Genomic DNA, 288,358 nt, shown 5'->3' with positions numbered 1-288,358 from the left:
TCCAATAGAGCAGAGCTCAACTACAAAATAAGACACAATGCTCCTCGCAGGGAGTCTCTATCCTTTATATATGACTCATACATGCAATACCACGGGCCAATACCGTGGGTTTTATTAATACCATCTATCTAATACTACGGCCCATTTGCAACTAACTGTGGTTCCGTCATTAATTGCGGATTAACCACTTACAATTATTAATATGGGCTTTATTGACTCTTGACTATGACGTGATCCCATTACATAAATAAGGGGGTTAGGGTGGGACCCTAACATACCTAGACAAATTTGTGTTGATTTTTATTAATGACTTTTTGGTTTATTCTAAAAACATGGAGGAACATCAGAAACATTTATAAATTGTGATGCAAACCTTGCGAGAGCATCAAATATATGCCAAATACAGTAAATGTGATTTTTACAAGGAACAAATACAATATCTAGGACATATTATTACAAAATAAGGCATAGCAGTGGACCCAAAGAAGATTAAAACTATAATGGAGTGGCCTTTCCCTAAAAATATTGCAGATGTCCATTCTATCCTAGGTTTAGCTAGTTATTACCGTCATTTTATAGAAATATTTTCTAGAGTATCCTACCCTTTAACTTCCCTACAAAACAAAGGGAAATTTTTTATGTGGACCACTAAATGTCAACAAAGATTTGATCAGCTAAGACACTTACTAACTACCACACGAGTTTTAAGAATAGAAGACACAGACAAAGAATTTATATTCTGTACTAATGCATGTCAAGTTGGGGTAGGTGGTGTATTGATGTAGGAAGGTTGAGTAGTGGCCTATGAATTGTGGAAATTAAAATAACATGAACAACAATACTCTTCCTATGATCGGGAAGTTACTATGGTAGTCCATGCTTTGAAATTTTGGCAACACTACTTTCTGGGAAAGAATTTTATTTTAATGACAAATCATAATAGGTTAACCAATTTCTTTAATCATCCAAACCTAAATTCCCATCAAATACGATGGGCCACATTTCTAATCCAATTCAACTTCAACATTAAACATTTAAAAGGAAAAGAGAATCACGTGGGAGATGCTTTGAGTAGGAGGTTTTGTATATATGAAATTACCTTCATTCAAGTAAAATATTATTTTACTAATAATATTTGGGAAGATGCCATAAAGGATCCTCAACATCATTTGATGCGGCAAAAAGCCAAACAAGAATATAACTCTGAGAGGAGGTTGCTTTACAACATTAATAATGAGAGTTTATTGACCTATAAAAGTCAAATTTATGTACCCAAACAGCAAGCTATTAAGAAATTTAGTCTTGATGAATATCATAGAAAGTCATATGTTGCACATCTAGGGTATCCAAAAATGATCATAGCATTAAGAAATGACTACTTCTCACTAGGTATGAAAAATGAGATAACCTAATACTTGGCACAATTCTTGGAATTCCAATAGCTGAAGTTGGAACATCAACACCCCGCTGACCTACTCCACCCTTACCCATCCCTGAAGTGAAATGGGAAATAGTGACATTATACTTTATCACAGAATTACCAAAGACGAGGAAACAAAATGATTTGATAATGGTGGCAGTGGAAAAACTAAGTAAAACTGCTCATTTTATTTCGATACAGTCAACCTATAAGGTTGTGCAAGTTGTTGATATTTTTATGAAAGATATTTTTTAGGGTTCATGAAATACCTAAAATTTTTATTTTAGATAGAGATGTAAAGTTCACCTCCTCCTTTTGGAAATATCTCTTCACTGATTTGGGAAAAAAAGTAAAATTTATTATTGCTTCCCACCCTCAAACGGATAGGAAAACTAAATGGGTAAATCAAGTGTTAGCAGAGATGCTTACAATGTATGTGATGAAGCAACCCAAGTGGGAAGACTATATTCACTTAGTCGAATTCACATTTAACAACAATTATCACGCTTCTATGAAGATGAGCCCATTTGATGGGTTATACGACCAGAGGTGTAGGACACCTATTAACTAGAACAAACCCAAATATAAGCTATTGTTAGGGCCTAACATGCACAAGGAAATGGAAGCTAAAGAGAAAAAGGTCTTGTTTAACTTAAAAGATGCTAAGGACTGCAAGAAAATTTATGCTAACCAATGAAGATCCTACGGAGAACTTCATGTAGGGAAACATGCTTATGTAAGGGTGAAACCCAAAATAAGTACCTTGAGGTGGAATGGTTCCCCTAAGTTATCCCCTCAGTTTTGTGGCTCATTCTATATCCTTGCTTGGATTGGTCTCGTATCATATCAACTAGCCCTACCCAGTCATATATGAATGCACAATGTGTTTTACATATCTCTGTTAAAAAAATACATACATGACCCTAGAAATATTATACATTGGCAAGATGTGCATGTAGCATAGTTAAATTTTGTTTACTGATTTACTTCAATTAATGTTACTAAAAAAATAATAATGAATGATATATGATTTTAGGTCGAAGAGGATAGAGAAATTTTTGTCGAACCCCTGGGTATTGTTGATCGAAGGTGTTGCAGAAACCAATTATCCTGAGGCTAAGGTGCAATGGAAGCACTTTAGCCCAAAGGAGGGCACTTGGGATGATGAACGGTTTATGCAGGAAGCATATCCCATCTTATTTCATAGGCTAGAAAACACATGGGATGGTGTTTCCCTTGAGGGGGAGGATGTAATACCTTTCAGTAACTGGGTAAATTTGAATTAATTTTTGTTTACTTTTCTCTACAAAAAAAAGGAATTTGAAGTAAAATACATTGAATGAATTATGAATGTGGTTGGAAATGTAAAATTATTGTTAAGTGTTTTCTTTTAGGCAAATATACATAGTGCTATAATAAATAAGTCAACTACAAACTACGAGAAAGACTGAAGAGTGAATTTCATATTCAAGAATGGTTGAAAACATAATTATGGGATGAGGTGGTTGTCTACCCAACCTCTATCTTGAGAGACAAAAGCAAAACCCCTGAGGAAAATATCCAATAGGGTACACAGGACATGCGGTAATCTGAAAGGAGAGGAGGTTTATATAAAATAAAAACCTCTAATAGGATGTTGTAGAGGGGGGAGAACACTACCATATTTAAAGTTCTCAAGCTCGTGAATCCACTTGAATGTTGAAAGTACCTTGACTAAAGTTTGTTAGGCATAGGTGGTCTTGGGAAAGAATGATTCAAAGGCTTATGAACCTGAAACCATCATGAATATAAAATTGGCTCAGGGGGGAATACGAGTGGTTTTACTGGCTCTCGTAGGTTGGGAGGAGCATTCCTATTCCCAGATATTTGTGATTGACATTCACACCTAATCATCAAGATTGGGTGAATAACTGTAATAGATATAAATAAATAATAGAATATATGAAGAGTCACTGAGAGATGAAATGAACAGTCTCTCCCTCATGTATATAATCAAGACCAACCTGAATGAATATCATGAATTTTTTTGAGGAGTTACCTCTTGGTCTCACATGGTATCACATCCAGTGCCATTTTTGGCTTCCAGCTCCATTTTGTAACTCCCTTATGCCATTTCTTCAGAAGTTTGACTATGTCCCTCTGCCAATTTTCCTGGTATAACCTCCTACGCTCCTCCACTTTCATGCTCTGCCTCTGAATATTGCATTGGTGTGGTCTGACATGGTGTGGTCTAATAACGCTGCTCTCTAGCACTCCCATATCACAGTAATAACTTATGAAGCATTTTCATAAGTTACATTCGTCGCGTGCTGCTTGTCGATGAAATCGAGACTCCCGCCTCAGTTGCTCTCGCCTTTTCTTTTAGACGACCTCTGATACCATCTGAGATTGTGAATTTGCATTGGGAAAATGCCCACTGCCATCATTGTAAGCATTGTGAATTTTCATTGGGAAAACACCCACTGCCATCACTGCATATCCCCGCAACAGGAAGAAGGATTGTTCATTTTATGATTAGATTGCACTAGTACATGAATGAACTCTTCCTTAACTTATTGGCAACAACATGAGCCATGGGAAATTCCTTAGGCAAGGTGATAATCTGTGTAATGACGATGTGATCCTACAAATTAAAAAAAGATAACAGCTCCATCAATCCGATGGAGGGCCACCCATCAGCATAGCCCGACACACTTACCCACGTCTTCATCCTTCAACTCTTCACATTTATCTGTCCTACTAACCCATTGCAAACCTGGGGCTTCTGTTTGGGATTTGGCGATTACGGGTTGTGAATATATTTTAGATTGAATAGAGTCCAGTTTGTGTGAACAAAATCTCACCGTGGACCTCGAGAGAAGAGAAGAATAATAAGATGAATATAAGCATGGAAATTGAGATATGGAGGACCAGAACAATATTGAGGAAGTGCGCACAAGTGAAGAGAATGTGGGAAAATGGATGGACAAGGGAACTACTACTCGCCCTGCTATCTAGAGCCTATGCGTGAGAGCCTCCTTTCCTACGTGAATGGTATGATTTTCTTTTAGTGACTGTGAGCTGTTGCATTGTATATGGCATCAAATATTACAGTCGGTGAATGTTGAACGCTATTACCTTGTGGTGTATGGTACTACATTTTGTACAATGATACCTCTATCTCCATATATCAGAATCAATTTTTTTTAGCGGCAGAAGTTTTCTTCTCCACAAAAGCACATTTTTTTTCCAATAGAAGTATTTTTATAGCACTCATATTTTACAATGCATTCAATCCTATGTATTGTGGGAGTAGTTCTCACTGGCAAGGAGAACTATCCTGAGTGGTCCCGGAAGATAAAACACACCCTCATTTTCAATGAGTTGTGGAAAGGAGTGTATGTTGGAGACAAAGACAAAGAGCCAGAACAACCTACCTCAAACAAAGAGTTCGCCATTTGGGAAAATAAGAACAAAAAAGCCTATGCATTAATTGCAGCATCTGTAAGTGAAGAGGTGAGTTGCCATATTTCACCATTTTCAAACGCTTTCGAAGCCTTACAAAAACTGAAGGAACTCTATGACTCACACTCTACACTTGAAGTTGTTCAACTCATGATTAAACTCTTCACTCTTGAATTACAAAATAATGATCCTCTTCCTCTTACATCCGAAGTAAAATCTATAATGCATGATATCAAAGCCACTAAGGTTGAATTGGATATTGCTCTGATCACCTTTCTCAAGGCACTTTATCCTACTTACTCCAATTATCTTGAGTCATTGCAAGCAAATGGAAATCTCAAAGATATTGCCTTTGTCTCTCTTATGAAAAAATTCGCTGAAAGAGAGAGAGCTTTTGGAAAGAAGACAACCCCTGAATCTTCTGAAGAGGTTGTGTGCCTTACTCATAAAGAAAAGAATCTTGCCCAAGATTCTTCCAGAAGAAGAGGTGGTCAAAGAGGAAGAGGAAGATATTTCAGAGGCAGGGGGGTAGACACTCTCAAGGAGAAAAGTCAGATTTGTACTACATACGCTGCAAAAGAAATGGATCACATGATGCCTCCACATGCAAGTTACCTTGGGACAAAATTGAGCAGAAAAGAAACCAACTAAAAGGAAACTAAAGACACAGGAAAATTTAAAGCACCTGAATCCACTCATTATGTTGTGGCACAATGTAATATTGGAGTAAATGAAGACTTATTTAATGCTTCACTTGCTTCTTGGAAAAATGATTGGTTGCTTGATTCGGGAGAAACTTGACACATGACTCATAGAAAATATTTTTTGAAGAATTTACTGACAATGTTGATGGAGCAGTATACTTTGTAGACCAATCAAAACTCAAGCCATCAGGGCTTGATACAATCAGGCTTAAATTGCCTGGTCTTCCAAACTTCTTTCTCCATCATGTTCTATATCTCTCACAGCAGAAGAGAAACTTGTTTTCCTTGGTCCACATCCGCCAGAAAGGTCACTCCATTCATATGTTTGATGGCAACCTTGAGGTGAGAAAAGCATCTGACCACTCACTTGTCATGAGGGGGATAGAAGAAGAAAGACTTCTCAAGCTACAGGGTACCTCTGCTCATGCACAACATTTCTAATACAATTCTTATTATGAAGAAGGTACACTTCCATCAAGTTTATTATGGCATGCTAGATTTGGACATTTGAACTATGACATCCTCCGCTTGTTGCAGAAAAATGGTGTTACTGGTTTGCCTACAATTCCTAGGAAACCTAAGCAATGTGATGCTTGCATTCTAGGAAAGCATAGAAAATAGTCTTTTCATGATTCACATTCAAGAGCACATAGAAAACTTGAACTCATTCATTCAGACTTATGTGGTCCAAGGCCTGTTCCTTCTGCAAATGGAAATAAATATATGATGACATTTATTGATGACTACACCAGAATGTGTTGGGTTTATTTATTGAAGAACAAATCTGATGCTTTTCAAACATTGAAGAACTTTCATAGATGGATTGAAATGATGCACAATTTCATATTATCTCTGTTCACACTAATAATGGAAAAGAATACACTTAAAATGAATTTGAAAACTATCTTCGCCAACATGGGATAAAACATCAAACAACTATGCCTTATCATCCCCAATAGAATGGTGTAGCTAAAAGAATGAATAAGACAATATTAAATATGGTGCGCTCCATGATGTTTTTCAAAAATGTAAAATTGATGTTCTGGGCTGATGCAGTTCTATGTGTTGTATATATAAAGAATAGATGTCCATCTAATGCTATCAGAAACAAGACTCCCTATGAAATGTAGTATGGGCACATTCCTTTGGTAAAGCATCTCAGGGTCTTTGGTTCCACCTGTTATGCCTTGATACCAAAGGTACATAGAAACAAACTCGGTGCAAGAAGTTGTAAGTGTATCTTCCTGGAGTATTCAAACACCTCCAAAGCATACCGTCTCTATGATGAAGTCAATAAAAAGTTTGTTGTATCTAGAGATGTAATCTTTCTTATGAATGTGAATTGAATTTGTCTACAAATTTTGAACCAACTTCCTTCAAATAAGCTACTTCTCATGATGAATGGAAATAAGTGATGGAAGAGGAGTATGATTCCCTGATAAAAAATGGCACTTGGAAGCTGGTTGATCCTCCATTAGGAACCAAACCAATTGGTTGCAAGTGTGTATACAAGAACAAGTATAAAGCTGACGGCTCACTTGACAAGCACAAAGCTAGGCTTGTCGCAAAAGGTTTTGCACAGAAGGAAGGGGTTGATTAAGAGGAGACTTTTGCCACCATAGCAAAATGGGCTACCATCTAGACACTCTTTTCCCTAGCAGCTTATAATGGTTGGAAAGTCCATCAAATTAATGTAAAAACTACTTTCTTGAATGGAGCTCTAAAAGAGAATGTGTTTATGTCCCAACCTGAAGGATTTTCTATGAAAGGACTTGAGCATAAAATATGCAAACTTTTGAAATCCTTGTATGGCCTCAAACAAGCATCACGAGCCTGGTATGAAAAACTAACTGAGCATCTCTTGAAACTCAATTTCAAACATTATGATCTTGCTGATGCAACTTTTTTTGTCAAGAAGGTTGGAAAAACAGTTGTATATCTTGTGGTATATGTAGATGATCTTTTTATGATAGGGAACAATGAGATCTACATTGCATCCATAAATAAGGAATTGAGGAAAGGTTTTGAAATGACTGATCTGGGCTATGTTCATTACTATCTTCGTATTGAAGTAGCTCAACATCCGAATTCCATATTCCTTTCTCAAAAGAAGCACATTGGAGATCTGTTGAACAAGTTTGGCATGATAGAATGCAATCCTCTTACTACTCCAATGGAACAAAACATAAAGCTCACATCCATTGAAGGAAAAGAATTTGAGGATTCAACAAAGTATAGACAGCTTGTAGGAAGTCTCAACTGCCTAACAACTACCAGACCAAACATTTTGTTTTTTGTTGGAATCCTCTCCGGGTTTATGCAAAAGCCTTGTGAGGGACATTAGTCTACTGCAAAAAACGTTCTAAGGTACTTGAAGGGAACTAAAGACTTTGGACTCAAGTATACACAGGTGGACGACTTTAGCTTGATTGGATACTCTGATTTAGACTTCGATGGAGACAAAGCAACTGGTGTATCTACTTCATGTTATGTTATAAGTCTTGGATTAGGAGCTGTCTCCTGGAGATCACGCAAACAATCAGTTCCAACAGATTCCACAATAGAGGCAGAATATGTGGCAACAACTGAGGAAACAAAAGAAATTGTGCGACTTAGGAAAATTCTTGAAGATTTGCAGGTAAAACAAGTACAATCGGCTCCACTCATGATTGACAATACCTCGGTAATAAAGTTGGCCAAGAACCCAAAGTTCCCTGATCAAACAAAGCACATCAATACTAAATATCACCTGATTCGACATCATGTTGAGGCCAAAACAATCCATATCCACCATTGTTCCACTAATGAGCAAATTGCAGACATTTTCACCAAAGCGCTTGGAAGAGAAAAGCTTGAAAGATTCAGAACGATGCTTGGACTCACCAACATCCCTTCAGATTAGGGGGGGAATGTTGACACCTAGTCATCAAGATTGGGCGAATAACTATAATAGATATAAATAAGTAATAGAAAATATGAAAAGTCAATGGAAAATGAAATGAACAGTCTCTCACTCATGTATATAATAAAAACCAACCTGAATGAATATCATGAACTGTTTTGAGGAGTTACCTCTTGGTCTCATAGTTGACAAGAGAAACCAGATAAGTATTCAAGATGATTGTGTTGCTACCTTGTTTGTCGCTGATACAATCAAGTGTTACATGATTACTGTCTTCCTTCTTAATTTATTTCTATTTTTATTTAACAAATGCCTTCTTAATTTATTTCTATTTTTATTTAACAAATGTTATGTTTGGTACCTTGGATATTTAGAATATGTTTGGCTATGGGAACTAATACTTCTTATTAGAATGTTTCTTTTATTAGAAAGTGGTCAACATTAGACTTTGGGTCAATTTAGGTTACCAACAACCTCGAATCAGTCCCACAAAACCCAACAAGGAAAATGTATACACTTAACTCAGCAAGGAAAATCCCATAGAAGACACAAAGATACAAATATAGTTGATATCTAAACATCTATGACAAGAAATTAATGAAATAAAATACAAACTAAATATCCATACTTATGAAACGAACGAAAGACATAGTTGAAAAGCAAAACTTGAGAAAATATTTATCACATAACTTCTTAAACTATGAAATTATACCAAACTACGTAGAATTTTTTACCACGTAAGAAAATAAAACCATGTTGGTGTACAACAATTAAGAAATTATTGTGTATAGGGATTTACTCGGTAGAAATTTTACAATTATAAATACCCTCACAAGGTTATAGATAAAAATAAACAAAATTATCAATCGAGCCTTGAAAAGGAACATTCGACATTTATATTATTAATAAACTTCATAATTTACTAAAAAGAGGATAAAAACTCTTTTACTTCCGGAGGCAAAGTGGTGGGAAGAAAAACAAAAACTAGGGTGTGAAGAATTAGGGTTGCTACTTGCAACTGAGAAAATAGTTAACTATAAATTAAATTGATTTAATCTAGCTAAGCCAGATTGGTTCTTCAACTTGTCCTGACGATGAAAACGCGTAGACAAAAGATTGGTTATGTGATTTTGCCGAAGACTATCTTAACATTGTTATGGATCACAGAAGTCTAAATTCCTTAATGATTTAAAAGAGTTAGCCACTAGTGGGACATAAAGAAAATATTTATTCTAATCAACCGAAACTGTTTGTTAGATAATATTGAAACCTCTTAATGAAAATATCTCTTAAACTTGTGCATAGTAGAAAGAATAACTACTTCAGGATGGTCACGGATTGTAACTGCATAGCCACAATGAGAACCCTGGAGTTAGATTCAGCATTGCTGGAAGATAATTCATGTGAATAATTGAATTGCGTATCTAAACCTTGCCTGAGCCTGTCATGAGGGTCTTCGCCACCCTGCTAAAATTTTGGAAAGTGAGTCAGGAACAAGATGATTAAAGATAAGGGGCAAGAACTGAAGGCCCTGCAAACCTATACAATAGAACGTGTGTAAGAAGCCTACCTGATAGGGTGCGTGCCATGATGTCGTTCTTCACCATGAAAGATTTTTTTCCAGGGTTGTAGTGCGAAAATATATCGACATAGAATGGAACAATACATAATACATAATGGAATGCCTGAAGGGGGTAAGCAGTTACCCGTAACTAATTATTTTTCACAACTACCATTCAATCGAACCCTAACTTTCTTGGGTCATGGATCTTTGCCCAAATTACAAGAAGAGGGGCAACCTCGAGATGGTGGGAATCCAACCACTTTCTCGAGAGTTCATCTATTAATGACCCGTCTACTGAGATGACAGCTAGAAGTGGTATAAGAACGAATATTTATGTACATACACCTAATAATATATTTCCTTCAAGGCCATTACCAAGTTCATAGGTTGCATATCATTTGCATCATGAATCAAACATTAGATTGGTGCTATGTTATCCGCTATAGGTTAACGTATGAACATCTATGAAATAATAAGTTTCAACCCAACGTATAGCATAAAGGGATTTCCACCATAGGATGTTGTGTTGGGATGTAAGCCTATGACCTAATACATGCTTGAGTTTTGTATACGGTGACTTGAGATTAACTTTCATTTATAAAGGAAATACGAGCATTTACTAGATGATTAGGGTGATGATCGTAGGTGAATTTTCTTTTTGTTGGTTAATATGTATATGTATATGTATATGTATATGTATATGTATATATCTATATATATATATATATATATATATATATTCACTTGTATTTTATTTTATTCAGTGTTTATTGTGAAGCAATTTCCATTATATTATGCTATAAAGGGTTTCTTATATTAAGAAACAAAAAAACAATAAAATAATTGTTGAAGAAAATAAAAAACTAATAAAATAGGAATTTTTTCTCTCACACACATACATGTATGAAAATTAAAAGAAAAAGTCACATGGAAAGAAAGAGGAGAGGGGTGCATTAAAAGAAGATTAAAAGAAGATGAATTTGATGATAAAAAGGGAAATGAATTAAGGATTGTGGATAAGAAATTAATATGAATAAAACTAGCATTGTTTTCATGTAAATTAAATGGCTAATAAACATGAATATACATCAATTCATAATACAAATTAATAATAGGTATAAAGGCTCTTGCCTCATGATATATTTGATATTATCAAAATAAAAAATCATAAAAATTAATTAAATTATAATTTTATTATTATTATTAATTATAAAAATAATTAATCTATGAGTTAAACATATATAAATTCTAAAAAGTAACTAATAATTAGTGAAACAATAAAAAATAACAAGAGTTCAATGTCATAATTAAAAATCAAACATTAGATTTTTTAATTAAATTAAAAAAAAATGGCAGAACTACCTCAACCCTCTATCCATGAATACTACTAAAAATATTCCATGGATATTCTCTGTAGGTTAAATTCATAACATCCACCTAACTATCATTTATAATTAAACTAAAATTATGGAAATTCTATTCCAAGCTAAATACACTACAACAAAGGTTATGTTTGTAGTCATCTTAATAGAATTATTAGGGGAACCATTTAAATTAAATTGTTGATATATACACACACACATATACATATGCACATAACATGATTCTTAACCATGGAGATTCAACTCAACTTTATCATTAATATTCTTAATGTGCATAGGGTTTCTTATAATACCATGTCTTATCAATAATATATGCCTAAAAAACCATAACTAATTTCATATGAAACTTGTTCATATAACATTTTTTTCAATTAATGAATTTAATCAAAAAGAAAAAAAGGCACAATTACTTTGAAAATAAATCTCAACCTTTATTTGTATAACACAGTTAAGAATATTCTAGAATCTTCTATGGAGGTTAAATCCCTACCACTCAAGTAATAATTATTGAAAATTAAATTAAAATTCTAGAAGTCTTATTCTAAAATAGATATGCCTAGGAAATATGGTCATGGATGGTGTCACCTATGTGTCACTTGACATAGCATTCAAATGATATTCCAATTTGGCATATGTACAATTAGCCATAGGTGTAGGGAACTTGATAGAATTTTTGGCCATGTATGAGTTAACATATATGCTTAGCTAAATTATGAATAGTTCTAAATATGTAGGTTTTCACAATTTGAGATCATGTTGTTCACAAAATTATTATGGAAATAACTATGTAGTTTATAAGAAATATTTTATGTTTTGAATAGTGTTTTCAATATTTTATAGGGTTTAACGAGAGCTTTGAAATTCTTTATGGAAAAAATTGTGGTACTTTCAATTTAGGGATGGGATATAAAATGTACAAGTGGGGATGAGGAAGGGAAGTTTTTTCTTTTAGAATGGTATGGTAATAAAATGCCTTCTTGATTTTAGAGATTGAATACCCATGATGCAAAAGGGATTTGTTAAACCAAAGATCACAATGATATGGGGGGTGGGGAGGGAGGGTTTGAATTAGCGTAATGGGAATATTTTCATTTCATCGAGAAATAATCATGTAGCAGTGTAACATAACAATTACGTATCATAACAATAAATTAAATCATGCATGAAGAAAACATCACCACATCAAGAGAACAGGACACAAGATTTTATGTGGAAACCTTATGGGAGAAAACAACAGTTTCTTATTCTTCTTCTTCTTTAATTTGTTTACATAGATTTGCAGGCTTCGACCTATTGGTGGAACCCAGGCCCAAAATGTGCAAGAACCCACTTGCAATAGGATATATCTTGATTGAGGGACAAACCTTGAAAATGTGAAAACCTTGACTTGTTGTAGGGATCAACCTGATTGAGGAAACAACCTCGAAAATGTGCAAGATTCGATTTGTTGTAGGCTTCAACCTAATTGAGGTACCAACCTCTATGGAGGCACATAGTTCCTTCTTCAACCAACATGGATCACTTTTCGCAATATTTCAATCTACATTTATGTGGTCTTCAAATAATACAGGTCTTCAAAGCTAATTATGTTGTCATTGTAACAACACTATCATCAACCTCAAATATCTTGTTCATACCCTCTTAAAACCTATTCATCAATATGGTCACATAAACCTCTTCTCGAACTCTATTATGGTTATATACACAACACTTGTTGCAACATACCCATCAACCCCCAAAACACTTAAAATAGACTCTCGACATCAAAAATATATCATCAACACTATTCATGCCTTCAGAAACATTGACTATTCAATAATCATGATGCTTCTTCCATAACGAAATTTGGCTTCATAATGGCATAGAAAACTATATTATATCAAAAAATAAATTAGAGGTTCGATAAAATAGCACAAACTAATGTGTGTTCTACAAATTGGCCAGATTCTTTGAGGAATTCTAGAGAATGGCCATTATCGGTCTATTAAATATTTTCCATTTTGTCTTTCCTTTGGAACAAATAAAAGATACAAAAATAATCATGCCACTAAGCTTGAACACTCGATCTCGCAGGGTCGATTATATCACCAAACCAACCACACTACTATATTCCTCGATTGGGTATTGTAGCACTGCAACTCAAATCATAAATAAACAATTAAATGGGTTCAAAGCCATACAAAACTATCCATGTCAAAAAATTTATCTTAAACCATCAATGTAAAAAGAGTTATTAGCAATCAGAGAGTTTCTAAGACATGTCAAACTGTCCATGTAAAAACTATGTTTGTTACAAATCTAGTCCAATTAAAGAGCTATGACCAATCACATAGATTCCAAACCACGTAAAACAATGCTACAACCAATCATTGAGGTTGGAATGTCAAACCTTCAATGTCAAAAATATTTTTGTTTCCAATATGGTCCAGTTATAGAGCTATGACTGATCATGAAGGTTCCAAGCCATGTCAAATAGAGCTACAACCAATAACTAAGGTTCCAAGCCATGTCAAACAATCCATGTTGAAAAGAGCTATATCCAATCACATAGGTTCCAGGCCAATTCAAACCATCCACGTCAATTAAAATATGACCAACCCTCCAAGAGCAATCAAAATACAACAATAGAACCAAACAAGGTCATGAGATTTTTACCCTAAAACCTTCCAAACGTCATTCCCTCAAACTAGCCCTTGAAGTCGCACCCTCCTTTTGCTCATCATGATCTAGTCGCTTCACAAAATCCATAACTTAGTCTGATCTCTCTGTCAGGTATATATACGTTTATGTGTGGACCCAATATATGTGAGAGAGAACCCAAGGGCCAACCTTTGTGTTGGTTTGCCTCGGGGTTTCGACCCATATGACTAATTAATGTGACCAATTTCCTTGATGAAAAAATGAAAGAATGGTTTTATCACTTTTTTGCCCATGTGACCATGCCATAAAATCGGGGGATAAGGGTCATTGATCATCCCCTTTCTGACATAACCATGACATCATACTTTCCATGTGCCTTATTTCAAGTGGGCCATGTGTCAACAATGTTCATGTTCATTATCCAAACAAAATTTGCTTCTTGGCATGCCAAAAGGTATCATGACTGGATGGTACATACTCATCATTTCCATGTGGACCTATCATAACTCACCACATGTCCTTGAAATGCCACTCAGATTTGCCACATGTTCAACCATAGGACGTTTTCAATGTGTCATCCTTTCATTGGTCTGATGAGGGAGGTTAAATAACATGCATCTTTGCATAACATCCACCTTACTTTATTTTTCCCATTATTGAATATGATGAAAGGTGGACACTATTTAATAGTGTTAAACAATGTGCTTGCTTACATGAAATCTATTGTAGGTTCCAACATAGAACTATAGATATACCCACAAGATGTTCATTGTCTAGAAAATTTGGTGTTATTCAATTTGATTCTTTTAGCCCTTATTACAACTACCAACATGAAACGACCATAATTTCTCATCCGAGAGGAGTTTTTCCAAGTGTGGTATATCATTGGAAAGGTATCAAAGAGGGATATCCAACCATAGCATCCATATATTCATTAGGAATTCATCACTACAAGAAAAACCCAATGAATCTAAAACATCCTTAACTTCACTTAATGATGGCATGTAAGAGATCAGGCTAACATATTGCCTCCTTCAACTCATGAATGACATTGTTGCTTCCTTACATATCCCCTTTGACATAAATGACACCTTTTATCGTAAATGAAAACATAATCTCCCTTTTTCATTAGTGACAACACTGCCAGACATTGATGTTCATTGAGGGAAATAGATCAAACTGTCCCTAACATGTTGTTCATGAATCCCCCTGGTTGCTTGAAAAGATTCCTCTTGTCGTCTCTACTTCAATACATTCTTTTCCTTTTGTTACTTCAATGTCTTCCTTGTCAATGTATACATTCTCTGTTGCTTTGACATCAATGGGAAAGGGTCAAGGTTTCCTAATAATGCTTCCATGACACTGTGTACACTTGAGCCTCCTGTAAATGGAGTCTCCCCTAGAGACGATGCTTCCTTTGTGAAAAAATATCTTCATCTTCAAGTGTCTTATATTGCTCACCAACTATTCCTGAATTTATTTTTTTACTTGATAGAGTCTCCCCCTAATAACATGCTTCCTTTGTGCATAAGATCTTCATCTATAAGTTCATGTAAATACTCTTTAATTCCTCCTGAACATGCTTGTGGACTAGATCAATGAAAATCCTCCTTGAAATATTCCTCTAAATCATAACTCTATTGCAAGAACATCCCCTTGAAAATATACTTTCATCTTTGTGCAAAGACTTCCTTATATACATGTTCCTCCTTCTATGATATTGTTTCCCTCATAACAAAAAGTGGGTTCTTGCAAATTTAATCATCCTTCTTACATAATATTTATTCTTTAAGTTTCAATTCAAAAAATCATATTAATAAAGAATCCTTCCCCAAGGGATTATATATTCAGATTCATATCTAACCTTTGATCTTCTTTTCTCATTCTCCATTCCACAATATTCATTCTTGGGTTAATCGAGAGTCCCTCTCCATTGTGTCATCTTAGGTTGAGTCTGCAATCATGTGTTGTGTGTCCTTCATTTTGAAATATGTAACATTCAATATTGGGCATGAATATTAGTGGAAATGGCCCATATGATATGTTTCTAATTTGATCCATATATTTGAGCCTAGGTATTTCATCATATCCTCTATACCTCATCACACCTTAGGTTCTAGAGTCCTATAATTTGTGGCCAAATTTTGTGCATGAACAACAATAATTGTATTACTCATCTTAGTACCTTGCATCATAAAAAGGTTGTGATGTGACATATCTTCCAAATTTGTTCCTTGGAAGAGATTCATCCATTTGCTGATTTCTAACTCTTGCTCCATTGCTACATATGGATTCTTTGGGAAGATTTTCTATCATGGTGGGTTCCATACACTTCTTTTAGTTCCTTCCTATTTTTGAATTAAATGTTCACTATTGATTAGTAGAATAATTCTTAGGATCATTAGAAATGTTGAAATGGGCATGATTGGATTGATTCATCACCTGCTTAGGTTCTTCAAATGAGAATTGCTAGACGAAATGAATGTTTGTTCAAGGTTCCTGAGATGATCTTGACCTGATGTTATTGAAAGAGATTTATCATTGGATGTCTTTCAATCTTCCTAGTAACTAGCCCTATTTTGATGAGCGAAGATCGTTGAATGTTTAGAATATGATCCATAGATTTAGACCCTTTATGAAGCTTTAAGTTGTGCCTGAGCTATTCAAATTATTCTTTAAAAATTACACTTCTCCTAATTTCTCACAAAGTTCTTCCTTCTTATTTGGTTGTTCTAACAAAAAATCATTTATCCTTTTGTCTTCTTCTAACTCAACCTTGACAATGATAATGGTATTTTCGTTTAGATCTTTGCCTTGGAGTTATTGATTTAATTGATTTTCCTTCTTTCTAAGGTTTTTTATTTCTTTCATTGAACTTGTAAGTTCTCCTTCATAATCTACTTATTATCTGATTTATTTTTTTCTATGAAGAATAATATTTCACCTCTTTCATCATCATTCGCACTTTCTTTTCTCTTGTAATTGTTTTATTCTTTTTGGCATCATGTTTCTTCTTTCGATTCTTGGACTTGAATATTAATTCTTCATTACTACCATTAATTTTTGAATGAGGAAATTTATAAGTATAATTTCCTACTTTTTCTTATTCAAATCATTTGGAGGGAAGTTCACCGTTGAATTTTGTGATTCCCCTCTTCAATTTTATGATGAACGTAGCTTCTTCTTCACTATATTCATGACTAAAGTCTACTTGATTCTCAACTTGTGCTTCTATGTCCTCATCTCATATGATGAGGGTGTTCCAAGAAGTATATGCATGTTCATTTTATCCACATCTCTCAATTCCTCAAGGGTTGATACCTTGGGATTGAATCTTAAAGGAAGATATCTCAATATTTTTTTAACAATAACATCATCCTTGACTTCTTCACCAAAATGTGCAATAGGGTTAACAATCTTGTCCACTTGAAGAAAATATAAAGCATATCTTGAGCTCTGTAAGATTATAGCTTGGCTTCATTTGCTTTCTTTTCCCCTTCATAGCAATTTTTAAGCTTGTTCCATACCTCATGAGCTAACTTACCATGCATTACTTTGAAAATTTTTGAATATCAAAAACCACTCAAAATGGCATGATTATATATTGCATTTGATCTATAGATAGCCTTAATAGTTGTATCTCTAGGACGAGTATGAGGAACTTTGTAATTAGTCTCTACAATTTCCCAAAAATCAGCTCATAGGAAATGAGATAGGTCTCCATTCTTATCTTCCAGGAAGCATAATAGGATTCATCAAATTGAGGAGGCTTTCCAAATGATCTAATAGCAGCCATATATCCTTGAAATCAACCTTCCTATAGTTAATTGTTCCTAAATGAACCTACTATGATACCACTTGTTAGAAAAAAGGTCACACTGAGTGGGGGTGGAGGCGGTGAATCAGTTTAATGGAAAACTTTTCATTTAAAAACATTTCACTAATAAATAATTTTGTAGTAGTGTACCATAGCAACTAAGCATCATAACAATAAATCAAACCATGCCTTAATAAGGCATCATCACATCAACACAATATGACACAAGCTTTTACATGGAAACACTTATGAAAACCACAGATTATTTTTCTTCTTCTTCTTTAATTAATTTACATATATTGTAAGAATTGACCTATTGAAGGCACCCACCCCCAAAATTTTCAAGAACGCACTTGTAATAGACTACAACCTAATTTAGGCTAAAAAATGTGCAACTTGACTTGTTGTAGGCTTCAACCTAATTGAGGCACCAACCTCGTAGATTGTGCAAGCACCCACATGCAACAAGATACAAAGTGATTCAAAAAATAAATTCAAGAATTTGAAAGCTTTGACATTTCATAGGCTTCAGCCTATTTGAGCCACCAACTTCGGTGGAGGCACCCACCTCCTTCAACTGGTGTGGACCACTTTTCACAATATTTCAAAGTTGATCCACATGCTCTTCAAACTATATAGGTAATCAAAATTGATCATGTTGTTTTTGTAACAATATTGTCATCAACATGTCATATCCTATCCATACCTTGTTACAACGTATTCACCAATGCGGTCACATAAATATCTTCCTGAAATATACTATGGTCACATACATAACATTTCCTGCAACCTACTCATAAGCCAGCAAAACACCTAAAAATTAGTATGGACATAAAAAATATATCATCAAGCCTTTTCATTCATTTAGAAATGTTCACAACTAAATCCTGATCATCATGCTTGTTTTAGAATCAAAGTTGGCTTCATAATGAGCCCAAAAACTATATAAGACCAAAAATGAAATTACAGGTTTGACTGAGTAGAATAAACTGACACGTGTTCTACAAATTGGGTAGATTCTATCATGGTTTCTATAGAATGGCCATTGTCAAATGATTAAATTTTCAACATTTTGCTTTCCTTTGGCACAAATAAAAAGTAAAAAATAATCTTGCCACTAAGTTTGAAACCTTAATCTCACAAAGGATAGATAATCGCCAAACCAACGGTGCTACTATATTCCTCAGTTGAGCATTGGAGCACTACAACTTAAATCACTAATGAACAATGATTTAGTTTCTAAGCCACATCAAATAGAGCTACGTTAAATCGTCCATGTCAAATAAAGTTATGACCAAACATAGAGTTTCCAAACCACATAAAACCATCCACGCCAAAAATATGTTTGCTTCCAATCCAGTATAGTTACATATCTATGATCAATCACAAAGGATCTAACCCACATCAAAACATCCTTGTTAAACAGAGCTACGATCAATTGCTGAGGTTCCAAGACATGTCAAACCATCCATGTAAAAAATATGGTTGTTGCGAATCTTGTATAGTTATAGAGCTGTGACCAATCACAAAGGTTCCAAGCCATGTTAAATAGAGCTATGACCAATCACTAAGCTTCTAAGCCATGTCAAACCATTCATTTCAACACGATTTATGACTAATCACATAGGTTCCAAGCCACATCAAAACATCCATGTCAAGTAGAGCTATTAGCAATCATAGAGGTTCCCATTCATGGCAAACCATCCACATTAAGAAAGCTACGATCAATTGTCCATGAGAAATCATAAAGCTACAACAGAACCAAATAAGGTCATAGGTTTTCAACCCTAAAACCTTTCAAACAACACTACCTCTGACTTGCCACTAAGGTCGTACCCTCCTTTGTTCACCACAATTTGCTTGCTTCAAAAAATCCATGGCTTAGTTTGAGATCTTGGTTAGGTATATATATGTTTATGTGTAGAACTAAAAAATGTGAGATCCAACCTTGGGGTCGACCTTCGTGCAAGGACACCTGAGGATTTTGACCCGTATGACTAATCAATGTGACCAACGTCCTTGATGAAACAAAATAACAATGGTTTTATCCCTTTTTACCCGTGTGATCATGATATAAAACTGAGAACTAAGGCTCATTGGTCATCCACCTACTCGCATAATCATGACATCATACTTGCCACATGGCTCATTTTAAGTTGGCCACGTTTCATTAGGATTTGTGTTCATTTCCTAACCAAAAGTGCCTTGTTTGCATGTCACATGACATCATGACCGAATGCCACGTCATCATTACTACCATGTGGACCTGTGGACCTGTGATAACTTTCCATGTGCCCTTGAACTACCACTTAGATGGGTTACATATTCAACCACCATATGTCTGCCATGTGTCATCCTTTCATTAGTCTAATGGGTGAGGTTAAATAATGTGCATCTTCACATAACACCACCTAACATGCTTTTTTGGTCATCAAAAAAAGCTAAAAGGTGCACATTGTTTAACAACATTAAATAGTGTGCATATTTATGAAAAATCTATCGCAGGTTCCACCACATAACCATAGATCCATCTTGAAGATGCTTGTTGTTTAACTAATTTGGTGTTTTCCAATAAATTTGGTGTTTTGAACCCTCATTATAGCTACCAACATCAAATGATCATAACTACTCATTCAAGACAATTTTTTCCAAGTGTCATATACCATTGGAAAGGTCTCTAAGCTTACTATCAAATCATACCATCCATAGATTCATTAGGACATCATAACTATGAGAAATAATTAATGAAATTCAAACCTATTTAACATCTCTTGATGAGGGCATGCAAGATATCAGGATAACGTACTGCTTCCATTGATTCATGAATGACACCAGTACTTCCTGAGGTATCACCTTTGACATCAATGGCACTTGTTTTCATTATTGACAAATCTATGTGCAACATGATTTTGTGAAGTGGTCTTTTTTTTTATTCAGGAAAGGTAGAGATAATAAGTGGCTTGAACAATACATTTTTTTTAAATGATAGATTTTTAGGAAAGGTGATTGTGAGAAAAGGCATGGAAGTAACAATTAGTATGAATATTTTTCTTATAAATGTGGTTAGTAAGGGTGTCATTGAATAGACAAGAAATAAGAAAATCTAAGAAGGAAAAAGAATCTTATTTCTTAATTTCCATTGTAAACTATTGGGTGAAATATTGTTAAGATAAAAAAAGATGTTAAAGATAGATTCTGAGGAGGTTGAACAATTAAGGTTCCATGAACAAGTCAAAAACAACATTTCACAATAACCTGAATTTATTTTAATGCTAAACATTCAAAGTGTTCAGGGTTGTTTAAGGTTAGTATGAAATTTGATTAAGGATATTTACGGCTAAATCTTGAAAGAGATATGTTATGAATACAGAAAATGTTTAATCATGAGGTATTCTCTATCCTTACTAGTAGCCAACGTTTTTATGGAATAATTTGATACTTTAGCCTTAAATAACTAGTCTCGTCTTAGGCCCAAAGGTTCATTTCAATTTTTTGATAGTACCTTCATTGATCGGCCTCATGGCCATCCCTATTTGACATATTTCTCCAAAAATGAAACTATCCTCCTTTTTTGAATTATCTTACATCTCATCTGCCTGATGGAACCATCACCTACCAAGTGTATAGGACAAAATTAACAATGATTGTTACCTTCATTCTTTTTCTCATAAACACTGTCCAATTTTTATTTTTGTAAACTCTTGTTACTCGAGTCAATAAATTATTGCTCCTCCTTTCTTATAGAAAAAACAAACCACATGTAAAATACCTCATGAACAATGACAATTTGGTCTCTAAAATCAATAAATATTTTCACTCACCTTGTCATTTTAAACCTAAAAAAAATCCGTACTCTTCTCCGTACCTAGACATAGTATCTCTCCCATACATCTAAGGCACCACAAATCATATTACTAATTTTCTAAGTAAAACAAACATTGAAAATCTCTTTAAACCATACTATACTAAATCATATTACTAATTTTCTAAGTAAAACAAACATTGAAAATCTCTTTAAACCATACTAAACCATTATACAACTATTTAAAAAACGTAGGGATGAATCTAACCGAATCCCTAGTCTATGAATCTATCAAATTCCCTTCTCTTATGCAAATCATACATAGGCTAAAGTGGAAGATCCTCCAAACCCCATCTCAAGGAAAACATAGTTAACACCATCCACACTATTTTTAGAAGGTCATATATTGTTGAACTCTCGCTCGCCTCTAAACATTTTATGTTTTTTTTCCTAAACGAAAATTCTTGCTTCAAGAACCTATCACACTTTTTGCATTGATAAAAAAACTATAAATTTATAAACATTCTCATAATTTTAATTATGAAAATAACTACAAGCTTAATAGCTCTACGAAACTTATTATTCCTATTTTCAATTATTAACCCATGTATTTTTCTCTCTTTTTTATTTTTATTTTATTAATATTTTATATTCTCCAACCCTCATTCCCCTTCCTTTTTATCTTCCAATTCATCTTTTTATAACCTACCCTTCTCATTTTCCATTTATCCTTATCTTTTTAATTTTTATTATTTTTTCTAAATTTAACATTAACAATAAATATCTTTATTATTCTCCAATACTTCATTCATTTATTATTATTTTTTTAAACTTCATATTTGTGAGTCATTATTCGCAATAGTTAGCCATTATTCTAACTGTATAAAATTTTAGCCTTACACTATGTTTCATCGCTTTATTTTATTTTAAGTCATACATTCTATTTTAAAATTTATTATTATTTTTTTAAACTTCATATTTGTGAGTCATTATTCGCAATAGTTAGCCATTATTCTAACTGTATAAAATTTTAGCCTTACACTGTTTTATCGCTTTATTTTATTTTAGGTCATAAATTCTATTTTATCATTTTAATTTTATTTATTCTTGATGTTGAATAGAGTGTTTTTAGACCAATAAATAAATCTATTTGATTTTAGGTCTAACTTAGTTTTCTATATCTATCTCAGCTCTGCGGCGGTGTTAGATCTCTTCAGTGTTAGATCTCTTCAGATCTGCAGTATTTCTCCTCCGAAGTCTCATTAGAGTTTCCAGTGCTCTTTTCTGCGGCGGAATTTTTCTCCGGGGTATCGTTAGGGTTGCGAGTGTTCTTTTCTGCGGCAGATTTTTTCTCCTTTTCATTTTCCTTCTCTTTTCTTTCGAGCTCTTCGAAGCGCTTCTGCATGAGCTTCTCCAATTCGTTGAAGTGGCAATCGAGCTCCCTCCATTGGACAATGAAGTTTGCCAGATCTGAAGAAACGGATTGCAGCTCCAGGAATTCCTTGTTGAGCCGCTCCTTCTTGGAGGCCTCCGCGTCCATGACTACTGAGGTCGAGCTCTCTACTAATTTCTGTGGTACCATGCACGAGTTTTAAGCTGCCCGGTTAGGAAAAATACTGCTATCAAACCTACTCTGCCACCTGTACGTGCGCGTTCCTCTGGCCTCCTCACGGCAGCTCCGAATGCTTGGGTATTTTTGATTTATCTCTTCACATCTGCGCAGCTCCTTACGATATCTCAGCTCTGCGGCGGTGTTAGATCTCTTCAGATCTGCAGTATTTTTTATTTATCTTATAAAGAGCACACCATTTAAACTTGGGTATTTATCTCCTCACAACAGCTCCGAATGCTTGGGTATTTTTGATTTATCTCTTCAGATCTACGCAGCTCCTTGCGATATCTCAGCTCTGCGGCGGTGTTAGATCTCCTCAGATCTGCGGTATTTTTTTATTTATCTTATAAAGAGCACACCATTTAAACTTGGGTATTTATTTCTTTAGAGCTGCGGTTTGAGCTGCGGATCGTATCTCTTCAGATCTGCGGTTTGGCTTTCGATCTGGTGCAGATCTGCAGTTTGGCTTTCGATCTGGTGCAGATCTGCGTAAAATATGGCCCCGAGCTTCGCAAAAATAACTGGTGGCTCATCCGCCTCTAGAGGGCAATCTCCTGCCCATATCGTGAGTGAAGCCCCAGCTCCCACTATTCAAGTCGTCCAGGACTCACTCGATGAAGCTTTGAAGTTCTCCGAAAGTGCACTAATTTGCCGGTTCAATGGTTTTTGGCCGCGGCTAATAGCACTCCACAATTGGATCTCGGAGGTATGGAAGCCTATCATTTCTGATGAAATTAATATCTACCCCCGTGCTAGAGGTTTCTTTATAGTAGATTTTGAAAATCCTGAAAGCAGACAATGTATTCTAGATTCCGGCCCTTGGTTTTGGGAAAAATCAGGCCTATTCATGAAGCCATGGAACCCATCATTCGATCCCTCTACATCAGTGATAACCTCAGCACCAGTTTGGGTGAGATTGCCAAGCCTACCCTTGCATCTTTGGAATCTCTCCTCGCTAAAAGCCATCGGAAATGCAATTGGGAAATTTTACTGCAGGTGCCCAGAAACAGAGGAATATGCCAGAACCACCTATGCACGCATCTGTGTGGAAATGGATTTCAGCGCCGGATTCCCAGCTGAAATAAACCTAACAAGTAAAGACTATGTGTGGAACCAGAAGCTTGATTATGAAAGTGTCCTCTTCAGATGTCGATCGTGCTTTGAGACGGGGCATCTAGCCAAAAATTGCCCAAAAGCCTCTGAGAAAAATTTTGCTAGAAAAAACCACCACATATCTACATGGTGGGAAGGAGCACAAAAAGAACACTACACTGTCATCAAAGAAGAATTTTCTAGAGAAAACTCTGAGTCGCAAGAAATCAAGGAAGAAGGAAACAACTCTCAAAGCAAGCAAGGAGAAAGCCCGCCCCAACAAATCAACAGTTATGAGGATTTGAATACCACAGAAAATAAACCTTCATTTAACATCAAAGCAAATCTCCTAAACCAAACTTCTCCGACTATAGATCGCGAAGCTAAGACACCAATGTCCCAAGAACCAGAAGAGATGAAGGAGATGCAAGACAAAGGAAGTTGGAAGACCGTAGAGAAAAGAAAGAAAGCTACAACACCAATCTCGCCAAGAAAGACGAGGAGCCAGACAAGTAAAAATTAAGAAAATTGTAGGTCCGATAGACCAATTTGGTCTCAGTGGACGTTAACCATCATCATCATCATCAACAAGTTTACAATTTCTCCAAGAATTTGGTGAAATTTTTAAAGAGTCCAAACATAAAAGTGTTTAAATTTTTTTATAGTAAAAATAAATAAAACACCTCAAAGAAATTTTAAAGCGCACAAAACCCGCGTAAGTTTAACAACTAAACTAGAATTTCCAAAACTTTATATTATATTTTCTCAAAACCATCCAAGATTTCCATTGACATTGACAAGCCATACATAGTTTAATTAAAAATTAAAATACAAATTTAATAGTTCGTTAACAATATGTATGTTTAAGACCATTAATGGAAGTGATTTTTTAATGTAGAATTGTGATTCATCACAATTTCTTAAATTTAGGAAAGTGTCGAAGCTCGAATACTATAACATGTTTCCTCATCAAAGGGCATGCCATGTTCCGTCATTAAAGGGAATGGATATTGTTGTGTCTAATTAATTTCACTTATTTTTTCGTTGATTACGCCTTGTAGCCTTTTTACAAATGGAAGCAATTTTCCAATCATAATCTTAAGAAAATTGTTTATGGAATGGTTTACTTGAAAAGAACATTGAAAAGAACATTTATAGTGAAAATAAAATATCTTTTTTATAAAATTAAATAATATAGAATATAAAAAATTAAATTAAATAAATCTTTTTATTTTGTAAGGTAAAGATGTTCTAATATTTTATTTAACATTTTGAGATTCTAATTCATAGTTTTTCCATTCTATTTTTGGCCCATGTTTTTTCTCTAATATAAATTGTTTAAAAATTAATAATTAAATCAACTTAAATCTATTTTAACTCTAAATCACTCTAATTTTTTTTAACCATTCGAAAAATTTAATCCCAAAATTTAATAAATTCAAAAATAAAATAAATCTAAACTATTATATATTCACTTTATTTCCATACAAAAATATATAACCAGGTAATACCCTCTCTCAATGTTTATAATGATGATGATGATGATGATGATAGTGGTTAGCATCCACTGAGACCAAATTGGTCTATCAGACCTATAATTTTCTTTTTTTAATTGTGTGGCGCCTCGTCTTTCTTGGCGAGATTGATGCTGGAGCTTTCTTTTTTTTCTCTACAGTCTTCCAACTTCCTTTATCCTGCATCTCCTTCATCTCTTCTGGTTCTTGGGACTTTGGTGTCTTGGCACAATCAGGCTTAAATTGCCTGGTCTTTCAGACTTCCTTCTGCATCATGTTCTATATCTCCCACAACTAAAGAGAAACTTGTTGTCCTTGGTCCACATCCGCAAGAAAGGTCACTCCATTCATATGTTTGATGGCAACCTTGAGGTGAGAAAAGCATCTGACCACTCACTTGTCATGAGGAGGATATAAGAAGAAAGGCTTCTCAAGGTGCAGGGTACCTCTGCTCGTGCACAACATTTCTCATACAATTCTTATTATGAAGAAGGTACACTTCCATCAATTTTATTATGGCATGCTAGATTTGGAAATTTGAACTATGACAACCTCCGCTTGTTGCAGAAAAATGGTGTTATTAGTTTGCCTACAATTCCTAGGAAACTTAAACAATGTGATGCTTGCATTCTAGGAAAGCATAGCAAATAGTCTTTTCATGATTCACATTCAAGAGCACATAGAAACTTGAACTCATTCATTCAGATTTACGTCGTCCAAGGCATGTTCCTTATGCAAATGGAAATAAATATATGATGACATTTATTGATGACTACACCAAAATGTGTTGGGTTTATTTATTGAAGAACAAATCTGATGCTTTTCAAACATTGAAGAACTTTCATACATGGATTGAAAATTATGCACAATCTCATATTAGCTCTATTCGCACTAATAATGGAAAAGAATACACTTAAAATGAATTTGAAAAATATCTTCGCCAACGTGGGATAAAACATCAAACAACTATGCCTTATCATCCCCAATAGAATGGTGTAGCTGAAAGAATGAATAAGACAATCTTAAATATGGTGCGCTCCATGACGTTTTTCAAAAATGTAAAATTGATGTTTTGAGCTAATGCAATTTTATGTGTTGTATATATAAAGAATAGATGTCCATCTAATGCTATTAGAAACAAGACTTCCTATGAAATGTGGTATGGGCACATTCCTTCGGTAAAGCATCTCAGGGTCTTTGGTTCCACCTGTTATGCCTTGATACAAAAGGTACATAGACACAAACTTGGTGCAAAAAGTCGTAAGTGTATCTTCCTATGGTATTCAAACACCTCCAAAGCATGTCGTCTCTATGATGAAGTCAATAAAAAGTTTGTTGTATCTAGAGATGTAATCTTTCTTATGATTGTGAATTGAATTTGTCTATAGATTTTGAACCAACTTCCTTCAAATAAGCTGCTTCTCATGATGAATGGAAAGAAGTGATGGAAGAGGAGTATGATGCCTTAATAAAGAATGACACTTGGAAGCTGGTTGATCCTCCATTAGGAACAAAACCAATTGGTTGCAAGTGGGTCTACAAGAACAAGTATAAAGCTGACGGCTCACTTGACAAGCACAAAGCTAGGCTTGTGGAAAAAGGTTTTGCACAGAAGGAAGGGGTTGATTAAGAGGAAACCTTTCCCCCCATAGCAAAATGGGCTGCCATCTAGACACTCTTTGCCCTAGCAGCTCAGAATGGTTGGAAAGTCCATCAAATGGATGTAAAAACTACTTTCATGAATGGAGATCTAAAAGAGAATGTTTTCATGTCCCAACCTGAAGGATTTGCTGTGAAAGGACTTGAACATAAAGTATGAAAACTTGTGAAATCCTTGTATGGCCTCAAACAAGCATCACGGGCCTAGTATGAAAAACTAACTGAGCATCTCCTGAAACTCAATTTCAAACATTATGATCTTGATGATGCAACTTTTTTTTGTCAAGAAGGTTAGAAAAATAGTTGTATATCTTGTGGTATATGTAGATGATCTTTTTATGATAGGGAACAATGAGATCTACATTGCATCCATCTCCATAAAGAAGGAATTGAGGAAAGGTTTTGAAATGACTAATCTGGGCTATGTTCATTACTATCTTGGTATTGAAGTAACTCAACATCCGAATTCCTTATTCCTTTCTCAAAAGAAGTACATTGGAGATCTGTTGAACAAGCTTGGCATGATAAAATGCAATCCTATTACTACTTCAATAGAACAAAACATAAACTCACATCCATTGAAGGAAAAGAATTTGAGGATGCAATAAAGTATAGACAATTTGTAGCAAGTGTCAACTACCTAATTACTACCAGACCAAACATTTTGTTTGTTGTTGGAATCCTCTCCAGGTTTATGCAAAAGCCTTGTGAGGGACATTGGTCTTCTGCAAAAAGAGTTCTAAGGTACTTGAAGGGAACTAAAGACTTTGGAATCAAGTATACACAGGTGGATGACTTTAGCTTGATTGGATACTGATTCAGACTTCGATGGAGACAAAAAACTGGTGTATCTACCTCAGGTTATGTTATGAGTCTTGGATTAGGAGTTGTCTCCTGGAGATCACGCAAACAATCAGTTCCAGCAGATTCCACAACAGAGGCAGAATATGTGGCAACAACTGGGGCAACAACTGAGGAAATTCTTGAAAATTTGCAGGTAAAACAAGTACAATAGCTCCACTCATGATTGACAATACCTCGGCAATAAAGTTGGCCAAGAACCCAAAGTTCCCTGATCGAACATAGCACATCAATACTAAATATCACCTGATTCGACATCATGTTAAGGCCAAAACAATCCATATCTGCCATTGTTCCACTAATGAGCAAATTGCAGACATCTTCACCAAAGCGCTTGGAAGAGAAAATATTGAAAGATTTAGAATGATGCTTGGACTCACCAACATCCCTTCAGATTAAAGGGGGGAATGTTGACACCTAGTCATCAAGATTGGGTGAATAACTATAATAGATATAAACAAGTAATAGAAAATATGAAAAGTCACCGGGAAATGAAATGAACAGTCTCTCCCTCATGTATATAATCATGTATATAATAAAAACCAACCTGAATGAATATCATGAATTTTTTTGAGGAGTTACCCCCTGGTCTGACAGTTAACAAGAGAAACTAGATAAGTATTCGAGATGTTTGTGTTGCTACCCTAAAGTTTTATTTAACAAATGTTATGTTTGGTACCTTGGATATTTAGAATATGTTCCGCTATGGGAACTAATACTTTCTTGTTACAATGTTTCTTTTATTAGAAAGTGGTCAATGTTAGACTTTGGGTCAACTTAGGAACTAATACTTTCTTGTTACAATGTTTCTTTTATTAGAAAGTGGTCAATGTTAGACTTTGGGTCAACTTAGGTTACCAAGAACCCCGAATCAGTCCCACAAAACCTTGATGTTATAAGTTAATAAGACAACAAGGAAAGTGTATATAGTTAAATCAGCAAGGAAAATCCCATAGAAGACACAAAAATAGTTGATATCTAAACATCTATGACAAGAAATTAATGAAATAAAATACAAACTAAATATCCATACTTAAAACGAAAGACAAAGTTGAAAAGCAAAACTTGCCATGAGGAAATATTTATCACATAACTTCTTAAACTATGAAATTATACAAAACTAAGTAGAATTTTTTACCACATAAGAAAATAAAACCATGTTGGTGTATAACAATTAAGAAATTATTGTGCATAGGGATTTACTGGGTAGAAATTTTACAATTATAAATACCCTCACAAGGTTATAGATAAAAATAAACAAAATTATCAATCGAGCCTTGAAAAGGAAGATTCAACATTTATATTATTAATAAACTTCATAATTTACTAAAAAGAGGATCAAAAACCGTTTTACTTCCGGAGGCAAAGTGGTAGGAAGGAAAACAAAAACTAGGGTGTGAAGAATTAGGGTTTCTACTTGCAACTGAGAAATAGTTAACTATAAATTAAATTTATTTAAAAGAGTTAGCCACTAGTGGGACATAAAGCAAATAGTTATTCTAATCAACGGAAACTGTTTGTTAGATAATATTGAAACCCCTTGAGGAAAATATCTCTTAAACTTGTGAATAGTAGAAAGAATAACTACTTGAGGATGGTCACGGATTGTACCTGCATAGCCACAATGAGAACCCTGGAGTTAGATTCAGCATTGCTGGAAGATAATTCATGTGAATAATTGAATTGCGTATCTAAACCTCACCTGAGCCTGTCATGAGGGTCTTCGCCACCCTGCTAAAATTTTGGAAAGTGAGTCAGGAACAAGATGATTAAAGATAAGGGACAAGAACTGAAGGCCCTGCAAACCTATACAATAGAACGTGTGTAAGAATCCTACCTGATAGGTTGCGTGCCATGATGTCGTTCTTCACCATGATAGATTTTTCTCCAGGGTTGTAGTGCGAAAATATATCGACATAGAATGGAACAATACATAATGGAATGCCTGAAGGGGGTAAGCAGTTACCCGTAACTAATTAGTTTTCACAACTACCATTCAATCGAACCCTAACTTTCTTGGGTCATGGATCTTTGCCCAAATTACAAGAACAGGGGCAACCTCGAGATGGTGGGAATCCAACCACTTTCCCGAGAGTTCATCTGTTAATGACCCTTCTACTGAGATGACAGCTAGAAGTGGTATAAGAACGAATATTTATGTACATACACCTAATAATATATTTCCTTCAAGGCGATTACCAAGTTCATAGGTTGCATATCATTTGCATCATGAATCAAACATTAGATTGGTGCTATGTTATCCACTATAGGTTAACGTATGAACATCTATGAAATAAGAAGTTTTAACTCAATGTATAGCATAAAGTGATTTCCACCATAGAATGTTGTGTTGGGATGTAAGCCTATGACCTAATACATGCTTGAGTTTTGTATACGGTGACTTGAGATTAACTTTTATTTATAAAGGAAATATGGGCATTTACTAGATAGTTAGGGCAATTACAGTAGGTGAACCTTCTTTTTGTCGGTTAGTATATATATATTCACTTGTATTTTATTTTATTCAGTTTTTATTGTGAAGCAATTTCTATTATATTATGCTATAAAGGGTTTCTTATCTTAAGAAACAAAAAACCAATAAAAAACCAATAAAATAATTGTTGAAGAAAATAAAAAACTAATAAAATAGGAATTCTTTCTCTCTCACACACATATATGAAAATTAAAAGAAAAAGTCACATGGAAAGAAAGGGGAAAGGGGTGCATTAAAAGAAGATTAAAAGAAGATGAATTTGATGATAAAAAAGGAAATGAATTAAGGATTAAGGATAAGAAATCAATATGAATAAAACTAGCATTGTTTTCATATAAATTAAATGGCTAATAAACATAAATGTACATCAATCCATAATACACATTAATAATAGGTATAAAGGTTCTTTCCTCATGATATATCTCATATTATCAAAATAAAAAATCAAAAAAACTAATTAAATTATAACTTTATTTTAAATTTATTATTATTATTAATTATAAAAATAATTAATCTATGAGTTAAACATATATAAATTCTAAAAAGTAACTAATACTTAGTGAAACAATAAAAAATAACAAGAGTTCAAAGTCATAATTAAAAATCAAACATTAGATTTTTTAATTAAATTAAAAAAAATGGCAGAACTACCTCAACCCTGTATCCATGAATACTACTAAAAATATTCCATGGATATTCTCTATAGGTTAAATCCATAACATCCACCTAAAAACTAAAAACGCTACAAGAAAGGTTATGTTTGTAGCCATCTTAATAGAATTATTAGGGGAACCATTTAAATTAAATTGTTGGTATATACACACACACCTATACATATACATATATAACATGATTCTTAACCATGGAGATTCAACTCCACTTTATCATGAAGATTCTTAATCTGCATAGGGTTTCTTATAATACCATGTCTTATCAATAACATATGCCTAAAAAACCATAACTGATTTCATATGAAACTTGTTCATATGACATTTTTTTTTAATCAATGAATTTAATCAAAAAGAAAAAAGGCACAATTACTTTGAAAATAAATCTCAACCTTTGATTTGTATAACACAGTTAAGAATCTTCTAGAATACTCTATTGAGGTTAAATCCCTACCACTTAAGTAATAATTATTGACAATTAAATAAAAATTCTAGAAGTCTTATTCTAAAATAGATATGCCTAGGAAGTATGGTCATGGATGGTGTCACCTATGTGTCACTTGGCATAGCATTCAAACGAAATTCCATTTTGGCATATGTACAATTAGCCATAGGTGTAGGGAACTTATAGAATTTTTAGCCATGTATGAGTTAACATATATGCTTAGCTAAATTATGAATAGTTCTAAATATGTAGGTTTTCACAATTTAAGATCATGTTGTTGACAAAATTCTTATGGAAATAACTATGTAGTTTATAAGAAAAATTTGATGTTTTCAATAGTATTTTCAATATTTTATAGGGTTTAGCGAGTGTTTTGAAATTATTTATGGAAAAAATTGTGGTGCTTTCAATTTAGGGATGGGATATAAAATGTAGAGGTGGGAATGAGGAAGGGAAGTTTTTCTTATTTAGAATGGTATTGTAATAAAAGGCCTTCTTGTTTTGAGAGATTGAATACCCATGATCCAAAAGGGATTTCTTAGACCAAAGATCACATTGATATGGGGGTGGGGGGTTGAAATAATGGGAATATTTTCATTTATCGAGAAATAATCATGTAGCAGTGTAACATAATAATTAAGAATCATTACAATAAATTAAATCATGCATCAAGAAAACATCCCCACATCAAGAGAACAAGACACAATATTTTATGTGGACATCCTTATGGGAGAAAACAACAATTTCATCTTCTTCTTCTTCTTCTTCAATTCGTTTACATAGATTTGTAAGCTTCAACCTATTGGTGGCACCCAAGCCCAAAATGTACAAGAACCCACTTGCAATAGGATATATCTTGATTGAGAGACCAATCTTGAAAATGTGAAAATCTTGACTTGTTGTAGGGATCAATTTGGTTGAGGAACCAACCTCGGAAATTTGCAAGATTCGATTTGTTGGAGGATTCAACCTAATTGAGGTACCAACCTCCATGGAGGCACATAGTTCCTTCTTCAGACAACATGGATAACTCTTCACAGTATTTCAAACTACATTTATGTGGTCTTCAAATAATACATGTTTGCAAAGCTAATCATGTTGTCATTGTAACAACACTATCATCAACCTCACATATCTTGTTCATACCCTCTTAAAACCTGTTCATCAATATGGTCACATAAACCTCTTCTCGAACACTATTATGGTCATATACACAACACTTGTTGCAACATACCCATCAACCCCCAAAACACTTAAAATAGACTCTAGAAATCAAAAATATATCATCAACACTATTCATGCCTTAAGAAACATTGACAATTCAATAATGATGATGCTTCTTCCATAACCAAATTTGGCTTCATAATGACACAAAAAAACTATATTATATCAAAAAATAAATTACATGTATGACAAAATAGCACCAACTAATGTGTGTTCTACAAATTGGCCAGACTCTTTCGGGAATTCTAGAGAATGGCCATTATTGGTTGATTAAATGTTTTCGATTTTGTCTTTCCTTTGGAACAAATAAAAAATACAAAAATAATCATGCCACTAAGCTTTAACACTCGATCTGGCAGGGTCTAGTCTATCACCAAACCAACCACACTACTATATTCCTTGATTGGGTATTGTAGCACTGCAACTCAAATCATCAATAAACAATTACATAGGTTCGAAGCCACACAAAACTATCCATGTGAAACAAATTTATGTTAAACCATCCTTTGTCAAAAGAGTTATTAGCAATCGAAGAGTTTCTGAGCCATGTCAAACTGTCCATGTAAAAACTATGCTTGTTACCAATCTAGTCCAATTAAAGAGCTGTGACCAATCACATAGATTCCAAGCCATGTCAAACAATGCTACAACCAATCACTGAGGTTGGAATGTCAAACCTTCAATGCCAAAAACATTTTTGTTTCCAATATGGTCCAATTTTAGAGCTATGACCGATCATGAAGGTTCCAAGCCATTTCAGATCATCCATGTCAAATAGAGATACAACAAATAAATAAGGTTCCAAGCCATGTCAAACAATCCATGTCGAAAATAGCTATATCCAATCACATAGGTTCCAAGTGAATTCAAACAATCCATGTCAACAAAACTATGACCAACCCTCCATGAGCAATCAAAATACAACAATAGAACCAAACAAGGTCGAGGGATTTTGACCCTAATAACTTCCAAACATCATTCCCTCAAGCTAGCCATTGAATACACACCCTCCTTTTGCTCATCATGATGTAGTCGCTTCACAAAATCCATAACTTAGTCTAATCTCTTTGTCAAGTATATATACATTTTTGTGTGGACCCAATATATGTGAGGGAGAACCCAAGGGCCAACGATTGTTTTGGTACGCCTCGGGGTTTTGACCCATATGACTAATCAATGTGGCCAACTTCCTTGATGAAAAAATGGAAGAATGGTTTTATCACTTTTCTACCCATGTGACCATGCCATACAATCGGGGGATAAGGGTCATTAATCATCCCCTTGCTAACATAATCATGACATCATACTTTCTGCGTGGCTTATTTCCAGTGGGCCGCGTGTCAACAATGTTCATGTTCATTATTCAGACAAAAATTCCTTCTTGGCATGCCACAAGGTATCAAGACTGGATGCCACATAATCATCATTTCCATGTGGACCTATCATAACTCACCACATATCCTTGAAATGCCACTCAAATTTGGCACATGTTCAACCATAGGACGTTTTCAATGTGTCATCCTTTCATTGGTCTTATGAGGGAGGTTATGTAACATGCATCTTTGCATAACATCCACCTTACATTCCTTTTCCCATCATTGAAAAGGATGAAAGGTGCACAATATTGAATAATGTTAAACAATGTGCATGCTTACATGAAATCTATTGTAGGTTCCAATGTAGAACTATAGATATGCCCACAAGATGTTCATTGTCTAGAAAATTTGGTGTTATTCAATTTGATCTTTTTAGCCCTTACTACAACTACCAACATGAAATGACCATAATTTCTCATCCGAGAGGAGTTTTTCCAAGTGTGGTATATCATTGGAAAGGTATTAAAGAGGGATATCCAACCATAACATCCATATATTCGTTAGGAATTCATCACTACAAGAAAACCTGAATGAACGTAAAACATCCTTAACTTCACTTAGTGAGGGCATGTAAGAGATTAGGCTAACATATTTCCTCCTTCAACTCATGAATGACATTGTTGCTTCCCTACATATCCCCTTTGACATGAATGACACTTGTTGTCATAAGTGAAAATAGAATCCGCCTTTTTCATTAGTGACAGAACCACCAAACATTGATGTTCATTGAGGGAAATTGATCAAACTATCCCTAACATGTTGTTCAAGACTCCCCCTAATTACTTGCAAATATTCCTCTTATTGTCTCTACTTCAATATATGCTTTTCCTTTTCTTTCTTCAATGTCTTCCTTATCAATGTATACATTCTCTCCTCCTTTGACATCAATGGGAAAGGGTCATGGTTTCCTAATAATGCTTCTATGACACTATGTAGACTTGATCCTCCTGTAAATGGAGTCTCCCCCAGAGATGATGCTTCCTTTGTGAAAAAACATCTTCATCTTCAAGTGTCTTCCAATGCTCACCAACTATTACTGAATTTATTTTTTTACCTCGTAGAGTCTCTCGCTAATACCATGCTTCCTTTGTTCATAATATCTGTTAGGATATTCCGACACATAGGAAATAGTTAAGTACAACTTGGTCTAGTATAGAGTTAGGTAAAGTGTGTTTCTTTACCGTTGTACATTTTGTAACTTACAATTCGACGGTCACGATATGTAGTGATCCAACGGTTCATTCTCTCCTCGGTATTACCGACACTTGATCCGTGGCTTGACACCCGATTGGTCCATAAATTCTATTTAAAGCGCATGGAGGGTCATTTCTAGGGTAATCCGTGCATGAGAGTAGCTTATGTAAATTTTCATTCTTTGATTAATAAATTGTCTGAAGTGGTCGCGTTGGCTCAGGCCGTGGACTGTTTCCCTCTTTGAGGGTTTTAACCACGTCAAAAATACGGGTGTATTGATCTGTGATTTGGTTGTGAGCGGTGTCCTTTTGGTGTTCTTTCTGAGGAACTTACCCTGTAAATTCCTACATGGTATCAGAGCTATTTGAGGGCCGCGTCCGTTGGTGATCCAAATTTGAAGCTGGTAGAACTGCATCCGACTGCCGTTTCCTAGATCTGTTGTTTCTGACTGCTTTCGGGCCGCGAGGACTGCTCTGTTGTGTTCGGAGCATCTGTTCCAGTGAGGAACCCCTTTCGTTTCACGCGAAAAGGTTTCCGGTAGCCCTAGCTCCGTCATTTTTAATATCTGGAGGTATACAATGTTTATTTGCAGTTTACTGTTATTTTCTCTCTGCTTATTTCGGTTTCGGTTTATTTAGTTTTTTTTTACCGGATCTATACCTTTCATTTCTGCGTACGCTCTTTGCCCTGCGACTCTGTGCGATCTGGGCAAATCAGAAACAGAAAGGAAGGATTTTTCTCATGCGTATGCTCGTTTCCCTGCACCTTAGTGTGATCTCGGAAAATCAGAAACATTGAGAAAAATATTTAGTTTTCCGGCTAAAGCTAACTTTGAGCCGCAAGGTTCATTTTTGCAAATATTTAGTTTTTTGGGTAAATCTAACCTCGAGCCGTAAGGTTCGTTTTCTTTGCATGTCCGTGCTGGGTTTTTTGTTTTGTGTTTTATAGGGAAAAAGAGCTTTCTCAAGGCAAGCACGCAACCCAAAGCCCCCCCCGGCCCCCCCCCCCCCCCCCCCCTCTCTCTCTCTCTCTCTCTCTCAAATTTTTTGTATAGATCAATTGGTTCAAAGCTATTTTAAGAGAGTAGAGGTCTTGGGTTCAAGTCTCCATTTTGTGGGGGCGGACTTTTTCATTTCCGCACATTCCCACACTTCGTCGGCAACTTCAACACCTTTTTTTCAAAAAGCCATAACGTCTTCATCCGGAAGCCTTTTTCAGAGCCGTTTTTTTTAAACCAGCCTAATTTTTCGAGATCTATCCATTGGAACACTTACTTTCAGCATCTTCAGCTTCAGTTTCTGTTGAATTGGAAAGTCAATACCAAGTTACCCTTGACAACACCAACTACTTCCAATGGTTGTCCTACACGGAGGATTTACTTAGAAGTAAAGGTCTCTACCAAATAGCCACAGGCCAAGAAAAGAAACCGAAAGATGAAGACAAGGCTGCTAAATGGGAAAATAGACAAGATCAAGCACGTGGTTTGATAGGGATGTCTATCTATCCAGATCTTAGATTCCATATTGCAGAACTTGAAACTCCTCATGAAGTAATGGAACAAATCAATAAACTTTTTGGGATTAAAAATGAAATTAGAACCCATCAACTTGAAAATGAGTTGCTTACATTGGACCCTAATAATTTTTCTTGCATTGAAGATTTCTTGTCTAAGTTCAAGACCCTTAGATATCTTTTGGAAGGTGTTAAGGTTAAGAAAGGAGATAGTAACCTTATTTATTCCATCCTTACTAAGTTGGGACCAGCCTACTCTGTATTTGTCTCCACCTTCCATTCTACAAGGGAAGCCTTCATTTCTCAAGGAAAAGACTATAAGCCTCCTTCCTTTGACTCTTTTTGTGATTCTTTAATAAGAGAACAAGAAAAACTCTTACACCTTGGTCTTCTTAATCTTGGAAACTCTTCCAAGAAAGCGTTAGCCGCCCAGCAGCAACCAAATTCAAAGAATCCTAAGAAGTCATATCCTAAAAATAATGGTCCTAAACCAAACAAGGGTCCTAAGCAAACTCAGCCTCAAAATGAAAAATCATTTTAGCAAAATGATAAGACCAATAAAAACAAATGGAAGAAGACTGACAGACATTGCAACTTTTGTAATCGAGATGGCCACTTAGAATCAAAATGCTTTAAAAAGATGGAAGCCTTGGAAGCAGCAATGAAGAAGCATAACATCCATTTGGGGCAATCTTCAACTTCAACTTCATCATCAGGAATGGCACTTTCTGCATGTGGTTGTCAAGCATCTTGGTCTGGTTATGCATTAAATGTATCTTCCTCTTCTCATTCTCATGAGTGGCTCATTGATTCTGGAGCTTCTTATCACATGGCCAAAAACAAAGCCATGTTTTCTTCTTTAAATGATTGTAACACCAAAAATATATATGTTGGTGATGATGTAGGGACTGGAACTGTTCATCTAGACAATGGTCAGTTTAATGATGTATTATGTGTTCCAACCTTATCCTGCAACCTTCTATCTGTATATCAGATAACTCATTCAGGTGAAGGTAAAATCGTTGAATTTTCACCTCATGATGTTGTAATCAAGGACTTAAAAGATCCTAAACAGATTTTGGCTACTGGCATTGCTGATGATTCTACAAGGTTGTATAAGTTTCACAACTTTGGGTCATCAAATCTTCCCTCAGTATTTGTTGCTCATAACGATGAAGTGAGCAAACTTTGGCATGAGCGATTTGGTCACTTAAACTATCGCTCCCTTCAGCATCTATGTAAAGAAAATATGGTGACGGGTCTTCCTATGGTATCTTGCAGAGATGGTGTTTGTTTCAGATGTGTACTCGGAAAACGTCGTCGGGACAGTTTTGAAAAACGTGCCTCTTGGCACACCTCAGCCCCTTTACAGCTTGTGCATAGTGATTTATGTGGTCCACTTCCTGTTGCTTCATTCTCTGGCTGCAAGTATTTCTTAACTTTCATTGATGATTTCTCCAGACGCACTTGGGTATACTTCTTAAAACTCAAGAGTGAAGTATTTAACACATTTTTGGTCTTCAAGGCCTTTGTTGAAAAACAATCTGGACATCAAATTCTTAAGTTAAGATCTGATAATGGCGGAGAATATGTTAAAAACACATTCATCAACTATTGCACTGAGAATGCAATTCAAATGCAACATACCGTTCCATATACTCCACAACAAAATGGTGTAGCTGAAAGGAAGAATCGCACCTTAAAGGAAATGGCTAATTGTATGCTACAATCTAAAGGACTTGGTCTTAGTTTTTGGGCAGAAGCAATTAACTGTGCAAATTACATAATAAATCGCACTCCTACTAAGGTTCTAAAGAATATCACTCCAGAAGAAGCATGGAGTTCAATTAAACCAGATGTAAGTCACTTTCGTGTTTTTGGAAGTGAAGCATGGGCCCATATTCCAGATGAAAGGCATAAAGCTTTAGAACCTAAGAGTGAAAAATGTACTTTTGTTGGTATTGTTGGGAAAAGTATCCAATACGGAATGACCCTATCCCACTCTAAGGGTGATAGTACCTCAGCAACAACCGAATCAACGCTATCTAAGATTTCTTCTTTATGAAAGTAAAATAGGGGAGAAAGGGATCCACCAACCGATGTATTTCGCTAATGATTGATCCAATCTTCTCTCCTTGCTGCTTGCTCCCAGCTCCTTGCTCTTTCACTGGCCCAGCTACACCAAGATCCTGCAAAATGGCAAGAAGAGGAAACTACAAGAAGCATACATTCATAATTGATTCAAGGATTAGAATAAATCAAATACACAAGCATAACAATACACCATTGAGACACATGCATATAGAAGAACCTCAAATGCTTTATTAATGGAAGAAGTAAAGTTCAGGAAGTGTTACAACCATAAGAGGCCCAATCCAGCAACACCTCCCAACAGAAAGAAATCTCCTCTTCACCACCTTCAAAGAAAATCACCCAATATCTCTAAACTCAAACCAACAGCACTTCCTTACATTCATAAGATTCCAGCCTCCATAGACCTCATGAGAGAGCTCTATATATAGGAGTTTTGGAGAAAGGATGAGTCAGCTTGAGAGCTGACTAGTGTCCCCTCTCACTTCAGTTATTCTTCAGTTCTTGAGTCCACTTGGAGGTTCTTGCTTCCACTTGGAGATCTAGACCCTCTTACTCATCACCAGTCGAATTCCTTGATCCAAGTGTCATTTTGGAAGCTTCCTGGGCATTGACACCTTGAGGAATGACTGTGCCACATGTCCCAACTCGCCCAGCGCAGGTAGCCTTCTTTGCAGTTGACATTCAGCGTAGGTAGACAGTGGAGCAGTTGACATTCAGTGCAGATGCTCAGTGGAGCAGTTGACATGATCCAAAATTGCCTTGTTTTTGAGTGTTTTCAGGTGGAGAACTGTTATTCAGTGCTGTGGTTTGTTGACCTTGTTCCTCTAGGGGTAGGAACAACATGTTTAGGGACTTTGGATCCCTTAGATTATGGACATTTCATGCTTCATGCTGTAAGGCACAAAAATGTCTATAACAGCTGCCCCCTAAAGTATGAGGTCGTTTATCGGGTGAAATGCTTTATCAGGAGGATCCGAAGTTCATTCAATCGCTGAGAGATGACCTGTAATAAAATACAATACAATACATTATTTTTCATTTTGCTTTCATGATCTAGCTGAGGCGGGCATTCCCATGCTCAGCTTTATAAATTCATTTTGGTACATAGAACAGACGATCGTCTTATGGTAGACTGATAATTCTCTGCTGAAATCATCATCCTTTGAGTAGGATGATCATCTACTGCAATGATGTACATGTCAAATGTCTTTATATTTCCTGAATATATATCGCAGCCCGGATGGATGAAACTAGATCCGGGGTCTTCAAACTCGTTCGATCTTCACTCTAAGTACAAGTCGATCCATGTGAGAATTACGCTGAAGTCGAACATGGAAAGACATCGCTTGATTACCGGTCAATGATGTAAACCATTAACAAGCGCGAGAGGAATCACCGATAATTATAATGACCCTCAAGGTACTGCAGTACAATTCACGTGGTGTGAATAAAGGACTTGGCGTCGAACACCACGTAAAATCTTTCGGTCGAAGTTCATTGATGTATACCTGTCGCCGGAAGTGAGAAACTTTCCATTGAGGCATGCAAGATTCAAAGTACTGGGGGTTTTGTTCCTAGATCAACTCCTTGGATAATGAGCTGAAGTCGACAAGAAGCGATCCGTCAAAGGAGGGCCTTAATGAATCCCACATCAGTGACATGGAACGGAGCTAATGATTTTAGTGGAGGTGAAAACAATCTGTGACATATGATTCAGGGAGGCGGTCATGGATGGATGAAGGATAATGTATGGCAGTGGATGGGACATGGTTGACTCTTTCTGAACAACATCTCTTGAACATATAACGACACTGATGCGATGGATCGGTAGCATTACCCCAAATGGATGGTTTGGCAAGACCATGGTGATGAGACCGGTGAATGAAACAACCCAACCCGATGTGGTACGGAGGAAAAGTGTCATGTTCAAGAGCAACTTGCTACCATTAAAGCTTTGAGGTTCTCCCAATTTTTCCCCAGTCATTTCTAACCAGTACCACTTTATTTTTGTCAAGCTTGAGGAGGATAACATATGCTTGTTCTATAACCCGCCCTTCGGGCAATCCCATCGCTATGTTTTAACGAGCCTAGCGATAGGGAAACTCGTTCTCGTCTAAAGACAATTTTGTTGCTATTTAATCATTTTAACAAGTCTAACGACAAGGAAAACTCGGTCCTTTTCATTTTTAGAGAGTCTGAAAAGGTACAAAAGGTTAACTCCAAAATTCCTTTTTCCTCATCTAATCCCTTAAGTCCGGAAAAGTGTAAAACAATATAGAAGGGATGAGTTTTTGATAACTTTTAACGAGCCGAATAAAACAAGCGCTCGACCTTTTTGTGCAAAAATCCCTCAGGTCCAAAAAGATTAAAATCTAGAGGAGGGATAGCTCTTCCGGTCACTTTAACGAGCTGGAAGGCCAAAACTCGGCACTTTTTTCATATTTTACGAGTCAGTCAAAAAGAGCTTAAAGAAGACTCGTCTTTTGAGGAACGAGTGATGAACAGGGTTAGCAGCTGATTCCAGGTACAGGTTGGAATTTTCCAATCACGGCAGTGTCACAAGGATGGCTAGGTGAAATCACTCTTCGCAGTTGTTCCTCAAAATGGGTAAACAATCATATGGAGGTGAACGATCGGCCAAATGAAAAGTGGAGGTGACGGTACACAAACACGACCAAGGCTTTTATGGTTGATCAGGTTACATACTCAATGGTTATTTACCGGGATGGGTTCATTTTTTAACGAGCTTGAATGCGCCAAAACACTGCTCAATCTTATGTTTATTTTTTAACGAGCATGAACTATGTGCTAAAACTGCTCGGATCTTGCGTTTATTTTTTAACGAGCATGAAATTTATGCTAAAACTACTCGATGATAAGTTTGCATGCCCCCAGCATAATAACGCAAATCGAGGTGCATGCCCCCCAAGCTTCATTGCATTCAACTCGGTGGTTGGAATGAAGGTTTACCTTTGAGATTCAGAAAGGAGATGTGTTTCATTTTTTTAATGAGGTTGACACAGTAAAAGAACTATCCTCATGACTCCTTGTTTCATTTTTTAATGAGGTTGACATGAGATAAGAACCGTCCTCGGAGCCCACTGTATTTATAGTATTTCCATTAGGGCGATGATCCATGCTGACAAAATGTTTAGGAATATTCTGAATCCATTAGATATAGAAGATTTCATATTGTAGGTTTCCATTGTGGCCACTTCTGCCAGATTTCTTGCAGGTGGTAGGGAAAAAGTACCCATTAAGGCAGGGTCTTTTAGGAGACCTACTCCAATATTTTGAAGCGAATGATCGCTTCCATGGATCATTGGATTGCTTCCCGTAACTTGTGAACTGTCGGGGAGGAAAGTTTGTTGGTCGACGACTGTAATCCCTCCTTGAAAGGGAAATGCAATCTTCCTGAAGTAGGTCGACACGACTGCGGCCATGGCATATATCCAGGGCCTTCCTAGTAGGATGTTGTAATCGAGGTTTCCATCGATTACTTCAACACCGACTTCTACTTTTTTGCCCCCCAGTTCAACTTGCAAGTTACTTAAAATCCCGTATGGAGTGTATGATCGTCCATCAAATGCTTTTGAGGTCGTTGACGATTTCGACAAGGGTGGTGAGCCTAAATTTTTCCAACAACTCATCGACATAAGACATGTAGATGCCCCCTCATCGATAATTGTTCGATGAACAGTTTTGTTGAGGGCTTTCACTTGAATAAGGAAAGCTAGTTGAGCTGGTAACTTAGGGTCATATCCTTTATGATCAAAGGCCACAAGATTGGAATCCATTGGGCCAATCCCACCTATTGCTGATAATAAAGTTTGCTCTTGGGAGGGGAAATTTTGTGGTACCTCAAGTGTCGACATAGCGGACGGCGATTGGGCCAGGTCCTCTATTATATTATAATTCTGTGCTATTTTGGCACGAGGATTAAATGTCGATTTGTGTACTACTCCCTTTGGCAACTTTATCATTGGTTCAGGAATGATGGGTGGCACAACTTTGGTCAAAGTTGTCGTCGAACTACTAGGTTGTTCATTAGCCTTGTTATTCGACAGCCGTGGATTCCCGTAATCTTTATTCCTTGTCAAAGCATTATTCTGCTGCTTTGAGATAGACAACATAAGCACTTGGGATCGGGAAGCATTTTGATTAGCAACCAGATTTTGACCTGGATTAGGAAACGGATCATTCAATACTGCTGGGGTTTTTGAACTCTTGAAGAGTTTCTTAACTTCAGCTATATGTGGACAATCTTTCGTCCAATGATCCTCATCGCATATATGACACCCTGCCGGGGGTTTCCTTTTTCTCCCTGTCTTTTTCTTCTTGCCCCCTAGTTGCTTCAGTTGTTTGCCCTTGTCGTCGGACACGACACTTACTTTCGAGGCAAGAAGTTCCTCATTTGAATTTTGACCGGAAATCATACGGGCCTTTTTAGATATAGCCTTTGTCGATTTCATGTCTGTTGCGCCAATCACGCCATCGCCGGCATGAGAGTCACTATTTGATTTAGGAGGAGGAGGAATTGAAAATTCCGGTCTAGGGGCGTCAGGTATTTTATCATAGAGCGTGCCGGACTGAGTATATACTAATTCTAGATATTGTGCACGAGCAATAACTTGCTCCTCCGTTACGACTCTCCCCTTGGCCACATCTTCCGTTATGGCAGGAAGTAACGACTTTATAAACCATTCAGCTAATAGTTGATCTGGAACATAAGTCTTCACCATTCTGCGACGACGACGCCACTCATGTATATGATCGGATATATGTGTGGCTGTTGTCTGCTTGAAATTGGTTAAGATTTTTGTTCCAGTTTCATACCTTATCGGTAATTGAAAATGGGTTAAGAAAGTCGTGGCTAGGGAACTGAAATTGTCGAAAGAGGCTCTAGGTAATTCAATATACCATTTAGCTGCTGGACCTGTCAAAGTCCTCTGAAAAAGGCGAAGCCTTATCGAATAATCGTTCAGGGTGTTCGACGAACACCACAGATGAAAAGTCATGACGTGATTCGATGGGTCTTCACCTGGATTTCCATTGAATTTAGGAATGTCCGATGGAAGTTTATGCGGAATCGCTGGCCACCAAGGGGCATAAGCAATTGGATCATTCGTCAGCCGGTTTAGATCTGGTAATTCTAGAGTTGCTACAAAGGGCAACTGTTGATTCAGGTTAGGCGGAGCATACCCAGGATAAGATGGAATCGCCTGAGCAGTGGGTCTTTGCATACCAGCATAATGTATTTGATGCTGGCAACTTTGACAAGTTTGATGGGCATAACTGTTATTATATGGTTGCCCATTACTTACAAAGACTTGTTGCTCGGGTCCTTGATATGATTGCTGGAATTGCGGTTGTTGAGTTTGAACCAGCTCTGGTTGTTGGACCATTTGTTGTTGGCCAATACTGGATGATTGACCAAGATGAGGAGTCATAGTACTTGTTTGATCCTGAGTCGCTCTAGATAAGGAGGCACTAACCGGAGGTTGTGATTGAGTTGTCGAGACAAGAGGCTGTTGTATGGCAACCTGAGAAACTTAGGGTTGACATACGACAGGTAGCGCTTGTACTTGCGACGCAATCAACATACCAGGTATAGTGGCAACATTCGACACAGGGTGGACTGGTTGCATTGAATATGCGACCCTTGGTTGGTGAGGCAATATTGGTACCCATCCACTGGATGTAATTCCAGTTTGACCTGAACTTTGTTGTAAACTCCCATATGGTTGTTCTCCGGGGGGGAACAATGAAAAAGCATACTGCCCTCCATATGGTGTCAATCCAGTGCTTAAAGGGTAGATTGGCCTTTGAAGACACATTGGATCAAGTTGTTGAGTTTCAACATAAGAAATACCAGATGATAATCCAGATGAAGAAATAGGAACTAACCATGTCGTCGAAACAGTCTCTGATTGGACTCTAGCTTGTTGTTGACAATTTGCCGGGACAGATGGTATACCAGTGAAAATCGTTGGAGTAGCAGCGGGAGGCTCTGCCACTGCTGCGTCGGATGACACAGCCCTGGATGTCGACGGTTTTTCAGACATATTTAGTCTATCCAAAAGATTTTCTAGCGATTCTACAAGAACTTTGTGATGACGGTAGACTAACTTCGAAGATCAATGCAGGAATAAAGGGTGATTGTTCCGTTTAAAATAAATTGTTAATGACGCTTTTAGACACAACTTGATTTTTCAGTTTTAAAGAGTCGAGAAAAAGCTAAAGATGACTCTAGTCTCCTTCGATGTTTTAACGAGCCCGAAGTGACAAATGCTCGGTTGGAATTTTTCTGTTATAGAGTCTGAAAAAGGCCAAAAGAAACCGCTCTGGAGATCTAGGCAGACGGTGTGCCAAACCTTTCGCGAAACCACAGAATACGTTTTACGGTACGGGTGGTCGATCTTCGTGAATGCTGTGTTCACTGCATCGCGATCAGTAGGGTGGCCGACACGGCTTCCTAAGGATAAAGGATAAATGCCTATAGGGGTCTCCCAATATATACGCGGCGGTACGTGGGAGCACAAGTCCGTATTAGTGCTATCGTCTCTCAGGAGGAATCACCCACCTTCGTAGAGATCGACAGTCACTACGTTTAACGACGTCGGAACACGTCTCTACCTAGACCTCTACTGTGAGCGTTATGTTGCAAAGCGTTGTTAGGTTCATTCAATATATTTTAAGTTGATCTTTTTAAAGTTTGTCTTTCAGGATCACCACGAGATGTATTGGTACAAATTCCTAAATGCAGTCTAAGATGATAAGCAAGCTTTATAATCTTTTAACTTTGAAAATCCTAACTACTGAGGGAAAAGAAAGACATCATCTCTTCACACAGATCATAAAGCACACGCTAATGCACTTTCTCCTAAATCAACATGCAAACTTATCAAAAATGCAAATGCAAAATGCAGGTATTTCTTTTCTCTTTCTTAATGTTGATGTATTACAAAAAGAAAGCTGTTGTATAATTTCGAATTCAATTTCAAGTGAAGGCAAACAAGCTTTGTCCAAAATCAAAAGACACCTTAAGATTTACTTGTTTCGACACTAGAAATACATAAATTCAAACCATATGACGAAAGCAGCTGAATCAGCTATGAACAGCAAACAAACTAACTCTTAAGATCAATACGACACTTATCACAGGTCTAGATCTAAGAGGCCACAGCAAGACTAGTTCACTTTCGTTATGGGAAACTGCAAATGATGTAAGAAATACACAAAGAACAAATACAGTTTCTTTATACAACCGAGGCGGAATAGTGGCAAGGAAAGTTGGTTTCATATAGGTACATTGACTGACAACAGGCTGCAAAAACAAGGATGAAAACAGGGCAATAAACAGCAGGGAACCCCAATAGCACAAGGCAAGACTGGTTCAGCGCAGGTAGTACACTGTCGGTTTGACATTCAGCGCAGGTAGCCCCTTCGGGAACTGCGCTGAAATGCAGACTGCCTTCACAGTGCCTGCAATGAAGAGAGAAACTCTCGTTTCTCTTGGTTTCCGGGTCACAGATTGCTCAAAAATTCACAGTTTTTGGCCAAATCAGAAGCTATCAATCAAGTACACATTAAAGGGTAATTAGGAGGATGAAAAGCTATCACTAAGAGCTGTTCAGAGTCCTTGTGGATCAGCTCTTCAAATCATAAACATGCCCTGAAACTGAGCTGGAGTAGCTGCCCTCTACTTTGCATTTGAAAGATCCAAATGTAGTTCGATTCGGTACTCCCTGTGTCTAGGAAATGAATAGCAAAAACACAAACAACCAACAAGATACGATCCCCAGTGGAGTCGCCAATTTGTTGTTGGGAAAAGTATCCAATACGGAATGACCCTATCCCACTCTAAGGGTGATAGTACCTCAGCAACAACCGAAGCAAAGCTATCTAAGATTTCTTCTTTATGAAATTAAAATAGGGGAGAAAGGGATCCACTAACCGATGTCTTTCGCTAATGATTGATCTAATCTTCTCTCCTTGCTGCTTGCTCCCAGCTCCTTGCTCTTTCACTGGCCCAGCTACACCAAGATCCTGCAAAATGGCAAGAAGAGGAAACTATAAGAAGCATACATTCATAATTGATTCAAGGATTAGAATAAATCAAATACACAAGAACAACAATACACCATTGAGTCACATGCATATAGAAGAACCTCAAATGCTTTATTAATGGAAGAACTAAAGTTCAGGAAGTGTTACAACCATAAGAGGCCCAATCCAGCAACACCTCCCAACAGAAAGAAATCTCCTCTTCACCTCCTTTAAAGCAAATCACCCAATAGCTCTAAACTCAAACCAACAACACTTCCTTACATTCACAAGATTCCAGCCTCCATAGACCTCATTAGAGAGCTCTATATATAGGAGTTTTGGAGAAAGGATGAGTCAGCTTGAGAGCTGACTAGTGTCCCCTCTCACTTCAATTATTCTTCAGTTCTTGAGTCCACTTGGAGGTTCTTGCTTCCAGTTGGAGATCTAGACTCTCTTACTCATCACCAGTCGAATTCCTTGATCCAAGTGTCATTTTGGAAGCTTCCTGGGCATTGACACCTTGAGGAATGATTGTGCCACATGTCCCAACTCGCCCAGCGCAGGTAGCCTTCTTTGCAGTTGACATTCAGCGCAGGTAGACAGTGGAGCAGTTGACATGATCCAGAATTGCCTTGTTTTTGAGTGTTTTCAGGTGGACAACTGTTATTCAGTGCTGTGGTTTGCTGACCTTGTTCCTCTAGGGGTAGGAACAACATGTTTAGGGACTTTGGATCCCTTAGATTATGGACATTTCATGCTTCATGCTGTAAGGCACAAAAATGTCTATAACAGTTGGATATTCTGAAGATGTAAAAGGCTATAGACTTATTCCATTTAAGTCCAAAAAAGTTATCATTAGAAGAGATGTAAAATTTGATGAAAATATATCGGCCTGCGAGCCTAGTCCGGCGGATGTGCCACCTCTCTCTATCTCTTCTACTTTTGAAAAAATTTCTTCTTCAGATGATGAAAGTGAGGATGACAATCCTCCCCCACCATCTTAGGATCCTCCTTCAGCTCCTGAGCTTCCAAAATGGGTTCGTGCTACTCGAGATGCAGCAGGTGATCTTGCTGGTGATCCTACAGATCAGCGACGCACACGTTCTCAGTTCGAGAGAGCCTCTTCTTTACTGGCTGAAGCTCTAGTAAATTATGATCCTGACACCTTTGCAGAAGCTTCAAGCCATCCAGATTGGGAAGCAGCTATGAATGAAGAATATCATTCATTATTGGCAAATGATACATGGGATCTTGTTCCTTTACCAAAGGGACGAAAACTTGTTAGATGCAAATGGGTTTACAGAACCAAGTATGGACCAGATGGGAAAGTTGATAAACATAAAGCTTGTCTTGTTGCTAAGGGCTTTTCACAGGTTGAAGGCATTGACTACACTGAAACCTTCTCCCCTGTTGCCAAAATGAACTCTATCCGCCTTGTTCTTTCCCTTGCTGCCTCTTTCAAATGGGAAGTCCATCAGATGGATGTTAAATCTGCCTTCTTGCATGGGGACTTGCATGAAGAAATCTATATGGAACAACCCATTGGCTTCATACAAACAGACTCCAGCCTTGTTTGTCGACTTAAGAAATCCCTTTATGGTCTCAAGCAAGCTCCTCGGGCTTGGTATGCCAAAATGGATAGCTTTCTTTTAGAATCTGGCTTTTCTAGGTGTCATTCTGACAATACTGTCTACACCAAGAAAGTGGGCAACTCTCTTATCATCCTTGTTCTTTATGTTGATGATCTTATCCTTACTGGTAGTGATCCCAACCTTATAAACCATGTGAAGTCTAGCCTCAAAAGGAAATTTGAAATGACAGACTTAGGACACTTACACTATTTTCTCGGTCTTCAAGTCTTGCAATCCAAGGAGGGTATTTCCCTTTCCCAGTCCAAGTATGCTTGTGATATTCTACGTCATTTTCACATGGAAGACTGTAAGCCAGCCCCTTCTCCCTTTCAGTCTGGAGTCAAACTCTCAGTCACTTGTACTTCTCCTGAAGTTGATGCTACCTTATACCGTCAACTTGTAAGAAAACTTTTGTATCTAACCCATACTCGTCCTGATCTTTCCTTTGTTATTGGCCTTGTTGCTCGGTTCATGCAAAACCCCCGTGAAAGTCATTGTAAAGCGAATAAAAGAATACTTCGTTATGTTCGAGGTACAGTTCAGTTTTGGATTCATTACAGTGCCGAAGCAGCTCCTCTATTGGTTGGTTTCACTGATTCTGATTGGGTTGGTGACCCTGATGATCGGAAGTCTATTGTCGGTTATGTGTTCACTCTTGGTTCAGGACCTATTACATGGGCTTGTAAGAAACAAGCTGCCATTTCTCTTTCATCAGCAGAAGCAGAGTATCGTGGTACCGTAGAAGCTAGTAAGGAAGCCTTGTGGCTTCGTCAAATCCTGTCAGAATTTGGCTTTCAGCAGCAGCATCCGACTACACTTTGGTGTGATAATCAAAGTGCCATTCAGCTATGCAAAGATCCAGTTCAACATCAGCGCAGCAAACACATTGAACTGCACATGCACTTCATCAGAAAGCTCATTCACGACCATGTTCTTGAAGTGCAATATTGTTCAACAGATGATCAAGTTGCAGACATCTTCACAAAGGCTCTCACAGAGGCGAAGTTCACTAAACATCGATTTATGGTTGGAGTTCAGGAAGTTGTCACTAAGGGGGGATAGGCTCTAGTGCCTCCTTCCTTCTCCTATTGTGTCATATTTGTAAATCCTTCCATCCTATCCCAAGTTGTTCTTAAGGGGGGATGTTAGGATATTCCGACACATAGGAAATAGTTAAGTACAACTTGGTCTAGTATAGAGTTAGGTATAGAGTTAGGTAAAGTGTGTTTCTTTACCGTTGTACATTTTGTAACTTACAATTCGACGGTCACGATATGTAGTGATCCGACGGTTCATTCTCTCCTCGGTATTACCGACACTTGATCCGTGGCTTGACACCCGATTGGTCCATGAATTCTATTTAAAGCGCATGGAGGGTCATTTGTAGGGTAATCCGTGCATGAGAGAAGCTTATGTAAATTTTCATTCTTTGATTAATAAATTGCCTGAAGTGGCCGCGTTGGCTCAGGCCGTGGACTGTTTCCCTCTTTGAGGGTTTTAACCACGTCAAAAATACTGGTGTATTGATCTGTGATCTGGTTGTGAGCGGTGTCCTTTTGGTGTTCTTTCTGAGGAACTTACCCTGTAAATTCCTACAATATCTTCATCTATAAGTTCTTGTAAATACTCTTTAATTCCTCCTGACCATTCTTGTGGACTAGATCAATGAAATTCCTCCTTGAAATATTCCTCTAAATCATAATTCCTATTGCAAGGACGTCCCCCTGAAAATATACTTTCATCTTTGTGCAAAGACTTCCTTATATACATGATCCTCCTTCTATGATGTTGTTGCCCTCATAACAAAAACTGCGTTCTTGCAAATTTAATCATCCTTCTTACATAATATTTATTCTTTAAGTTCCAATTTTAAAAATTATATTAATAAAGAATCCTTCCTGAAGGGATTATATATTCAGATTCATATCTAACCTTTGATTTTATTTTTTCATTCTCCATCCCATAATATTCATTCTTGGGTTAATAGAGAGTGCCTCTCCATTGTGCCATCTTAGGTTGAGTCTGCAATAATGTGTTGTGTGTCCTTCATTTTGAAATATGTAACATTCAATATTGGGCATGAATATATATGAGCCTAGGTATTTCATCATATCCTCTATACCTCATCACACCAGTCCTATACTTTGTGGGCAAATTTTGTGCATGAACAACAATAATTGAATTACTCATCTTAGTACCTAGCATCATAAAAAGGTTGTGATGTGACATATCTTCCAAATTTGTTCCTTGGAAGAGATTCATCCATTTGATGATTTCTAACTCTTCCTCCATTGCTACGTATGGATTCTTTGGGAAGATTTCCTATCACGGTGGGTTCCATACTCTTCTTTTAGTTCCTTCCTTTTAGTGATTTAAATGTTCACTATTGACTCATAGAATAATTCTTAGGATCATTAGAAATGTTGAAATGGGCATGATTGGATTGATTCATCACCTTCTTAGGTTCTTCAAATGAGAACTGCTAGATGAAGTGAATGTTTGTTCAAGGTTCCTTGGATGATATTGACCTGATGTTATTGAAAGAGATTTATCATTGGATGTCTTTCAATCTTCCTAGTAACTAGCCCTATTTTGATGAGCAGAGATCTTTGAATGTTTAGAATATGATCCATATATTCAGACCCTCTATGAAGCTTTAAGTTGTGCTTGAGCTATTCCAATTCTTCTTTAAAAATTACACTTCTCCTAATTTCTCACAAAGTTCTTCCTTCTTATTTAGTTTTTCTAATAAAAAATCATTTATCCTTTTGTCTCCTTCTAACTCAACCTTGACAATGATAATGGTATCTTCATTAAGATCTTTGCCTTGGATTTATTGCTTTAATTGATTTTCCTTCTTTCTAAAGATTTTTATTTCTTTCAATGAACTTGTAAGTTCTTCTTCATAATCCATTTATTATCTGATTTCTTTTTTTCTGTGAGGAACAATATTTCACCTCTTTCATCATCATTCACACTTTCATTTCTCTCGTAATTGTTTTCTTCTTTTTGGCATCATGATTCTTCTTTCGATTCTTGGACTTGAATATTAATTCTTCATCACTACCATTAATTTTTGCATGAGGTCATTTATAAGAATAATTTCCTACTTTTTCTTATTCAAATAATTTGGAAGGAAGTTCACCGTTGAATTTTGTGATTCCCCTCTTCAATTTTCTGATGAACTTAGCTTCTTCTTCACCAGATTCATGACTAGAGTCTACTTTATTCTCAAATTGTGCTTCTCTGTCCTTTAGCTCATATGATGAAGGTGTTCCATGAAGTATATGCATGTTCATTTTATCCACATCTCACAATTCCTCAAGGGCTGATACCTTGGGATTGAATCTTGAAGGAAGATATCTCAATATTTTTTTAACAACAACATCATCCTTGACTTCTTCACAAACACGTGCAATAGAGTTAACAATCTTGTCCACTTGAAGAAAATATAAAGCATATCTTTATCTTCTTTCTTTTTCAGAATTTCCGATTGAGCTCTGTAAGATTACAGCTTGGCTTCATTAGAATTCTTTTCCCCTTCATAGCAATTTTTAAGCTTGTTCCATACCTCGTGAGCTAACTTACCATGCATTACTTTGAAAAAATTGAATATGAAAAGCCACTCAGAATGGCATGATTATCTATTGCATTCGATCTATAGATAGCCTTACTAGTTCTAACTCTAGGACGAGTATGACAAACTTTGTAATCAGTCTCTACAATTTCCCAAAAATCAGCTCCCAGGAAATGAGATAGGTCTCCATTCTTCTCTTCTAGAAAGCATAATAGGATTCATCAAGTTGAGGAGGCTTTCCAAATGATCTAATATCATCCATATTTCCTCGAAATCAACCTTCGAAATAGTTGATTGTTCCTAAATGAACCTACTATGATACCACTTGTTAGACAAAAGGTCACACTGAGTGGGGGTGGAGGTGGTGAATCAGTTTAATGGAAAACTTGTCATTTAAAAACATTTCATTGATAAATAATTCTGTAGTAGTGTACCATAGCAATTAAGCATCATTCAAAACATGCCTTAAGAAGGCATCATCACAGCAACACAATATGCCACAAGATTTTACGGGGAAACAATTACGCCCGAGAAAACCACAAATTCTTTTTCTTCTTCTTCTTTAATTCATTTACATATATTTGTAAGAATTTCCCTATTGAAGGCAGCCACCCCCAAAATTTTCAAGAACCCACATGTAATAGACTACAACCTGATTTAGGCACAAAAATGTGCAACTTGACTTGTTGTAGGCTTCAACCTAATCGAGGCACCAACCTCGCTGATTGTGTAAGCACTCACATGCAACAGGATACAACGTGATTCAAGCAACAAATTCAAAAATTTGAAATATTTGAATTTTCATAGGCTTCAACCTATTTGAGCCACCAACCTCGGTGGATGCACCCACCTCTTTCAACTAGTGTGGACCACTTTTCACAATATTTCAAAGTTGATCCACATGCTCTTCAAACAATATAGGTATTCAAAACTAATCATGTTGTTGTTGTAACAATATTATCATCAACATGTCATATCCTGTCCATACCTTGTTACAACCTATTCAGCAATCAGGTCACATAAAGATCTTCCTAAAATCTGTTATTGTCACATACATAACATTTCTTGCAACCTACTCATAAGCCCCCAAAACACCTAAAAATGATTATGGACATCAAAAAAATATCATCAAGGCTTTTCATTCCTTTAGAAATGTTCACAACTAAAACTTGATCATCATGCTTCTTTCATAATCAAAGTTAGCTTCATAATGAGCCCAAAAACTATATAAGACCAAAAATGAAATTACAGGTTTGACTAAATAGAATAAACTGACACGTGTTCTAAAATTTGGGTAGATTCTATCATGGTTTCTATAGAATGGCCATTGTCAAATGAATAAATGTTCAACATTTTGGCTTTCCTTTGGCACAAATAAAAAGTACAAAAATAATCATGCAACTAAGTTTGAACCCTTAATCTCACAAAGGATAGATAATCGCCAAACGAATTGTGCTACTATATTCCTTAGTTGAGCATTGGAGCACTAAAAATTAAATCACTAATGACCAATCATCGATTTTCTAATCCACATCAAATAGGGCTACGTTACATCGTCCATGTCAAATAAAGCTATGACCAATCATAGAGTTTCCAAGCCACATAAAACCATCCACGCCAAAAATATGTTTGCTTCCAATCCAAGCTAGTTACATATCTATGACCAATCACAAAGGTTCTAACACACATCAAAACATCGTTGTTAAAGAGAGCTACAATCAATCGCTGAGGTTCCAAGCCATCTCAAACCATCCATGTAAAAAATATGGTTGTTTCCAATCTAGTATAGTTATAGAGCTATGACCAATCACAAAGGTTCTAAGCCATGTTAAATAGAGCTATGACCAATCATTAAGGTTCTAAGCCATGTCAAACCATTTATGTCAACAAGATTTATGACTAATCACATAGGTTACAAGCCACATTAAAACATCCATGTCAAGTAGAACTATGAGCAATCATAGAGGTTCCCAGCCATGGCAAACCATCCAAATTAACAAAGCTACAATCAACTGTCCATGAGAAATCATAAAGCTACAATAGAACCAAATAAGGTCATAGGTTTTTTACCATGAAACCTTCGAAACAACACTACCTCTAACTAGCCACTAAGGTCGTACCCTCCTTTGTTCACCACAATCTTCTTGCTTCAAAAAATCCATGCCTTAGTTTGAGATCTTGGTTGGGTATATATATGTTTATGTGTAGAACTAAAAAATGTGAGAGCCAACCTAGGGGTCGACCTTTGTGCAAGGACACCTAAGGGCTTCAAACCATATGACTAATCAATGTGACCAACGTCCTTGATGAAACAAAATAACAATGGTTTTATGCCTTTTTACCCATGTGATCATGATATAAAACTGAGAAATAAGGATCATTGGTCATCCACCTACTGGCATAATCATGAAATCATAGTTGTCACATGGCTCATTTTAAGTTGGCCACGTTTCATCAGAATTTGTGTTCATTTTCTAACCAAAAGGGCCTTGTTTGCATGTCACGTGACATCATGACCGGATGCCACGTCATCATTACTACCACGTGGACCTTTCATAACTTTCCATGTGTCCTTGAACTGCCACTTAGATATGTTAGATATTCAACCACCATATGTCTGCCACGTGTCATACTTTCATTAGTCTAATGGGTGAGGTTAAATAATGTGCATCTTCACATACCACCACCTAACATGCTTTTTTGGTCATCAAAAAAGCTAAAAGGTGTACATTGTTTAATGACATTAAATAGTGTGCATATTTATGAAAAATATATCGTAGGTTCCACACATAACTATAGATCCATCTTGAAGATGCTTGTTGTTTAACTAATTTGGTGCTTTCCAATAAATTTGGTCTTTTGAACCCTCATTACAGCTACCAACATCAAACGATCATAACTACTCATTCAAGAGGATTTTTTCTAAGTGTCGTATACCATTCGAAAGGTCTCTAAGATTACTATCAAATCATACCATCCATAGATTCATTAGGGCATCAGAACTGTGAGAAACAGTTAATGAAATTCAAACCTATTTGACGTCACTTAATGAGGGCATGAAAGATATCATGATAACATAGTGCTTCCATTGATTCATGAATGAAACTAGTACTTCCTGAGGTATCACCTTTGACATCAATGACACTTGTTTTCATTATTGACAAATCTATGTGCAATGATTTTCTGAAGTGGTGTTTTTTCTTTATTAAGGAAAGTTAAAGAGAATCAGTGGCTTGAACAATGCATTCTTTTTAAATGATAGATTTTTAGGAAAGGTGATTGTGAGAAAAGGCATGGAAGTAACAATTAGTGTGAGTATTTTTCTTATAAATGTGGTCAGTAAGGGTGTCATTGAATAGACAAGAAATAAGAAAATCTAAGAAGGAAATAGAGCCTTCTTTCTTAATTTCCATTGTAAACTATAGGGTGAAATGTTTTTAAGATAAAGAAATATGTTAAAGGTAGATTTTGAGGAGGTTGAACAATTAAGGTTCCATGAACAAGTCAAAAACAACATTTCACAATAACCTGAATTTTTTTAATGCTAAACATTCAAAGTGTTCAAGGTTGTTTAGGGTTAGTATGAAATTTGTTTAAGGATATTTAAGACTAAATCTTGAAAGAGATATGTTATGAATACAGAAAAGGTTTAATCATGAGGTATTATCTATCCTTACTAGTAGCCAACATTTTTATGGAACACTTTGATACTTTAGCCTTAAATAACTAGTCTCGTCTTAAGCCCAAAGGTTTATTTCAATTTTTGGATAGTACCTTCATTGATCGACCTCGTGGCCATCCCTCTTTGACCTATTTCTCGAGTCATTTTTATAGAAATTCACATCATATCTAGTTTACTATGAAAATACAAAAATAAAACTATCCTCCTTTTTTGAATTCTCTTACATATCGTCTACTTGATGGAACCATTAGCTACCAAGTGTATAGGAAAAAATTAATAATGATTGTTACCTTCATTCTTTTTCAAATAAACACTTTGTCCAATTTTTATTTGTGTAAACTCTTGTTACTCGAGTCATTCAATTATTGCTCCTCCTTTCTTATATAAAAATAAACCACCTTCTAAAATACCTCATGACCAATGATGATCCGGTCTCTAAAATTAATAAATATTTTCACTCACCTTGTCATTTTAAACCTAAAAAAAATCCTTACTCTTCTTCGTACCTAGACATGGTATCTCTCCCATACATCTAAGGTACGAAAAATCATACTACTAATTTTCTGACTAAAACAAACATTGAAAATCTCTTTAAACCATATGAAACCATTATACAACTATTTAAAAAACGTAGGGATGAATCTAACCCAATTCCTAGTCTAGGAATCTATCAAGTTCCCTTCTCTTATGCAAATCATACATAGGCTAAACTGGAACATCCTCCAAACCGCATCTCAAGGAAAACATAGTTAACACCATCCACACTATTTTTAGAAGGTCATATATTGTTGAACTCTCCCTCACCTCTAAACATTTAATGTTTTTTTCCTAAACCAAAATTCTTGCTTCAACAACCTATCACACCTTTTGCATTTGCATTGATAAAAAACTATAAATTTATAAATATTCTAATAATTTTAATTATGAAAATAACTACAAACTTAATGGCTCTAAGAAACTTATTATTCCTATTTTCAATTATTAACCCATGTATTTTTTTCTCTTTTATATTTATTATTTTATTAATTATTTTTTATTCTCCAACCCTAATTCCCATTCTTTTTATCTTCCATTTCATCTTTTTGTAACATACCCTTCCCATTTTCCTTTTATCCTTACCTTTTTAATTTTTATTATTTTTTCTAAATAGACAATTTGGAAAAGTATAATAATATAAAAAATTGATGAGATGGAATTTTTGGTGAGTAGGTGGATATGGAAGGAGACTCATAAGTTTTTTTGAATTTTTTTAGATGTTTAATTGTGTAAATTCAAAAACTTAAACAAAACGCAATCTCATTAATAAATTATATATATATATATATATATATATATATATATATATATATAACTTTGAAGAAAACATCCAATCTTGCATTCTTGAAAATGTTTGCTATGGGGTAGAAACCCAAAAAAAAGTCATATATCAAAATAGAGACCCCAAAGAAAATAACCATCTAATGCAATTTTCTATATTTTTTTTAAAGTGATGATTGAAAAAAATCAACTCATATATAACGCCTGATATTTTGATCTCCATATCAAAAGAGACAAGTATAAATGGATAGAAACAATAAACAATGAGTGTATATGTTTTTGGTGGGCATGCTATCTTATCTATATCTAGTGCATGGATGCATTCTCATTGTTGGAAGCTTACATATAAGATGTTTACAAAATAGAAAATTACAATCTCCAAGATTTGGTTGCCACTAAAACAATGGGAACTAAATCATTTTCAAAAACTTTATAGTTTTAGCAGTTCATTAAACATCACATCATGCAAACATGTATGGTTAACTTGAATATTTTTGCTAATCACTATTCTGAAGTTGAAGTAGCTGACGCCACTCTTTAATACAAAACATGTAGAACATTTTTCCACAAGCAAGGGAGTTGTATTGATAGCAAAGTCCTTACCCTATGATTATTTTTTCTACAACTAATGTGATATTGAGATTTTGTGATTAACTTTATCTTAATTAAGCTATAATAGGTAGCGAGAGAAAAAAAATAAAGGCATTTCTCTATGTCTTTCTTTTATAATTATTTTTTCTACAACTAATGTGATACTGAAATTTTGTGATTAACTCTGTGTTAACTAAACCATAATAGGTAATGAGAAAAGAAAAATTGAGGCATTTATCTCTGCCTTCCTTTTAATGTTAAAAGGAGTTGTAGCATTATGATTCTTGAATTACATGAATGTATTTTCAATTGAAAAAATAAAACCACAAGATTATTTAGGTCGTTGTATTGGAGATTATGGTGTTTGTGAGTTGTAATGGTCGTTGAATTAAACATGAAAAAGAAGTGGATAATATTTTTTTTATTTCCTAATAGATATGCATCAAATTTTACCTTGAAAGCTTTTACCTCCTATATCTCTCTCTATCTTTTTAGAGACCATTTGTGGCTTTTACACATAAGTAGCCTATAACATAATTAGCCTATATTAGAGTTTCAGTAATTTTCTTTCCCAAAAGCATTAGAAATTCGGATTTCATCCATTATCAAGATTTTATGTTGTATACATTAATTTATTGATAGAAAGTAGTGTTAAATTCTTTGGAATGCCACAAAAAAACGTGGGTGAAATTGCTAATGGTTTTGACAAAAGAAAAAGTAAAATGGCTTTTTTCAGTTACATTAGTTCACATACCATATATAGTGATCCCTTTTCCCAAAACATAAGAAATTTAGATTTCATCCATTATCAATATTTTATGTTGTATATATTAACTTATTGATAGAAAGTAGTGTCAAAGTCATTGGAATGCTAGAGAAAATATTGCTGAAGTTTGTTTATCGTTTTGACACCAAAAAAAAGTAAAATGTGTTTTTCAGTGACATTATTGCACATACTATATACATTGATCCCCCACTATAGAATAAAGTGGAGGTGAATCTCTATGATTAGGAATTTTATGACATATTTTTTAAAATGCATATATGTTTAATTCATTATATAAATTATTATTATAATTCTTATTAATAATAATATAATAATAATCACAATGTTTTGAGTTCCATATCTGTTTAATTTATTTGACTACATGAATAATTATTTCAGCTTACTCTTATTGCATTCTAATTCTCTATCTTATATGCATATGTGAATCTCATTTCAATAATCATTTTCTATTGCACATTTCATACATTGTAAAATAAGGGAACCCTTAAAATATGTTTTTATGAATTCACCATTTCACTTTTATAAATTCATCATTTCAATTAATCTAGCAAGTACAATTGAGGTTTCTTTCTACTTATTTGGTTATTTAATAATTTTAAAATAAGTGTGCTATATTTGGTTATTTAATAATTTTAAAATAAGTGTGCTATATTGTTTAGAGTTATAGATGGTGTAATATAAGAGTTTATCTTTATTTCAAAGTTAGTTTTTCCCTTTTTATTAGTTTAATTATTATTATTTTATTTTTTTTGCAAAAATAGATATAGGAACATGAGTTATGGTTTTTAGGGGCATGTGATATTAGTAGACCATGTTATTGGTAGATGATATTGTAACAAAGCCTTTTTACATATTCAAAATTTGTATAGTATAATGAGAAAAATATCCATAATTAAAAATTTTATTTACAAATTTAAAATGGCATAAAATAATTAGGAAATTGAAATAAAAATATCACAATATATATTGTAAAAATTTTATTAATAAAACCTTAGTCCTCGCTGAACATTAAATTGATCATTATCACCATAGAAAACTTAGAGAAGCCATAGAAATAGGTAATAACCCTAACAACCTCAATCGAGACGAAGGATGGAAAATAAGCGACAATTGGATTCCTACTCTAATGTCCTCGAACATCCCCTTCTAACCTAGCTTAACCATCTCTCCAAAATCTTAAAATTATAATCATTAATTTACGTCTTAAAACTATAATCTATTTGTTAGATTAACAATATTAACATTAATATTAATTAACATTAAAGTTATAGAAGCAAACATTAGAATTAAACTAGTACTAAACATTAAATTATATTAAATTCAAAACAAATTAATTTACTCTGAACAATAAGAAACATTAAGTATGAAGTAGGGTAGTAACAAACATAATACAATTAATCACAAATAAATAACCAATATATAAAAATTAAATTAAATAAAAAAAAAATAAAAAACTCTATTTTTTGAACCTAAAATTAAACAATTAAACAATTCTATTACATAATAAAGCATTTCTAAATAAATAAGTAAATGAATAAAATTAATTAATTAATTAAATTATATAAACATAAAATTAAAAATTAAACAATTCAATTATGATACTAATCTTGATAAATAATTAAATAAATAAATATTAATTAACTAATTGAAACACTTGAACATATAACTAAAAATTAAACAATTCTATTACATAATAAAAATTAATTAATTAATTAATAAAATAAATAAATAATAATAATAAACTTAACTAATTAATTAATCAATTATGATTAATTAATCTAACTATATAAACATAAAATTAAAACTTAAACAATTCAATGGCATAATTAAATATTTCCAACTCAATTCTTATTTAAAAAAAACATAAAAATTAATTAATTCAACAATTAATTAATTAATTAAGATATTTGAAATTATTTATGGATTTATTTTTGTTATTATTATTATTATTATTAATTTTACTTTATTAATATATTAATACATTTGAAATTAATGACCGAATACATATATATATATATATATATATATATATATATATATATATATACCCTTTATCATGGTCAAACTAGCCGTTATAACTAACTAATGATTTTATTTAACAGTTTAAAATTAATTTTATTTTTATTTCTATTAATTAATATATTTGAAATTATTTATTTATTTATTTATAATTATTATTTAATGATTTACTAATTTTACCTATTCTAATATACAAATTAATTTAGGTTTTTAAGTATGGGGGATTTTCGCAGTGCATTATATTAGATATCATTTTTGGGATTCAACTGCGTTAAGTAAGTCATTCAAAGTATGACCATTTCCATGAGAGGTAGTCGTAAAGTGACTAATTTCTCATGATTTTTGAATAGTTCACTTAGCACTCATTGCATCGGGTGATGCTCACAGGGGTGAAGAAGTGGGATTGAAGCTAGTGAAATGTGGAGAACGAATCACATAGCATCAATCATCACTTCCGGGGCTTGCACCCGGTAACCAGGACTTCCCAGGAGGTCACCCATCCGAGAACTCCTCTGTCTCAAGCACACTTAACTGTGGAATTTTTCCCCACAATCAAGCCCACTTAGCTTGCTACCCCATTTGCAAAACCTTAGCAAGTATTGTGCCTCATGAACCATTCAGGTAGAGATCCCTTGACTCTTTTTGAATTTAAGTATGGGGGATTTTCGCAGTGCATTATATTAATTTAGGTTTATTAATATATTTAAAATTAATTGATTTGTAATTAATTTATTATATTAATTTATTCTATATTAATAACTGAAATTTCTTTTATATAAATAAAATAAATAAGTAATATAATTTAATATAATACCCCTTACCATGGTCAAAGTAGCCGTTATGAGGTCAAATCTAGCTGTTGACTTTTTAGCTGAAATCTGAGTCAGTGGATATTCTGCCCTATCTATTTAAAGTGCATAGCCAGATCTGCTCATTCAACTTGTCCTGACGATGAACCACACTAGTTGGTTCATCGACAAAAATTTCTCCATGTGATTTTCACGGAAGAATTCTTTAAAAATTAAATAAATATTAATTAATTAATTAAACTATTAATTAAATTGATAGCTTAATTAATTAATTAAAATATTTGAAGATATAATTAAACAAAAAAAAAAATCTATGGCATAATTGAACACTTCCACAAATAAATAAAGTTAATTAATTAATTAATCAAACTATATAAACATAAGTTAAAAATTAAAAATTTCAAAAAAAGGGTCGGCTTCCATTACATGTGCATCTCTCATCCCTATTTATTAATGCTCAAGGAGGTCTGTCCTATACAATTATTGATCTATCCTGATGATGAGCCACGGTGGAGGGCTCGAAACGTGAGGGCTCGAAACATCGATACAAACAAATCATGAATGCGAAAACTCCGAAAGATAACAACACACAAAACAGTGATCGCAAAAGCCTCAAAACAATAAATTGAGTTTAATAAAATTCTAAAAGATCCAAGTTTAACTACCATAACAAAGCCATAATGTCAATAAAAACATATAAAGCCATAATGTCAATAAAGCAAATAGGAAAATAAAATATAAAATATAAAACCTATAAAAATATAAAAACAAAAATGTAAAATAATAAAAATAATAAACAAAATGATATCTTAAATATAATTTAAAAATGAAATTCCCAAAAGGATATTAAATCTCGAACACAAGTAAAGTAAAAATAAAATATAACATAGGAAATTGCCAAGAAAATTACAATGACATGGAGGGCATCATATCCTCATCTACATATTCTCGAGTGTCAAATTCAAGTGAATCCTGTTTATTTATGTTTATTCCCATAAAAATGAATTATTTTTTTTTCCCAAGGAAAAAACCGGTAACTTTTTATTAAAAAGATAATGAAAAGTTACACAAAGCAGATGCATTTAAGCATTCTGTATACTGCCACAAGGGCCCGAGTGCTTTCGCACCCACGCATCGTTAGAGGACTAACGTGCAAAAAGAATAAGAAAAGAGAAGAGAAAATAGAATATGTAAGGAGAAAAAATCGGAATCTGGCAGTGAGTAGAACTCACGCGTCAAGTTTTTCTCCCCTTCTTCTTTTCGACCTTGCGCCACACTCCTTGTGTGGGCTCGATCGAAGCGATGACTAACTGTGTCTCTGTATTCTGCGGGCTAGGTTCCTTGTCTGAATCTGAAGTATCTGAGTGGTGGTGCCATTTGGTGCCTCCCGTACTAAGATCCATGCTTGTCTCCACTGCCTTGTTGTCTGCTGGGGTTCCTTTCTGTTTCTCCATTTCTTGGGTTACCTCAGTTTTCTCTTCTGGAGGTTCTTCCTCTGCTGCTTCTGATTCTTCATCCTCTGAATCTGGGGGAGAAAAGTTCCAACCTTTCCTCTGCTTCCCTTTCTGCTTCTTTTTATTCTTGGCTTCTGGACACGTGCTTTGTAAGTGACCTGTCTGCCTACAGATCCTACATCTGAAAGCGGTGTTTTCATAATCTAGTACCTGCAACCAGTTCTGTTGTTTGTAGATCAACCTTATATTTTCCGGCAGTCCTTTACTTGAGTCTACTTCCACACAGATACGTGCGTAAGTGTAGATCCTTTCATCGATCCTGTCCATGTCTGTTTTAATATACTTCCCTATGTTGTTTCCAATGCCTTCCAGCACCCGTTCATCCCAAAATGCAAAGGAAGATTGTGTAGTCTAACCCAAATTGGCATTCTGGTTACCGTCATTTTATTTGGATCAAAATCTGGGAACCATGGGGTCACAAATAGCCCTGCTGTTCCCCAAAACCATGGTCCGGTACTGATAACTGTATCTCTGACTTCCTTGGATGTGAATCTCACCATAAAAAAACCCTTTGCACATAAATGGATATCACACTCCATGGTCCAGCTGGTGAATATCCAGTGGAAAAGATCCATAGGTTTAGGCCAAAAACTGTTGAAACGGCATATTAAAGCTCGCGTTTCATAGGACTTGACGAAATCATCTAGCCCTGAGGATTCTATGTTTAAGGCTGGGATTTGCTCTGACTGATCTACTATGTACGGCCTGGGCAGGTGTCCTCCTTGAGCTGGAGGTGGCCCAGAGCTTCTGCTGCCCTGTAAAATGTTCTTATAGGATTTTGGTTGGTGCTGGGCTGCAACTTTTTTCCCCTTGTCTCCCCCTGAGGAGCTTGGCTGTCCCTGAGGCAGAGCCCCGCCTCTCAATCTGAGATTTAGAATAATGATTGATCCTGGCCCAATCTCATAACTTTCCAGAGATCTACAGTCCTGGAGGGACCTTCTTCCACTGACCAGGTGCTGGGTCTGAACAGGGTACCCCATTTCTGCCCAAATTTGTTGTTTTAGCTACATGGAGGTATCTCCTGCATGAACCCATACTAATCGAGATTTCCCCTGAGGGGGTTTAATCAGGATCTGAAAATAATAATTAGTTACCTGCTTTGACTGATGGCGAAAGTCCAGATCTGGCTCCGTTTTGGTTCCTTTTTCCTTTTGCTTGCCTGAGTCTGCATAATCTCTGCCCGATCTAGGATTGATGTCTTTGATCCAACAGGTTAGATCTGACCAAGATCTATATTGATTGGGCCTCAGATCTGGTAGATCCGACCCAGATCTGCTGAGGTTAGGTCTTACGATTTTGGGGTGGTTCGGATCTGCAACCCGCAGAACCCAATCCTTTCATGCAGACTTCTTGAAGAGATGGGCAATATTCCCTCTGACTGATCGGTGCTTATACCCACCGATCTGTTGCCCGAACTCCTGGAGATCTTGGATCTCTTCCTTTTTTGTGAGATCCGGCCTAGATCCGCTAGTTTTAGGCCATGCTATAGGGTATATGGGCGGATCTATCCCATGCAAACCTTCATCGTTGCCTGCTTGGAGAAACTGTAAAGGGGAAAGCCAGATAAACTCTTTTCTGCCCGATCTTGTACATATCAGAAAGATTTCTGCCAAACTTCCGCAGTCCAAGGGAGACCCGATCCCAAAGACGAAAAGGGTCTGCAAATCTCTGGTCTCGATCAGGGTTGCTGGCATTTCCTTCAGATCATCACTGGTTCCTTTTGGCCCAGCGTGCGAATGGTGATTTGGACAGAGAAAAAATGTTGTACCCACAGCTTCCAGGGGTTCTTCAGATACTTTGGACGGACCAAACCATGCCATAGCCGCGGCCATGCTGTCAGATCTGTAGGGAACAGGGACGGCGCCCTTCCCTTCCACTCCATCTTCGCCGAACGCCATGCCGCGGGATCGATTCCTGCACAAACCCTATAAAAACGAATTATTTACTTCGAACTTTATGTCTTTTAATGTTAATATGATGTTTTATATTTCTGAAAAAATATATATATTGTATTTTTATTGATTATACTTAATAAAAAGGGGGGTTTTATAAATTATAATCACAAAAATAATTATAAATTATAATATTCAAATAATAAATTTTATAAAAATAATTATAATGGTTAAATATAATTTAAAATTTATTTATTTAATTCAATTTTGAAATATTTTTATCAATTTTCAAATTTATTAATTAAAAAGATAATAAAATATATGTGTGGGGGACAATAGAAACATCAATTTGTAAATGAGGGATGGTTTTTGGAACAAAAGATTTATATAGAGTGTGTTTTAATTTATGATAGATTAATTTAGTTAACATGTTTTATTTTTGCATGGGTCAAATAATGGTTGGAAGAGGAGGGGAGACTTTCCAGTTAGCTATGAATTTAGATATTTGGTCAATCACTTGTGCTCTCATTTAGCAATATCAGAACTTTTGCCTTTGTGACGCAAGGCTACCTGGAACAGAGTTACCTGCGTGTATTAGTATTCAAACCTTTACAGTTAAGGCCCCTTTAAATAAACCCTGATGGAATGAATTCATTACAGTAGCCCAGTTTTATAAACCCTCATAAACCTTCCACTAACCCTTATGTCACATATATAGTCAGTTCCCACACATGATAAGGTTGGACTTACACATTAAAAAAAAAATGTATCAGCACTTTGTTTCATTAGAAACCCTTTAAAATGGAAATACACATAAAACATATCTTTTATGCCTTCTTTCGCATATTTCATGGCTCTTGCACAATTCTCGAGGCTCCTTTATCGCTAATCGCAGTCGTTGTTTCTCATGGGTTATTTTAACACATCCCTCTGTTGCATCTGATATGTGATAACGTAATAATAGATTTCAAATCCCATTAAGTTGTGTCTATATATTATCGGGTCCACCTTATCGCTTGCATCAATACTCCTCCACCGATAAACACCATTAAATGTTGTGATACAATCACTCCGATGATTGCGTTGGAATTCACTGATTAAATCCCCACCATTGATCCTCCCCATAGATCCAATGGTCCTCTCTCTGTCGCTTGATCGCAATCGGCGATCACCCGAGGTTGGGGCTATTCATGCCCTTTTGTGTTCCTCCGATGCGATAGTTAAAACTCCACCCATTTTCTGCGATCAGATCTCAACTGTTGATCGGTTAGATCCAATGGTCCCTGAGCACTGATTCTTCAATCTTTCGCCCCTCTATTATTTGGGTCTTATAACACTTCCCCAATGTTTCTCTATGTTTTCAGGTTCCTCAATGGTTCTAGCCCTCCGCTATTCCGCCATGAAACTCTTCTCTCCTGAGCTTAAACTCAGTGATTCTTTAATCACGAACGCTTCAAGCATTTCTTTGGTCCTTCCTTCAAATGGATTCAATGCTCCATCATGATCCTCTGCCTCATTCTCACTTTTTCCTCTTTTTGTAATTGCTCTCTTCTTTGTGTTTGCTGAATTCACCTGCACATATATATTATATTGTACAGAAACCCTGACTCACATTAAATTCAACATTCAATCACTCGAAATAAACATTTATACTGGTTTGAGTTAATCTCTGCATATAACAAATAAACAAAGGATTACACATTGATACTTTTTCTCTCTCTCTGGTCTGCTCTTCTAATATTAGTGGCCTATCTTTCATTCTGCCCGTAGGCTTACAATCATACTCTAATTCAGCTAAATCGCTATTCTTCTCTCTTGTTTCCTTTTCAATACATCATTAGCAGTTTCTATTATAGTTCGAGGAACTATTCCTCAATTATGAAACAGTTGCTCAAGAGTTTCTTCAAACAGTCCTTAACTAATCCTAACTTAATTTGTTTTCCTAATTTAAGAACTAACAATGGCTGAGTTAGCCTTAATTTTAAATGAAACAAATTAAAACATAACAAAAATATTTCCCAGTTGTCGCCTCTTCATTCGAATGCTCCTGCATCAGGCTCCTAAGGTTTGAAATTCATGGCTCCTGTCCATGAGCTCTTCAATAGAATACCCGGTGCTCTAGATCTGGCCAGCGTCTAACCAAGAACTATCTTCAATAGGATGACCCTTCCACTTGACTAGGTACTGCAAATATTCCTTCCGTCGAGTTTGTTTAGCCACCTCGGTATCTATGATTTATTCGATCTCTAGATGTTTTTTTGGGGGCATTCATTTAATCCATGAATCTTTCTCTTTCTGGGTGTCCCATGTTGGTATTTCTAAACTGTCTTTGTCCTCTACCGCAATGTAGGGGTACACGTCTCCTACATTGAAAATGGGTGAAATTCCAATACCTGGGGATAACTGCAATTCATAAGCATTCGCAGAAAATTTCTAAAGAATCCTGCAAGGCCCAATCTTTTTCCATTTAAACTTATTGTACTCACCCTTAGGAAACCTCTCTTTGCATATGTGTGTTAATACCATGTCTCCTACGTTGAATTGTAACTCCCACCTTTTCAAATTTTCCCTCTACTTGTATCTTTGGTTGTTGTTCTATAATTTTAATTTAACTTGTTCATGAAGATCGATGATTGGCTTTGTGAAGTCTTCACCATCAGCACTCCTACACTCCACGCGAGTGAATTCCATATAGCATCTGGAACGGACTACTTCCTGTGCTTCTATTAGACGAATCATTATAAGCAAATTCCGCTTGTGCAAGCACGTGATCCCACTATCGAGAATTTTTTCCAACCAAACTTCTCAATAAATTTCCCAGACTTCAGTTCACCACTTTGGTTTAACCATCGGTCTGCGGATGATAAGCTAAGCTAAAGTTTAGTTTGTTGTCTAATTTTTTCTATAAGGTTCACCAAAAATGTCTTGTAAACTTAACGTTTTGGTCTGAAACAATAGACTTCAGCAAACCATGAAATCTGACTATCTCGATAAAGAACAAATGTGCTACATATGTGGCGTCACTGATTTTCCTGCATGGAATGAAATGTGCCATTTTGGTGAAATGATCCACCACCACCATGATGGAGTCAAATCCCCGTTGTGTCCTTGGTAGACCCAAGACAAAGTCTAAACTGACTGATTCCCGTGGTCTGTTTGGAATGGGTAAGGGAATATACAACCCTATGTTTTGGCTATGTCCCTTTGCAAGCTGACACACTTTGCATCTAGCCACAAACCTTTGTACATCTCTGCGCATCTTTGGCTAGTAGTAAAAGTGGCTCAACTGATCCAAGGTCTTATCTATGCCAAATTGCCCAGCTAAACCTCCATTATGCTTTTCCTTGACTAAGTTCTTTCTCATATAACATTTCGGAATACACAACTGCCCTCCTTTGAACAACAATCCTTCTTGCATATTATATTCCAGCCATGGACTGTTATCCGTCAACAATGGATTTTGGAAAGCTTCATAAGCTTCCTCAAAATTTGCATCTATCTCATACAAGTCCTTAAGATGTTAAAATCCTAATACTTATATTATACTTTCTTCTAGGATCAAATTCCTCTTACTTAACACATCTGCCACTTTCTTGGCTTGACCGCTGATGTGTTTCAACACAAATGTAAAACTTTGCAAGTACTCCACCCATTTGGCATGTTTGTGGTTCAACTTATGCTGTTGCATAATATACAACAACACAGAATTGTTTGACATAAGGCGTGTATTTCTACCTACTTTCATTTAGTTTCTCACTAAAATAGGCTACTGGCTTGTCCTCTTGACTGAGTACTGCACCAATGGCTGTCCCACTAACATCACAATGAACTTGGAAACGTTTGTTAAAATCTGGTAATCTCAAAATCGATTTTTTGATAATCTTCCTTTTGAGTAGATGAAAGCTCTTCTTTTCCATTTGTGTCCAATGGAAAGGTTGATTTGTTTTCTTAATGGTTTCTAGCATGGGTACACAAATCCCACTAAATTTTTTAATAAATTTCTAATAAAACTCGCCAATCCATGAAAAATCCATACCTCAAACAAACTTTTGGGAGATGGATAGCTAACTATAGTTGCAACCTTGTCCGGATCCATTTTTAGTTCATTCTCAGAAATCACAAATCCCAAATAAGTTAACTCTTTCTTGGAAAAAGAACATTTCTTCAAATTTATAAGTAATTTATTTTGCTACAATTTTTCCAATACATACCTCTCGTGTCGAAAATGTTCTTCCTTCCTCTTGCTAAATATAAGTATATCATTGAAATATACAATCAAAAATTTACTAATAAATTCCTTCAGCAACTCGTTCATCAATCACATGAACGTGCTAGGGGCGTTACTCAATCAAAATGGCATAACCAACCATTCGTACAAGCCTTCATTAGTCTTGAAAGTTGTCTTCCACTTGTCACCTTCTTGAATTCTGATTTGGTGGTAGCCGCTTTTCAGGTCTATCTTTGAAAAGTACATTGCTCCACTCAAACAATCCATCATATCATCCATCCGAGGTAAAGGGAATTGTACTTGATGGTGATCTTCTTAATGGCCTGGGAATCCGTGCACATTCTCCACTCACCTCCTTTCTTGGGAGCTAAAACAGTTGAAACTGCACAAGGGCTTAAACTCTCTCGAATCAGTCCTTTATCCAACAACTCCTGCACCTGCTTTTGGATTTCTTCATTATCCTTCAGGCTCATCCGATAAGCAGCCTTGTTTGGCAAACTAGCTCCTAGAATAAAATCAATATGGTGACTAATGCTCCACTTCGGTGGTAATTTTTCTGGTAGATCATCTACCACAATATCACTAAATTCTTGCAGCATGTTCTATATCTCCACATGTAAATTAGTAAGGTTGGTTTGTACTAACATTGCCCTTAGTCTTCTCACAACTGCATAGCCCAATTCACTCTCCTCAATCTGTCGCAAAAACTCCTTTCCTCCTAGCAGTAATGCTTTCATTCCACCTGTTTTTGTTGCCTCCTCTTCTTTCATGGGTACCAAGATATGCTTTATCCCATCTTTGACAAATTTGTAACAATTTTCCACTATTTCATGGACTACCTTTCTATCGTACTACCATGGTTTGCCCAGAAGAATATGGCACATGTCCGTCGATATTATGTTGCAAGTCACCTTATCCCTTGTACTTGCCTATCTGAAAATCCACCTCGCATTGTTCATCAACTAACAATTGGTGTCCCTTCTGCAACCATGACACCCTGTATGGAGTTGGGTGTTTTGCTCTCTTCAAACCTAGTTTCTCCACCATCTTTGTAGCTACCAAATTATCAGTGCTCCCGCTATCAATAATCAATTTATAGCATTTTCCGTGTCACTTACATCCAGTCCGAAACAATGCTTTCCTCTGTGTCTGATCAACTATTTCCTTAGCTAGTTTTAGGAATACCTTGTTCAACACCAAGGCTTCCCCGGTTTCTAGCATATTTTCCACCTCCTGTGGTGGTGCATCTGCTTCATCCGTGTGAGTAACATATGCTCCCCTCTGCCCAATTTTTTCATTTTTAGGACATTCAAAGGACCTGTGTCCCCACTTGTGACACTTGTAACGTTGATAGGCATTTCCTCTGCCTCCGCCATTACCTCTTCCTCTCTGGTATGGCCTTCCTCCTTTGGTGTTACCTTCCCTTTCACTCTGTCCCAAATTCTTCGAACTACTACCTTCTTCATTGCTATTGGTAGTCCTACCTCTGCTAAACGTCTGCCCTCGACCTCTACCAGAACCACGTCCTCTTCTAGCATTTTGTTTCCTAGCAATCTTTTCCTCCGTCTTCAAAGCACTCTAATAAGCTTCCTCCATGGTCTTAGGGGAAAGAATGCTAATTTCATCTAGGATTTCCATCCGTAGACCATTCACAAACCTCGTTGTTTTCTCAAGGATATATTCTACATAACCAGCTCTCAGGTTAATTTTATAAAATTCTTCAATATATTCCTTCGCAATCATCATTCTCTGCTTCAGGTTCTGTACTTGTCTATAAAGTGCAATTTGATAATCTTTAGGCAGAAACTTGCTCTTCATTCTAGCAACCATTCTGTCCCATTTTTTAATCAATGGTTTTTCTAATCTCCTCCTTTCTGCCTGTACACTATCCCACCACAATGATGCATGTCCCTTCAATTTGGTGACAGCAAACCTGACCCTCTTGTCTTCGTTGATTTCTTCATGCTTAAAATATTTATCTAATTCACTTATCTAGTTTAACAAGGCCTTTGTGGACAAACTGCCATCATAATTAGAGAGCTCTGGTCTTGGCTTGCTGCTAGCCAATAAAATTGACCTCGATAGCTTAATTTCCAGTCCTTCGTCATCTGACCCATCTGTCGTGGCTATGTTTTCCTCCTCACTATCATCCCCACTTTCTAGCTCTCTACACCTCCTTGCTTCCACCGCTGCCAAACGTGCAGTTAAATTTCTAATCTCTTCTGATAACCCTTCATATGCTGCCCTTCGCACAGCTCTTCCACGACCCCTTCTTACTACCTCCATCTTTATTGAGGGAAAGGAAAACCCTGCTCTGATACTAAAATGGCACAAGGCTACCTGGAATAGGGTTACCTGCGTGTATTAGTCTTCAAACCTTAATGGTTGAGGCCCATTTAAATAAACCCTGGCGAAATGAATTCATTATAGTAGCCCAATTTTATAAACCCTCATAAACCTTCCACTAACCCTTATGCCACATATATAATTAGTTCCCACATTATCTCATGATAAGGTTGGAATTACACATAAAAAGAATAGGGATCGATGCTTTGTTTTATTACAAACCCTTTAAAAGGGAAATACAGATAAAACCCATCTTTTATGCCTTCTTCTGCCTATTTCATGGCTCTTGCACAATTCTCGAGGCTCCTTTATCGCTAATCGCAGTCGCCGTTTCTCGTGAGTTATTTTAACACATGCCTCTATCGCATCCGATATGTGATAATGCAATAACGGATTTCAAATCCAATTAAGTTGCGTCTATATATTATTTGGTCCACCTTATCGCTTACATCAATACTCCTCCATTAATTATCACCATTAAATGTTGTGATACGATCACTCTGAATCATGATCACGTCGACATTCGCTGATTAAATCCCTGCTGTTGATCCTCCCCACAAATCCAATGGTCCTTGCTCTATTGCTTGATCACAATCGGTGATCACCTGAGGTTATGGTTATTCACACCCTTTTGTGTTCCTCCAATGCGATAATTAAAAATCCACCCATTCTCTATGATCAGATCTCAACCGTTGATCGGTCAGATCCAACGGTCCTTGAGCACTGATTCTTCAATATTTTGCTCTATTATTTGGGTCTTATAACACTTCCCCAATGTTTCTCTGTGGTTTCAGGTTCCTTAATGGTTTTTTCCCTCCGCCATTCCACCATGCAACTCTTCTCTCCTGAGCTTAAACTCGGTTATTCTTTAGTCACAAACACTTCAAGCATTTCTTTGGTCCTTCCTTTGAATAGATTTAATGTTCCATCATGATCCTCTACCTCATTCTCACTCTTTCCTCTCTGTGTAATCGCTCTCCTCTTTGTGTTCATTGGATTCGCCTGCACATATATATTATATTGTAAAGAAACCCTGACTCACATTAAATTCAACATTCAATCACTCGAAACACACATTTATACTGGTTTGAGTTAATCTCTGCATATAAAAATAAACAAAGGATTACACATTGATACTCTGCCTCTCTCTATGGCCTACTCTTCTAATACCAGTGGCCTTTTTTTCATTTCACCCGTAGGCTTATAATCATACTCTAATTCGGCTAACTCTCTACTCTTCTATCTTGTTTGCTTTTCAATACATCATTAGCAGTTTCTTTTATAGTTCGAGGAACTCTTCCTCAGTTATGAAACAGTTTCTCAACAGTTTCTTCAAATAGTCCTTAACTAATCCTAACTTAATATGTTTGCCTAATTTCAGAACTAACGATGGCTGAGTCAGCCTTAATTTTAAATGAAACAATTTAAAATAGAACAAAAATATTTCCCAACTATTTCCGCTTCATTCGGATGCTCCTGCATCACTTTGTTATTGATTTATTGGTATGGTTCCACTATCCATGGTTGAACATGTGGATTAATTATCAAAATAAACTGATCAGGTTTAGATTGATCTTTTATTTCCAATTGTTTCTATTTGGATGTTGTGATAGGAACATGCCATTATAGAAGGATTAAACGAATATTAATATTTACATTTTTTTTGGATGTTGTGACAGGCACATGCCACGATGGAAGGAATAAACAAATATTGATATTTACATTTTTTCTTGGAAATAATTCAGCAAAACCAAAAAATAACTAGTAATTATAGCATAAATGTAAAATAATGTCCTCTCCATGGTTTGAGAGTGATGAGCCTCATAAATGGGTAATTATATGGGCTCATTTTACCTCCTAACCTAGTCAAATAAACCATTCCCTTAACTTGTATGATTTTATGATTATATCTATGCTGATAGGGTGAGTTGAGTTAGTTATTATGCCATGTGGTCTAACATGTATTTAATGCATATTATTGATGGATTTTGAGGTCAAAGTCAAGGATCTAGTGATCAAACTGCAGCAATAACTCGAAGTAGACAGAGGAGAGGACTTATAGGATGGAATTCTCCTGATCTATTTCTCCTCACTTAGAATTCCCCTTGATTCAGCTCAGAGCACAAGTAGCCGAATCATGCACTAGAAGGCAACCGAGCAAGTGGAATATGATTGATTTTTATCTCGAGTTTTGGGAGCCAAGCCTCCTTGATTTTAAGGAAGCTGTTGTAGCTTCAGATATATAAGTAGAGAGGCCTAGGGCCTCACTAGGATTGACTTTTTTTTGCTTGTGTAAACTCTGCCCAAATTTTGAGCTTACTATTTTATGACAGTTTTATGTAATCTTGCTATTTTTTGATAATGAAGATGCAATCCTTTTTGAGCTAGCACTGAGTTACCTCAGAGGGCTAAAGCTCTTGAGTTAGGGCCCAATCCAAGCAGCCAAGCTTCTCTTTACTTGTATTTGTATTCTTTACTTCAGTTTGTAGATTAGTTTGTTGTTAGATGTATTTCGCTTATGGTTAAGAATAGGTTGCTTTTGATGATTTAGTAGCTTGCTTCCATTTTTGCTTTCTGTAGTAGGTTAAGCAGTGATTAGAGAAGATTCAAAAGGCTAGAAATAGTGCATTGGCCTCTCTTCCTCCCTCTGGGAACATGATTTGAGGCAAAGACTCTCTTGCTACCCTAAAAAAACAGATTTTCATCATTCCTAGAACTTCTAGTGTTTGCAGCTCTCTAGTAGGTTCCTAGTCCAGTTTTTCTTTGCTTTAGATATTATTTACTCTGTTCAATTTCTGATTTTCAATAGTTGTTTTGCATGCTTTCCTTTCTTACAACATTTCCCAGCATTTCCTTCTATACATCATAGTTTAGGTCATTTTAATGCAAAACTCTGTTTTTTCCTAGGATGCACTCATTTCATTGGTTGCTTGATTTTCTTGGTTGTTTGTCAGTTTCTATGTAGCAAATCTCTTCTAGTAGGCCATCTTACCAGCAATCACACCCTCCATCAGATCAATGTGTTATAGGTCTCCCAAACCTCACCTCAATTCCACCCTAGCTTCCTTCATTTTTCATAGAACTTCTTCCTCTCTCCTTGAGCAAACCTAATCATATTTCTCTCTCTTGGTGATTCTTGGTAGACCTTAGGCAGCATAACACCTCATTCCAACCTTCATCCACCTTTTCCACTAATTCTCACACTCTCAAAACAACGAAAATTTCTCTCAACCTCCTCCCATAGGCCTCATGTAGTTTCACTATTTTCCTCCTGTAGTTTTGCTGTGTCCTCCTATAGTTTTTCCTATAGGATTTCTTTTGAAGGCTGACTGTGAGAAAATACTCCAGAAGGCCACCTAAGACCTCCTACGACCCATCCACACCATCCTACATCCTTCCAAGCTCCAAAACCTCCCTCTAACGCCACTTGTTCGCAGCCACACTCACACACAATAAATTAGATGTATGTTAAATTCACATGAGAACACATAAAAATCCAAAAATATGATTTTGCTTATTTACTTTCAAAAATAGCATGGTTAGATTTTTTTTACTTCCTTGAGTAGGTAATGGCATTTCTTTCATGGTTTTCATAGTGTTTTTGGCAAAAGTAGAATTAGGTTGTTAATAAGGGTTTACTAGGTTTTGCTTTACATTCCAGTCTTTCTCCTTTCTTCAGTTAGAATAGCATCTGTAGAGTAATATTTCTTTTCTTTCATTACACATAGAGCTTCTTCTGAAATCTGTAGAATTTGGCCTAAGCTCCTTGTGATCTCGTGCTGATTGACCAAGTGATAACCTGTAGTGAGAACTAGTACTTGTGCATATAGCACCGACACTTCCAAGTTTGTTACGAACTACCGGGTTGATAAAAGTAAAGTTGGTAGCCTAGGAGATGTAGCATTATTGCTGCAATACTAGCGCTCACCACTTTTTGGCACCATTTCTGGGGAAGCGTCAGAGTATTTTGGGATTACTACTTTCTTCTATTTCCTATTGCAACATTCTAGTAATAGTTTATTTCGACAAAAGTAGACTAGTCATTTCTTTTCTTTCAGTTCTACATTTCCTTTCTTTCCTTTTCAATTCCGCAAATTTCCATTCGGCAAGCTCACTTCATCTAGTTGCAATTTGTTTTGTTCAATAAAATTTTTAGTTTTTGCAGGTACTTTCAGTGTGGGGAAAAAGAAACAAAAAACCAACCAAAAATATTTCCTTTCATGCCTCATAGGAGTAGAGATAACTTAAGAAAATTTTTGCCCAACACCTCCACTGCTTCGCATAGCCAACCTTCTCTCTTCTTCGGTGGCTGCAATCAAGAAGAACCCTTAGGTGAACATCCATACATATTTGAAGAACCTATAGGGGAAGAAGAAGAAGAAAACATTCCACTGGAGCCATTTGAGAAGTGAGGCACGGACTTTGTGGGGCCTATCAACCCCCCTTCAAAGCAGAAGCAGTACATCATTATGTGCACTGACTACCTAACAAAGTAGGTGGAGACAAAAGAAATCAAGGTAGCGACAGAGGAAAAAGTAGCTGATTTTTTGAGGAAAAACATATTCTACAAGTTTGGGTATCCGAGAGAGTTGGTCACAGACCAAGGAAGTCAGTTGACTTCCAACTTGATTGAAGACCTAATCACACATCATAAGATCAAGCACATGAATTCCACCCCTTACCATCTATAAGCCAATGGGAAAGTGGAGTTCACTAACAGAGCATTGGAAGGGATCCTAACCAAAGTAGTGAGCAGCAACAGAAAAGATTGGGCAAACAAATTAGTTGAGGCCACTTGGGCCTACAACACAACATGGAATACCACCATCGAGTTCACACGCTATGAACTAGTCTATGGGAAGAAGGTTGTGCTGTCAATAGAGTTTGAATTCAATACCCTAAGGATGGCAGCTCAGCTGGAACTAGACCTTAGCCATGCACGAAAGGAGAGATTACCTCAGCTTAATAGATTGGATGATTACAGATTGCAAGCCCTTCTCCATACAGAGGTACTTCAGCTTCAAAGAAAGATATGGCATGATAGAAATATCAGGGAGAAGCAATTCCAAGAGGGAGATTGAACACTACTCTATGACTCAAGATATAAGAATTTCAAAGGCAAGCTACGGACAAGATGGCTGGAACCCTACACTATGGAGAAATGCAATGACAATGGTTCAGTTCTGATCAGAACCATTGATGATGAAGCTTTCCTCATGCTTGTTAATGGACATCGGTTGAAAGTCTACAAGAAACCCCTCTCCAATTGAGAGTTTATTGAAGATTTGAATAAAAGAGTGATGGTAGTGGAGCATGTATTAGCTTCCACTTCACCCACTCACTGAAGATAAAAGAGAAAAAATAAGGACTCAATTGAAAACCTCCATGAGGCACTTGAGTCCCATCATTGGGTTCAAAACCTATTCTGAGGCAGCCTAGTGATGTCAAAAAAAAAGGGAAAAGAATAAGATCCCTAGGTGAAAACCTCCCTTGGAGGGACCTAGGGCAGGAAATTAAGGTGAAAACCTCTTTGAGGCACCCTAGTTGTTTTCAAAAAAAAAAAAGAGAGAAAGAAAAAAATGAATTTTTATGCATTATAGGTTTGCAGGAGGACTACAGGGAACAGAGGAAGGTGCCAAGGGGACCCTTACATTCAAACCAGCATCCATCTCATCTTCCCCACACCTTCCTCCATCATTTTTGGCATCTCTTTCAACCCACTATACCTCTTCTTCCAAAACCATGTTTTCTACAGGAGGCTCTTGTAGGAATTACAGAGAACCAAAAGTGTCTACAAGAGGTAGTTTGAGGGACAAGAAAATATTCATGACGAACCTATAATCCCTCTTACCATCTTCATACCTCCTTGCCATCATTTCCAAGCCTGCATCACACTCCAAGCATCATTATTATTTTATTTTTTTTCCTTTCTCATGTAGGAGAATTCAGCCCAAAGGAAATCATTGTAAATAGTAGACAAAGGGGGTCATGCATTTTAGGAATTAATTTCCTAAGTAGTATTTAAGTGTGATTTAAATTAGATCCTCTCAAATAAATAAATAAGAGCATGAGTATTCCCATGATTATAGGAGTAAGGGAGAGCCTTTAGGCATAAATAAAAGGGTAAAAGCATGTTAATGTGTCTCATTATATGGCAAAAGCAAAAAAGTACTCAAATGAAAAAAGATTAAAAAAAAATAATAATATAAAAATATCAATTAAATGAGTTGAGTTTCATACTTGTTAATTATAAAAAATAAATGCTAAATTTGTAACAAAGCTAACTCACAATAAATTTTGGTAAAATCCATAGTGAACCTATTTAATGGGTTTAGAAAAGATAAATAATGTTATAAAAAGTAAATACTAAATTTGCAAATAAGTCAACTGATAGTAAATATTGGTAAAAACTATGGTTAATCACTCACAAAATATAAATAACTTTATGTAAATTTAAATGAAATGCTAAAACTCTTTAAAAATATATATAAAAATAGAAGTAGAATTTCTAAACAAATAATTTTATATATCATGCTTTGAATAATATAAAATACGTTATTATAATCATAATTAAAAATTTTATTATAAAAAATATAAAATATATTTTTAAAATTTTCAAAAAATAATTTTAACATTTTGTTATATGTTATTTTCAAAATTCTATTAAAAAAATTGATTTGATAAACTTGAAAGGGTAGTTTCTTGGGTCGCGGTTATATATATATGAAAATATGATCATTTTTACTAGTATTTTAATAATAATTAAAAAATATGCTTACTTTTTATTTTTAAATTTGTTTAGCAATCTTTAGAATGTTTACAACACATCTCTTAAAGAAATTGGAATTAAAAAACATAAATCAATAGAGAAATGGGGGGTCGCGGTTTTGTCACTACTTAAAAATTTATGTAAAATATTAATGATATCTTTTAAAGAAAATGAATAAATTAGATAAAAATTATATATTAAATTTTAGAAAAAATATGAAATGAAATTGAATTTAAATTGACATGTTTTGTCTTCTTTTGCCACCACCTAATTTTCTATGATTTTGTAAATTTAAGAGTAAACATTCCAAATCCATTTATTTTTATAAAACTTATTTGCCACAAAAAGGGAAAAAGTGATACAGATTAACATGCTTTTACCCAAAATAGATGTCGATAAGGAGGCTTTTCTGTTTTAAAACAGAGAAAAGATAGAATAAAGCCTCAAGAGGTTTTTTACCATATATGCATGCATGTAGAAGCTTTAGGCTTTTAATATCAATGTTTATCATATATATGAATGTAAGCCTACGGGCAAGGGGGGAGGCATTAGCAATGATAATCGGCCTGTGAGGAGAAACCACTAGAGTGGGAGTTTGGTTTGTGAAGAGTCGACCTATGAGAGAGAAGGCAATAAGTGAGGAAAATCTGGCCTCTGTGTGTGTGGTTGTGAGCTCAAGTCTCTCGAATGTAATTCTGCTTTTATATTAATATATGCAGCGTTTCTGACTATGTCAAAACAGAGGAAGTGTGTGTTCGGTGATTAGAGCGAGAGGAGGACTAATCGAAGCATTGTTCTTAAAATCTTTCCATCTGTGTATCGAAATTAATGATATTCTATTAATATCTATATGTGTGTACAGACAACTTATTTTAATGTGTATTGAAAGTATGGAATTGCCTTATTTCCCCGCATAATGTTTGATTGGAGCCTTCATGGTGTTTCCCTTTTACTGCTGCTTCCGTAGGCTCTCTAAGTCCTTTTTATAGAGCTCTATGTATATTCCTGTTTATACAGAAGAATAGTGATATTCCCTTAAGTGGGACAGTGTGACAGACGTGAAATTGTATTAAAATTGGTCCAGACCCATATCAGGTCCGAAGCCAACATCGCATCGGAGGGGAGGCTTGAGACTGCTGAAGTGTAAGCTCCGACAGCCGGAGCCGAAAATATTATAAAGCCAAGCTAAAGGGTTCGTCGGGACCGCGGGTTAGACCCATTACTTAATAGATCGCCAACAGAACTCGCCGAAATAATTCCGGATCCGAAATCCATATAGGGAGGAGTGGTGAAAGGTATCGGGTCTGAGAAAGCATTGCGAAGTGGAGAGCTCCGATATCTAGAGCCAAAATTATATTAGAGAACAGCCTAATGGGAGATTGGGTCCGCTAAACCTATGTGTTACAAATCCGTCGAAGCGAACCTGCCGATATCCCGGACCTGAACTCATTATAGGACAGGATATAAATGATATCGGGCCCATGAGGGCATCGGAGGTCGGAGTTAATGGACTTGTTATGATCGCCGAAATCCGGACCCACCGATATCATAAAGGCGGGGATATAAAGTTTGAAGTCTGTGGATGTTAATTGGAGCAATTTTATAGTGTTTCCCGTGTATTATATTATATATATGGCCGCTGTTAGGACTCCAATATGTACCATTTTTGTTATATATTTTGACATCACTTTACTCTTAGAACCATGAACCTTAATGTCTTTTTCATTCATTTATCCCAAGGTATATGGAAACCTCTTCTTTATTATATGGTTAATCTGTCTTACATTTAATTCCATAATACTCTTATATTTTATCAATTATTGAAGTGCATTGTTGCTAACATAAGTTAAAGATCGCAGATAAAGTTATATGCCTTATTGGGAACGAGCGGCCGTTGCTGAAACAGCTGACTGAGTTGCTGAAACAGCCGACTACGTTGTTGAAACAGCTGGTCCCGTTGCTGAAACAGCTGGTCCCGATGCTGAAACAGTTAACTCAGCTACTGAAACAACCGTCAAGCACGCAAATTCCGTTATGCGTAATTTGCGATTCTGAAGAACTTTTTGTGGATAATAGCAGCAGGCCGAAGATACGGTTACCTGAATTATTTTAAAGATAGCATGACTGTTGTCTCGGTTGTAACAGTATCTCTTTTTAAGGAAGAACAGAATAGTCTTGTTTTGAACAGAATCGAGATATCCGCTCTTGTGTAAATTGTAAATGATGTCTCCTCTTTAAAAAGAGGAGACATCATCATTAGAGGGGATCGAATGGTAATTTACAGAACACTATTGTGAGAGACAGGAGCTAGTCTTCTTTTTGTAATGTATCAGTTTCTTGGCAGATGAATAAAGACTTGTTTTGAGCGTTCCAGTTTAATTCTTTCTCCCGGGGAATCTTGTGAGAAGGAAAGGGCCCGCCTTCCTCACAAGATCCACCCCCTTTGTTCTTGTAGTTGTTTATTTCTTTATGTATTTGCATTGTCTTTAATTATGTTGCTGAAACACTAGTTACATGGTTTGCGATACTCTGTTTCTTAGCGCTACATGTATTGAATGCACGAGTGGATGATGTTGAGAGCATGTGCTGAAGATCCCTGCATAAAGGGATAGGGTCTTGCTCCCATTGATTGCTTTCTTTTACCTGCAGTGTGGTTAGAAACAAGAGGACAAGTGCTGAAGATTCCTGTTCTTGGGAATAGGGTCTTGACCTCTTGAGGTTACTTCTTTTACAGTGTGATTAGTGCCAGGCAGCAGGTGCTGAAGCTCCCACTAGGGAATAGGGTCCTGTTCCTGCTATGGCTGAATGATTTCTTCCTTTGTAGAGTGATTTTCCTTTGCTGTAACAGAGAAATCGTTTTTGCTGTAATTTAATTGGCTTCAGCTTTAATTAAGTAGAGTATGTATCAATAGCTTAATGAATTTAACAGATGTGTGTGTCTTTCTTTTACTACAACATTGAGCTGCTTTTGAAATTGAGCATATCCAGTGCGCTATTACCTTTGGAATAAAAAGACCTTCTCGGGTTGACAATTTATGTGGAGCTCGAATTGTGAAAGCAATTAGAGCGACCAACATTTTGGCGCCGTTGCCGGGGAAGGTAATTATAAATTTCAAGAAGCATTCATTTATTTCTTTTAATGTGCAGATTGTATGAGAGGACGAGGAAACCAGAAGAAAAATAACCGCGCAGGTGGCAAAGGCTGGGGAGGACGAAAAACGTTTATAGACGAGATTGTATCAAAGGCTGAATCATCACAAAGATTAAGTTCTCGGAAATCCAAACTTCAGCGTTCCCCTCAGTCAGATTAAAGAACAGAAGAAGTTGTGGGTCCTGAAAATACAGAAGAACCAGCAGTCAGCGCTGAAGAGTCAGAGGAAAGTAGCAGACCAGTAGAACTCATCGAAGAGATAGTAGAGAGCGCTGGACGACCGGTAGAAAACATTGAAGAACCAATAGAGGATTCTGACGATCGAGAAAGTGCAGTAGGAGGACCAACAATGGAAGATAACAATGATGCATTTCTCTTTGGAGGAGGACGTGCAGGTCCTGAAGAAGAAAGAAGGGATGAAAATTCCCTTTCTACCTTGGGATTTCCCATCAGTGATCTTCCTGCAGGAACAATGAAAAATATCCCATTGTCTGCCCTTCCTAACTTTCATGGTTTATCTACTGAGGATCCTGATGAGTTTCTTTTTGAATTTGATATTTTATGCAGAAGCTATGATTATGTTACTAATGCTCAAAAGTTGAAACTGTTTCCAGCCACCCTAAAAGGGAATGCCTTGAGATGGTTCATGAGCCTTGGAAGTCAGGTAATCACAACATGGGAGCAAATGAAACAAAAATTTCTGCTTAAATATCAAGACTATTGCCGGACGAAAGAGAAGAAGGATGAACTATTCAATATGGCACAAAAATCGGATGAAAGTCTGGAGGACTACATTGAAAGATTGCAATACAACATACAGAGATCTGATCATCCAGATATAAGTAAGGAAATTCGTAAAACAATATTACTTAGAGGTTTAAGGGATGATTGTTTAAATATGTTAAATATGCTTGCTAAGGGAGATATATCTAAAGAATCATATGATGAGATTTGTGAACTTGCTAAAAGGTGTTCTAGGGGAGCTGCAAAGAACAGAATAAGAGATTCCACCTATTCAAGGGTACAGAAATCAGCCAATGGAGGAGCAACAAGAGCAGAGATAGGTAATTTACTTGAAGAATTTAAAACCGAAATGCTAAGTTCTTTTGCTTCGCAGATTGACACTTTGCAGGTTAAGAAGAAGCAGGATGAAGTAGAAGCAACTCTGGCTGTCTATTGCCCGAAATGTAGAGACAAACACCCACTAAGGGAGTGTCGCAAAGATAAAGTACCAGTTTGCACCCTTTGTGAGAAAGATCATGAGACAGAACAGTGTCCATCTCTACCAGGAATAAAAGCAGCGATGCAGCCAACAGAGGAAGAAGCTGAAGCAGTCTACCTGCTAACTCAAAGAAGACAATGGCAACCTAAAGGGCAAGATACGAACTCTGGTATGCCATTTAATCGTTGGAACAATTATTCTGCTTTTGGCCAAACAAGCTACCCTCCCTTCAACCAAATGCAATATCCACTTTTCAATCAAATGAATTTCCCACCCATGCAAATGCAAAACCCTCCCTTTGTTGACCCTTCAATGTGGAATCCTTGGCCTCCACAGCAACCACCTCCTTTCAATCCTTGGAACCCAGGTTGGAATAGTCAATCACTCCCATACCCAAATCAAATGCCTCAATTCCAATAATCACTCTCTCTACCATCAAACGCCCCACCAAACAACCAAATGAGACCCCAACTACCTGCGCAACCAAATCCTAACCCCAACAATAAAGCTGTGCAAGTCATTGAAATTCAGAATCAGTCTATATTTCCTACTATGCAATGTAATGATATTCATTTGAGATCTGGAAAGATAGTAGAGCCTATTATTGATGATATAACTGATTCAGATAAAAATAAAACCGAAAAGCAAAAAGAAGCTCAACCACCTCCTAACAAAAATGTTGAGTTAACAGAACCACCATTCCCCGAGCGTTTGGTTTTAACCAAAACAGCTGAAACACCTGCTTTTAATTTTATGGGGGAATTGCAAAATTTGTATATTAAAATTCCACTTTTACAAGCATTAAAAGATGTACCAATTTATGCCAAAACATTAAGGGATATTTGTGTTAAGAAACCTGGTAGGAAAACCAAGGATCCCCTTACAGTACATGTGATGGGAGACTTGTTTGCATTAATGTCCGGAAAAACCCCTCCTGTAAAATATGGTGATCCTGGCCATCCTACTGTCACAGTTCAGATTGGTAAAGCAATAATTCCCCGAGTTTTGGTAGACTTAGGTGCAGCAATTAATATAATGACTCTGGAAACTTCACAACTGTTACAGCTAAATAACACAATCAGAGATACTCCCACCATTTTAGAGTTAGCTGACCGTTCCACAATTAAGCCAGAAGGAGTTGTTGAAGACCTGCTCATTTCAGTTGAATCCTGGAAATATCCAGCTGATTTTGTTGTATTGCAAACTAAAACAAAGCTGGGGGGACATCCCTTAATTCTAGGAAGGCCATGGTTGGCCACAGCGGATGCATTTATTAGTTGCAGATCTGGTTCAATGACAATTTCTAATGGTTATGAAACAAAACAATTAACTCTTTATCCTCACGCTATGCCAGTAGTTAATAATGAAGATACTATATGGATGGATTATGATGATAATGCTGTTCAGCCGATTTTAACCATAGGACAAGCTTTAACTCTTAAAGACAATACAGAGGACGAAATAATCAATAATTTTATTTGTGAACCTTCTTCTGTTATTGCTGAAACACACAATCAATTAACTGCAATTTTTGAAACTGATGTACAAGAAAAGATTGAACCTGAAGCTTCATCTCAAACTTTAACCACGATTCCATCTAAGAGCATAGCAGTTGAAATAGAACCCGGTAAGACATTAAACATAAATCCTGATTTAACGGATGCTGAAACACAGCAACTAATGAAGTTATTACACGAATATAAGGAGGCATTTGCCTGGGATTACATGGACATGAAAGGTATTTCTTCTGAATTATGTACTCACAGAATTTACATTAAAGAAGGATGCCGACCTGTTTGTCAACCCCAAAGACGGATGAATCCTAATTTACGAGAAATTGTTAAAGAAGAGCTTCAAAAATTGCTTAACGCAGGATTTATATACCCCATATCTGACAGTGAATGGGTTTCCCCGTTAGTTATTGTTCCTAAGAAAAACGGGAAATGGAGTGTATGTGTTGATTATAGAGCTTTAAACAAAGCTACCCAAAAGGATCACTTTCCCTTACCTTTCATCGATCAGGTGTTGGACAGTCTTGCAGGGAAGAAATTCTTCTCTTTTCTAGATGGATTCAGTGGGTATAATCAGATAAAAATTGCACCCCAGGATCAAGACAAGACCACTTTCACCAGCCCTTGGGGGACTTTCGCCTATAGAGTTCTCCCATTTGGATTATGCAATGCACCAGCAACCTTTTAAAGAGCTGTTATAGGAATTTTCTCCGATATGCTGAATGACTGTATGGAAATATTTATGGATGATTTTACCCCCTACGGTGTGTCTTTTGAAGAGGCATTACAAAACCTTGAGAAAGTACTTAAAAGATGTATTCAAGCCCACCTCTCCTTAAGTACCGAAAAATGCCATATGATGATGAGTGAGGGGATAGTGCTTGGACATTTTATTTCATCTCTAGGTATTCAGGTAGATCCATCTAAAATATTAGTCATTCAGAATCCTTCTGTTCCTAAGACTCAAACTGATGTGAGAAGTTTTCTAGGACATGCTGGTTATTATAGGAGATTTATTCAAAATTTCTCTAAAATAGCTTCTCCATTGTTTGTATTGCTTATGAAAAATGCTGAATTCAAGTGGACTAATTCTTGTCAAAAAGCTTTTGAAGAACTGAAGCATCAACTGTCTACTGCTCCTATTTTGAGGGGGCCTGACTGGAATCTTCCATTTCACATATCCTCTGATGCTTCAGACAATGCTATTGGAGCGGTCTTGGGACAAGAGGAAAATCATCTTCCTTATGCTATATACTTTATCAGTAAGAATATGACCTCTGCTGAGCTTAACTATACGGTTACCGAGAAAGAGTTCCTTGCAGTAATCTATGCCATTAATAAATTCAGACACTATATTACTGGTTATCCTACGTTTGTGCACACTGATCATTCAGCTATTAAATACTTAATGAACAAATCTGTCACAAATGCTAGAGTTACCAGATGGCTATTACTATTGCAGGAATTTGATATTACAATTATAGATCGGCCTGGTAAAGAAAATGTGGTGGCTGATTTTCTTTCACGGTTAAAAACTGACAATGATATTCCAGTAGATGATAGTTTTCCTGACGAATATTTGTTTGCAGTTTCTGCTCATTCTCCATGGTATGCAGATATTGCTAATTACTTGGTTGCAGGAAAACTACCAGCACACCTGTCATATAGAGAAAAGAGAAGGATTGTTCAACAAAGTGCCAGGTACAGCTGGATAAGCGGATGTCTCTTCTATACCGGGCTTGATCAGGAGATCCGAAGATGCATTAGAGAAGATGAAGTGTATGACATATTGAAAGCTTGCCATGATGGCCCTTGTGGAGGCCATTTTGCTGATAAAAGGACAGCACATAAAATTCTGAGGATGGGTTACTATTGGCCCTCATTATTTAAGGATGCAAAGAAGTATGTAAGGGCTTGTGATAGCTGCCAGAGAATGGGTCAACCCAATCATAGAGACCAAATGCCATTAAACCCCCAGGTAGTTTCTGAACCATTTGAAAGATGGGCCTTGGACTTCATAGGACCCATTAATCCTCCATCCAATCAAAGAACCTATATATTAGTCTGCACAGACTATATGACTAAGTGGGTGGAAGCCAAAGCACTTATCAGAGCCAATGAAGAGGCTGTCTTGGCCTTCTTATTTGAAGATATTTTCACTAGATTTGGAATCCCCAGAGAGCTAGTCACTGATGGAGGACCTCCATTCAGTTCTCATGGTTTTAAATCTACCCTTCACAAATATCATATTCAACATAGAATGACTACACCATACCACCCCCAGGCCAATGGGCAGGTGGAAAGCACAAAGAAAGTTTTAGAGGCCATTCTAACTAAAACAGTGAAGGACAACCGAAAGGATTGGTCCCAAAGGCTCCCTGAGGCATTATGGGCTTACAGGACTACTTGGAGAAACACTATAGGTTTTTCTCCCTATGAATTGGTTTATGGTAAAAATGCTATTTTTCCTGTGGAATTTGAAATTAAAACTTTAAAGACTGCCTTAGCTGTTAATCTTGATTTGAATGATGTGCAGACAGCTAGATTGCAGCAACTTTTGGAGTTGGATGAAAAGAGATTGGATGCCATTCACCAAACAAACATGATTCAGCAACAAAGGATGAAATGGCATGACAAAATTATCAAACACAAGCAGTTCCAAAAAGGTAATTGGGCCTTGCTGTATGATTCTCGGTTTGAAAATTTTCAGGGAAAGCTACGTACACGTTGGCTTGGACCATATGAAGTAGATGATGTCTTTCCAAATGGAAAGGTAAGACTTGTAACAATTGATGATGATAAAACACCTCTACTAGTCAATGGCCATAGGCTCCGTCTATATGAGCGCCCTGTTTCTAAAGAAGATTTCAAGACTGCTTGCATGACTGATATTCATTATCTTTTTCCAGGGGAGTCTTCTGCTCCTCACAGCACTTAATTTTCTGCACTATATTTTTAGTAGTAGATTAGATTTAGCACTAATAATCCCTGTCAAGGATTGGCATGTTACAATTGAATTTTGCAGATTCTAGAAAGGCAATAAGGAGGACAGATTCATCATGAGAAGATCTGAAGCTTTAAATCAAGAAGCTTCCTCCCATCATTTTACCCTCTTCCCTAAAGCAATATCCCTCCATTATTTCTATCATTCCCACCACTCCCGAAATATCTTCCTTCAGTCTGTGTTACCCATCCCTTACTGCTGAAATAATCCCTTATCATTCACAGACCTAAGTCAGTTATCACAATTTTCTGATTTTTCCCGTTGCTGAAACACCTGTTTCAGCAACGTAACACCAATTTTTCCCGTTGCTGAAACACCTGTTTCAGCAACGTAACACCAACTTTTTCCGTTGCTGAAACACCTGTTTCAGCAACATATCATTGATTCTACCCATTGCTGAAACACCTGTTTCAGCAATACATTATCAATTTCCCCCGATTGCTGAAACACCTGCTTCAGCAATGTATCGTTCATTTTTCAGTTGCTCAAACATCAGTCTCAGAAACTTGTTATTTTCAAAGCAGCATCTCTCTTTGTCGACATATAAGCTTTCTGGTCCTTCACGATCATACTTCAGATCCTTTTGATGAAAATTATTTGGCATATACCAGAATCAATTACACAGACCCTTCTATGATCATTTAAAGCTATTGCAACCGACACTTCGAATTATTAATTAAAGGTAAAGTATAAGGTATATGGTTTTAATGTAATTCGGTTAAATCATATTAAAAGAGAGGATTTCATTTCATAATGATTGCATATCTTTCCACGTCCAATCATTATTACACCATACGTAGGGGGGGGAATTCCAAAAATGGAATGATTATTTCGCATGAACCAACCTGCCGCCTGTTATCATATCCATTTCTGCCGTCATTTAGACTACGCAGCCGTTGTTGCAACAACTAGTCTGATCAGGGTCTGAGAATACTGTATTGTGCCTCTGCGGAAAACTCAAAGCTTCAGCCATGGGAAAGGCGGCCATTAGAAATGAGCCCGGCTCCATAAGTCTTCTACAGTTCTTTCCTGAAGTGTATCAGATCTTCCAACAAGCGGGGTGGACAGCATATTTTGAAAGGTTGGGAGATTTTAACGCAGAAGAAGTATTAGAGTTTGCACAAAACCTTGAAGACAATTTCTCAGTGGTCCGAGGGGTTCGCATTTCAGTGACAGAGGATGACATAGTTCAGGTATCAGGGTTGCCAGCTGAGGGCATTCGCTGGTTTAGCAGGAAGCAGGTCGTTCTTAACGCGCAGCAAGACTTTTTGCGCCCGGACGAGCAAGTGGAACCTAGAGGCCGCGGGGTCAGTCTGCATTCACTTCCTCAACCATGGCCATCAGTGGCAGAATTCGTCAAACACTACCTAACATGCGAAGGGCGTTATCAGGTAGTGTACAATCATGACTTTGTTCTGCTGAATCATTTGAGGAATGGAAGATTGATTAATATCCCTTATTATCTGCTTGGTTGTATTAAAAACATGTCGTATTATTGTAAGCGAGCCAAATCTCCAATGTCATCCCTTACCCATCACCGCTTATGCCAGCTGCTAATACAGAGGGGTTTTGCTCAGCAAAATCCCCCTTTGCAGGCCCTACCTGAAATTCCTCTGCAGGCCCCACCTGAAGTCCCTCTGCAAGCCCCACCAGAAATTCCCCAACTACCCGATGTCCCTTTGCAAGCCCCACCCGAAATTCCTCAGCAAGAGAAAACGTCCCAACCGTCTGAAAATCCTCATGAAGAACAACAGGAGGAAACCCTGCATTTTCCCGTCAACCCAACCCCGAGCTCGCCTCAGTTAGCAGAGCTAACACCCTCTACTATTCCTGTCCCTAGTGACGATTCTCCAACACCCCCTTCTTCACCCGTTAAGAAAAAGAGGAAAATCTTAGCAGTCACAAGCTCTAGACCACGGACAAGGTCCACATCCCAAATTCCTACCCCTCCGGAAAACCCTGTCCCGAAGAAAAAGCCCTCCCGTTCAAGGAAAAGGAAAGGCAGCGATTTCGCTGCCTTCCTACCAAAAAGAAAGAGGACAAAGAATGTTGAGGCAGAATCCACTTCCATTTTCCCTAACCCTGCCACTATTGTATTGAAACCCTTATCCCCATCCCGAACATCCCAGCCGGTCTCGTCCGAAGACACTGACACACAAAAATCAGTGCCTCGGGATAATATGACATTGGTTATGGATCAAGGAGTGACTGCTCCACAAGAACCAGTCACTTTCCCAGTGACTGAAACACAAGAACCAGTCACTAAGGCAGAAGAATACACCAAGCAGGTCGATAGTGGGAAATGCCCAGTGACTGTTCCACAAGAACCAGTCACTGAGGCTCAAGAATTTACAGAGCAGGTTGATAGTGAAGAATGCCCAGTGACTGTTCCACAAGAACCAGTCACTGAGACACAGGAATTTACAGAGTAGGTCAATACTGAAGAATGCCCAGTGACTGTTCCACAAGAACCAGTCACTGAGGCACAAGAATTTACAGAGCAGGTTGATAGTGAAGAATGCCCAGTGACTGTTCCACAAGAACCAGTCACCGAGACACAGGAATTTACAGAGCAGGTCAATAGTGAAGAATGCCCAGTGACTGTTCCACAAGAACCAGTCACTGAGGCACAAGAATTTACAGAGCAGGATGATAGTGGGAAATTCCCAGAGACTGAAATACCAGAACTGGAGATTGAAATACCAGAACTGGAGACTGAAATACCAGAATTGGAGATTGAAGTACAGGAATCCATTCCTAACCCGGTGGATGAAACACAAGAACCACCCACTGTGGTACCAGAACTGGAGACTGAAACACAGGAATCCATTCCTAACCCGGTGGATGAAACACGAGAACCACCCACTGTGGTACCAGAACTAGTCACTGAGGCACAAGAATTCATGTCTAGCCCGGTGGAGGACACACAAGAACCACTCACTGTGGTATCAGAATTAGTCACTGAGAAGCAAGAATTCATGACTGGCCCGATAGAGGAAATACAAGCACCACTCACCGTGGTATCAGAACTAGTTGCTGAGGAACAAGGATTTATTCCTGATAGAGCACAAGGACTACTTACTGTGGTATCAGAACTAGTTACTGAGGAACAAGAACTTATTCCTAATGGAACACAAGGACCACTTACTATGGTATCTAATCTAGTTACTGGAGAACAAGAATCCATTCCTGGCACGATGGATGAAACACAAGAGGCACCCATTGTGGTGCAACAACCAGCTACCACTGTGCATCAGCAAAATATTCCAACAGAAACAAGCAGCATACAAGGCCCACATACGATGACATCTCTACTGCAGGAAAATGAGTTCCTGAAGTCTGAAATAGAAGCTTACAAAGCTGAGTTAGCCATGGCTCGAGAGGCTTTTGAAAAAGAACTCAATCTCCATACATTAGCACAAGTAGCCTCAATGCAAAACAGGGAGCCATGTATGGAATATATGTGCAAGGAGTGTGGCACCATTTATCAGAATGCAGGCTATAAAGTAGTTGAAATTCCACTCCCTGAGACAATTATGACAGAGGGAACACAAGAGGAATGCCCTACTGCTCCACAAGAACCAGTAGGACCCCCTATGATGCAAGAAGAAGAAGAAATCAAACCAGAGATATCTCATCCTTTGTGGACTGATGCAGCTATTCCGGCAGAAGAAACATTGCCAGAGCACACCACTATTGATTCAGATATTCCGGCAGAAGAAACATTGCCAGAGCACATGATTACTGATGCAGATATTCCGGCAGAGGAAACATCACCAGAGCACACTACTACTGATCCAGCTATTTCGGCATAAGAGACACTGCCTCAGCACACTACTGGTGCAAGTATCCCGACAGAAGAAATAATTCCCCAATGCATTACCTCTGAGGCAACCATACAGACAGAGGAAATAGTGTCCCAACCCACTACTTCTGTTAAAAAGACACAAACTCGGCTATGGGACCCATTGGAACAATTCAACAGATGGAAGAAGGAACATGCTGAAAAACAGGATATAGTATTACAACAGCATAAGTTGCAGTGGCAAAGCTATGTATACACTAACTGGGAGAGCTGGGAGAAAATACTGCAAGAGCACAGGGAATATAAGAAGGAAGCCAGACAGTCTAAGGAACGGATAGCCTTGATGTTTTCATTGGTGCGGAAGTTGATGGTTACACGTAAACCTTCTGTAAACTACGCTCTTTTTCTTACTGAACGACTAGTTTATTTTCAAATTAAATCAATAGCACATGGTAGACCACATGAAGTACTGACTTCAGAAATTTTTTTTGAGACCTTTAAGGAGGCCCCTGAAAACGACCAGCATCTGCTGTGCGAACTCTACCTTCATAATGAAGCCATTCCTGAAGAAAGAAGAGTTAATCTTATTCCAATTGCAGGTGATATACAAATTAGGGCATTTGCTTCATTTTTGTCTAATCAGCTCACTTGGCAGACTGCGTTCAATGCAAGCAGTCATAATGAGGAGAATAAACTCCTGTGGATTAGACCAGAGCCGGTAAGCCCAGCCATGTTTATAGCACAGTACTATGAATTCTTGCAGAAGCCAGGTATGAACGAGCACATAGAGCAATTACAGGCTTCAATCCTTTTTAAGTGTCAAGAGCATATTAGAATGAAGGGTCCTGCTGCACTGAAGGCCAATGATCTCTTTTGGCAGCAATCAGATAAGGAAAGACAGGATTATCATCCTTTTAACCCTCTCAATTTTCACGCTGCATTGTATAGAGTCCCTAAGTATATTGATTGCATTCAGCATTGTGGAGTCAACTGGATTGGGTATCATTTCCGTTTTCCAATCTTATGGCTGCCTTCAGAAAAATATCAAAGTCATTATCAGTTGACTGACAAAGAGGAAGCCTCGGCATGGCAACAGTTGCAGACCAACAGCGGGTTCCGAGCTCCTACAGACACCACCTTCTCCAGCTACTGCTTGAGTAATTTGCATTGCCAGTCCCAGTACTCAGACTCTGATTCAGACGAAGGGGTTGCCTGAGGACATGCAACATTTTTAGCTGGGGGGGATGTTAGGACTCCAATATGTACCATTTTTGTTATATATTTTGACATCACTTTACTCTTAGAACCATGAACCTTAATGTCTTTTTCATTCATTTATCCCAAGGTATATGGAAACCTCTTCTTTATTATATGGTTAATCTGTCTTACATTTAATTCCATAATACTCTTATATTTTATCAATTATTGAAGTGCATTGTTGCTAACATAAGTTAAAGATCGCAGATAAAGTTATATGCCTTATTGGGAACGAGCGGTCGTTGCTGAAACAGCTGACTGAGTTGCTGAAACAGCCGACTACGTTGCTGAAACAGCTGGTCCCGTTGCTGAAACAGCTGGTCCCGATGCTGAAACAGTTAACTCAGCTGCTGAAACAGCCGTCAAGCACGCAAATTCCGTTATGCGTAATTTGCGATTCTGAAGAACTTTTTGTGGATAATAGCAGCAGGCCGAAGATACGGTTACCTGAATTATTTTAAAGATAGCACGACTGTTGTCTCGGTTGTAACAGTATCTCTTTTTAAAGAAGAACAGAATAGTCTTGTTTTGAACAGAATCGAGATATCCGCTCTTGTGTAAATTGTAAATGATGTCTCCTCTTTAAAAAGAGGAGACATCATCATTAGAGGGGATCGAATGGTAATTTACAGAACATTATTGTGAGAGACAGGAGCTAGTCTCCTTTTTGTAATGTATCAGTTTCTTGACAGATGAATAAAGACTTGTTTTGAGCGTTCCAGTTTAATTCTTTCTCCCGGGGAATCTTGTGAGAAGGAAAGGGCCCGCCTTCCTCACAAGATCCACCCCCTTTGTTCCTGTAGTTGTTTATTTCTTTATGTATTTGCATTATCTTTAATTCTGTTGCTGAAACACTAGTTACATGGTTTGCGATACTCTGTTTCTTAGCGCTACATGTATTGAATGCACGAGTGGATGATGTTGAGAGCATGTGCTGAAGATCCCTGCATAAAAGGATAGGGTCTTGCTCCCATTGATTGCTTTCTTTTACCTGCAGTGTGGTTAGAAACAAGAGGACAAGTGCTGAAGATTCCTGTTCTTGGGAATAGGGTCTTGACCTCTTGAGGTTACTTCTTTTACAGTGTGATTAGTGCCAGGCAGCAGGTGCTGAAGTTCCCACTAGGGAATAGGGTCCTGTTCCTGCTATGGCTGAATGATTTCTTCCTTTGTAGAGTGATTTTCCTTTGCTGTAACAGAGAAATCGTTTTTGCTATAATTTAATTGGCTTCAGCTTTAATTAAGTAGAGTATGAATCAATAGCTTAATGAATTTAACAGATGTGTGTGTCTTTCTTTTACTACAACATTGAGCTGCTTTTGAAATTGAGCATATCCAGTGCGCTATCTTTGGAATAAAAAGACCTTCTCGGGTTGACAATTTATGTGGAGCTCGAATTGTGAAAGCAATTAGAGCGACCAACAGCCGCGGGGTTAAGGAATATATATGTAAGGCTTGGGGGCTTTAAAGCGTTCGGGTGGTGGCTTCCGATGGGTCATTAAAGAGCGCTGATAAGGGGATAGCTCTGTTTTAATTGTAAGTCCATCACTTGGAATTGTCTTGAGGGAAGAAGAACTGTTGTAGAAAGAAGATGAGACAGTCATGTCTCATATGCAGAGGTTTGTTTCCATGGGTGACAATAAAGAGTTGGCTTGCCTAAATAGCCAAGAGAGAATTGTGGGGTAGAATTTTGGAGCTGCTACAATGTTAGAAGATGAGGCTACAATGTTTGAAGGACTTGATTTGATTGAGAAAATCAATCAAGATGATGGTGGAAAATTACTGAAGATTTTCGAAGGGGAAGACGAAGGTGATGAGCCAAAGAATGTTGCAGAGGGGTAGGAAGTTTGGGAGGAAACAACGTCTATGATGACAGCTGAAGCAACATTAATGATAGCAACATCTATGAAGGCAGCTGAAGCAACATCCATAGTGACAGCTAGAGTAGCATATGGGATGACATTTATGGTGACAGTTGAGATAACATTAACAGCAGCAGAAGAGGCACTAAAGCCTTATAGTTTTTATTCTAAAAAGTATTTTGTGAATGCAGGTATTATCGCAGATGTTGAAAGACATTTGACTCAGTTGAATAGTTAAATGGAGGAGAAAGACAATAATTCTGTGAAAATTTATAATCCATGGGATGAGGACGTTATGTTGCTGGAAAGGATGCAGTGTGATCAGAATTCAGTACAGAAAGAATATCAATTTCAAAATTGGGAGTTGCAGATGCATAGAGATGAAGATCACAGAAAGGAGTACACAATGTACCAGTCCAGTAAGTTGCTGATAGGAGAAGGCAAGGAAGAAGTTTTCCGTTGTAGAAAACAAGAGGGCATGGATGATTGGGTGGCAGTAAGAAATCAGCAGCTTGAAGATTTATTGGACAAGGAAATTGAATTAATCAGAAGAATCATGTTGAAAGTGTCTCAGAAAAAGACATCAGCAAGGAAGAGAAGTAGCAAAAGCAGCAGCAAAATAGAGACAGAGACAGATTGGAAAAGTGTAGCAAGTGGAGCAAGACAGCATAAAGTGTGGATACCTGGAGAAGAACAACAGACAGAAGCATTGACAAAGGGAAAATTGCAGCACAAGATATGGGATCCAGGAAGACCAAGACAACAAGACACATGATCAGGAGATCATGAATTTTTTCTACCTTGGGAGTCTGATGCAGGAGCATTCAACCCAAAGGAAATCATTGTAAATAGTAGACATAGGGGGTCATGCATTTTAGGAATTAATTTCCTAAGTAGTATTTAAGTGTGATTTAAATTAGATCCTCTCAAATAAATAAATAAGAGCATGAGTATTCGCATGATTCTAGGAGTAAGGGAGAGCTTTTAGGCATAAATAAAATAGATGTGGATAAGGAGGCTTTTCTGTTCTAAAACAGAGAAAAGATAGAATAAAGCCTCAAGAGGTTTTTTACCATATATGAATGCATGTAGAAGCTTTAGGGTTTTGATATCAATGTTTATCATATATATGAATGTAAGCCTACGGGCAAGGGGTGAGGCATTAGCAATGATAATCGGCCTATGAGGAGAAACCACTAGTGTGGGAGTTTGGTTTGTGAAGAGTCGGCTTGTGAGGGAGAAGGCCATAAGTGAGGAAAATCTGGCCTCTGTGTGTGTGGTTGTATGAGAGCTCAAGTCTCTCGAATGTAATTCTGCTTTTATATTAATATATGCAGCGTTTCTGACTATGTCAAAACAGAGGAAGTGTGTGTTCTGTGATTAGAGCGAGAGGAGGACTCATCGAAGCATTGTTCTTAAAATCTTTCCATCTGTGTATCGGAATTAATGATATTCTATTAATATCTATATGTATGTACAGACAGCTTATTTTAATGTGTATTGAAAGTATGGAATTTCCTTATTTCCCCGCATAATGTTTGATTGGAGCCTTCATGGTGTTTCCCTTTTACTGCTGCTTCCGTAGGCTCTCTAAGTCCTTTTTATAGAGCTCTGTGTATATTTCTTTTTATACAGAAGAATAGTGATATTCCCTTAAGCGGGATAGTGTGACGGACGTGAAATTGTATTAAAATTGGTCCAGACCCATATCGGGTCCGAAGCCAACATCTCATCGGAGGGGAGGCTTGAGACTGCCGAAGTGTAAGCTCCGATAGCCGGAGCCGAAAATATTATAAGGCCAAGCTAAAGGGTTCGTCGGGTCTGCGGGTTAGACCCATTACTTAATAGATCGCCGATAGAACTCGCCGAAATCATTCTGGATCTGAAATCCATATAGGTAGGAGTGGTGAAAGGTATCGAGTCCGAGAAAGCATTGCGAAGTGGAGAGCTCCGATATCCGGAGCCAAAGTTATATTAGAGAACAGCCTAAAGGGAGATCGGGTTCGCTAAACCTGCGTATTACAAATCTGTCGAAGCGAACCTGTCGATATCCCAGACTCGAACTCATTATAGGACGGGATATAAATGATATCGGGTCCGTGAGGGCATCAGAGGTCGGAGTTAACGGACTTGTTATGATTGCCGAAATGCAGACCCGCTGATATCATAAAGGTGGGGATATAAAGTTTGAAGTCCGTGGATGTTAATTGGAGCGGTTTTATAGTGTTTCCCGTGTATTATATTATATATATGGCCGCGGGGTTAAGGCATATATACGTAAGGCTTGCGGGCTTTAAAGCATTCAAGTGGTGGCTTCCGATGGGTGATTAAAGAGCACTGATAAAGGGATAGCTCTGTTTTAATTGTAAGTCCATCACCTGGAATTGTCTTGAGGGAAGAAGAACTGTTGCAGAAAGAAAAAGAGATTGTCATGTCTCATATGCAGAGGTTTGTTTCCATGGGTGACAATGAAGAGTTGGCTTGCCTAAATAGCCAAGGGAGAACTGTGGGGCAGAATTTTGGAGCTGCTACAATGTTATAAGATGAGGCTACAATGTTTGAAGGACTTGATTTGATTGAGAAAATCAATTAAGATGATGGTGGACAATTACTGAAGATTTTCGAAGGGGAAGACGAAGGTGATGAGCCAAAGAATGTTGCAGAGGGGCGGGAAGTTTGGGAGGAAACAACATCTGTGATGACAGCTGAAGCAACATTAATGATAGCAACATCTATGAAGGCAGCTGAAGCAACATCCATAGTGACAGCTAGAGCAGCATATGGGATGACATTTATGGTGACAGTTGAGATAACATTGATAGCAGCAGAAGAGGCACTAAAGCCTTATAGTTTTTATTCTAAAAATTGTTTTGTGAATGCAGGTATTATCGCAGATGTTGAAAGACGTTTGACTCAGTTGAACAGTCAAATGGAGGAGAAAGACAATAATTCTATGAAAATTTCTAATCCATGGGATGAGGACGTTATGTTGCTGGAAAGGATGCTGAATGATCAGAATTCAGTACAGAAAGAATCTCAATTTCAGAATTGGGAGTTGCAGATGCATAGAGATGAAGATCGCATAAAGGAGTACATAATGTATCAATCCAGTAAGTTGCTGATAGGAGAAGGCAAGGAAGAAGTTTTCTGTTGCAGAAAACAAGTGGGCATGGATGATTGGGTGGCAGTAAGAAATCAGCAGCTTGGAGATTTATTGGACAAGGAAATTGATTTAATCAGAAGAATCATGTTGAAAGTGTCTCAGAAAAAGACATCAGCAAAGAAGAGAAGTAGCAGAAACAGCAACAAAATAGAGACAGAGACAGATTGGAAAAGTGCAACAACTGGAGCAAGACAGCATAAAGTGTGGATACCTGGAGAAGAACAACAGATAGAAGCAGCAACAAAGGGAAAATTGTAGCACAAGATATGGGATCCAGGAAGACCAAGACCACAAGACACATGATCAGGAGATCATGAATTTTTTCTACCTTGGGAGTCTGATGTAGGAGCATTCAGCCCAAAGGAAATCATTGTAAATAGTAGACATAGGGGGTCATGCATTTTAGGAATTAATTTCCTAAGTAGTATTTAAGTGTGATTTAAATTAGATCCTCTCAAATAAATAAATAAGAGCATGAGTATTCCCATGATTCTAGGAGTAAGTGAGAGCTTTCAGGCATAAATAAAATAGATGTGGATAAGGAGGCTTTTCTGTTTTAAAACAGAGAAAAGATAGAATAAAGCCTCAAGAGGTTTTTTACCATATATGCATGCATGTAGAAGCTTTAGGCTTTTGATATCAATGTTTATCGTATATATGAATGTAAGCCTACAGGCAAAAGGGGAGGCATTAGCAATGATAATCGGCCTGTGAGGAGAAACCACTAGAGTGGGAGTTTGGTTTGTGAAGAGTCGACTTGTGAGAGAGAAGGCCATAAGTGAGGAAAATCTAGCCTGTGTGTGTGTGGTTGTACGAGAGCTCAAGTCTCTCGAATGTAATTATGCCTTTATATTAATATATGCAGCGTTTCTGACTATTTCAAAACAGAGGAAGTGTGTGTTCTGTGATTAGAGCGAGAGGAGGACTCATCGAAGCATTGTTCTTAAAAGCTTTCCATCTGTGTATCAGAATTAATGATATTCTGTTAATATCTATATGTATGTATAGACAGCTTATTTTAATGTGTATTGAAAGTATGGAATTGCCTTATTTCCCCGCATAATGTTTGATTGGAGCCTTCATGGTGTTTCCATTTTACTGCTGCTGCCATAGGCTCTCTAAGTCCTTTTTATAGAGCTCTATGTATATTTCTGTTTATACAGAAGAATAGTGATATTCCCTTAAGTGGGACAGTGTGACGGACGTGAAATTGTATTAAAATTGGTCCAGACCCATATCGGGTCCGAAGCCAACATCGCATTGGAGGGGAGGCTTGAGACTGCCGAAGTGTAAGCTCCGACAGCCGTAGCTGAAAATATTATAAAGCCAAGCTGAAGGGTTCCTCAGGTCCGTAGGTTAGACCCATTACTTAATAGATCTGTGACAGAACTCGCCGAAATCTTTCCGGATCCGAAATCCATATAGGGAGGAGTGGTGAAAGGTATCGGGTCCGAGAAATCATTGCAAAGTGGAGAGCTCCGATATCCGGAGCCGATGTTATATTAGAGAACAGCCTAAAGGGAGATCGGGTCTGCTAAACCTGCATGTTACAAATCTGCCAAAGCGAACCTGCCGATATCCCGGACCCGAACTCATTATAGGACGGGATATAAATGATATTGGGTCCGTGAGGGCATCGGAGGTCGGAGTTAATAGACTTGTTATGATCGCCGAAATTCGGACCCGCCGATATCATAAAGGCGGGGATATAAAGTTTGAAGTTCGTGGATGTTAATTGGAGCGGTTTTATAGTGTTTCCTGTGTATTATATTATATATATGGCCGCGGGGTTAAGGCATATATATGTAAGGCTTACGGGCTTTAAAGCATTCGGTTGGTGGCTTCCGATGGGTGATTAAAGAGCATTGATAAGGGGATAGCTCTGTTTTAATTGTAAGTCCATGGTTTTATAAAGGCTGAAAGCCTAAGGAAAGCTTCCGAAAAGGCTTTGTGGATCATAACCACAGGTCCAAGGGCCGAGATTCATTTAAGAAAAGGGATTTTTGGGCTTGTACCAGATCTCTTTTCATCACTTTCCAAGAAAAAACACAGAAAAACAGTTTTTCAGTTTTGAAAAAAAAACAAAACTAAAAGGAGGAAAAGGCACCATTAACTTTACTTGAACCTTACCTACTATCCCTCCATCTTCATCTCCACCTCTGGCATCATTCTTGAGCTCCAAGCATAGGGAGATAGCTAAAGTTTCAAGGGGAGAAGCAGCTACAGGAGCTCCTGTATAAATTCCTATAGCAGTTGATCCCATAGAAGTCTAGCACCAACAGTAAGGGACAACACATCTGAAGGTTGAAAAGGCACACGCAGCTCAGCTCCAGCAAAAGAAGAACCTGCAAAAACACATGACACAACAACAAGTAGAGACAACATGCATGAGGGAAAATGAATGCATGTAGCAGAGAAAGCTACAACACCTCACAGTTAATGGCAACAAATACACTTGGATTACAGGTAAGTAGCTAAGTCACTCCTCTATCTACATTTGTGTAATTAGGAATCATATGAAGGCAACGAGATGGTTGAAATCAAAAGAGGGAAAGGTGGCCAGTTAACTTGGCCACCTTCATTTAGTTGACTCCACTTAACCGAGATATCACCCACACGTGCGCACAATCAACTCAAGAAAAAGATGTGAAGGACAGGTAGTGGGAGGAAGAGTTAACTCTGATGCAGTAATGAGGGGATGATTATAAGGGGGGTCATGATGACCAAGCAAATGGGGACCAACGGTCCTAATCTGGGCAACATACACCTTGTCAGCTCAACACTCATAACCTAAAACAACCATAAAAGGTAATAAGCACTCCTCCCCGCACATTCTCACCACCTTTTCTTCAGTTTATTCTCATAACTCAGCCACATAGTAGTCTTCTTATGCCCCCATAGCCTCATATCCACCATCCTCCATCGATTTCCTTCATATTTTTTCTCTCAAAATCTTCTACAGGAGCCCTAGAGGTTTTCTATAGGAGTGCCTACAGGAAATCTATAGGAGGGACAACGGGCTTCTACAGGAGGGGAAGTGTGTCATTTTAAAGGGAGGAAACATGATTTTTGGCATGAATTTCAGTCTGAAGAGGTAGGGTTCATGAATTCCCTCTATTGAATATCAAAATGTGAAAGATTTGGTCTCAAATTAAAGATAAAATGAGTCTTTAAGAGGGTAGAAATACATAAAAAAAAAGAATTAATAAAAAAAAAACACACAGTTCCCTCTGTTTTTCTGTTTCACTCAAAATTCTTTGTCTCCACCTCCATATATGGTTTTTCAAAAGAAGTATAAGTAGTATGACAGAGGGTTTTATGAGAAAAGGGCCCACTAACTCCACTAGACTCCATGCACATCCTCAAGTGGTGGAAATATTTACAAGGGCAAATTGGATGAATTTCTTTGAGAAGTTTAGAGGGTTTGATGATGAAATTGCCCATGAATTTTCTCTCTCTCTGGTCCCTCACACAAGAACTCATGCTACTATAACCATTAGAGGCCTCTCCATTAATATAACCCCTAAATTCATCAATAGGATCACTACCTTTCCTCTTGGGCTGCCTTGGAGTAAAGATGAGAAAATAATTGGCCAGGCTACCAAGAGGAAATTTTTCCAAGATAATGAAACCCCTATTGAAGGAAAAAATGGAATTAGGAGGGCTAGTGTACCATATCCCTGGGATGAGGTTAGCTACCAAGTGATCAAATACATTTCTTATGAGGGGAGGCACAACATTGTTTATGGTATCATTTCAAAATCCTCCAAGAATTGAGATATGGCATGGATATCCCAACACATTAAAAGCTCAGTATCCCTTACTTTCTTCTTCAGTCCCTCATTGACTCTAGCACCAAGGTACAAGAAGGAAATTCACAGTAGCTAGCTCACCATGGCCTAATCAAGATCATAGTAGAAGAAGCCCTCCATACCCTTACAATCTCTATAGCATGGGAAGTTTTCAGCAATTTGATAGCTAAGGATGACATCAAGGCATTAACCTATGATGTCAGTCCTACTGTTAGTGAGGAGGGAGAATAGTAAGGAGGAGAAGATGAAGCCAGTGGTGACATAGTAGAGCAAGAGCGGAAGGAGGAAAGAAAACAAATAGAAGAGGGGAGAGTTGAAGAGATAGAGCAAGAGGAGGAAAAAGAGACAGAAGAGGGAGAAAAGGAGGAAGAGAGGGTAGAGCAAAGAGAAGAGTCCCCTAAAACTTTGGAAAGAGAAGTAGTAGTTGCCCTCATTTCCCTCACTACACCAGTCAAGCAGAAGAAGAAGAGGAAAAGAAAAACCTCCATGTATTTCAGGGTAAGGAAGAGTACCAGAATTAAAACAGGAAAACCTCAACCCTCATCAAAGACTCCCATTAACAATGAAGATTGACCATCTTCCAAGGTGAAATAATATCCTTCCAAGACACCCATAACCTATGAAAGAAGGACTACAAGATCTTCTACATGGAAGGAAAAGGCACTTCTATAGGACCCCAAACCAGACCTAGAGGAGGCTAAAACAATCCTACAAGAGACATTGTCGAAACTACAGGAGACACAAAAACTTGAGGAAAAGATAAGAGGACAGCCAAAGGTGAAAGAGGAAGCACAAGAGCTACAAGTACCTGACCCCCAACCTAGTATTAAATCCTATTACAGACTACTTTAGGGAGGAAATATAATCCCACAGAAATGTGCAATTCCACTGTTTTTCGAATTGGAAAAAGAGAGAGTGAGAACGCATAGGTGGATGCAAATAGCTAAGTCCAAAGGAGTTGATGACATTGGCCACATGGAAGACAAACTCAGTGAAATGGGCATGGAATTGAGTGCTCTCGGAGATAGAGAAGCCATTACAAGAATCCACCTTGAGAATGAGAGTGAATTACTACGGAGGCAGTTGCAGGAGAAAGAGACTCATTTGGCATACATGGCCAGCTTATCCATAGAAGAATTAGAATGCAAAATACTAGCCAAATCTTATGGCCTCTATTTGAAGGATCAATGGATTTAATTCCAAATAAAAACTTTGGCACAAAGAGGCATAATGCCTTTCCAAGACTGCAAGCAGTTCATGGATTTGTGTGACCAAAGCATCTCCGAGGAAAAAGCAAAGATGGTAGAGTTCTATCTACACAACATAGCCCTCATATACTTGAATGTGTGGGACCCCAATGCCAAGCTAAGGGATCTACAATTAATTGCCATGGCATCATGGATGAAACATGAAGAATTGAGGGCAGCAGAAATGAAAACATTGTTACTAAAAGACTAGAATGAACCATTGATGATAAGATCTGAGTCATCAGATCCTATGGCACTCATTAGCAGACACAACCTACTTGCTAATGATCCTCAGATTGCCCCTAAATATCTAGCCAATTAGGAATAAGCCATTGCACACTTTGAAGATATGCTTAGGCTACTTGGGGATGATTGTGTGCATGCATGCATGAGAAGATGGAACACCCTACCACACAGCTTGTAGATCACAGAATACCATTCGCCCATGAGGTTGAAGGAGGCATTGAAAAGAGTGCCAATGCACAAGCGCTCCATGCAAAGGCTGAAGGTCAACTAGATTGGCCTCAAACTGAGTCCTCCACTCATATTAGGCATGCTGGAAGGCAAAAGAGGAGAAGAAGAGAAGGAGCAGTGGAAGGACATAGACAGAAAGGTAGGATTTTATGGAGAACATGAGCAGACCACATTAGAAGCCTCGAATGCTAGGGAAGCCACTAGGGCCATGAAAGACCAAGAGATTGACTAGGTTGCTCAGAGGATGAGCAACACCTTCAGTAGGGGGTGATGATGAGCCTCATAAATGGGTAATTATATGGGCTCACTTTACCTACTAACTTAGTCAAATCAAACATTCTCTTAGCTATTGTATGATTTTATGATTATATTTATGCTTATAGAGTTTATTTAGTTATTATGCCATGTGGTCTAACATGTATTTAATGCAGATTATTGATGGATTTCGAGGTCAAATTCAAGGATCTAGTGGTCAAACTGAAACAATAACTCGAAGTAGATAGAGGAGAGGACTTATAGAAGGGAATCCTCCTCATTTATTTCTCCTTACCTCTAATTCCCCTTCATTCAGCTCGGAGTACAAGCAGTCGAATCATGCACTAGAAGGCAGCCGAGCAAGTGGAAGATGATTGATAGTTATCTCGAGTTTTGGGAGCCAAGCCTCCCTGATTTTAAGGAAGTTGTTGGTAGATTCAGATGTATAAGTAGAAAGGCCTAGGGCCTCACTAGGGTCAACTTTTTTTTTCTTGTGTAAACTCTGCTCAAATTTCAAGCTTACTATTTTATGACATTTTTATGTAATCTTGCTATTTTTTTATAATGAAAATCGAATCCTTTTTGAGCTATCAATGAATTACCTAAGAGGGAAAAATCTCTTGGGTTAGGGCCCAATCCAACAATCCAAGCTTCTCTTTACTTGTGCTTTTATTCTTTACTTCAGTTTGTAGATTAGTTTGTTGTTAGATGTATTTCACTTATGGTTAAGAATAGATTGCTTTTGATGATTTAGTAGCTTGCTTCCATTTGTGCTTTCTGTAGCAGGTTAAGCAGTGATCAGAGAATATTCAAAAGGCTAGAAATAATGCCTTAGCCTCTCTTCCTCCCTCTAGGACCATGATTTGAGGCAAAGACTCTCTTGTTGCCCCAAAAACACAGATTTTTCTCATTCCTAGGACTTCTAGTGTTTGCAGCTCTCTAGTAGGTCCATACTCCATTTTTTATTTTCTTTAGATCTTCTTTATCATTTTCACTTCTTAATTTGCAATAGTCATTTTGCATGCTTTCCTTTCTTACAACATTTCCCCGCATTTCCTTCCATGTATCATAACTTAGGCCATTTTAATGCAAAACTCTGTTTTCCTAGGATGCACTCATTTCATTGGTTGCTTGATTTTCTTGGTTGATTATCAGTTTCTATGTAGTAGATCTCTTTCGGCAGTAAGCCAACTTACCAACAATCACACCCTCCATCTAATCCATGCCCTATAGGTCTCCCAAAGCTCACCTCAATTCTGCCCTAGTTTCCTTCATTTTTCATAGAACTTCTTCCTCTCTCCTTGAGCAAACCCAATCATCTTTCTCTCTCCTGGTGATTGATGGTAGAACTTAGGCACCCTAACACCTCATTCCAACCTTCATCCACATTTTCCACCCATTTTCACACCCTCAAAACAACGAAAATTTCTCTCAGCCTCCTCCTGTAGGCCTTCTGTTGTTTCCCTGTTTTCCTCCTGTAGTTTTCCTGTGTCCTCCTGTGTCCTCGTATAGTTTTTATTGTAGGATTTCTTTTGAAGGCTAAGTGTGGGAAAAGCCTCCAAAAGGCCACCTAAGACCTCCTAAGACCCAACCACACCATCCTACATCCTCCCAAGCTCAAAACTGCCATCTAATGCCACCTGTTCGCTGCCACACTCACACACAATAAATTAGATGCATGTTAAATTCACATAAGAACACATAAAAGTCCAAAAATATGCTTTTTTATTATTTACTTACATAAATAGCATGGTTAGATGTTGTTTAATTCCTTGAGTAGGTAATGGAATTTCTTTCATCGTTTTCATAGTGTTTTTGGCAAAAGCATAATTAGCTTGTTAATTAGGGTTTACTAGGTTTCGCTTTACATTCCAGTCTTTCTCCTTTCTGCAGTTAGAATAGCATTTGTAGAGTAATCTTTCTTTCCTTTCATCAAACATAGAGACTCTTCTGAATTCTATAGAGGTTGGCTTGAGCTCCTAGTGATCTCACACCGGCTGACCAAGTGACAACCTGTAGTGAGAACTAGTACTTGTGCATATAGCACCGATGCTTCCAAGTTTGTTACGAACTACTAGGTTGATAAAATTAAAGTTGGTAGCCCAAGAGTTGCAGCATTCTTGCTACAATACTGGCGCTCACTAGAGAGGTCCATAATCACACAATATCAATTGCAAGATAAATACACTTTTGTAACATGAGAAGTCACTACACTCTGTTTTTCTTTAGATAGGATGTGTGATATTATTCTATGGACTGAAGGATCTGAGTTGATTAGTTGTCATAACAAAAAATGTTTCAACTCTCAAGGCCAATGAGCCTTGATTCATAAATACTATTAAAAAGGCATATCATTAGTGGGGGACGAATCCAAGTAAAAACTTGGATTTTCATTACACAGGGCAGGGATGAATCTAACTTGGGGTAAAAGATGTTAAAATTAGATTGTAGTATGTTTGACATGACTTATTTACCAACCTTCCCCTAATTCAGTTCATATACTTCATATTGTCAACACCCTGACTAATCAATTCCCTTGTATAATTACTATTGTTATAGCTTTGTGTTTGATCATTGAAAGCCAAGAATACTCTTGATGAGATTCCATGATACATTTCAAAAATGCCGAAGTTAGGAGCAAGTAGAACTGACTGTGAAAATGAATTGCTAGTTCTTGTGATGGGAACACCTTGCAATGATTCAATTTATTTAAGATAAGGCAAGAGATAGGTCTTCAGTTGCCAATGAGAAGCTTGCACATGAAGCATTGTAAGATGAACCTAGAATCTCAATAAAAAAAATTCCGCTGCAGCAAATCATTATTGTGATAGAAAGTGAGAGATTATACGCAGTTGGTACTTAAGGATTTCCAAGTATAGGTGGGCATGCTTCTACTATCATTCTTATTAGATGGAACACATACTCAAATCAAAGAGACAAAAAAGAAGAGGGCTTGCCATATTAAATTTCAATAAATAAAAGGGTTTGCCATATTAAATTTCAATAAAAGCATTATAAGATAGACCTAGAATCTCACCAGGACTTTGTTAACAAAAAATATTCCACACAAAAATGCGTTTGTAATTGATTTTAAACATATTCCTATTTACTCATCAAGCTTGAGAGAAATCTACGATGTATTCCACAACAAATTTTATTTTTGAAGGCTCACCTAAATCACAAACTACTATCTTCTCACCTAAATCACAAACTGCTATCTTCTCACCTAAATCACAAACTACTATCTTCAACCTCAAATGTAGAGATGAAACTGTAAGACGGAGAGGCATGTTTTCTTGGTCTTGTATTTCATCTGGTTTCGAGATACATTTTTCTATATAAGTTTTGGAGAGATACACTGTGGCCATTTATGTCAAAAGAAATTATAATTTATTAACAATAGTGCCATTAAGGTACTAGAGGTTGTCCAAAATAAATGTGAAATTTACAACAAACCACAACAACTAAAAGTACTGTCATTTTATTTACATCTATCAAGAAGAAACAATTACAACATATTAGGAAGATTTGATTCAAACTTGAAAATGCTCAAATTTATTGGAAAGTTGAAGAGGAAGACTTGCTAATATATATTTAGCTTGTCTTGTGAGAACTACAAATTAGGTAGAGTTTTAAATAAACTATTCAAAGCAGCAAGAATGAGAGTTATTTTGCATGCACATTCATAGATCAAGAAAGATAGCACAATTTTTGAAAGCCATTTAAGAAATCCTGAAATTACAATTTAGTTTACAAGCCTTTATAGAGTGCCTGTACCAAGATAGTTAACATAGAGGAATGTAAATTTTAACTTCGCTCTAAAATATTTCAGTGTGAAACTCAAAAATTAATAGATAACAATCTATTTTAAAACCAAAATTTGACTTTTATTTTACATGGGAAGTATAGACATGGGAAGTTTGGAAATTGAAACAAATTAAAGCATCTTAAAAGGCCTCATATATAGTTCTTTGAATCTGTGACAATGCAGTTACTATTAAAGAAAAATTTGACTTCTTCTAGTGTAATTAGTAAAAGTATGTGGATATTGTGACAGACACATGCCACTACGGAGAGATTAAACAAATATTGACATTTACATTTTTCCATGAAAATAACCCAGTACAAGGCTATTAGGAAAGGAAAAAGGGGAGATCCTAATAAATCCATACCACTAATTCACCTTCTATGGAGCTGGAATTCTAGAGGCTTTGTGTTAGAATTAGATTTTCCTCCTTATCTGTGTTAAATATGGCTAAAGGCCCTTGACTTTTATATCACAAAGGATGGGAAGACCAAAGTCATGTTTGGAGCTTGAACTAGTGCCCATACTTGCCATAACCACACCATGGCCTTGCACTATCATCCAACTATGAATGCTTGTAACATTTGTTCTGTGGGGGAGATTTCAGCGATGTAGTGGGCTTTTGTATAGGAGCACCTTTGCCTAGGTTTCATGTTTAGCAAAGTTTTTCCAGAATATTAGGTATAACATGATCCACATATACTTCACATATTCCTTTTTCATTTTGGGTAGCAGTGGCATAAATGTAAGATAATTTCCTTGCTATTACTCTCATAGGAAAAAGAAAGGAATTTAATCTTTTCTTTTAAAGTGGCTCAAATGTAATTCCATGCCATATTCTCACCATGGCTTGAGAGGTCCAGGGCCATGCAGCATAACTTGTGGGTTGAATACTTATTTATAACATAAGTCACTCCACTCCTTTTTCTTTAGAGAAATTTGGACTTTTATTTTAGGGAGAAGAAACCTAAATATAAGGTGTTGTCTTCTCTATTTATTTCACAGGCAAAAGTAAGCACTTGAATCTCTATTTTGATAAGGCTCAAAAGAAATGCCCTGTCATATTCTCAATATGGTTTTAGAGGTCTATGGCAACACAATATCAGTTGTAGGTTAAATACATTTTTGTAACATGAGATGCCACTGCACTCTCTTTTTCTTTAATTAGAGAGGATTTGTGATATTGTTTCATGGACTGAAGGATCATTGTTGAGTATTTGTTCAATTAGGAAGGCCAATGACCCTTGATTTATAAGCACTCTTAAAATTCCATATCACCAGTGGAGGATGAATCCAACTAAGAACTTCGCTTTCCATTAAACATGGCAGTAATGACTATTCAAATTAGTTATATGTTCTCACTGTTATCATTGTATATGGTGGTTGCATTAAAAGGAATATGACAACATATCAGAGTTGTTAGATACACTAGTGATTGGTGGGAAATGATGATAGGGTGGGGGCATAAGATGAATCTAGCGGTCTCCAATGAATATTTCAAGATTCTTGCGAGGAAATATGGACTTGTTAACAACAATAGAATGCATGGAAATTCTAATCCAAGTTCTCCTGTGAATAAGAATTCTATGAACAAATATTTCATTGCATGTGTCGTCTTGGAATCAATAAAATTCATTCTTATTGGATATGGTATGCACTCTTTATATTTCTACCATAACTCCTAGTCTATAGAATTTCTTCATTTTTGTCAAATCTCATTGGTTAGACTGTTGCAAGACAAGTGTGTGAAGTCCAGATAAAACAAATTCCCCATGAATGAGTCCCTTTAATTCATTTCACTTTCTTGAATAGAAGGTATGTGTAGTTAACCATGTAAATAATTATCTCAGAGGTTGAGAAGCTCAATGATGCATATCTTGAGTTCACACAAGTCCCCCTTACGGATCGGAAACTGGAGTGGCATATCACACCCAAGTTTAGATGGGTTTGGCCAAATTTTCATATATAATGGAAACAATGTATTGTCTAGATTCAAGGCACGCACTAAGAGTTAATAGGCCACACAAGTCCACTCAGGCTATAGAATGTGCCTACAAAGGTAAAGCGTGGATTTAGATTGGAAAAAGAATTAGTAAGTAGAAAATTGTCTCCCAAGTCTGATGACCTATATGCTATCTGTTGTTTACAATTTATTTTTAATTTGGGAATTATTAACATATGATTTGGTAAATTTAAGCATTTCCCCTTGAAAATAACTCAATAACACCAAAAAATGAACAGTAACTATGACACTATTACAAGGTAAAATGGGAGGGATCAACACCAAAAAATATAGGAAGTACGAGGACAATCATGGTAAATATTGGTTCGTAATATCATAACTACAAAAATCGGTGGCCATATATTCAGTCTTGAATATTCAACAATCTAGTGTTTCCTCCTGTTTAAATGATTCCAATAAGATGGGACATTAAGCCAAGCCAACCAATCTATGTTTCACTTCTTGGAGTATTGCAGAAAGAAAATCAACCCAATTGGAAAGGTGCATAATTTTTGTATCAAACAAGAATATATAGTGTGGATGAAATCAACTGATGTGTATCCTGTACAAAACTTCAAAACCATTTAACATAACAAATTAGTGAATTTAGATAAAATTGAAATATAAACAAAGATTCAATCTAGAAATGGATTACATGATGACAATACATATATATATATAACATGCCCTCCATGTATTGTTTTGGGGTTTTGATGTCATGTGTTGGATACTTATATTTCAATGTCTTCAGTGTCGCATGTCATTGCATCAAAGTTATTTATCTATCAAGTTCGTTCATTTATCATCTTTAGCAAGTAGATCAACCCAATTGGAAAGGTGCAATATTTTGGTTTCAGAAAATAATATATATAGTGTGGATGAAATCAACCCATAAAATCAACCCATGTTATGGCCCATGTATCATGTAAACAAATTCGAAACCATTTTCAATTCAGGATAGAAGAATTGAATGCTACTACCCAACTTTGTAAGGAAAATTGTATATTTATAATAAATTCGAAACCATTTTATAGAAGAATTGAATGCTACTACCCAACTTTGTAAGAAAAATTGTATATTTATAATAATCATGTGCTATTATTTGTTCATATCTATATGTAAGCTTTTGAAGGACTAAATATTTTAGTTGCTTTACTTTTGATTAGACGAGCTAGACACATACTTGAAAACATATTTGTTTTCCTTATTTTTGGAGTTGATCCTACTTTAGGATCGGATCTTTTTTATGATTGTATTTGTTTTCTAATTGCAAGGGGGTTTCTTGAAATGGGGAAGAATATCTACAAAATCTAACTATATTTTATATCATAAAATTATATTTTTTTCAAAGGAAAAGAAATTAAACATAAGTACGTAACTACTTTTAATTACTAAAGTAAAACAAGTTTCGTATTACCGTTGATGTGAGTGAAACTCTATGCTCCAAAATACTTAGTAGATTAAAAGAAATCACTGCACTTCAATTACCAATTATGTTATTTCATCATAAATTCAAGTCTACAATTTAGCCTATTAGGAAACAACATTAACAAGTTATTCATAACATTGAGATAAACATTCTGATTGAGGTCAAGTATATGAAACAACGACGCTAGTTGTTTTTCCACAAACATAGAAATATTTGATGAAAAATCTTTACGGATGATGGGTTAATTTTAATCATTTTTGCGGAGCTTATCAACACCATATTACCAAAAATGGTTAAGTGCGAAATTCATATCCCTTTTTTTTAATCTCGAAAGCTATAGATTGAGTTTACAAGGTTGGAAACAGTGTTTATTCAAAACTGTGACTGTGACCACTTGTAGTTTGGACTAAAGATAGATTTCCAATTAGAATCAAATAACATTACAAGATAAAGCAACTTCGAGAGAGAAAAAAAGAAACATATAGCTGAAAATGATATTCAGAATGATTAAACCGTTTAACATGGAAATGTAAAAGGAAAAGGTGTGTTGCGTGCATACCACATCTTGAGCGGACCTTCATGTCAGGCCTTGGTTCAAATGTCATGAAATAGTTTGCCCATATAATGTTAGTAGTGTGATCATCTAAAGAACAATTGGGAAGCCAACTCAATGTATTTTTACTTGCACTGTAAACAACAACTTTGATCGTATGCATTCCTCCATTGATTATAAAGCATGTGAAATCCCCTACTCCTACGCAACAAATAAATGGACAACCCCTATCATTCAAATACTTTTTAACACTCATACTTTTTAACACACTCATATAGGGATGGAGACATTTTGGAAATCTCCTTCAACTGTGATGTTAAGGAATCGATCTTCACCTTTTCAAACTCCTATATAATGATATCTTGCAAAAGGTTCTTCCTATATACTAACCTAGATCCATCTCAACTTTGGCTTTATCAACCGCCGAGAGGGATCAAATCTGTTGAGGTGCAAACCTTTCCTCTAGTTTCACACTCAAAAAAGAGGTTTTCACCTCAAGAGATTTGATCCTTCTCGGCCCTTGATAGAGCCGGATTTAAGATGGATCTAGGCTGGTTTCAATGGTGTGCGACCAAAGAAAATCTAACGAACATATGATTAATTTTATCAATAATATATAAATTCATCTAATATTAATATAATCATCTTAAATATGCTACATATGTATCAGATTAATCTAGTCATTTCAACTTTAAATTTTCTTAATTACCTAAGTTTATTGTTAATAACTTTAATGATATAAAATGTGAATAATAAGAATACAGTAGGTTACAAATAGTCTTCATTGTGTTTAGTCTCAAACTATTTTCTTCTACTATTATTATTTTCACCCTTGTTACTTTTGTCATATTTTCATATTGATTGTTATTTTTCATATTGACTATATGAAAATGCCAGGTTAAATCATAAAGAATTTAAATCTTTAGCTCAATCTATTGTAGTAAACATCATACCTTGTCTCTATTTCTCTCTAATATTAGTAGGTTGAATTCCTATAACAAAAAAATCAATGTACGTTGTCAACAATTTTCTTTGCTTGCACTTATCAATGCGCAATGTTAATCCAATCACTTTAAAATTAATGTACCATCACACATCCAATTACATCAAATTAGAAATCGACATCTACACTAAAATAAATGCATCTAATGTAAGCAATCAAATACGTTTAGAAAACAACATTTACACTGAAATCAGTGCATATAATGCAAGCAATCAAATAGGATTAGAAATCAACATTTACACTCAAATCAATACATCTAGTGCAAGTAAGAAAATAAGATTATAAACCAACATCTACATTGGAATCAATTCATCTAGTGCAAGTAAGAAAATAGGATTATAAATTAACATCTACCCTGAAATCAATGCATCTAGTGCAAGTAATCAAATAGGATTAGAAATCACCATCTACAATGAAATCAATTCATTTAGTCCAAGCAATCAAATAGGATTAGAAATCATCTATATTGAAATCAATGCATCTAGTGCAATCAATCAACTATTATTAGAAATCAACATCTACATAGAAATCAATGCATCTAGTGAAAGCAATCAAATAGGATTAGAAATCACCATCTACATTGAAATCAATGCATCTAATGCAAGCAATCAAATAGAATTAGAAATCATCTATATTAAAATCAATGCATCTAGTGAAAGCAACCAAATATCATTAGAAATCAACATCTACAGTAAAATCAATGCATCTAGTGCAAGCAATCAAAGAGGATTAGAAATCACTATCTACACTAAAATCAATGCATCTAGTGCAAGAAATCTTCTTCCCTCTACCTCCTCCATCTATATCTAGATCTCCCTCGATCCCTCCTTATTTGTCTCTCTATTTCAATCCCCCAAACACACGCGCTCTCTCACTCCATATCTATCAATCTCTTTGTCCCTCCATCCCTCTCTCCATATCTCTCTTCTTCCCTCTCTTCACTTTCCATCTATATCTCTATCTCCCTTGGCCTCTCTATATCACCCCCAAAACATACACTCTCTTTCTCCAATCTATCTATCTATCCCTCCCTCCTCTCCCTCTTTCTCTCTCTCTTCCCCTTCTCTCTCTCTCCCCCACTTCTATCTCTCTTCCCTCTTGAAATCCTCTCTCCCTCTCTCTCTCTCTCGCCACCTTTCTCTCTTCATTTCTTTCTTCTTACGTCCCTCTCTCTCCCCATCCAAATCCATCTCTCTTTCCCTCCGTCTTTCCACTATTTGACATCCTCTCTCTCTCTCTCTTCACCCTCCAACTATGTTACTATGTCCCTCCCTCTCTCCTTCTCTCCCCCATTCTCTCCATCTTTCCTTATTTTTGCCTTTATCTCACCCCCAAAGATGCACACACTCTCTCTATATCTCCTTTGTCACTCCCTCTCTCTCTCTCTCCACTTCTCACTTACTATGTATTTCTTCATCTATCCCTCTCTCCCCTACCAACTCCATCTCCCTATACATCTTTGTCTCCTCCTCTCTCTCAAGTCTTATCTCTTGTACTTCCTATGCCTCCCTTTCTCTCCTACTTACCTTTCTCTTCCCCATATCTCTCTCTCTCTCTTCGCTCTCCAATCCTCTCTCTTCTCCCATCACTCTCCTCCTCTCTCTCAAGTCTTGTCTCTTGTTCTTCCTCTCTCTCCCTTTCTCTCCTACTTCACTCTCTCTTCCCCATCACTCTCTCTCTCTTTCTCTTTCTCCAACCATGTTGCTATATCCTTCTCTGTCTCCTTCTATTCCCCCTTCTCTCTAACTCTCCTTCTTTGTCTCTTCATCCTACCCCTAAACATACACTCTCTCTCTCCATCCCTCCAATGTCACTCCCTCTCTCTCTCCACTTCTCACTCTCTATGTGCTTCTTCTTCCCTCCCTCTCTCCCCCTCAAAATCCATCTCTCTATCCCTCCCTCTCTCCTCCTCTCTTGCAAGTCCTCTCTCTCATCCTTCCTCTCTCTCTCTTTCTCTCTCTTCCCCATCTCTCTCTCTCTCTCTCTCTCTGCCCTCTGATCCTCTCACTATGTCCCCGCCCCCCCCCCCCCCATATTTGTGTCTCCCTCTCCCTCTCTTACCCTTCCCTAACTCTCTCAATCCTCTCCCTCTCTCTCTTTTCATTCCTCCTCTCTCGTCTCCTTACGTTTATCTCCATCTCTCTCTTGTCAGTCCCCCTATCTCTCCACCTCTATCACTCTATGCCTTTGTTCTTCCCTCCCTTATATGTCTAGAGTTAATATATATCATGATATATTAATATATATTATAATATAACAAATTTAATATTGTATTAATCCAAAATTATCAAATTTAATAATATTAATATTATAAGATATTAATATGAATATTAGATTTATTATTAATAATAATAATAATAGGGTTAATAATGTTTTCTTTGCATGGTATTAATAATAATTTGGACCATAGTATTTGGCCGATAAGATTTACCCAAATAAAACCACTTTTTTGAGTGTTAGTAAGTATAAAGAGGTTTATGGAGTAAATATAAAAATATGTTTTATTTATTTATCATACTTCTAGTTTATTTATATGTTTATTTATTTATCATATATCTTTTATTTACCATGGTATTTGGCCCATAGGCTTGGTGTATAATTAGATGTTGATTTCCAATCCTATTTGATATATTTTTATTTATTTACCATACCTCTTTATACCTCTTTTATAAATATGGTATTTGACCCATGGTATTAATAATTATTTGTCCCATGGTATTTGGCCCATAGACTTCACTTAAATAAAACCTCTTTTTTGAGTTTTCATGAATGTAAAGAGGTTTATGGAATAGATATAAAAAGAGGTTTTATTTATTTATCATCCCTCCAGTTTATTTATATTTTTATTTATTTACCATACATTTATTTTGAGGGTTAGAAAACCCCTTTATATTTTAAATTTATATTGTGCTTATACATAATAATAATAATAATAATATTGATTTTTAAATAGGGCCTAAATTAGATTAAAAATGTTAAATGTTAAACATTAGCAAAAAAATGCATCAAATTAATATTTTGAAAAATTAGACCTTTGATATGCAAACATTTATGTCTTGAAAGATTTTAACGTATCCATAATATATGGTTTTTCCTTTTAAAAATCATTTTACAATATTTAATTATAAAATACTAAAATATTTTGGAGCATGATTTTAGATTCTTTGTGTTGAATTAACTTTTTCCTTTGATATAAGGGATAATATTGGATTTAGTAAAGAGTAAAGATGTTTAAAATTTTACCTAATTTGGAATTTTATTGTTGTAATTTTTTTTGTTAAAAGTAAATTTAAGATCCATTCAAATTTACACATATTATAAAGGAACTATTAAAATCATGAAATAATTTATTTTCTGTTAAAATTATATGTAATAATACATAGTTATATTTCAATAATTAATCTTAGTCCATTAATATGTTTAAAAAGTTATATATAATCTAAAGATTCAAGTTATATATAATTTAAGATTCAATCTAATGTTTTGGGGACATGACATACTTACACATAAATATCATAATGAGTTGTAGAATAATCCTCCAAATGTAATAGTAATTTTAGCTAGAACATTTAGCTCATAAGAAAACAGGGAAAAGAAAATGGTCTTTTGATTAGCCACGCTGCCCAAGGGAGTAAAAATGGAAATCCCTTCTCTGATGGTAAAACCCATAACGTCCCATTGCCAATTAATGACCGTCAAATAGTACAAGGAAGCTAGACATAAACTATGTGCCTCTGCTTCCCATCCCGGTTCCCAATGCGTGCATATCTTCTGGTCGGTGTCACGTAATTCTCCATGATTTCTCGGTGGAGTTGTGGATTTTGACTACATGTGCATCCCCAAACATTGACTTTTTTATCACCATGAATTTTTATTTATCTCTTTTGTCACCATCCCGGCCAACTATGCCTATGGAAAAGATGTGTCGAATGGATGACAATGGGGAAATTGTAGGCAGTCTCTTGTGAGAGGATTGGAAGCAACAAATGCAAAGGCATTCCACACTAAGAAGAGACCTGCACTTGATCGATAGCAATGAATTGGAAATTTTCCCTTTAATTCTCGCTATAAGAAAAAAGAAGGGTCGACTTAAGGGTCGACTTTGTATGTATCTTTTTGTTCGAGATATTATTCTCAACTACAACGTTAAACACCTTGATAGCATTCATATTTGTCAAAAGAATTTTTGCAGGTTAATTTTCTGTTTGAAAATGGAAGAACTAAAGGAAGTAGCGAATCCAACAAATAATTTAAGGCATTTAATGTATTTTGGTAAATAGATATGGGCAAGCATTCATTCATAGACTATTGCCCACACTCCATAAACACGTGAGTGATTCTGATTATTTTTCTCTGTCATGAATTAAATGTAAAATCGTATGTTGAATTAAATATGAATGTAAAGTCATTTTGTAAAGAGAGAATGTAAAAGAGTAAAAATAAATAAAATCGAGAGCTTTTGAAGAGAAAATGGTGGAGAAAATTTTGGTGGGCGTGTGAAAACAAGAGTTAATGTGTTTTACTGTATGTTATTCCATGTGAATTGTTTTGTTCTTACTTGGTGAATGAGCTGCTCATGTGAATATATTTGCAAGATTTAAAAATCAATCCTAAGTTTTATTTGTGATGCTCCGAGCTTTTACCTTTCTTATTGCCATAAGTGAATTTTGTGTATTTATTAAGTCTCTGGAAACAAATCAGCTTTGCTAATGTCATAGAATTTTGTGTATTTATTAAGTCTCTGGAACCAAATCAGCGTTGCTAATGTCATAACCCTATGCCTCTTTGCGTAAATTGTATTTATTAAGTCCCTGTAACCAAATCAGCTTTGCTAATGTCATAGAATTTTGTTTATTTATTAAGTCTCTGGAACCAAATCAGCGTTGCTAATGTCATAACCCTATGCCTCTTTGCGTAAATTCTCTGGGCGTAAATTCTGTCAATTTTTTTGCGTAAATTCTGTGGGCGTAAATTCTGTCAATTTTTCTGACATGGTATCAGATCGAGTTAAATATTGTTAGAATAAAAACAAGTGTTTTTACTAAGAATAAGAATTGTTGTGAAAGAAAATTGTTTTTAGCATATTTACGAGCAGGTAGAAAGTTTTTTTTACGCTCAGAAATGGAAACATCAAGCACATGCTTTGACTAATCCTAAAACACCTCAACAAAATGGTGTAGCGGAAAGGAAGAATAGGATCATTATGAAGATGACAAGGAGTATGTTAAAGGCAAAGAATTTGCTAAATGACTATTAGGATGAAGTTGTCGCTTGTGCAACGTATATCTTGAATAGATATCCAACCAAAAGCATCCAAAAAATAGTCCCTGAAGAGGCATGGAGTGGAAGAAACCATAGTGTCACCCAAATGAGAGTTTTTGGATGTATAGCTTATGCACATTTTCCGGATGAGTTGAGGAAGAAGTTGGATAGCAAGGGGGAGAAATGTATATTTGTTGGATACAGTGATGAATCTAAGGCATACAAGCGCTACAATCCATCAACCAAAAGTTCATAATCAACAGAGATGTGTAGTTCATAGAATAGGAAGCATGGGATGGAAGTTTAGAGAAGATAGTCAATGTCAAAGCATGTATACCACATGAGGACAGAGAGGAATTAATAGCAGCAAGTAATTCCTCAATAATGACTCCCTCTACTCCTCTTCAAGCACAAAAGTAAGAAGCAAGCAACACCATCAATAAATAATAGGACAATTTCGCACAACCAAGCAAGTGCTTCTCCAAGCACACTGCAAAGCACAACATCATGTGACATGACAAGCCCATCTTCAGCAAGCACAAGAAGACCAAAATTCAGAAATTTAAATGAAATTTATGAGCAAGATGAGGTTGATAGTAGCACTGGTTTGAATTCCTTATTTTACTTGTTTTGTCATGTAGATGACCCAATCCATTTTGAAGATGCAGTCAAAGAAGAAAAATGTGTTGCAGCAACGAAGGAAGAAATAGAAGCAATACAAAGGAATGACACATGGGAGTTAATGAACCTTCTGAAAGGAAAACATGTCATTGGAGTGAAGTGGGTCTATAAGACCAAAAGAAACATTGAAGGAAAGATTGAAAGCTGTAAAACAAGGCTAGTTTTCAAAGGATACAAGTAGCAACATGGAAGAGATTACGTAGAGATGTTTGCACCAGTGACGTGGATGGTGACAATGCGCGCAGTTGTGGTGATTGTCGTGCAACACAAATGGGAAATGTATCAAATGGACATAAAATCAATGTTCTTGAATGGAGTGTTGAAAGACGAAGTGTATTTTATGCAACTACCTGGTTATGAGGTTGAAGGCCAAGAAGACAAAGTGTATCGGTTGAGGAAAGCTCTTTATGGGTTGAAGCAAGCACTGCATGCATGGTATAGTAGAATAGATGCCTACTTGTTGGACAATGGTTTCAACAAATGTGATGATGAATCCACTCTCTACATCAAAGAGAGTGAAGGTAAGATTTTCATTGTCATCTTATATGTAGATAATTTGATTTTCACAGGCAGTGATGATTTCCTCATCGATGATTTCAAACAAGTCATGAAGAGTGAATTTGAAATGGCTGACATGGGATTGTTAAGATACTTTTTGGGCATAGAAGTGAAGCAAACAAAAAATGGCATTTTTATCTCTCAAGCAAAGTATGTGGCAGACAGTTTGGAGAGGTTTAAAATGCAGAACAATAAGTCCGCACCAACTCCAACTTTCATAAGGTTGAATTCGAGCAAAGAAGATTGCAATAGCAATGTCAATCCGACATTATACAAAAGCATGATAGGAAACTTGATGTATTTGATTGCCACTAGGCCAGATATAATGTATGCAATAAGTTTGGTGTCGAGGTTTATGGAAACACCCAAGACACATTGGCAAGTAGCGAAAAGTATTTTAAGGTATGTCAATGGGACAAAACAGTATGAAATTTTGTACACAACAACAAGTGATTTCTGGCTGGTTGATTACATTGACAGTGATTGGGCTAGAAGTCTCGATGACAGAAGGAGCACGTCGAGATATGTTTTTCATTTGAGTTCCAAAGCCATTTCATGGGCCTCCAAGAAGCAGCCAATAGTGTCACTATCAACAGCAGAAACTGAATATGTCGTAGCAACAACAGCAACGTGTCAGGCAGTTTGGATGAGAAGAATGTTGAGGGATCTTCGTCATGACCAAGAGGGAGCGACAACTATTTTCTGCGACAACACGTGAGCAATTGTATTGTCAAAGAATTTTGTCTTTCACAAAAGGACCAAGCATATTGATGTTAAATATCATTTTATTAAAGAGATGATTAACGATGATGAAATTGTGTTGCATCACTGCAAGTCACAGGGACAATTTGTTGATATTTTCACAAAGCCATTGGCATATGAAAGTTTTGTTTATCTCAGAAATTGTTTGGGAATTTTCAATAGCAGCAATTGTGATTAAGGGGGAGTGTTGGAGATATTAATCCCAACCACCGCGTTAAACACCTTGATATTAGCCATACTTGTCAGAAGTATTTTTGCAGGTTGCGTCTCTGTTTGAAGATGCAAGGACTCAAGCCAGAACAGAAGTACCGTAAAAACCATTCCAAAATGCAACAAAGAATATAAGGCATTTAATGTATTTTGGTAAATAGATATGGGCAAGCATTCATTCAGAGACTATTTCCCACACTCCACAAACACCTGCGCGATTCTGATCACACTCAAAAACAAGATCATATTAATTTTTTAGTTGTGTCATGATGATCAACAACAAGATCATATTAATTATTTTGTTGTGTCATGAATTAAATGTAAAATCGTATGTTGAGTTAAATATGAATGTAAAAGTCATTTTTTAAAGAGAGAGGGTAAGAGAGTAAAAAAAAAGAAAAGAGAGTCTTTGAATAGAAAATGGTGGAGCAAATTTTGGTGGGAATGAGTTGTTGTCTCATGTGAATGTATTTGCAAGATCTAGAAATCAATACTAAGTTTTATTTTTGATGCTCTAAGCTTTTACCTTTGTTTTTTCCATAAGTGTATTATGTGTATATATTAAGTCTCTGCAATAGCTCCATGAAATCCAGGCCCTGGAAATTAGCTTCGCGAATTTCACAGAGCTGCATGAAATTACCTCCATGGTGCGTGAAAGTGAGCTACGCAAAAGTCATAGCCCTATGCCCCACCGTGTAAATTCTATCAATTTTTCTAAGACTCTTTTGTCACCATCCCTGCCAACTATGCCTATGGAAACGATGTGTAAAATCGATGATAATGGGGAAATTGCAAGGACTCTCTTGTGAGATGATTAGAAACAACAAATGCAAAGGCATTCCCCACTAAGAAGAGACCTGCACTTGATCCATAGCAATGAATTGGAGATTTTCCCTTTAATTCTTGCTATAAGAGAAATGAAAGGGAGATAGAGGAGTTTTTCTTCAAGGTCTGTGTGAAGAAGCAGTGAGCCAAAGAACTAGGAATTTTAGATTCACTTGCAAAACCTCCCAATCTCAGTCCTCTTCTTTCTCGCAAAACCTTCCACTGCACAATCAACCATGGCTTTCTATTGGGATATTTATTTGCCCATTTGTTTGTTATGAATTTGGTTGAGGAAATTACGGCATCCCATTTCCAGAAAATGCTATGAAATATGCACCAGGGTTGGACTGGCAACCTTGACAATATCGCTATGAGATGCTCTGGAAATTCAAAACATGCCAAGTGGTTTTTATGTTCTATATCCCTATAATCCCCCATTTTTCTTTAACCCTAACCTAAAGAGTCACCTAAAAATATTGTATGTTCATTGTTACTGACTTTTACATACAACTAGAAAAACTCATATAGATGTTATATTGGTGTCATGTATTCTCCATCTGCACCACTCCTGGCACACACACATCCTCTGGCGAAGCTCGTTGTGGTCCTTCCTGATACGAAACCTTGGTGTTCCTAGAATCAACCTTCGATGACCTCATGACTCGTTTTTCCATAGGGAAAATCCAACGAAACTATCTACAACCTGCAGAAAGGGAGATAAGTAGGGTTATAAATGCTATAGAACACAAACTTCAGCTTAAAATTGAAACCTGGATTACCACCTCGAAGGTAGAAATAAAAAAGGAAAAGGAAAATGAGTTAAAACAAAGAAACTGGGATTGTACCTCCATTGTCAGATGTGCTCAGGGTTTCCATATAGAGCAGTGGCCCTGCATTATTCCTCAATGCATTTCCATCTATTATTTCCAGTGTTAACGAGATTGATTTTGAAGGTAGCTCTTGATGGGCATCTTTGTTATTGTATCATATGACTAGGTGAGGAAAATTGGATATAAGCAACATGTTTTTTCTACATGGAACATGATTTTCCACTTCTTTTTTTGCTCATAGTCCCTTTTGAACATGGAGGATGTTCGAGGTACCGTCCTGCCGACAATCAGCAACACACATCATGTCCTTGGAGTCCCACATATGTTGTGTGAGCTCTGGAATAGAAAGTGATTTATACTGCTAGAACCCCAAGAGCTCGAGTTAGTGAATCCCACCATGAAGAAATGAAGACGAGCAAGGTAATGGAATCAAGGGTTCTATCAGATTAAAAATATGTGGAGACCCCAATGGAGAAAGGCTTACACCTTGACACCAAGGATAATGCAACATGCAATTCAATTCACACAACGGAGGAAGGCTACTGTTAAACACACACGGTCAGCAAGAGAAATATGAAAGATAAAACACGAGAGTACAATTTTTATTAACAAGAGATACACATTTATAATACATTATGTGACCGTTGGGTTCCATATCTGAAGGTCTCTTGGACTTCTTTTTCTATTCAGCTTCCACACTAACCCATTGAGGATTATGTGTCCAACATTCCCCCCCTAATCTGAAGGGTTATGTATGAGTCCAAGAAGAGAGTTGTAATAAAAAATATGCAAATATGAATGGCAGCACTAGGATGAATGTGCTCTCTGAAATGTTGGTATAAAGGGTGGTGGTTTAAGGATGACCGCCAACACTGGAATGCTTAGTGCAGTTCCCGGAACTCTTCCAAATCTGGCAAGAAGCTGAAGTCTTCTGCTAGAGGAAGTGCGCCTATTGTTTTGAAGAGGGAAACCTTCAACCATGAAAGGGAGGTCTCACCTCACATAAAAGGGAGAACTTCAACCTGAAAAGGGAAGTCTCAACCAGTGATGGTTTAAGGATGACCAACAACTCTGGAATGCTTAATGCAATTCCTCGAACTCTTCCAAAACTGGCAAGAAGCTGGAACCTTCTGTTAGAGGAAGTGTTCTCAATTTTGTTTCTAGAATTCTTCCGAAATTGGAAGGAAGTTGAAGTCTTCTGCTAGAGGAAGTGTTCCAGATTACCAACTGAAGGCATATTCACGGGCATCTTTGTCTTTGGCTACAACTCTGAAACTGGTGTGGCAGGTTGTGGCTCAGGCTTGCTTGATGTGACTTTGAAGCTTGTAGATGACCATCATTTCCCCCCTGTCAGATACAAGGTGAGATGATGGAGAAAAATCAACTGCAAGACTGTTCAATACTCTGGAACAAGTTCTGACATGTGTTTGGAATATCTTCTTTGTTGTGGATGCCCATTGCCAAGAAGCGATCCATCTAAGATGAATCTTTGTTCATGGAGGACGTTTGTTTCTGAAGCTTCTGTGTGAAGAATGGGTGGTTTTATGACAATGCTTACATGGATGAAGATCAAAACAATGATCTTTCAAATGGCCAACTCGGTCACAGTGTTGGCATTTCACAATTTGTTGTTGTTGTTGTGGAAGAGGTGCAGAGTCTAGAACAACTGGAGGTGAATTGTCATGAGGAGTAGGTGAACTGTCATGAATGAATCTAGCACTCTGAAACTGAATGAGCTTTGAGTAGTCTAGAATATGAAAGGACAAGTCCTTCTCATATCCAAGACCGGTTTTGTGCTTGTTGTGGACAAGCTGTTCCCAAGGTCTGATGATGGGCTTGGGAAGTGCAAACTAAACTTTTGCATCTGCATGTAACCTTGTTGCTTTATGGGGGTCTGTTTCAATCTTCTAAACAGAATAGGTTCAGAATGATGACTCCTCTGTTTTAGTTCTTCTTGCTGTAGCTGAGATTCGAGCTACAAAAAATCAATTTTATCTTGTGCATTTTCTAGACAGACCTGAATGTCTGTGAGACAAACTTTGCTGAATTTTAATGTATCATGAGCATTAGACAATATGAGAGTTTTGAGGAACTCTAATACTTCATTGATTCTGGCCAATTTTTTTTTACTATCAGAATTACACCTTAAAAACTAAACACAACTACTACTCAATGCAGAAAAGTGATATCACTCACAGTAGTCAGCAATATCCTTTATAAATGTGCAGCAAATGAATCAAGGAATCAAGGCAAAGAAGTGTTGTATTGATAAAGGAACCTCGAACAATCGCGAGTTTTCACAGTAATAAGGATAAGTTTGTTCCTGGAAATTCATCCTCAACACACAACATGCAACTATGAATGATCTACAAATGTCTCTGATACCAACCTTTCCTATTTGGATAAGCTACAACCAACTTAACCTCTTGAAATAGGCTCCTCTTTGTCTAGAGTTGGCACCACTAACAAGTGCTACTCGACCCCTTTGAAATGATAAGTCTACTATTAATTCTGGAACATATGATTAGTGGCTTCTTGGCCTACTATGAAATTCCTCTTGGAAAAGTTCCAAAATAGCTCTGAGTTTCTCTGAGTTTGATGGGATTTTTTAGTGAGGAGTTTAGTTAATCACTTTGATGACAGACAACTATAAGTATATTTATTGAGTTTTACTCCAAATTTAGATGCACAGTGAGAATATAATGCCTCCAGAAACCTCTCAATCAACAATATAATATATTCAATGATTTCACCATTAAATTAAATCACCACTGAGCACATTACATCAATCACTGGGAGTAATTTACTCACTAGAAACAACACAAAAGATACTAGCCATGCATCTCTACTGATTTCTGAACTTACAAATAAGAGTTTACAGTACAAAATAAGAACCTGGAACCTACTGCATCCTTCTAATCGTATCATCACTGTCCCCAAAGAAATGTAGTGGATATCTAGGATGTAAGCAGCAAGATATTCTTCAGTAATTTTAGCAAGTTCCCCACGTGACTTTCAGCCATACAAGTTCCCAACTATAATATTTATTAACCAGTTACAACCTCTAAAGGAGCACTAAATACAAGCATAACAACTAGGAAAACTTATGAGATTCAGGGTAATATGCAGGGATTTGTCACAGTTATCTTATGCGCTGACTTGTTCCACTGAAGCAGAAACATTCCCTTTGTACCCACACTCAACAGGATAAGGAATGTGGTCCATATATCACTGATACCGACTTCCTTGTAGACAAATATTATGTCCAACAAGCAAAAAATGACCCACAGCCTCTATACAGTCATGGTGGTTGAGTCTTGCAAGCCCATAACTCAACCATTGCAAGTGTACATGCCCGACATCAAATTTGGAAATGACTGTGGTAGTTAAAATGTCTTTAGCAGCAGAACACCCACGAACAGAATCATGGCAAGAATTGCACCGGATCAGGATTACTTTGTCTTCTAAAAATGTAAAGGATATTGAAAAAGTTTGTGCTGATCTTGTGCGTGGTGCAAAAGATAAACATCTGAAGGTTAAGGGACCTGTCAGAATGCCAACAAAGGTCCTTAATCATACAACTTGAAAGTCTCCTTGTGTAGAACGTATCAACACCTGGGATCATTTTCAATTACGTGTCCACAAAAGAACCACTGATCGTTTTGAATTACGTGTTCACTGCTGCTTCAGGTATCAAATTATCATGGTAATTACAATAATTGTCACAAGATCTGTGAGAACTAGCTATAAGAGAAGGAATGGTTTCTATGTCAAGTAGTTTTGAGGTAGGGAACTGCATAGTGAGACCAACGGATGGAGTTCAACTCAATCTATTGCTTCGGGGCATATATTGGATGAAGATTCAACTACCCATATGTCATAGTCCCTTGCACAGGCATGACCGCAAGGAGCAATATATTCAATGCTCCAGTCTGATTAATGATATTCATCTGCTTCTCTTCTTGAAATTTTCCAAAATCTCGCACTCAGACATTGATTCATTGTGCGTGACTCTGTATTGAATTTTGTGAAATTAGATGTTTCTCTGCTAGTCTCTGAGAAAGATTCGGCCGTTTTTTCTACCGATTTCTAGAGGGTGAATTAGAGAAATCACAACTAGAAAATAGTTGACATGATTAGCTTTGAGTTAAATGTAACGCATGGGCTCGTGAGAAGGCATATGGGTCAAGTTTCAAACATGACAACAAAGAGCATTTTAGCATGTGAAGAGAGGCAGGGAGACCATCAATGTATCAATAGAGCCTTGGCATTTGAATTGTGCATATGACAGACCTGGTGATGTAGGATGATAGAAAATGCTTGAATTTACGGACCCGGGACACCAATTTTTACTATTTATGGATTATGGGCAAAGGTGCAAGACTGACATGCACATAAATGGCAGGTTTGCACATAGTAAAACGCTTTAAAATGCTTTATAAGGTGGCAATTCTGCTCAATTTTGATTAGGAGAAAGGCAGAACTGACATATATATAGAGACCAAAAAACAAGTGGCTCAAATTGGAGCAGGACCAGCAATCACGTGCTCTGATACCATGTTAAACACACATGGTTAGCAAGAGAAATATGAAAGATAAAACATGAGAGTACAATTTTTATTAACAAGAGATATACATTTATAGTACATTATGTGACCGTTGATTTCCACATCCCAAGGTCTCTTAGAGTTCTTTGTCTATTCGGCTTCCACACTAACCCATTGAGGATTAGGTGTCCAACAACTACTGAGACCACGGATCGTGCAACATGTAATTCAATTCGCACAATGGAGGAAGGATACAACCGAGGTTGACGGGGATAGATGACATAGTAAGAGCACGCGATAGATGTCAATCTATAGCATGGGAAAAATCTTAATCCAGAGTTAAAAGGGTATACTAATGTTTGGCTTGACCATTTTCAAAAGGAGACGCTTACGGCGTAAACATAAATATCTCGATATTTAATTATTTGAGAAATGAAATTTTAAAGGTTGTCAACTTATTGGTGGAGAAAATTCTCCAATAACCATGTATGAAGAAAAAACACTGAACATTCAGGAGTTTGTCACTATGGGTGCCAAGCCTGTAGTTCAAGCATTCCAAAATGTTGAGTTGTGCATTGTTTCCTAAGGTTTTGATCAATAAATATTAATTTGGGTGTTTTCCCTCTACATACACCAACAAAACTGGAGTCTCCACCCAATGCCTTACTTCTGACTCTAAGTTGATTATTGATTGTATCTCTTAAAGATTAAAGCGAATTGACATGGCCTTCAGGGCTAAGGCAGTCTATCAAGTTCCCGCTCCTATACCATATTTAGATTCAAAATATGTAACAACCATTTGCATTGTTCCACAATATTGCTTGTATATCCTGTCGACGTGAAAGGAAAAATAGAATTAGAATAAATTTTTTTATGGAGAAACCACAACACGCTATGAAAAACATCAAAAGGTCTCTCCCTTTTATGCTCACAGGAAAGTACGGAATTAATAAGTCAAGGGATTGAACATATTTCTCACACATAAGTTCATTGGGTAGAAATACTGCAAGAAACTACGAAATTATTAAGTCAAGGGATTGAACATCTTTCTTTCGAAGAATCAGGAATCATCAAAAGTTAATATGAATTACATATTGCAACCAAATTGGAGAAATCACTAAATCAAGAGATTGAACATCTTTTTTCCAAAGATTCAGGAATCGTCAAAGTTAATATGATTGGTATATTGCAACCAAATTGTAGAAAAGTTGAAATACGTGAGAAGTTAAAGAGGACCTCATACAATCTGTCTTGACTTTAGTCTAGAGAACAATGAAGTTCCAACTAAAAGAGCACCAATAAGCATTGAAATACTCCTATGTAGAGTAGGATTGCAAGTTCCACCAAAAGTATACTACGTAATTGGCAACCAACCAAAAACATGCCTAACATTCATTAACAAACTTCTACCCACGAATAATTTGATGATTGATTCTAGCCACTCAAAACAAGCAAATAATAGACCCTACATGTATAAAGTCTTTTCACTCACGAGACCGAAGAGAAATGAAGGTGAAGAAATCTGGGAAACAGATTTCGAATTCTATAAAATAAAATTAAAATAACATTGTCTAATGATTAGAAGGGATGTAGCGCAGCTTGGTAGCGTGTCTGTTTTGGGTACAAAATGTCGCAGGTTCAAATCCTGTCATCCCTACCTTTCCCTTCTTTTCTATGGAAAGAAAGGAATGAAAGATAATTTGATATCGATTCATTGGGAACATCAAATACTTGAATCGTATCAGATGCAAAAACATGAACCCACATTTGTAGTCAAATTATTAACCCAACTTACAATTTTCAAATTATCTTCAGCATAAGCCTACATTACTAGCCTTTATCATAATTAGAAAAAAAAAAATTCTTGAGAAGCCAAAACCTTCTTCGTACATGATCATAGGATTTTTGAAAATTCTCCATACTTCCCATAGATAATTGTACTTTGTTTTTTATGCCTTAGGAAATTTAGCTTTTCTTATAATGTTCCTTGTGATTTAATATCCCACCAATTTATTTCATTGTTTTCTTTGTTCTATTCAGTACGAAATTCCAAATCAAACACAAGGAAATGAAGCTTGGTTATCCTCAAACCATTCGACCATGTTCTTTCCTAAATATTCCAATAATGATTGGTTATCCTGTGGATGCAATAGATCCTAGAAATTGATATACTATTGCTAATTCTAATTCCATCACTAGATCACACATCTTTGCAAGATTTCATATCATTCATTATTGATATCAATATTATGCACACTGTTCTTGAACATCTGGAACAACATTACCAAGTTAGTCCTATTCCAAAACCAACCACTAAGAAAGGGGGGAAAGGTGGTGATTTCCCATGTACAGATGTGTATTGGCTTGCCTATGTTTAAAGGAATTCCTAATTTGTAATTGATATCAACATTTACTGAACAATGCAAACCAAAAACCACATCACTGATTTATACCAATTTCGAAACCAACAAGGGGATTTCATGATTTACATATCTATGTAAAATGTGGCTACAAAATAGTATGATTGAAAGTTGACATATAATTATTGTGGAATGGCAACCACCACTCCTTAAATTTCAAGTTCATTGTAAATAATGGTGCCAATATTGTGTTCCAATCAATACAATGAGACCCTTCATGTCCTAGATGTTAATGGCTTAGTATTTAATGATTTATTTTAGTTCTCATCCCTTTCACCCTTAAGGCACAACAAACTTCCTCCCCCTCTTTAAAATGCTCTCACTGGTGATGTGGCACCCTTTCAAAATTCCTTGGTTTTAGTTGGAGGAGTTGTGGTCAATCTTGTGGGTTTGGAATTTTTCCATGAAGTGCATCATCATGCCCATGGTGGGGTTTGTTCCCATTTTCATTCTCATGAAATTCAGGGACATAACCATTCCCATTCTCATTCTCATGAAAGTCATAGACACAGCCACACCTTCACAATTAATGTTGCTCCTTGCAATCGCAAGGAGCACAATAACTTGAAAGGATGTGATAGTTTGGATGAGGTAAATAATTTTCATGACAATCATGACTATAGTAGTGGTGTTCATAGTTATTATCATATTAGATGCAATTATCATAAGCCATAATCACAATGCCAAATGTGGGCAATTGAACCATGAGCAACATCAATTGATTGTGTCATCACATGAACATGGTAAGCATAACCACTCTTGTGCACATCTCACCATGTTGGAAACACCACTAAACATCATCAACATTTTGTATTTTCAAAGGATTTATATTCAATAGAAAAAAAAATGTAAACTCAAAAGTAGGAATTTTTAAATAATCAAACATAATATTTAACATTTAGAATATATTGTAGCCCCCTTTCAAAATTAGGAATTTTTATATAGTTATATGTAATATTTAGTATTTAAGACTGTATTATAGACATCTCCACTATTTAGGGACTTGATTGGTCTTTCCCTTGACATAGTAGGTTTAAATCTTAATATTGCCAAAAAAAATCCTTCATATCTACTCTTTGAGAAACTTTAGGCTTCAAGAAACATGATATCAATGTCAAGTTCTAAGAAACATAAAAGACCTGCAGCATATCCACTTCTCCAAGTCGAGAGATGCCAACTTTCTTGACATTGTTGGAAATGTTGCCATGCTTTTGCTCAATGACTTAACTAGCCTAAATGAATTTACAATATGGCTACTTCAATTTGAAATGTTTACTTGAATTTGTTGGAGAATCAAAATAATGGACAACATTGATAATGCATTATACAAGAATAGAGCATATGCCAGTCCTTGTCAAAAGCTCAAAAAAATTTAAATTGATATTGTTTACTAGATGAAGTATCATTTCCCAATGTCGACAAGATTAAAGCCTAAAAACTAGTCTATGTTAACAAATTTGAGAGGTGTGCAGTTTGAAGTTCTCTTCTTTGCTTGGAATCCAAACACTTGAGTTAAAGAGGACACTAATAAATAAAATATGGTTTCCTCATTGTGTTTAGTCCAAACTTAAACATTTCAACATTAATGATTGTGATGGACCGATGGAGGTTGAATCATTGTCAATAACATTAATGTCACTAAATTTTTAATAGTTTTGAAGATAGCAATAGATATTTGTGGTCTCTCAAAACAGATCCATTTTGTCTTCACAATTTGCCCTACTTTGCATGACAACATAAAAATTGACAATTTCTTCAACACTCAAAATATTAAATAAGGAATTGCAGAAATTTTGTCATCATTTAGCTATTTACCTGCTTAAATTTACATCAATCATCTTACTCTAGGCATAACCAAATGTTGCAATGGAAAATTCCCATCAACAAGTAAGAAACCACTGAAGTAGAAGGTTGCTCTTCGTAATCCAACATATTTTGTATTTTTCTTGTAGCATGAACATTAGCCCCATTCTTGAAGTAATGTCAACTAGACTAATGGAATATTGCAAGGGAAACCATTGTGCGGCCGAGCGAATGAATCGTTGGGCAAAGATCAATCTTTATAAAATATTTACTTTATTAGAAATAAGAATTTTTATATTTAGTAATTTATTTTTTCTGGATGATCTTCCCGAATCTTCATTTCTTTCCATGTACCTTTGCACCTTTAAAAATGATTATATCACTAAATATTTTATAATTGACACTCCAAAAATTGTAAGGTCCCTAGAAAATACTTAATATAATTTAGCAATACAATCACAAAGAAAACAAAGCCAACTAGACTTCTAGTTGTCCAAATCTGATAAAACATAAGTTTATACCATCATATATTTATGTGCTTTCGTGTTATTTTGGTGTCTGAATGATTCTCAATTCTCCATCTTTTAGTGTGATTTTTGGGTTATTTTTAGTGTAACCATTAGACTGTTGATCGAGAAGATAATAAGCATCTTTCTACTAATTGTAAACTTCATGATGTGAATATTTATATGGAAATATTTCCTTCAGATTGTATTTAGCCATTGTGCTTTTAAATGCATCATAATTATTTCATTCAGAAGAAGTATACGATTAAATTTAGTGATTGGATTAGTCTTTCATATTGTTTTTCAAATAGCGCACAAAATAGAAGAAAATATAGAGCAACGACTTCAAAACTAGCCTCTTTGAGGGTGAAGCCTCCTTTACATTACAAAGATGAACAATTATTGGATGATACAATTCATGACTCCTAACCAGTATGACTAGATAACTTCCTGTGACTACAATTGAGACATTGAAATATGCAAGTCCACACCAAGCTTCCTCTACACCACTTTGTTGGTAGGACTTGGCATAATAGTTGTTAGCACACTCATTTTGAGAGATTAGTTCAGGTACACATGTAATGGATCTGAGAGACGAGGTTGCAATGTTGGAAGGCCTAAATGATCAGAGACAAAGCTTAGGGTGGTAGAGGTGATTTTGAGCATGTCTAAGTGGTAGAGCTTACAAAAGTGGAGGTCATCCAATAGGGCTTGAAACACAAATAAAAAATGGAGCTGAGATGGGGATAGATGGTAGAGACATATTTTTGGTAATTTAGTCTGACATGCTTAGGACTATAAGCATAGAGAAAAAATCTTGTAGATGAATGGTAAATGACAACAACAAAAATTATTTTGACACTTCTTTTAAAAATGTGTATACTAGCTATAAAGGATAAAAATTGAACGTTGAATGTCGAGAATGCTAAGCTAGACCCCCAGTCAAATATCAAATGTTCTCAACTCTACTGATGCTCATTATTGTGGCCTTTGCAAGGCCTGTCACTTTAACTGGGGGACTTGACTACCATTGGCTCCTACTTATGCTCATTATTGTTGCCTTTGCAAGGCCATTGTAACTATAGTAAGTAGGAGCCAATGGTAGTCAAGTCCCTCATCAACATCCGTAGTGAGCAAATGCATTTTTCATCATATTCAAGGATTTATGCGATACCAATGAACCTCGTTCAATTGGAAATAATGACCATGGCCATAATTCTCATGAGGAAGAAACCTGGTATCTCTCTTCAACAAATTTTATCCATATCTCACTCTTCATAGCCCTAACCAATCAGGGCATAAAATTTTAAATCTTTGCCCAAAATGACGACATTCTATTCGAATGCGACGAAAAGAACATATACCATAGGCACTTCCATAGATGCTCAAGAGTGGTCATTATATCTTGAAATATCGAGGTAGCTTGTGGGGCTATAAACGATCCTTTAGAAAAGTTGTAGTTGAAACATTAAAATATATGAAAGATGATTATGCTTCTATAAATGCATTGATGGGACTACTTTCTCACTTACAAAAGGGTGAAATATTTCACTATTTCAATGCCATATGGGAGACATTACTATGGAAGATGGGTTATGCATAGAATTGGAGGAAGTGTTGTAGCTCTTAGAGATATCCCTTTGGTTGAGGAGAGGCCAGTGCCTAGGACATCTTAATGAGTGTTTGCAAGATTTGTTGAAATTGTTCGCTTACACTCAACATTAAAAAAAATTTAAAAACATAATTGGTTGGGAGCCTCAAATGCAATTGATTGAAAAGAAGACTCATAGAAGAATTAATATACAACTTTGGTGGCTAAACTTACAAAAGAACATAGTTCATTTTCCTTTATGGTAAGTAAGTTAGAAGACTACGAAGAAATGAAATTGAATACACACTGCTAAATTTAGAACACATCAAATCAGACTTCAGAAAGAAACAAATGAGGGAAACAATGAATAGTGTCTCAGATTACATGAAGCACATATTAAATATGTTAAATCTTGTTAGGAAAAATAGGCATCTTAAATCAACACTTAGACTTAGATGAATCCATGATCACATAAAGATACATCCAATAGCTACAATTACATGTCATCTGAGAAGAAAACAAGATAGATGGAGTAAACACAAAAGAAAAATACATACTACAACTTCATGTGAGCCAAAATCACCAAAATTTGATTAATCTTTGGACAAAACATACATTTTCAATTCTCTTCATTGACAGTGCTAGAACGCCTTTGAAAAAAAAATTAGAACCCTTGATAATGTGTCATAATTTTTTTTTATAGGGCCTTAAGATGAGAACCCCTTACAAAATATTTTGTCTTGATCTTCTAGTGATTCATGATAAACAAACAAAAAATATGCAAGTGTGCTAGTAGCACAACTATACTAACTAAACCCTAACTAATTGGGGATTATTTCTTGAAAGAAAATATTTATAGAAAACATGAAACAACAAAGTGTCATGATTGACATGATAAGAAAAATCTTCAATCTTGGTATGTTAGTTCAGGAGGAAGAGTTGTTGGATCGATGATTTGCAATAATGGAGGGTTGATGAATTGGTCACATCATTGCAATAGTGTTGGAATCCGTTGAGGAGAGTGAAATAAAATCAAATAAGCGACCTTAAGACCTCTGATCCCTGTATAGTTCGGCTTCAAGTCAAACAAGGTCTTCACCAGCCCTAGTATTTGGAATTCTTTCCTTATATAGTTCACCATTGCCTTGCCTTTTAGGGTGGTGGTATTTTCATGGAAGGATTTGACTCTACTCTTCACGTCTACCAGCATTTGACTATATTGTTCACATGGGATTAATCCTCCTACGAGGTCCTAAATACTAGGAAATCCTGCTCGAACCCTCTACTCAAACTCTGAATTGAAAACAACTACATCCTTCGACACTCTCTCCAGACATTCTACAACTTTTCCTCTGGCATCGTTTTTTTGGACCACTTTGGAGATCTCCATGATTACAGACACTTGATCTACCACATCTATGGCCCTCAACTCAGTGAGTGGTTTTTCATTCACATATTGGATGAACCTCTTAGTTTTCTGAGCATTCTTTTCACCCTCCTCCTTGGAAACCAAGATGAAGAACTCATAGTCCTTCTGTTGTAACTTAGTTTTACCCTATCAATATTTTCTGGTTTTTCCCTTTATGTTCAACATAAAAGATAAAAATAGAGAAAAAAAAACAATTGAAAAAAATAGATTGAAAAGAAAAGAAAAGAGAATTAAAAGAAAAATTTAGAGAAAAAAGTAAAAGGGATAGAAAAATAAATAAAAAATTAAAAAACCCAATTAATTGTGTTCACGTTTAAATGTTGCCCTTCAAAGTTTAAATGTATTTTGTATATTTTATATAATAAAATTGTTTTATTTCACTATCACTTGTCATGATTTAACAAATGTACAAGAATGAACGATGGAGATCAAACCTACTCGGATCAACGACCTTCGTCTAATAGCGATACCCCCCAGCGTCCTCAAATGTTAATGAAGGGAGGGGGGTCTGTAAAGAAGATTTGATGAATCACACTTTTTCTACGTGGAAGCTTTACAATAGTTGTGTTCCCCCTTTGCCAAATGCCATTTTCCATGGAACACCCACCACCCCCGCAAACCACTCTTCCACCATCCACACATTTCCTCTATTTTCATCACCCACCAATATCCTTCCATATTTAACCGTCGCTATCCCTCCCGCTAAATTCAAATAGGATTGTTGTGCATTTAAAACCCCCACCAACATTCATTTGAATTAAGTATCCCATGACAATAATGGTTACACTGATAAAAAAATTGTTATTCACTCCCAATAAACACAGTTATCTTGCTCAAATTGGTGATTTGCCAAATTATGCCTGTCATTGCAATTCAAAAAACACTACTGGAAGTAGAATCCCAATGAATAACGACCTTCAACCACCATATTTTCAGTAACTCTATCTCGATTTTCTCAATAATTTTTTTTCCTACTGGCTTCCCATAAAGGAAAAGAAAAACTCCTAGCAGATAATCATTTGTTTCCCACTGTTATTAACTTAGATGAACCTCCACTCGTCGACACTCAATTTATAGAGACCAATTGTGAGTTCAATCTCTACGAAATTCACAATTGGGAATTCCAAAAGTTTGAAGACACTAGTGATGAGTTTTGTTTTTGGGAATCCCTACTACCTGAGTTATGCTTCCCTCAAACTCATCATTTCCTAGAATTTGTAGCCTGGTGTGGAGCACAATATCTTCCTATTCAAAGACTTGTAATTACTCAGAAAAATGAAACCCTTTTCCATATTACAGTTGAATCAATTTTCCAAGCCCTTCAGCTAAATCTTTAGGACTACTTACATCCTTTTTCTTTTGATGCTCTAGTGGAAATTTATTAGAAACTCCCTTTACCACAGAGAGTTCACATATTTGAGTCATTTTTACTAGAAAACTTAGAATTACTAAGAACTAACCACCCTTATCTGTCTGCAATGTTTCGTGAGATGTCTAGGAAGGTTATTTCCTTAGTGTCTTGTCTGTTAGGATATCCTAGTGACAAATGGGTTGATGAAGTCATTTTGGGATTTCTATTAGTGTTTCCTTCTAGTAAAAAACCTTCAATTATGTTCAACTACAGTTAATTTCTTTATGATATTATTCATGATCATTTTTTAAAGTTCAACTTTGAAGGATCATTTAAACACCAATCAGTTTTGGTTTACTGGTTCTTATATTATCAATTTGAAAGATTCAACTTTCCTTTACAAAAGTTGGATGCTGAAGGTGAACCTCTGAAGAGTTTTCTTTCAGTGATTTTGTTAATCAATTCTTGTATATAGATACTTGTTTGTTAAACAATGATGCAATCCCTAGGATTTCAACAAATATCAAGAGAATGTTTCATCTGAGTGACTAGACAAAGGTTGGAGATTGGTATTTATACCAGAATTTCACTGAACTTAGGGTTGATGGTTGCAAGCTTCAAACATACAAATTTCCACTGTTTCTCCCCATGAGAATTTTTGAATTGGAGTAAATTAGACAAACGCTGAACTTGGATGAAGTTCATTTTGTTTCCAGAAAACAAAAATCCCAGTTTAAATTGAAAGCGTAGGTTGGTCCATTCATAGTCAACACCAGAGTTATGGAGAAAGAGGTCAATGACTTATTGAGTCATATCAAGTTTAAATTAAGATTTACTTGGTCATATGATCCATTAGGATTAATCTCATCAACAAGAATTTCTCATAAATCTACACCATATATGCATATGACAAAACCTGAAATTGAGCAGTATGCCATCAGGGAAGGTTGGACAGAGAATACATTGCAAGAGATATAAGAGCTAGTTTCTAGTCAAACAACACTGGAAAATCCAAGGTTGATAGAGAAAGAGCTAAAGAGACCAAGATAAAGTGTATTTCCAACAATTTCAAAGTTACATAGATCAGCATTCAAAGTATTCAAAAGGAGGAAAAATATAAATGTTGAAGAATAATATTCAGAAACTAAAACTTTTGAAGAGCTTACTACAGTTGTAATATTAGCACAATCTCCTTTTTCATTACAGCAGATTCTTGGAGACACATTGGATTATCCTTCTTCTCCTTCTTCTTTAAAACAAAAAAGTAAATTTTCCAAGTTCTTAGAAATGAAGAAGAAAAATGAGGCCCTAAAGACTTCAACATATGTATAGTTCTGGAAGAAGTCTTCCTCAACTCATACTAGATTTCTTTCTACCCTTGAAAATGAAAAAGGCCAACTCCAATTAGAGTTCTTGGAACCAAAGGTCCTTATGCCTAAAAGTGTTGAAGATTATAAAAAAAAAATTGTTTTCATTTGATGCAAATCAAATTCATTATATTGACCAGATTGACCTTCATAAGAAATTAGGGGAAAAGGTATATTCCTCTTTACCAACTTTTTCCATGGAAGCTTCCAAGTTAGGGCTTCTCTCAATAAAAGTAATTCCTAATTCAAATTGGAAAATATGCATTCTTTAGCAAAGAACACCAAAATCAAAGGGCTTGAAGATTTGGCTATAAAATTAGGATTAGATCCTAAAGATATAAAGGTAGTTGAGGAGATAATCAAGACAATAAATGATGATGTTCAAGCATTGAGGAAAAAAATGAATTTTCCAATAACTAAACATCCACAGGCTCAAGATGTCAGTCAGTTAGAGAAGGAGAAGGAGAACATGCTTCAGATCATCATTGAGCAAAACATACAAATACAGAAGATGGAAGCAGAAATGGAAAAGTTAATTTAGGAAAAATATCCACATCTCAGTATTGAAGTGGAAACTTCCAGAGTAGTGACTTCAACACCAACAATTTCTACAACAACAATATCTACAACAGAAATAGAGCCCATGGGCCCAAATTCAGCAAAGAAGTTTTCAAAAGATATGGGAGACTTTTCATTGAAATATATTGAAATTGAAAAAATCAGAACTCTACTAGAGAAAACTCAAAATGACAAGATAAGGGCTGACAACACATATTTGGCCAAAGTTTAGAAAAAAATCAAATTAACGAGATAGATTGAGAAATATGAAAATAAGTCATTTATTGCAAAAACATTGGCAAAGGCAAAAGAGAAGATTTGGATTGATATCAATTCTACCATGACAACACTTTAGACATCTATTCATATTATTTTTGAAGAAGAGGAGTTAGTGGAAAGATCAAAATCAAACATCACAACAATCAAAGAAGATTTGGAGCATATGCTTGGACAAGCAAATAAAATAATTAAGGTACTCAATTCTAAATCTAAAGAAGAATTAGAAGAATTTGGAATTGATGACATAACTGATACTTTCCTAGAGGTAAAAATATTTTTGACAAAGAAAAAAATTAGTGTTACAGTTAGACAACAAGCGTCAAAACTTGGAAGCCTAGATTAGGAAGTTTCGCAGGAAATTTAATACTCTGCAGCAAAAAGGACTTCCATCTCTATGGAATTCTACTGGCCAATTTATTCCAATAGAAGACTAGCAGTACCAATTGCACTAGATAGAAACAAACATAACCAAATTTTCTAAAGTTAAAGGGACAATCAATAGGAAATCATTCTTAGAAGGCCTAGAGTATGATATTTTCATTCAGCATGAAGTTAGCCATATGTTCATCACAAGGCCAACTTTTGAAAAATACATAGAACTCCATGAGGCATATAGGAAAGTAACAAAATTTTCTATCCGGGATGAAGAAAAATGGGATATGTTACATGAACTCATCAAGAAAAAATAATGTAGGGAATTTATTGACCAAGCACATGAATAGGAGGAGAAGTAAGCTAAGAAAAAGAAGCAGAAAGTAGGAAATTTTATTTAAGGAAACAATCATAAAAAACAACCCTTAATTATGCGATGATTATTCAAATCAATTTATAATAGCTATTTTTTAGCTCTATTTTTGTAAATCATAAACAACTTCAGATATTCTCTCATTTTATAATAAATTTTAGCTTAGATTTAAGATATATTTAGAATTTTTACCTATAAGTATTTGGTAGTTTGAATAAATCAAATTTGAAACCTTGTAATGAACCAGTGACACGCTTGTAATGTTCAAATCTATTTATGATGATAATTAAAGGATTATGGATTCATTTTGAATAGCTTGTGTATCTATCTGAGCTTGTCTTGTTATCAATTATGTTTTTCATATTTATTTATGACATGCTCAAGTAAACATAGAAGATTGGTTAAGGCTAGATTCAATATAAATCTTCTTGAAATCCCCTGCTTAAAAGAGATTAATTAATCGAACAATTTGTCTTAGTTAATTCCTCTAAATCTTTTAATTGTTTCCTTCTGTCATCTCTTGAATGTGTTCTATTTGGTTGTAGAAATATTCTACAAGCATCTAATGTATTTGATAAATTAAATCTTCAATATGAATATTTAGCAAGTTATATACTTCATTTATTTCTTCTTTTCAAATCAATTCAAAGATCAATTATGTTAGGAATGAAAAAAAACACTTCAACTTTCTCAAAAATACTTAGTGAGTACATTTGTTTAAAGTTTTAATTCACTCGTCATCCATTTAAAATCAAAACCTTACTTTAGATGCTTTGGAATAGTTCCTCGGCCTAGAACTGTCTACAAAGACACAACATCAGTTTGGCGCCATTGTCGAGGAACAAATATTGAAGTTTGTTTCCCTGGGACAATGATCAGACTTGCCTCTTAACGATAAGTAATAGGTGAGTAGGCTAAAATCCTTCACCTGGCAACTCCACATATTAAATCTAGTTTCATGGAGGCATACAAGATTTCATTCAGATCCAAATATTTTCTCTCCTTTATCATATTCAAAGAGATTAGTAAGAATTAAATCTATTAAATGTAGGTTAGAAGTCTCTCTTGTTTCTTTTGCCTCTACTTTATCTGAAGTGCCCTCACAATCTAACCCCTCACAGTCAACTCCAATACATGTTGGCATTATTTTCATTGATGGAAAAGGAGAATTGAAGGAGTGAAAGGAGCAAAAAGGAGCAACAATGCAAGGAGAATCATTAATGGAAGGAGAAGTGAGCATCAGTAATGAAAGGAGCAACAAGGAGAAATAATTCGGGAGCAAAGAAAAGGATCAACAAGTAGAAGAGCAACATAAGAGTAGCAAGCAAAGGAGAAGCACAAGAGCAACAAGAAAAGGAGTAGCACAAGGAACAACACAAGACCAACAAAGACATAGGAGCAGTGTAACACCAACAAGGCAAGGAGAAATAACAAGGTATGCAGGAGAAAGGGACATGGGAGAAACAAGGCAAAGGAGTAGCAGCAAGGTATGAAGGAGCAAGGGACAAAGGAGCAGCAAGGTAAGAGAAATAACAAGGTCAGTAAAGGGAAAAACAGAAAATCAAGATCAACAAAGAACATTACGCTGACAATGGGGTTATCAACATTTCAAGTTTAGTTGACATACTGACTATAAGTGCCAAACTAAATGGCATGCTTAATGGCAACAAGACAAAGGAGAAGCAAATACCTTGATGGTTTGGTAGAACATTGATGTTAAAATGTTGATGGCTTGATGATGCTTGTGTTGATGACATGTTGATGTCTTGATGCTTGGATAATTTTGCAAAGTTTTTTTAATGAATAACTTATGGTGACACTAATTTGTTTTTAAACTAAATTTTTGTGATGTAGAGGACAAAATCCATGATAGAAAAGGAAAGTCTCAATGATAGCAAAGGCAAGACTCCATGACAACAAAAGAAAGATTCCATGTCAACAAAATAAGGCAAGAATCAAGGAGGTTGAGGCAATGGCATGAAGAAAATAGGAATTTGAGCATATAGATGGCTTTGGAGAGTGAATGTTTCATACGTATGCATGCATTATTTTCATATGTTGTGTGCATATTGTTTACATTGGATAATGCTTGCATGTGTTGTGGTGGTATAATGTTTATTTTGGAACTATGTTGATATTGATGCACCTAATCATTATAGATGGTTGAAATAATATGTGGTGAGGCACGCACTTACTCTATAATTTTCAAAATTTGAATGTTTGGAAATGAATGAGAGGAAGGAAAAGAGTCAAGTTTGTTCACTTCATACTCTTATGTGGACTACAAATAGACAACAAATTATCTTTATAAAAGATGTTGTTTATAGAGGCAAAAAGAGACGTTAGAGAGTGGGAGAATGTGTGAGAGATGATTGAGGCATTATGCATTAGTTACATGACACATATGAAGCTTATGTGAAGAAGATTTGAAGGGAAGAAGAGGTTGAAACGATAATAGAGATATGCATAATTTATGACTAGGTAAACCAGCACATTGTTGTTTCTTGTTTTGCATCATGGGATTATAGTCTCCTTTCAATTAGTGGATTCTTAAACATAAGGTTGGAGCTAGTTTAGGTAGGAGCCTCATGTGGGTTGTAGCCTAAAGAAAAGATATGGGAGTTGGATCTTTCTTGCATGTTGCAACTTGCAGAAAATTGAGGTAGCAACCTCATGTAGGTTGGAGCGTACAAAAAATTAGATGTAATAAGTAGTAGGAGCTTGCCTTTGCATCACAACAATAATAAAATAATGGTTTTCTCCCTTTATGGATTTCCACATATATCTAGTGTCAATATGTGTGGTTATTATGTGTTGATGTGACGTTTTGTTTTTTTTTTATTACTTGATGTTCACATATTCAATATGTCAGTGTTATAGACATTTTTGTGCCTTACAGCATAGAGCATGAAATGTCAATAATCTGAGGAATCCAAAGTCCCTAAACATGTTGTTCTTACCCTTAGAGGAACAAGGTCAGCAAACCACAGCACTGCAAATCAGTTCTCCACTGAAAAACACTCAAAAACAGGTCAATTTTGGATCAAAGCAGCTGCTCCAAAGGCTACCTGCGTTGCATAGCAAGTGCAACAAAGGCTACCTGCGCTGCATAGCAGGTACAACAAAGGCTACCTGCGTTGGGCGTACTTGGACATGTGGAGGAATCTTTTTCTCAATGTGCCAGTGCCCAGGAAGCTTCCAAAAAGACACTTGATCATAAGATTCGCCTAATGATGAGTTAAGAGCTTCTAAAACTCCAAGTGGAAGACAGAAACTCCAAGTGAAGAACTGAAGAACAACTGGAGTTGAAGAGGACAACAAGTCACACATCAAGCTGACTTATCTTCACTCCAAAACTCTATATAAGGATCTCATCCCATGGGATCTAGGAGGGCGGAATTCAGTGCAAAGAATCGCTGTTGGTTTACAGTTGTGAAGTATTGGGTGATTGCTTGAGGGAGGTGAAGAAGAGATTTCTCTCCGTCGGGAAGGTGATGCTGGATTGGACCTCTCATGGTTGTATCACCGCCTGAACCTTACTTCCATATATTAATAAAGCATTTGAGGTTCTTCTATTCGCATGTGTTTCAATGGTGAATTGTCTTACTTGCGTTTTTTATTTATGCTAATCCTTGAATCATTTATGCATGCATGCTTCTTGTAGTTTCCTTTTCTTGTCTTATTTGCAGGATCTCGTGTAGCTGGGCCCGTGAAAAGACTTGGAGCTGGGAGCAAGCGGCAAACAAAGGAGATTGGATCGACCATTTGCACAAGACATCGGTAAGTGGATCTCTCCCTTTTATCTCTTGCATGTCATAAAGAAGAAACTTTAGATAACTTTTCTTTCAGCTGTTACTAAGGAACTGTCACCCTTAGAGTGGGTTAGGGTCATTCCGATTTGGATACTTTCCCCCACAACAGACTGGCGACTCCGCTGGGGAATCGTGTCTTGTTGGTAGCTTGTGTTTCTTGCTATTCATTTCTTAAACAAAAGAGTACCGAATCGAACTGCATTCGAGTCCTTCGAATGCAAAGTAGAGGGGCAGCTACTCTAGCCCAGTGCTGGGCATGTTTATGATTTGAAGAGCTGATCCACAAGGACTCTTTTTAGCTCTTTGTGATAGTGTTCATCTTCCTTTAATCATCCTCTAGTGTATACTTGACTGATAGCCTCTGATTTGGCCAAAAACCATTGATTTTTGAGCAAACCGTGACCCGGAATCTGAGAGAGACGAGAGTTGTCTCATCAGTGCAGCTGCAACAAAGGCTACCTGCACTGCAACGCAGGTCCCGAAGGGGCTACCTGCGCTGCATCTCAGATTGACAGTGCAGCACCTGCGCTGATCCAGTTTTGCCTTGTGCAGCTGGGATTCCCCACTGTCTGTTGCCCAGTTTTCAGTATTTTTTTTTTGCAGCCTGTTGTCAACCTGTATACCCAGCTGAAACCACTTCTCTTTGCCTTCATTCCGACTCAGTTGTATGAAGAAACCGTGATTGTTCTTATTGTATTTCTTGCTGTCATTCACAGTTTCCCATAGCGAAAGTGAACTAGTCTTGCTATGACCTCTTGGATCTAGACCTATGTGAAAGTGTCGTTGTGATTCTAAGAGCTAGTTTATTGTTGTTCATAGCTGCTTGAGCATTTACTTTCGTTACATGGTTCGAATTTCAGTATTTATTGTGTTGAAACGAGTGCATCTTAAGGTGTTCTTTTGATTATTGGACAAAACTTGTTTGCTTACGCTTGAAATCGAATTCGAAATTATACAACAGCTTTCTTTTTGTCATACACCAACATTAAGAAAGAAGAAAAGAAATACTTGCATTGTGCATGTGCATTTTGACAGCTTGCATGTCGATTTAGGGAAAGTGCATTAGTGTGTGCTCTATGATCTGTTTGAAAAGATGACGTCTTTCTTTTCCTTCAGTAGTTAAGGTTTTCATAAGTTGAAAGAATTGAAAAAGCTTGCTTATCATTCTTAGACTGCATTTAGGAGTTGTATCATACATCACGTGGTGATCCATAAAGGCAAATTGCTAAGCAAGATCAACCTTAAAAAGAACTGAATTTATCTAACAACGCTTTGAAACATAACGAAACACAGTAGAGGTCTAGGTAGAGACGTGAACCGGCGTCGTTAAACATAGTGACTGTCGATCTCTACGAAGGTGGGTGATTCCTCCTGAGGGACGATAGCACTAATACGGACTTGTGCCCCCGCGTACCGTCGAGTATATTGGGGGACCCCTATAGGAACAAAGCCTTTATCCATAGGAAGCCGTGTCGGCCGCCCTACTGATCGTGATGCAGTGAACACAGCATTCACGAAGATCGACCACTCGTACCGTAAAACGTATTCTGTGGTTTCGCGAAAGGTTTTGCACACCCTTGCCTAGAACTCCAGAGTAGTTTCTTTTGGCCTTTTTCAAACTCTATAACTGAAAAAGTCCATCTGAGCATTTGTCACTTCGGGCTCGTTAATACATCGAAGGAGACTAGAGTCATCTTTAGCTTTTTCTCGACTCTTAAAAAGTGAAAAAGAAAGTTGTGTCTAAAGCGTCGTCATATAAAATTCATCTTAAACGGAACATAATTACCCCTTATTCCTACGTTGATCTTGAGGTTGAGAACATGGAACACACCAACAAAGGGATTCCACATGATGGGACCCCTAGCCCTTTCTCCTCTTGGGGAGAAGTTGGTGCGCCCCACATGGCCACATTGTCGCTTCCAGGGCTGACAATCGGCCTGCCAGTTTGGCTATTCTCAACCACTGTAGTTCAGACCACCACGGTTCCTGAACAGTCGAGTCAACAGTTAGACCAGTCTAGAGCTACCCTCCAGCCTTCCACTTCTTATACGCCTTCCTCCGATCCTTCTTCTTCGAAAGGTCAAGCCGCCAAAAGCGGAGCTCCCATAGAGAAGAAGAAGGAAAAGAAGAAGAAAGAAAAGAAGCAGAAGGAGCCAAAGGCGCCTGGGGGCAAGAAAATGGTATCTAACGAAAACCCACACACAGCACGGACCGGGCCCAAATCGCCATGTGTCATATGTAGAGGGAACCACCTCCACCGTGATTGTCCCAGTATTCCCTGGATACTAAGGGACTGGTCCCCTCGTTTGCACAGTTCGGAACCGTCAAACTATGACAACCAGGTTGAATGCTTACCGTCGACCAGCGAAAGTGAAGGTTCTAGACGATGAAGGGGAATGAGATTCCCCTGCGAACTGTGTGAAGGCAATCACACCCTTCGCCGTTGTCCCTTTTTAGATGAAGCAAAGAGAGTTTTGGAAGATCAACCGGTTGCACCGTTGCTACTTCCTCCTGGATACCAAAAACTCATGCCAAGTCCTTCGTTGGTCGAAAATACAGCTGCCCCGCTCATAGGGCCAGCTGAAGTGTCAGTCACTGAAAGTGAACCTACTGAATCCGGACCGGATGAAAGTCCAAAGGTCGAAACGACAGTTGACCCGGTTCTCCCTTCAGAAGTTTCATCTTCAACTACCACAGTCACTGAGGATTCATCTTCAGTTGACACCCCCACCGAAGAGAGTAAGGATGACACCGTCCAGGTTCTCTTCATCAACACCGATTCTGATGAACATCAGGGCAATGTGCCCACTCCTTTATCGCAGGAAGGAGCGTCGTCAGGATCATATCCGGCCGTATATTCGGTCCCACCACCAAGCAACCTAGTTGTGTCCTTTGATTGGAACCAACTAGGCAGACCCTGGTTACCAGCCAGTATACCATTTAGAATTATAGTCCAAATATACAAAATGGTGATGGCTGGAACCATCATTGATGAAGGGGCATCTGTGAGTATCCTGTCCTCTATTGCTTGGAAAGCACTGGGTTGCCCGGCGCTTTTGCCCGAGACAAGGCGTCTCTCGGGTTTTGACAAGTGAACCAGTCGACCATTAGGGATTCTACCTAATGTGCCTATTACACTGAAAGGGAAGGCTGTCAAGATGAATTTGATGGTCGTCCAAGGACCCTTGGATTATAACCTACTCCTTGGACGAGACTACGTATATTGCATGGAAGCAATAGTCTCCTCACTCTTTCGAATAATGTGTTTTCCATACGAAGGAAGAATGGTCAAGCTCGTAGACCAACTTTCATTTCCGGGATCACACATCGCAAATAGTCACATACCTATCCTGAATAATCTGTTTGATCAAGAAAGGTCTCTACCTCCGGTTCTTCTTCCTGATGAGTGCGAGTAATTCGGGAAAGGAAGGCCGGAACCCAGGGGGCATGCATCCTGGTCTGCTCTGGAGGCAGAAACAACCTTGGGTGTAGAGTAGAATTTCCGCGGGATAATATGACTAGTCCGTACCTCGTCCCCTCCTTCTTCTTCGTAAAACAGAAGAGCCGGGAAGAGCTCTCATGCGGAAGAAGGGGCTGTTAGGAATGAGGTTGTTCTGGAAAAAGATTCTTTTGTTAAAGTTAAGTGTGTGGCGGAGCGTCGTCATTCACCTTTGTCTAAATAAGTAGGCTCTACCAAAGAAGGGGATCTGTTTGCGGCAGCAAGTAGTAACCATCTTTGGATTAAAGGCAAGCCTCACCCATTAAAACAAATGTTTTAGAGGATAAGTAGGGGCAGCCTCCAAAGAAAGGGATTCAATTGCTACAACAAATTGTAACCATCTTTGTGTAACCTAATGATAGACATCGCCGAAGAAAGTTTCTGTTTGAAAGAATTAGCATAACGATCTTTGGGTAACCTGAAAGAGGTAAGCCTCACCTGTTGAAAACAAAGGTTTTTGACGAAAAAGTAGGGGCAGCCTTGAAATTAGACTTACACCTGGGGGCATGCAAACCTCTTGGAATGCAAGCACGGGAGGCTTTTTAGTTTTAGGTAGGACTAACCCCTCTAACCCGTAGGATAGGCCGATACCCAGCTTGCATAAAGAGAGGATATGGAGCAAAGCGTAGGGAGATGAAGCTCCTTAAAAAATAGGAATCTTCCATGAGACCTTACTACTTTATGACTGGTAAAAACGAGCAGTTTTGGCAAAGTTCATGCTCATTAAAAAATAAACGCAAGATCCGAGCAGTTTTAATGCGGAAATTCATGCTCGTTAAAAAATAAACATAAGCTTGTGAGCAGGCTTCCCCCAGAGTTCAAGCTCATTCAGAAAAAATGAACCGGTAAATAACCACTTGAGACCGTAAATTCATCAGCCATAAAAGCCTTGGCCGTGTTTGTGCACCGTCACCTCCACTTTTCATTTGGCCGATCATTCACATCCACTTGATTGTTTACCTATTTTGAGGAACAGCTGCGAAGAGTGATCCACCTAGCCATCCTTGTAATACTGCCATGATTGGAAAATTCCAACCTGTACCTGGAATCTGCTGCTATCCCTTTTTATCACTCGTTCCTCAAAATACGAGTCTTCTTTGAGCTCTTTTCACTGACTCGTAAAAAATGAAAAGTTTGCCGAGTTTTGGCCTTCCAGCTCGTTAAAAGGACCGGAAGAGTTATCCCTCCTCTAGATTTTAATCTTTTTGGACCTGAGGGATTGTTGCACAAAAAGATCGAGCGCTTGTCTAGTTCGGCTCGATAAAGATATCGAACATTCATCCCTTCTGTATTGTTTTATACTTTTTCGGACTTAAGGGATTAGATGACGAAAAAGGACCCCTGGAGTCCACTTTATGTACACTTTTTAGACTCTCTAAAAATGAAAAGGACCGAGTTGTCTTTGTCACTGGGCTCGTTAAAAATATTAGATAGCGACAAACTTGTCTTTAGACGAGAACGAGTTTCCCTATCGCTAGGCTCGTTAAAACATAGCGATGGGCTTGCCTGAAGGGCAGGTTATAGAACAAGCATATGTTATCCTCCTCAAGCTTGACAAAAATAAAGAGGTACTGGTCAGAAATGACTGGGGAAAAATTGGGAGAACCTCAAAGCTTAATGGTAGCAAGTCGCTCTTGAACATGACACTTTTGCCTCCGTAAATATCGGGTTGGGTTATTATCATTCACTGGTCCCTTCACCATGGTCTCGCCATACCATCCATACATGGGGTAATGCTACCGATCCATCACTTCAGTGTCATTATATGTTCAAGAGATGTCATTCAGAAAGTGTCTACCGGGTCCCATCCACTACCATACATCATCTTTCATCCTTCCATGACCGCCACCCTGAATCATATTTCACAGATCGTTTTCACCAATCATCACTAGCTTCGTTCCGTGTCACTGATGTGGGATTCATTAAGGCCCTCCTTTGACGGATCACGTCTTGTCGACATCAGCTCATTATCCAAGAAGTTGATCTAGGAACACCCCCTCAGTGCTTTGAAGCTTGCATGCCTCAATGGCAAGTTTCTCACTCCCGACGATAGGTATACATTAATGACCTTCGACCAGGAGACTTTGCGTGGTGTTCGACGTCAGATCCTATATTCACACCACGTGAATTGTGCTGCAGTACCTTGAGGGTCATCATCATTATCGGTGATTCCTCTCGCGCTTGTTAACAGTTTACATTATTGACTGGTAATCAAGCGATGTCTTTCCATGTTCGACTTCAGGAAATTCTCACATGGATCGACTTGTACTAAAGTGAAGATCGGACAAGTTTGAAGACCCCGGATCTAGTTTCATCCATCCGGGCTGCGATATATATTCAGGAGATAAAAACATAGATATGTGCAGCAGATGATCGTCCTACTAAAAGGATGATAATTAAAAGTAGAGAATTATCAGTCTATTATCAGACGATCGTCTGTTTATGTACAGCAAATGTATTTATAAAGCTGAGCATGGGAAATGCCCGCCTCAGCTAGATCATGAAAAGAAAGTATGAAAACATAATGCATTGTATTGTATTTTGTTACAGGTCACCCCCCGGCGATTGAATGAACTTCGGATCCTCCTAATAAAGCATTTCACCCGATAAACGACCTCATACTTTAGGGGGCAACTGTTATAGACATTTTTGTGCCTTACAGCATAGAGCATGAAATGTCAATAATCTGAGGGATCCAAAGTCCCTAAACATGTTGTTCTTACCCTTAGAGGAACAAGGTCAGCAAACCACAGCACTGCAAATCAGTTCTCCACTGAAAAACACTCAAAAACAGGTCAATTTTGGATCAAAGCAGCTGCTCCAAAGGCTACCTGCGTTGCATAGCAAGTGCAACAAAGGCTACCTGCGCTGCATAGCAGGTACAACAAAGGCTACCTGCGTTGGGCGTACTTGGACATGTGGAGGAATCTTTTTCTCAATGTGCCAGTGCCCAGGAAGCTTCCAAAAAGACACTTGATCATAAGATTCGCCTAATGATGAGTTAAGAGCTTCTAAAACTCCAAGTGGAAGACAGAAACTCCAAGTGAAGAACTGAAGAACAACTGGAGTTGAAGAGGACAACAAGTCACACATCAAGCTGACTTATCTTCACTCCAAAACTCTATATAAGGATCTAATCCCATGGGATCTAGGAGGGCGGAATTCAGTGCAAAGAATCGTTGTTGGTTTACAGTTGTGAAGTATTGGGTGATTGCTTGAGGGAGGTGAAGAAGAGATTTCTCTCCGTCGGGAAGGTGATGCTGGATTGGACCTCTCATGGTTGTATCACCGCCTGAACCTTACTTCCATATATTAATAAAGCATTTGAGGTTCCTCTATTCGCATGTGTTTCAATGGTGAATTGTCTTACTTGCGTTTTTTATTTATGCTAATCCTTGAATCATTTATGCATGCATGCTTCTTGTAGTTTCCTTTTCTTGTCTTATTTGCAGGATCTTGTGTAGCTGGGCCCGTGAAAAGACTTGGAGCTGGGAGCAAGCGACAAACAAAGGAGATTGGATCGACCATTTGCGCAAGACATCGGTAAGTGGATCTCTCCCTTTTATCTCTTGCATTTCATAAAGAAGAAACTTTAGATAGCTTTTCTTTCAGTTGTTGCTAAGGAACTGTCACCCTTAGAGTGGGTTAGGGTCATTCCGAGTTGGATACTTTCCCCCACAACAGTCAGTCATTATTTATTAAGTTTCTCATGTAATGTTTCAGTTAATGAGTTTAATGAAAATAATTTTAATGTCCATGAAGATACTAAGTGGATTCACCCACCTCTCAGTTTAGTCAAGTTTTCATTAATTGGTATCAGAGCTAGGTTCCTTTTATGTAAGCCTAACACCTTGAAGGTAGGTCTGGTTGAGTCATGGACTATGAAAGTGTACCTATATTGAGTGCAAAAAAAAATTCATGAATGGAGAGATAAGGTTAAAACATAACTAAAAGCTTATGGAATTAGTGGACGGAAGCTTCTATGTGATGGTTACTACAAAAACTCTCCATGTTTGTAAGAAAAACAATGGAATTCTAAGGAAAACTGTGTTATTTATAAAAATCTTCATAATAAGGATCTTGACACAGTAATAGATTGAACTTCTGCAAAAGAAATCTGGGATAGATTGTAGCTCATGCATGAAGAAGCTAGCAACAACAATGTAGAGAAAGGGAAGAGAAAGGGGAAGGAGACAAAAACTTGTTAAAAGGAAAGTGTTCAGTCAAATGAAACCTCTACCTATGTGAATGTACTCGACTATCATGAAGAAAATACAAATTAAAATCAAGCTAGGCTTGACTTATCATAGGCTGAAATAGAAATACTAAGGAATGATAGCAAAGACCTAAAGAAAATTTTGCAAATATGTGATGATAAAGAGGATGAGTACAAGGAAGTAATTGTTCACCTAAAGGGACAGCTTGAAGAAGCAAGGAGACTAGGAGAGGTTATGAACAACCAGCTGAAGGAGAAAGAGGTACAAGGTAAAAGGTTAGAAGCTGAAGTTGTCTTAGCAAACAATGAATTAGAAGAAAATAATAGGTTGTGTAAGCAAGTAGAAGAGGAGGTTTCCTCCATGAAGAACTCAACAAAGGCAACCATTCAAGATGATAATGAAGCAGCTCTAAAAGGACCCATAGAAGAAGAGTCTAACAACAACATGTTTTGTAAAGAAACAAATAAAACAAGAAACAACATCAAGAACCAAAGAATAAGTTGAATAAATGGTCATATTCAAGAAGGTCATTTTCTCCTAGAGATGAATTGAGAAACTTGGAAAATTTCAAAGGAGAGAATATATCTCATGCTTCCATTGCCATGAACCTCGACACAAAGCAACATACTGTAAGAACAAGAAGATCGACACTATTCAGCAAAACATGCATCAAACAAGAAGGTACTATCTAGCAAGCTAACAAAGGAAAACATCAACAACTAGGTACATAAACTCTTTATATGGTTATTGTTATAGACATTTTTGTGCCTCGCGTCAAGGAGCAAGGAATGTCGATAATTACAGGGATCCTCAGTCCCTAAACATGTTGTTCTTACCCCTAAAAGAACAAGGTCATCAATCAACAGCACTTCCAATCAGTTCCCCACCTGAAAACACTTCAGAACAGGCTTATTTTGGATCATGTCAGCTGCTAAACTGAGCATCTGCGCTGTATTGCAACTGTCCCACTCTGTACCTGCGCTGGAAGTCAAAAACTATGAAGGCTACCTGCGCTGGGCGAGATTGGCCAAGTGGCACAGTCCTCCTGCAAGGTGTCAATTGCCCAGGAAGCTTCCAAACTGACACTTGGGTCATGAGATTCGCCCTGTGATGAGTAAGAGGTACTTGATCACCATGTGTAACCAAGGATCTCCAAGTGGACACAGGAACTGAAGATTAACTGAAGATGGAGAGGACACAAGTCAGCTATATGTCAGCCTCTAACTGACTCATCCTTTCCTCTTCTTCCCTATATATAGAGCTCTTCTATGAGGTCTAGGGAGGCTGAAATTTTGTATAAGCAAGGAGGTGCTGTTGGTATACCGCCAGGATTATTTGGGTGATTGTTTTACTAGAGGTCAAGAAGAGAGTTCTTGCTGCCGAGGAGGTGCTGCTGGATTGGGGCCAACATCATTGGTTGTAACTTCCTCTGGAACCCTGTTACTTTCTATCAATAAAGTTTGCATGTTCTCCTATTCACTTGTTTTACATAGATGCTTTGTGTTTACATGTGTATTTCATTGCAATCTAATCCATGCTTTGATTATGAGTGCTTGTATCTGTTAGTTTGCTCTCTCTTGTTGTGCAGGTCTTGTGTGTAGCTGGATCGGCTTGGAGAGCAAAGAGCTGGGAGCTGGATACAAAAGAAGAAGGATAAGGATCAATCAAGCGCAAGACACCAGGTTGGTTGACCTTCTTTCCATTCTATCTATATACTCATAAAGAAGAACATGAAAACTTTATCATTCAGTTGTTGCTAGATTCTGTCACATCTAGAAAGGGTTAGGGTCATCCGCATCGGATACTTTTCCCCACAACAAACTGGCGACTCCGCTGGGGAGATCCTAGTATCTTGTTGTTGTTGTTATTTGTAGTATTTTGCTATTTCTATCTTGAAGAACCGAGTACCGAATCGAAAAGCTTTTGACTATATCAAAAGCGAAGTAGAGGGTTTTGCTACTCTTGCTCCTTTGCTGAGCAACTTCAAGATTTAAAGAGCTAATCTACAGGTAGATCTTTACTCTTTGTGATAGATCTTAGTCCTCTTGATCATCCCTCTACCTGTACTTAACCCATAGCATTTTGTTTCAGTCAAAACAGTACATTTTTGAGCTTTTTATGACCCGGAATTGTTAGCAGACGTAACTCTCGTAAGTCAGTGCAGGCTGTCCACAGGAAGTCTGCATTACAGCGCAGGTAGCCCCTTCGGGAACTGCGCTGAGAGTGAAACTGACAGTGCAGTACCTGCGCTGGTCCAGTTGGCCCTAGGCTAGCTTAACTCTTCCTCTATGTCTTGGCCCTGTTTGCACTTGTTTTTGGCTGATTGCTTGCTGGTTAATGTATTTGCTGTATACCTCATCTCCTTGACTTCATTTCGCCTCAGTTGTGTGATGAAATTGTAAACTTTCTTTCAGTATTTCTTGTTTCAGTTACAATTTCCCATAGTGAAAAGCAAGCCTACAGCCTTGACCTCTTAGATTTCGGTCTTATGAGTTAGTGTTATTGCTGTTCATAGCTGTTTTGGATTGATTTGCTTTCACTTTATGGTTTGAATCTGTATTTTTCTTGTATTTTAAACAAGTCTTTCATAAGGTGTTCTTCTGATTGTGGACAAGCTTGTTTATTCATATTTGAAAAGTTGATTCAAAAATCATACAACATTTTCCTTTTGTTAAGCATCAACATTAAGGAAACGAAAAGAAATACATGCATTGTGCATTTTGCATTTGACTGTATATATGATGATTTAGGGAAATTTGCATTATAGTGTGTGTTCTTTGATCTGTGGAAAAGTTGTGTCTTACTCTTTCCTCAAGTAGATTAAGGTTTTCATTGTTGAAAGACTGAAAAGATTTTGCTTCTCATTCTTAGATTGCATATAGGAAGTTGTATATATACATCTCGTGGCGAACCTGAAAGGCAAACTACTAAGAAAGATCAACATTAAAATAAATTCAATTTACATAACAACGCTTTGGAATTTAACGCAAACATCTAGAGGTCTAGGTAGAGACGTGTTCCGGCGTCGTTAAACATAGTGACTGTCGATCTCTACGAAGGTGGGTGATTCCTCCTGAGAGTCGGTGGCACTAACACGGATTTGAGCTCCCGCGTACCGTCGAGTATATTGGGAGACCCCTATAGGCTTTTATCCTTTTATCCTTAGGAAGCCGTGTCGACCGCCCTACTGATCGCGATGCAGTGAACACAGCATTCACGAAGATCGACCACCCGTACCGTAAAACGTATTCTGTGGTTTCGCGAAAAGTTTGGCACTCCCTCTACCTAGATCTCCAGAGCAGTTTCTTTTGGCCTTTTTCAAACTCTATAACTGAAAAAGTCCAACCGAGCATTTGTCACTTCGGGCTCGTTAATACATCGAAGGCGACTAGAGTCATCTTTAGCTTTTTCTCGACTCTTAAAACATGAAAAAGCAAGTTTGTGTCTAAAAGCGTCGTAAATAAAATTTATCTTAAAGCGGAACATAATCACCTGTTATTCCCACGTTGATCTTTTAGTTGAAAAGTATGGAGCCTACCAACCAAGGAAGTAACCTTGGCGGAAGTCCAAATCCCTTCTCCTCTTGGGGAGATGTTGGTGCGCCCCATATGGCTACATTGTCGCTTCCAGGATTGACAATTGGCCTTCCTGTTTGGCTCTTTTCAACTAATGTAGTCCAAATCGCCACTAATCCTGAGCAATCGAATCAACAGTCAGAACCATCTGAAACTACCCACCAGCCTTCCACTTCTTATAATACTTCCTCTGATCCTTCATCTTCACAGGGTAGAGCCGGCAAAAGTCAGCCTCCCAAGGAGAAGAAAGAAAAGAAGAAGAAAGGAAAGAAGCAGAAGGAGCCTCTGGCGAAGGCAACTGGGGGCAAGCAGAAGAAAACTGACAAAAACCCACACACTGCACCGACCGGGCCTAAATCGCCATGTGTCATTTGCAAAGGGATCCATTTCCATCGTGATTGTCCTTGTATTCCCCGGATACTGAAGGACTGGTCCCCAAGGTTGCACAATCCGGTAGCATCAACCTCTGGTTGTCAAGTTGATTGCATTCCGTCAACTAGCGAGAGTGAAGGACGAAGAAGGGGACCAAGATCGCCCTGTCTATTGTGTGAAGGTAGTCATGCCATCCACAAATTTCCATTCTTAGATGAGGCCAAGAGAGTTTTGGAAGATCGCCCGGTGTCACCGTTGCGACTTCCGCCTGGATATAAAAAACTCGCGCCTAATCCCTCGACAGTTGTAAATCCAGTTGGCCCTCTTAAGTGGTCAGCTGAAGTGTCGGTCATCGACAATGAACCTACAGAATCTAGACCAGACGAAAGTCTAAAGGTCGAAACGGCAGTTGACCCGGTTCTTCCTTCAGAGGTTCTATCGTCCAATGACCCCGTCGTTGAAGACCCGTCTTCAAATGACACCGTCACCGAAGAGTCATCTTCATGTGGCACTCTCACTGATGAGAACAAGGATGACACCATCCAGGTTCTCTTTATCAGCACCGACTCCGATGAGCATCTGGGCAATGCGCCCATTCCTTTATCGCAGGAAGGAACATCATCAGAGTCGTATCCGGCCGTATATTCGGTCCCACCACCAAGCAACCTGGTTGTATCCTTTGATTGGAATCAACTAGGTAGACCCCGGTTACCAGCCAGTATACCATTCAGAATCATTGTCCAGATCTATAGAATGATCATGGCTGGTACTATCATTGATGAAGGGGCATCTATGAGTATCCTTTCCTCTATTGCTTGGAAAGCACTGGGTTCCCCGGCGCTTTTACCTGAGTTAAGAAATCTCTCAGGTTTTGATAAAGGAACCAGACGACCATTAGGAATCCTCCCCGATGTACCTGTTACATTGAAGGGGAAGACCGTCAGGATGAACGTGTTGGTAGTTCAAGGACCCTTGGATTATAACCTACTCCTTGGACGCGACTATATTTATTGCATGGGAGCGATAGTCTCCTCACTCTTTAGAGTAATGTGTTTTCCACACGAAGGAAGAGTGGTCAAGCTCGTAGACCAACTTTCATTTCCGGGATCTCACATCGCAAATAGTCAAATACCAATCCTAAATGGTCTGTTCGCTCAAGATTCGCCTCCGCCCCCAGTCCTCCTTCCCGATGAATGCGAGTGATTCGGAAAGAAAGACTAGGACCCAGGGGGCATGCACCCTGGTCTGCTTCGGGCAGAAGAAACTCCGGGTATAAGGAAGAGTTTCCGCAGAAGAATATGACTGGTCCGTACCCCGTCCGTAGGAAGTGGGGTTGTTCCGGAATAATAATCTTTTGTTAAAGTTATGTGTTTGACCGAAGAGTCATTCACCTTTGTCTAAAGAAGTGGGCAATGCCCAAGTAGGAATTCCCTTATTATAACAAGTAGTCACCATCTTTAAATTCCAGCCTCGCCCATCGAAACATGAGTTTTGAAGGATAAGCAGGGGCAGTAAACTAAGAAGGAGACCGTATTGTTATAACAGAGGGTAACCATCTTAGGACAACCCAATGATAGACACCGCCGAAGAAAGAGATTGATTTGCGGCAGCGAATAGAACCACTCTTCGGATAATAAGAAAGAGACAAGCCTCCCTCGATAATACCTATGTTTTATCTTTGAGTAGTGTTCTTCTATTGTCACAAATAGCTGTTGTTAAAAGTGGGCCGACAGGAAGTCTGAGTACTGCGTAAGACCCCTTAAAATAACGAGAAGACTAGTATCGTTAGCATTAGATTGGCAAGATGACAAGTAACTGTGAACACCCAAAGAAAAACAAAAGTAGAAGAGAGGAGGGGTGGGGTCTCGAAATTCTATCCTATACCTGGGGGCATGCAACCTTTTGGAATGCAAGCAAGGGACGACTATTGATTTTTTTAAATTTTTAGGTCCTCCCTTTAAACCTGTAGGTCTAACCCTTTAAACTCGTAGGATTAGCCGTTTCCGAACTTGCACAAAGAAAGCCTGTGGGGCAAAAGTAAAATTTGCCAAAATAAGAGCATAGCTGTAGTAAGGCATAAGCTCTATAAAAAATTGATCCTTATAGGAGGCGTTCTTATGACTGGTATTTCGAGCAGTTTTAATATATAGTTCATGCTCGTTAAAAAATAAACGCAAATCCGAGCAGTTTTAGGCCTGAATCCATGCTCGTTAAAAAATAGAAGAGGGTGAGCAAAAGTTTCCCCCAGAGTTCAAGCTCATGGAAAAAATGAACCGGTAAAATAACCTTTTGAGATTGTAAATTCATTAGCCATAAGAACCTTGATCGTGTTTTCATCCACCACCTCCATCGTTCATTTGGCCAAGCATTCACTTCCATTTGTGTGTTTACCTCTTTTGAGAAACAGCTGCGAAGAGTGATTTCACCTAGCCATCCTTGTGACACTGCCGTGATTGGAAATTCCAACCTGTACCTGGAATCTGTAGCTATACCTGTCTATCACTCGTTTCTCAAAAGACGAGTCTTCTTTCAGCTCTTTTCACTGACTCGTAAAATATGAAAAGTTTGCCGAGTTTTGGCCTTCCAGCTCGTAAAAGGACCGGAACGCTATCCCTCCTCTAAATTTTAATCTTTTTGGACCTGAGGGATTATTACACAAAAGGATCGAGCGCTTGTCTTGTTCAGCTCGTAAAAGTATCGAACAGCCATCCCTTCTGTATTGTTTTATACTTTTTCGGACTTAAGGGATATGCTGACGAAAAAGGAACTATGGAGTTAACTTTCTGTACCTTTTCAGACTCTCTAAAAATGAAAAGGACCGAGTTTTCTTTGTCGTTAGACTCGTTAAAATGATTAAATAGCGACAAACTTGTCTTTAGACGAGAACGAGTTTCCCTATCGCTAGGCTCGTTAAATCTTAGCGATGGGCTTGCCCGAAGGGCAGGTTATAGAACAAGCATATGTTATCCTCCTCAAGCTTGACAAAAATAAAGAGGTACTGGTCAGAAATGACTGGGGAAAAATTGGGAGAACATCAAAGTTTAGAGGTAGCAAGTCACTCTTGAACATGACACTTTTCCTCCGTATCACATCGGGTTGGGTTGTCTCATTCACCGGTCTCGTCACCATGGTCCTCGCCACACCGTCCATTTGGGGTAATGCTACCGATCCATCGCATCAGTGTCGTTATATGTTCAAGAGGGGTCATTCAGAAAGTGTCAACCGTGTCCCATCCACTACCATACATCGTCCTTCATCCATTTTCATGATCGCCACCCTGATTCATATATCACAGTTTGTTTCCACCTCCACTAAATCATTAGCTCCGTTCCGTGTCATTGATGTGGGATTCATTAAGGCCCTCCTTTGACGGATCGCTTCTTGTCGACATTAGCTCATTATCCAAGAAGTTGATCTAGGAACACCCCCATCAGTACTTTGAAGCTTGCATGCCTCAATGGCAAGTTTCTCACTTCCGGCGACAGGTATACCTCAATGACCTTCGACCAGAAGATTTTGCGTGGCGTTCGACGCCAAGTCCTTTATTCACGCCACGTGAATTGTACTGCAGTACCTTGAGGGTCATTGTCATTATTGGTGATTCCTCTCGCGCTTGTTAACGGTTTTCATTATTGACCGGTAATCAAGCGATGTCTTTCCATGTTCGACTTCGACGCAATTCTCACATGGATCGACTTGTACTTAGAGTGAAGATCGAACGAGTTTGAAGACCCCGGATCTAGTTTCATCCATCCGGGCTGCGATATATATTCAGGAAATATAAAAACATTTGCCATGTACATCATTGCAGCAGATGATCATCCTATCAAAGGATGATAATTTCAGCAGAAGATTATCAGTCTGGCTACAGACGATCGTCTGTCATATGTATCAAAATGTATTTATAAAAGCTGAGCATGGGAATGCCCGCCTCAGCCAGACCATGAAATTGAATGAAAGATAATGTATTGTATTGTATTGTATTACAGGGCACTCTCCTCCGGTACTGGAACGAACTTCGGACCCTCTAGCTAAAGCATTTCACCCGAGTAACGGCCTCATACTTTAGGGGGCAACTGTTATAGACATTTTTGTGCCTCGCGTCAAGGAGCAAGGAATGTCGATAATTACAGGGATCCTCAGTCCCTAAACATGTTGTTCTTACCCCTAAAAGAACAAGGTCATCAATCAACAGCACTTCCAATCAGTTCCCCACCTGAAAACACTTCAGAACAGGCTTATTTTGGATCATGTCAGCTGCTAAACTGAGCATCTGCGCTGTATTGCAACTGTCCCACTCTGTACCTGCGCTGGAAGTCAAAAACTATGAAGGCTACCTGCGCTGGGCGAGATTGGCCAAGTGGCACAGTCCTCCTGCAAGGTGTCAATTGCCCAGGAAGCTTCCAAACTGACACTTGGGTCATGAGATTCGCCCTGTGATGAGTAAGAGGTACTTGATCACCATGTGTAACCAAGGATCTCCAAGTGGACACAGGAACTGAAGATTAACTGAAGATGGAGAGGACACAAGTCAGCTATATGTCAGCCTCTAACTGACTCATCCTTTCCTCTTCTTCCCTATATATAGAGCTCTTCTATGAGGTCTAGGGAGGCTGAAATTTTGTATAAGCAAGGAGGTGCTGTTGGTATACCGCCAAGATTATTTGGGTGATTGTTTTACTAGAGGTCAAGAAGAGAGTTCTTGCTGCCGAGGAGGTGCTGCTGGATTGGGGCCAACATCATTGGTTGTAACTTCCTCTGGAACCCTGTTACTTTCTATCAATAAAGTTTGCATGTTCTCCTATTCACTTGTTTTACATAGATGCTTTGTGTTTACATGTGTATTTCATTGCAATCTAATTCGTGCTTTGATTATGAGTGCTTGTATCTGTTAGTTTGCTCTCTCTTGTTGTGCAGGTCTTGTGTGTAGCTGGATCGGCTTGGAGAGCAAAGAGCTGGGAGCTGGATACAAAAGAAGAAGGATAAGGATCAATCAAGCGCAAGACACCAGGTTGGTTGACCTTCTTTCCATTCTATCTATATGCTCATAAAGAAGAACATGAAAACTTTATCATTCAGTTGTTGCTAGATTCTGTCACATCTAGAAAGGGTTAGGGTCATCCGCATCGGATACTTTTCCCCACAACAGTTATTGTTATATGTGCCAGAATTTGGACATAAAGTTCTTGAATGAAAAGTGTATATGAAGAAAAACATGAAAAAAAAGGAAACACATCATTTTCTCTATTTTTTGGCCACACAAGATGTTTTATGTGTGATAAACTTTGCCACAAAGCCAAGGATTATAAGATACCATATATTCTAAAGAGAACTAGATAGAAGATGGAAGAAACTTCAAGAAGATAAAACTATGAAAGAAATGCAAACAAGAGAAAGCAATCTATGAAAGTCTGGAAGAGGAAGAGAAAGGAACAACTTGTTACTTCAATGACACAGTGAAGGCATCATGATTTCAAGGCGAGCTACTCTAAGCAGCAACACATTCATCCAGTCAGTATTAGAAGAGTAGCAACATCCTAGGGGGAGAGAAACCCATAAAATGTGAGAAGTTAATGGACATCGTGAGATCAAAGTTGGCATGGAAAAAGTGATGCAAACAAATATATACATGCAAAAGCAACAATTAAGTAAATAATAAAGAGGGAAATATAGGAGTGAAAATATCATGAGGAAAAAATCAATTGGAAAAAATGAAAATAAGAAGGAAACCGATGTTATTGGGCAAGACCAGGTTAAGAACTATCGGGGCATCACATGTGGAGAAACCTTCAACAAATAAAAATGAAAAGACTCCTACAACTACTAGGAAGGAATTTAAGAAAAGAATCATTCCTCTCCTTCTTTTAGTGAAGAAAAATTTTTTTATAATTGGAGGGAAGAGAAAAATCCATTCCACCCTTGATTGTCACTGCATGTCCTTCTAAAGCATGTGCTACAAAAATCATTAATTCACTTACAACAAGGGATATTAGGGTTGAAACTAAAGTTCTTGTAAATGCTGAAGAAGGTGCCTTGAAGGATTCTAATGATAAGAAACAGGATATTGCTAATGCATAGTTTGAAAACAAGGTTCTTGCAGATGGCACAAGAATTTCCTTGGAGGGTTCCATTGATAGGCAACAGGAGATTTCCAAGAAAACAATTAAAAGTGAGGTTCTTGCAAATGTCGCAGTATGCCTCTTGAAGTATCCCAATAATAAATGGCATGAAATTTCCAATGCAGAAATTGGATTAGACGTCCTTGTGAATTCCATAGAAGGTGTCTTGAAGGATTCCAAAAATTAGTAGTGAGAAATTGCCAATGAGAAGGCCAAGCATCAGGGTATTTTCAATGAGGATTCAATTGGAACTAACATGGCTACAAATGTCATTTCTCTTCTTGATAATGATTTGGTGGATGGTGTCTTAGACCAGGAAGTTATTAAAAATGAGAAGGAAGTAGATGATTTGGAGAAATCTGTGGTAGATGACATACAAGAAGAAAGAATACTAGAACATGATCCTACACAGGAGGAGCTAAATGACTACAAATATTGAAGATAAGATGTCCAGGTATCATCAAATAATTTTGGGAGCCTTCAACATTTCATAAAGTAACAGAATTGAGTGCAGAGATCTGGAATGGTTAAATGCATACCTGATATCAATTATACTTCTCTCTATGTTACCGACAAAATAATAGAGATCCTCTAGCATTTGGACCATTATGATAATAAGAGCATTATCCATATTAGGCGTAATTGTGACATGAGCATACATTACATTGTATATCATTGATATTACAAGAATCCAAGGAAAGTTACAAATTCAATTAAGGCCATTTTAACTGGTGTATTAACCAATTAATTGGAAACATTATTACAATCGGTGCATGGCATTACAAATAATTTGGTGACATTGATTATTTGAAGCATCACTAATCAGCCATAATACCTAGCTAATTTTTGTAGTAGTAGCAGTATTGTAATAGGAGAGATGTTAAGATTGAGATGAGAAATCCTCCAGTAACGAGCTCCTTGAACTCCAGAATTATTGCTCTTACAAATATCATCCATGAATGGAGATTGGTGTTAGAAAACAACATTAATTTTATGAAGTGTTCATGTATGGAATCGAGATACAAACACGATAATTTGTAGTGATATATGGTTGTCGATGAAGCTTGTTTTGCAGTGTTTGACCACTGAGTTAGGGAATCCCAACATTCTACACATTGATCACATGAAAGCTCAGAAATTTGGCATTATTATTGTGATTATATATTGACATTGTACCTTGGGTTGTCCATCAAATTTTCTCTTGAATATATGCAGTAGGATAAATATTTTAATTAGACTTGTCATCAAGTGTACATGTCTGTAATTCATATACAAGAATATCATGGAAATTGGTGAAATTTATTATGTTAAGTATTATGTCGATTGCTAACATGATTGCAACCTTCCTCAATGTGATATGTGCCTTTGGAGGAGCATTATTATCAAGCATATTACAAAACAACATTGCTTATTCCAAACATTATATTGATACAATATTAACACAACAGTGTTATATGTTCCAAACATTCATGCAATCATGGTATATTAACGCAACAACATTTCTTATTGACAACAATAATGATTCCATATGTCAAGAAATTCCTTTTTGGTTTATTATATGAATAATAATATACCCTAGGAATGGAACCTCTCATGGTCTGTCGGATTAATTGATTTTCGGGGTCTGATCTCCAGGGAAATCTGCGTGCTTCAAATGGAGGGGGTGTCTCTACTCTTTTCTGGTGTCTCTGCAACCATGCTCCAAAGGTCTCATGTCCTCCTACAATGGCCCATTGTGATGCAGGCTGACGAACTATTTACTCTTCTTAACGATCTGGAAGACAAGCATGGCTACACGAAGGAAGCTCGTAATTTGCACAACAATTCGGAGGAGAGAGTGGCATTGGAAGGGAAACGGTACCACTGCCAAAAATACTAGTAGATCTTTTCATTCCTAGATTTGCATTATGGCTCAAAAAAAGGCTAGAAACCATCTGAATGGATCATCCAACACACCGATCTATCCTCGTAACGGTCAGATTTGGAATCATATGCTAGATCTGGGTTGCCTCTCTGTAGATCCATGGATCTTGAGGGCAAATATAAATCTAGGTTATCTGGAAAGTTGGATGGAGGGATGAAGTCAATGTAGAGAAAATATGCAATGAAGGTCCGGGTCCAGAAGATAGATCCCCAGGGTCGAGAAGAGCTTGAGGAGGTGAAGGAAATGGTTACTTCAGATCCCAACCTACACAGTTGGAGATGCACGGACATGGATCCATGTATCATTAAGATTGATATCTGTTTCATGAAGGTTGAGTGGACCTCCAAAGGACCACAGCTGCCTCTATGCATAGGGATAACTTACAAAACCCCAGATCCAGAGCTAAAAACCATAGATGCTTCCTTTGGTGGGACTATTTTTCCCAAATTAGAGATCCTCATTACAGATCTGCACTTAAGGAGGTCATTACCAACAAATGGCCCATGCTTTTGAGGGTTTTCTAGATCTAAAGGATGGAGTTTCCCACAACAGGAAAAATGGGGTGCCATGAAGAAGATTCACGGAGCAATGGTAGTCACGATCCATTGGAGGAGGGCAGAGCAGCATATAAGGCCTGGTGCTAAGGATCACCTTGGACCAGTATATGCGATCACCGGTAGGTAACACGAGTCCACAAACTAAACAACGCAGATCAACAAAGAACTACAACGATTGTGCATGAACACCACGAAGAGGCAAACACCCCAACATTGGATCTTGAAGCCTTTGAACCTAAAATGTTTAAAGGTAAACAAGCTACCCTCTTTATCATATCTATGGAAGGGAACATAGTATACATTAAGATAGGGAGTTGGGAGGAGATAAAAACACTCAAATAGAGGATACAAGAAAGGATAGGTATCCCACCTTGCAAACAACTTCTGATCTACGCAGGAAAAGTATTGCAAGAGGAACACAAGCTAAAAGAATACGACATAGGCAATGACTTAACTATCTACCTCAACACAAGACTCTATGGAGGCTGCTCCGGCACAAGCTCAAAAGGGCTTGTTTCCTTCCAAGATGCAGTAAAAGGGAAGATGGGACATCAAGCGCAAATAGAACAACAAGCTATGACCCCTAGTGCCTACATCATCGAGCAGACAACCTAGAACCCTGCATTAACAATTGCTATACCTGAGGTAAATGAAATACATGATGATTATTTATCTAAAGCAGTGATATGCAAGTTTAATGGATTTTGGCCCAAACCGGAAGCCCTTAGTCAATGGATTTACTCCATATGGACAGAAAACTGTGATATCCACCTCTGCTGAAAAGAATTTTTTATTGTCAAATTCTACTCAGTCAATGACAAGGAATATGCATTGAACGAGGGACCATGGTTCTGGGGTAATGTTGCGCTTTTTTATAACATCTTGGTTTCTAGAATTTTACCCAAATACAATGGTGGTTTCCAAAATTCCTGTGTGGGTAAAACTATACAACCTACCTCTATACTTTTGGCACATCAAAGTATTAGCATGCATTGGAAACGCTTTGGGGAAATTCTTAAAAGTAGACAGTGAGTGCCTTTGCAAGGATATCTACATTTTTTCCAGGATCTGTGTGGAGGTTGATCTCAGTCAAGGTTTCCCAGGGACATCCTCTTACTCCCCAACAAAAAGTAATGGGCCCAGCCACTTGATTATGAAAACACTACCTTCAGATGCTACATTTTTCGTCAAACCGGTCACCTACAAAGCAAGTGCCCACAAAACAAAAAAGACAGGAAAAGAAGACAACCACCAAAGCTAAAAGGATGGCAGTTTTCAGCCACACTGGCATATGACATAGAAGAGGAAGAAAACATAGAAACTACCACAAACAACATATTCCAAGAAGTAGAATATCTAGGAAATAGTCCAAAACCCAATGAACAAAGTACCCTACACAGCCCACAAAATGATGAAAATCAGAATTGCTCTGCATTAGTTCCAAAGTCAACCATCCCACAATAAGAAAGTGAGCAACTCATACCAGGGCAAGAAATTGGTGGCATCAAGCGAGCACATTCTACAGAAATTTTAGATTCTGATAAAGAAATCGCAACTGCTACAAATGAAGCAAAAATGTCTATTGTAACATCCACTCCCAACAATGGAGGTTGGTGGAAAGTGGATAAAGAGAAAGGTAGGAAAACATAGAGAGCCATTAAATTATTTTTTAGATCTTGTTGTATCAGGACAAGTTTTGATAAAGCATATGCTGTTTCAGTGTCTACAACATGTAATTTTGCTCAATATGAATAAAATTACGATTTTTCCATTCGAAAAAAAAAATAAAAAAATTCCTTTTTGATTTGTTTACCATGATAATAAAACCAAAGACACTGCTAAACATAACTCAACTCAACAACTTACAAGACCAACACTCTAGTATAAGTTCATGGCCAGAATGCATAGTACATCTTCATTTGGCATCGAAAGAGGGACAATTTTCCACCTGTTTTTTCTTGGCATTAGATTATGACTGGATGATAGTGTTTCATATGTTTGGTAGTATATATACATTGAATTCAAAAATTTGGCATTAGATATGTGTTCAACTTGCAATGGAGGCAAAGTCTACCAGAAAAGCTAAATATAAACATAAAACTATGTGAGATCATGAAACACAAGTTTTGTGTACCTTTTTACCTATGATGAGAGAATATCTACCATCTCGTGCATTAGTAGTTAAAGATTAGTTATGTTCTTCTTGCACTAATGAACCAGAAGACTATATCTACGATGTCTAAACCTTGGGAAAAGAAGAAAATGTTGCATAAGTGTTGTAGTTAACTTAACTATCGACTGGTGCAAGTTAAGGAAGAAGATGAATTTTACTATGGTGATATGTTAGAATTTGAAGTCGATACTGATGGTTTTTCTACGCATTATGTTGCAGGTGTTGTGCATGTCCGATGCAGGTGCTGCACATTTGTTAGAAGTTGATACTAATAATTTTAATGACTATAAGAGTGAAGTCAATACTAATGATTTTAATTATAAGAATAACCTAATGAATGATTATCCTAGTGCAGAGGAATTTGAACTTGATGATAAATTCCGAAGTAGATTCTCCAACGAGTCTGAGGAATAAGATCCATTTAATGAAAACGATTAATATTTTGATGTTGTTGAGAGTAATGAAGAAGCTAGAAAATGGAAACACTATAAATGATGATAAAGTTCCTTCAAAAGTTCTTTACATGCCTTAAAACTATAGAATTGTCTAGTTTATACTTCTTTAGTTATAATAGTTGCACCATCACCACGGCATCAAGAAGAGACAAAAAGCACAATTATGTTTGGTCACAGAACCATGAAAGTGGAAAATATGGACGAAGATGAGGGAGGATTTGATTACAACATTATTTACCGCAAGCTTGAAATTCAAGTGGATGTATTAACTATGGAAAATGAGCGATAGTCTAAAGTGTCTCTTGATATTTATTATCGATGGTGCAGAAGCTCATATCGACATGGAAAGTCACTGTTACAACTTGGATATTTTATTATTGTTCAGAATTCAATAACTAGTTGGATTTGGTGAGTAATAATACATATGGTGTTGAATTAATCAGTATCGCTGCAATAATAATTCCAACTCGCATATTCACTACAACATTGGTATATTGGTGTATATGTTAAATATGAGTTTTATTAATGTGACAGTGGTATCATAGTGGATGCCAATGATTTTATTACTTCATATGATGGTGAGGTTGTGATAGGGAACATATCGAAAATCAAGTTGTCCAAATCTATAGAAGCCTAGTTATGTTTTATTACTTTTTATTCTTTATTTTTCCTCAGATTGCTTGCACCCTAGACTTACATTCAAGTGGATGGATTCAAGCATGGAGTGCAAAGATCAAATGAATATGTAGTCTTTAGAATGTGCAAGCAGGGAAAACTGAAGGAAACAATGGACTTACTTTATACCATGAAGTAGCATGGCATTGAGGCTAATATGGATGTATGGCTATACTCTGCAATTATGCATAAATAAGAAGAATTTTATGGAAGGAAGAAGGATTCAAATCCATATACCAATGCGATTAATATATGATGATTGTGTTGCAAATATTAATCCCAGTGCAATTTTTTTCTGGGTTTATCGTGTGAAGGTTACAATTTTGGGTACATTGCAACATATGCCAACCAATACAGTTTTTTCATTAACAAACAAACTCAAGGCAACACAATTTGGAGCATTAGGTCTAATTACCAAGGGAGTTGAAACAGCACGGATGAAGATAAGAGCATGGCTCTTTGGTTGTGGAGCTTGAGTATTCAGTATGGCACATTTCACACCAATACTTCCTTTCTGATTGTGCTGAGTAATTGGCATTCATCACTCATTTCTCATTGTCCAACAATTGCAACCACAGAACGAAATTTAATTGTAAATATGTTGAGTCTGCCTGTTAAGAGGTTTCAAAGCACTTTCCATGTTACTTTTTTTTAAAATAAATCTCATCTACTTAACATAGTGAAGATGATATTCACATTTTTATTGGCACTATTGGAAAATTGAGCGAGGGATCTGTCGGGAATTTCTGGTTATTCCAAACAAAATACAATGGAAAAATCCTCTGTTTCCACTGTTGAAAATTTTCTGATAAATTCCGAAACAACAAAAATATGAACAGAGAGTAATACTTTGTTTTCTGATAATTCAAAAACACAAGAGCAGAGCATAAAATAATACTCTACTTTGCCTCAGGATCAAAAACTGATCAAAATAATACTTTGCCTTTGACACAGAAAAATACTCTGTTTTTAACTCAGAAAAACAGAAAAATTCATTCTCTGGAAACGGTGTTGCAGCAACACAGTTTTTTTTTCAGTTGTTGTAACTTGTGTTGCAGCAACGCTGTTCGTGGTGTTGCAGCAACGTAAATTTTTTTCAGTTGCTGTTCGTGGTGTTGCAGCAACGTAAATTTTTGGTGTTGCAGCAACGTAACTTTTGACGTCAAGTATTTTTCGACTTACGGTGTAACAGCAACAGGAAATTTTTGACAAAATAACTTTTGGTGTAACAACAACGCACAGAAAGAAATTTCTATTTATGAAAATAAACCAACAGATAAAACTAAGTCTTCCTCACGTAGAGGGATCTTCACAAAATATTATGCTAAAGAGCATCTTCCTCTTGACAGAGGGATTACAACAGGAACGCTTCAGTTCCACAAAACAACTATCTCAGAAAATTTCAGCACTGCTGTGCAATACAAAAAAAAACTCTCTTGTTCTACACTGTTGTGTGTTACAAAAGGACTTTCAATCTATTTCATCTATATTTTTCTACACTGCTGTGTCTGCATTTTATAGTGCGGGAAAGGGTCTTCACCGCCTTAACTTGCTGATAAAGTTTCTGCTGCTCATGATTAACAGATTTGATCTTTTGTTGTATTTCTTGAGTCGGTGGTGATGAAATCTATGGTTGATAAATGCTACGTCGGCTCGAGGCTGGTTCTTTTCTCTTTCAGCCGTTCTGATCATTAATATAGTTGTTGAGAAGTAACGGTGTGGCGCTGGATCTGATCTTCTTCTTTCTGGAAACACAAAATAATTAAAGAGTGAAAAGATGGTAATGGCAGTGACATAAAAGATCGGGAGAAAATGTGGGGCGCCGGATCACGAAAAATGAATAAAGTAGCTGCTGCTGTTCTGTTCACTGCAGTTGAAATTATAATTTCAACAGGATCTAACAAAAATAAATCGATGAACGAGTAGTCAATATCAAAGTGCTCTGGTATAGCCAAAGCAACCACTACTACATACCCATCATATTGGCTCTAGTTGCACCAACCAAGTTTTCCTTCATATGGCTCGCTTTAAAATTGTTGAAATGTCAAGAGGAATTTCATTTCCACTTAGTGCGCTACTTTGAAGACTGTTCAATGTGCATTAGAACCTTATTTCTACAACCCTGATGATAACCATCATATTTTTGTATTACTTATCGATAACTATGGTCCAATAGTACTATTGAAATTTATGCGAAAGGCTCTCTCATTTGTATCCAAGTTTTGAGTGACTATAAATTTGATAGCCCCTTGCTGAAAAGGTACTGTGACAGTCTGAGAATTATCTTCGCAGCTTGAGAGATTTGAAGAGAAACATATTTCTACAACCTTCATTTGTTTGGATGCATTGAAAATGAATAGTGAGCATGGAGTGCTGGTGCGCAATGTTCATATTAATATTTCAATGTTCTTATGGTGATATTGATATTTATTATGGTGTGTTGATGTATTATTTCAATGTGTTCTACAATGTGTCTATTTAATGAGTTCTTGAAATAGTTTACCAAGTGTTTTCTCAACAATATTCTTTCTTTCATAGTGTTCTCACAACAATATCTTGTAATGCTAAAAATTTCTGAAGCATATTTGGAGTAATGTTTCTGGAGAAACATTCATTTTGGAGCATCGTTCATTCAATCTAGAGAAATCCTAATAATCCATTTGTAGTGGCATGAATTCAATCACAGTATTGACATTGTTTATGCATAATAAGTCATTGTCAGTTCTAGAGCATTAATGTGATGATGACAGCTGTTAGCGCTCATAAGTTTTCCCTAGAAGTTATCAAAAGAAGAAATAATCTAAGGAAACCACAAACCAATCTTCAGACTCAGGTTCTAGCCAACCTAAGTCCAGAGAGGGCTCTCTCTTTATAATTTAGCTTTGTATTAATGAGATTTTAGGCTAGTTCTTAATGTTTATGGGGTTTTGATTTTACATTGAAGGTTGGGTGGTGGAATTCTTGGAATAGATGGATAGGGCTAGGTCTTCAAGCCATTGTGCTATGGAGTCAATCAATGGATAGCATAACTAGACCAGATCATTCAAGGGAATGTTCATAGGGCAGACTAGTAAAGCAATAAGCAAATCTTCAAGTCTAATGGATGAGATGATTCTGACCATGGTGAAAGGGCAGCTAAGAAACCTTGGACCGAGATCATAATGAAGAAAAGAAGGTGATCATGAACAAAGGGTAATGAAGGATCCTTTGCTATAGACTAGGGGGAGAAACTACGAAAGCTAAGGAGCAATCCAGAATTCCATAACTAAGACAGTTTAGTAGAAAAAATTTAAAATGTAAACAATCAAGACAGAGTGCATTAAAGCAATTTCTAAAATATCATTCCATGTCATAGATTTAGAATTTAGAAAAACAAACAAGATTATGGAAGAACATAAGAAAAATAATAGTAAACATGAGAAAATACTTATTTGTATATCGCTTTACACAATAATCTTGTAAAATATCTCATCTTTATTCCTTGATCTAGCAAGCCAATCCAGTCATTGATACAATAGAACTTTGAGTTGAGAGAAAAAATATATAGAAATGTCGTTCAATCCACACTAAATACTTCGAAATATGAAGTATTTATACAAAAATAATTACAAAATATCTCATAATAGTTTTAAATTTAATCTAGGGAATCAAAATATCTTCAAGCATGAAGATAGAGACAAATGGAAAACTACATCATGCTATCCCTTTTATTGTGGTAGTGCTGGATTTTGTAGTTGAGTTGTAGCCCTTTAAGTTGGCTGATATTTGTATGCTGGAATCTTCTTCAGTTTGATCTTTCACTGATACTCTTTGACCCTGTTGATCTATCTTTACCTGTTTCATCTGGCTGCCTTCAGACTTACTATGGTAACTTTCTGATGTAAAACTTATAGTAAATCTGTCATTTTTTCCCACCATTCATCCTCAGGTAACTTTACTTTCAACATTATTCTATAAATTTCGTCTGCCTTTGTGTACTTAGCAAAATTAGGCTTAGTGACAAACAAATGTTTCACTTCATGCTCTAAAAAGAACAAGTTTTCAAAAGTGTCATATAGTACTTTCCCTGTTGGCAAGGCTTTGATACCTGAAGTACTGGCTTGTTCCTTAGCCAATTTCCTAAGTCTGTTAGTGTAGTCCAATTGGGTCATGAGTTTATCATGGATGGTCATAGGACTAGAAAGGTCTTTGTCCCTCAAAATCTGAAATTTGGCCATAAACCTATCAATGACCACCTGCATGTTGTGGCACTTTTCTTCCAAGTTGAGCGTAAGGTTTCTTTTGGAAAGAACCTTTTTGACCTCTAGGATGGCTTCAGTCCTATCCTCTATACCAAGCTCATTGAGCTCATGTTTGTTCTTACTATTCAGGAAGTGGATGAGTCGATTGGCATCCTCAGGTTTCTCGTCGAACTCTTCCCTTGCTTTCTGGATAGCTTTAGTGGTTACCTTCACCAATTCAGTTAGCTCAAATATAACCTGAATTGATGGCCAAATATCATTGACAAAGTCAATGATATTGGCCCAGAGCATTTCTTTGGTCTGTCCTAGTGGCTTCTGTAATGTTAAATCTTTTTCTAGGATTATGATTTTCTCACCCATTCTTAGGGCTTTCTGTGTTTCTTCTCTTTGCTAAATTTGGGCAAGCTTACAGTCAGTTTCTAAGCTTGCCACTTTCTCCTTTAGCCTTTTGACCTCTGTTGCTTGGATGGACATCTCCTCCATGGCTTTTACTAGCTATGCTATTTTCTCTGTGCTGTAGATTCAGTTGTGATTGGCAGTGTTGTGGTAGGTGGAGCTGTTGGTGCTAATGATGCTGCGAATGTAGAAGGAATTGTTGTTGTCACTGTGGTAATGGCAGTTGTGTAAGTTATTGCCAGGTCACTTTGCTTAGACTAAATCAAAATGTCCAACTCCTTCTCTGTCTCTTTTACTTGGTCATTTAGCTTTAGGACCAAGTCCATGAGCTCTTCATGTCCTTTTTGTGCCTCGAGGACTTCTACTATTTGTGGGTGATGCAACTGGGGAATCTTGAGTTGTTATTTTAGAGTAGTTATATGATCATTCTTCATCTTTATTAATTTTTCTGTGGCATTTATATCTTTGGGATCGTGTCCCAACTCAATGACTAAGTCCTTTAAGGACTTGATTCTAGTATCTTTGGCCTGTGAAGAGGCCTTCTCCAACTGGAACTGTGCTGATATGTTATTCAGGGAGTTTTTCAATTGGTGGGCAGCAATGGCCTTCCGTGTCAAGGTGGAGTAAATCATCTCCCCTATCTGCTTGTGTAACTCAATCTGGTCAATAGGATGAATGTCATTTGCCAGTACTTCGAAGTCTATCTTTTTAAAGTTTGCTATTGTTCTCAGTTGCTGAGTAGTGGGCTTCATGAATGTCATCTGCGTTTTCCCCTATTTTACATTGTAGGCTGACATAAGCCTTGTCTGATTGGTAGGGTTCATCTTCAAATACTGTGCATAGGTCTGAGATTTCAGCCTCTCATTTTTGGCCTTTATCTCTTTATATCTTTCTTTGATGTCCCGGTCCTTGTCTGCTGGCATCCTGAAAGAGGATACCTCCACACTTTGTTGTCTTTCCAATATCTGGGTATGTGATGTGGAAGGTTCTAGGATGCCTCCAGAGGAAGTGGCATGTCTGCTTCCTTCTCTTTGAGTGCTTGTAACATCATCTGTCTCCTCTATATAAAACAAGATTTAGTCTTTATCTCTTTGCCTGGCTTGTCTCTGCATAGGCCTATGATGTTGCTCTTCTTGAAGGAGTAGCCCGTTCCCTGTTTCTTTTGAGGGTTTTCTCCTCATTTAGAGGAGTCTGTAAGACTGGGGGGTTACTTATGGTGGCCTCTCGTCTGTCTGTTTCCTCTGATTGTTCTGGTTCGGTTCTTCTGTTGTTTTTGACTCTTGTGGTACTTCTGATTCTTGGGGCAGCCCACAGCTGCACCACCACCGGGCGGCGGGTGGGCCGTTGGGCAATTTCGAGAATCACTCAATGGCCCACCCTCCGCACTGTGGTGGCGTGGCTGTGGGCATTACGAATTTTTTTATTTATTTAAAATAAAAAATTAAAATTAAAATTTTCTAATAATTTTTTTTTTTAATAAAGAAAACAAAATTTTGTTTAAAAAAAGTTTTAAATTTTTTTATTTGTTTGTTTTTAAATGAATTATGAAAATTTGTATATATATATATATATATATATATATATATATATATATATATATTTTAAATGAAAAACACTTTTTTTTTATAACTTTGAAATGTTCTTTAATTTTTTTATTTTATTTTTTTTATTTGAAAAGACATATATTTTTAAAATTTTCATATTTTTTTAATTTTTATTTTTTATAATTTGAGTTTTTTTTTTTTTTTTAACATTCATTTTACTAGTTTTTAATTTTGTTTTTTTATGTTAATTATCTATTTTTGTTTAATCTAGTTTGTTTTTAATTTTTTTTTCCCTAGTTTTTGTTAATGTTTTTCTTAAATCTTTCTATTTTTAGTTATAGATATATTTTCATTTTTTCTTTTTTTCCAAATTCTTTTATGGTTTATGAAATAATTTATTTTTTTTGTCTTTTTTATATATATTTTTATAGATATATTTTAAGTAATCAAGATTTTAATCTTAATTTCATTAGATTTCAAAAAAAAATTTGGCTAATTTTCCATCTTTTTTTTAAATTTAGTTTGTTTTTAATTTTCAATTTTTTTTTTTTGTTTTTTGTTAAAGTTTTTTTTATTTTCTCTATTTTTACCTACTTAATTTTATAGCTTTTTTTAATGTTTTTTTTTTCTTTTCCCAATTTTTTATTTTTTATTTTTTATGGTTTACATATTTGTTGTTTTTCCCATTTTTTCTTAAATATGTTTTTTTTACTATTTATTCGTTTATAATTTGTGAAAAAAATTTCAGTTTTTTAAGTTTTATCTTTTATAGGTTAATTTTGTTTTTTTACATTTTATTGTTTGATTTTTTTAGTTTTTTATTTTTATTTTATGTTTTGTTTTTAGTATATATTTTAATTTATGTTTTGTTATTTATTTTTTTTTAACTTTTTTTTTGTTTTGTGTTTTTTCATTGTTTTAATTTTTTATTATTTTCATTTTTATTTTATGTTTTCATTATTTTTTTGAAATTTTAATGTTTTTCGGGGTCATGATAAAATATTTTACACGATTATTTCAAAATGTTGAAATTTTACCCTTATTTTTTTTGTTATCCCATCGTCAACACTTTTTCGTTTTGACGGTGTTTTTTGCACAAAATTTACCATCGGAAAAAAATGTTATTTGAACATCAACACATCGTTTTGAGGGTGTTTTTTGGACAATTTTTGCACAAAAAATTAGTTTTCATTGCCCTTATTAAAACATGTTGAAAATTTACCCTAGAAAAAAAAGTTGTTATTCCAACATCAACACTTTTCATTTTTAGCACTGTTTTTGATGTTTTTACGGGGTTTTTTTGCCAGAGTTCCTGCTTTGAGATTATAGCTCCCGTTTCAAAGTTTACATTATTTTGGGTAAATTGGACTCCAAAAGACTAATTTTATTAGCCTGGCTTAGGTAAACGTCTTTGTATTGGCAGTATAGTTTGAAAGGGGATTCAAGGACAGAGGTGTCCTTGATTTGGAAATATTTATCAGCCAAGGGGAGGTGGTCTAGGTCCAGGTGAAGAGTGGAAATAGGTCTGACATCCATGGAAATTGGGGTAGCCATTCTCAGTTTTTGTGGATTTGAGAATTGGGGAGGTGATTTTCAGCTTTTTAGGGAAAAGGTGTTTGAGTACAGTGTAAGGTCAAGTTACTTGAATTGCTTTAATTAATTTTTACTTTAACTAACAAACACAATAATTGGTTTTGAAATTTGAGAGGTTTTCCAGTGAGTTATGGTTTAAATACCTAGAATTAGGGAGAACTAGCTTTGAACAGGTCGGCTAGCAATTGCGAATGGTTGAAAAGGTTCTGAGTGGGCTAGAAGGCAATTTGGGAGCTTTGTCGCGTCTTTAGGGTGTAATTGTACATGGCCTGACAGCTTCGATGTCTGCAGGTACGTGCATGGAGGTTTAAAATTGAAAAAACAATAAAAGTGAATGATTTGGGGCTTTTTGGCTTTATGCGGGAAAGTCAAAATTGGCGGGTACGGATGAACAATGGTCATTTGTCATGTAGCGGGGTGAACAGTAGTTATTTTGGCACGTAGCGAGTGGGTGATAAGTGGTTTGCTTCGCACAACTTTTGGTGCTTGGTGGTTTTGGTGGGAGCTTGCCCGATTTCATTCAACGAGCGACACATAGAGTCAGGGGCCGCGCCGAAAACAACCCTTTTCGGGCGGATAACATTTAAATGTCAGGCCCTTCCAAAATAGATGAGGACCATTAGATGTGGAGGGTAGTGATCGTGTGGCAATCGGGTAGTGGAGTTGCATGGAGGTAGTGGGGGGGCCCAGCAGGTAATTAAGCGTGGTGGTTTTTGGTTTAATGAGGGTTTAAGGCGGGGTTTAGGTATCAAGGTGATTAGCGATAGGATTTAATTGGGTTTTTAGACTAACTTAATTGCAGGTTGATTAGTTAGGGGATTTTTGGGGTTTTGGGTAACATTATAGTTTATATAATTAAACTAAGGTGGGGTTAATTAATATTTCGGGAGCTAAATATATACAGGGAAAATGGGTTTTTATTCGGGATTTAATAAATAAATTAGTAATTAGTAAAGTGAGCAGAAAGGGGCACAATACCCTAAGTATATGATATTTCATGTTTTTAATGTTTTTCCATAAAACTTAGGATATAGTATTTTTGTGGGTTTTTTTATAGGAAAATGAATTATGTAGGGAAAAAACACATTTTTTTATGTAAAAATAATTTAATCTTGGGAAAGAGTATTATTTAGGGAAAACGAATGAACTAAAGGGGCGAATGAATATTTTTAAGGGGGGTTTGGTACTTATTGCCTACGTCATTGAGCCGAGGGTCCAGTCCCTCCAAAAGTCAGAGAAATGCTCTGAGTCTCTTTGACTTAGGGTTTTTAAGTAATTTGAACTTTATTGTGGGAATTTAGTTAAGTAAAAGGTGAAATGAATGAGGGAAATTAATCAATTGACTTTGATATCAAACTGCATACTTGAGAGCCCTTTCACATTTGGAATTTTTATGATGAAAAAGATGATACACATGCTTTTGTTTAATCAATCATCAAAATTCTGCAACCTTTCTGCTACTTACCCATCTACTCATCCTACCATTTTTACTTTTCTTTATTAGGGTGCATTTAAGCTAGCAAACCCTTATTAAACATTTTTATTTCTCTTTACAATAGTAAGCTGACTAATTCTAACCTTATTACATCCAAGGGCCCAGATTAAACCGCTGAGCTCTTTTTATTTACTCTACCTATCTACTTACCTACCAAGATTAAATAGTTTGGGTAGATTTTGATTCTCTATCTATAGATATGAAATTGAGACATGAAATAGAAAATTTTAAACATTTTGACTATCATGGATTGTGGCAAAGATTACAAACTACACACAATCATTTATTTTGCACAAAAAACAAATAGTAGTGGCATTTTGACATGCTCCCTTTCATGGTATTTTTCTTTTCTTGGGGTCATTTTTTTCATATTTTTTAACATTTTTATTCTTTTTGTCCTTTGATTATTCTTTTAGGACATACCCTCTTTACATTTTTTAATATTTTGAATATGGAAAACATTTGCAGAAAGTAAAGGTATGTACATATTAGAGGTTTGATCTTAGCCATTCAAAAATTATGACTCCTATTGGTATAGGAACCTAACAACAACTACATTGAGGACTCTTTTACAATGAGTTGAAGATCATATTTTTTAGTACCTTAATAATAGAAAATGGATAAATGTGGATTGGAGGGATACAAGACATCTATAACCCCTTGCCATTGAAGTCAAAGGGGGAGGTAACTAGCGGTTATGGGAAGCAATGAGAAATATCTTTCAAGACAAAAGGGGGAGGACAAATATTTTTCCATCAATACAAAAGGGGGAGATTGTTGGCATTATTGTCATTGATGGAAAAGGTGAATTCAAGGAATTCAAGGAAAAGCAAGGAGAAGCAAGGCAAGGAGCAATGATCAGCATAAATACAAGGAGAAACAATGCAGGAGCAAAGCAAAGGAGTAACATAAAAGCAACAAGAAAAGGAGTAGCAATCAATGGAGCAACACAAAGCCAACAAAAGCATAGGAGAAATGCAAGACTAGCAAGGCAAGGAGTAACAACAAGGTATGAAAGAGAAATGGAGATAGGAGCAACAAGGAAAAGGAGTAGCATCAAGGTATGCTAAAGCAAGGGACAAATGAGTAGCAAGGAAAGTGCAGTAACAAAGTCAATAAAGGGAAGAAGAGTAGATCAAGATCAACAAAGAATAATCCACTGAAAATGGGGTAATTTTTTTTAGGTTTAGTTGATAGTTCAGCTATCAGTGCCAAAATAATTAGCATGCATGATGACAATATGGAAAAGGAGCATAAAATACCTTTATGGTTTGGTAGAACATTGATGTTGACATGTCGATGGCTTGATGCTTGTGTTGATGGAATGTTGATGGCTTGATGCTTGGATAATGTTTTAGAGCTTGTTTGATGAATAATTTGTGGTGACACTAATTTTTCATTAATCTGAATTGTTGTGATGCATAGGCAAGACTCCATGATAGAAAAGGCAAGACTCCATGACAACAAAAGAAAGACTCCATGACAACAAAGGAAAGATTCCATGACAACAAAAGAAGACAATACTCAAGGAGTTTGAGGCAATGGCATGAAGAAAAGATGAACTTGAGCATATATATGGCTTTGGAGAGTGAATGTTGCATACATATGTTTGCATTATCTTCATATGTTGTGTGCATATTGTTTACCTTGGAGAACGCTTACATGTGTTGTGGTGGTATAATGTTGATTTTGGCACTATGTTGGTATTGATGCACCTAATCATTATAGATGGATAACATAATATGTGGTGAAGCACTTATTTATTTTATAATATTTAAAATTTGAAGAGTTTGGAAATCAATGAGAGGAAGGCAAAGAGTCAAGCCTGTTCACTTGGTATTCTTACGTGGAATAAAAACAACCAACAAATTATCTTTATAAAATATGTTGTTTTTGGAAGACAAAAGAGACGTTAGAGAGTGGGAGAATGTGTGAGAGTTGATTGAGGTATTACGAATTAGTTACATGGCACATATGAAGCTTATGTGAAGAAAATTTGAAGGGAAGAAGAGGTTGAAATGAAGATGGAGATATGTAGATTTCATGACCAGGTAAACCAACACATTTTTGTTTCTTGTTTGCATTAGGGGATTGTAGTCTCCTTTCATGTAGTGGTTTGATAAACATAAGTTTGGAGGTAGTTGAGGTAGGAGCCTCCTACGGGTTGTAGCCTACATAAAACATATGGGAGTTGGAGCTTCCTTTCATGTTGCAACTTGCAAAAAATAGAGGTAGCAACCTCCTTTAGGTTGGAATCTACAAAAAAACAGATGTAATAAGGAGTAGGAGTTTACATTTTCATCACAACAATAACATTATCATGGCTTTCTCCCTTTATGAGTTTCCACATATATCTGGTGTCAATATGCATTATTATTATGTGTTGATGTGATCTTTTGGTTTGTTTATTATTTAATATTCACATATTCAATCCGCTAGTCATTATTTATTAAGATGCTCAAATAATGTTTCAATTGATGAGTTTAATGAAAATAATTTTAATTTCCATGAATATACTAAAGTGATTCACCTACCCTCCCAGTTTAGTCAAGTTTCCATCAATACCTGTTGAATTACAGATCTTCCTTCAAAAGTTTTAGAATTGCTTTCTAGAGTAGTAGATCTTCAAACTACACTATTAGCTCATCATCTTGAGGCTTTTGAGCTCCCTTATTCCCATTTGGAACCTTTTCATAGTGAAGAACATACTAAACTTTCTCTTTCTCAATTTAAACCAGTTAATTTTAAATCTTCTTTTGTACATACTTATCCATCCATTCCTACTAAACTTGAAGAGGAACTTAGTATTTATACTAATCCTCTAGCTTTTGAGGATCCTGAAAAGGTTTTACCTAAAGTTTAGAAATTAGTTATTAATCTTCAATTCTTCGTGAAACCCAAACCTTCATCACAACCATCTTCTAGTAAAGTTTTTTCTTCAAAAAAGACAACTCCATCACAACATCAAATGGGTGTTCTTCAACCCATTGTGATAGCATGTTATGCAACATTAGTTCTTCCACCAGCAACCCAAGTTCATTCTTTTCATGTTGCGTATTTAAAACATTTACCTAGATTTAATGGAGAGATTGCATCATCAGCTAAAGACCACTTGGCTATATTTCTAGATTTTGCTGACAACATGAATATTGAGTATGAAGATGTTTACACAAGAATTTTTGTTCAATCACTAGAAGGAAATGTTAGAATATGGTTCAAACAACTACAAGCTAATTCTATTAATTCATGGGCTAAAATAATCAACATTTTCAAGAATCAGTGGGGAATAAAAAAGGATCATGTTTACTATTTAACAAAATTTGAAGACTTGAAAAGGAATCTTGGTAAACTTGTTGTTGATTTCATTAAGAGATTCAATAAAATTTATAACAAGATTCCCCCATATTGTAAACCTCGAGTTCTTACTTCTAATATTAGGTTTTCCAAAGCATTTGAAGATGACTTTTATGTAATTCTTAGGGAGAGAAAATCTAAAACTTTAGCAGACATGCAACCTAATGCAATCAAAGTTGAAGCTAATAGGTCAGCATCTAGTAAACTAAAATCAAAGGTAGAAATGGCTGAAAAGAAAATCAAAGCTAGAGAAGAAAGCACATCATCATAAAAAACTAAAGATGAAGAACATAAAATTGATGAAATAACCTCTCTACTTAGATATTTTTCTAAAAAATTCTCAAGAATGGAAACTCAACCTAGAGTAACCCAACAAGTTGAAAATAGACCACGCGTTCAATATAGAAGACCTTTTCAACCTCAAATTTTGCAAATGCCAAATATTGATCAACAAATTCAACCTCCCCAAATGAGTTATGATCAAGACCTTGAAGAAATTGTTCCTATTAATACAATGTTATCAATAATTTTCAAGATCCTTCATCTCAAAATGTTATTGTTCCAATTAGTCGATATTAGTTTCTGATTCAAAATTAAGAAAACTACCAAATTTCCAAGTATCAAGCTTCTTCTGAATTCCTCATTGCTGAATTAAATAGAAGGTATGACTTAAGATCAATACCAGGACCTGGTAAACTGGTCAAAAAGGTTACCTATGATGAACCTCAATTAAAAGCAATCGAAACGAAAACATCATCAATTCAACCATAGAATTGATTACAACAATTAAGTACTTGAATTTAGGCTTATGTGATCCATATCATGAAAAGCAAGAAAATTTTTGGTAAAAATCACATCATTAGAGCTTTGTCAACGTGTTTTGAACATCTAGTATGGTTCATCATGAAGACAAGATGAAGAACCGGATCTTGGCATCAAGTTAAAAAAAGCCCTTCCTCTATTTAACTTGATGCCAAATATCTGGTTCTTCATCTTGTCTTGACAATGAACCACACTATATGGTTCGAAACGCATCAACAAAGCTCATATGATTTGATTTTTACCAAAAGATAATACTTTTGAAAATATGTTCCAACTATTTTTAATGTTGAAAAAGAGTTAGAAAGAGTTAAAATCCCAATTCCATTATCTAAACTCTCCAAAAATCCAAGTTAGAAATATCAAGTCTCTAAATGGATTCAATCTTCAAGTGCTGATGCAGGGGGGGGTCATTAGTTTACAATATGAAAAACCTTCAGTTGTTTTTTGTCCTAGTTCATATATGATTGATGAAAGCGTACCTCCTTTTTATGTCACTTTGAAAGTTCATGATTACCTTTTATACAATTATATGTTAGATTCTAGTGCTTCCCATAATCTAATGCCTAAAGTAATCATGGATCAACTTCAATTACAAATCACTAGACCATGTCATGATTTGTATACCTTTGATTCCAAGAAAGTACCTTGCCTGGGATTAATTAAGGATTTAGTTGTAACACTTGCTTAGATTTGTGTGAAGGGTGTATCCTTGGACATAGTTGTTATAGATATTCCCCCAAAATTTGGAATGTTATTGTCAAGATCTTGTTGTGCTAAGTTATGGGGAAGTCTACAAATGGACATTTTCTATGCTAAAATCCCAGTCTATGGAGGTGAACATTTAAGACTATACAGAGAAATAAGATTCATCAATACAATTTGTAAAGAAATAAAGTAATCATCCCATTTATGCAATTGATCAACACTTTAGATTCTTTACTTTGGTTGCTAATGATCTTCCAAATCCTCAAATTAGCATTGAAGAAACTGTCAATACCCCTCAACTTTTAAACATTGATATTTGGAAAATGTATTTTGATGGGGAATTTTCCAAAGATGGGGTTGGGGTTGGAATTGTACTCATATCTCCTGATAAGAAAAATATAACCCAATATATTAACTTACAATTTTAATTCACAAACAACGTGGCAGAATATGAAGCCCTAATTTTAGGATTGGAGTTAGCTAAGAGTTTGAAAGTTCAAAACTTGGCAGTATATGGTGATTCAGAGTTGATTGTAAAACAAATCAGAAATCTTTGTCAAACTAAGCATCCTAGGCTTAGAGCTTATAGAAATGAAGTTTGGGATTGTGTAGATAATTATTTTCAAGCCTTCAATATCACATCAATCCCAAGAGAAGAAAATATTCATGCTGATGCTTTGGAAATTTATGCTAGTTCTTTCAAAATACCCGATCCTCTGTAATTACATTATCAAATTGAAGTAAAATACAGACCTTCCATTCCTGACAACTTGAATGAATGTAACAACCCTGGTGAAAATTCCATGTAATAAAAGTTAAAAAAAATAACCATGGATGATGGGACACTTATTCCAAGTTGAATGTTGGGCAAGACATCCTAGTGAGGATTCATTTCCTTGTTTATGGCTAAGGAAATTGGCAAAGGCAATGGCTAAGGCTTTCGAAATGAAAAATGGCTTTTTGGCACAATTATTTATTAAAATAATGGAAATTAGGAGAAAAATAAGGTGAAAGGTCACAAGTTGCATGTCAGGAGGAAAATGAAGAAAATAGAGGCCTCATCAATAAAAGGCTTATGAGGATCAGTTGGTAACCTTTTTTCAAATTAACCTTTTGTCAGTTCAGTGTTGGAGCTCTCTCTCATACTCTTGGATACTTAGAGTGTTCTTGGAGCACTCTTGGAGGGTGTGGAATACTTGGATTCTTGGAGCAATAAGGCAAAGAAAGAGAAAAAAAGTGCAAGAAGGAAATGGGAACAACAACTACATTAAACTTTTTTGCAGGTACCAAGTGACATGTATGATTTCTACACTAGTTTTGGCATGCATGGCATATGCATGTGGATTGTTGGTTGTGATATATCATTGGCATGGAGGATTGCCTAGATTGATAGTGGATTGCCTAGCCATGCCATTTCCTAGATAGCCATGGTGATTGTGGGTTACTTCCATTATTATTTTTTTGGTTGGTTCTCATGTTTCCTTAGCTTGGGTTGAGTTAATAGTCCTTGAAGCCTTGGTTGGACAAACGCTCTGGAAGCCCTATAACAACTTGGGTTTTGTTACTATTCCTGTAAGCCTTGGTTGTAAAAATGCTCTGAAATCCCTCAGTGGGTTGAGTTACTAGTCCTGGAAGCCCTGGTTTGAAAGACACTATGGAAGCCCTGTATAAGTTGTGGGTTGAGTTACTAGTCCTAGAAGCCTCGGCTGGACAAGCACTATTGAAGCCCTAGAAGGCTTGGATGGAGACCAATCTGATGATGGATTTGTGACATTGAACCATATGTGGAATTATTGTTTTGTGGTTTGAGGTGGATGGCCTCTGGATGCCCTCGATGAGTTTTGGTTGATGTGTTCTATGATATCGCACATTCATGGTTGGAATAAGGAACGAGGGTGAATGGCTTAAGAGTAATTTGGCTTGGCCATTTTATGGTCATATGGAACGTGGAAGTCCCATCCCGGGTTTGGATTTTGCATAATTAATGAAAGGTTATTTCTCCTTTTATTTCTATGCACATTTTGATGGTCTATATGGTTGGTCTATATGGTTGGACATAGTGCTAAAGTATTTTTTGCTTCTATTATGCTAGTTATGTATGTGTTTTATCACAACATCCATGTTTGCCTCTTATCATGTTTTTACATGTAATGGAATGATCAATGTACCTATGACCTAATGGATGGAATGGTAGTTGATGTGTTGAGGCATAAATGGTTCTTAGCGATTCTAAACTAAGTATGAGACCCCTATTCTTAGAACTGTGAATTACACCTGTAGATTAGACATTTGCAATATGTTTGACGAAACACCTATCATGGCTAGTAGGGATCCATCCAAGGTCTTGAACAAGTGTTTTATTTAGTACTATCATTTCCATGATATTTTACTGATTTGGAGAGATGGTTCAATTCTAGGCAGTGACATAAGCTCTAGGCCTAAAAAGGTGACTCAAATCCCAGAGTCACTGGCATAGCACTGACAATTTGGGTCTATGGTCACTAGCAGGGAAGTGTGTGGGAGCGACTTTGGGTTTGTAGTTGGGTTTGTAGTCACCCTCATGCCCACAAAATGGGAGCGACTGAACCTTCAATTGTCCAAAATCTGAGTGGGACCCCAAGGCAAGTTGTTTAAAGTATTGGATTTGTTCCTGAGGGTCCTTTAGCTGATGTTTAATGTTTGTATGGTGTGTTTCCACCAATTCAACTTCCTTAATGTGACTTAGGAGGTTGAATCAGATCATAGTGGCCTCTCGTCACATGTTTACCCCGACTAGCCGGTTTCCTGGGCAAATGTGGGAGGATGGTGTTATAGTGTGGTATCAGAGCTTGGTTCACCCCTTGAATTGGATGGGCTATGTGTTGGTCATGCATGCATGTCAGTTTCAAGTGTGCCTCTCATGCTTTCATTCCATGTGATTGTTGCATTTGCATGATTTTGTTCATGGTTGAAGTGATCTCATCATATGAACGTTAATGTGTTTATTGTGGGATGTATCACTGTGAGTGTATGACTATTTATATGTTGTTATATGTCGGTTACGTGTATCATTTGGCCTGCTTGGTTACATATTGTATGATTGGTTACATTCTTGTAGGATTGGTGGCATGTATCATCTTGTATGTTGGGTTAAAGGCTACTACATGTTGTTACAAGTGTTGTTCATTTATGCTTGACTATATGTGTTATTTGTAGGTGTGACCCATACTTGTGCTTGAGTGTTATCTACATGTGGGTTGGTGTATTGTCTACATTGTGGTTGTGCATTGTCCACATACAACGGTACGGTTTATGTCATAAAGCATAAGCTCATGTTATGTATGGTTATGTAATGCTTATGCATATTCATGTTGGTATGTGGTCTAGTGTACCGGGATGTAATGGATGTTGTCATGCATGAGGTTGTAGTGTGAATTGTTGTTAAAGTCATGCATTGATGAATGGACCCTAGCTAGAGTGACGGGTGCATGGTTGTATGTTTATGTACTATCTTTAATTATTGGTATGATTACGTTATACATGTATCATGCTATTTTTTTATCTTGCATACAAGGTATAGTCCCCGAGCTATACTAAGGTACGTTGGTTTATTATGATTTGGTTTAGCTGACATGATATACCTTGCAGGAAGAACTATCAAATGGATAGAAAGATGGTTGACTACAAATACTTTCACTATGAATCCGAAGAGTAGTATGTTGTTGGGAACCCTTTCGATTTGGTAGCTACAATGAGAAGCTTAAAAGAAGAGATAAACAGTTGTAAGGAAGATAATGACATAATAATATAGGAATAGGAGAAACAGGCAGAGGTAAATGCAGTAATACTTAAGAGTTTGTTAGATTTGTAGTGGTAGGGACCACATCATATTTTCTATGAACAGGAGGATAGAAATAATGGGGCATATGGTAGTCGGTTGCATGGTGGTCACAGATCAGATAGAAATGACATGGTCACACATGGTAGATTGTTGGACACTCTAGATAGGAGAAGGGATAGACACATGTATCATTCTACTTATGATTCATACAAGTACTATGATCATCATCGGTATCATCCTCATAGGAGGAGTGATAGGAGATATCTTCGTGATGAGTTTAAGAAAGAAAATCCACCTACATTTGATGGAGAGATGAAGAAACAACAGGATGCAGAGGCATGGTTTCTTGGCATGTAGAAATTCTTCAAGTTTCATGACTATTCAAATAACTTGAAGGCTAAAGTGGCTACATTTAGTCTCAAAGGTAAAGTAGACATTTGGTGGGAAGATGTGAATAATTTCAGATGCATTCATAAGGAATATTTGACTTGGAGTGAGTTTGAGCGTCTATTCAAGAAGAAGTATTTGTCAGAAAGATACTTTGATGATAGGGCGAAGGAATGTTACGAGCTAAAGATGGGATCTATTATAGATGATGAGTACACTAGTAGCTTCTTGGAGTTACTCAGGTATGTGCCTTACCTCATAGAGGAGAAGGCTAAGATTCAGAGATTCGTTAGTGGATTACTGGTTGCACATAAAGATAGGTTTGAGTTCAATGAGCCTATCTCATTGGAGGAGGCCATTCGAAAGTTGAAGAATTTCTATGAACAATCAAAGTGCAGAACTGAGACAAAGTCAGACTAGAGAGGAAATGTAAAGAAGAAAGGAAAATGAGACAGAAAGCGAGTAAGACCATAGGATTTGGGTAACAAGGAGAATGTTTCACCACCTAAGAGGTTCAATGCATCAAATAGAGGACATGAACACAGATTCGAGGAGTAGAATAAGGAGCCCATTTGATGTTGGAATTGTGGAGGGGATCATCGCAGGAGGGATTGTCCATAGTACCAGAGTGGTAGGCCTAATATATACATTGTGCAAGAGGCACAGACTATTGGTGATGTTGGTCATAGTATTCCTCGTATTTATGTAGTGTTGGATAACAAATAGGCATAGAATCAAGATTCTATGATTGAAATGGATGGTAGGTCTTATGATCAAGTTATTTCTATTTTGATTGACCCTAGATCTAATTATAGCTATATTAGTCCTAACTTGGTGGATACGTGTGGTTTGAGTAAGGAATTGCATCCAGATTCTTGGTTAGTGCAGTTGGCTATAGGTATAAAGAAGCGAGTCCATCATTGTGTAAGAGCTTGTGAATTTGATTTGAATGATATGCCTACCACAACACATTTGAATGTTTTACAATTGGGTTCATACAATATGTTGTTGGGCATTGACTGGTTGTACATTCATAGAACAAAGGTAGATTTCTATGAAAAAGCTATTGAGTGTGTCAACAAGAATGGAGAACCAAGAATCTTACAAGGTAAGAAGAAAGTAACATCAGTTAATATGGTGATAGCTATGCAAGAAAAGCATAATCACAAAAAAGGTATAATCTATTTGCAGTGCACATTTCTTGTGATAAGGGTAAGGATGTTGAGGATGTAGATGTGTTGAGAAGGTACCCAGTTTTATAGCAATTCAAGGATGTATTCCCTGAGGATATTTCGAAGTTTCCACCTCACAGAGAGATATACTTTTCTATTGAGTTGGTGCCAGGGGAAGCTCCACCATCAAAAGCACCTTACAGGATGAGCACACTTGAGTTGGTTGATTTAAAGCTACAGTTGAAGGAAATGTTGGACAAAGGATACAATAGGCCAAGTATATCATCTTGGGGCACATCGGTAATGTTCGTGAAGAAGAAATATGGTACTCTCAGATTGTGCATTGATTATAGGAAATTAAACAAAGTGACTATTAAGAACATGTACCCTTTTTTGAGGATTGGTGACTTGTTCGATCAGCTAAAGGGAGCAACAATGTTCTCGAAGATTGACCTAAGATCCGGATACCATCAGGTATGCATTGAAGAAGAGGACATTTACAAGACTACGCTCAGGGCTGGGTATGGGAATTATGAGTTTGTTGTAGTTCCATTTGGCTTAACTAATGCTCCCACTACATTGATGTGTTTGATGAATAATGTGTTGCGTCCATATTTGGATAAGTTTGTTATTGTGTTCATTTATGATATACTGGTATATTCTAAAAATGAGGAAGAGCATGCTGAGCATATAGCAACATTGTTGAGGTTGTTGAGAGAGAATCTGTTGTATGCTAAGCTCAGCAAGTGTAGTTTCATTCAGATGAAGGTACACTACTTGGGACATGTGGTCTCCAAGGAGGGCATTACAGTAGACCCAGAAAAGATAAGAGCCATCATGGAATGGGTAGCTCCTAAGAATGTGTATAAGGTGAGATCTTTATGGGTTTGGCCGGTTACTACAGGAGGTTCATTAGGAACTTCTCGCAGATTTCTTATCCTATCACGTATTTGTAAAGAAAATGTAAGAAGTTTGAATGGATAGAGGAATGTGAGGCTAGTTTTGAGTAGCTAAAGAAGTTGTTGACACAAGCACTAGTGTTAGAGATTGCAGATTCGGACAGAGAGTTTCTTTTGTGCACAAGTGCTTGCAAGAGAGGACTTTGTGGAGTCCTTATGAAGGATAGATAAGTATTATTCGATGAGTGATAGAAGCTAAATGAGCATGAGAAGAACTATCCTACACATGACCTTGAGTTGGCAATGATTATACATCCATTGAATATGTGGAGACACTATCTTTTGGGTAGGAGGTTTACATTAATGAGTGATCACAATGGTTTGTGGTATTTATTTGACAAACCGAATCTGAATGGTAGGCAGGCTCGGTGGTTGGCCATGATCAGTGAGTTCGACTTTGAGATCAGACACATCAAAGGTAAAGATAATAAAGTGGCAGATGCTCTTAGCAAGTAGGCACATGTAAATCACTTAGCAGCTATGAGCTCTTATGGTACAAACTTATAGGACATGATCTTGTAGGTAGGACAACATGATGTTAGATATATGGATATTGTGAATAGGCTTCAAGAGAGTACAAGTATAGGTACATTTGATAGTCTATGTAAATGTACAAGTGTAGGTACAAGTACAGGTACAAGTGTAGATACAAATGTAGGTATATTTGAAGATACAGGCATAGGTATAGGTGCAGGTGCATAAGATATGGATTATTGTGTTACGACAGATGGATTGGTTAGGTTTTGAGATAGGATATATGTGTCAGAGGACAGTGATCTCAAGACTTCTATCTTGAGGGTGTTTCATGCAAAACCTTATTCAAGTCACTCAGGTTACTAGAAGACACTTATAGCATTGAAGAGATATTACTATTAGCTGAATCTAAAGAGGGATGTAGTAGAGTTCATTGATAGATTCTTTGATTGCCAGCGAGTGAAAGTAGAGTGTAAACATCCTGGTGGACTACTATAGCCGATTACGATTGTAGAATGGAAATGGGATGTCGTTTCCATGGAATTTATCATAGGGATTTTGAGGACAGTGAGACAACATGATTGGATCATGGTATTATGGACAGGCTAAACAAGGTTTTACACTTCATTCCAGTGCAGTCTACATTCTCAGCTAGTGATGTAGCACAGGTATTCATCCAATATGTGGTTAGACTACATGGTGTTCCAAAGAAGACCATGTCAAATAGAGATGAAAAGTTCACTTCCAAGTTCTTGAAGGAGTTGTTTGCAGGTTTGGGCACATAGTTGGCCACAACTTATCATCCGCAAATATATGGAAAAATAGAGGGGGTTAAAAGGATATTGGAGGCGATGTTGAGGATGTATGTGATGCATCAACAGAGTAAGTGGGAAGAGTATCTCCCCTTGGTCGAGTTCGCATACGACGATGATTATCAAGAATCATTGAGGATGAGTCATTTTGAGGCATTGTATGGGTGAAGTTGCAACACTCCCATCAGCTGGAGTAATCTAGGGAACAAGGTATTCATAGGACCAAATATGTTCGTAGACATGGAATAGTAAATACAAGTGATTAAGAAAAATCTTAAGGTAGCATAAGATAGGCAAAATATCTATGTAGATTGCAACAAGTTGTTCAAGGAGTTCTAGGTTGGGGAACAGGTGAACTTGCATATCAAACCAAAGAAGAGCTCCTTGCTGATTGGATCATGCGCCAAGATGGCACCATGCTTTTGTGGACCCTTAAATATCATTGGTAGGATTGGGCCAGTAGCCTATCAACTTGCACTGGCTTTGATAGTGAAAGTCCATGATTTTTCCATATCTCATTGCTTAACAAGTATGTTAAATATGTTGATCATGTGATTGACTGATCTGTATTGCAGGTGGAACAAGACGACGAATTCCAGCTGGAGCCTCAGTGTATATTTCAAAAAAATGTGCTCATTCTCCAGAACCAAGAAATTGAGCAAGTTAAAGTGCAATGGAAGCACTTTGGGCCTGATGAAGCGACATGGGAGATGTTGGATCAGATGCGGACTATGTATCCTTCCTTGTTTCTCAGTTGAGGCAAAACAACTATGGTATGGTGGTTTGGTATTTTATTTATGGTAGTTCGATATATGCGTTACGGTGGTTTGGTATTTTCTTTATGGTGGTTTGGTATTATCTTTATGGTGGTTCGGTATATCCTTTATGATGGTTTAGTACTATACTATATGATGTTTTGATATATGCTTTGGTATGGCGTTTAGTATATATTTTGATATATGCTTTAGTATATGATTTGGCATATGTTTTGGTGTATATTTATATATATTGATGGTGTTTCTACATGTAGACACATGTATGGATGTAAGTATCATAACGAGCTATGTTATAAATCTCCACTATGTGTTATGGGTGTTATGTTATTATGTTATCATGTGGCTATTTTATCATGATGTTCTGATGTCATATGGGTTGGCACTTAGCAGGATGATCATCATAAATATTTTAATGAGTTGTGTTATAAAGCTCCACTATGTAGTATGTTGTTAGGTTGTCATGATGTTTTACATTTGAGTAGATCTTTCATTGTAACTATTGCATAGAGTTGTGCTATAAATCTCCATAACAAGTATGTCTTCTTTTAGCAGGTTGCTGAGGTATAGGTGTGATTACACACCAAGGATGGTATCCCCCAAGGGGGAGGGTTCTATAACATCCCCGATGAAAATTCCATGTAATAAATGTTAAAAACAATAACCACGAATGATGGGACACTTAGTAATATGCTATATGATGTTTTGCTATATGCTTTGGTATGGTGTTTAGTATATTTTTTGATATACGCTTTGGTATATGGTTTGGCATATGTTTTGGTGTGTGTATATATATATATTGAAGGTGTTGCTACATGTACATACATGTATGGATGTAAATGTCGTAACGAACTATGTTATAAAGATCGACTATGTGGTATGGGTGTTATGTTATTATGCTATCATGTGGCTATTATATCATGATGTTATGATGTCATATGCATTGGCACTCAGCAGGATGATCATCATAAATATCGTAATGAGTTGTGTTATAAAGCTCCACTATGCAATATGTTGTCAAGTTGTCATGATGTTTTACTTTTGAGTAGATATTTCATTGTAAATATTGCATCAAATTGTGCTATAAATCTCCGTAAGAAGTATGTCTTCTTTTAGTAGGTTGCTGAGGTATAGCTGTGATTTCACACCAAGGATGGTGTCCCACAAGGGGGAGGGTTCTATAACATCCCCAGTGAAAATTCCATGTAATAAATTTTAAAAACAATAACCACAAATGATGGGACACTTATTCTAGGCTAAATGTTGGGTAGGACATCCTAGTGGGTGTTCGTTTGGTTGTTTATGGCTAAGGAAATTGGCAAAGGCAATGGATAAGGCTTTGGAAAGGCAAAATGGAATTTTGGCACAATTATTTATGAAATTGGAAAAGGTAATGGAAAAGGCTTTGGAAAGGAAAAGTGGCATATTTGGCACATTTATTTATGAAAATAATGGAAATTAGGAGAAAAGGGAGGTGAAAGGTCACAGGTTGCATGTGAGAAGGAAAATGTGAGGACTCATCCATAAAAGGCTTATGACGATTAGTTGGTAAACTTTTGTTAGATTAACCTTTTATTAGTTCAGTGTTGGAGCTCTCTCTCATTATTCTCTCTCTCTCATACACTTGGATAATTAGAGTTTTCTTGGATCACTCCTGGATGGTGTGGCATACCTGGATTCTTGGAGTGAGAAGGTGAAGGAAGAATAGGTAAGCACAATAAGGCATCAGGATCAACAACTACATCATATTTTCTTGAAGGTACTGAGTTGCATGTATGGTTTCTTCACTAGTTTTGGCATGCCTCATGTTAACGCTCGAATTTTCCCCAGGCAGAGGAAGGCAAAACTCAAGGCAACATTAAACCACGCTCAGCCTCGTAGCTAGCCCTATGAGGACAAGAGAAGGCTCTCTCCGGGTCAATCTCGGAAAATACAATCAATGAGGCTCGAGATGACTGAAATTGTAACTAATCTTAGGCTAGGTACTAAGTGCAGAGGTTTAAAGTTGATTTTTGGGGTTTTTGTTGAATCAAAGGGAAAGGAAATTTTGGGTGCGGGGATGAGACACAGTTTCTATAGAGGTCTGATTGGAGCAAGGTAGGTGATTGTTTTAATGCCTTAAAGAAAATGAGATGAGCAGATCAGACAGGTGAGGAGCTAACGAGAGCAAGGAAATCTCAATAATTCTCCTTAAACAGATGAAAATATAGAAGATCAAACAAACTTAAAGGTAGAGCATACAAGTTATGAATTCTACCTTAACACTTCATTTGTTCAATTGCAGAAGATGAGAGAAGGCAAACGATACATATAACAACTTACAAGTACTGAAAGAAACACGCCATCAAGACATAAAGCCACATGAATTCCAAAAAGTGCTGCAAAACCCTGGTCTTTCCTTTGCCAAAATGCTGAAGTAAAATATACAATAGAGTCTCAACTTTTCCCCAAGAGTCCAACCATGAAAATGACTAAGAAAATACATAATATAGGCAAGCCAACCAATTCCCTTGCCTCTAGGGGTCGAGCTCATAATCCTAGGAGCTGTTTCAACCAATTCTAAACATGGAACAAGAATCTAGTTGACCAAAACAACCTACCTCTAAAAAGAAGGAAACTGATTCATTACATTAATTTCTTGGTAATTTTGTGAATGAACCATCTAGAAGGAGATAAATAAATGCCATGTTACCTTACATACATCAAATTACATCATTCTTGGTCAAAAATCACATCAAGGAGTGAAACTGGTGAAAACTGGCCGAAGTTCTGAGCTGGAAAGTGAAAATTGTGCCAAAAAACCCTGTGTGCCGCGCGCCTGAGCCCTATGCGTTGTGCGCATTTCCAGCTGCTTTTGGGGTACTTACTGGCATCCAAATTGACGTCACGATAGATCGTTGGAAGGGAATGGATGTCTACTTTCCAAGTCAAGTGGAATTTTCCAATTTGGTGTCCATTTGCCCCTCCAAAAGTGCATTCTCCCAGGACTGCTTCCTGTGTGTCCAAAAAGGGGCAGTGAGGTCATTTTTTGCATGTTTTTTGACCTTGTGGGGACCCAAAACTTGATAAAATGCCTTGGCCATAACTGAGCATCTATATTTCATCATGAAAAATCCAAAAATGCAAACAATTTGTGATTTGGACCTCCCAATCGTATGGGTCGCGCGCGGCGCTCTACGCGTTGAGCCAAAAAACTTGTTTTTTAACCAAAAATTTAAAAAATGGCCAAAAATGCCCCAAATATTTTGAAATTTGGGCTGGAGTTTTCTTATTGAGTGTTATGATGAACCAAAGAGGCCTCGGCCAAAATCCGAAGATGATCAAGCTCCTTTTGTCTTTTTTTCTTTTTGACCGCTTCCTTCAATTTTGCCTTAAGACTGCTAATTCGCGCCTTGCAAAATAGGTTCTGGGCCTTGTAATGCATAGCCATGTGTTTTAATAATGCATTGTATCTATTGGCCTTTTTCAGCCGCTCTTCCAAGTAGATGTTGACCCTCTCGAGAGTAGCCTCTCGATCCTCATTTACCTGTTGCTCTAGGGAAGTGAACTCAATTTCCCTATGTTGGGCAGCTTGGCAATTCTCACGGATGTTCTGTAGCTCTATGATTGCATGCTGGTCTTCAAGCTGCTTATTCCGCTGCTCTAGATACCTGATGTTTGACTTTGCCATCTCCAGCTGGATTTGCAAGGCTTGAATGTCCGTTTCTTGCTCTTTGATAATCCTGATATACTGGGCCTCCTCTGAATCTGAAGTTGTCTCATCATCATGGATAATAACAAAACCTAATGGCTCACCTGAAGGCCTCTCCTCATGCTTGGGCTTCTTGCCCTCATCCTGTGCCTGCGGTGCTGCTATCAGAAGCGAGGCCCCTTCAACACGAGGTGGAGATAACACTCGCTGTGCTGATGAAGTCAACGAGACCCCTTCCACCCCGGGTGGAGATAGTACTCTTCGTGTAGATGAAAATAAGGCCCTGTGGCCTCGCTGGTATGTCACATATGGAGGAGCACTTATATGCTCAGTCTCGGGAATGCCTGGCTGGTGTGAAGGTGCTCCCCCATCATGAACTATCTTGGGAGGCGACTGTAATGCTGTGAACTAATCACGGGAGATGAAATCTTCCCAAGTAATGCCCTGCTGTGCCAACTGATGCATCACTATAATTTTGATCAACGCATAATGATATATTCTCTTATTTTGATGTGTTGGGCTCTTCCTTTGTACTAAAGGCACCATCCTCTCTATGTTGCGACAGATGAAAAACAGAATGTTCATCATACGTACCCTCGTGAAATGCATAAACAAATGGACATGGTACACATAGAGACGCGAGAATCTGCCCTCGCAATTGAAATAGCGAATGATGAGTTTCATCAATGGTGCATACTCATCCCTTAGGAATCTGAAAGGAAAACCTGCACTCAAGTTTCTCATAAACCCGGGTTTGATATATGGCTCATAGTAAAATCTGTCTAACAGCTGGCGTTTACTCCATTCCTCACCTACATTTGGTATCCCGGTGGCCTGAGCAATAGTCTCAGGTGACAAGGTGAAATTCACTCTGGCAAGGTTCACATGACCATCCTGTAAATGTAGAACAAATAAATGGACTAGTTCCCGATGATGCTGGATTTGTGAGATCAGCTCACAATATTCAAAGCATGATTGATATCGAAAACAATCCATTTCAAGTGGACAAGCTTGCAATTGAGCCAAAGAAGTAGGCTCCTCCCTGAAATGATGACCACTTTTTCCACCTTTGTGATACCTCCGTGGCACATTTGGCACATTTACCTCCAGTGTAGAATCACTATCATAATCCTGCTCATAGTCTGACTCGGTCTCTGACATGTTTTTGAAGACAGGATAGCTGGAATATATATATGCTGATGTGTAAACTGTGTGCTCAATTGGTTGTAGACTGTTCTTTTGCTTTTTAAAAAATGCTATGACCAAGGGGAAAAACAAATACACAAGAGAGTATTAGGAAAGTGGTAAACATTAGGGAATTAGGGAGTTTGGAAATAAAAGTTAATTAGGGAGAGGAGGGGAAATCTATATATGAGAATAGGGTTTTAGGGTTTTGGGATATTTGAATTGGTTTAAGAATTTTTGTTTTTTTATATAGGGATAAGGGATTAAGGGTTTATTGATTGTAATGTAGGATTAATGAGTGGATTTTTAGGGAATGAGGAATAAAGGAGAATTTGGAAAAGAACCAATCTTGGTCACAAAATTGTTTTCAAAACCTACAACAATTTTTTCATATTGGCAAAGGGAGGCTTTCAAAATCTTGTCTCAATGGCCACTATCCATGAACCCACGACATTCATCATCAAATACAAAGTAAGTGCAGTGGATGAGGGCCTACCTGACAAATTGATGCAAAGAGGAGGTGAATTCAAGCAAATTTTGGGCTTAAACCCCAGTGTGGCACGCGCTTCACCCAACGCACCGCGCGCCTCTGATGCGCCATGCCCTTGCAATTTAACACTGGGTTTTGCTGTCTGATGTGCCGCGTGCTCTGGAACTGCTCCAATTTTCTCACAAATTCGCAAATTCACTTTGGAGGGATGCCCTTTACTCTTGGCATGAAAAAATGAATTTAAAATGTCATGGAATGTCTTTATAAAGACTCACTTTAATTTTTGCTTGGTCCATGACCCATTTTGTAATGTTTTGTCATTGACACTTTTTCAGGATTAATAGACTTCTGAGATTTTTGGTTTCCTCCTTAAATTTGGTTGAAATAATGATTTTCTTTGTGATTCTTTGTAGGGATAGCTGTGATGTGATCTGGAAAAGGAGACCAAGGTTGCGCTTGGACGATTCAAGAACTAAAATTTTTGAAGATTTTTTACAAAAATGAGACTTATCTTCAAAACAGAGTTTTGAAGAGAAGTCCTGATTTATCTGTATAATGATGAAAATTATTGAAGTAACCACCTATCGAGAACATCCCTCTGGCCTGCTGGTCTTCTTAGACTTTGAAAAAAAAGACTAACTCAACCCTAGACCTAATGACCAAGAACCATTGTTATGACCTGAAATTTGAAACAGGACTGTACATGACCTTTGAAGACTTGTTTTTATGAATAGACCTGAACCAACAGTACCAAGCACGAGGGGAATAAGTAACACAAACCATCCCGTCAGAGTTATGGCATGCCTAACGAAATGCAACTAATTGAAACTGATGGGACACCTAAACATGAAATGCAAAAAGAGCTTTGATCTCTGATGGAGGGATAACTAGACCGACTCTAACACCTCACATATGCATGTGGAATGTTGTTTGTGATCTATCATTCGCATGGAGGATTTCCTAGATTGATAGTGGATTGCCTATCCTTGCCCATTCCTAAATAACCATGGTGATTGTGGGTTAACTCCATCGTTTTGTTTTTGGTTGGTTCTCTTGTTTCCTTAGTTTGGGTTGAGTTACTAGTCCTCAGAACCCTGGTTGGACAAACGCTCTAGAAGCCCTGTAACAACTTGGGTTGAGTTACTAGTCCAGGATGGCTTGGTTGGACAAACGCTCTAGAAGCCCTTGGTGGGTTGAGCTTCTAGTCCTGGAAGCCCTAGTTGAAAAAACTCTGGAATCCCTGTATAAGTTATGGGTTGAGTTACTAGTCCTGGAAGCCTTGGTTGAATAAACGCTCTGGAAGTCCAAGAAGGCTTGTATAGAAACAAATTTGATGATGGTTTTGTGATGTCCAACCATGACGTGCAATCATTTTTCGATGGGTTGAGGTGGATGGCCTTTGGAAGCCTTGGATGACTTTTGATTTATGTGTACTATGATATCCCACATCCATGCTTGGAAGATGGCATGGGGGTGAATGACTAAAGAAAGATTTGGTTCGGCCATTCTACCTTCAGGTGGAACATGGAAGTCCCATCCCGGGTTTGGATTTTACATCATTAATGAAAGGTTATTTCTCCTTGTATTTCTATGAGAATTTTGATGGATTATATGCGGTCTATATGGTTGTACCTTCATGAGTATTTTCTACTGCTATTAGGTTAGTTATGTATGTGTTTTATGACAACAACCACATGTGGATCTCATCTTGTTTTTACTTGTAATGGAATGATCAATGTATCTATGACCTAATGTATGGAATGATAGTTGATGTGTTGAGGCATCAATAGTTCTTAGTGATTCTTAGCTAAGTATGAGACCCTTATGATGAGAATTGTGAATTACACATGTAGATTACACATTTCCAACATCTTCGACAAAACACTTGTCATGGCTAGTAGGGGTCTAGTCAAGGTCTTGAGCAAGTTCTTTCTTTACTACTATCATTTCCATGATATTTTAATGGTTTGAAAATATGGTTCAATTCTCGGAAATGACCTAGGATCTCAGCCTTAAAAAGTGGCTTAAACACTAGATTCGTTGGCATAACACTGACAATTTGGTTCAGTGGTCACTAGCAAGCTAGCCTGTGGGAGTGGCTTTGGATTTTTGGGCATCCTCATGCCCATAGCATGTGAGCGACTGAGCCTTAAATTGTCCAAAATCTTAGTGGGACCCCAAGGCAAGTTGTCTAAAGTATTATATTGTTCATGAGGGTCCTATATCCAATGTTTAATGTCTGTATGGTGTGTTTCCATCAGTTCCACTTCCTTAACGTGACTGAGGAGGCCGAATCATATCATATTGGCCTCTCATTGCATGTTTACCCTGGCTGGTCGTTTTCTTAGGTAGATGTAGGAGGAGGATGTTACATTGAAGATGATGAATAGTTATTTATTTTTTTACAAGAAATATATGAATTTATTATTTTAAATGTTGAATAAGAAAATAATGATGAAATCAAATCAAATGAGGATGATCTAGATTCACATTTAAAACAAGAAATTGTTAATCATGATATTATCCAATTATCAAATAATTACACTCCAAAAGCATTAGTTCCCCTTGAAAAACTTTTTGATCATAATGATGTCTCAAAGATCTCATTTCTAAATTCACAACAAGATGTTCAACACTGTAATATTGGTACTTCTGAAGAAATCATAAATGTTAAAATTTTAGCATCATTGCCTCAAGAAATCAAAGACAAATATATCAATATTTTCAAACATTATATAGATGTATTTGCATGGTCATATGAAGAATTGAAAACCTATGACACAACCATTATTGAGCGTAAAAGTCATCTCAAACTAGAAGCTAAACCATTCCAATAGAAACTAAGAAGAATAAATCTACTCTTGCTTCCAATCATTGTGAAGAAAGTAAAGAAGCTATTGGATGTAAAAGTAATTGTTCCCTTAAGATATTTTGAATGCATAGCTAACCTAGTTCCTATTGGGAAGAAAAATGGAGAAATAAGATTGTGTGTTGACTTTAGGAATTTGAACAAATTGTCTTTAAAGGATAATTATCCATTACCAAAAATGGAGCAATTACTTCAGAAAGTATTAGGTTCAAACATGATTTCAAAGTTAGATGGTTTTTCTGGGTATAACTAGATTATGTTTAGTCAATAAGATAGAGAAAAGACAAGACAACATTTACAAATCCATAGGGTACATTTATGTATGCCAAGATGTCATTTGGTTTAATAAATGTTGGATAAATAAAAAAAATTTCATTTATCTTAGTGATTTAACTGTATTTTCTAATTCTGATGATAAACACTTGAAACACTTAAGGAAAGTTTTTGAAACATGGAGGAAATGTGGGATTTCTCTTAATCCCAAAAATTCACTTTTTTCAATGACATAAGGAAAACTATTGGGACATATAATTTCAAAGGAGGGAGTTGTTATCAATCCAAAAATAGTTTCAGTAGTTCAGGTTATCAATTTTCCTAGAAACAAAAAGGAAATTCAATCATTTTTAGGAAAAGTAAATTTCTTGAGAAGATTTATACCTAAATATGTTGATATTGTGAAAGATATTACTCATATTCTTATAAAGGATCATGAATTAAAATGGATAGTATAGGCTATATATTATTTTTCATAGGTCAAGAAGGCAATTTCAGAAGCCCCAGTACTAGCCAGTCCAGATTACACTACAAATTTTAGTATCTTCTCCTTTGCCTCAGATACTACTGGAGTAGTTGTTTTACTACAAATAAATGATGATTAATATGAGCAACCAATTCCCTTTTTCGAGTAAGGTGATGAGAGACCTTGAACTAAGATTTCACATCACAAAGAAATAAGCTTATGCCTTGATGCAAGCTTTGAAATCATTTATGATGTATGTCATACATTCTTCTATAATTTCTTATGTCCCCAACAATGCAGTGAAAAAAGTTCTAACTCAACCTGATACATACGGAAAGAGTGAAATATGTATTGCTAAGATACTTGAGTTTGATCTAGACACCATACCTACCAAATTGGTGAAAGGATAGAGTTTGTCTAGACTTCTAGCTTAGTCAAATTGTAAGATACTTGGTATTAATACTATCATGCATATTTTAGGTGAGAATAATCCACAAGAGCCTTCTCAGATTTTAGGTGAGAAGAATCCACAAGAACCTTCTTCTAGTGTAGATTTTGTTCCTCTTCCTTTACATATTGATGATAAATTTTTACTCTAAGATTGGTAAAAAGACATAGTGCATTTTGTTCATGATTTTGATTATCCCATTGAATTCACAAAGAATCAATGCAGATATCTTAGACTCAAGGCCATGAAGTATTGTATAATAAATGAAAAATTCTATTGGAAGGATCCTTTAAATATCCTCTTATTATGTTTGACTAAGAGTGAAATCGAAGGAGTAATTGAGAAGTTTCATGAACTAATTTGTGGAGGACATTATGATGGAAGGAAACTTCATATAAAATTTTGAGAGTAGGTTTCTATTGGCCCAAATTATTTGCACAAGTTCGAGAAAAGGTGAGGAGTTGTATCCCATGTCAAATATTTGTTGGAAAACAGAGGTTAGCGGCACTTCCCCTTGTTCTAGTTTCAATTGAAGCTCAATTCTTTCAATGGGGATTAGATTTTATTGGTAAAATATTTCCATCTACCAGAAATCAACATAGATGGATATTAACAACCACTGATTATTTCACAAAGTGGGTAAAATCAAATCCCGTTAAAAATGCAATTGATACATCGGTGATAAAATTCATTGAATAAAATGTTTTTTCCAGATTTGGTTGCCCAAGCCAAATTGTTACAGATAATGCTCAAACTTTCAGTAGTATCAAAATGATAGAATTCTGTCAGAAATATTAGATTAAATTACATCATTCTATACTTTATTATCCACAGGGTAATGGGTTTGTTGAATCATCAAATAAAATCCTAATTAAATTTATCAAGAAAATATTAGCATATCACAAAAGGAGTTGGGATAGTAATCTCAAATAATATGTAGTATGGGAGAAAAAAGTTTCACCTAAAAGATATATTGGTAAATCTCCTCTCCAACTTTGTATGGGATTAAAGCAATTTTCCCTACATGGTTAGCATTTCCAGTTATGAAGTTTTTACAGGAGTCATATGAAGAAGTTGATGATTGTTCAAGAAGGATTAATGAGATCATTGAGTTGAATCAAGATAGAGATGAAGTTCAGCATAAAATTTAACAGTATCAAGATAAAATGAAGATTTTGTTTGATAGGAAGGCAAGAGAAAGAGATTTCAGACAAGGAGACCTAGTGTTAAGATGGGATGCTAGAAGAGAGGAAAAGGGAAAGCATGGAAAGTTTGATAATTTATGGTTGGGACCTTTCAGCATTGCAGAAGTGAAGGGTAACAATACATTAATTTTACGGAACTTGGAAGGACATTGTTCCTCATTTCCAATCAATGGGAAATACCTCAAGAATTATATTCAATATTAAATGTTTGTAATTATCATCATTGTACATTTCCAGTTTTCTTTAAATTTCAGTAGCAAGTGTGATTTTCACAAAAATTGCTCCATAGCCCGAGGAGAAGGCACATGGATTTACAATTTCTCTGATCCCATAAGGGGAAGCGGTCCCCAGATGGAGCTGATGTTGTAACTTATTTTTACCCTATTAATATTTTATGTTTTTCCCTTTATGTTCAAAATAAAAAATAAAAATAGAGAAAAACTAGAAATGAAAAAAATAGAATGAAAATAAAAGAAAAGAAAATAAAAGAGAATAAAAAAAAATCATAAAAATAAATAAAAGGGAAAGAAAAGTAAATAAAAAATAAAAATCCTAATTAATCGTGCACATGTTTAAATGTCACCCTTCAAATTTTAAATGTATTTTGAATTTTTTATATAATAAAATTGTTTGATTTGATCGTCACCCATCACCATTTAACAAAGGCGCATGAATGAATGGTCGAGATCAAGCTTGCTCGCATCAATGGCCCCTACCTAATAGTGGGACCCCCTGCATCCTCGAACATTAACGGGGGGGAGAGGGGTCTGCAAAGCAGATTTGATGAATCCCACTTTTCCTACATGGCAACTCTGCAACAATTGCGGCCCCCCTTCGCAAAATGCCATTTTTGTGGCACAACCCTGCCCCCCCACAAACCACTCTTCCACCATACACACTTCCTGCCATCCACACACTTCCACTATTTTCGTCACCCACCAATATCCTGCCAAATTTAACCATCGCTATCCCTCTTGCTAAATTCAAATATCACCGTTCCACATTTAAAAATCTCGCCAACGTTCATTTGCATTAAATACCCTATGCAAATAATGGTTAAACTGACAAATAAATCATTATTCGGTCCTTATAAACATGGTTATCCTTGTCAAATTGGTCATTTTCCAAATTATGCGTGTCATTGCAATTCACAGAATGCTGCTGCAAGAAGAATCGCAGTGAACAATGATCTCCAGCCACCATATTTCCAGTAACACTATCTCAATTTTCTCAGTAATTTTGTTTTCGTAATGGATTCACATAAAGGAAAAGCAAAAATCCCGGTAGATAATCATTTTTTCCCTTGTTATCAATTTACATGAACTTCCACTGGCTGAAACTTAGTTTGATATTGTAGAGACCGATTGCGAGTTCGATCTCTACAAACTTCATAATTAGGCATTTCAAAATTTTTGAGATGCCAGTTATGATTTCTATTTTTTGGAATCCCTACTGCCCTAGTTCAACTTCCCTCAAACTCATCATTTCCCAGAATTTGTAGCCTAGTGTGGAGCCCGATATCTTCCTAGTCAAAGAGTTGTAATTGCTCAAAATAATGAAACCCTTTTTCATATTACAACTGAGTCAATTTTCCAAGCCCTTCATCTAAATCCTCAGGACTTCTTACACCCTTTTTCTTGTAATTCTCTAATGGAAATCTACCAGAAACTCACTTTCCCACATATAACTCACATATTTGAGTCATTTTTACTAGAAAAATTAGAATTACCCATAATGAACCCTCCTTATACATCTGCAATGTTTCTTGAGATGTCTAGGTAGGTTATTTCCTTAGTGTCTTATCTGTTAGGATATCTTAGTGACCAGTGGCTTGATGAAGTCATTTTGGCATATCTATCCGTGTTTTCTTCTAGTAAAAAACCTTCAATTATGTTCAACTATAGTCAGTTCCTTTCTAATATTATTCATGATCATTTTTTAAATTTCAGCACTGAAGGATCATTTAAAAACTAGTCAGTTTTGGTTTACTTGTTCTTATATTATCAATCTAAAATATTAAACTTTCCTTCAAAATGTTGGATGTTGAAGGTAAACCTCTGTTAGTTATTCATTGAACATCATTGGTGAGGAAAACATCTGAAGATATTTCTTTCAGTGATTTTGTTAATCAATTCTTCTATATAACTACTTGTTTGTTAAACAGTGATACGGTCCCCAATATTTCAAAACAGATTAAGAGAATTCTGCATATAAGTGAGTAGACAAAGGTTGGAGACTGGTATTCATACCAAAATTTCACTGAACTCTAGGTTTATGGCTACGAGCTTCAGCTATATAAATTGCGAGTGTTTCTCCCCATGAGAATTTTTCAATTCAGTACATCACACAAATGTTGAACATGGATGAAGTTCATTTTGTTTCCAAAACAAAGAACCTTAGTTTAAATTGAAATTACTGGTTGGTCCATTCATAGTCAACACCAGAGTAGTAGAGAAAGAGGTCAATGACTTGTTGAGCCAGTTGAAGTTTAAATTTAGTTTTAATTGGCCATATGATCCATTAGGAGTAACCTCATCACTCAGAATTACTCATAAATCTACACCATATATATGCATATGGAAAAAACAGAAGTTGAGTAGTATGCCAACAGGGAAGATTGGACCAGGAATACATTGCATGAGATTGAAGAGCCAACTTCTAGTCAAACAACACTAGAAACTCCAAGGATGATAGAGAAATAGATAAAGGGACCAAGAGAAAGTGTATCTCCATCAGGGTTAGAGTTACAAAGATCAACATTCAAATTATTCAAAAGGAGGAGAACTGTAAATGTTGAAGAATTATCTTCAAAAGCTAAGACTTCTGAAGAGCTTACTACAATTACAATATCAGCACAATCTCCTTTTTCATTATAGCAGATTCCTGTAGACACGTTGGATTCTCCTTCTTCTCCTTCTTCTTCAAACCAAAAAAGTATTTTTGCCAAGTTCTTAGAAATGAAGAAGAAAAATGAGGCCTTAAAGACTTCAACATATGCAAATTTCTGGAAGCAGTCTTCCTCAACTCAAACTAGATTACTTTCTTCCCTTGAAAATGAAAAAGGCTAGTTCCAATTAGCATTCTTGGAACCAAAGGTCCCTGTCCCTAAAAGTGCCAAAGATTATAAAACTTTTGTGATTTCATTTGATACCAGGAAAATTCATCTTAGTGACTAGACTGACCTTCATAAGCAAGCAGGGGAAATGATATATTCATCTTTAACAAGTTTTGCCATGGCAACTTCTAAGTTATAGGCATCTCTTAATAATATTCATTCCCAATTAAAATTGGAAAATATGTCTTCTTTAGCAAAGGACACCAAAATCAAAGGATTGAAGATTTGGTTATAAAATTAGGACTAGATCCTAAAGATATGAAGGCAGCCGAGGAAATAATCAAGAGCATAAATGCTAATAGTCAAGCATTGAGGAAACAATTGAAGCTGCCAACAACTGAACATCCACAGGCTCAAGAAGTTAGTTAGTTAGAGAAGGCGAAGGATACCATGCTTTGGTTGATCATTGAACAAGACATACAAATACATAAGATGGAAACAAAAATTAACAAGTTAATTGAGGAAAAATAGCTACAACTCAGTACTGGAGTGGTAACTTCCACAATAGTGACTTCAACACTTGCAATTTCTATAGTAGAAGTATCTAAAATATAAACATATCCCATGAGCCAAAATTTTGTAGAGCAGTTGTCAAAAGCTATGGGAGACTTTCCATTGAAATATATTGAAATTGAAAAACTTAGAACTCTATTGGAAAAAATTCAAAATGATAAGATAAGGGTTGACAACACATATTTGGCCAAAGTTAAAAAAAAAATCTCAAATTAACGAGACAAATAGAAAATTATGAAAATGAGTCATTGATTTCATAAACATTGGTAGAGGCAAAAGAGAAGATCTTGATTGATATCAATTCTACCATGATTGAACTTTGGACATCTATGCATATTATTTTTGAATAGGAGGATTTAGTGTAAACATCAAAAGAAGTCATCACGAGAATCAAAGAAGATTTGGAGCATATACTTGGAGAAACAAATAAAATAATTAAATTACTAAATTCTAAAACCAAAGAAGAATTAGAAGAATTTGGACTTGAGGACATAAAAGATATTTTCCCAGAGGTAAGAAGCGTTTTGACAAAGAAAAAACTATTATTAGAGTTCGAAAACAAGTGTCAAAACTTGGAAGCCCAGATTAGAAATTTTCATGTTAAATTTAATACTCTACAACAAAAAGGACTTCCAGCTCTACGACATTCTACTGGCTAATTGATTCCCTTAGAAAACAATCAATACAAATTGCACGAGGTAGTAATAGACAAAACAAAATTTGCTAAATTTAAATGGAAAACTAGTGGGAGAGCATTCCTAGAAGGCCTAGAGTATGATCTTTTCATTCAGCATGAAGTTAGCCATTTCTTCATCACAAGGCCAACTTTTGAAAAATACACAGAAGTCGATGAGGCATATAGGAAAGTAACAAAATTTTCTATCCCAGATGAAAAAGGATGGGATAAGTTACTTGAACTTATCGAATAAAAAGAATGCAGGGAATTAAATGACCAGTCACAGGAAAAGGAGGAGCAGTAAGCTAAGAAAGAGAAGAAGAAAGAAGAAAATTTGATTTAAGGCAGCAGTCATCAAACAACACCCTTAAATTTTGTGCTGATTATTCGAATCATTTTAGAATGGCTATTTTTCGGTTCTACTTTTGTAAATCAAAAATAGTTTTTGATATTATCTCATTTTGTAATAAATTTTGGCTTAGATTTAAGATATTTTTAGAATTTCAACCTATCAGTATTTTTTAGTTAGAAGAGATTAAGGTTGAACCCTTGTAATGAACCAGTGACATTCTTGTAATGTTCAAAGTTATTTCTAAAGATAATTGAAGGATTCTAGATCCATTCTGAAAAAATTGTGTATCTATGTGAGTTCGTCTTGTTATCAATTATGTTTTTTCATATTTATTTTGGCACATGTTCAAGGTAACGTAGAAATTTGGGCAAGGCTATATTAATTAGTCAATACCCCTAAAATCCCTTGAAAAATTATAAGGATTAAAAGAGTTTAATTAAATGAACAATTTTCCCTAGTTAATTCCTTTAAATATTTTAATTGTTGCCTTTTGTCATCTCTTGAATGTGTTCTGTTTGGCTGTAGAAAACTTCTACATGCATCTACTGCATATGATAAATTAAATGTTCAATATGGATGTTTAGAAAGTTATATACTTTCTTTATTTCTTCTTTTCAAATAAATTCAAAGATTAATTCTATTAGGATTGAAAATCAACCCTTCAACTTTCTCAAAAATAATTAGAAACTAAATATGTTTAAAGGTTTAATGCACTAGTCATCCATTTTAAAATAAAAAACGTTACTTTAGATGCTTTGGCACAGTTCCCCAACCTAGAATTGTCTGTAAAGACACATTACCTCGACTACAATCTTTTTTTCTGCCATCAAATTGATATACTCTTTGTTATTCTTCATTTTTGTTATCACTTCATCCCATATTAATTGTTTATCCTGAAGGAGATACACATCTCCCTTGAATATGCCTTTTAGATTAATGATTTCTTGATTTGCTGCCTCTAGATTATTGCTGATCATTTCTGCACTGGTCTTGGTAGTCTCCAATTTCTTTTCCTTTTGTGCAAGAGAATATTTAGTATTATCTAAATCCACTTGTACCTTCTTGAGTTCTCCTTTTGAGATTTGCATATCAATAAGAGTTTTAGTGATTTTTTCTATAGGATTTTGAGGATTCTCTGGTACAAACACTGCACAAATATGAGAGTCAATCCTTTGCTAAAGCTTAGATACTTGTTTCTTGAGGGCCACCCCTTCTTCATTCCTTTCTATTAGCTCCTTAGCTAGGATATCTTTTTCTTCCTCCACCTGTACTAGTTCTTTGGACTGCACATGTTCACTAGAAGGCATCTTCAGCTTATGCCTCAATTCTTAGATTTAAACTTTTGAAACCTCGCATAAGAGCTTCTAAGACAACTTTGTCTTCTGGATTGACTTCCATCTTCAAAATAAATTCCTTTAAGTTCTCTTTATTCATATGCAGAGCTCTAGAGTTAGATCTATCATGTTTCAACCTTTTTGTATCCTTCTCCAGTAGCTTCTCAACTTGACTAATATTCATAGCATTTCTACCTAGTTTGTTGTATACAATTTCTCCCACCTACCTATGAAATTTGATTTTGTTAGGTAGGGGAAAACTTGATAGCTCCAAAGACACATCTAAAGCCTTAAACTGTGAATGTTAGGGTAGGGATTGTGACAATTGGTGGAGCAATGAAAAATTCATCTGATTCCTCTCTAGGTAAATGATAGTGAAGAGTCTAGTGTTGTAGGTGAATAAATGTGATGCCAACTACTGTTGCATATCCTCCTGCACTTTCTTGTTACTTTCCACTACCACCTGCCATGTGGGCCAACTGGGTTCTATCATTATTGAAATTTCATTAGAACTCATATGGGATACCTATGTAGATGAAGAAGTAGATGCTTGGCGTGGGTCTTTTAAGGTCACCTGGAATCCTCATTAGTATGGCTTTATCTCCATTAGGCTAGTTTCAATCTTTTCTTCTTTTGCTTATTGGGTTCTAGCCCTTTTGCTGGTATGAACATCCTCCATCTCCAGGTCTCCAGTCTCATTCACACTCCTTTTTTTGTCTTGTCCTTTGTTGTGGGAGTCTTAAACTCCATTTCTGTGTTAATAGGCCATGAATAAGGGTTAGATTTGCACTCAATTTTTGGCTTGTATTAATGATCATAAGTTGAATCATTAATTAATTTTCCTTTCTTTGCAATGACACCATAGGGGTCATAATTCCAAATATCTCCCATTTCAAAATTTATTTCTTTCAATAATTCTATAATTGGTTGAAAGGCCTCCCTGTTATTGAAAATGAAAGGGCCTATAGGCTTGCCCAATTTGAACATATAACCCTTCTTAGTGGGGACAAAGTGGATTTGATCCACATTTAGGCTTTGTCTGATAAACACAAGGGAAAATATTCTCATTGGCATGAACACAAATAGACGATAAGGAGGGAGCTCACACCCATAGACCCTGATTTCAGTGTAATTCTCAAACAAATACCAGTCACCCACCCTGGTGTCCTTACTGAGCTAGAGGATCTGTTTTTGCTAAGGCAGGATTCTTGGTGGGGAGACACCATGGATGATTTTATATGCAATAGCCATATAAGAGGATATGAATTGAGAGTAGCCCTCATTGTTGGGTTTCTGCCTCACAACAACATCCCAATCAAAGAAAAATTTTATCTACTTGTTTGAATCCATTATACTAAGACCTAGGCACTCAAATTCATCAACGTGAGTGTATAGGAACACATAAAACATTAGGGAATAGTATCTAAAGAACGAGGTGGAAGAAAAGTGGTGCAGATGGAATTTATTAGGCACAACCAAGAAAGAAGGTATACGAAATAGATGGACTAGCTGCATCATCTCTCTAAGAAGCCCTAAAGTGGCTTTGGTAGCAATATTGACATCATCTTCTCCAAAAATTACACCAAGTACAACGAGGATGGGTTTCACTACCTCTATACATGTAGATATTTTGAAAGTATTAGTAACATGCAAGGATTGCTAGCCAAGGGCTAGAATCATTTGCAAGAAAGCCTATTGTTCCCTAGCTGAGAGGGTGGAATAGCTATAAAATAAGGTGGTTTCATTGAATTTCATTGACTTAGTATAGACTAGGTATACTAAGGCCTTTTGAATCAACTCTAGGGTCACCTTCAACATTTTGGCCCTAGTAGAGGATGTGAAGCAATTCATCTTTTCAATGAAAGACATATTCAGCAATGAAATAAACTCAAGGAAATGATAAATGTAAGGTGCAATTTGGCAATATAGCCTTGATTCAGCTACTTTGAAAGGGTCTTCCCCACTAATGTGGTGGTCATACAGGTCAAACCATAGTTCTGACAAGTGGTGAGGATAGAATGGGTCAAAATTTTGTGCTTCCATGTCCATCAATGGCTCAACATAGTATGATGGTTTGTCTACCGAAGCTTGGGGGGTCATTGGAGCCAACATCTTCATTTTTAGAATGGAGACAAAAATTATAGGTGGGGAAGATGGAAGGTTACTTGGTTGCCTAGGTGAGAGGTGGTGAATGATGTTGGTGAGAGGTCTGGGCAAGTCCAATGAATGAACAATGTCGCAGACCAGTTGAGCGATGGGAGAACTCAGCTTCAGGGAGAACAAATTTAAATTCAAACGACTAAATGGGAGGGGTTTTTATACGCAGGGAGAAAGAATCATATGGCATCATATGAGGTCAGTAGTGGGGGACATGTGGTGGAATATAATTGGAAGGGTGATAGGTGGATGAGTGGGAGGAGGAACTTTATTGTTACCTTAAGTGCTTGTTTGTTGGTATCAATGGTAGGCCAATGTCTGGTGGATGGTCCCCACTTCTCTCTAGCGGGTGGATGAGAGGGAGGCAGGATCTAGACGAGACCCTCGAGAGTTAATTTAGGGCATTGATTAGCTAATTCCGCCTTATTGACTTTTCAACTCTGGGGGGTGGAACTGACTTATCGATCATGACAGTTCTGTCCCCAAAAAAGTGCTTCTGGGGATTGTTTAGGTGAAGATAAATGGAAATCCACCACAAGACCTGCTTAAACTTTAACGAAACAACATTCCTTATGTGTTTTCTCTTTCTTCACCATTGTGTCTACCCAGTGGAAGATTTTCAATGAGGTCTCTTACACCCCAGCCCTTTAGTGTGCTACTATGATCAAATATTATCCACTTTAGTTAATTTATCTAACTCTACACCAAATATGTCAATTGAACCCCTTCGAAACCCATACAAAAAGTAAAATATTGTAGGTAACAATAAGAAAAATCGCAAACCTAACATGAAAACCATGACATATAAACAAAGGGCGCAATACTAATCCCAGGGAAACCGTCATGGATATGATGATATGACAAGTACCAAATAAAAGAAAACACACAAAGGTATGCAAAATATCAGAATGGGAAAATCCCCAAGGATATGAACAATATCAAAGCTAGGAAACTACCCAAGGTTATACACAATATAGGAACCGCAAAGCCAAATTTAGATTAAGAGAGGGTGCAACAAATAATTAGAATGGAGCACCGAGATTGATGAAGATCACAAAAATGGTGGCTCACAAAATTTAACCAGGTTAAGTGTACACTTGCTCTCATACCATGTTAAATACATACCAAAGTAATAAAGTAGTGTGACTGCATTCTATTTACAAGATGTCCATATTAATAAAAAGTTTCTTGACCTTCCTTTTAGTTTTTTTGTTAGAATTCCTCGACACCATCCCTAGGAATTAGATATCTGAAAAAAATCATGCACATTTTGATCCAGGCAGATATTGGTGGCCATCAGCCAATTCCACTTGGACGCCCACCATTATTTCTTTTAGTTTCACTAATTGTAGCACAGTTTACTATTTTTAGCAGTTTTTCGAGTCCTAAACTTTCGACGTCATTTTGAGGCCCTAAACGATGTTTTTTTGGCAATCTTGCACCAACTATTTTCTACCTAAAATCGTCTTTTTTGTCCTAGTCCTCAGAGAGATCTTTCCAATAGGGTATCATGCATGTCGAACGAAGATAATCTGACCAAGTTGCAACCCTAGGAAGTTGGTTGTTCAACTAACCCCAACAAGGCCCATAAAATCTTGGTGTTTCATCTCCTCGGGTCAGGATTTTTTTTGCTTAGGGTTTTCTCTTAATGTTCAATAATAAAACAGCCCTTGAGCCTCATTGTAATGCAATTCAAAGGCATGTAGTCACCACATATCTTCTTAGAGATAAGCTATCATCGCCCGAGCTAGTCTTATTTCCATTCTATTTGTAATCATATTTCAGTATTTGATAATAATGAAATGAAGTGTTATTTCTACTACATCTTTGTATTTATGGTTATATCTGTAACTTGTTACATTCCTATTTAAATCTAGAGTAATGGTATCAGAGCGGTCTGCTCTTTCTCTATTTTTCTTTGCATGTCCCCAATGAGGTCTAGATATAAGGAGTTAGGGCTTGAAGTGGTCGAACCTTTGCAAGACCTACCTCGCAAATCCCGAGAGCCTCTCATGGTGGATGAAAAGAAAGACGAGGGAGCAAGATATCGTATGAAATCTTGCTCGAAGAAGCCCTCGGGTGACAAACGAACGTGATGACAGAAAACTTTGCCTAGATCCTTCAATGGCTACCCAAGGGTGATGCATCTACTTCCGGTAGCTACTCTGGAAGCAACACACACTTTAAGGTACAAGTTAACTTTGACATTCCCATATTTGAGGGTCAGATAGATGTAGACGACATGGATAAATGGTTAAATATGCAAGAAGGATATTTTTCCATTCATGACTTTAACAACTGGGAAAAGATTCACTTTTTCACTTCTCAAAGCAACCCCCCATGTCAAGGACTGGTGGGAAACCTACTGTGAGCAGAAGGATGAATGTATGAACTCACTGTTTTTAGCCACACCCATTCGAAACTCATTCTAGGATGTCATGAAGGAGCAATAGTACCTTGTCGAGAGCTATGAGGATAAATACATAAAGTGGACAACGCTGCGATAGGGAAGGGACCAAGATGCGCTGGAGTTTACCAATGTTTTTCGTACCCTTCACAAGAAGTTGGGTATCAAGGATTCTGAGAACCATTTGGTTCTCAAGTAGTGCGACTGCCTACATAGGTACATCCAAGATGAGATGGAATTCCTAGACATCTGCTCTCTTGGCACGAAATACTGATATGCAGTCAAGATCAAGAAAAATTTTAAACAGAAGAAGCGAGACTTTGGATATGTGAATCTGAAGCAAGGGAAAGGGGCTCCCAAACCGCAAAGAAAAAGGAAAAAGCCAAGGTATGGCAGCCTAGGACAACCTGCCAAATCTGCAAGCAAAGAATAATGCTGCAAAGTCGAAGAGGGACATGGGAAAGTGATGTGAGTTCCATAAGAGCTCCACCCACAACACAAGTGAGTGTTTGGCCAAGCAGTCACTGGTGGCCGAGCTAAAGGCTTCGGAATCAAATGCATGTTTTGAGTTTGAGTCAGAACCCAAGAAGGGGAACGACAAAGGAAAGCAGATTATTGATGTAGAGCCCAATGCCATCGTTGCCACCAGAAATATATAGAAGGAGGAACCCGTAGATCCACAGGAGGAGGAGCACCTCTTCCACTCCCAGATGTGAGTAAAGGGTTCCCTTCTACAGTTCATTACTGACAACGGGAGCCAAAAGAACCTCATTTCGGAAGAGGTCATGAAGAGGTTGGGCTTACTGACCATAGCACATCTAGAACCATACACAATTAGGTGGCTTCACTAAGGACGAGATCTTCACATGAGCCAGCAATGTCGCCTTCCATATAACATCAAGACCTTCATGAATGAGGTATTATGTGATGTTGCTCCCCTTAATGTTTGTGATGTATTATTAGGCCAACCATACTTATGGAAGCATCATGTTGTGTATGATTCAAGGAATCTTGTTGTTATTGTTACTTTGGGAAATAAGTTGTACAAGATAACGAAGGTAGAACTGCCTACTGCCATCTCTTTGGTTACTGCAACGCAATGTAGTAAGCTCATTTCCAAAACTAGGAAATTTGTTTTGCTGATGATATGCCCTCAAGGAAAGAAGAAGACATGGCCACGACCTCTAGAGAGGGCCCCTTCGCATGATAACAACATATGGACAAGGTCCTGGAGGAGTACGAGGACATCTTCACCTCCCCCGCAGGGGTGCCTCTACACTATCAAGTCAAGCACTCCATCAATCTGACCCCAAGTGCACCACTTCCAACTGGACCAATCTATCAGCACTCCATTCTGGAGAACGACGAAATCAAGAGGTAGATTTAGGAGCTGATGTAGAAAGGCCACATCCATCTGAGTTCATCGCCCTGTGGGAGTCCGATCCGATCATGTTAGTACAGAAGAAGGATGGGACTTGGAGACTCTGTAAATACTATCACGCACTGAACAAGATCACCATCCAGAATAGGTTCCCAATCCCATGGATTAATGACCTTCAGGACCAACTGAAGGGGGGAAATATTTTAGCAAGATCGACTTGAAATCAAGATATCGCCATGTACTAATCGAACCCTCTGATGTGTGGAAAATTGCCTTCAAAGCCAAGGAAGGCCCCTTTGAATGGTTGGTTATGCCTTTTGGATTGATGAATGCTCCTGCAGCCTTCATGAGGCTGATGGATGACATCTTGTGGCCATTCACCAACTCATTTGTAGTGGTATACTTGGATGACATCATGATATTCAACTAGAGTTAGGAAGAGCATCTCCACCACACCCAACAAGTTCTCCAAACACTGCGACAACACAAGCTATGTGCCAATTTGGAGAAATGTACTTTTGGCATGACCCAGGTTCAGTATCTGGGATACAATATTGATGAAAATGGGGTGCATGTGGATCCATCGAAGATCCAAGTCATTCGATATTGGCCAGCTCCAACCACTCTGACAGAGATCCGCATCTTTCTAGGTCTTGCCAATTTCTACCGTAGGCTCATGTTGTGATTCTCTCATATCACTTGGCCCTTGAGTCAAGTCACCAAGGGAGGAGTGAAAGAAAAATTATTTTGGTATGATTCGCAACAGAAGGCATTCACAGGGTTGAAGCATCACCTCTATTTTGCACTAGTGCTCACATTACCAGACTTGCAACAACCATTTGAGATCAAGACAGATGCATCTGACTATGCTATTGTTGTAGTCCTTACTCAATAGGGGCATCCAATGGTATATCATAGTGAGACACTTTCAGACATAGTCTCAAAGTATCCCACTTATGACAAAGAGATGTATTCCATTGTGCAGGCCTGCCGATAATGGGAGCATTACATTTTAGGGAAGGAAACGGTCATACACGAAGACACAAGGGAAGTTGTAGAAATATTGCCATCAGGAGTGGTCCACATACCCACAATAGTTCCATTTCAATATCAAGTATAAGAAGGGAAGAACTAATAATTCTGTAGATATCCTCATCCGACCACCGATCATGGCGTTAACCACTATGTTGAACTCCTCTGGGCACTAGACTTCTGATTGGCCACTTCTCTACAAAAACAACCTAGAATTTGACCACACATACCAGACACTCTTAGAGGGTCAACAAGTTCTAGATTTTCACCTCTAGGATGCCCTATTATGCCATCTGGGACACCTTTGTGTTCCTTGAAGCGATCGTGCCAAGATGATTTGGGAAGCACACTACAGTTGGGCCGCTAGGCATTTCGAGGTCAAGGAAATGGTGGCAGTACTGCAGAAGTATTTCTATTGGCCTAATCTTCAACAAGATGTGAGTGAGTACATCAGATCCTACACTGCCTATGTGATTACCAAACTGACCATGAAGAAGTAAGGCCTCTATACTCTGCTACCTACCACTAGTCGACCTTGGGAATCCATTTCCATGGATTACATGGTGGGCCTTCCTTCTACTAAGCATGGCAATGACTATGTTTTTGTGGTCATCGATAGATTCTCGAAGAGGGATATTATGGTTGCCTGCAAGAAGAATATCACTACAGAAGCCACTGCTAAACTCTTCTTTGAATGAATGTGGGCACACTTTGGGATCCCATAGTCTATCATCTCAGATCGAGACAGTAGGTTCCTTAGTATATTTTGGTCTAGTCTCTGGTCAATGTTGGACACTAAGCTCACTAAGTCCACAACTTTCCATCCCCAAACAGATGGCCAAAGAGAGGTTGTAAACAGGATGATCATACACATTCTATGCATGTACAACTCAAAGCATCGACGCACATGGGAAGAGAGCCTCCCATATGTCTAGCATAGCTATAACTAGCCTCTGCATAGCTCGATTGGCAACAGTCCTTTTCAGGTGGGCGTGAGATTCCAGCCACTATGTCCAATTGATGTGTCCATGCCATTTGTAGCTACTCATGAAGATTTAGCTCATGTCCAATCTGAAACAGATTCATTGAGTACATCCAACATATCCTCCAGTAGGTCCACGACATTTTGGAGAAATCAAATGACAAGTACAATCAGCGACATGATCAACATCGGGTGCCACACAAGTTTCAGGTGGGCAACAAAGTCTGGTTGCATTTGCAAAAGGAATGCCTTACTAGAGCTTATTGGAAACTATGATGATCTAAAATTGATTGTTAGTTGATTCTGTGCTAGTATCATTTCCAGTTATAAAATTTTCTTTGCTTTGGTTGGCTTATCCATCAAGAGTTTATCCATGAGCATGTGATTGTCAATTCATCAAACTTGGTGAAATTTAATGTTTTGCATGAATTTTAAAGCATGAATTCAAATGGCTGAACAAAAGCATATAAAAACACAGCAAGCACAAAGAACAGAGCTCAATACACAATTTTTTGTTGTTGGAGTTCACCCCTCCTGGGCTATATCTCCTTGGTCCAGCTTCATAGTGTGGGCCTTTGTATTAGCTTCAATAGTGCTCAAAATGATATTACATGCATCCAATGCTCTTGGAACCTATTCTAATGAGTTTAAAACATTCAAATATATCAGAAATGAATATTTTTTTACTCAATTTGGTTACCAATTGCTCTAGGAATGGCCTCCAACACCTAGTGGCCCTAGGCTTCAAAAATCTTCAAGTGACCAAAAACACCTTTAGATGAATTCTTTTGCCTCTGAAACTTGCTCCACTGAGTTCCTATCATGCCAATTAGCCAAAAAGAACTATTTAATTTTGAAATTTAGCTAAGACTAAGTAATTTATGGCTCAAGCATTTTTTCCTAGAAAATCTCTGCTAAATCTGGAGAGACTCCTGTTAAGTCCGCCAAGTTTAGTGGCAGTTCCGAATTTAGTGGCTATGCCATAAATTCTCCAAACTTAATTATGGAGTAATTAAATGCTAAACTGATTAGTGGCACACCAATACCACTTAACAGTTTTCCCCTAGCTCCTGGTTCGGGCACTTGGTCACATGGGGGTGGGGGCTGGCCTTGTGGGGCTTTTTTTAACCAAACTTTTAGAAGCTCTAACTTTTGCAGACGATGTCGATTTTTTGAACTGTTCATGGCTTTGGAATCTTGAAGATGAAATCTATTCATTAAAATTAGGTCTGAAGCAATTTTAAGTACTTTCAGTTTTTAGCTAAAATATTGATCCTTGATCATTCCTCCCCATCAGAGCCCTTTTGTACCCCAAAATCTCTCTTGATCACCAATTATGTTGATGAGGGGATTGTTCCCTCATCCTTCCAGCCTTTATCCATTGAAAATTTCCTAATTTCATCATTTGGAGTTTTTCATAAAAGGTCAATTTTTCCCTTGATTCTGACGACCATCTATTGTTGTCTTTATCACTATCATGCTACAATATTTTTTAATTTGCAATACAAAAATCTAGTTTTGTAGAAAAAATATTGTTCCTACCTTGGTCAACAATCAAAGGAAACTTGGAATCTTTCTCACCTTGCACTTTGTCTCTATGGTGATTTTTAGCTGCTTTTTCCTTGTACTTGAGTCAACTCTTGCCCAATTTTCTTCGCCATTGTATTGTGCCTTTTGGAAACCAACAATGAACATTTTTGAAACCCATGCCTTCTTTTCCAAGCTAATTTGTCCTCTTCTCGACCTTTGCAACTTCTTGTACCAGCACCTTGTTTTCAACACCGCCCAATACCAATGTTGGCTATTGCAAATGTTTTTCACCTTCTTTCATAGGCAACCTGTTATCATTCTGAAACAACTCATTACAAGTATAAGCATATTTATGAAAGGTATGATTCTAAACATCTCTTTGTTCGATCATCAACAATGTCAATTTTTGACTTGCATTAACTATCCTCTTCATTTTCCTTGCATTAACTAAAGAAATGTTTAGTTTCTTGCGATACGCTCTCACAATATACTTCACCCAATCTTTCAGCAAATTATATTTGTGCTCATAGCAATGAAACACTGCTTTCCTATCATACAAATATGAACTTCCCAAGATAATTCCAGAAATGTCAAGTGGAACCACGTCTAACTCGATGTCATCAACAAAGTTTCAAGTAATAGGAAATCTAAAAATGCATTTCCTTGAAACCTGTAAATTGGCATCCTTAACTATCCAACCCAAAGGGTATGGTTTATGATGTGGTACGGTTTCAAGTCTAATCTCTTTAACTAAGTCTTATGAAATCGGTTTTACTTGTGATCCACTATCAAAGAGTGCATCAATCTTAGTATGATTTGAGATTACTCTGACAATGAACAACTATTCCCTTTTGTATTCATTTGGAATGTTGTTGTGACTATTTAAGGAACTAGTACTTTCAACATGTTGACCTTTCAAACCCATAACTATAATTTTTGTCTCATCTCCTAAATCTAACCATAAATCTTTTTCAGCTATAGTAATAGTTTTTCCCTTCTCTTTGGCTTTCAATCTATCTGGTTTTAATTCTGGATGAAGTTGCCAACAAGTGGTCTTAATCATGGCCAGTCTTTGAATAGTTTTTGCATGTGAGTTTTTCCTTCTCTTTTTTGATACTTGCATTCTTCTTTCCCTTCCATTTTCCTCCCTTCTCTTTTCCCTTACCCTCACTTTCAAATTTCTCCTCTATGTTTTATTTTCCCCTTGCCTCAAGATGCGTGGCTTGCACACATACTTCATCTAAGTTGCTTGGGTTAAACATAAGGATAGTATGGTGCAAATAGGAATGTAAACATCCAATATATTTCAAGAGTTTGTCTTGTGAATTCAAGTTTACCCCTAATAACAAAACCTTTTTCCTAAACTCTTGTGTATAATCTTGGATTGTTTGGCCTTTAAGATGCCTAAAGATTTTCCAACTCATAATGGATTTTTGCATATAGGCTAAAGGATAAAACTATCTTTTAATTGCATAAACAAATTCAACCCAAGAAATGGATATCTTACCATGGATTCGCATTTCCTCTTGAGTCCTTGCTTCCCACCAAGCTAGTGCAGCTCCTTCTAGCCTCAGTAAAGCCAACTGGATCTTTATGTCATCTTCTTGAAGGTTTTTAATTATACAGTATGCCTCCAACTGTCGAATCCAATTGTCCAACTTTTCTGCATTCGCTTATCCATTGTACATGGGAAGTTCAAATTTTATGTCCAATTTCAGTAATGGAGTTTTTCCTTTTGGGGTTTTGGTATGAGTATGGGTTGTGGTGGTAGTGGAAGATGAGGTTGTGTGAGGTGATGAAGATGATGAGGATGAGGATGGTGGAGATGGAGGTGGCTTTCCTCCATTCCATTTGGAATCCTTCTTTTCATCTTTTTTGTCCTCTGAGCTTCCTTCTCCATGTGGAGGTTCAAAACTCTCTCCAACCATTCTGGTGTTCCTCTGTTCATAGAGGACTTTAACCATCTCAGTCAAAGTATAGAAAGATTTCTTGAATTATTCCTCTTCTGAAGAGGGAACTTCATGCTCTCTTTCTCTTGATATAATGGCTATGGATTCAAGCTCAAAAATTTATACTGATTGTACCTGTTCAATCACTTCAGCCTCTTCTGCAATCTGTGCCTCTTCTATCTCAACTAATGGAGATGGAACTTGAGGTGATTTAGGTGCTGCCTTGAGTGGTCCTTTTGGTGAGGATGATTCTTTTGCAACTTTCTTCCTTCTTGTCCTAATCTCAGGACTAGCTATCAGTAGCTTCCCTTCTCCTCTCTCCAACTTCAACCTTGTAATCACAACTACAATTGGAAATGTTAAACCCTTCAAGCAAATCAAGCAAGCAACCTTGTGCTCTGATACCAACTTGATCTGAAATTGATTTCTAGTTAATGTTGTGCTAGTATCATTTCTAGATATAAAATTTTCTTTGCTTTCGTTTACTTATCCATCAAGGGTTTGTCCATGAGCATGTGATTTTCAATTCATCAAACTTGGTGAAATTTAGTGTTTTGCATGAACTTAAAAGCATGAATTTAAATGGATGAACAAAAAAATATAAAACATAGCAAGCACAAACAACAGAGCTCAATACACAATTTTTTGTTGAAGGAGTTCCCCCCTCCTGGGCTACATCTCCTTGGTCCAGCTTCATAGTGTGAGCCTTTGTATTATCTTAAGTAGTGCTCAAATTGATGTTACATGAATCCAATGCTCTTGGAACTTGTTCCAATGAGTTTAAAACATTCAAATCTATCATAAATGACTATTTTTTAACTCCATTTGGTTACCAACTCCTCTAGGAATGGCCTAAAACACCTAGGGGCCCTCGACTTCAAAAATATTCAAGTGACCAACAACACCTGTAGATTACCTCTTCTACCTTTGAAACTTGGTCCAATGAGTTCCTAGCATGCCAATTAACCAAAAATAACTATTCATGTTTGAAATTTGGTTGAGAATTGAGTAAGTTATGGCTCAAATAGTTTTTCCTAAAAAACCTACACTAAATCTAGAGAGACTCCAGTTAAGTCCGCCAAGTTTGGTGGTAGTTCGAGATTTAGTGGCTCTGGCATAACTTCCGCCAACTTAATTATGGAATAGTTAAATGCTAAACTAATTAGTGGCGCACTAATCCCGCTTAACAGTTGGCCCCTAGCTCGTGGTTGGGGAGCTTGCTCACATGGGGTGGGGGTTGGCCCCATGGGACTTTCTTTTTACCAAATTTTCAGAAGCTCTAACTTTTGCATATGATGTCAATTTTTTGAACCATTCGTGGAATTGGAATCCCGGAGACGAAATCTATCCATTAATTTAGGTCTAAAGAAATTCTGAGCACTTTCATTTTTTAGCTAAAATATTGATCCGTGATCATTAGACCACTCCGATATGGTCCTTACACCATTACCAAGGTTGTGGGAGACAATGCATTTGAGCTCAGCATTCCCCCATTCTATGGCCTGCACCCAGTGTTCAATGTCGACTGCCTTCGACCATACTTTTCACCATTGCTAGACACATCAGACATTATAGAACAACTCACACCTACAAGATTAAATCTAGATTCCATGGAACAAGCCACAACTAATCAGATCATGGACATGCAGATCAAGCACACTCGCTAGTAGACAATCCAACTGTATTGAGTTGTCAAAGTAGGCCAATTCCTTCACCAAGGCAAGTTATTCACCAGGGACCAAGTTCAGTAAAAGTTTCCCCATCTCATGGAGGAACTCAACGCAATGGGGACCATTGCTTCCTAAGGGGCAAGGAATCATCTAGGTGGATATTGGTGGCCACCCACCAATTCCACTTAGACCCCCACCACTGTTTCTTTCATTTTTTCAGTTTCCTTAATTGTAGCACAATTTACTATTTTTAGGAGTTTTTCGGGTCCTAAACTGCTGGAGCCATTTTTGAGGCCCTAAACGACATTTTTTTCGCAATATTGTATGAATGTTTTCTATCCAAAATCATTTTTTCCATTATATTCCTTGGAGATATCTTTCCAACGGGGTATAAAGCACGTCAAATATAGATAGTCTTACCAAGTTGTTACCCTGGGAAGTTGGCTATCCAACTAACCCCAACAGGGCCCATGAACTCTTGGTGTTACATCTCCTCAGGTTAGGGTTTTGGTTGTTTAGGGTTTTCTCTTATTCTTTAATAATAAAAAAGGCCCTTGAGCCTCATTATAACACAGTTCAGAGGCATGTAGCTGCCACATCTCTTCTCAGAGATAAGCTACCATTGCGAGAGCTAGTCTTATTTCCATTTTGTTTCTAAGCATATTTAAGTATTCGATATTAATGAAATGAAGTGTTATTTCTACTGCGTCTTTGTATTTATGGTTATATCTGTAACTTGTTGCGTTCCTATTTAAATCCGGATCACATTTATATATTAAAAAATTCATAAAATAAAAAATGTGCAATCACTTACAGATATTTTATTCATGTAAAATCACTTGCACATTCTTTTGATTTGGTCAATTTGTTACAGTGTTTTTGCGTTGAGAGGTTCTCCAACCCAGTATGGAAGAGATGTGTAGGTGTTAGGTGTAATGTAAGAAATATTGTATGACAACATATTTTAACTATTTTATAAATACTCTATTTTAATTTAATTTTGCAATATTTTTTTAACTTAAATCTAAAGATAAAATAAAAAAGTATAGAGAGATGTACTGGTGTAAAATAATAATTCTATAACCATATTAAAATTTACTTAATAAGAACATAAAAACTTAATGCTTATAATAAACTTCCAATATAATAAGATTTTTAACTATTGATATTCATTTGTATTTTACTTGATCTTAATTTATAAAAGAAAATTTAACAAACAGAAATTAATAAATTGGAAAAATATAAAGTACAAAACCATTGGGTATAATCAAACCATGGCCTATAACACTTTAACCCAATTAAAACCAATGAATAAAAATGAATGGTTTAGTATGTTATAGACTCAAATGATATTTAATTTAATAGAAATTAAAATATTCATAATTTAATAATATTTTTACAATCAGTTAAGATTAATAAAGAAATAATTAATATTAATGTAGGGTAGTTAAATTTGACCATCAAGGTTTACATAGTGATAAATTTATTATACAAAATATGTGTCCAGTCTAATAAACTCAATAATGTAATATATATGCATGTGTGTGTGTCTTTAACAATAATTATAGTAAATAATATATATGAAAGTACCTCAAGTATTTTTTAAGGTGTATAATCCATTTATGTATTCAAAAGTGTATGTTAAACTACAAGAAACCACACTTTCGCTAGAAATTGTATAGCTAGATTCTGGCAGAAAGCCATTTCCTGTATTAGTTAGACTAAAATGAATTAAATTTAAGATAATACTTAATTTATATTAATTTACAAGTTTAAATTCCAACAATTAAAAACTAATCATATATATATATATATTCAAAAGTTTGAGCAAAAATTACTATTAATATATTATAATCTATATTAATTTATAAAAATAAGATTTAGTAAACAAAACACTAATACTTAAGTATATTTGAGACATGAAATAAAAATTAAAATTCTAGTATTTTTAAAACTAACCTAGATCCATCTTAACTCCGTATCTACTAAGTCCCGTGGATCAAACTTTTTGAGATACATAATTATTCTAAAATAAGAAAAGATATAATGATTTTGAGCACTTGGTAGATCCGTAGTTAAAATAGATATAAATTAATTACATTCAACCCATCACAAACCGATTTTCTATAAACATATTAACATCATGGATATTTATAACATAATAGAATCATTTAGACCTTAAATTATATCTAAGGTATACCAAATTTATGCACTCATCTTAAAACATTATATAGAAAATTATCATTGTTAAATTTTTATTAAAACAAATATTCACAATCTATATCATTAGCATTCATTTCTAAATGGGAATAGTAATTGAATTAATAAAGCATTTTATTTATAGGCAATATTTTTCCTCGATGGAAATAATATTCCCATTAAACAAATGACTTATATAGGATGAAACAATTAATCCCAAAAAAATACTCTTGCTTGCTCTACTTGTAATTTTTTCTCCCAAAGTCAACAAAGAAAATATTGTTAAGTTAACATTCAAAAACCCACATAGCAAAGGCATCATATTCTAGTTAGCTAGGTAGTTTTTAATGAGGCCTTATCCTTTAACATGGATAATAATTTTATGAAACATATATTGTCTAGTTTTTTCATTAAGTCTACATTATTTGGCAATATAAGTCGAACCATTTATTATGATAACCTTCTCATTTACCTCAAATTTTGTAAATTTAAAATGTGACTATAACGTTAGTATTTTAAAAATTTACAATATGATAGTTATGGTTGTCAACTAAAGAGGAGAACAACCTTTTGGAACTCGAATTTTTACTAGAGGTAGCTTTTTTAGAAAGCCACAAACCCTTTAATGATCTTAAATGCTAAAGTTGATGAATTATTGTTTGCAAACTTGATTGATCCAATTTACTGACTGTTAATTTATGAGATGCAGTTGGAGGTGGTGGTGCAGACTAGGTCAATCCAATTCATAATAGTGAATTTATAAGATGTGATTATAGGCGATGGAGGAAAAGATTATGCTCTTTCCCATAACACACTGAATAGGTAGGCATGAAACCTCTTAAACATGTAAAAGGACACCGGAAATAAATATATGTGGGAACAACAAAATAATTTATTGTTGGGTTTTTTTGGTTGGATCTTGTTGGTGGTTTTCTTGGTCTTCGAACTCCCTCTCACTAATTAGATGCACTTAACTTTTCTCTTGAGACTTAGCAATACCCAAATGAACCATGGGTGAAATTATTGAAAATTTTGGGTGAATTCTCTATGGGTTGTGTGTGAGGCAAGTGGAATATGTGTCTAAGCCTATGTTCATTAATGGGAAGCTTAGTAGAATATTGAATCATTGTAATGCTTGTTATATAGCTCATAAACTACCCAGACATGGAATTATGGGTCACTATGGTGCTTGTTTTGTAGATGTTAAACCACCTAGTAAATGAAAAATATAATCTTTTGATGCTCGCTATGATAAGATAGTTCATAAACCACTTGGATAGTAGATTCCAACTCGTAAGACTAAGAAATACCCCATCTAAACTTGGCTTGGACCATTATGAATGAACTCAGATGAAAGAGTGAGTCACTATGGTGCTTATTACTAGGAAAAAATTGATAAACCAATCTAGTGCTTTCTATAGGTACAATTGATAAACCACCTTAGTGTTCTCTATTATAGGGTAGTTGATAAACAACCTGGATAATGGGATCAATATTCTGAGTGTTTAACCAATACTTTGGTGCGGATTCGTTGAGCAAGCATTTCCTAAAGCATTTGATCCAACTCAAAGTTGTGCGACTACAAGAAAGTTATTTTGTAACTGGTTTATGGTTAGGTAGAGAGTGAAAATCCTTGCTTCAGTTTAACACTAGTTTAAGATATGTAGATAATTATATTACAATTGCATATTTAAATCATGAACTATCATAGTCAATGTTATGCTTATGACTATGTTGACAGTGTTGGATAATCATCCAACACTTTGGGGTCTCCTGAGTATGAATTCCTAATATTATACCTCACACCAATTGGGATAGAATCCCCATCTAGATATCGAACCGACCAATATTATGTGTGTGTTTTGATCTTGGATGTCAAATGCAAAGAAAAGTGTGAGACCCAGTGTAATATGTCAGAAGATTGAAGACAAGATCAACTCTCCATTGATAACTTGTGGAACATGATATAAGAATAGAACAACATGAGAAAACACATTCCTTAAGGAATCATTACATAGTTGAAACTGACTAAGACATACATAAAGGGAAAGTGCTAGCAACCAACTACAAATTAGTTCGCAATTGACCGCTAACATTAATATTGAATTAAGAGTAAAGATTCAAAGCCAACACACAATCTACATGAAAACAAATTAGTTCATAAAGATATAATCAATGTGTAAACCACATGAATACATAATTGGAATGCTAGATAGGCAATATAACAATAGAGGAATGCATGAAAATTAATCCATGAACTGAAAATCTTCTCATTAATATCATTTCCAATTCAAATACATGTACAACAAGCTTGTCAAAACCCAATAGTGGGACGAGAGTAGTTCATATGTTCATAAAATAGCACTACCCTCACCTATAGACTACCAAGAGCAAGCTCCTTCAACTCTTTAAGCACAAAGTAGTAATCCTATTACTAGCTTAGTTTAACTAGCAAAAGTCCTATTGCTTGAGGCATGAGGTTACATTTATATAAATGAGGAGGGTGACCTTTCACTTTCTCTGATGACTTTTGGAGTCCCTCGTGACCTTACAACTTCAAAATAAACTATTCATCTCCTGAAGGACCTTTAGACTCCAACCACGACTTTAAATATTCTAGGTGATTTTTTTATATTCTTTCTTGGTATTTTGCAGAATTTCAATATTTGTCATTAATGACAAAATAATGGATTTACAATTTGATAATCCAAATTTTAATGTGATTTCGCATAGCATCTCATAGGGAGACATCAAACTTTATGTAACTTGATGTTGTATTCATTTTACCCAAGGGTTTCATTAGCGCTAGTTAGATTGTTCAGTAGTTGTCAATAATCTGAAGCACGTCTTCATGAAGTGTCTAGATATAAACATTGAACAACCACATCTCAAGTCCAATCCTGTAAACACATACAACCATTAATTACGAACTAAAATTAATAATGTTCGCTCTAATAAATTCAAAAGCCATTATCATAAATACAATAAATGGTAAGAGATGAGTGGTTATTTACATCCTTGAAAAGTCAATCTTATCTTGATGCTAGAGATAATTCACCAATTATATCGTTATGGCTTTAGTGTTACCTTCTTGTTCAATGTGGAATTATGCCATTACTCTGTCAACTTATACTGGCTCAATCTTCCTTTTTTTATTTATAACATCCATTATACCTACCATGTTACCTTTTGTAATGCATACCTTCAATGCACTACCCCAATAGTAATCATCATACTATATGATTTTCCTTTTGCAACACATTCTATGTGAAGCATATGATCACATCCTTTTATTTAGAGTCTAGTTATGTTCCCTTGCTTAGCATTGGTTATCTTTCCAACATGTTTCTTAGATAATATTTTACCATGTTCAACCTAGAAAACATTATCTAGCCCTTTCATATTTGCTTGTAAACTACTGTTCCATGCAATCAATACTTCCTTATCCCAATGTTTTGCACAAAAGTGAAAGATATACAGTTGTTGTTCTAGTCACATTTCAATTGTGCAAAATTGTATCGTCATTACATCCTATGATGACCTTCAGTCGACAGAGGAGTTTTCTGTGATATGAGGGCTATAATAAGCTACTTTGTTTTGCATTGGTGGGCTAAAGCCTCTCGTCCAACCATTGCATATTAGAAGCATAAACCCTTTCCTTTGTCTCTAAGGCATGCACCAACAATGTAGTGCTTTCTTGTGATTGCTTATCATCTAATAATCTCCTATTGCAGCATTTTTTAAATGTGAATTACCTTGTATTTCCTTCTAAGATAGTGTTATCCTTTGAACATGCCATTTAAATCTTTCAGGTTAGTTTTTCCAAAATGACCTCCTTGATATATCAATCTTTCCCATGTATAACTTCCTCACATTAACTTTCAATATTTCCGTCAGCACAACAACATTTTTATTTTGGGTGCATCATTGTATATTTCTGCATGCATATGAAAATATATCTTTGGGTAGCGTTGGTGCTTATTATTAATGATATTTTTCTTCTAGTGTTTAATCGCACCCTTGCTCTACTTACAACACCTTACTTCTATATAGTTTTTAATGCATTCTCTGTAACACTATCCAATGCATGGTTTATATATATATATATATATATATATATATATATATATATATATATATATATATATATATATATATATATATATATATATATATATATATATATATATATATCTATATATATATATATATATATATATATATATATATATATATATATATATATATATATATATATATATATATATATATATATATATATATATATCTTAACAGATCGCTTGATTTTTCAATTGACATATTTGATATGCCTTTCCTTAAACACATCATACATTGGTGCAATGATTAAAGACAAGGATTCAAGACTCTAGAATCTGGAAACACAAAGTTCACTTTACATATGATGAGTTAAAGCATCCATTAATTGGGTGCCATTTGTGATGGGATTACACATACCTACTATTCATGTATGGGAAGCATGTGGATGAGAATATGGGTCCTCCATGGTAGTTGATAAACTAATCATGGGGTTGCAAAAAAAAATCTAGTTAATGCATTGGATGCATGCATACAGGAAGATGGATCCTACACTATTAGAGACTGCAACACAGAACAAATGGTTAGTGAAATCTATGTAGGAAAATAAATTCTAAAAATGGAGGAGAAGCATAGCAGTTGCAGAATATTTTTTGTTGAAGATAGCAACAAGAAATGCTAAATATAGAAATGCTAAAAATAGCATTTCTATAAATAGAATTTCGGGATACATTCCAATTTTAGTTAGTCCTTGAACTAAAATTGAGAATTCAAATTCGAATTTGATCTTAGCAATTGTTTGAAAAATAATTAATTAATTCATCTTGAGTTAATTAGTTGGAGAAAATCAAACATGAAGTCTATGCGAAGACATGCAATAGGTATCCATTTGATTTAGAAATTTATCCCTTAATTAAGGAGATAATGATGAGTTGTACTTTGAGTTGTAATTAGTTAGCTCAGTTAACTATGTTAGGTCTAGTTAGATTAGTTCCAATAGTTTGTGGAATTGATTGTGAGCTCAGTTAGTTAATGCATGCATACATGTAACTAGTGTACTTCAGATAACTAAATATTCTCTCATAAATAACTCATGCATGTCAGTTTAGTCAGAGACCCAGTTGAGACCAAAGGAAGGGACAGTGTACTTCAGTTGCAGGAATATTCCCATGAGGATATTTGTTATGCAGAAGGAATTCATTCCTGGAGGATTGCGCAGTTATTTCTGAGTTTGTTGAGTTGTGTGAGAGGTGAATTCAGACAGGTGGCAACCAGAGGACCCAGGAGAAGCTACGCAAGGAAATAGGAGGCTTGGAGGACTGAAGGAAGGCATATGTGTTGTCTATTCTGTCTATGAGCAGCATTGAGGGATTGTACTGAGAGCTGGATAGCTTGCGAGCTAAAGCTTTGTGTAATCTGGAGATATTTCCACTTGTATGGTAATATAGATAGCGAGGTTTTTAGCTAAGGCTTTCCCCAAAGTATTCTTCTGTGTTCATGTATGATTGTTTCTTCTTCATATGTTATATGTGTTCTATTTGATCTTGCTCAAAATCGATTAATTTTCCACAAGTTTGTTTGTAGAAGTAGATCAAGTATTTTTCTTTAGTATATCGCATCATCAGGTGCTCTACAGTGAGAATTTCTACATGGTGTCAGAGAAAAGGTGATCAAAGAGGAGAACAATATAAAGAGAAGTTCGAAGTTTGAAGTTTGAAGTTCTTGATTATAGAAATCGAATTCTTATCACATCTCAAATTTCACCAATGGCATTCAATGGTTTGAGACTCGAGTATGCCCTGAATGGCAGCTCGAATTATATAGCCTGGAAGGATCACATGGAAGCAATATTAGAGGACAATGATTTGAAGGACTTCATTAATCAAGAAGTCCCCAAGCCAGCAGATACTAATGCCCAAGAATTGACGGAATGGAAGAAACGTGTGGCTAGAGTGAGGAGGATTCTTCTAGAGGGAGTTCAAGACCACATTGTCTCAAGTCTCCATGGGAAGGAGACACCATTTTCAATGTGGAAAACATTGAAGGATCTATATCAGAACAGCAACGATCAGAGGAAGCTGGTGCTGAAAGACAAGCCTCTGAAAATCAAGTGTGAAAAGGGCGACACAATCTCTACATATCTAAACAAGCTCACCACTTGCAGGGATGAGCTTGGAAATGTAGGAATCATGATAGCTGATGATGACATGGTGAGTCTTTCTCTCCTCAATCTTCCTAAGAGTTGGAATACCTACCAAGACTTAGTAAATGGAAGAGAAAAACTACTAGATTGGGAACGACTGTGGTTGGATATGATGCAGGAGGAGATAAGGAGAAGCATCGGAGATGGTTCTTCATCAAAGCATGATGATGAAGAAAATATAGCCTTAGTGAGTAAGTCGAGGAAAGGGAAAGGGAAGGCTTCCCATTCCAAATCGAATTCTTCCCATTGTGGGAAGAAGATTGACAAATTGAAATTACGATGCTTGCATTGTCATGAGGTAGGCCATAATGCAACAAATTGCCCACAGAAGAAATCCAAGAAGGGATCCTCGAAAGGATCAAATGGTGAGGCACTGGCCTCACAGTTCGAATTGGATTTCACCCTCATCGCATGCATGGTTTCATCAATGGTGGGTTGTGTTTGGTACCAGGATAGTGGAGCCTCATTCCACATGACCGACGATAAGAGTTTATTTAGTACATTGGAGGAGAAGGACCTCCAGATATGCATAGAGACGGGTGATGATGGAAATTACCATGTTTCAGGTAAAGGAATCATTGTGTTTCAGAGGCAGCATGGAGCTCCTATCACCCTGACTGGTGTAAAGTATGTTCCTGGACTGAAGAAGAACCTAGTATCCATCACAATGTTGGAAGACAAAGGCTATGATGTAGTCTTTTAAAAAGTAAGGCATTCTTGAGGAACATCGGCATGGGACAATGTTAGAGGATTGGTATTCGAGTAAAGAATCTCTACAAGCTGGAGGTAGACACCTGTGCTACATTGAGTTCCAAAGTAGAGTTGGTACAAAGCCAAGATATTCATGAGTTATTGCATAGAAGATTATGCCACTTGCACCATGGGGCCTTGAAGATCATGCAGCAGATTTCTAACGAACTTCCCAAGGGTAAACTGGAGCAAGTCGATACATGCAAAGGTTGTACCTTGGGTAAGTATGCAAAATGTTCCTTTTAGGATTGAGACTGTCGAGCTGGAGCAATCCTGGAGTGAGTTCATACAGATGTGTGTGGACCATTCTCAACATCCTCCATTGCTAGAAAAAGGTAGTATGTTATTTTCATTGATGATTTTTCTCATAGATGTTGGATCTACTTCATGCAGAAGAAGGATCAAACCTTCTCAAGATTTTTTGAGTTCAAAGCCTTAGTTGAGAAAGAATCTGGAAAGAAAATAAGGGCCTTGCAAAGTGGCAATGGTGGAGAGTATGTCTCTCAACAGTTTAAGGACTTTTGTGCAACAGAAGGAATTAAATGGGAGTTGACGACACCCCATAATGCATAGCAGAATGGGGTGGCCGAAAGGAAGAAAAGAACGATTGTGGGAGAAGCTCGGGTGATGTTGCATGACCAAGGCCTACCACTTCATTTGTGGGCTGAGGCATGCAATACAGCAGTATACTTGCAGAATACAAGCCCGCATCATATACTAGGGATGAAGACACCAGAGGTGGCTTTCTTCAAGAATAGACTAGATTTGACCAAAGATGCCCAGAAGAAGCTAGAGCCAACAGTTGAGTTGGGGATACTTGTGGGGTACACTGATACAACCCATAACTATTGGGTGGTCTTCCCTACCAGTCAAAGGGCAGCGGTATGTAGAGATCTAAGGTTCGACGAGTAGAAGGCCATGTGAGTATCACTTTAGAGGGAGCTCAAGTTGCATGCAGAGGAGGAACTTTTGGTTCCTAGGGAGGAGGAGCCTCAGACTGATGCGGAGCAGCTACATGGAGAGGATCTAGGAGTGGAGACATCCACTCATGCAGAGTCTTCTAGAGATGGGCGGGAACACTTAAAGGAAGCTAACAGATTGTTGATGGATGCGAGAGAGAATATGGGATAGCCATCTTCTCAGCACAAATAGAGGAGGTCACCTGAGTGGTACACTAGTTACATGGCCTTGGTTGGGGACTGTGTAGAGACCAAACCATCTCCCTTTGAGGAAGCAGTGGAGTAGCCAGTCTAGGTTGATGCTATGGTGGAGGAGTATGACTCCATAGCTCGAAATAGTGTTTTGGATGTTGTTCCAAGACTGGAGGACAAGTCAGTGGTGAGTTCCCGATGGATTTACAAGGTAAAGAAAGTAGCTAATGGTAGTTTTGAGAAACATAAGACAAGGTTTGTTGCCTGTGGTTTCTCACAGGTTGAGGGGCTTGACTATGATGAGATTTTTGCTCCTGTAGCAAGGTACTCATCTATGAGATCGATGTTGGCACTATCAGCATAGATGGGTTGGAAAATCCATCAGATGGATGTGAAGATTGCGTTCCTCAATGGCAAGATTGAGGAAGAGGTGTATATAGAGCAATCAAAATGTTCTGAGACCTTCTATCATGATTCACATGTGTGCCAACTCGAGAGAGCTTTGTATGGGCTGAAGCAAGCACCTCGTGCTTGGTACACCAGGATCGACAACTATTTCACCAAGTTGGGATTCACAAAGAGTGAAGCGGATGCGAACCTTTACCACATCATGGTAGAAGGTAAGCCATTGATCATTGTTCTTTATGTTGATGATCTGATATTGACAGGTGATGATCATTTGATCAAAGTCTTGCAAGGAGGACCTTGCAAGAGAGTTTGAGATGAAAGACATGGGTCTCATGCACTACTTTCTAGGCATGGAAGTGTGGCAGAAGGATGGGGAAGTGTTTGTGCCTCAAGACGAGTATGCAAATGAGGTACTCAGGAGATTCCACATGGAGAAGTGCAAGCCCATGTAGACTCCTCTAGCAGCTAACTCGAGGAAGGAGGATGCTACTTTAAGTGAGGTAGTAGCTGCTACTGTTTATCGGAAGCTTGTGGGTCCGTTGATGTATTTAGTGAGCACACAACTAGATTTGTGCTTTGCAGTGAACCATATGAGTCAAGCTATGGTTTAGCCTACCAATCTATTTTGGAAGGTAGTGAAGCATGTGCTGAGATACCTCAGAGGGACGTCTCAGTAGGATTATGGTACAGATAGACAGAGGGAGTGAAGCTTCAAGGCTTCACAGATGAAAATTGCCCAAGGAGTCCATCATATCAAAAGAGCACTTTAGGACGAATTTTCAACCTTGGTTTAGTTGCAGTTTCTTGGTACAGCAGGAAAAACAGGTTAGTTACACTTAGCTCAACAGAGGCTGAATACATGGCTGCCAGTCAAGCTGCATGTCAGGCCATTTGGATGTAGAAAATTCTAGTTTGATTGTTTGATCAGAGGATGGATCCAACTGTGATCTATTGTGATAATCAGAGGTGTATCAACTCTTTGAGAATCCATTATTTCATGACAGGTCCAAGCACACCGATATCTGGTATCATCATCTTTGAGACTGTGTGGTTAAGAGGATCATGTTGTTGCAATATGTTTCGACCGAGAAGCAGGACACAGATATTTTGACTAAGGAATTATCAAAATGCAAATTTGAGTTCCACAGAGACAAGATCGGGGTGACAGATAATCCCTTTCTTGTTGAGAGGGAGCGTTGAAAATAGCAACAAGAAATGCTAAATATAGAAATGATAAAAATAGCATCATTATAAATAGAATTTTGGGATACATTCCAATTTTATTTAGTCCCTGAACTAAAATTGAGAAATAAAATTCGAATTTGATCTTAGTAGTTGTTTGAAAAATAATTAATTAATTCTTCTTGAATTAATTAGTTGGAGAAAATCAAACATGAAGTCTATGTGAAGTCATGCAATAGTTATCCCTTTGATTGAGGAAGTTATCACTTAATTAATGAGATCAAGATGAGTTGTACTTTGAGTTGTAATTAGTTAGCTCAGTTGATTGAGTTAAGTCCAGTTAGATTAGTTCCAACAGTTTGTGGAACTGATTGTGAGTTCAATTAGTTAATGCATGCATGCATGTAACTAGTGTACTTCAGATAATTGAATTGTTGGCCGGATAAATCGATCTTGTGGACAAGACCGATCTCCCTAGTATCAAAAGATAGTCTAGCAACAAACAAAAAAACAAGCCTATCTTTCTCTAGACATATGCGATTTATAAGTAAATACTACGAAGGTGTTAAGATCCTACGTTAGATCCAGTGCTTGTTCGTAGTAGTCATCCTTCGGTCATTTGAAAGAGTTACCTTTGAATACCTGCTATCACAAACAAGCAAACATTAAATAGCACCTGCATAGTAAACATTATAAATCATGCCTATTATGGTGATCAAGGAATCCATAAAATAAACAATGAATTAACAACTTATTGAGAAAAACAAATATATTTGTATTAACTTTGAATAGGAGAAAAACTTTACAACCTTTTCAACCTTGATGTTGAACAAGTTCTTCCTGGGGTCCAAAATAGGAATTTCCTTTACTTTGACAAGTCTTGCACTCTTCCAAATGAGATACATAGAGGTATGTAATCTATCGTCATAAAAACTCAACTAAAGAAGACTATGTTCTAGTAGCATTTTACCTCAAAAAATACTAAGCTTCTAACTTCCTGTTAACCAGCTCAATGCTTCTTTTTATAGTGTAGAGGAGGAGGTTACAACTCCACCTATGAAGGGATAGAATCCTCATTCAAAGGAATAAGCTCCTCACATCAACGGGTTGGCTCCTTAAGGTATGGGTTACATGAACCTTAAAAGAGCGAACTTGCCACCTCAAGATTCCTTCCAGAAGCTTCTAGAAATAACTGAAAGTGAGTTTTTTGAAAGTATACTTGCGCCTTTTTAACTTTTATAGGAGTCTGCACCTTTAACACAGAGACCATGCGGTCAAGTACACTGGAGACATGACCATTAGGTGCGGGACCGCAGGTAAGACAAAGAGAAAGTGCAATACCAGAGATTTAAAAACTTTTGAGAGCTTTTCTCTTATTTTCAACACTTGATATCAGGAATTGATGTTTTAGACTTGTAGAGGAGGAAAGTATGAGTGATAATGAACTCACACAGATAGCAGAATGTCAAGGTGAAAATTTTTAGTGCAACAGATTTCCCCCTAAAGTGTGAAGTCTGTAATAGTTGAAGATAGAGTCTATCATGTATGAGGAGTGAAGTAATTTATCATTTCAAGGATAATCTTGTGGACACCCAAGTTAGAACCTATAAAAACATTCAATGCAATATATATATATATATATATATATATATATATATATATATATATATATCTATAGATATTGCATTGAATGTTTTTATAGGTTCTAACTTGGGTGTCCACAAGAGTATCCTTGAAATGATAAATTACTTCACTCCTCATACCTATGTGTTTGTGTAGACATATCATCACTAAGGTAGGCATTCCCATACTCAAATCAAACTGACCAGAAAATTGAATAAACTGTTCTGATACAGGAATGATTTTGTAATACATCAAGAGTATAGACATGTGTAGACACAATATGGACACAACCATCTGTTTATGAATAGTCCACTGTATAATGAATAACAAAATTCCTCGTAACCTGGATGGTAGAAACTATATCTAGGGTCTTGATTTCCGCTTCCCGAACTAGTACGATTCTAGCCATGTGAATGAATGTGTCGAAGTCGAACATGGTAGAAACCACTTGATTACCAGTCAATGATATGGACTATTAACAAGTGTGAGAGAAACCACTAGTAATGTCAATGGCTCTCAAAGTACGCAATACAATCCATGAAATGTGAATAAATGAGCTAAAGTCGAAGATGTCATAGAATCATTCAATCGAAGGTCAATGATGCAACCTATCATCAAAGGCAAGAAACCTGCCATTAGGGCATGCATATTTCAAGGTACTGACGATTTCTAGACCAACTTCGTAGATAATGAGCTAAATTCGATATAAAGAGATCCGTCATAGGCAAGCCAACAACACGAAATCATAGATCAAGTTTTGAAGAAATATATTGGCAAGGACTGACTTAGGGATGGTCAAAATGGATGACAGATACCTTGCAGATGAATGGCTTGTTTGAACTATTCTCTTGAACACATAACAACATTGCATATGGCTTGGTGAAAATTGACCCAAAGCTAACAGAAACCGGCTGAAGACTTTCAATGTTGTTTGATTAACTGTTAGGCAAAGGATTTTCCCAACCCAAGTGAACAAAAAATGTCATGTTCAAGAGTGGTTAACAACCTTTTAAAAAACAAAGTGTAACAAACAGGTTCATTTTTCTCTCTTTTCCCCCACCATTTCTGGCAAGTACCTCTTTATTTTTGACAAGCTTGAGGAGGATAACATTTGCTTGTTTATAAGCTCATCCTTCAGATGAGTCCAACTTAGTTTAAAATTCAAACCCTAAGAAGGAGTGGTTCGTTCCTGTTTAAAATTGAACAAATCCTTTATTGTTAAATTTTAATGAGTCTAGTATAGGAAAAACTTGGTGTTTTCCAATTTTAGGGAGTCAGAAGAAAAACTTAAGAAAACTCCATGGGGGTGCTTTTTCATAAATTTGTGTCCCTCAAGCTTGAAAAAGTATAAAATAATACTTAAGAGAACTACTTGACCATTACAATCAAGGAGTACTTTTCATAATTAGTGACCTTGATCCGAAAAAGTAGAAAAGTCATTGAAGACATGTCGTTTCGTAACTGGTATCAAACCTGAAATGACAAAAGTCTAGTGATCTCTTCATGTTATATGGTTAGAAAAGAGCTGAAAGTGGACTGCCTTTTTAATTCCGTTTAACGAGTTAAAAAGGGAAAAGCTCAGCAATCTTTTCATATTTTACGAGTCAGAAAAGAGCTTAAAGAAGACTCGTCCTAGAGGAACCAGTGGTATAAAGGGTAGCAACTGCTTCCTTCAATGGTGGAACTTCTCAAAACATGTAATGGTTAAGAGGTTGGCTAATAAAACTACTCATCACTACGGTCCCTGAGGAAAGGAAAAAACAACCAAGTGAAAGCATATAATCAGCCAAAGAGATGGTGGCGATTGAATGAAACAACCAAGGCTCATCTAGTAGAATTTAGCAGATAAAAACGACAATCATGAGTTGTAAATCGGGTATGGGTTCATTTTTACACAAGCTTGAACCATGGAGAACATTTCTTGGATTCGGTTACATGTTTACACAAGCTTGAAACGAAAAAATATTCTTGTTATAAGTTTGCATGCCCCCAGCATAATGACTCAAATCGAGGTACATGTCCCCCAAGCTTCATTGCATTCAACAGAGTGGATGGAATGAAGGTTCACTTTCGAAATCTTGGAAAGACTCGACTTGGATTCTACGAGATCTAAATCAAAGACTCGATTTGGGAAAGGGAGTTGTTTCATTTTTTAATGAGGTTGACACAGTAAAAGAACTATCCTCATAACCCTTGTTTCATTTTTTAATGAGGTTGACACAAGATCAAGAACTTTCCTCATAACCCTTGATTCATTTTTTAACGAGCTTGACACAAGACAAGGAACTATGCTCCATGATCCTTGTTTCATTTTTTAACGCGGTTGACACAAGATCAAACTATCCTTAGACTCCTCGATTAATTTTTTAACGAGCTTAACACAAGGTTGGGAATTGTACTCACGACTCCTTGTTTCATTTTTTAACAAGATTGACACAATACAAAGAACTATGCTCCATGATCACATTCATTGGATTAGTTTTGGTTGAAAAAGAATCAGAAAATGACTGTACACCCTGATATGAAATTTCAAAGGGACTTGAAGGCACCGTGCCATCAAATGAATCCACCTCAAAATCAGAAGGTACGATCCAAGGATCATCAAAACTAATAATATTCGAATAAATCATATGAATATTTGCAATAGAAGGCGATACGTTAGGAGGAGGGAAGGAAAAAGTTCTCAGTAAACCAAAATCTTTAATCAAACTTATGCCAACATCCTTGTAAGGGATAGTCGTTTTACCGATGTGTTGAATACTATGTGTAGAGGCTGGGTCGGATGATAAATAAATTAGCTGGTCAATTGTAATGATATTTCCATTATAAGGAAACTTGATAAGCCAAAAATCAGTGAAATAATAGCAGTCATAGCATAAGACCAACTGCAGCCCAGGAGAAGGTTGTAATCTAGAGGGGCATCAACCACTTCCACATCTAGATTTACGGTTTTTCCTTCGACCCCTATAGGTAAATCCTACAAAATACCAAAAGGATGGAACCCTCAACCATCAAAAGCCTTTAGAATTGTTGGAGACTGATTGAGTGTGGGAGAACCAAGCGATTTCCAACACTGGATTGACATAATACACATAGAAGCCCCTTCATCAATCACAGTCTAAAATCAAGGTCTGTTTTTGACTAAAACTAGAATCTAGAAAGCCATTTGATGAGGTAGGCGAGGTGTAATATTCTCTAAATCGAAGATTATTAGGTTCGAATACTAAATATTGACAACTCCTATAGCAGACAATAGTAATTTACACTGTGCAAGGCACAATTGTATCACTTCCAAAGCTAACATTGTTGAAGGGGAAATAGCTAAGTCTTCAACAATGTTGTAATTTTGAGAAGCTCTCGCATGTGGATTGAAAGCTAATTTACAAAGTACACCTTTAGCAAGTGGTTTTATTACTAAGTCAGGGTTGGGTTTCTCGATCTATAGTGGATCAGAACCAAGAAGAGGTGTATTTGATGTGTTTGAATTAGAAGATTCTACTTCTTTACCACCAATAGGATTTTTACTACCATAATCTTGTGATTGCGTCACAATCGTGACATGAGACATCATCATAATGGGTTCTTCTGAGGTAGTCAAGGAAGAACCAATCATCTTACTATTTTGAGTAGGAAAAGGATCCTTCAAGAAAGCAGGCATTTCAGAACCTTTAACGAATTTCGAAACCTCTACTCGATGTGGGCATTCTTTGGTAAAATGATCCTTGACGCAAATGAAACAAGGATAGCGAGGTTTCCATTTTTCGTCAATAGATTCATTTTTATTCATTTTATCTTTTGAATTTTGTTTGTTTTTCTTATTCCCCTTCTCTTTACTACTAGATTTTGATTTAGTCGTAGATGATTCTATGACATGGATGTCGGTAGAAACTTCAACGGAAGAATCTCCCTTCGGGGAATCAGGTAAAGTTATTATAGGAGAATAATTCTTTGAAGATTTCTTCTTACTTTTAGTACTAACTGAACCAACCATACCATCAACGGCATGAGACCCTGAAGGAGCTACAGTTATTTGACCGTGTTTTGGAAGATCAGGGATTTTTCATGTAAAGTACCTGACTACATGTAGATGAGGTCAAGGTACTAAGCCTGAGAAATGACTTGCTCTTCAGTGACAACTCCTCCCTTAGCTACATCTTCAGTGATTTTGGGTAACAATGATTTAATGAACCATTCTGCTAAAATTTGATCCAGAATGAAAACTTTCACTAAATGCCTTCTATGTCTCCATTCATGAATATGATCAGAAATATATGTGGATGTGGATTGTTTCAGTGAAGTTAATAGTTCCATGCCATTGTTGTATCTGACAGACAATTGAAAATGAGTTAAGAAAGCAGTGGCTAACTGATTGAAATTATTAAAAGGGACTCGTGGTAACTCAATGTACCTTTTGGGAGCAAGACCAGTAAGAGTTCGTTGAAAAAGACGCAATCGAATTGAATCATCAATGATTGAATTAGATGCACACCAAATGTGATAAGTCATAATGTGATTTGACAAATCCTCTCCTGTCTTACCCTCGAATTTCAAGATATCATTGGGCAACTCACTAGGAATTGGCGGCCAATACGAAAGATAGTAAATCGGATCGTTCGTAAGGCACGACAAATCAGGTAAATCCAAAGTTGCAATAAATGGTAACTGACAGTTAGGGTCATGAAAACCTTGAGTAATGAGACCAGTTCCAGGAGGAGGATATCTAGGATAACTTGGAATCGAATTTGCATTAGGAATGTTATAACCTCTTGGAAAACCAGGATTAACTGGACCAAACTGGGGTTGTTGAGGCTATTGATAAGTATAGCCAAGATACAATTGATACTAATAAACTGGGTTTTGTACAGTAGGACCAAATTGATACTGTCCCTGGTACGGTTGATAGATGAATTGCGGTTGACTTGTGGCAATTGTACTTGTACCAACTTGTCCTGCAAGCATCTAGACCGAAGTCTGAATTGTAGGTCCTGGCTATGGCATAGATACTTGAGGAATTTGCACTGATGCAGGGATAGTAGAAACTGAAGCTATAGATACTCCAGAAATAGGTGTGGTAGGTTGAATAGAAGTTGCAGTAGTTGCAATAGTTTGAGGTGGAGTCTGAGGTGTGTTAGGCCCAGGCTGCTGAACTAAACCGGGTGCAGGGATTTAAACAGTAGGTTGGATAGGCTGTTGGGTTGGACCAGAAACCAAAGTTTGTCCAAGTTTATTAGGTAACTGCACATTAGGTTGCATTGTTTGTTGAGTTTCAGACAGATTCCACACCATGTTCATTCCGGGGTATGGACCCATAAAAGGTTGTGCATATGGAGGACCATAACTTGGTTGAACGTTGGGATGATAATTAAGTGGTACATTTCCAGCTCCTTGTAAAAATGATTGACCAGAAGGTGGTTGGAAACCTTGAGTTGGGTACTGACCTTGAGGTTGATAACCCTAAGGCACGTACTGAATCTGGGGTTGATAAGCATCCCGAGGAATATTGAGTCTACAGTTGACCTTGGGGTATGTACCGTCCTGAAGGTTGAAAACATTAAGGTAGCCCTCTAGGTGGTAACTTACTACCTTGAGGTTGCCCCCCAAGCGGTAACTAACTACCTTGGTGTCGCCCCCCAAGCAATAACTAGCTACCTTAGGGTTGCTCCCCAGGCGGTAACTGACTACCTTAGGGTTGACGATTTGGAATACTACCAGACATCATATAGATTTACTCTGCATTCAACGTTTGAGTTCCATTACTACTCGATGATAACTCTTGTTTAGTCAGTCGAGGAGTTGCTCTTGAAAAAGTACCAGAGAGTGACTAGTACCCCGAAGGAACAGAAGGACCACCATATAAAAATGTTTCTAGTGAATGGGAAAACATAGATGACTCTCTTGACATGATCAGTGAAGGATAATAACCTCTTGGTGTAGGATGAAAAGGAATTCGAGGTGGTGAAAAACTAAGACCCGGGTTTTCTAAAAAAATTGTCAATGATAAATACCAAGCATCACTCCTAAAAGGACTGTAGAATATTGATTCACGCTCCCTAAGATTTAAAGTCTATTGGTTTTCAAGAAGAGTTACGTCTTCGTCTGGACTGACAAGTTCTTCAATAGAAATGAGGCCAGAAGGAAGATTTTGAGTAATGATATTTCTTACCCTAGGTGAACCAGGATCACTAGAAGTTGGAGTAACAAATATTGAAGATGGTTCCAAAATAGCAGGTTCAGTGTTAGACTCAGAAATTTTAGGTTCTTCAACTAATTCACTGGAAGGAGAAATACTACCAGTAACTTCAGAAAATGAAATTGGCTCTTGAATATGCTCTGTTGTTTGTATTTGATAATCAAGATGAACAATTAGAGATGACTCTCCAACTTCTAGTGATCCAACTCTATTGTCACTAGGTAATATGAGAGCTTGCAACCCTCCAAGTTGGCTTGGTGTATACTCAGGAGGTTTCCCCTGAAGTCTACAAGATTGTCTCGGTAATTCGGCCACGATTAAATATTAATTAATCACACACAAACAAAGAAAATTTCAATAAAAAAACCTAAAGTATCTAATGAAACAAACAGCTAAATCACAGGCCTAAAAAATATAAGAGTTCAAACCACGCAAAAACAGTAACTTCCCATACTAAAAACACTAGTTGGTGATTAAATCCAACTTAGTAGAAGTTTAATACAGAAAGGGCGGTTAGAACAGTTACCCTGACAACCTACTTAATGAAACAGACTGGCACAAGTTTCTTCACAAAACCATCTCAAATGAAGAGAAACCCCCAGAGAGTCAAAGTGAGTCTAGTCGATGTCTACTCCAGGTACAATGAGATCTTTCCTTCACCATCGCCTTAGGAAATAATCTTAAGTTTATGGACACTAAGGTTACCAACAGTAAAAAATACAACTGGGGGGATAATCTACAATACAATTCTGCGTGCAAGGGGAGAGTAACAAAGGTCAATCCCCTTGAAGGCTCCTCGACATGGTCAATCCAAGTTTTACCAACAAGTGACCCCAGGCTCCTTGAAAATGGTTAATCAGAGGTTTACCATTTATAATACGTGCAAATCTTCTTTCTTTCCCAATGAAACAGAATTGATTGTCTCAAAGGTTCGGACATGATCTCGTGATTGACTCCTTTAAGAGAAGCTTCCCAAAATGTATCAATTACAATTGGATTTATTTCCTGTCACAATAAATATCTACTTTTTTGTTTTAACTATCTTGGAAAGTTAATTACTCCCTACTCCAAGATACTAGCCTAAGCTATATTGGTGATAAGAGCCCTAGAAATAGAAAAGATTACTAGATCAATTTTAATTAAGCGTTTCTTTTATGGGTTTTTATTTAAGTCAATAGGTATGGAAATGAAACTTTGATGATGTGAAGACTCGACTCCAAACACACTAAAAAAATTTCACCTAAAATGATAAGCAATTCGTTTTTCTTTCAATGAAATCCTAGCTAAAAGAAAGAGTTCGAGAATGCAATTCTTTAAGAAACAATTCTTTCTTTCAAAATGGAAATGGAAAGAAAATATTTTTGTTTTTTAATAAGAACTCAAAACGAGTCAAATAATTAATGTTCACAATAAATCCCTTTCACTTTTCAAAACTCGAACTACAAAAAAAACAATTTGCTTCAAAAGAGATCTACAAGTTCTAGAAAAACACTTAAAACTACAAAAACTAATTTTGAGATCTAAAAACTTCAAAAATCTAATTGAATAAAAGCTTCAATTCTTTTTTGAGGACATTTTACTTAGTTTTTCAATAAACTAAGGATTCATTTGCGCAGAATAACAAACCAATAGAAAAACATCCAGATATGTTTTCTTTTGTAAAAATGAAAATCATAACTTATAACAAAGTTTGTTCAAAGATTTGCAACAAGAAAACAAAATATGTTTCTCACAAAGGATAGATTTCACAACCAATTTAGACTCATCAAGAAGACAAAAAGACACTAGGGTGATTTAAGGTTTCTCAAGCTTCTAGTCTTTGAGTCACTATAGAGACAAAGTGAAAACCACTTCAAGCATGCAAAACTTCTAGAAAATCATTCAAAACAAAAATACTATGAGAACTCACTCAGAAGAGATTTTCAACAGGAAAAATACAGATCTAGGTAAACACTAAGAATCCTAAATCAAACCTAAACTTAACTGGAAGAAGATATCTTAAGTTTTTCAAAACATTTTAACAAGGTCCACAGGCTCCAAAAGCAACAAGTGTGGTCCCGCACTATTTACTCAAGGAAAATTTGGAGAGGTCTGCACTGGTCTGTGAAGACAAAGTGCAATCCCTAGAAAACTTAAAAAAAAAAAAAAATACTTAAATATTTTTGAAAGCTACCCAAGCCAGTATACATCAATAAAAAACCAGAAAGAACAGTTTTCTCAAGTCAAAACAAAGGAAAACCAAATCAAATACATTCCCCAGCAGAGTCTCCAATTTGTTGGGCAGATAAATTGATCTTCCGAACAAGACCGATCTCCCTAGTATCAGAAGATATTCTAGCAACAAACAGACAAACAAACCTATATTTCTCTAGACATATGCGATTTATAAGTAAACACTACAAAGGTGTTAAGACCCTACCTTAGATCTAGTGCTTGTTCGTAGTAATCATCCTCCAGTCGTTCGAAAGAGTTACCTTTGAATACCTGCAATAAAAAACAAGAAAACATTAAATAGCACCTGCATAGAAAATATTATAAATAATGCCTATTATGGTGATCAAGGAATCCATAAAATAAAGAATGAATTAACAACTTATTGAGAAAAACAAATATATTTGTATTAACTTTGAATAGTATAACTTTACAACCTTTTCATCCTTGATGTTGAACAAGTTCTTCCTGGGGTTCAAAACAGGAATTTCCTTTACTTTGACAAGTCTTGCACTCTTCCTAATGAGATACATAGAGGTATGTAATCTCTCCTCATAAAAACTCAACTAAAGAAGACTAAGTTCCAACAACTTTTTACCTCAAAAAATACTAAGCTTCTAAGTTCTTATTAACCAACTCAATGCTTCTTTTTATAGTGCAGAGGAGGAGGTTACAACTCCACCTATAAAGGGATAGAATCATCCTTCAAAGGAATAAGCTCCTCACATCAAAGGGTTAGCTACTTAAGGTATGGGTTACATGAACCTTAAAAGCGCGAACTTGCCACCTCAAGATTCCTTCCAGAAGCTTCTAGAAATAACTGAAAGTGAGTTTTTTGAAAGTATACTTGCACAGTTTCAATTTTTACAAGAGTCCACACCTTTAACATAGAGACCATGCAGTTAAGTGAGCCGGAGACATGACCATTAGGTGCGAGACTGCAAGTAAGACAAAGAGAAAATGTGGAACCGGAGTTTTAAAAACTTTTGAGAGCTTTTCTCTTATTTTCAAGACTTGATATGAGGAACTAATTGTTATAGACATTTTGGGCACTGCAACCCCAATCATAAATGTCCATAAACCAAGGGATCCTAAGTCCCTAAAGGTGTTGTTCCAACCCCTAAAAGAAAAAGTTCAGTTGATTACATCATCACCCAGAATTTCTCCATGAAAAACTACTCAGAACTGGTCAAAACTGGATCATTTCACTTGCTCCATGGCCAGGCTGCGATGCATCCCACCTAAATGCACTCGAGAAATGCGATGCATGTTGAAAATCACTTCTATGGGGTGCGATGGATGAGAGTAGACAAATGGGGGAAGAAGTTTGCTAAGTGGATGATCTTGGAATCTTCTAGAAACTTCCCCAGGACACTTGTCTCTCTGAATTCGCCCAGGGATGAGTAAGAGATCATCAATCTCCAAGTGGAATGAAGAACTATCAGAGAAAAGACACTAATAAAAAACCTAGAGCTGACTCACACCTCCGCAAATATCTATATATAGATCTCTCATCCCAGAGATCCAGAGGTTGGAGGCTGGAATTGTGTATCTTGTAAGGAAGTGTTGTTGGTTTCTTGGTGCAATCTCATAGTGTTTGGTGATCTAAGATTTTCATGAGGTGAAGAAGGGATTCTAGTTGAGAGGATGATGCTGGATCAGAACAATTGGTTGTAATCCTCTTTGCTCTTTCTTGATTATTAATAAAGCTATTCAAGTTTTCCTCCACATGCTTGTGTGATTGATGTTGTATGCATTTGTGTGGTTAATATACATCTGAACCTATATTGTTTATGATAATAGATCCATGTTCTCGTATAATGTTATGCTGCCTTGATTCTGTAGGTGCTCTTTGAAGCTGGGTATACAAGGAAGAGTGTAGCAAAGGACTATCAGAAGGGAGAAGAACCGAGTAAGGAACCAAGCGCAAGATAGAGGTTGGTCTCCTTTATTCTTCTCTCATCTATCTCTCATAAAGGAAAATGAAAGTAGACTTAGTGTGTTTGTTTCTAAGGTAGCTATCACCCTTAGTGGGACTAGTAGTTCTGCATAGACACTAGTTTTCCCGATAACAAAATGGTGACTCCGCTGGGGAGCGAATAGGTTGTTTGTTTATCTACATCTGTTTACTTTATAAACTTACAGACGGAACCTGAAGCCAACCCAGCTAGCCTTCGAACAACATTTGTTTTATGAATGCAGAGTAGATCAATGCTACTTCAGTCAATCTCCAGGTTCGTTTATGAATTGAACAATTGATCTACAAGCTCTCTAATTTCCCTTGTGGTAGCTCTAGTAACCTCTTTGGATCTAGCCCTATGATTGATTTACTGATTACCACTTGCTCGGCCTAAATCCTTGAACTAAACTGCAAACTGTGACCCGGAACCCATTCAAAGTATCGTCTCTGGTCCATCACACTCTCTATTTTGTCAACCTCAAATGCATCACACTTCCCGAGTGTAGTAGGTGCGCTGCACTTCTGTTTCATTGTGTTACAGGTGCGTTGATCAGACTAGGCCTTGTTCCTAAATTTTGGTTTATGTGTTCACTCTTTTTAGATCTATTCAAGAGTTTTGCTACCTGTAATCAGTACACCTCTGTTGAAACCCCCTTCCTTGTTGTTATTCTGCCTCCATTGTGCAAAGAACTGTAAATGTTTTTATGTATTTTCATTCATTTTCAATTCTCCTTTACAAAGAAGTAGTGTGTTGTTTCTTGATTTGAAAGTGTCGCAAGTGTTGTTTTCAGTCATAGAAGAGAATCTGATTGTCCTTGATAGTCGATTACACTGTTACTCTTGTATTTGATTCGAATTAGTAGTTTTTCAAGTGTCGAAAGAAAGTTTTCAATTTCGAATAGCAAAGTGTTGTCGTTGTCCTCATTTTTTCTTGAAAAGAAACTTGTTAGTAACTGTCGCTTTGAAAACTAATTCGAATTTGCACATTAGCTTTCTTTTTATCATTCACACATTAAGAAGGCTGAAAAACAATACATGCATGTGCATTTGCATTTAGACTGTTTGTTGGTTTGATTTAGCACAGTGCATATAGTGTGTGCTCTTTGCTCTTTGTTGAAAGAATGCCATCTCTCTTTCCTTAGTAGCTAGGATTTTCATTGTTGAAAGAAGATTAAACAACTGTTTATCATCTTAGACTGCATTTTAGGAATTGTACATATACATCACGCAGTGAACCTGAAAGGAAAATTTCTTAAGCAAGATCAACTATAAAATAAATTTAATGAATCTAAAAACGCTTTCGAACCTAACACACAACATTTAGAAGTCTAGGCTAGAGACATGTTACGACATCGTAAAACCTGGTAACTATTGCTTTCATTGTTGGTTGGGTGATTCCTCCATTTTGAGATGACAAGTGCCAATACGGACTTGTGCTCCCATGTACCGTCGAGTATATATTGGGAGACCACAATAGGCTTTATCCTTTATCCATAGGAAGTCGTGTCTGCCGCCCTATCGATCGCAATGCACTGAACACAACATTCGGGAAGATTGACTGTCGTACCGTAAAAAGTATTCTGCAGTTTTGCGATTGGTTTGGTAATCCCTATATCTAGATTTCCAAAGTAGTCCCTTTTGTTCCTTTTCAGACTCCTTAACAGAAAAGGTCCATCTGAGCACTTGTCACTTCAGGCTCATTAAAAATTGACAAAGGCTACATCTAAGAAAGCCCGTAAGATTTCTGATAAAAATGAAAATGAACAACTTCTCGCCTCGTAGGTAAGTGCCGTTTCTATCGACAAGGGCAATCATCTAAAGCAACCAGGAGGCAAGAAGAAAAATAAAGGGAGAAAAAAGAAGCAGGATGAGTCATCTCCTGAAACACCTTCTGCAAACCCTTTTGGGCAAAGGAAACCCCCTCCGGGGTGTCAGATATGCGATGAGGATCATCAGACAAGAGATTGTCCACATAAAGCTGAAGTTAAGAAATTCTTTAAGAGTTCAAAAACCTCAGCAATATTGACTGATCCGTTTCCAAACCCGGGAACCAAACTGGTTGCTAATCAAAATGCTTCCCGATCCCAAGTGCTTATGTTGTCTATCTCAAAGCAGCAAAATGATGCTTTGACAAGGAGTAAAGGTTACGAGAATCCACAGCTGTCGAATAACAAGGCTAATGAACAACCTAGTAGTTCGACAATGACTTTGACCAAAGTTGTGCCACCCATCATTCCTGAACCAATGATAGAGCCACCAAAGGGGGTAGTACACGAATCGACGTTTAATCCTCATGCCAAAGTAGCACAGAATTATAATATAGTAGAGGACCTCGCCCAATCGTCGTCCGCTATGTCGACACTTGAGGTACCGCAAAATTGCCTCTCCCAAAAGCATGATCTATTATCAGTAATAGGTGGGATTGACCCAACGGATTCCAATCTTGTATCCTTTAATCACAAAAGGATATGACCCTCAGTTACCAGCTCAACTAGCTTTCCTTATTCAAGTGAAAGCCCTCAACAAAACTGTTCGTCGAATAATTATTGATGAGGGGGCATCTACATGTATTATGTCGATGAGTTGCTAGAAAAATTGAGGCTCACCACCCTTGTCGCAATCGTCAACAATGTTAAAAGAATTTGATGGATGATCATACACTCCATACGGGATTTTAAGTAACTTGCAAGTTGAACTAGGGGGAAAAACAGTAGAAATTGATGTTGAAGTAATCGATGGAAATCTCGATTACAACATCCTACTGCGAAGGCCCTGGATATATTCCATGGCCGCAGTTGTGTCAACCTATTTCAGGAAGATTGGATTTCCCTTCCAAGGAGGAATTACAATCGTCGACCAACAAAAATTTCTCCCCAACAGTTCACAAGTTACGGGAAGCATTCCAATGATCCATGGAAGCTCTCAATCACTTCAAAATGTCGGAGTAGGCCTACTAAAAGACCCTGCATTGATGGGGACTTTTTCCCTGCTGCCTCCAAATAATCTGGTAGAAGTGGCCACAGTGGAATCCTGCAATATGAAATCTTCTATATCTAATGGATTCGGAAGATTCCTAAACACTTTGTCAACGTGGATCATCGCCATTTTAGAAATATTGTAGCAATCAATTTTCTTCGCCTAGGGGGCAAAATGAAATCAATAATCATCGAGTGTTTGGATAGATAGGTCTAAGAAATATGGTACCTCTTCAGATCCTTGGTCACATGTACATTCTACAGACAAAGGAATCATTCAGTCAATGATATTAGGAGAGGCACCATGGGAAAATTACCACCATCGTTCCCATCTTCCGGATTACCACGAAGATTATTCCAGTGACCTTAATCATCCTTCGATTTTTGATTTTCTATCAAATACTGTAAATACGGTGGATTCTGAGGACAATTCTTATCTCGTGTCGACCTCGTTAAAAAAGGAAACAAGGAGTCATGAGGGTAGTTTTTCTACTGTGCCAACCTCATTCAAAAAAAGAAACAACTCCATTTCCAAATCGAGTCTTTGATTATGGTCTCGTAAAATCCAAGTCGAGACATTCAAAGATCTTGGAGGTAAAACTTCATTCCAACCACCGAGTTGAATGAAATGAAGCTTGGGGGGCATGCACCTCCATTTGCGTTATTATGTTGGGGGCATGCAAACTTATCATGAGCAATGTTACCCTAGGGTTCAAGCTCGTTAAAAAATAAACCCACATCGAGCATTTTTAGCGCATAGTTCAAGCTCGTTAAAAAATAAACATAAGTCATGAGCAAATGTTCCTCCAGAGTTTAAGCTCATTTTTAATAAATTAACCAATTTCTAGTAAATAACCGTCGTGAATGTAGTACTTCAGCCTTTAAAGCCTTTGTCGTGTTCTCATCATCACCTCCACTCTGTATTGGCCGATCATTCACTTCCACTTGATTGTTTACCCCTTTTGAGGAACAACAGCAAAGAGTGATCCTGTTAGCCATCCTTGTGACACTGCCATGATTGGAAAATTCGAAACCTTACCTGGAATCAGTTGCTACCCGAATTTATCACTCGTTCCTAAAAAATGAGTCTCCTTTAAGCTCTTTTCAACTGACTCGTAAAATATCAAAGATTTCCGAGCCATTGGCCTCTCCAGCTCGCTAAAGTGACCGGAAGTGCTATCTCTCCTTTCTATTTTAATCTTTTTGGACCTGAGGAATTACTACACAAAAAGATCGAGCGCTTGTTTCGTTCGGCTCGTTAAAATTACCAAAAATTCATCCCTTTCATATTGTTTTATACTTTTTCGAACTTAAGGGATTAGAGGACGAAAAAGGATTGGTGGAGTTTCCTTTATGTCCCTTTTTCAGACTCTCTAAAATTGAAAAGGACTGAGTTATCTTTGTTGTTAAACTCGTTAAAACCTAATAGCGACAAACTTGTCCACAACAGACAAGAACGAGTTTCACTATCGCTAGGCTCGTTAAAACATAGCGATGGGTTTGCCCAAAGGGCGAATTATAGAACAAGCATATGTTATCCTCCTCAAGCTTGAAAAAAATAAAGAGGTACTGGTCAGCAATGACTGGGGAAAAATTGGGAAGAAAACTTGAAAAACCTTTGTTGGTAGCAAGTCGCTCTTGAACATGACACTTTCACTCCGCATCCAAGTCAGGTTGGGTTGTTCCATTCATTAGTCACATCACCATGGTTCCGTCACACCATCCACATATGGGGTTAATGCTACCAATCCATCATGTCAGTGTTGCCGATATGTTCAAGAGAAGTCGCTTAGAGAATTCACCTGTGTCTCACCCACTTCAATACATTTACGCTCCATTCTTTCATGACCGCCACCCTGAACCTTATATCACCAGATCGTTTTCACCTCCATTAAAATATTTTTCTCCGTTCTGTGTCATTGATGTGGTATTCACTAAGGCCCTCCTATGACAGATCACTTCTTGTTGACATCAGCTCATTATCTAGGAAGTCGATCTAGGAACAACCCTTTCAGTACTTTGAATCTTGCATGCCTCAATGACAAGTTTCTCATTTCCGGTGACAAGTTTACATCAATTGTCTTCGACCGAAGATTTTGCATGGTGTTCGACGCCAAGTCCCTTATTCACACCACGTGAATTGTACTGTAGTACCTTGGGGGTCATCATCATTATCGGTGATTCCTCTCGTGCCTGTTAACAACTTACATCATTGGTTGGTAATCATGCGATGTCTTTCCATGTTCGACTCCAGAACATTTTTCACATGGATCGACTTGTACTTTGAGTGAAGATCGAACGAGATTGAAGACCTTGGATCTAGTTTCATCCATCCAGGCTGCGATATACATTCAGGAAAATAAAGACATCAGATGTACATCATTTCTGCAGAGATAATCATCTAATCTAAGGGATGATGGCTCTTCCAGAATCATCAGTCTACACTCAGACGATTGTCTGTCTTATGTACATGAAAATGAATTTATAAAAATGAGCATGGGAAATGCCCACCTCAGCTAGATCATGAAGATATTACGAAGATAATGTATTGTATTGTATCTTATTACAAGTCGCCTTCCAGCTTGAAAAAACTTTGGATCCTCATGATAAAGCATTTCACCCGACATAAAAAATTAACGACCTGATGCTTTAGGGGACAACTGTTACAAACATTTTTGGGCACTGAAACCCCAATCATAAATTTCCATAAAAAAAGGGCTCCTAAGTCCCTAAAGGTGTTGTTCCAACCCCTAAAAGAACAAGGTCAGCTGATTACATCATCTCCCAGAAGTTCTCCATGAAAAATTACTCAGAACTGGTCAAAACTGGATCATTTCAGTTGCTCCATGCCAGGCTGCGATGCATCCCACCTAAATACACTTGGGAAGTGTGATCCATGTTGAAAATCCCTTCTATGGGGTGTGATGGACGAGAGTAGACAAATGGGGGATGCAGTTTGCTAAGTGGATGATCTTGGAATCTTCTAGAAACTTCCCCAGGACACTTGTCTCTTTGAATTCGCCCAGGGATGAGTAAGAGATCATCAATCTCCAAGTGGAATCAAGAACTATCAGAGATAAGACACTAATCAAAAACCCAGAGCTGACTCACACCTTTGAAAATATCTATATATAGATCTATCATCCCAGAGATCTAGAGGTTGGAGGCTAGAATTGTGTATCTTGTAAGGAAGTGCTGCTGGTTTCTTGGTGCAATCACATAGTGTTGGGTGATCTATGCTTTTCATGAGGTGAAGAAGGGCTTCTAGCTGAGAGGATGATGCTGGTTCAGAGCATTTGGTTGTAATCCTCTTTGCTCTTTCTTGATTATTAATAAAGCTATTCAAGTTTTCCTCCACATGCTTGTGTGATTGATGTTGTATGCATTTGTGTGGTTAATATACATCTGATCCTATATTGTTTATCATAATAGATCCATGTTCTTGTATAGTGTTATGCTGCTTTGATTCTGTAGGTGCTCTTTGAAGCTGGGTATACAAGGAATCAAGTAGCAAAGGACTATCAGAAGGGAGAAGAACCGAGTAAGGAACCAAGCGCAAGATAGAGGTTGGTCTCCTTTATTCTTCTCTCATCTATCTCTCATAAAGTAAAATGAAAGTAGACTTAGTTTGTTTGTTTCTAAGGTAGCTATCACCCTTAGTGGGACTAGCAGTTCTGCATAGACACTAGTTTTCCCGATAACACTAATGTTTTAGACTTGCAGAGGAGGAAAGTATGAGGGATAATGAACTCACACAAATAAAATAATGTCAAGGTGACAATTTTTAGTGCAACATGAGTATTCTCTCATAAATAACTCATGCATGTTAGTTTAGTTAGAGACCCAGTTGAGATTAGAGGAATAGACAGTGTACTATCAGTTGCAGGATATTCCCATGAGGATATCATTTGCATGTAGAAGGAATCCGTTCTTGGAGGATTGCGCAGTTATTTCTGAGTTTGGTGAGTTGTGCGAGAGGTGAATTCACACAGATGGCAACAAGAGGACCTGTGCTTAGAGGACTGAAGTAAGACATATGTGTTGTCTATTATGTCTATTCAAGGGATTATACTGAGAGCTGGATATTTTGTGAGCTAAAGCTTTGTGTAATCTGGAGATATTTCCACTTGTATGATAATATAGATAGCAGGGTTTTTAGTTGAGGCTTTCCCCAGAGGATTTTTCTATGTTCATTGTGTGATTGTTTCTTCTTCATTTGTTATATGTGTTATATTTGATATTGGTCAAAATCGATTAAGCTTTCACAAGTTTGTTTGTAGAAGTAGATCAAGTATTTTTCTTTAGTATATTGCATCATCAGGTGATCTACAGTGAGAATTTCTGCAATTTTTCCAAAATAGAGAATTATTAACAATATCTAATAGTAAATGAATGGAATTGTTTTACCATTTTGATCATTTATAAGTTGAATTGTTAGGTCCCTATAATACTAGTCTAGCCCCCTTATTATTATTATTGTTCCCATGCATCCCCCATATTATTATTATTGTGCCCCATAGAAGCCCACTGTTTTTATTGTTTTTCCTTTGCATTATTATTGTTATGTAGGCTCTGATTATATTGTGACCCCTTAGACTCCTATATATACCAAGGAGGTATTGTCATTTGTATCATCCAAGAAGTGTTCATTTATGTGATGTAAAATAGGTTTCACCCTCAAAGAAGTTAATTTCAAAGTCGTTGATCTATTCTTATGTTTTGTGATCTAGTTGCTTAACATTTGGTATTAGAGCTTTGGATTCTAGGTTTCGCTGCTTCAAACAAGTCACCATGTAATTTTAGTTATAACATTAGTTTTACAAGGATTTAAATGCTGAAATTTTGACCATTTGGAGCCTAAATATTGGTGAAATTCATGTAAAAATGTTATATCTTGGTTCATTATATTTTCTAAGATATGGTCTGAATAAATTAGGGCTTCTGCATACTTCAGAATTCATTTGACAAACATGTGACCTAGGGAAAATTGTCATAACTTTTTCTTTGAGCATTGGATTTGAATTTCGTAAAATCTGATAGAAAGTGCATGGAATTTAGTTTCTCGTGCATCAATTTCAGGGCCGAAGGATGAAACAATGACATCTTTAATCTCATACAAGTTCGCTCTACTAAACTAGTCAATATTTGAGTCATTGTGGGAGATTTGGCATAGATTTATGTTGAGGAACCCAATTGATCCGAGAGGATCGACCCTCTTGGGAAGATTTTAAAGGTGTCCATTGTTTTGCACATGGCGAGTTCCAAAATGATTATGCACAGCAAAGAGAATCTCACAGAAACTTTGGAAAAATGTGGAAATGATTAAATTATAAGTGATTAATACTTTAAGTGGGTTTAAGTACTCATTTATTTTTAATTTATAAAAATAAAATTGATTGAAGTGTGAGAATCCACCTCAAAATAATTTCTTTAATCTCAAGTTGGAGTTGAGATTTTCATAGGATGGTATCCCTTAAAAATGTGGATGAGATCCATGTTTGGTGGATTTGAGAGATTCTATCCTTAAGAATCTCATACAACCTCTTTCAATGGATTTGGAGAGTTATTCTCTCCTTGGATTGTGGAATTAGGAGACTTGTAAATTCCTCTTATGTGTTCTTGGGAAGTATGAGAGTTTTTTTTTTTGTTTTTTTTTTTTTTTTGGGGGGGGGGGGGGGGGGGGGGAGCAAACTTTGTTTTTGAGAGCTTTGGGAGCTCAAATGAGCAAGTCTTTCTAAGGTATTGAACAAATGTGTGTAATGTGTAAGCCTTGAAATCTCTAGGTTTTCATCCCTTTTATAGAGAATTGTACACATGCGTATTTGAATAAAGACAATAAATTGATTCAATCTTTAGAGGAAAATCTAGATATTTAGCCCAACTTGAGGGGGTGAACTATGTTATCATCTCTGTCTTGATTTTTCATGCTTTTCTTTCTTCATGGTTTGACTAAGTTATTATTGTGCATCTTAAATTACATTCCTATGTGATAATTCACATGCTAATGTGACAATATTGTAACTTAATTTCACAAGTAATTGAAATCATTAAAAGGTTTTTGTTGCAAGTTTTATGCACTCAAGTTTTCAGATCATTTGGTATTAGATAGGGAAAATTTTAAAGATGGAAAATTATCTTGAAGTTTAAAAACATTGGCGAATTTCACTAGTCCCTAATATGCAAACTATAAAATGTTTATTGATGTATTTGTAAAATTATCCAAATTTATAATGACTTTATATATACTCCCTATATAATGCTGGCGATTTTTAAGATAAAAAGAATTTATATTGTAAAATTGGGGTGAATCATTTTTATAAAAAATGGAAATTGGCGAATCTTTTTTTTTGGAAAATCATGAAAAATTAGCCCACCTATGAATATTAGCCCATAAAATTTTCCATGGTGCTAGAGCGGTTGATTGTTTGGCTTAGTGGGTACATTTTCCAAGTTTAACTTAAGCAAGGAGAAGGAAACTTCTTGAGAAGGTAATTTCCTTAGATTTGAAATGTCTATTTTGACAAATAAGTATTTTTTTGCTTCGTTTTCTGGTAAAACGTTATTAACCATGAATAAAATGGTAGAGGAGTTGTATAATGAGGATGGAAAAAGTGATGAGTTGCAAAAAGATATTGGAAGACGAAAAGCAAGAGATCCGAAATAAACTCACAGAAATGGAGTTGCAACTACAAGCTACAAGAGAAAATATTGCAAAGTGTCAAAATTCTAAGGTAAACGAGGTAAGTCACATTGGTTCATATTGAGTTTCCTCACAAGAAGAAGATGATTGTTTTGGTTCCTTCGAGAAAAACACTTGAGGAATTGTATCAAAATTGTTTTCAAAGATGGATTACCAAGGGAAAGGTCTTCCAGTCAATGGCCAAGGAATAATGAAATCCATTAAGGTTTTAGGTAGGCATTGATATGTCAGAATAGGATATGGAAAAGATGAGTTTGGACAATGCTCCAAGACTGCTAAAAAAAATGGTGCTATAATGAAAGGTATAGCCCTGATTATACTAAAGTTTCTTTTGATTATAAGAAACATGGCAGTAGGAATCGTTGCTTTTGGCATAAGGAATCACTGTTTTGGCATAAAATTTTGTGTTCATTTTGTGGGCTAAACAGTCCTAAAGTTTCCAAATGTTGGAAGAGAATAACAATGTCCAAAGAATTCATAAGGAAAAATGACAAAAGGAATAATATCCAGATCATGGTAAATATAATGGTGATATGAAAATGCAAATGCAAAATTATTACACCATTTTCAGTGAAGTGGTCATTTGGTCAATAAATGTTGGAATCTTCAATATGAGTTTTGCAGATTCCCAACAAGAAACTCATGCAAAAATACATGCCAAAGGAGGCTAGAAAAATTGAACATGTGATTTGTATTCCCAAACAAATATATCAAGAAACTGAGCATGATGAAATCAAGTTAAAGAAAGATACATTAAAATGGTTTGGTAAGAAATGGTTGGAATTGCTGCATAATTGAAATCTTTTGGTTTACAGAGTGGTTATTCTCAATTAGAACTGCACAGTTTTCCTTCTCATCAAGAGAGTGCTACAATGATAGATGCTCTATCCCCATCAGGACCCAGTCCACAAATTGAGGTTTTAAGCAGTCCAAATTTACATGATCTTTAAGTCTATGGATTTCTTGTTACCATTTTTCTATTCCTTGCTATGTTTGGAATGAAAACCTGCATATTAGTCCTCTCTGTTATAGACATTTTTGTGCCTAACAGCATGGAGCATGACATGTCAATAATCTGAGGGATCCAAAGTCCCTAAAAATGTTGTTCTTACCCTTAGAGGAACAAGGTCTGCAAACCACAGCACTGAGAATCAGTTCTCCACCTAAAAACACTCAAAAACAGGCTATTTCTAGATCATGTCAGCTGCTCCACTGAGCATCTGCGCTGAATGTCAACTTCTCCTCCTTGTACCTGTGTTGAAGGTCAAAACTAATGAAGGCTACCTACGCTGGGCGAGATTGGCCAAGTGGCACAGTCATTCTGCAAGGTGTCAACTGCCCAGGAAGCTTCCAAGCTGACACTTGGGTCAAGGAATTCGCCTAGTGATGAGTAAGAGGGTCTTGATCTCCAAGTGGAAGCAAGATTCTCCAAGTGGACTCAAGAACTGAAGATTAACTAAAGTGGGAGAGGACACTAGTCAGCTTTATGCCAGTCTCAAGATGACTCATCCTTTCTCCAAAACCCTATATGTAGATCTCTCTCATGAGGTCTAGGGAGGCTGGAATTTTGTGCAAGTAAGGAAGTGTTGTTGGTTTGTGTATAGAGCTATTGGGTGTTTTGCTTGAAGGAGGTGAAGAGGATATTTATTTCAGCTGGGAGGTGTTACTGGATTGGGCCCATTGTGGTTGTAACTCTCTCAGAACTTTACTTCTATTATCAATAAAGTATTTGAGGTTCTTCTATATGCATGTGTCTTTATGATGAATAGATGCTTGTATATTTGATTTATGCTAATCCTATAATCGATTATGGATGTATGCTTCTTGTAGTTTCCTTTTCTTGTGCTTTTACAGGATCTGTGTGTAGCTAGGCCGGTGAAAGGACAAGGAGCTAGGAGCAAGCGACAAGGAGTGAAGACTGGATTGACTATTAGCGCAAGACAACGGTTAGTAGATCATCCTTTTCTTCCCTCTCTCATCTCATAAAGAAGAAACTTTGAATAGATTTGCATTCAGTTGTTGCTGGAGTACTATCACCTTAAGAGTGGGATAGAGGCATTCTGCATTAGTTACTTTTCCCCCCAACAAATTGGCGACTCCGCTGGGGAGCGTATCTTGTTGGTTTGTTGTGTTTCTTGCTATTCATTTCATAAACAAGGAGAGTACCGAATCGAACTGTGTTTGAATCCATCAAACACAAAGTAGAGGGCAGCTACTCTAGCTCAGTTTCTGGGCAAGTTTATGATTTGAAGAGCTGATCCACAAGGACTCTAATAAGCTCTTACTGATAGATTTTCATCCTCCTTTACATCCCTTAGTGTGTCCTTGACTGATAGCTTCTGATTTGAGCAAAAGCTTTGAATTTTTGAGCAATCTATGACCCGGAAACCAAGACGGACGAAAGTCTCGTTCTTCATTGCAGGCTGTACAAAGGCAGTCTGCATTTCAGTGCAGTTCCCGAAGGGGCTACCTGCGCTGAAGGTCAAACAGGCAGTGTTACACCTGCGCTGGACAAGTCTTGGCTTGAGTTACTGAGGTTTCCTGCTGTGTCTTGCCTTGTTTTCACTATTGTTTTTGCTGTTTGTTGCAAGTCAGTAGGGCTATCTGAAACCATCTTCCTCTATCATTATTCCGCCTCAGTTGTATAAAGAAACTGTATTTGTTCTTTTGTATTTCTTGTGTCATTTATAGTTTCCCATAACGAAAGTGAACCAGTCTTGCATTGACCTCTTAGATCTAGACCCGTGATTAAGTGTCGTTCTGATCTTAAGAGTTAGTTTATTTGTTGTTCATAGCTGATTGAGTTTGTCGCTTTCGTTATATGGTTTGAATTTATATATTTCTAAGTGTCGAAACAAGTGAATCGTAAGGTGTCTTTCGATTTTGGACAAACTTGTTTGCTTTCGCTTGAAATTGAATTCAAAGTTATACAACAGCTTTCTTTTTGCATTTCATCAACATTAAGAAAGAGAAAAGAAATACTTGCATTGTGCATGTACATTATGACAGTTTGCATGTTGATTTAGGAAAGTGCATTAGTGAGTGCTCTTTGATCTGTGTGAAAAGATTTTGTCTCTCTTTTCCCTCAGTAGTTAAGATTTTCATAAGTCGAAAAGATTGGAAAAGCTTGCTTCTCATCTTAGACTGCATTTAGGAATTTGTATCAAAACATATTGTGGTGAACCTTGAAAGGCAAACTTTAAAAAGATCAACTTAAAATATATTGAATGAACCTAACAACGCTTTGAAACATAACGCAAACACATAGAGGTCTAAGCTAGAGACGTGTTCCGGCGTCGTTAAACGTAGTGACTGTCGATCTCGACGAAGGTGGGTGATTCCTCCTGAGAGTCGGTGGCACTAATACGGACTTGTGCTCCCACGTACCGTCGCGTATATATTGGGAGACCCCTATAGGAACAAAGCTTTTATCCATAGGAAGCCGTGTCGGCCGCCCTACTGATCGCAATGCAGTGAACACAGCATTCACGAAGATTGACCACTCATACCGTAAAACGTATTCTGTGGTTTTGCGAAAGGTTTGGCACACCCTATGCCTAGATCTCCAAAGCAGTTTCTTTTGGCCTTTTTCAAACTCTATAACTGAAAAAGTCCATCCGAGCATTTTTCACTTCGGGCTCGTTAAAACATCGAAGGAGACTAGAGTCATCTTTAGCTTTTTCTCGACTCTTTAAAACTGAAAAAGCAAGTTGTGTCTAAAGCGTCGTTATAAAATTTATTTTAAGCGGAATAATCATCACCTTTCCCTCGTTGATTTTCGAAGTTAGTCCACCACAAGTGGAAGTTCCTGTAGAATCGCTAAGAAATCTTTTGGATAGACTAGATATGTCTGAACAACCGTCGACATCTAGGACTGTGTCGTCCAACACAGCAGCAACAGAGCCTCCTGCTGCTACTCCAACGATGTTCGCTGGTATACCATCTGTCCCGGCAAATTGTCAACAACATGCCGGAGTCCAATCAGGGACAACGACATGGTTAGTTCCTATTTCTTCATCCGGATTATCATCTGGTATTTCTTATGTTGAAACTCAACAAATTGATCCAATGTGTCTTCAAAGGCCAATTTACCCTTTAAGTACTGGATTTCCACCATATGGAGGGCAGTATGCTCTTTCATTGTTCCCTCCCAGAGAACAACCATATGGGAGTTTACAACAAAGTTCAGGTCAAACTGGAATTACATCCAGCGGTTGGGTACCAATACTGCCTCAACAACCGGAGGTTGTATATTCAATGCAACCAATACACCCTGTGTCGAATATTCTCACCATACCTGCTATAGTGAATGTGTCGCAAGTACAAGCTCCACCTGTTGTATGTCAACCCCAAGTTTCTCAGGCTGCAATACAACAACCTCTTGTCTCAACGACTCAATCACAATCTCAGGGTAGTGCCTCCTTATCTAGAACGACTCAGGCTCAAACAAGTACTGTGACTCCTCATCCCGGTCAATCATCCAGTATTGGTCAACAACAAATGGTCCAACAACCAGAGCTGGTTCAATCTCAACAACCGCCATTCTAGCAATCATATTAAGGACCTGAGCAACAAGTTTTTGTAAGTAACGGGCAACCATGCTATAATGGTTATGCCCATCAACCTTGTCAAAGTTTCCAGCATTATGCTGGTCTACAAAGACCCATTGCTCAGGTGATACCATCTTATCCTGGATATGCTTCGCCTAACCTGAACCAACAGTTGCCCTTTGTAGCAACTCTAGAATTACCAGATCTAAACCGGCTGACGAATGATCCAATTGCTTATGCCCCTTGGTGGCCAGCGATTCCGCATAAACTTCCGTCAGATATTCCTAAATTTAATGGAAATCCGGGTGAAGATCCATCGAATCATGTGATGACATTCCATCTATGGTGTTCATCGAACACCCTGAATGATGATTCGATAAGACTTCGCCTCTTTCAGAGGACGTTAACGGGTCCAGCGGCAAAATGGTACATTGAATTGCCTAGAGCTTCGTTCGACAACTTCAGTACCTTAGCCACAACCTTTTTAACCCATTTTCAATTACCGATAAGGTATGAAACCCGAACAGAACTCCTTACCAACTTTAAACAGACGACTTCCACCCACATATCTGATCATATACATCAGTGGCGTCGTAGTCGTAGGATGGTGAAAACGTACGTTCCTGATCAGCTATTAGCTGAATGGTTTATCAAGTCATTACTTCCTGCCATCAAGGAAGATGTGGCAAAGGGGGGGTCGTAACGGAAGAGCAGGTTATCGCTCGTGCGCAATATCTGGACTTGGTCTATACTCAGTCCGGCACGCTCTACGACAAAATACCTGACGCCCCTAGACCGGAATTCTCAATTCCTCCTCCTCCTAAATCAAACAATGACTCTCACGCCGTCGATGGCGTGATTGGCAAGCACAAAATTTACAGTCAAAATGCAAATGAAGAACTTCTTGCCTCAGAAGTAAATGACATGTCGACCGACAAGGGCAAACAACTGAAGCAACCAGGGGCATGAAGAAAAAGAAAGGGAAAAAAAGGAAACCCCCAACAGGGTGTCATATATGCGATGAGGATCATTGGACGAAAGATTGTCCACATATAGCTGAAGTTAAGAAACTCTTTAAGAGTTCAAAAACCCCAACAGTATTGACTGATCCGTTTCATAATCCAGGTCAAAATCTGGTTGCTAATCAAAATGCTTCCCGATCCCAAGTGCTTATGTTGTCTACCTCAAAGCAGCAAAATAATGCTTTGATGAGGAATAAGGATTACAGGAATCCAAAGTTGTCGAACAACAAGGCTAATGAACAACCTAGTAGTTCGACAACAACTTTGACCGAAGTTGTGCCACCCATCGTCCCTGAGCCAACAATAAAGTCGCAAAAGGGAGCAGTACACAAATCGACATTTAATCCTTGTGTGAGAATACCACGGATAGAGGACCTGACCCAATCGCCGTCCGTTATGTCGACACTTGAGGTACCAAAAAATTGCCCCTCCCAAGAGAAAGCTTTATTATCAACAATAGGTGGGATTGGCCCAATGGATTCCAATCTTGTGGCCTTTGATCATTAAGGATATGACCCTCAGTTACCAGCTCAACTAGATTTCCTTATTCAAGTGAAAGCCCTCAACAAAACTGTTCATCGAACAATTATTGATGAGGGGGCATCTACATGTCTTATGTCGATGAGTTGCTGGAAAGATTTAGGCTCACCACCCTTGTCGAAATCGTCAATGACGTTAAAAGCATTTGATGGATGATCATACACTCCATACAGGATTTTAAGTAACTTGCAAGTTGAACTGGGGGGCAAAACAGTAGGAATTGATGTTGAAGTAATTGATGGAAACCTCGATTACAACATCCTACTGGGAAGGCCCTGGATCTATGCCATGGCCACGGTTGTGTCAACCTACTTCAGGAAGATTGCATTTCCCTTCCAAGGAGGAATTACAATCGTCGACCAACAAACTTTTCTCCCCAACAGTTCACAAGTTACAGGAAGCATTCCAAAGATCCATGGAAGCAATTATTCGCTCCAAAATATCGGAGTAGGTCTCCTAAAATACCCTGCCTTAATGGGTACTTTTGCCCTACCGCCTCCGAGTAATCTGGCGGAAATGGCCACAGTGGAATACGAAACCTTCTATATCTAATGGATTTGGACTCCGAGGACAGTTCTTATCTCGTGTCAACCTCGTTAAAAAATGAAACAAGGAGTCATGAGGATAGTTCTTATCTCGTGTCAACCTCATTAAAAAATGAAACAAATCCCCTTTCTCAAAGGTAAACCTTCATTCCAACCACCGAGTTGAATGCAATGAAGCTTGGGGGGCATGCACCTCGATTTGCGTTATTATGCTGGGGGCATGCGAACTTATCACCAAGCAGTTTTAGCACATAGTTCATGCTCGTTAAAAAATAAACATAAGATTGAGCAGTGTTTTGGCGCATTCAAGCTCGTTAAAAAATGAACCCATCTTGGTAAATAACCATTAAGTATGTAACCTGATCAACCATAAAAGCCTTTGTCGTGTTTTGCACCTGCCACCTCCACTTTCATTTGGCCGATCATTCACCTCCATATGATTGTTTACCCATTTTGAGGAACAGCTGTGAAGAGTGATTTCACCTAGCCATCCTTGTGACACTGCTGTGATTGGAAAATTCCAACCTGTACCTGGAATCTGCTGCTATCCCTGTTTATCACTCGTTCCTCAAAAGACGAGTCTTCTTTGAGCTCTTTTCATCTGACTCGTAAAATATGAAAAGATTGCCGAGTTTTCACCTTCCAGCTCGTTAAACGACCGGAAGAGCTATCCCTCCTCTAGATTTTAATCTTTTTGGACCTGAGGGATTATTGCACAAAAAGATCGAGCGCTTGTTTTGTTCGGCTCGTTAAAACTATCGAAAACTCATCCCTTCTGTATTGTTTTATACTTTTTCGGACTTAAGGGATTAGATGACGAAAAAGGAATTTTGGAGTTAACTTTCTGTACCTTTTCAGACTCTCTAAAAATGAAAAGGACCGAGTTTTCCTTGTCGTTAGACTCGTTAAAATGATTAAATAGCGACAAACTTGTCTTTAGACGAGAACAAGTTTCCCTATCGCTAAGCTCGTTAAAACATAGCGATGGGCTTGCCCGAAGGGCAGGTTATAGAACGAGCATATGTTATCCTCCTCAAGCTTGACAAAAATAAAGAGGTACTGGTCAGAAATGACTGGGGAAAAATTTGGAGAACCTCAAAGCTTTAATGGTAGCAAGTCGCTCTTGAACATGACACTTTGTCCTCCGTATCACATCGGGTTGGGTTGTTTCATTCACCGGTCTCATCACCATGGTCCTCGCCAAACCATCCGTATTTGGGGTAATGCTACCGATCCATCACATCAGTGTCGTTATATGTTCAAGAGATGTGTTAAGAAAGAATCAACCGTGTCCCATCCACTGCCGTACATTATCTTTCATCCACCCATGATCGCCACCCTGAATCATATCTCACAGATTGTTTTCACCTCCACTAAAATCATTAGCTCCGTTCCGCGTCACTGATGTGGGATTCATTAAGGCCCTCCTTTGACGGATCGCTTCTTGTCGACTTCAGCTCATTATCCAAGAAGTTGATCTAGGAACACCCCCCCAGTACTTTGAAGCTTGCATGCCTCAATGGAAAGTTTCTCACTTTTGGCGACAGGTATACATCAATGACCTTCGACCAGAAGATTTTGCGTGGTGTTCGACGCCAAGTCCTTTATTCACACCATGTGAATTGTACTGCAGTACCTTGAGGGTCGTTATCATTATTGGTGACTCCTCTCGCGCTTGTTAACGGTTTACATTATTGACTGGTAATCAAGCGATGTCTTTCCATGTTCGACTTCAGTGCAATTCTCACATGGATCGACTTGTACTTAGAGTGAAGATCGAACGAGATTGAAGAGCCTGGATCTAGTTTCATCCATCCGGGCTGCGATATATATTCAGGAAATATAAAGACATTTGATATGTACATTATTGCAGCAGATGATCATCCTACTCAAAGGATGATAATTTCAGCAGAAGATTATCAGTCTATCATCAGACGGTCGTCTGTTATGTGTACCAAAATGAATTTATAAAGCTGAGCATGGGAATGCCCGCCTCAGCTAGATCATGAAAGCAGAATGAAAAATAATGTATTGTATTGTATTTTATTGCAGGGCACCTCTCAGCGATTGAATGAACTTCGGATCCTCCTAATAAAGCATTTCACCCGATAAACGACCTCATACTTTAGGGGGCAACTGTTATAGACATTTTTGTTCCTAACAGCATGGAGCATGAAATGTCAATAATCTGAGGGATCCAAGGTCCCTAAACATGTTGTTCTTACCCTTAGAGGAACAAGGTCTGCAAACCACAGCACTGAGAATCAACTCTCCACCTAAAAGCACTCAAAAACAGGCTATTTCTAGATCATGTCAGCTGCTCCACTGAGCATCTGCGCTGAATGTCAACTGCTCCTCCTTGTACCTATGCTGAAGTTCAAAACTAATGAAGGCTACCTGCGCTGGGCGAGATTGGCCAAGTGGCACAGTCATTCTGCAAGGTGTCAACTGCCCAGGAAGCTTCCAAACTGACACTTGGGTCAAGGAATTCGCCTAGTGATGAGTAAGAGGGTCTTGATCTCCAAGTGGAAGCAAGATTCTCCAAGTGGACTCAAGAACTGAAGATTAACTAAAGTGGGAGAGGACTCTAGTCAGCTTTATGCCTGTCTCAAGATGACTCATCCTTTCTCCAAAACCCTATATATAGATCTCTCTCATGAGGTCTAGGGAGGCTGGAATTTTGTGCAAGTAAGGAAGTGTTGTTGGTTTGTGTATAGAGCTATTGGGTGTTTTGCTTGAAGGAGGTGAAGAGGAGATTTTTTTCAGCTGGGAGGTGTTGCTCGATTGGGCCCATTGTGGTTGTAACTCTCTCAGAACTTTACTTCTATTATCAATAAAGTATTTGAGGTTCTTCTATATGCATGTGTCTTTATGATGAATAGATGCTTGTATATTTGATTTATGCTAATCCTATAATCGATTATGGATGTATGCTTCTTGTAGTTTCCTTTTCTTGTGCTTTTACAGGATCTGTGTGTAGCTGGGCCGGTGAAAGGACAAGGAGCTAGGAGCAAGCGGCAAGGAGTGAAGACTGGATCGACTATTAGCGCAAGATAACGGTTAGTAGATCATCCTTTTATTCCCTCTATCATCTCATAAAGAAGAAACTTTGAATAGCTTTGCATTCAGTTGTTTCTGGAGTACTATCACCTTCAGAGTGGGATAGAGGCATTCTGCATTAGATACTTTCCCCCCCAACACTCTCCTTTCCAAAACACGTTGCATTTGGTGCTTTCGGGTAGTAATATCATACTAGGTGCCATTGGAAAATATACAGTCTTCAAATTCCACAATGAGAGAGATAAAAATCAGAGTTTGAATCAAATGAAGGAGTTGCAACTCACAGGTGTGTACAACACCTGGACACTGCACTCAAACAAAGAAGAGACTCTCTCTCCATTCACTCTACATTACATCAAATGAATATTACAATATTAAATACATCACTAGAAATCAGGTAGTTGTAAACAACCTCCTAAACTCTAGGAAGAAATCCTAAACTAAGGAGATGCATTACAACTATGTAACCATTTCACCATTAATACAAAATAATATTGATTATTTTTAACTCCCCCCCCCCCCCCTTAATGGAGAAAGGGTTATTTTGCACTCCTAACATCCCTCTAAATAATTCAAACTTTACTCGCCCTAGAGGCTTAGTAAAAATATTAGCTAAATTATCACAAGTGTTACAATAATCCACACATATTTCTTTTGACTGTATCTTTTCTCGAACAAAATGAAATTGAGTGTCAATATGCTTAGTATTTTTATGGAAAGTTGGATTGTATGCAAGCTTGATTGTGCTCTGGTTGTTAGTTTTGATGCTAGTTGATTCTTTCTGCCCTTCTCCTGCATCGCTGAGCAATCTCCCCAACCAGATAGCTTCGCATGTGGCTGCACACAATGCTTGGTACTCAACTTCACATGATGATAGTGCTACAGTACTTTGCTTTTTACTCCTCCACAATATAACCCCGGATCCAATACTAAATGCATAACCTGTGATAGATCTTTGATCATCCAAGTTACTTGCCCAATCAAAATATGAATAACTTGCTAAAGTAACATCAGAAATGTGAGTGTATAAAATACCATAATTACAAGTACCACTAAGATACCTCAACACACATTTTGCTGCAATCCAGTGACTTTCAAGTGGTTTGGACATGAACTAGCCCAACACACTAACAGAATATGCCAAATCAGGTCTAGTTGTCGTGAGATATATCAAACTTCCCACTAGTTGTCTGTAAAGTGGCATCCACCTGTTTTGTGCCATTGTCATTGCTTAACTTTAGATTCTGCTGCAATGGTGTTGTTGTTGTTTTGCATTGCTCCATTCTGAATCTTTCCAACAGGGTTCTGGCATACTTCCCTTGAGTAAGAAAAGTTTGACCAGATTCTTTCCATACCTCCAATCCTAGGCATTAATGAAGATCTCCAAGGTATTTCATTTCAAATACTTGTGACATTTGCTGCTTGTTTTCTTTGATCAAATTATTTGTATTTCCTGTTATGATCATGTCATCCACATACAAAGAAATCAAAATAATTTGCCTCTGTTTATTTAACTTGGTATATAATTTTGGATCATTGAGGCTCCTATGAAAGACATGCTATATAAAAAATGAATCAATTTTCTCATACCATGACCTGGGTGCTTGTTTCAAACCATAGAGTTCCTTATTCAATTTACACATTAAATGCTCCTGCCCCTTTTTCACAAAACCAGGAGGCTGTACTAAATAGATTTCTTCCTTTAATTCACCATTCAGAAATGCAGACTTAACATCTAGCTGGTGTAGCTGCCATTTATGTTTTGTTGCTAAAGAAATTAGCATTATAATTGTATTTAATTTAGCTATAGGGGCAAAGGTGTCATCATGATCTATTCCTTCTTGCTGTGAGTAACCCTTTGCTACCAGTCTAGCTTTAAATTTTTCTATACTCCCATCTGCATATATTTTTGGTTTATACAGCCACTTACATCCTATGGGGGTTTTTCCTTCAGGAAACTCAACTAAATCCCAAGTATGGTTTCTATATATTGATTCAATTTCCTCATGCATTGTAGCCCTCCATGCATCTGATTTACTTGCTTCTTCATAGTTTGTAGGTTCTACAATGTTTAAAATTTTAGACATTAAAGTATAGTCTCTCAATCTAGTAGGTAGTCTAGTCTTCCTACCTAATCTCCTAGGTAAAAGACTTACCTCAACTCTATCTGTTTCAGTACTTTTTGAGCTTGCATCATCACTTATTACACTAACTGCTGCTTCTTCTTCCTGTTTCTGCTCCTGCTCTTCATCTTCTTCACTGTTCACTTCTATTAGAAATGGAATGTGGCTATCATTGTTAGAATCTTCCTTTCCATCTTCAACCTATTCACGAAAAATAACATCTCTGCTTGCAAAAACTTTATGAGTCACAGGATTATATAACTTGTATGCCTTATACTCAGTGCTATATCTAACAAATATACATTTCAGGGCTTTGGGGTCTAACTTCTTCCTATCTGCTTTCGGTATATGGGCATAAGCTTTTAATCCAAATATTCTCAAATGACTAACTGCTGGCTTTAGTCCAAACAATGCTTCAAAAGGGGTTTTGAAGCCTAGACATTTAGTAGGACTCCTATTCTTTAAATAAATAGCAGTGTTAATAGCTTCTGCCCAAAGACCATTTGATAGACCCTTACCTTGAAGCATACTTCTTGTGCACTCCATAAGAGTTCTGTTCTTCCGTTCTGCTACTCCATTCTGTTGTGGAGTGTGTGGCACTGTGAATTGCTGCATAATCCCATGCTGCTTGCAGAAGTTCATGAACTCTCCCAACCTGTATTCTCCCCCTTCGTTAGAGCGGAGAATCTTTATCCTTTTTCCTATTTGGTTCTCTATCATAGATTTAAACTCTTTAAAGTACCGAAAGGCTTGACTCTTTTTACTTAGAAAGTACACCCATGAAAATGTAGTGCAATCATCTGTAAACAACATAAAGTAATATGCTCCTCCTAAAGACCTAGTTTACATAGGTCCACAAATATCTGTATGCACCAGTTCTAGAATATCTCTTTCCTTTCCGTTAACATGCAAAGGGAACTCTTCTCTATGAATTTTCCCTAATGCACATCCACCACATTCCAGCTTAACATTATGAAAAACAGGCAGTCCATTAACCATACCTTTCTTTTGAAGTAAGATGAGGTCTTGCAAATTGAGATGGCCAAATCTCTGATCCCAGAGATTTTTGACTGTTGATCCAGCTACAACCATTTCCTGCCGTGACATACTCTTTGCATCCAATCTGTAAAAGCTCCCCACGCGCACTCTTGTTGCAAATTTTTCCATCTGGCTATCGTTAATGACACAATTATTCTTAAAGAATTGCACTTGCATGTCCTGGTCTGTAATCATTGAGACAAAGATCAAATTTTTCTTAATTCCTGGAACATATAATACATTTTTAAGATGTTTAATGTCGCCACTAGGTAGCTTCACAGGAATATCACCATATCCTTTGATCTCATACTCGTTGTCATCTCCTAGATAAATTTTTGATCTACATGCAGTTTCTTCAAGAAATTCAAAATAGTCCTTCTTACCGGTCATATGTGAGGATGCGCCAGAGTCGACATACCACATGTCATCGTCATCTCCCTTTGATGTTGAAAGAGCACAATCGACTGTAAATAGTTGAAGATTGTGGCTGTGGTCATCCTCTTCCCTAGCAAAACAACCCTGATGTTTCCTCTGTTTGCTTCTTCATTCATCTGCCTGCCTGTTATAGCATTCTTTAATCTGATGACCAGGTTTTCCACAATAAAAATATTTCTTAACATAATTATCAGTCATACCTTTAAATGATCTCTTTTGAAATGTGTTGGCTCCTTTCTGCTGCAGTTGCTGGTCCTGGTGCTGCTTCCCTCTGTACTGTCACCCTTTTGCCATCAGAGTAAGGTCATTGCTCTGAGCTTTTAGATTCTGTCGTCGCTCCTCCTCCTAGAGCAGAATCGCTATCAGCTCATCAAATGAAGGGGCTTTATCCCTTGCTGACAGTCCTGTGATTAACGTCTGGTATTCATCAGTCATTCTATTCAATGTGAGTGTGACCAGATCTGAGTCGGACACCTTCTCTCGATAGCTCCAAATTTGTCACTCAAGTCCTTAACTCTGGCCATGATCCAGCAACAGACTCATTCTCCTCCATCTTCAATGCAAATAATTTGCCTTTGAGTGCCAGAACACGATTTCTATTCTGTGTCTCATACAGGTTCTTGATCGTTGTCCATATATCAGCGGCCGACTTGCAATCTCTGATACGTGGGATAATATTGTCCTTAACGGACATCTTCAGTATGACTTTCGCTTTCATCTCTCTTTTATCCCAGTCTTGTTCTTGTGTCGCTGTTCTAGATCTCTGCTCATTTCCCAAGATGATCGACCATGCATTTGCACTCTCCAACAAAGTTTGCATTTTAAATTTCCAATTGGAGAAATTCATTCCATCGAGTTTTCCAAACTCGTGGAGATATGATTCTGTACTGTTGTTCATTTCTACCCTACTGAACACTCCAATCGGCCACCACCGGGCAAGTCCGATCTGCTACCACCGAACAGATCAGGGACTTCACTATGCCACCACCGGGAAAATCCGATTTGCTACCACCGAACAGATCAAAAACAACTCCAACGCGCAACCACCGGGAAAATCTGATCTGCTGCCACCAAACAGGTCGAGGAGCTGCACTGCGCCACCACCGGGCAAATCCGATCTGCTGCCACCGAACAGATCACAGAGCTCTAATTTTCCACCACCGGGCAGGTCTGATTTGCTACCTCCAAGCAGATCAAGGAACCTCAATTCCCCACCACCAGGCAGGTTCGATCTGCTACCATCGAGCAGATCATGGAACCTCAATTCGCCACCACCAGGCAAATCAAATCTGCTGCCACCGAGTAGAACTCTCCACGTGCCACCACCAGGCAAGATTGCTCTGCAAAAAAAAAAATTGCAGATTTCTCAAAGAGAAAGAGGTTGGCGCTTCTTTCCAGTCAAAGGCGCTTCTCCGCAGCTAAAAATCCATGCGAGGAAAAAATCCACGTGAGTCAAGTTTTCTGGCGCGATTATCAGCTAAAAATATACGCCAATGTATCTTTCTGGTGCACTGGCGCACTTATCCCCATCGAATCCACGCCAATGGTGTAAATATTCCTCAAAATACCACACCAGCTGCTTGTTTAGCTCTTTATTGGTGCAACTGTCTGCAAAAAATTCGCGCCAACCGCTGCTCCTGCTAAAGAATTGCGCACCAACCCTTTCTTCGGCTCAGAGATGATCATTCATCTGAGACCCTTCGCTCCAGGTGTTACTGCAATCCACCTGATCATACAGATTCTCCTAGCATGCTCTACTACCACTACAACTATTTGATTAACGATGCATCCCTAAAAAAATAAGGCTATCTCTACCCTATGCTTTGATACCAAGATAAAAATCAGACTTTGAATTAAATGAAGAAGTTGCAACTCACATGTGTGTACAACACCTGGAGACTGCACTCAAACAAAGAAGAGACTCTCTCTTCGTTCACTCTACATTACATTAAATGAATATTACAATATTAAATACATCACTAGAAATCAAGTAGTTGTAAACAACCTCCTAAACTCTAGGAACAAATTCTAAACTAAGGAGATGTGTTACAACTATGTAACCATTTCTCCATTAATACAAAATAATATTGATTATTTTTAACTGAGAGTCTGAGACCAACATTCCAAATATTTACAGCTTGCATTCCTAGCTGGATTTGAGTGCCACTTGTTTATTCATTGTTAATGAAATACGACATTGTTAACATTCTTGTTTTCGATGGGTGCTTACATAGTTGAGTCGGTGGCTAAGTGCCAACAACAATGGTGGAACATGACATCGGCAGTGGTTCCACATTTCATGCGCATGAAATTAATGTGCCAACTCCATATATTATGCCGACGGGATTGATCCATGTCAACAGATTCACAAATCAATGACAGCTGCATTGTTATAAGTAGGTAGTTACGTTGTAGTGATGGGTCACAAGCCAGCCAATGGGTATGATATGGACCCATTCCATATATCAACCAACGATTTCTATTGTACTGGATCCATGTGAACGGCACAGGGCATACCACATATTATGTGTCTGTGAAATGGTTGCAAGTTCAATGTTTATAGGAGAGTGATGGATAACGTGGCAGGCAACGTATCTTATACCAATAGTGATGGATAACAAGGCAAGCAATAGTGGATCCATTACGACGGTGCACGATATATGTTTGGTGATGGTTGTTAAGATGGCCATGACAACCATCATTTTGGCATGCCACATATTATACGGTAGCCATTGAATGCGGCCCTCCATTTTTGACGGCCCCACATCAATGGATAAGGATATTAACATGGGTGGCAATGAGGTGTGATACCTATTCGACAATGCAGAGGAACCACATGACTTTGTGGGATTTTCCCCATGATTTATGTCTATATTTTGGCGTCGCGAACAACTCCAGCAATTAATTTCAGATTTCATGGGATTATTGTCAATGTGGCGATGTCAATTGTCAATGTGGCCAAGTTTGATAGGGGGAATGCTGGATTCAGAAGATGTGACCTCTGGAGGCATTTGATGGTGGATCAATGTGGTTGTTTCTACTATGTTGGTATTGTTTGCGACGATTACGTTGGCTCTCATCCTCGGCTTGATGTCCCTCCAAGGAGTACCCATTTTCATTCATGTTGTCCACCACCAGATACCTTATAGCAATTTCAGTAGACTGCATGATCATGTGGGTTAATCACAATCGGTAAACCAACGAGGATGTGGAGAAAGTCAAAAATCCAAAAGAGGATGGAACACTACCTACATCTGGGTACCGTCTGGTGGAGAGCCTCTCATTGATGCCGGCACTTTACTTCTAGGTTGACGCATGGAGAGCCTCGTGGACAGTTTGTAATATGATTTCAATCTGCATGTTTATGTTTCTGTATATAATCATCCATTCATGTTAGACCATTGATTACAATGACCGACATGCCATCACTCATACTCAAAGCTTCATGAGACCAATGGTGGGGCATCATGACATAACATAAGGCTCCACAGCACATGATCTATTCAAGTGTTCAATTTTGGGTGACTCTAACACTCTAGAGTTAGCTTCCATAGCTTGATTTCCAGGGTAGGCGAAAAAAATGAACACAGTGGTGATAACGACTCCCGAGGATGTAGATGTTTGAAAATACAAGACCCTCAAGATAATGACGATGAAGTTCTCATAAAAATATTGGCAAAGACATTAAATAGGGTAGATACCCTCACAGGAGAGGTACGTACCCTCCGCCCAAACGTGAGTTGGAATGGAAAGGTAGAGAAGCTAAAACACACAATTCACCCAAAACACACCAGCTGCGACTTTTTTATTGATCATACAAAACATGATACTTACAATGAACTCGGTGAAGGGTATTTAACCTTTTCGACTAGCTACTCGCTTAAAATATCTTGCCATGGAACCACATGCAATTACACACTAAAAGTCATCTATCACTTAACTCGACTTAACTCAACACTTCAATACTTAATGACTCAACACTTAGTTAACTAACTCTCTAAGTTTAGCCAACTCCTCATGCAGGAGTAATTAGCTTATTTTAGCAATGTGCACTGCCTTATATTGGCCTTGAATGCTAAGGAATTATTGAAGTTGCCAGAAAAACTTTATAGCCCTGGAAATTTGGTGATGAGGTTTGTGCACTTCTAGGAGGACGAGGGTATGCATAAAAGATGGCAGTTCTATCTAGGCATGTCTTGCTTCTTACAAAAGGCATTTAATTACAAGAATTTGCGGCCCTTCTTGAGGTGGCATGCATTTTTCCATCCATAGTTTTTATGATAAGACATTTGTCCACAAGCAAGAGCTTCTCAGTGCATAGAGGCTTTGGTGGGATTGGAACGTTTTCTATCTAAATAGCCAGGTATTATGGATAAAGAGTGCTTGTTACAACTGGAAGGAGGCTTATTATTGCAACCGACGGTGTTCGATAATCCCATAAAGTATCCATGGCCAAACTTTCCAACAGAACTTGCTGCAAAATTAATTATTAAGAGGGAATTAAGGATAAGAGGACTTGGGAATGACTAAACATACATTTTAGTTGATTTTATTCCATCTCAGAAATCTACACCACCAAATCTAATTAAGAAGGAAGGCAAATTGAAGAATTTTTTTGAAATGAAATCCACCGATTCATCATCAAAATCAATTGAAAAGTAGTAAAAATGTAAACTTTTGTCTAGTCCACCTATTGATAGGTAGAATGATGGCAGAATACCATAATTCCAAGAAGAAGAGTGGTGAATTCAAGACATTTTTCTTCACATTTTCAAAGTGAGATGTTTTATTGCAGAATGCTACAAACATAGAGCAAAGTTGCTAGAAAAAACTTCATTTTGCCAAAGTTGTTTAGTAATAATCTAGAATTTTGGTGGAACAAAAGTCCTATTTTGTGTGGAGGATTGATTTGGGAGGATCTCCCCACTTGGACAAATTTTAAAGGTGTCCATTGTTGGCACGCAACTAGTTCCAAAATAGTTATGCACAACAAAGAGAAGATCACAAAAGCTTTAGAAAAATGTGGAAATGATTAAATTGTAAAAGATTAATACTTTAAGTGGGTTTAAGTGCTCATGTGTTTTTCATTTGTAGAAGGTAAATTTATTTAAGTGGGAGAATCCACCTCACAAATAGTTTCCTAATATCAAGCTACAATTGATATTTTCATGGGATGGTATCCCTTAAAAATGTGGATGAGATGCATGTTTGGTGGATTTGAGAGATTTTCTTCTTAATAATCTCATATATCCTCTTTTAATGGACCTCAAGAGTTATTCTCATGTTGATCTAGGAGACTTTTAGATTCCTCCTATGTGCTCTTTGGAAGGAGGGGAGGTTTTTTTTTTGAGAAATTTGTTTTTAGAGCTTTGAGAGCTCAAGTTAGGAAGTCTTTATGAGGTATTGAATAAATGTATGTAACGTGTCACCCTTGACATATCCTGGGTTGTAGAAGGAAGCTCTAGGTTTTTAGTCCCTTTTATAGAGCATTGTCCACATGCCTCTTTGAAGAAAGACAATAGAGAAATTCGACCTTTGGAGGTGAATCCAAAGACGCAACCCAATTAGAGGGGGTGAACTTTGTTATCATCTTCATCTTGATGCTTCATGCTTTTCCTTCTTCATGAATTGACTAAGTTATTATTGTGCATCTTAAGTTACATTTTTATCTGATAATTTACATGCTTATGTGACAATTTTGGAACTTAATTTCATAAGCAATTACAATCATTAAAAGGCTTTTGTTGCATGTTTTCTGCACTCATGTTTTGAGATTACCAATATTAGTCTTACTTGTGGCATTAGAAATAAGACCTAGAGGGCTACCGCAGGATGGTATTTCAAACCTTAGAAGGAAAAAATTAAAAAGATACAATAGTTACAATATTGAGCTCCTAAAAGCAAGATAAAGGTGTTATTTTTTTAAATTTTCATAACTTTTGTTTGAAAAATTAGTTTCAAGTGATTCAAAGGGCATAGTGAAGCATAGATATCACTGTCTGATTCAAAAATTCCTCAAATTAAAAAATGGATACACCTATTCAGAAACAAGAAATCTCTACTATGACACATGAAGAAGAGGAAGAAATGCAACATGATATATCAAAAATACGTGACCAAGTGCAACAAATTTCATTCTTGCAAAGAGTAACCAAAAATGAATTGGAAACTTAGATGAATGGTTTAGAAGAAAAAATAAAAGGCAACATGGAAGGTTTGAAGGATGGTTTAAAATCATACATGGGAGTTTTAAAAGTAGATATGAACACAATGAATGTCAAGTTGGAAGGGTTGACAAATTTGCTTCAAGAAAGGCTTCCCAATGGTGACAAGGTAATCAAAGAAAATCATGATGAGGACAAAAATACTATGAATTATGATTTTAGATACTCCAATGTTGGGTTTAAGACCCACCACATTGCAAATATAGATATGAGAAAGTTTGATGGAAAGGATTCAGTAACATGGATACTACAGATTGAGCAATTCTTTGATCTACATGATGTATTGCAAACACAAAAGATACGCATTGCATTTTTATATTTATAACAAAATTAGTTTGTTTGGTATCGATGACTTTGTTCTCATAAATCAATTGTTATTTGGACAATTTTTGTGGGAAAATTGGCAGCACATTATGAGGATACAAAGAAAAATACCTTCTTTAGCCAATTGATAAATTTCAAACAAAAGGGTTCAATGGAAGAGCACATTGAGAAATTCAAAAGATTGAATATCAAGGTAAATGATATTCTAGAGGAGCATATGATTGATGTCTTCAGAGGGACATAATTCATTGGAGAAGGCATTCAACGTAGCAAGAAAATTTGAAAGAAAAATTATGGAAACGAGGAAGTCTACCACTCATAACTATAAATATGGAACTAGTGTTGCTCTTAGCCTCCCACAACCTACAAGGTTGACACCACAACAACTAGAAGAAAAGATATCAAAAGGGCTTTGTTAGAGTTGTGATAGAAAATACACTAAGGGTCATAAGTGTGATGAGAAAAAATTATTTTACATAGAGTGTGAAGAGGAGAAACAAAAGGAACAAGAAACACCAAAATAAGAGGATATACATCAAAAACCAACCTCAGAGAAAGAAGAAATGAATTTCACTATATCTTGTGATGCATTAGCAGTAATTACCACTCCTCAAACTCTTGAGATAGAAGGATATATATATATATATATATATATATATATATATATATATATATATATATATATATATATATATATATATATATATATATATATAGATATGTATATATATATATATATCTATATAAAGGTAATAATGTTGATCGATTCTAGTAGTACCCATAATTTTATTCATAATAAGATAGCCATGGAATTGAATTGTTTTCTATATCCAGCACTAGAACGTCAAGTGATGGTTGCAAATGGAGGAACTATAAATTACTGAGGGAAGTGTCATAATATCAATATAACCATGGAGGAATATGTATTGAATATTCCAACTCTTTCAATTCCAATGGGTAGTGTTGATGTTGTATTAGGAGTTTAATGGTTATAATCTTTGGGGACAATAGCTTCTAATTTTCAATAACCTTTCTTGAAATTTTCCTCGGAAAGAAATCAAATTTAATTAAGGGGCATCGCAGGGAAAGGAAGGAAGATAATCAACAATAATGGCATAACAAATCTTTTGAAGAAATAACAATGAGGAATAATTGCACAATTATGCTCACTAGATGTTCAAACATCAAAATCATTTATTTCTCTAGATCTCCAAAGAATCTTGGACAATCATTTGAAGGTATTGGAGGCTCCCAAAGGGCTTCCACCTATTCATCATCATTATCATGCTATTCACTTGATTTGGGGAAGTTTTCCTCCAAACAATAGACATTACTGATATCACTATGCTGAAAAGAGTGAAATTGAACGCACGATTGTGGAAATGTTAGAGGTAGGTATAATTCGACCTAGCCAATGTTATTTCTCTGCTCCATTAGTATTGCTAAAAAATAATGATGGATCATGGTATATGTGTCCAAATTATAGGCTTCTCAACGAGCTCACTATTAAAGATAAATTTCCCATTCTAGTTATTGATGAATTATTGAATGAATTACATGGAGCAATTTACTTCACCAAGCTAGATATTCATTCAAGATATCATCAAATTAGAATGAATACTGAAAACATTATGAAAACAACATTTAGAACTCATGAAAGTAATTATGAATTCTTGGTCATTCCTTTTAACCTTACTAATGCACCTTCCACATTTCAAGGTTTGATGAATTCCATTTTCAAACCTTTCCTTATAAAATTTGTGTTAGTATTTTTTGATGATATACTAATCTACAACAAGTCTTGGAAGGATCATGTTTAACATGTGTGATAGGGCGCTTAAACTATTGGAGGAGAAACAATTGTATGCAAAAGCCTCCAAATGTTTCTTTGGGGTACAGTAGGTGGAATATTTGGGTCATATTGTAACTCATGAGGATGTTAAGGTAGATCGTAACAAAATTAAATCAATCAAGGAATGGAAAGTCCCCATAACCCTAAAGCATATTTGAGTATTTCTCGTGTTTATAGGGTGTTATTGAATTTTTTTTAATAAATATGGGAAAATAGGATCACCTATAACAACATTACTAAAGAAAGATGACTTTTTTTTACTCCAGAGAAAACTAAGTCCTTTAAACATCTTAAAGAGGTAATTTTCCAAGATTTAGTTTTAGCTACTCCAGACTTCACAAAATCTTTTATGGTGGACTGTGATGCCTCAAGAAATGGAATTGGTGTTGCTTTGATGAAATAAGGAAGACTCATTAATTTCGAAATCCATCCAATCAAGGGAAAGTATTTACACAAACCTATTTATAAGAAGAAAATGCCGGCAATACTAAATTCTGTGAAGCAATGGTGTCCTTACCTAATGGGAAGATACTTCAAGGTAAAAATAGATCATGATAGTCTCAAATGATTTTTGGAACAATGATTATCTTTAGAAGAGCAACAAAAATGGATTAGTAAGGTGTTGGGTTATGAATTTGAAATCATCTACAAGAAAGGGAAGAAAAATATTGTTTCAGATGCACTGTCAAGAAGGGATGAGGATGTGGAAGCATTTATCTATGTCATTTATATTGTCCAACCTAACTGGATAAAGGCAGCAAGGGAGGAATGGAAGAATGATGAAGAGGTTTGGAAACTCATTCAAATGTTGAAATAATATCCTAGTACATTTAATACATTTATCTGGAAAAATGACTCATTATGGTAGAAAGATCACTTATATCTATGTAAGAATTCGCAACTCAAACAAAAGATCCTTTTGGAATTGTACACCTCTCCTTTTGGAGGTCACTCGCGATTTTTAAAAACATGCACAGGGTCAAGAAGGAATTTTTTTGGGATGGCCTTAAAATATTATATTCAAAAGTTTGTGGCAAAATGTTTGGTTTTCGAACAAAATAAAGTTGAGACAATTAAGACCCCAGGTTTAGTACAACCCTTAGCCATTCAAAGTTAGCATTTGGAGGATGTCTCAATGGATTTTATCATAGGTTTACACAAGTCCAAAGGAAAGAGTCTCATAATGGTGGTAGTTGATATACTTACCATGCATTTATTCTTTTGTGCATTATCTCATCCTTTTAAATCTAGTACAATTGTTACTGCATTTATGGAAACAATTCAAAAGCTACATGGAAACAAAAATATTCTGGTAAGTGACAAAGATCCAATTTTCACTGGAAATTTTTGGATGGAATTAATTTCTTGCCTTGTTACTCAATTAGCTCATAGCTCATCTTATCATCCTCAATCTCACAGGAAAACTAAGATAGTGAATGAATGTTTGGAAGCATATCTTCATTGTTTTATATCTGATAAAAAGACACAATGGCTAAAGTGGTTACCTCTATATGAATGGTGGTATAAAAATTCCTTCCATACTACAACAAAAATGATCCATTTATGGAAGTGTATGGATATCATTCATTGTCCATCAAATCATCTTTAAGAAAAAATTCTAAGGTTCAAGTACTCAAAGATCGCATCGAGCATCAACAAAAATGTCTCCAACTCTTAAAAGATAACCTCACTCTAGTGAAAAATTGAACACAACAATAGGAAGGTAAACATCATAGCGAAAGAAGTTTTGTTGTAAGCAAATGGGCATTTTTACGGCTACAACCATACAAATAAATGTTCCTCAAGGAAGCAAAGAAGCATAATAAATTATCACCCAAGTATTATGGTCCTTACAAGGTGTTGAAAAAGTTTGGTACTATGGCATACAAATGGGAACTACATGCATCTTCCCAAGTACACTCAGTTTTCCATGTTTCATGCTTAAACAATGTTATCGATGACAAGATCCCATTTTAAACAATATTGTGAGAACTTGATGAGGATGTAAAATTCATATTGGATCCTAAAGCAATCACGAAAACAAGAACCTAATAGCTATGAAATCGATTAATTTCAAAGTATCTCATTAAGTGGAAGAACTTACTCACTGAATATTCCACATGTGAGGATGATAATTTTATATATAAGCATCCAAAACTACTCAAGCGTTAAGGAAAATACTTTTTTTGAAGGAGAGTGGTAAGTCAGGTCCCTGTAATACTAGTGTATCCCCCTTATTTTTTTAGTTAGTTTATCCCCTTTATTGTTGTTTTTCTTCTAATGTAGCCCCCATATTGTTATTATTGTGCCCCATAAAAGCCCACTATTGTTATTGTTCTGCCCTTATATTATTGTTGTTATGTAGGCTCTGATTATGTTGTGACACCTTAGAATGCTATGTACACCAAGGAGGTCTTTTCATTTGTATAATCTAAGAATTTTTCATTTATGTGATGTAAAGGAGGTTGCCCCCTTGAAAAGGCTAATTTTGAAGTTGTTGATCTATCTTTTCCCTTTTTTTGTGATCTAGTTGCATAACATAAATACATGTATAAAATTGAGATGTGTTGGATGCATGAAGTGCCTAATAAATTAGGAAGTATATTGAATAGATGCATACAATGAAGTCTAGATAGGATCGACAAAGAATTGTTGTGCAATGGGACTTGTTGGTATAAAAAGATGATTGTTATTTCATGATATCCACTTGGCCATGATCAACCTCTAAGAATCTTTCTTTGCTGAATCTAGTAATTGTTTGATTTCCTTTGGACACATTATTATGATTTTTTAGGCTAGTGAATTATACCTTAATGATTTATCCATGTGTTTGGTGTGTGTTAGTTTTGTTGGCTAAATGAGGAAAATCCAAGTTGATATTTAGTTGTTGCAACATGTTTTAAAATTTTCACTTTATGATCTGCACACAAATCGAAGTATGACATTTGAGAAGTAAGGAGAGTCTACCTAAAATTCACTATTGTAATGGCTTTACAAAGAAATCATAGGTCAGGATTTTAGGGTGAAGGGCTCAATGGATGGACGTCAGGGATGTGAAAGTGAGATAGGTGAGATAAATGGGTTATTTGGGTGCTATTAAGACTCGCAAAGATAGGTATGAGTGCTCATGGATTAGGTTGTGCTAGACCATTGGGCATCACATATATTTAAATAAAGGGAACATACTCACATCACATGATTTCAATGTAACCTTATGCAACTTTGATAATAGGTATTATTCAAGTGGCCAACATAGTGTTGACATGCGACCATCACATGAGCTTTTACTTGCATGCCCTTTCGATATAACACCATCACTAACGTATTTTTCATTGCTACATTTTATTATGTTCTCATGTAACTTTGAATGCAACAACTTTCTTCCTCTTCAATGTATCACCATTTTAATGTCTTCAACACATTGTATCTTCATCACATAACTTCCTTTCTTTAAACATTATTACCATGGTTGTGTGCACTTGACTACAACCTTCAATATGACATAATTGCATTATTGACATAGCTTTATATGCCCCTCATATTCATCACATACATAATTTCCATGTACCTTGCACCTTTCCAAACATCCTCTACCCATAAGAAGAGATCCACCATCAATTGTAAAGATAATCGATATTGTAACATGCAAAATTTATTATAAAATATTTAATAGATATTCCAACAACATATTTATTTACAAATGAAATTCTATGGGTGAGGTGAAGCTGAGTTGTTTACAACTTGACTATTAAGACCTAAGGTTCACACTAAATAAAATATCATGAGAATTAGCTTCAAGACAAAGCCAAGAGAGACCTACAAATGAATTGCAAACATAAGTGGTAAAGATGCATTCTGTTGGGTCCCTATAATATTAGTGATTACCCAATTACTATTGTAGTTATACCCCTTATTTATATTTTTCTGCACCTATTACCCCCATGTTGTTATTTTTGTGCCCCATAGAATCCCTCTTTTGTTATTTTTGTGGCTTTATATTATTATTGTTAGGTCGACTGGATTATATTGTGACTCCTTAGACTCCTATATATAGAAAGGAGGTTTTGTCATTTGTATCATCCAAGAATTGTTCATTTATGTAATGTAAAGGAGGTTTCCCCCTCGAAGAGGCTGAATTCTAAGGCGTTGATCTATCTTTTCTATCTTTTCTTGAGCTGGTTTCATAACATTTGGTATCAGAGCTTTGGATTCTAGGGTTTCGTTGCTCCAAACAGGTCATCGTGGAATTTTCGCTATAACATTTTTCTGTGACGTTTCAGAAGTCGCAAAAAAAATCCATTTGAGAAGAAATCGCGCTGAACCTTGGGTCCGAATTTCAGAGCTTTTTGCGCGATATTTGCGGAGATATGATCTGAGGAAGTTGGTCTTTTTGCAGACTCCTGAATTACATTCCAAACAGGTGACCTGGGGAAAATCGTCATAACTTTCTCTCTGGGGATCGGATTGAAATTTCGTAAGAAGGTACAGAAAGAGGACGGACTGTAGTTTCTTGTATGCATTTTTTAGATCTAGAGGTCGAAACAGTGACTCGTGGCACGTCGTACAAGTTCGCTCTACTGAACTAGTCTATAATCAAGTCACTGTGGGAGATTTCGCATAACTCTTCCTTGGAGAATCCAATTTGGGTCAGACTTGTGGCATTGGAAAGAGGACACAGAGGCTACTACAGGTCACAAATTCAGAACTAGATGATTGGAAATTACAGAGATACATCAGAGGAAATATATAGCTCCTACAAAGTGAAAAAAGGTGTGTAAATTTTTTTAAATTTTTGCTTAAGCTTGGTTTGAAAATTTATTTTGAAGGAATTCAAAGGGCATAGTAGAGCATTATTATCGGTAACTGATGCCCCGAAAGAAAATGCAAACACCTAGTAAGGAACCTGAAAGCTCTAGCATGACTCATGAAGAAGAGGAAGAAATGCTACATGATATATCAAAATTACAAGAACAAGTGCAACAAATGTCACGCTCACAAAAGCTAACAGAAGCTAAGATAAATGGCGTGGAATCTAAGATAAATGGCATGGAATCTAAGATAAATGGAATGGAAGCTAAGATGGATGATTCGAAGACAGAATTGAAGAGAGACATGGCAGATTTGAAGACAGATTTGAAGACAGACATGGACGAATTGAAGATAAATATGAATAAGTTGCTACAAGAAATGGGCACTAAGGGAAAAGGTAGTAAAGGAAACTCATGATGAGAACAAAAGAAATGTTAATCATGATTCCATAGACTCTAATGTTGGATCGAAGACTCACCATATTCCAAAAATCGATATGAGGAAGTTTGATGGCAAGGATCCCGCCACATGGATATTACAGATGGAGCAATTCTTCGATCTCAATAATGTGCAAAACACACAAAAGGTACGTATGGCAACTTTATATTTGGAACCAAATCAGTTTGTATGGTATCAATGGCTTTGCTCTCGTAAACAATTTATCACTTGGGCAATTTTTACGGAAGAATTGATAGCACATTATGAGGATACAAAAAGCAACACTTTTTTTAGCCAATTGATAAGTCTCAAACAAAAGGGTTCAATAATGGAGCACATTGAGGAGTTCCAAAAATTGAACATAAGGGTAAAAGATATTCCAGAGGAGCATAGGATTGATGTGTTCATAGGGTCTTTAAAGGATAATATCCAACATGATGTTCGCCTTTGGGAACCTGATTCATTAGAGAAGGCATTCAGGTTAGCAAGAAAAATGGAAAGCAAAATTATGGCAACCAGGAAGCATACCACTCACAACTATAAAGACGGAAGTGTTGTTGCCCCTAGTCTTCCACAACCTATAAGGTTGACACCACAACAATTGGAAGAAAAAAGAGCAAAAGGGCTTTGTTACAGTTGTGATAGCAAATACACTAAAGGTCATAAGTGTGCTGAGAAGAAATTATTCTACATAGATTGTGAAGAGGAAGAAGAAAAGGAGCAAGAAAGGTCAAAAGAAGAGGATATACTCCAGGAACAAAGCCTAGATGAAGAACAAATAAATCCGACCATATCTTGTAATGCATTGGCGGGAATTACCACTCCTCAAACCATCAAGATAGAAGGACAAATCAAGAAGAAAAAGGTAATAGTGTTGATTGATTCAGGAAGCACCCACAATTTTATTCATTGTAGGTAGCAAAAGAATTGAATTGCTTCCTATATCCAGCACCAGAGTGTCAAGTGATGATTGCAAATGGAGGAACAATAAATTGCTCTGGAAAGTGCCATAATATCAAGCTATCCATGGGAGAATATGTATTGACTAGCCCAATGCTTTCCATTCCAATGGGAGGTGCTGATGTTGTACTAGGAGTCCAATGGCTACAATCCTTGGGTACAATAGCTTTTAATTTTCAAGAACTTTTCATCAAATTTTCTACGGAAGGAAAGGAAGTTGAATTAAGGGGTATTGCAGGGAAACCAGGAAAGATAATCAGCTCTAATGGTATGACAAAGCTTCTAAAAAAGGAGCAAAGAGGTGTAATTGCACAATTATGTTCGCTAGATGTTTCCACATTGGAATCATCTATTTCTCCAGATCTCCAAAAAGTCTTGGACAATCATTCCAAGGTATTTGAGACTCCCAAAGGTCTCCCACCTATGCGTGATCATGATCATGCTATTCATCTGATTCCAGGAAGTGTTCCTCCAAACATCAGGCCGTACAGATATCCCTATGTCCAAAAAAGTGAAATTGAACGTATGGTTGCAGAAATGCTAGAGGCTGGTATAATTCAACCGAGTCAAAGTTCTTTCTCTGCTCCAGTAGTATTGGTGCACAAGAAGGATGGATCATGGCGCATGTGTCCAGATTATAGGGAGCTCAACAAGCTCACTATTAAAGATAAGTTCCCCATTCCTGTCATTGATGAATTACTGGATGAATTGCATGGATCAATTTACTTCACCAAGTTGGATCTTCGTTCGGGATATCATCAAATCAGAATGAAGATTGAAGACATTCCGAAAACAGCATTTAGAACTCATGAGGGTCATTATGAATTTTTGGTCATGCCTTTTGGCCTTACCAATGCACCTTCAACATTTCAAGGTTTGATGAATTCAATTTTCAAACCATTCCTTAGAAAATTTGTGTTAGTATTTTTTGATGATATACTAATCTACAGCAAGTCTTGGAAGGATCATGTTGAACATGTTGACAGGGTGCTACAACTATTGGAGGAGAAACAATTATATGCAAAAAGATCCAAATGTTTCTTTGGAGTCCAGGAGGTGGAATATTTGGGTCATATTGTATCTCATGAAGGAGTTAAGGTAGACCCTAGCAAAATTAAAGCCATTAAGGAATGGAAAATCCCCACATCCATAAAGCATCTGCGAGGATTTCTTGGGTTGACAGGGTATTATCGCAAGTTTGTTAAGAATTATGGGAGAATAGCAGCACCTCTAACAACATTATTGAAGAAAGATGCATTTTCATGGACTCCGGAAGCAACAAAGGCCTTTGAACATCTTAAAGAGGCAATGTGCCAAGCACCGGTCTTAGCTACACCGGACTTCACAAAAACCTTTATTGTGGAATGTGATGCTTCAGGAAATGGAATTGGTGTTGTTCTAATGCAAGATGAAAGACCCATTGCTTTTGAAAGTCGTCCAATCAAGGGAAAGTTTTTAAGCAAAGCTATTTATGAGAAGGAAATGTTGGCAATACTCCATGCACTTAAGAAATGGCGACCCTACCTAATGGGAAGACACTTCAAGGTAAAAACGGATCATGATAGCCTTAAATACTTTTTAGAACAAAGATTATCCTCTGAAGAGCAACAAAAGTGGGTCACAAAGATGTTGGGTTATGACTTTGAAATCATCTACAAAAAAGGGAAGCAAAATGTGGTGGCAGATGCACTCTCAAGAAAGGATGAGGATGTGGAAGCATTGTTGTGTGCCATTTCTATTATCCAACCAGATTGGATAAACGAAGCAAGGGAGGAATGGAAGAATGACGAAGAAGTGTGGGCACTTATTCGAAAGCTACAACAAGATTCCAGTACGTCTGATACATTTAGCTGGAAAAATGATTCGTTATGGTACAAAGATCGCTTATACCTCTGTAAGAATTCCCAGCTAAAACAAAAGATTCTTATGGAATTGCACACTTCTCCCTTAGGAGGGCACTCAGGATTTTTAAAAACTTACCACAGGGTTAAGAAGGAATTTTTTTGGGATGGCCTTAAATCAGATATTCAAAAGTTTGTGGCGGAATGTTTGGTTTGCCAACAAAATAAAGTTGAAACAATTAAGACACCGGGTCTATTACAACCTTTATCCATTCCAAGCCAACGTTGGGAGGAGGTTTCAATGGATTTTATCACAGGTTTACCCAAGTCTGAGGGAAAGAGTGTCATCATGGTGGTAGTTGACAGACTTACCAAGTATGCACACTTTTGTGCATTATCACATCCATTTAAAGCCAGTACAGTTTCTACTGCATTTATGGAAACAATTCAAAAGCTACATGGAAACCCAAAGATTATTGTAAGTGACAGAGATCCCATTTTCACTGGAAATTTTTGGACAGAATTATTTTCTTGTCTTGGTACTCAGTTAGCTCATAGCTCATCTTATCATCCTCAATCTGATGGGCAAACTGAGATAGTAAACAAATGTTTGGAAGGATATCTTCGTTGCTTTGTATCTGATAAACAGACACAATGGGTCAAATGGTTGCCTCTGGCTGAATGGTGGTATAACACTTCCTTCCATACAGCAACAAAAATGACCCCATTTATGGCACTTTATGGGTATCAACCACCATCCATCACATCATATTTAAGAGAAAATTCTAAGGTTCAGGCAGTGGAACATCACATCGAACATCAACAACAAGTCCTCCAACTCTTAAAGGATAACCTCGTGTTGGCACAAAATAGAATGAAACAACAGGCAGATCAACATCGCAGTGAAAGAAGTTTTGATGTAGGTGATTGGGTATTCCTACGGCTACAACCATATAAGCAAATGTCCCTAAAGCAAGCTAAGAAGGATAATAAATTATCACCAAAGTATTATGGTCCGTACAAGGTGTTGCAAAAGATTGGTACTATGGCATACAAATTGGAGCTTCCTGCAGCTTCTCGATTGCACCCAGTTTTCCATGTTTCATGTTTAAAGAAGGTTATAGGCGACAAGCTCCCAGTTCAAACAATATTGCCAGAACTTGACGAGGAAGGAAAAATTATATTGGAACCGGAAGCAGTCACAGAAACAAGAACTCGACAGCTACGAAATCGATCAATTTCAGAGTATCTTATCAAGTGGAAGAACTTATCCGCTGAAGATTCCACATGGGAGGATGAGAATTTTATGCAGAAGTATCCAGAACTACTCAAGCGTTGAGGACAACACTTTTTTGAAGGAGAGGGGCATGTTGGGTCCCTATAATACTAGTGATTACCCCATTACTATTGTAGTTATACCCCTTATTTATATTGTTGTGCCCCTATTACCCCCATATTGTTATTTTTGCCCCATAGAATCCCTCTATTGTTATTTTTGTGGCTTTATATTATTATTGTTAGGTCGGCTGGATTATATTGTGACTCCTTAGACTCCTATATATAGAAAGGAGGTTTTGTCATTTGTATCATCCAAGAATTGTTCATTTATGTAATGTAAAGGAGGTTGCCCCCTCGAAGAGGCTGAATTCTAAGGCATTGATCTATCTTTTCTATCTTTTCTTGAGCTGGTTTCATAACACATTCTCTTAGAATAATTTCAATGCATACTATAATGACTCAAACACCTACTCTCTGAGTTCATGAAACTTATATAAGTTTAACACAACACCCTTGATGTATGCCTATAATTCACAATTTCAATCATGGGATATGAAGCTCTGAGAATACATTGTGGAAGAAGCAAACCCACAAACCATGACACATTTAACAGAATGAGACATGAGAAAGGAAAGGTGAATATATGGAAGTAAGAGCAATCAAAAGATTTGATGGCATCTTGGCCATTATAAAATTTGACTAATTCAAAACATAGGCATAACCCTTAGGACCTTGAACAAGTAGAATGGGACCCAAAATTTGGTGATAGACGAAATTTTAGGGTGGTGTTGTAGCAGCTACAATCCATGGAAAACCATTGATAGAATCTAGCATCTTTTCCTTTATCCCTTCAATGAATTGAATATTAAACACATGGAAATAAGTATTGAATTAAACATCATGGGTGCCACTTGTGTTACTTGACCATTTATAAGTATGCCTTTCATATTTTCCATGGGTAGGTCTCGTTAGCCTTTAAACACCTATTGACAATGCTACAAATCCGTCAACCAAGGGGATCTCCAAGATATCAAGTCCCAACTAGACCTCACACTGTTTGGTGTAGGAGTCCCATCCAGTATAAAGTCCAAGTTGCCATATACTTAGAGATCTTCATCGGCTCTAGTTGTTAGACATGAGAGTGTTATGCTAGTATCTTCAAACAACAAGGTAAGTGTGCCTGGTGAGTGCATAATGTAACTATGTCAAAGTTGTCTTATTTCAAAAGGGTGGAGGAAAGAGAGCCTCTGAGTGACAGGTAACAATACCACCCAGGAAGAGACAGATGTGAACTAGGAAGGTTTGTCTGGCATCTAGTGGAATAGTCCACAGTGGATGCAACAATCATTAAAACCAAAGTACAAGGGAAAATGCATCCACCATCCAGCGGAATAGTCCACAATGGATATGATGGTCATTATAACTAGTAAGTAAGGAAGGCATGTCTAGTATCCTGTGGAGTAGTCCACAAGGATGAGATGACAGTGATAACCAATATAGTGCATTCCCAACAAGGTAAGTACTAAAAAAACTAAAATAGTTCAACTATCTTAGTACATGTGACACAAACATGAATTACAAATGTCGAAAGAATAGTCTTACAAACCTGCATGAAAACGTGTTGGCCTGAATAGGTTTCTGTGTTAATCAAAAGTTCCAAGACACATATGTACATTATACATCACTATCCCTAGTAGTGGGAGTTGTAGCCACTCCTTTCTCCTCAAAGAACTTACTAAGAATATATACACTTTGTTGGAGGAGCTAAGGTGACAAGCCTATGATCATACAATGGGAGGGGTATGTAAAACCAAGGGTGATGCTTGACCCTTGTGACTCTTGGACTACCCTCATGACCATTCAACTTCTTATGACTTTTCAACTGACACGACTCTTCATATTCATATGTGTCCAATGGAATTTCAATTTACATTACATTTGAGTTATAATAGATAACACCCATAATAGTGATGTGGCCTTTGAAAACTCATGACACAACTTGACATGACACTAATGACATGGACTACCTGACTATGGTGGAATTGTCAAGTTGTTGTTGCTGCTAAGTGATGGATGTGCTCCTGGATATGCTTTGTCTTCTCCTCCACATGTCTTGATGTTTTGGGGTCTTCAATGATCTTGGTCTTGAAAAACGGTTGCATGCATGTGTTCCCTTTGCTTGTTCATGATGGGCTTCATTTGTCCATCTTGTTGCAAGTTATACTTCTAGCATGTTTACTCCTTCTTCATCTCCTTCATTGTGTCGCCATTATCTAACAATATACATGTTCCTGCAATTCACTCATGAGGGGACAACATCAAATCGAAAACCTCCTAGTCTAAGATGATGCATTGTTATTTGTGGACTGGGCCCAAGACTGATGACAGGCTAGGAAGAGGGCCCAGGAACTGAACATTACACATTTCTAACTGACATGGATGAAGAATGGTCACCAAGACTATGAAAAGTGCAGCTCAGGCTTGATTTAGGAGCTCTGGAGCACAATCTTCACTGCCGAGAAAAATTGTGCAAAAGCCATTGGGAGGCAAGATTGCGTAGTTCATATCATTAGTGACAGTTGTAAGGTAAGATCCAAGGAGGAAGGTTTGCGCAATCTTCTGAGTGAAGACAGTACCCGACAGTAGAGGAACCCAATAGGACAGTGCTGCACAATTTCTGGGAACATTGTTTGCAACCATAAAGGACAAACCAAGGAAGGCTTTGAAATTTGAGTGTAAGCTAGGATTTTAGAGGGTATTTCAACTGCTACAACACTTGGCAACACACTGGTTGAATATGAACTTCTCAATTTGGGTCATTTTTTGTGTAGGACCTTGGTCCTTCAGGGATTATTGATTCATTATGTATATTATTTTGGTTTCCCCACTTACCCAAAGGACATATTTGGTTTGCGTTGTGTCTTCTAAGTTGAACACAACATAATATTTAACCACATCACAATGTTTCAATTTTGGAAGGGTAGTTTAGCTTGTGATCTTATGATTTTTAGAGTATAGTTTTCATCTCTGGTGTTGCTCCACTGCTAGTAGGCCTCGACAATACCCCAACGGAGTCACGCAGGAACATAAGCATTGCTCCACTTCCAGCGAGCCTAGACAATACCCTGGTGGAGTTTTCTTGCTTCACCTCTTTTCTTAGGAAACCTTTCTCTTCTTTTTTCCTTTGGTGTCTTAACGAGAATTATGCATAGGAGCTTATTTATTTTTGGGGCAGAAGAGGGATCTCGACTCATTGAGAGAAAAAGAGTTTTTTCCTTCAGAGAAGCATGTAAAAACCTCTCATTTAGGTTTTCTCGTTTATATTTACCCCTTCTTCATTTCTACTAGTTTGATAAGCTTGAAAACACCAAAGCAGAAAAATGCATATAGGCATGAGGTTCCCAAACTAGACACAGGTTCATGGTTAGACCAACTCTCTCCTTACAGACAGATCGTATTTTCTGTGAGGACTTCATCGGTAAAATTTACTACCAAATACAAAGAAGATGGACATAGGACTGGCCAATGGCTGTAGTGTCACAACACTCTTTGAACTTCAACCACATACACACTTGGAAGCCAAATAGGTCTAGGCACAACACTTATTTGCGTAATGAAAAAAAAAGGAAAACTCAACAAGAAAGAGAATAGAGAAAAAAGAAAGAAAACATAGAACCAGGAAACAACATCAAAAGGCAAGAGAACAAAATGACTAAAGTAAACATGATGTAGAATCAAAATAAGGAAACAAGGACAACTAATTCTACTCCTAACCTAATAGCTAGAAGTTCAGAGTTATATATAATGAAATTTCTAGTGCATCCACCGTGATTGTTCCCAACCTCCATCCACAAAGATATGAACGATTAAAATAGATAAAAAGTGATGCACAACATAAGATATAAAAACTTGAAAAACTTGCACAAGAAATGGAAGGTCTTGCATGTGGGAAGAAAGATGGGCCACAACCACTACTTTCACCCAATCCACATGCTTACCTTTTTTATGAATACCATTCCTTAAGAAGCCTCATAATCCTCTTGCAAATGTGTCCACATCTACATCGAGCTTCTTAGCAAGCACTAGGAAGGATTAAAACATGTTTCCTGCCACAGAGCTTTCTAGGTAAGCTCTTTTCATCCATTTAGTGTTTGGATCATAAAATCTATAATGGCTGCCTTGAAAGCCTTGTGATCTTTGAAAGTATGAATTTTTTATTCATGAGGTAGGATCACAGTGGGAATCTTGTAAGGGAAAATAGATTTGATCATTCTTAGAAATCATGAAGAGAAAATGAGGACCTGCCATAGCCATGAACAAACACTGAAGTGCCTCACTTACTTGAAGGAAATTTGAAGAGAGAGATGTTAAATAATGAAGATCAAAGAGTGTGAAGCAACTGTCATTGGATGTGCTGATGGGAAAATGATAAGTTGAATAACAGTCACAAAGATAGAGAATTGGTTAGATGAGTTGATTGAAACATCATATTCACAATTTGCAATGAACAAAGAAAAATCCATTTGAACAATGTTACGAATGCTCTGAACAATCAAACCAAGTTTGCTATGATCCAGATATGATAAACCACATTCATACAATTGGTGATCAATTGTACAAGAATCATAACCATCAAACGAGTTCAAAAAGGATGCTTGCACCACAAATGCATGAAACTAGTTGAGGCATGGTGAGTGGAGAAGAACTTGATTCATGTGACAACTTGTGTGTTCATCATCACAAAGGGAGAATTTCAGTGTGATGAGAGGAAAAATTTGCAATACAAGATTCGCAAGAAGACTGAGGAGCTGACCCTTAAGGGGAGAATTTGATAATTATGATTCTTATGGGAAAAGATAGTCCTTGAGATGATCAACTTCACAATTCCACGATTTCATGAAAGATGGACACTCCAAACCCAAGTTTGATATGAGAAATTTGCATGAAGATGGATGAACTGCAACAGATTCATGAATTTGATCATAAGTAAAATCTTGAAAATTTGAGAGATCACACCCAAAATACCAAAAAAAATTTACACATGAATTCACATCGAATGAAACTATGCAGATGGATGGATTGCGTGAGAGAAACAAGATCTAATTTAGTTCCCGGGGGGGAGCTTACCAGAGTCGCAAGATCCTGACATAACCATCAATAGAAGTTCAAGTACCTTGACTCCCTAGCAAGTCCCAGAACCTTCTAGAATTCTAGAATCACATTTTGAAGCTTGAACCAGATCATGCATGGTTTGAGGGTGGTTGTTGTTGCTCATTTTTAAACTACTCTCCTGATAGAAGCCATTTCTGTCATGGGTTTCACCATACTTTTCAGCTTCAACAACAATCAAGTTACTTAGTTGAAGAGGCTCTTCTGATAGTACATCCAAAGATAAATGCATTAGTGAGATTTCATGAGAAATTTGATTTGAAGAGTTGTCTTCATGCAAAAAGAAGAGTTGATGAGGGGTGGGAAGTGTTCTCTACGAATTGACTATTTTCAATTTCATCATTGACAACCTCATTGCCTTATGCCAATTGAGGAGATAGCTTATCAGATGAAGAAGGAAGAGAACATGGAGTATCTCCGCCATATGTAAATGTACTATGAATGGTAGGACACAAAGGAATGTGAGGTGAAGGGGAAGTTTTGATAGAAACATCATTAGGTGAATTTTGAGGTCTAAAATGTGCCTCCTAAGGAAGTTATAAAATAATAAAATAAGATTAGGTTACACCATCAAATTTTTGAGGGGAAAAAAACTATTTTTTCAACTCATATTTTCAACTTATCTCTCTATGGGTTTACTCAAATTTCGAGTAGAAACACTTATTGGATGTAAAATTTGATTCCTCACCCAAGGAGTACCCATGTTGCATACTTTTGATGGACCCTACCACATGGAAAATGAGAAATACATGAAAAACATTATTGCAATCACATTTTTTCATGTATTTTTCATTTCTTATGTAGTAGGGTCCATTGAAAGTGTGCAACATGGATACTCCTTGGATGAGGAATTAAATTTTGCATCTAACGAGTACTCCCACTCGGAATTGAGTAAAACCTTATGGATATAAGTTAAAAATACGAGTTGAAAAATTAGTTTTATCATTTTATTATTTTTTAATAATTTTACTTTTTTACTCCAAAA

The 288,358-nt window shown here is 37.0% G+C and overlaps 1 protein-coding gene across 1 annotated transcript; it reads right to left on the bottom strand.

Annotated features, from left to right (window-relative positions):
• Positions 1-264,980: 264,980 nt before the first annotated feature.
• LOC149209083 (uncharacterized) lies at positions 264,981-265,376 on the bottom strand. The gene has a single exon (XM_089398513.1). The coding sequence runs from the start codon at positions 265,374-265,376 to the stop codon at positions 264,981-264,983; it is 396 nt and encodes a 131-aa protein (XP_089254639.1).
• Between the last annotated feature and the right edge of the window lie 22,982 nt (positions 265,377-288,358).

The sequence above is a fragment of the Pinus tabuliformis genome, chromosome 1_2 (genome assembly GCF_031772625.1).
Source record: "Pinus tabuliformis cultivar Carrire ecotype Pingquan chromosome 1_2, CPIR1, whole genome shotgun sequence".
Classification (NCBI taxonomy): domain Eukaryota; kingdom Viridiplantae; phylum Streptophyta; class Pinopsida; order Pinales; family Pinaceae; genus Pinus; species Pinus tabuliformis.
The sequence above is the reverse complement of the archived record's forward strand: the minus strand, read 5'-3'. Positions and strand labels throughout refer to the sequence as shown.

Bases quoted from the DNA above. Each gene is read 5' to 3' on its own strand.
- LOC149209083 (XM_089398513.1), bottom strand. From the start codon at position 265,376: ATGAACAACAGTACAGAATCATATCTCCACGAGTTTGGAAAACTCGAT.